This window comes from Pistacia vera, unplaced genomic scaffold (assembly GCF_008641045.1).
Source record: "Pistacia vera cultivar Batoury unplaced genomic scaffold, PisVer_v2 Contig142, whole genome shotgun sequence".
NCBI lineage: Eukaryota > Viridiplantae > Streptophyta > Magnoliopsida > Sapindales > Anacardiaceae > Pistacia > Pistacia vera.
Genome location: NW_022195489.1, coordinates 494,929 through 782,098, shown reverse-complemented (window position 1 = coordinate 782,098; position 287,170 = coordinate 494,929). Strand labels below are relative to the sequence as shown.

At 37.1% G+C, this 287,170-nt stretch overlaps 29 protein-coding genes, 2 long non-coding RNA genes, 1 other non-coding gene and 3 pseudogenes across 42 annotated transcripts; 14 read left to right on the top strand and 21 right to left on the bottom strand.

Annotated features, from left to right (window-relative positions):
• Positions 1-5,063: 5,063 nt before the first annotated feature.
• Positions 5,064-5,853, top strand: LOC116123373. The gene is made up of 2 exons (XM_031409151.1): positions 5,064-5,392; positions 5,475-5,853. The coding sequence occupies exons 1-2, from the start codon at positions 5,064-5,066 to the stop codon at positions 5,851-5,853; spliced, it is 708 nt and encodes a 235-aa protein (XP_031265011.1).
• Positions 5,854-63,016: 57,163 nt separating this feature from the next.
• On the top strand, positions 63,017-66,577 carry LOC116123372 (O-acyltransferase WSD1-like). Its single transcript, XM_031409150.1, has 7 exons — positions 63,017-63,250; positions 63,516-64,100; positions 64,219-64,285; positions 64,654-64,766; positions 64,870-65,078; positions 65,517-65,637; positions 66,386-66,577. The coding sequence occupies exons 1-7, from the start codon at positions 63,017-63,019 to the stop codon at positions 66,575-66,577; spliced, it is 1,521 nt and encodes a 506-aa protein (XP_031265010.1).
• Positions 66,578-104,250: 37,673 nt separating this feature from the next.
• On the top strand, positions 104,251-109,281 carry LOC116123426 (peptidyl serine alpha-galactosyltransferase). The gene is made up of 8 exons (XM_031409200.1): positions 104,251-104,700; positions 105,061-105,231; positions 105,692-105,935; positions 106,051-106,251; positions 106,415-106,878; positions 107,223-107,387; positions 107,512-107,755; positions 108,044-109,281. The coding sequence occupies exons 1-8, from the start codon at positions 104,399-104,401 to the stop codon at positions 108,677-108,679; spliced, it is 2,427 nt and encodes an 808-aa protein (XP_031265060.1). The 5' UTR covers positions 104,251-104,398; the 3' UTR covers positions 108,680-109,281.
• Positions 109,282-109,669: 388 nt separating this feature from the next.
• On the bottom strand, positions 109,670-109,742 carry TRNAE-CUC. The gene has a single exon. It is a non-coding gene; the product is annotated as a tRNA-Glu (tRNA).
• Positions 109,743-110,852: 1,110 nt separating this feature from the next.
• LOC116123425 (protein WVD2-like 7) lies at positions 110,853-114,036 on the top strand. Of its 2 annotated transcripts, none has more exons than XM_031409199.1 (9): positions 110,853-111,013; positions 111,222-111,740; positions 111,821-112,153; positions 112,270-112,328; positions 112,433-112,507; positions 112,989-113,064; positions 113,160-113,222; positions 113,342-113,452; positions 113,614-114,036. In XM_031409199.1, the coding sequence occupies exons 1-9, from the start codon at positions 110,945-110,947 to the stop codon at positions 113,827-113,829; spliced, it is 1,521 nt and encodes a 506-aa protein (XP_031265059.1). In that variant the 5' UTR covers positions 110,853-110,944; the 3' UTR covers positions 113,830-114,036. The 2 variants fall into 2 exon arrangements, with proteins under 2 accessions (XP_031265059.1, XP_031265057.1); XM_031409197.1 differs by having other exon boundaries at positions 112,962-113,064.
• Positions 113,475-117,678, bottom strand: LOC116123424 (protein FAR1-RELATED SEQUENCE 7-like). 3 transcript variants are annotated; one of them, XM_031409195.1, is made up of 3 exons: positions 117,508-117,678; positions 114,373-117,000; positions 113,475-113,779 (listed from the first exon to the last, which is right to left on the bottom strand). In XM_031409195.1, exon 2 carries the CDS (start codon positions 116,994-116,996, stop codon positions 114,546-114,548), a length of 2,451 nt encoding a protein of 816 aa, XP_031265055.1. In that variant the 5' UTR covers positions 116,997-117,000; positions 117,508-117,678; the 3' UTR covers positions 113,475-113,779; positions 114,373-114,545. The 3 variants fall into 3 exon arrangements, with proteins under 3 accessions (XP_031265055.1, XP_031265054.1, XP_031265056.1); XM_031409194.1 differs by having other exon boundaries at positions 113,475-113,736; XM_031409196.1 differs by lacking the exon at positions 113,475-113,779 and adding an exon at positions 113,875-113,957.
• Positions 117,679-119,156: 1,478 nt separating this feature from the next.
• LOC116123459 lies at positions 119,157-120,038 on the top strand. Its single transcript, XR_004127027.1, has 3 exons — positions 119,157-119,224; positions 119,344-119,454; positions 119,616-120,038. It is a non-coding gene; the product is annotated as an uncharacterized LOC116123459 (long non-coding RNA).
• On the bottom strand, positions 119,270-122,495 carry LOC116123458 (protein FAR1-RELATED SEQUENCE 5-like). Of its 3 annotated transcripts, none has more exons than XM_031409235.1 (2): positions 120,375-122,495; positions 119,270-119,738 (listed from the first exon to the last, which is right to left on the bottom strand). In XM_031409235.1, the coding sequence occupies exon 1, from the start codon at positions 122,396-122,398 to the stop codon at positions 120,548-120,550; it is 1,851 nt and encodes a 616-aa protein (XP_031265095.1). In that variant the 5' UTR covers positions 122,399-122,495; the 3' UTR covers positions 119,270-119,738; positions 120,375-120,547. The 3 variants fall into 3 exon arrangements, with proteins under 3 accessions (XP_031265095.1, XP_031265096.1, XP_031265094.1); XM_031409236.1 differs by having other exon boundaries at positions 119,658-119,781; XM_031409234.1 differs by lacking the exon at positions 119,270-119,738 and adding an exon at positions 119,877-119,959.
• Positions 122,496-124,428: 1,933 nt separating this feature from the next.
• LOC116123448 lies at positions 124,429-125,294 on the bottom strand. Its single transcript, XM_031409226.1, has one exon. The coding sequence runs from the start codon at positions 125,173-125,175 to the stop codon at positions 124,531-124,533; it is 645 nt and encodes a 214-aa protein (XP_031265086.1). The 5' UTR covers positions 125,176-125,294; the 3' UTR covers positions 124,429-124,530.
• A 273-nt stretch (positions 125,295-125,567) lies between these two features.
• LOC116123335 (cystinosin homolog) lies at positions 125,568-129,525 on the bottom strand. The gene is made up of 8 exons (XM_031409126.1): positions 129,298-129,525; positions 129,076-129,208; positions 128,857-128,946; positions 128,625-128,749; positions 127,650-127,692; positions 126,440-126,557; positions 126,288-126,337; positions 125,568-125,917 (listed from the first exon to the last, which is right to left on the bottom strand). Exons 1-8 carry the CDS (start codon positions 129,414-129,416, stop codon positions 125,765-125,767), a joined length of 831 nt encoding a protein of 276 aa, XP_031264986.1. The 5' UTR covers positions 129,417-129,525; the 3' UTR covers positions 125,568-125,764.
• Positions 129,526-130,857: 1,332 nt separating this feature from the next.
• On the bottom strand, positions 130,858-133,752 carry LOC116123371 (receptor kinase-like protein Xa21). The gene is made up of 4 exons (XM_031409149.1): positions 133,650-133,752; positions 133,360-133,590; positions 131,275-133,275; positions 130,858-131,198 (listed from the first exon to the last, which is right to left on the bottom strand). Exons 1-4 carry the CDS (start codon positions 133,750-133,752, stop codon positions 130,858-130,860), a joined length of 2,676 nt encoding a protein of 891 aa, XP_031265009.1.
• Positions 133,753-136,796: 3,044 nt separating this feature from the next.
• LOC116123341 lies at positions 136,797-137,497 on the top strand. Its single transcript, XR_004127023.1, has 3 exons — positions 136,797-136,893; positions 137,320-137,387; positions 137,473-137,497. It is a non-coding gene; the product is annotated as an uncharacterized LOC116123341 (long non-coding RNA).
• A 10,730-nt stretch (positions 137,498-148,227) lies between these two features.
• LOC116123370 (receptor kinase-like protein Xa21) lies at positions 148,228-150,798 on the bottom strand. Its single transcript, XM_031409148.1, is given in 4 exon segments — positions 148,228-148,602; positions 148,679-149,034; positions 149,036-150,668; positions 150,753-150,798. Coding segments are annotated over 4 exon segments (2,376 nt in total). The 3' UTR covers positions 148,228-148,261.
• Positions 150,761-151,659, bottom strand: LOC116123340 (LRR receptor-like serine/threonine-protein kinase EFR). The gene has a single exon (XM_031409130.1). The coding sequence runs from the start codon at positions 151,617-151,619 to the stop codon at positions 150,909-150,911; it is 711 nt and encodes a 236-aa protein (XP_031264990.1). The 5' UTR covers positions 151,620-151,659; the 3' UTR covers positions 150,761-150,908.
• Positions 151,660-155,855: 4,196 nt separating this feature from the next.
• Positions 155,856-158,393, top strand: LOC116123418 (ATP synthase mitochondrial F1 complex assembly factor 2). The gene is made up of 4 exons (XM_031409189.1): positions 155,856-156,349; positions 156,476-156,650; positions 157,201-157,478; positions 157,675-158,393. The coding sequence occupies exons 1-4, from the start codon at positions 155,939-155,941 to the stop codon at positions 157,780-157,782; spliced, it is 972 nt and encodes a 323-aa protein (XP_031265049.1). The 5' UTR covers positions 155,856-155,938; the 3' UTR covers positions 157,783-158,393.
• Positions 158,394-159,528: 1,135 nt separating this feature from the next.
• Positions 159,529-162,809, bottom strand: LOC116123419 (cystinosin homolog). The gene is made up of 8 exons (XM_031409190.1): positions 162,492-162,809; positions 162,271-162,403; positions 162,058-162,147; positions 161,827-161,951; positions 160,865-160,907; positions 160,127-160,244; positions 159,990-160,039; positions 159,529-159,861 (listed from the first exon to the last, which is right to left on the bottom strand). Exons 1-8 carry the CDS (start codon positions 162,608-162,610, stop codon positions 159,712-159,714), a joined length of 828 nt encoding a protein of 275 aa, XP_031265050.1. The 5' UTR covers positions 162,611-162,809; the 3' UTR covers positions 159,529-159,711.
• Positions 162,810-164,565: 1,756 nt separating this feature from the next.
• On the bottom strand, positions 164,566-166,543 carry LOC116123444 (succinate dehydrogenase [ubiquinone] iron-sulfur subunit 2, mitochondrial). The gene is made up of 2 exons (XM_031409221.1): positions 165,804-166,543; positions 164,566-164,959 (listed from the first exon to the last, which is right to left on the bottom strand). Exons 1-2 carry the CDS (start codon positions 166,463-166,465, stop codon positions 164,794-164,796), a joined length of 828 nt encoding a protein of 275 aa, XP_031265081.1. The 5' UTR covers positions 166,466-166,543; the 3' UTR covers positions 164,566-164,793.
• A 725-nt stretch (positions 166,544-167,268) lies between these two features.
• LOC116123336 (protein NOI4-like) lies at positions 167,269-168,184 on the top strand. The gene is made up of 3 exons (XM_031409127.1): positions 167,269-167,407; positions 167,526-167,717; positions 167,833-168,184. The coding sequence occupies exons 1-3, from the start codon at positions 167,399-167,401 to the stop codon at positions 167,854-167,856; spliced, it is 225 nt and encodes a 74-aa protein (XP_031264987.1). The 5' UTR covers positions 167,269-167,398; the 3' UTR covers positions 167,857-168,184.
• Positions 168,185-173,209: 5,025 nt separating this feature from the next.
• On the bottom strand, positions 173,210-179,925 carry LOC116123442 (zinc finger CCCH domain-containing protein 67-like). 6 transcript variants are annotated; one of them, XM_031409215.1, is made up of 8 exons: positions 179,516-179,925; positions 179,365-179,415; positions 175,740-175,856; positions 175,415-175,471; positions 174,764-174,901; positions 174,350-174,658; positions 173,655-173,919; positions 173,210-173,453 (listed from the first exon to the last, which is right to left on the bottom strand). In XM_031409215.1, exons 1-7 carry the CDS (start codon positions 179,840-179,842, stop codon positions 173,677-173,679), a joined length of 1,242 nt encoding a protein of 413 aa, XP_031265075.1. In that variant the 5' UTR covers positions 179,843-179,925; the 3' UTR covers positions 173,210-173,453; positions 173,655-173,676. The 6 variants fall into 6 exon arrangements, with proteins under 6 accessions (XP_031265075.1, XP_031265079.1, XP_031265076.1 ...); XM_031409219.1 differs by having other exon boundaries at positions 175,797-175,856; XM_031409216.1 differs by having other exon boundaries at positions 179,365-179,412.
• Positions 179,926-180,602: 677 nt separating this feature from the next.
• On the bottom strand, positions 180,603-181,786 carry LOC116123469 (stellacyanin-like). The gene is made up of 2 exons (XM_031409248.1): positions 181,100-181,786; positions 180,603-181,002 (listed from the first exon to the last, which is right to left on the bottom strand). The coding sequence occupies exons 1-2, from the start codon at positions 181,293-181,295 to the stop codon at positions 180,677-180,679; spliced, it is 522 nt and encodes a 173-aa protein (XP_031265108.1). The 5' UTR covers positions 181,296-181,786; the 3' UTR covers positions 180,603-180,676.
• Positions 181,787-181,923: 137 nt separating this feature from the next.
• LOC116123452 (uncharacterized membrane protein At3g27390-like) lies at positions 181,924-186,704 on the bottom strand. The gene is given in 11 exon segments (XM_031409229.1): positions 181,924-182,473; positions 182,598-182,841; positions 183,016-183,211; positions 183,352-183,496; positions 183,576-183,682; positions 184,335-184,623; positions 184,845-184,978; positions 185,077-185,190; positions 185,192-185,276; positions 185,369-185,477; positions 186,004-186,704. Coding segments are annotated over 11 exon segments (1,767 nt in total). The 5' UTR covers positions 186,098-186,704; the 3' UTR covers positions 181,924-182,223.
• Positions 186,705-188,395: 1,691 nt separating this feature from the next.
• LOC116123369 lies at positions 188,396-190,949 on the bottom strand (annotated as a pseudogene).
• A 395-nt stretch (positions 190,950-191,344) lies between these two features.
• Positions 191,345-192,454, bottom strand: LOC116123467 (stellacyanin-like). The gene is made up of 2 exons (XM_031409247.1): positions 191,768-192,454; positions 191,345-191,670 (listed from the first exon to the last, which is right to left on the bottom strand). The coding sequence occupies exons 1-2, from the start codon at positions 191,961-191,963 to the stop codon at positions 191,345-191,347; spliced, it is 522 nt and encodes a 173-aa protein (XP_031265107.1). The 5' UTR covers positions 191,964-192,454.
• A 137-nt stretch (positions 192,455-192,591) lies between these two features.
• LOC116123455 (uncharacterized membrane protein At3g27390-like) lies at positions 192,592-197,146 on the bottom strand. The gene is made up of 10 exons (XM_031409231.1): positions 196,663-197,146; positions 196,028-196,136; positions 195,745-195,937; positions 195,513-195,646; positions 195,003-195,291; positions 194,244-194,350; positions 194,020-194,164; positions 193,684-193,879; positions 193,266-193,509; positions 192,592-193,141 (listed from the first exon to the last, which is right to left on the bottom strand). Exons 1-10 carry the CDS (start codon positions 196,754-196,756, stop codon positions 192,892-192,894), a joined length of 1,761 nt encoding a protein of 586 aa, XP_031265091.1. The 5' UTR covers positions 196,757-197,146; the 3' UTR covers positions 192,592-192,891.
• Positions 197,147-200,619: 3,473 nt separating this feature from the next.
• Positions 200,620-203,373, bottom strand: LOC116123457 (protein LOW PHOTOSYNTHETIC EFFICIENCY 1, chloroplastic-like). The gene has a single exon (XM_031409233.1). It carries the CDS (start codon positions 203,064-203,066, stop codon positions 200,886-200,888), a length of 2,181 nt encoding a protein of 726 aa, XP_031265093.1. The 5' UTR covers positions 203,067-203,373; the 3' UTR covers positions 200,620-200,885.
• A 980-nt stretch (positions 203,374-204,353) lies between these two features.
• LOC116123456 (protein LOW PHOTOSYNTHETIC EFFICIENCY 1, chloroplastic-like) lies at positions 204,354-207,124 on the bottom strand. Its single transcript, XM_031409232.1, has one exon. The coding sequence runs from the start codon at positions 206,798-206,800 to the stop codon at positions 204,620-204,622; it is 2,181 nt and encodes a 726-aa protein (XP_031265092.1). The 5' UTR covers positions 206,801-207,124; the 3' UTR covers positions 204,354-204,619.
• A 2,672-nt stretch (positions 207,125-209,796) lies between these two features.
• LOC116123463 (BAG family molecular chaperone regulator 2-like) lies at positions 209,797-210,746 on the top strand. The gene is made up of 2 exons (XM_031409240.1): positions 209,797-210,118; positions 210,234-210,746. The coding sequence occupies exons 1-2, from the start codon at positions 209,845-209,847 to the stop codon at positions 210,461-210,463; spliced, it is 504 nt and encodes a 167-aa protein (XP_031265100.1). The 5' UTR covers positions 209,797-209,844; the 3' UTR covers positions 210,464-210,746.
• Positions 210,747-223,696: 12,950 nt separating this feature from the next.
• LOC116123462 (class I heat shock protein-like) lies at positions 223,697-225,139 on the bottom strand. Its single transcript, XM_031409239.1, has one exon. It carries the CDS (start codon positions 224,226-224,228, stop codon positions 223,812-223,814), a length of 417 nt encoding a protein of 138 aa, XP_031265099.1. The 5' UTR covers positions 224,229-225,139; the 3' UTR covers positions 223,697-223,811.
• A 304-nt stretch (positions 225,140-225,443) lies between these two features.
• On the bottom strand, positions 225,444-228,482 carry LOC116123446 (zinc finger protein CONSTANS-LIKE 6-like). Its single transcript, XM_031409223.1, has 3 exons — positions 227,587-228,482; positions 226,209-226,430; positions 225,444-225,666 (listed from the first exon to the last, which is right to left on the bottom strand). Exons 1-3 carry the CDS (start codon positions 228,427-228,429, stop codon positions 225,637-225,639), a joined length of 1,095 nt encoding a protein of 364 aa, XP_031265083.1. The 5' UTR covers positions 228,430-228,482; the 3' UTR covers positions 225,444-225,636.
• A 9,535-nt stretch (positions 228,483-238,017) lies between these two features.
• Positions 238,018-239,865, top strand: LOC116123433 (pectate lyase-like). Its single transcript, XM_031409206.1, has 4 exons — positions 238,018-238,161; positions 238,245-238,985; positions 239,077-239,215; positions 239,308-239,865. Exons 1-4 carry the CDS (start codon positions 238,046-238,048, stop codon positions 239,527-239,529), a joined length of 1,218 nt encoding a protein of 405 aa, XP_031265066.1. The 5' UTR covers positions 238,018-238,045; the 3' UTR covers positions 239,530-239,865.
• A 2,695-nt stretch (positions 239,866-242,560) lies between these two features.
• Positions 242,561-243,367, top strand: LOC116123368 (annotated as a pseudogene).
• Positions 243,368-245,574: 2,207 nt separating this feature from the next.
• LOC116123348 (pectate lyase-like) lies at positions 245,575-247,265 on the top strand. Its single transcript, XM_031409135.1, has 4 exons — positions 245,575-245,718; positions 245,802-246,542; positions 246,634-246,772; positions 246,865-247,265. Exons 1-4 carry the CDS (start codon positions 245,603-245,605, stop codon positions 247,084-247,086), a joined length of 1,218 nt encoding a protein of 405 aa, XP_031264995.1. The 5' UTR covers positions 245,575-245,602; the 3' UTR covers positions 247,087-247,265.
• A 10,326-nt stretch (positions 247,266-257,591) lies between these two features.
• Positions 257,592-258,484, top strand: LOC116123367 (annotated as a pseudogene).
• A 23,454-nt stretch (positions 258,485-281,938) lies between these two features.
• On the bottom strand, positions 281,939-282,457 carry LOC116123366 (proline-rich receptor-like protein kinase PERK9). The gene has a single exon (XM_031409147.1). It carries the CDS (start codon positions 282,455-282,457, stop codon positions 281,939-281,941), a length of 519 nt encoding a protein of 172 aa, XP_031265007.1.
• Positions 282,458-284,007: 1,550 nt separating this feature from the next.
• Positions 284,008-286,612, top strand: LOC116123453 (mitochondrial inner membrane protease ATP23-like). The gene is made up of 5 exons (XM_031409230.1): positions 284,008-284,182; positions 284,323-284,444; positions 284,908-285,045; positions 285,160-285,243; positions 286,254-286,612. Exons 1-5 carry the CDS (start codon positions 284,086-284,088, stop codon positions 286,386-286,388), a joined length of 576 nt encoding a protein of 191 aa, XP_031265090.1. The 5' UTR covers positions 284,008-284,085; the 3' UTR covers positions 286,389-286,612.
• The last annotated feature ends 558 nt before the right edge of the window (positions 286,613-287,170 follow it).

Genomic DNA, 287,170 nt, shown 5'->3' with positions numbered 1-287,170 from the left:
TATTGAATGTAGATGGTTGTTTAAGCTTAAAGAAGACATGAAACCCACTGACCCCCCTAGATATAAGGCCAGGTTGGTAGCCAAAGGCTACAACAACAGGAGGGAATGACTTTAAAGAGTATTTCCCCGTTGTGAAATATTAAAACCATTAGGATCATTTTAGCCATTGTTGCCCATAGGACCTAGAATTAGAATAGTTGGATGTCAGACTGCCTTTTTGCAGGGAATTTGGATGAAAAAATTTAATGAGACAATCCATAGGATTCGTAGATAGACACCTGCCCAACATGTATGCTTACTTACAAATTTTATATGGACTGACACAGTCCCCTAGGCCGTGGTAATACGTTTTGATGCCTTTATTCTTAGTATTGGCTTCAATAGAAGCAAATACGACTGCTGTTTATATAGCTTATATGATGATATGCCTTTGTATTTTGCTACTATATGTTGATGACATGCTTTTAATTTGCAAGTCTAAACCTAGGATAGAAGAGTTAAAGAAAAAATTGAACTCTGAATTTGATATGAAGGATTGGGAAGTGCTAAACGGATCTAGGCATGGTAATAGATAGAAACGGGAAGGACTTTGAATTAAAAATCCATCAGAAGGCTTACCTAGAAAAATTAGTGTCTAGGTTGGCATGGCAGGTTCTAAAACTGGGAATGTACCCCTAGCGTCACTTTATGTTGAGTAGATCACAATGCCCCAAAACTGATGCAGATTAATAAAAATGGAAAAAACCTTATGCAAAAGTAGTTGGGTCAGTAATGTGCCATGATTAGTACCAGACCAGACCTTTCCTTTGCCATTCCCTCTTAAGCAGATTTATGTCAAACCCGGTTTTGAACATTGGCTTGCTCTAAATGGCTTTTAGATATATCAATAGTTTTGTTCATGTGGGCTTGAAATATGGAAAAAGATATGACTCACTTGATCTGGTAGGATTTGTAGATTCTGACTTTGCAGGTGACAAGGATTCAAGGAAATCAACCACTGCATACATGTTCACCTTGGGAGGAAATTGTGTGAGCTGGAAGTCCCAACTCCAACCAATTGTGCCCTATCCACAACTGAGGCAGAGTATGTGGCTGTAACGAATGTTTTCAAGGAAGCTTTATGGCTCCAAGGGTTACTGTCAGAGGTTAATTGCGGAGGGTGTGTTACTGTCTATTCAGACAGCCAAAGTGCCATACACCTGAGCAAAAAACCCCGGTATCAGAGAGAACCAAACATGTTGATGTCAAATACCATTTTGTGAGGAGTTGGTGGACAAAGGGGCAATCATTCTGAAAAAAGTGCCAACTGAGAACAATCCTTCAGAATGGGAACAAAAGTGGTGTCTCCAAACCAGTTCAAGCATTGCTTGAACCTGCGCATGTTGAGTAAGCTGCAGCAATAGAGCATGATGAGTAATTTGTGATGAACTGCACTGATAAGGTATTTGATCAGGTAATGTGTTGAAGCTTCAAGGTGGAGTTTGTTAAGTAAAGCTTCAATACGCTGACCTTTTAATAAGGTAGTAAGTGACAGATCTTAGCCATTAATCTTAGCCTAATCTAACGGTGGAAATCAGCCAAATGGTGCAACATATTTGAAGCTGAAATTTACTGCAGAAACAGATTGAAAAACTCACTCTTCTCTCGCGTTTTCGTCAAGTGCTAGGTGCTTAGTTGTTTCCTTCAAGTTGTATCAGGTCACATTTTCTTTAGAATTGGGGTAGGAAGGAAGCTGTTATCTTCTTATGGTTGTAGACGCTGGTTAAGTTGTCTTGGTTGTGTTGATTACGGGTAGATAGAGGGGAAGTGTGAGAGGAGAGATTTGGGGGTTATTGAGATTTCTTGTTGTAATCTGTAACGAATTCAATCCTTATAGTGCAGAGGGTCTCAAATTACTTTGAGCTCAACGTGGATGTAGTTTATTCCATTGGAATAAACGAACCACGGTAAAATTGGCTGTGTTCTTGATTCTTGATTCTTTATTGTTTGTGTTGTTTCTTGAGTGTTTGCTGGTTGTGTTTGATAGAGGAACAGGTTAGGTTGAGTTTGATTGATTCTTAACAGTTCTATAATGGTAATTTCCCAATGTAAAATCTTCGACAGCTGAGGCCTCTCTTTTATAATTATATCACCCAAAGGTACAACCATTGCTCACAACGACAAGCCATACAACACCATGAAACCTGTGCGAACTCGATCCTGTGTTTCCTTTTATCAATTAAATTCCTCTCTCGGTAGAATTCAAACACATAACACGAAGAGTCAAAATTATTGATCATTAGATCAATTCTGGACAAAATTTTGTGAAAAATTATGGTAAACTGAAAATTCAGCCCAGAATCTTAAGTCAAATTCTGCTAAAGTTCGATCCCATCAACAGTGTAGTTCAGGCATCTGATAAATCAAATATATTAAGTCATTATTAATAAAAAAAATAGGGTGCCTTATTATTCACATTAATGTTCTCTAACCATTCTTCACTCAGCAAATTATATTTGTTAACAAAAGCACTTATATTTATTTGCTGAAACAAATTGTTGATGTACACACAACAATGTATCCTTGAGCAAACATCTTAATATGGAGTGACCCAGAAAAAAAGTTATCAGATATGACAGACTTTACAATGAACTCTGTTATAGAAACCTTGGGTTCTTTGCTTGTCCAAGAAACCAAGGTGTTGGGATGTGCAAAGAAAGAAGTTGAAAGCATCAAAAGTGAATTGGAGAGCATCAGATCTTTCCTCAAGGATGCAGACGCGAGTGCAGCAGTCGAAGAAGAAGGAGAAAGCAATGAAGGAGTCTTAACTTAAAACAAAGATAATTATGAATGAAGTGAGAGATGGGTTGTGTGTTGCGTTCAGAAAATGTTCGTCCTCATGCAGTTCGTGTTCCATTCACAGGTCAAGGCCACATACATCCAATGCTTAAACTAGCAAAACTTTTGCACTGCAGAGGCTTCCGCATCACTTTTGTAAACACACAGTTTATCCATAGTGTTCTACTAAGAACCCCAGGCCCTGACTCTCTCAATGGCCCTGATTCTCTTGTCTTCCCAAACCATAGAATCAACATTAGTTCACAAATTGGATCCCCCCCATGTCACAATGCACACACAGTGGTTAACACAATGGTTTTCATGCGTCCAAATTCAGGTACATGAAGATACAAGTTTACAGCAATTTCATAAAAATGAAGATGCGTAGTTTCGAAACTACCAAAAGGGCTTGGTTGTTGGTAGTGACATTCAATGTTGAGAAAGTGATTGAAAAAGAAACAGAAACAGACATTTAGGAGCAACGTATAAGTTGTTCTGGTGATGCTTTTGAGGACTCTTTAGACCTCTGTGTGTAAAGTGACCTTTTACCCAATTAGTTAAGCAAATAATATCTTACTTCAGAAGCCACCATCTCTAAAGGGCCCCCAACCCACAAGAATTAAGAAATACATTAAGGGCTAAAGGCTAAAAACACCTTCATTGCTGCACGTTTCAATGCATTTTTGCTTTTGCTTTGTCTTATTTTATGGCATTTGATTAGGTATTATCAATCCCTAATACTAAACTAGATTTGGTGTTGAGTATTAGATTAGTTAACAAAGCAGAAATGGTAAATCAAATAAGACTCATCCCTGGGTGCTTAGATGGTTAAAGCGAATTGGGGATAATGTGGATAAACACATGATCTCAAGTTCGATTTCTTATCTGAGCATCCTAATTCAAGTGGGGGATCATGGCGGTGGGTTTTGCACTAATCTTCTTCGAAGATTAGTCGAAATACGCGTAAACTGACACATACATCTTGGTTAAAAAAAAAAAAAAAACTAATTTACTAGTTTATTAAGCAATCAAATCAAATTAGGTCTACCTAAGTAGATACCTAATGGGACTTATATTGGGGACTCATTGAATAATTGAATAGAACTCATATAATGAATTGAAATTAAACTTCACAATACAGAGCAATTGAAATCAACTCTTGGATGGTTGAGTGATAAAATAAGAACTTTTAAGTATATTACTCAAAAGATCTTGAATTCGATTTCCCTCGGCCTCTATTACGGTCATTAGAGGATTACTTGGTCGTCCAAGCTGGCTCGGACACCCTGGCCACCAAAAAAAAAAAAAAAAAATTATATATTTTCAATAACATAATAAGAAGAATGTGCTTTCTTTCTTTTGGTACACCACCTAATCATGTACGCGAGCACAGGAGATAGTACCTCTCATCTACAATTCACAAAAGTAGTTAAGGGTAACAGTATCACATGAGGTGTTGCTGTTGCAGATAAACTCAACATGATGTTTCCTAGAAGGATATTCCAATTGGAATTGAGCTTCTAAGAAACCTTAAATTCTTGTGAATGGTGTTGCATTGCATTGGTTAGCTTGTCATATTGTCTATCTCTGGAAAATGTGGGTAGAGATGCAGTGTTGCTGTTGAAGGTGATACTTGGCTGGAAAGCAGCAGTCCAACTGATGTTTCAAATATGTTTTTTGGCGGTAAAACTGAAAGGCAATCTGCCAGGGGTCCATTTGTAAACTGCAAAGTTAACTATTTTGCAATGTTGATATGTATCCCGGATTATATGGGATGTGTTACATAGTTGTTGTTAGTTGGTATTAAGTCAGTAGCTTCAGTAAAATCAAGTTATATGTCTGCATGTTTGGTGTAAAGTGTAATATCAACTTTATTAGTTGAAGTGTAAACTCATTTTGAACTCAAGAAAATTCAGACAATTTTCTCAATCGTATCATCTTAGTTATCTCCAGCGCAAATAAACACTAACATGGTATCAGAGCTTCGTTGTTCGAACAAAAACTGAACATTTTCTTTCCAAAAAAACCACCAGCTCTCCTGGAAATTGCCTTGCGTCAGACCTGTTTTCTTTCAAACAAATGACTACTCAAACAGCTTCCCTTCTACCTCCTGTGTTCAATGGGGAACACTACCATATTTGGTCATCAAAATGAAGGAGTCCTGAGGGGTCAAGGACTCTGGCAGTAGTAGAGGAAGGAGAGACAACTCCCTCGCTGGGACCAAAATCCCACTCAAACCAAATTCGATGCATGAAGAGGAAGCATCAAAGGCTCCAAGAGCCCTGTCCCATATCCACTCAGCTGTCACAGACCTTGTTTTTACAAGGATCATGGCATGCGAAATAGCCAGGAATCCTGGACAAGTGAGAGAAGAGTTCATGGGAAGTAGCACTACAAGAAACATGCAGGTTCTGAATTTAAGAAGGGAGTTTGAATCTTTAAGAATGCAGGAGGCTGAGAAAGTGAAAGAATATGTTGACAGGTTGATGAGCATTGTCAACAAAATCAGATTACTTGGAGTGGAGATGTTAGACAGCAGAATAGTAGAGAAGGTAATGGTGAGCTTGCCGGAAAAGTTTGAAGCCAAGATTTCATCCTTGGAGGACTCAAAGGACCTAAATTAGATCACATTGATGAGCTGCGGCCATGCTATGCAGGCACAAGAGCAAAAGAAGGGTCCTAAGGCTTGAAGATGCGAATATGAAGGGGCAATGCTGGCAACCTACAAAGGCAAACCTATGCAAGGGAATTATAGGAAGTCTGCTGGGAAAAAAGAGGAAAAGAAAAGTCCAACAACCAATGGAACAAAAGCTAGTGGGATGCGAAATTTTCCAGCCTGTTCTCATTGCAAAAGAAAGGACACTGCAGAGACAAATGCTTGTTCAGACCTGGTATCAGTGTAGGGCCTACAAACAGTTTGGGCATATTGAAAGAGTATGCAGAAACAAAGGAGAGCTCCCAACAGCAAGCTCAACTGCTGATGAAACAACAGAGTGCAGGGAGACAGAGCAGCTGTTTATGGCCTATCCAACTTGATCCAAACCTGTGATGATACATGGCTGATTGACAGTGGTGCACACAATCACATGACACCTGATCTGAGTAGCTTTGTGAACATAGATTACTCTCATCGGTCAAAGATCAAGGTTGGGAATGAAGAGTGTGTGGAAGCAAGAGGCAAAGAGAGATGTTGCAATCCAAACTCCAAAGGTACAAAACTAATCTCAAATGTACTATGCACCCAATATAAGTCAAAGTCTTTGAGTGTGGGGCAAATGTTGGAAAGGAATTATGCACTGCATTTTCAAAAACAAGCCTGCCTATTCAAGACAGTGAGGGTAATGAGGTTTTGAGAGTGAAAAGTGGGGAAAAAATTTCCAATAATGTGGAAAGCTACACCACACACAAGCAATGCAATGTTAGAGAGGATGAAACTGAAATGTGGCATAAAGATTAGGCCATGTACACTATAGAAATTTGACTAAAATGCAGTCCAAAAATTTGTCCAGAATCTGCCTATTGTTGAGCAGCCGAGAGGTGTGTGCAAAGTGTGTCAACTAGGCAAAATGAGTAGGAAACCCTTCCCAGTGAACCAAGCTGGAGAGCCTCTGAAAAACTCCAGCTTGTTCACTCGGATGTATGTGGGCCTATGCAAACCTATCACTTAATGGGAGCAAATATTTGTATGTTATAGATGATTGGTCTAGGATGGGGTGGATTTACTTCCTAAAACAGAAAATGAGGTGGCTGGAACATTCAGGAAATTCAAACTTGAAGTAGAGAATTTGACAGAAAAAATAATCAAAACCTTGAGAAGGTAATGGCACTGAATACACTTCTCAAGAGTTTGAAAAAAATCTGCACTGAAGCGGAATAAGACATGAATACAGCAGCCCATACACTCAACCAGAATGGAGTTTGTGAGAGGAAAAAACAGGACAGTCATGGAAATGGTAAGGTGCTTAATGGCTGAGAAAAATCTTCCCAAACCATTTTGGGCGAACAAGCAGCAAACACAAGTGTCTACCTACTTAATAGGATTCCCACCAAAGCCTTAAAAAACCAAACACCTTTTGAAGCTTGGACGGAGATCAAACCAACAGTGGATGAACTGAAAATTTGGAAGCCTTGCTATGTCCTAGTGCCACCTGAAGAGGGCTAAGCTGGGGGATAAGGCTGTGATAGGAATTTTCATTGGCTACAGGCCAATCCAAGGCCTACAGACTCTATATTCCGACCTAGAAAAGTTGTGGTGTCCAAGGATGTTAAGGTTGATGAAAAAGAGTCTGGAATTGGGAAAAGGGTAGAGCTGATGTAGATGCTCAACCTCAAATGAGTGAGGTTCAACCTGAACAAACTGAAGAAGACTCAAGGGAGGAATCAGAAGAAGAAGTTGCTGTCAGGGTAACCAGAACACTTGCTAATGTGTATGACAGGTGCAACTTAGCTCAAATGGAACCTACAAGCATTTAGAGGCTGCACAATCAGAATCCTGAGGGAGTGCATCGAAGGAGGAGTTGGCCATGATTGAAAAAAACCAAACCTGGAAGCTGGTGGATAGACCAAAAAATAGAAAAGTTATCCAAGTGAAGTGGATTTAAAAAAAAAACTAAATCCAGATGGTTCAATTCTGAAGCATAAGGCCAGGCTTGTAGTTAAGGGATTTGCTCAGCAATATGGAGTGGGATTTCCTAGAGACATTTGCTCTGTGCACGGCATGACACCATTAGGCTGCTGTGTGTGGGATGCCCAATTCTCCTGGAGAAGGTTACCCATTGGATGTAAAATCTGCCTTCTTGAATGGCTGGTTGAATGAGGAGATCTACATCGAACAACCTGAAGGATATGTGATCCAAGGCAAGAGGAAGAGGGAAAGGTGTATATGTTAAGGAAGGCCTTGTATATGCAAAACAGGCTCCAAGGGCCTAGTACAACAGGATTAATGACCACCTGCTGAATCTGGATTGTTAGGAGTCCAAATGAATACACCTTGTACATTAGAGAAGTTGATGATGAATGATGATCATCTCACTATATGTGGATGATCTTCTAGTAATTGGAAGCAATCAAGCTCAAGTGGGTGAATTCAAGAAATCCATGCAAAGTGAGTTTGAAATGACAACTTGGGTGGAATGTCTTATTCCTGGATGGAGATTGATCAACATGTGGATGGGATCTTTGTGAATCAAAAAAGATATGCAAGTGAAGTTTTGAAAAACATTTGCATGGAAAACTGCAAACCAGTAATTGCCTTCTGGTACCAAACTCAAAGCTGTCAAAGGATGGAATGGGGAAAAGGTTGATGAAGGTCTGTATAGGAGCTGTATAGGGTGTCTGCTGTATTTGACAGCAACTAACCAAATTTAATGTATGCAACCAGTTTGTGTCCAGATTTATGAGTAATCCAACCGAAAACACACTTCAAAATTGCAAAAAGGGTACTGAGGTATGTAAGAGGAAGCATTGAATATGGGGTGTGGTTCAAAAGATCAGAGGACTTCAGTTTAGTTGGTTATTCGGATAGTGATTGGGTGGTTCAACAGATGATATGAGAAGCACTTCAGGATTTGCTTCTTCCTGAATCATGGTGCTATCTGTGCTTTCCAAGAAACAAGAAACTGTGGCTCAATCCATAGCTGAAGCAGAGTACATATCAGCTGCTGCAGCTGTGAATCAAGCCATTTGGTTAAGGAAAAATCTTGATGACTTGAAGCTGAAAAAGAAAAAGGCTACTGCTATCATGTGTGACAACCAATCTGCAGTAGCTGGCCAAGAATCATGTGCAGCATGGACGAACAAAGCACATAAAATTAAATTCCATGTCGTGAGAGAGCTGAGTTAAATGGTGAAGTAAATCTAGTGCATTGTAAGAGTGAACATCAAGTGCGTGACAATGACCAAGGCTTCCCAAAGCCAGTTTGAGAATTCAGATTCAAACTTGTGTGTTCCAGCCAACCATCAAGGAGGAGTGTTGAAGGGTGAACTTGGCTGGAAATGCAGCAGTTCAACTGATGTTTCAAATATGTTTTTGGCGGTAAAACTAAAAGGCAATTGCCAGGGGTCCATTTGAATACTGCAAAGTTATACTTATTTTGCAATGTTTGATATGTATCCCGGATATATGGGATGTGTTACATAGTTGTTGTTAGTTGGTATTAAGTCAGTAGCTTCAGATTAAAAAATCAAGTTTATAATGTCTGCATGTTTGGTGTAATAGTGTAATATCAACTTTATTAGTTGAAGTGTAAACTCATTTTGAACTCAAGAAAATTCAGACACTTTTCTTCAATCGTATCATGCTCTATTCTTTTCTTAGTTATCTCCAACGCATAAACACTAACAAGTTGCTGCAGGCACTTTGTTCACAACTTTCTAGTGAAATTCTTCGTAATTTCTACTGAGTTTGTTACGTTGCTGATGTTATTGTATAGTCTTCGTGTTTGTTAACTTCATCAGTTGTGCTGCTCAAAACATATTAAACTCTTTTCTTTTCTGGATTGTTTAGTACTTTCAATACATGCTTATTGATGGCTACTTCCATTGGAAGTTGAAGAGAGTATAAGCCTTTTTGAGAATACACCTCTCCCGATCAAAACAGCTCCACTTTACTGTTCATGGATTTGGTTGGTTTTTTTCTATGAACCTGCATATACAATAAAAATAATTAAAACTTCAAATGAATTTGTTCTGTTAGTAAAGCTTCAATACGCTGACGTTTTAATAAGGTAGTAAGTGACAAATCTTAGCATTAATCTCAGCCTAATCTAAAAGTGGAAATCAGCCCAATGGTCAACATATTTAAAGCTGAAATTTACTAAAGAAAAAAATTGAAAACTATTGAAAAAATCCACTCTCTCTCTCGCGTTTTCGTCAAGTGCTGGGTGCTTAGTTTGTTTCCTTCAAGTTGTAATCAGGTCACATTTTTCCTAGAATTGTGGTATAAGAAGCTGGATATTCTTCTGGTTTAGACGCTGTTTAAGTTGTCTTGGTTGTGTTGATTACAGGTAGATTGAGGGGAAGTGTGAGAGGAGAGATTGGGGGTTATTGAGATTTCTTGTTGTAATCTGTAACGAATTCATCCTTATAGTGCAGAGAGTCTCAAATTACTTGAGCTCAACGTGGATGTAGTTTATTCCATTGGAATAAACGAACCACGGTAAATTGGCTGTGTTCTTGATTCTTGATTCTTTATGTTTGTGTTGTTTCTTGAGTGTTTGCTGGTTGTGTTTGATAGAGGAATAGGTTAGGTTGAGTTTGATTGATCTTAACAGTGGTATCAGAGGAGATTAGGGTTTTGGTCTGATTTGAGTGATTCTGAAACCTAGGGTTTATTACAAATTGGGGGTTTCGGTATAATCAGTCAAATTAGTGTCTTAGGGCTTGGAAAACCTTTGATATCCGGTCAATTTCGTGAAATCAATTCTAATTCGATCCTAACTAAATTAGGGTTTTTCTATGTCAACCCTAAATTCAAACACCAACCCCAAATCTAAACCATAGACTACACACGAGTTGAAATCACCCAATTCGATGGAAAAATTGATTTCAACAGTTGGAAGAAGAAAATGAAAGCCCTATTATCACACAATGAGGTAGCCATTGCACTAGAAAAGGACGTGACACAAATGGTCAGAGGAGAAAATGAAAAAAGAAGCAGAGCTGGAGGAGAGGCGTACAACCTGTAATCATGAACCTCTCGACGCGGTCCTGCGAAAGGTAGACTGTTTGAAACTCTGACAACGATATGGGGTAAACTCGAATCTCTTTATGCGTTACAATCTGTCCTAATCTAGCTTACTTAAAAGGTGTTTTATTGCATATAAAATGGATAGCTCTAGGACTATTGATGAGATATTGACGAGTTCTTGAAACTGACCCAAGTGTTAAAGGGGACAATCAAGAACTCGGAGACTCGAGTTTAGCTATGATTCTTTGAATTCTTTAACTGAAGATTACCAGGTTGTAAAAAATGCCCTCAATATACTGGGACTTTCCAAGCGTAGATTTAATAGTTTCAGGATTAAAAGCTAGGAATTAGAGATTAAAGTACAGAGAAGAACTGGTAGTAATCTTCTTGTAAAGGAAATGGTGATTTTAATCAGATAGTAATTCAGTCCACTTGATAATGGGCCTAGGAATAAGAAAAAGGGAAAACAAAACTGTAAGGCCAAAGGAGAAACCAGGAAGTGTTTCTTTGACAAGGCTGGCCATTTGAAAAAGAAAATGTTATGCCTGGCTTAAGAAACAGAAACAAGGGAATATAGAAAGTAACCTAGCAACCTCTAAGTCCAGTTTAGAAGAATCTGAAGTTTTAACTGTTTCTAAAACAGGAAAGATGGATGATTGGGCAATGGACTCTGGGTGCTCTTTTCATATGTGTCCTAATATAGACTGGTTTCAGGACTATGAGGAGAATAGGTTAGAAACGTCTCTCATAGGGAATAATAATGCCTGTAGGGTTGAAGGGATAGGCAACATCACTTAAAACTAAACAGTGGTAAAACTGAAGTTGACTAAAGTGAGATACATTCCAGAATTAAAAAGAAACTTAATTTCATTAGGGGTCTTAGATGAATCTGGTTGTAGCTATAAAGCTGAAAATGGTTGCCTTTAGTCTATAAAAATAACTGTGTTTTGCTTGAAGGGATAAAAGGAAATGGTTTGTAATTCTGTCTGGATCCTATTATGCTGATTGTTTAAATTTTGCTTTGGTTTCTACTAACTTGAATGTTACTGAAAAATGGCACTTAAGACTAGGCCATATGAGCCAAAAGGGCTTGGACATCCTCCATAAGCAGGGCCTGTTTGGTAAGGACCCAATTAAACCTCTTGAATTTTGTGAGACTTGCATTATGGGCAAGCAACACAGGTTGAGTTTCCAAAAGGGAACTCACCTGGCTGCCAACTGCTTAGATATTTGCATGCTGACTTGTGGGGACCTGAAAGGGTCAAATCACATGGGGGTAGTAGTATTTTCTGTCCATAGTAGATGATTATAGTAGGAAGGTGTGTGTTTCTTACTTAGGACTAAGGATGAAGCTTTGGGTAGGTTTAGAGTTGGAAGGTCCTTGTAAAGAACCAAAACGACAAAAGGATTAAAACCCTAGAACAAGACAAGGCTTAGAGTTCTGTAACCTGGAATTTGACTCCTATTGCACAGAACATGGCATCCTAAGACATAGAACTATTAGGAGAACCCTCAGCAGAATGGGGTTGCTGAAAGAATGAATAGAACCCTTTTAGAGAAGGTGAGATGCTTCTCTCACATCCAACCTTCCTAAGTCATTTTGGGCGAAGCCCTAAACACAACTGCCTACCTATTAACAGAAGTCCCTCAAGTGCCATTAGTTTCATGTGTCCTGAGGAAAAATGGAGTAATAGGAAACCTAGTCTAGGACACTTGGGGCCTTTGGATGTGCTGCATACGTCCATAATAGTGAAGGGAAATTAGACCCTAGGTCACTTAGGTGGTCTTCCTAGGTTATCAGAGGGAACCAAAGGGTATCGACTTTGGGAGAGAAATACCCGGGAGTTAGAATAATAATTAGTAGAGATGTAATTTTTAATGAAAATATATTTCCTGCAAAATTGCTAACCGATGCAAGATCAACAAGCAGCAATCTTATGACCTAGGACCAACCTAAGAGAGTCCAAATGAGGGTGGAGCCTGCTGAAATTCCACCTGAATTGGAACATCAGGAAGTTGAAGTATAATGAACCAGATCTGAACCCTGACTTGGAAGGGAAAATGCAACAGAACATGCTGAACCCCATCCTGACCCCTTAGCTCAGTATCAGCTAGTAGGGATAGAGTATGAGAGAAATCAGGCCACAGCAAGATACTCCTATGCGGATTTGATTTACACAGCCCTGGTGGCAGGGGCTCAAGTTCAGAGGACAGAACCAGACTGTAAGAAGAAGCAGTCAGATCCAAAGACAAAGAAAAATGGCAAGCAGCAATGGGGAAGAGATGCTGTCCTAAAGGTAAATGCAACCTGGTTTTTGGTTCCAAATCCCAAAGACCAGAAACTATTGAATGTAGATGGTTGTTTAAGCTAAAGAAGACATGAAACCCACTGACCCCCCTAGATATAAGGCCAGGTTGGTAGCCAAAGGCTACAACAACAGGAGGGAATGACTTTAAAGAGTATTTCCCCGTTGTGAAATATAAAACCATTAGGATCATTTTAGCCATTGTTGCCCATAGGACCTAGAATTAGAATAGTTGGATGTCAGACTGCCTTTTTGCATGGGAATTTGGATGAAAAAATTTAATGAGACAATCCATAGGATTCGTAGATAGACACCTGCCCAACCATGTATGCTTACTTCACAAATCTTTATATGGACTGACACAGTCCCCTAGGCCGTGGTAAACGTTTTGATGCCTTTATTCTTAGTATTGGCTTCAATAGAAGCAAATACGACTGCTGTTTCTATTATGCTATATGATGATATGCCTTTGTATTTGCTACTATATGTGATGACATGCTTTTAATTTGCAAGTCTAAACCTAGGATAGAAGAGTTAAAGAAAAAATTGAACTCTGAATTTGATATGAAGGATTGGGAAGTGCTAAACGGATCTAGGCATGGTAATAGATAGAAACGGGAAGGACTTTGAATTAAAAATCCATCAGAAGGCTTACCTAGAAAAATTAGTGTCTTTGGCATGGCAGGTTCTAAAACTGTGGAATGTACCCTAGCGGTCACTTTATGTTGAGTAGATCACAATGCCCCAAAACTGATGCAGATTAATAAAAATGGAAAAAACCTTATGCAAAAGTAGTTGGGTCAGTAATGTGCCATGATTAGTACCAGACCAGACCTTTCCTTTGCCATTTCCTCTTAAGCAGATTTATGTCAAACCCTGGTTTTGAACATTGGCTGCTCTAAATGGCTTTTAGATATATCAATAGTTTTGTTCAGTGGGCTTGAAATATGGAAAAAGATATGACTCACTTGATCTGGTAGGATTTGTAGATTCTGATTGCAGGTGACAAGGATTCAAGGAAATCAACCACTGCATACATGTTCACCTTGGGAGGAAATTGTGTGAGCTGGAAGTCCCAACTCCAACCAATTGTTGCCCTATCCACAACTGAGGCAGAGTATGTGGCTGTAACGAATGTTTTCAAGGAAGCTTTATGGCTCCAGGGTTACTGTCAGAGGTTAATCTGCTGGAGGGTGGTGTTACTGTCTATTCAGACAGCCAAAGTGCCATACACCTGAGAAAAACCCCGGGTATCATGAGAGAACCAAACATGTTGATGTCAAATACCATTTTGTGAGGGAGTTGGTGGACAAAGGGGCAATCATCTGAAAAAAGTGCCAACTGAGAACAATCCTTCAGATATGGGAACAAAAGTGGTGTCTCCAAACCAAGTTCAAGCATTGCTTGAACCTGCGCATGTTGAGTAAGCTGCAGCAATAAGACATGATGAGTAATTTGTGATGAACTGCCATGATAAGGTATTTGATCAGGTAATGTGTTGAAGCTTCAAGGTGGGAGTTTGTTAAGTAAAGCTTCAATACGCTGACCTTTTAATAAGGTAGTAAGTGACAGATCTTAGCCATTAATCTTAGCCTAATCAACGGTGGAAATCAGCCCAAATGGTCAACATATTTGAAGCTGAAATTTACTGCAGAAACAGATTGAAAAACTCACTCTTCTCTCGCGTTTTCGTCAGTGCTAGGTGCTTAGTTGTTTCCTTCAAGTTGTATCAGGTCACATTTTCTTTAGAATTGTGGGTAGGAAAAGCTGTATATTCTTTGGTTTAGACGCTTGGTTAAGTTGTCTTGGTTGTGTTGATTACGGGTAGAAGAGGGGACGTGAATCTTACTTGAGTCAATGAGTATGGACTGCATTGCTGTTCTTAACCAGATAAGAAACGATCTTAAAGCCAATTTAGAAATGTTATTTTATCTTATAAAGATTGAAAACTGGTTGATGAAGTTACTGATCACAACACTGTCGATACCATTAAGATCGACGACAATGTTTGATGGTGACTTTAAATATGTGCATAAATATATAATTATAAATTAAACATGAATTATGGATTATTTTTACGGATTACCTTTTCATTACTTAAATTTGATTCTATTTCATCTATTGCTATGAACAGAGATCAAACAGCTGCGGACACGTTGAAGAATCTTTCCCATTTGTTGACCTGATGAAGTGAAGAAATGAGAGCTGTTGACTTTTGAGTTTAGAGTTCAAAAATCAGTTAAGTTTGGTAATGTTATGAGGGACCCGTGGTGTCTCAACAATGCAAAAGAGGAAGGGGCTGAAAAGGGAATTATCAAGAGCAACAGTTGGCAGAGTTAGTTAAAAGAATCTGAGTGTGTCAGTAATAAAATGAGAGACGTAGAGGGTATTCTGATTTTGGGTGTGTAGTGTCCGGAGGTACTGGCCCTCGAAGTCCACCTGTTATTTTGCATTTGGGGTCTGTTGTTATTTGCTTATTTTGCTTGTTGAACTACTGTTCTATTGAATATTAATACCATCTGTTATTTTCTTCTGAGATTGTTCCATTTTTATTCTTGTTGTTGCTTGGTTGTTGAGTTAATGGATTATTGTTCATGCTGAGTTGCTGAGTGTGAGTGAAAGAATGTGAGTTTGGGTTAATTACAGACGGCAGTATCCATCACGCTATAATCCAACAGAAGTCCAGGGTTCCCTTATGCACTCTATTAGTTTGGTATTTGAAGTGCTACGTTTTGATACTTACTGTTAATTGAAGCAGTGCGTTTTGATTATTGAACTGAACTTTGCACCCTAAGTGTTGGAGAATGTCAGGCATTAGGATGACGAATGGAAATGAGAAGGATCTGTGAGCTTGCCTTGCTACTATGGGAAAACCTGAGTCCTTGGCTGTACAATCGACAAATAGAGATGAAATTCTCGACATAGAAGCTACCAGACTGGACTTTCAATTGAAAGAGATTCCAGTTGGAATTGAGCTTCTAAGAAACCTTTAAGATTCTTGTGAATGGTGTTGCATTGCATTGGTTCAGCTTCGTCATATTGTTCTATTCTCTGGAAAATGCTGGTAGAGATGCAGTGTTGCCGCAGGCACTTTGTTCATCAACTTTCTAGTAAAATTCCTTCGTAATTTCTACTGAGTTTACTATTGTTGCTGATGTTATTGTGATAGTCTTCGTGTTTCTTAACTTCTATCAACTGTGTTGTTCAAAACATATTAAACTCTTTTCTTTTTCTTGGATTGTTTATCACTTTCAATACATGCTTATTGATGGCTACTTCCATTGGAAGTTGAGGAAAGTATAAGCCTTTTTGAGAATACACCTCTCCCGATCAAAAACAGCTCCACTGTTTTACCCTGTTTCCATGGATTTGGTTGGTTTTTTCTATGAACCTGCATATACATAAAAATAATTTTATACCTAATTAAACTTCAAAATGTATTTGTTCACAACGACAAGCCATACACCACCATGAAACCTGTGCGAACTCGATCCTCTGTTCCCTTTTATCAATTAAATTCCTCTCTCGGTAGAATTCAAACACATAACACGAAGAGTCAAAATTATTGATCATTAGATCAATTTTGGACAATCCTGTTGATGATGAAATAGAGTTGAACCCCAAAATTTTGTAAAAAATTATAGTAAACTGAAAACCCAGCCCAGAATCTTACTTTAGTCAATGAGTATGGACTGTATAGCTGTTGTTTTCTGAGTGCTTGAATCTGCAGGCAAATTCTGCTAAGTTCAACCGCATCAACAGTGTAGTTCAGGAATTTTTGATAAATATACAGAAAATTAGTGAATTAATTACTTAATTAACTAATATTCATTCTAACTCAAGTTTAAAGAGGAAAAAGATAAGAGTTGGTCTAGCTGGAATGAATTATTTATTAATCATTTGTCAAGTCGCTGAATCAACCAAAGTTATATTGATAAGAGTTTAAAGAAAAAATCTGATAAATCAAATATATTAAGTCCTTATTAATTAAAAAAAATAGGGTGCCTTATTATTCACATTAATGTTCTCTAACCATTCTTCACTCAGCAAATTATTTTTGTGGGTATTGAATCAACTAGAGATGAATTGATTGACTGGTTAGTGAATGGAAGATCCGAACACTTAGTGATTGCAGTGGTGGGCCAAGGAGGACTAGGCAAGACCACTCTGCTGGTAAAGTTTTCCAAAGCGAGCTGTGAAAATGAACTTTGACTGCAAGGCTTGAATCACTGTTGGAAAAGAATACACAAGATCTATGAGAGACAATTATACTAGATTTTTACCATCCAACAGGGTCCACTCCAGGATTAAATGATCAGTATGTAATATCTACTATTTCCTTATTAACTGCTAGAGTTTCAGAAGACACAATTCCAGGATTCGGATTTCTCGATGATATTTTCTCCTACTTGAACTTGATATTAATCATTCATGCCATATGATCGTTGGGTTAAACATTAAGCAAGCACTGCACATTTGAATTTATTTGATGAAAAATTTGATAATTTCAAACATCCACTCTCTATGGTGTTCCACATCACTTTTGTAAACACAGACTTTATCCATAGTGTTCTACTAAGAAACCCAGGCCCTGACTCTCTCAATGGCATCTCCACTTTCCGTTTCGAGACCATCCCCGGTGGCATCCCTCCATCTGATATTCAGTCTAAACTTGACGTTACCTCTCTCTGTGCTTCAATAAAGAAATCTTGATTGGCTTCCTTTAAAGATCTTCTATCTAAACTCAACAACACATCTGAGCCAAATGTTCCTTCAGTCACTTGCATAGTATCTGATTACATTATGAGCTTCACTCTTCAAGCTGCTCAAGAGCTAAATATTCCCAACGTTCTTTTATGGACAGCAAGTGCTTGTGGCTTCATGGGTTACACGCAGTTTCCAAATTAAACATGGCAACCACAATCTTATTCTTAGCTTTTCTTTCTCTTATCATGAACCTGCCATTACTTTCTAATGCCATCTCCCACTGCAATGGCCCATGCAAAACCCTTAACGACTGCGACGGTCAGCTCATTTGCATCAACGGCAAGTGCAACGACGATCCGGACGTTGGCACCCATATATGTGCAAAACCTGGCCCCACGCCGAGCGGTCAATGCCAGTCCTCAGGTACACTAAGATGCAACGGCAAAAATTTTCCTCAATTCAAATGCTCCCCTACCGTCACCTCCTCAACGAAAGCTAAACGAAAGCTAAATCTTTCCATACCAGTACATTTGGTATGGAAAGATTTGATAAAGTGAATGGATCTAGAGTTTTCCAGTTACATAGAGAAATTGTCACCTTAGTGCAAGGAACTTCATCTATTTCCACTTATTTCTCCAAACTGAAAATGTTATGGGATGAATATTCGTCTATTGTCCAACTTCCTTCATGTGAGTGTTCTATGTCAAAAGTGTATGTAGATCACATGCAGAATCAAAAGTTGCTCCAATTCTTGATGGGATTAAATGAATCTTACTTGCATGCTAGAAGCCAAATTCTCATGATGCAACCTTTACCATCAATTAACCAAGCCTATTCTATGCTCGTTACTGAAGAAAGGCAGAGAAATTTAACCACTGCTGCTATTGTTGAATCCTCATCTGAGCCAACAGTACTTTACTCATCATCAAACCAACAATCAGCTAAACCTAAAAAGAATTGGAATATAACTTGTGAACATTGTCATGTGAAGGGACACAAAAAGGATAATTGTTATAGACTCATTGGCTACCCTGCTGACTTTAAATTCACCAGAAGAAAGAATCTTACTCAGTCCTCAGCAAATAATGTTACCACTACTGAATCATCTTATCACAGTAGTTCTGCAGCCACTCCAAATATACTCAAACTCAAGCAGCTCCAATCTTTTCTAAAGAGTAGTATGCAGAGATATTGAAATTGCTTCAAAAATGAACCCTCATTATCTCCAAATGATGCACATGTCAATATGACAAGTATTCACTCTTATTTTTCATCCTTCGATCATGGAGTCTGCTGGATATTAGACACAGGTGCTAGTCACCATATGACAGCTTCTTTAAACACCTTAAACAAATTGATGGGGACCGTTTCTCCTTCAACAGTTAGGCTACCTAATGGACATCAATCAACCGTAACACATATTGGATCTTGTAACATTGGTCCAAATCAAAAACTGACTAATGTATTATTTGTGCCAGATTTCAAGTTTAATTTGATTTCTATATCAAAGCTCACCAAAGACTTATCTTGCTTTGTCAATTTCTGTCCTAATTTCTGCATATTTCAGGGCCTCTCCAATGGCAAAATACTGGGGATTGGTAAAGAATCAGAGGGTCTCTACTTCTTCATGCCTTCTCATGCGTCAATGGCTAGTACTTTTGCTTTGAATAAAACATTACCTGTTTCTTGTTCAGTTTCTGTAAGCCAGCTTTGGCATAAACGTCTTGGCCATGTGCCATATGCAAAACTGAAATATTTTTCTGGGATAAGAACTTTTAATTCTGATGGTGTTGAGTCTCATTGTGATATTTGTCCTCTTGCCAAACATATAAGAAAGCCTTTTCCTATTAGTACTACAAGAGCTCCTGCATGTTTTCATTTGCTACATATGGATGTATGGGGACCCTATCATACTCCTACACATAATCATCACAAATTCTTTCTTACAATAGTTGATGATCATTCCCTGATTACTTGGGTTTTTCTCATGACACATAAGCATGAAGTTATAGTTCATCTTAAGAGCTTTCGAACAGATAATGGCTTAGAGTTTCTCAACTCTCAATGCACTACACTTTTCACTTCACTTGGGATTATTCACCAAAAAACTTGTGTCTATACTCCCCAGCAGAATGGGGTAGTAGAAAGGAAGCATAGGCACTTGCTTAGTGTTGCTAGAGCCTTGAGATTACAGGCCTCCATTCCAATTAGATATTGGGGAGAATGCATACTCACAGCCTGCTATATCATTAATAGACTTCCTATTGATGTGCTCCTGGGTAGTTCACCTTATGAAGTTCTCTTTGGTTCTCCTCCTTCTATTGATCACTTCAAGGTGTTTGGGTGCTTGGCATATGCCTCTAATCTGAGCTCCAGAGACAAATTTGGATTCAAGGCTGTACCATCAGTTTTTAGGGGTATTCTTCGACACAAAAGGGATACAAGTTGCTAAACCTACAAGATTTCAGCTTCTTTGTCAATCGAGATGTCAGATTTCTTGAGCACATATTTCCCTTTCAGTTCCAGCAACATTCTCATGTTCCATTATTTCCAAATGATCCTTTCACTACCACATTTTCTGATGACTTATATTCTGCTCCTATCAATTCTGACACTTCTTCTCCACCATCACCAGATTCACATTTCAGTCCTGGTCCTGCTGTTGGTCTTGATCCTGATGTTCCTTTAATTGACTCCACCTCAACATCATCCCCAGCTCCAGTGCCTGCTCCTTCAAATATCAGAAGGTCTACTAGATCGCACAGACCTCCAATTTGGTTGTAGGATTATATCACACCTTCAGCTCATTACTCTATTTCAGATGTTGTTTCCTATGGTCATCTCTCTCCATATTACAGGTGTTTCCTATCTTCCATCTCTCGGATCAAAGAACCTGTTTCCTTTGCTGAAGCTTCTCAGGATCCTAATCGGATTGATGCGATGCAAACTGAGATCAATGCCTTAGAAGCTAACAAGACTTGGCAGCTTGTTCCTCTCCCAGCAGGCAAACAGCCTATTGGCTACAAATGGGTCTACAAAGTCAAATACAATTCTGATGGTACTTTAGAAAGGTACAAAGTTAAGCTTGTGGCCAAGGGCTACAACCAACAAGCTGGCATTGATTACAGAGAGACCTTTTCCCCAATGGCAAAAATGGTCATAGTCAGATCAGTTCTTGCATTAGCTTCAATTCATGCTTGGCCACTCTTCCAACTTGATGTGTTTAATGCTTTCTTGCAAGGGGTTCTTCATGAAGAGGTTTATATGTCTTTACCTCAAGGATTTGGCACTCAGGGGGAGAATCACATGGTCTGCAGATTGCTCAAATCCTTGTATGGATTGAAGCAGGCGAGTAGACAATGGAATCACAAACTTACTGAAGCCTTGATAAAAAATGGCTACTTGCAGAGTAAATATGATTACTCATTATTCACCAAACGAGAAGGAAGTAACATAGTCATTATGCTTGTCTATGTTGATGATATTTTGATAACAGGGAGTTGCATTAAAATGATAAATCAGTTGAAGGTTATTCTGCAAGATAATTTCAAAATCAAAGAACTTGGTCACCTTAAATATTTTCTGGGAATTGAAGTTACTAGGTCCTCTGAAGAGATTGTTTTGAACCAGAGAAAATATGCATTGGAATTAATTTCGGAGGCTGGATTATCTGCTGCGAAGCCTGCTGACACTCCTCTTGAACAGAATTTAAAACTGACTTCATATGAGTTTGATCAGAAGTTTCCACCATATGAGAAGGATGAGTTGCTGACAGATCCTAGCATGTTTAGGAGAATGGTGGGAAGGTTATTATATCTAACCATGACTAGGCCTGATATTTTGTTTGCTGTCTGACAGGCTATTCGCAAGTGTACGAAATCGTACAAGTAATAAAGCTCGAGTAAATGAGTGTCGAATCCCGAGGGAACTACCTACCAATTACCAAACTAGTCTATTCTATTGCTATTTGATAAAACAGAATTTTAAGAAAAGTTTTAATGATAAAGTAACAAACTAAAAACTAAATAAATGCAGAATTTGTAAACGCTTTGATGTAAAGATCAATATGACTAAACCTAAGGCATAGATTTCACACCAATTTAATCCTATGCATTGACATCTATTGTTGACCTAATTAAGCATATTCTAAAAGCCAAATTTCCCATTATTTCATTAACTCTCTCTCGAGCAATTAACAAATTAACCCTTAAGCAACAACCCAATATATCTCTAAATTGGGTTTAGAAGCTAAGAGATCATTAAGTTCTATGGAATTTACCGGAGCCTCACAGATCGCGGTAACCTATCTCTAGCATTCGCTCAATCTATGGTTTTATTACCTAAGACAGATCAGGTTTCATCTCTTGATCTCGACCTAACCCATGATATCATTCAACTCTCGGGCCCTTGAGAATTGAAAGCATTATGCACAATAATAAAACTTAGAATTAAAAGCTCAATAAGAATTAACAACAATTCAAGTCAACACATATTTATAAATTAGGCTACATCTTAGCCCTAGAAAAGAGATTCAGTTCATAATGAAAATAACAAAATCCATCATTCTATTCAATGACATCAGTTCAAGAAAAAAGATAAAAACTTCTCTAATCGGTGAACGAGAGCTTTCAGGATCCCGATCTCTAATTTGGTAGTCGTCCTTTCCTTTCTCCAAAAGTCCCCTCCTCTTTTTACTTCTTAAAGACTCCCCTTTATATCTCTAGGGTCCTGGTCGTGCTTAGGAAAAATATTAGAAAACTTAGCCCATTCAGATTCGGATTAGGATAATGAATTAACACACACCCGTGACCCATCGCCACCGCGGTAAGAATAGTCGCTGCGATGATCCTTCTTTCTGTCCAACGCGTTCATAATCTTCAGAATTTGAACAAGTCATCAACACAAACATTGTAGCTCTATGAATAAGCTTTCCAACGCCATCAGAATTGTCGAATTCTGATTTCTACAGCTCAAGTTATGACAGAAACATCGAGGCACACTCATGATGAAGGATTTCCAGATTTTTCGTAACATCTTCGACGTGCCACAACTTCCTCATTTTGACCCTAATTCCTGTGCCGTTTGTTCATACGCATTGTGAATCCTATCAACATCATTCTTTTCCTTTCAAAAACCTGTTTGAGCCTAAAAACACTTAAAATGCACCGTGATCCCCTAAATGGTATTTATGAAAGAAATAATCTAAATTCCACACTTTAAACACATTTTTCCATAAATAGACAAATTAAATCACTAACAAAATATAAACATTCAAGCTCTTATCACTGTCTAGACTTTAAGTCAACATATGCAAACTCCTAAACAATCACATCTAGAAGCAACATTGAGAGTTATAAGATATGTGAAGAAGGAACTAGCTCTTGGGTTGCTTATGTCTGCAAAAAGTACAAAAGAATTGGTAGCATTCTGTGATTTAGATTGGGCCTCTTGTGCTGTTAGTAGGAAATCAGTGTCAGGTTATTTATTAAGATGGGAGGTTCCCTTCTGTCTTGGAAATCAAAGAAGCAAAATACCATAGCAAGATCATCTGCAGAGACAGAGTATAGAAGTATGGTTGGAACTGTTGCAAAACTGATTTGGTTAACTGGTTTACTTAAAGAACTGGATGTTGAAGCCAAAATTCCGGCGTTACTTTACTATGATAACAAATCAGTTTTGCAAATTGCAGCAAATCCCATGTTTCATGAAAAAACAAAACATATAGAGATAGATTGCCACTTCATAAGGGAGAAAATTCAAAATGGCTTGATTATTACAAAGTACATACCAACTAGAGAACAATTAGCATATGTAATTACAAAAGGCTTGGGAAGGTTACAACATGAAAAGCTTTTGTCCAAGTTATGCTTGAAAAATATTCATAAGATGCCAACTTGAGGGGGAGTGTTAAGATTCAAGTTGGTATACGAGAGGTAAATTAGTTAGTTAGGAATTTGTTATGCTGAGCTGTAATTAGTTAAATTAGTTAGTTGACAGTTATAAGATTATTTTTGTATATACAGCAATGTAACATACTCTTCTATCAATGAGAACTATCAATGAGAATTCATCTTTTCCACACTTCTTAGAATTCTCTCCAGATTCTTTCTTTTCACTTTACTTGCCCCCAAATTAACAATAATAACTCGAAACTGATTGTGGCACTATCTACTGGGTAGTATAATGGAGGGTCCTTTTGTTAATGTCCATAGGTTACAGCCCTTGCCTTTAGGTAAGACGTTTGAACTTTTTTGTACAAAGGCTTTTCGTCCTCAGGTGTGTTATCCCCCTGAGGTGGAGAAACTATCTCATGACATCCTTCAGAAATGTGGAGGTTTACCACTAGTAATTGTTGCCATTGGTAGTCTTCTCTCAAACAAGAACAAGGTTGCTTTTGAATGGAAAAAGTTACTTGATGACTTGGGATCACATTTGGGAAGCGATTACAACAAAGTTTTACTAGAAAGTTATTATGGTTTACCTCACCATCTCAAATCTTGTCTCTTTTATTTTGGTTTTTTTCCAGAAAGCTACTCAATCAGTTGTGCAAGACTAATTCGCCTATGGATTGTTGAGGGCTTTGCCCCTTATTCTAAAGGTCGCACATCTGAACAAGTTGCTGAAGAATTCTTGATTGATCTCATTAACAGAAGCTTGGTTCAAGTGATAGAGATGGATTTCATTGGAAGACATAGATATTGTCGAGTCCATGATCTGATGCATGAGATTATCCTTAGAAAGGCTGAATATTTGGACTTCTCTCTTTTTGTGAATAGAGAACACTCAAATCTCCCTAGCAAAATTCGGCGTATTTTAATACAAGGAAGTACGGATAGCGTTCTTCAGAGCATCAAGGACTCAAGATACGTTCTATTTCTCTTTTCATAGGTTGCCTAACTCTTTCATGACTACACTTGTTGTGGATTTCAAACTTATAAAAGTACTTGATTATGAAGATAGTCCTATAGAGTATCTTCCTGAAAGAGTGGGAAACCTCTTCATTTGCCCTACTTAAGTGTGAAAAATACAAAAGCAAAAGTATTTCCCAAGTCTATTGGTAAGCTTCTCAACTTGGAGACCTTGAATTGAAGCGTTCTCTTATCACTAAGCTTCCTGTTGAGATCAAGAATCTTAAGAAACTGCGTTATCTATTGATATACCATTTGGACAGTAGTGGTCGTTATGAAAGTGTAAAAATACCTATGGGGTTTGGCTCGTTATTGGATCTGTAAAGCCTAGGTTTTGTGGAAGCTAATTTCGAAGTACTCGAAGAGCTTAGGAAGCTAAGGCATCTAAGAAAGTTAGATATTAGGGTGAAAAATGGAAATGAGAATGATTTGTGTGCTAGTATTGCCAATATGGAAAAACTTGAATCTCTGAGTCTTAAATCGACATGTAGAGAGGAAATTCTTGATATAGAATCGATGACTTCTCCTCCTCATGGTCTTCAATGCCTCTGCTCAAGAGGAAATATGAAGAAGTTGCCAAATTGGATTTTTAAACTTGAACATATAATTAGACTTAGTTTGGATTGTCAGGATTAACTGATGATCCCATAAGAGTCCTTCATGCCCTTCTGAATTTGTTGGACCTTATGCTATAGGACACATGCCATGATGAGCAATTACATTTCAAAGAAGGTTGGTTTCCAAAACTAAAAATGTTGGAACTCGGTGACCTTAAAGGAATGGAATTAATGATAATAGACAAAGGTGCAATGCCTAACCTTGAAGAGTTATGTATTAGATCATGCCCTCGATTGAAAGAGATTCCAATTGGAATTGAACATCTGAGAAACCTAAGGATTCTTGAGTTTTGTCTTATGTTGAAAGAAATTTATTATATGATAAAAGATGAGAAGTGGAAGAAAGTTACTCGACATATACCGGAGGTCCATGTCTCTTACGAAGAGGAAGGAGAAGTATTTTATGTCACTACTAAGTATCTCTTGTCTCTCTTGCCTATGAATTTTAAGCAATTTATTGAAAAACGTGTGTGAAGTAACAAGTCATTTCATCTGTGAATAACAGGTATTCTATTTAAATTATATAAAACTTACTGCAATCTTGATTTTATATCTTTTGTCAAATTGCAAAAGGAAAAATCTTACAATTTATTTTATTTAAAACATTTTTTTTTAAATTACCTTAATTAATTGATTAAGCTTCGATTGTCAGAATCCGGTAACAGCAACCAAGGATCCCCGTCACCGAAATTTGTTTTGGCAATATTAGGTAACAATATTGGTATCAAAATAATTCAATTTTAACTATCTATCAATATCTACACTTAATTTTAATAATATATGCAACGTTTGGCTAGGATATGACAGAGACAATTCGCGTGGCCGCAGTTTCTTGGTCAGATCTCGACCAAACACAATCATTTTTCCAAGTTAAAATTATATAAATAGATAGATCGTTTAGAGACGATCATTTTAATATCAATTTTGTTACCATAACATGCCAAAAAAATCTCCGGTTATCGAAACCACCTGTTGCTACAGGATACCGGTGACTAGTTGATGAATTTCTTACATGTTTTTAACGCTTTAGAACATAATATCAAGTGAAGTATGAGTTTTTTGTTATCCTATAAATAACTAAGGCTTGTGTTTTTTCCATTATGATGAACAGAAGATGTATCTTGGATTGTGAGAAGATCATGATTAAATCGTCCTCCACATGAATAAACCAGGTAATTCCAAGATTTTATGTACTTCTTGGAATGGTGTAGTATTGGTGGCAGTATCCAGCAATGTGTGATTGTTGTATTGTTCGGGTAACACTAGTAGAGATGAAGTATTAGTTGCAATTGTTCATCAATTTCCTTGTGTAATATGTAAAATACATTTTATTTGCTCATGTTAATGTAATGGTTGTTTTGTTTGTTAATTTATATCTACCATGTTGTTTAATTTTCTGTGTTGGGACTTTTCTCTTTTAATGGAAGTTTATTGGTGGCTACTTCCAATTGAAGTTCAAGAAAGTATTGACACATTTGCCAATAGTAAACAGCTCTCCTGATTTATTTACCATGTTTCCATTTATTTGGTGAGTTTTATTCTATGAACCTGCATCAGCATGTACTTGATTTAATTGTTTTATGTTATGAGTTTTTCCTACTCCATATCAAAAGCAGAGTCCCCTGTTTTCCTCTATTCGCTTTTCACAAAGTCCTCACAAATTTCTCCCATCCACATAGTTCATTTTCAACATCTTCTCGTTTGAGATGGCTTACCAGATGTGAGAGACATGTACCTGGTGTTGTTTTTCTCAAGCAGTATATGTACTGATTTGAAGCATCATGGAAATTGTCTTGGATTCATGGGGAGATTAGCAATTTGCATGCACAGAAACCAAAACTTCAATCCAAACAACTTTTAGTCTGAATTTCAGATTGCAAATTTCTCCCCATTTATTAGGGAATAAATGAATTAGCTAAGATATTTCCCATATCTATGCTCTAGTCATCTAGAGGTCTGAATCAAGTCTACCATATCAATTGAGGGAAGAAGCTTTCCGGATTGCAGATGCCATCCATGAGTACACAATGAAGACGGCGAGACTTCCTTATGGCAGAGGTCTCGCTGGTTACTTTCATAAAGCATGCTACTTCATAAAGATTTTAAAACTGCGATATGGTATCATCACCTAGATTAAAGATATCAAGCTATCACTTGCAGAAATACAACGAAGAGGAAACAGATATGGGTCCATTGAGTCTTTAAGATTACGGGTTTATAGGCGCCCTAATATTTAACCTAATAACAAATATTCTCCAAAGTATTGAAAATAACAAAAGATACCCTAACATTCGTTATTCATTTTCATTAGAAATCCATATCCTAATGCTTTATTTTGATCTTGTATAGAAAGGGGGAAACAAAGGAATGCTTTATGAAAAGGAAAACTTGTATCAAATTAAAGTAAAAGTAAAAATAAAAATAAAAATCTTATTAATAGCCCAACTCCTAAAACCTTAAATAATCAAAATCACAAAATATCAAAACCGACTAACTAACAATACAATGAACACAGAAACGCACTTTAATTTTGTTATCTAATTAACTTAGAAAACCCTAAAAACTGGGAAAACAGTTCCTCCTTAGGTAAAATAGGCCATGTAAAAATGCACAAATGTGTCTTTTTTCATCGGTGAAATGTATGTATAAATGTATATCGTATACATCTCACATATGATAACGTGTTGACCCAGTGACGCATGATAATGTGTTTGACATGTATGTTATGGATGATAACATCTTGAACCAGAGACATATATTCTTTTGTTTTTTTCCAAACCATAGAATCAACATTAGTTCACAAAATGGATCGCCCCCTTCCCTAAAATGTCACAATGCACACCCAGTGGTAAACACAATGGTTTTCATGTGTCCAAATTCAGGTACATGATGATACAAGTTTAAAACACTTTCATATAATAAAGATGCGTAGTTTCGAAACTACCAAAAGGGCTTGGTTGTTGGTAGTCACATTCAATGTTGAGAAAGCGATTGAAATAGAAACAGACATTTAGGAGCAACGCATAAGTTGTTCTGGTGATGCTTTTGAGGACTCTTTAGACCTCTCTGTGTAAATTGACCTTTTACCCAATTAGTTAAGCAAATAATATCTTTCTTCAGAAGCCACCATCTCTAAATGGCCCCCAACCCACAAGAATGAAGAAATACATTAATGGCTAAAGGCTAAAAACACCTTGGTTGATGCACGTTTCAATGCATTTTTGCTTTTGCTTTGTCTTATTTTATGGCACTTGGTTAGGTATTATCAATCCCTAATATTAAACTAGATTTGGTGTTGAGTATTAGATTAGTTAACAAAGTAGAAATGGTAAATCAAATAAGACTCATCTGTGGATGCTTAGATGGTTAAGGCGAATTGGGGATAATGTGGATAGGCGTATGGTCTCAAGTTCGATTCCCTATCTGAGCATCCTGATTCAAGTGGGGGATCGTGGCAGTGGGTTGCTGCACTTATCTTCTTCGAGGATTAATCGAGATACGCATAAGCTAACCCAGACAACTTGGTTACAAAAAAAAAAAAAAAAAAAAAAAAAAAAAAAAAAAAAAGGTTCTTCAAATAAGTTTCAATGATTGATTGAAGAAACAAAAAATAAATAACTAATTTACTAGTTTATTAAGCAATCAAATCAAATTAGGTATACCTAGGTAGACACCTAATGGGACTTATATTGGTGACTGCTTTGAAGTTTCTCAGTAGAGGTCGTCCTAGGATGCCATTGAAAGCGGATGGGCAGTCCACTACCAAGAATTTAGTGATTTTGGTCACCTCGTCAAAGTTACCCAGCGTGATTGGAAGCGAGATCGTTCCCTTGGAGATCAGGTGATCCTCGGTAAAACCATATAGAGTGGATAGTGGATCGTTGGACTCATATCTTCGGTATATAGAGTGCAGCAAGGCTATTCTCTCGAGGCCGGTGTGCTCATTTATTCTATATAGATTCAGCATCAGGCGATTCTCCGTTTACACTCTTTCGAGTGTCTCAAAAAGTCCATAACTCGCTACGTCTAAGAATTTCCGCATGGCTTAAGATTTTTTTCTTTCTTGGCCTTTACCTGACTAAGACCACGCAGGCTCATCAAAAGCTGTAGTGCATGAAAGCGAAGTGCTAAAAAGAAAAGGTAGCGCTCGTGGTAGTGCGTCCGAAAAGAAGGATCGTATAATAGGAAGATTCTAAGTCCGGGGATGGAGGCAGGCTTCAGGTCAGCCTCATCCAATTTCATTCTCTCAAAAGCTTGCTAGAAAAGGATGTTCACAGTGCTTCCATTGTCCACCAACATTCTGTGGACGTCACAGCGTCCTATTTAGGGCGTGACGACGAAAACATCATCATGGGGATGATGCAATCGTGTTGCGTCTTTCTCGGAGAAGGCAATTGCCTCTTTTCTGTGAACCTTGGGTAGTCGCTGCGTCGTGCTCATTACACCGATGGGGTCATGATGGGCTGCGCAAGCATATCATTCCTGGGCACCTCGCGAATTCCCTGCGAGATGATGTCCCCCAAATATAACTCCTACGCTGTATATACCCTTATGGCCACGACGCTTCTTGCTCGGTTCCTCTTAATTTTTCTCTCGTACGGGAGCAGAGTCATCAATATATTCTTTAAAGTGCCCCTGCTTGATGAGGTCTTCGGTTGCTTGCTTGAGGGCTCGACACTCATCGGTGTGATGCTCGTTATCTCGATAATAACGATAATACTTTTTACTGTTTCTGGCTGAAAGGGGATTTTTCATGGGCTCAGGCTCCCCAAGCAGACTGGCTTCTTCTGACTTGTCAAGAATAGTCGAGATTGATGCATTCAGAGGGGTGTACTGACTCTTGTCACAATCGCGATGAGTAACTAGAGCATAAGATTTCTTAGGCTCATACCACTGCTTCTTTCCTTTTTGCTGATCGTCATTGGCCCACCTGTGATCAACTCTCCTATTTTTTCCCCGACCAGGTGCACTTCCTGAAGGGCCGGGGTCATGGCGGTTGAGCGCCGCCACGAAGTTCTCAATACAGAGGTATTTCTCCGTAAGGCTATAAAAGCGAGTAAGGGAAACATCGTCCTCAGATTGCAACTCTTTCCACAGATCCGTCTATGGGAGAACTCTCACAATGATGAGAGTCCGAACGGACTCTTCAGGAGTGTGAGCTATTTTATGAAGCTCCTTGTGGAATCTGACGATGTAAGATTGGAGGGATTCATCCCTCTCTTGCCTTATGTAGAACTTCTTGTTTGATTGGAAATGTCTCAAGAATGTCGAGCTCATATGAGGTCATGAGCTGATGGATCCTGTCGGGAGCGACCTGAACCATCGCTTGGCATGTGAAGTTAGAGTTACTACCAAGCAACGACATTTTACCAAGTTAGAAACTTGGTGAAGCCATCAGGTCGTTGAATTCGTACAGACGATCCTGCGGATTAGAATTTCCATCGAACGCCCGCATATCGAGCATTTTGAATCTCAATGGGAGAGGGGAAGCTAATGCTGCCGGAGAAAAGGGAGACGCCTTTGCAACCTACCCTTGCTCATTTTGTTGAGCCTTTAACTGATCTAGAGCTCGCTGCAGCTCCTCAATCTGAGGTAGCGGAGCTACCTAGGGATCACTTTATGCAACGTGGGTTCGACCCTCACGGTTGCGGTTGAGAAAATACCATAGGTTGAATTCCTCCTCGCCTCGGCCGGCAGTTCTGACCAATCTTGACACATGTTGGCTATAATCGTGTGATGGTGCTGCATGGTTCTGGGAACCTTCCCGACCTCCGCGGTGGTACGAACCGAACCGCGGACTGTGGAAATTTCCCGCAGACGATCGGAGTCATTGTTTTGGCGATAATGAGAATCTCCCCGCCCTGCACTTTTGTGAGAGTGCTCGCATGACGTGGCACAGGTTGGCTCAGGTCGCGACATGTCACCGAGCTTCAACGCCACGGGTATTCTACCTGGGGTGCAGTAGATGTTCGTTGGCCCCTCGGAGCCTCAAGGCCTGTTGTTCGCCATTTGCTTTCCTTTTCTTTGACGTGTTGCAATGCATGCGGCATGGGCTATTGCCCTTTTCCGCGCTTTCATGTGACCTGCAGGCGTTTTTAGTGGTGACACTACCTCATTCGATTCGGGCAGCACAACCCGATCCAATAGGTCCAGTCTTCAGCTAACCATTTGGAGAGTATTGTTGAACCTTTCCAAGTAACTCAGGACGGCTGGGTCAAGCCGTGAGCTTGAAGGGATATCCTCTGCAGTATCTTGCGGGACTGAGGGCACCTCGGGAGAAGTGTCCTCTTGTACCTGGGGGATTTCTTCATCACCATGATTGGTTCACTCATATTCAAATCGGCGAGCCATTTGATGTAGTGGGACTGACTAGTCAAAGATTCTCCTGATGAAGAATGAACACTAAATCAAGCCCTCCTTCTAGCGCCAAACTATTGATGCTTGATTTTGACACCAACTAATCACACGTGGGAAATGCTGAGCTTACTTAGAAGACACACGTGAATATGGGGATAATGGATTGAATAAGGGATGAGGGACAATGTTTAAAGTGGTTCGGATGCTTAAATAAGCGAATCCTATGTCCACTGATATAGTATTAATATATAAGAACAGGTCGTGTCTAGCGAGCTGATTTGTAGTTTTAAGAGTACAAGTGAATACAAGAGAGAATACATGCAATTCCAGAGTGAAATTAGCTAATCCCACAAACAGGACAGGAGCCCTCTATTTATAGTGGGATGGATTAAGACAATGATTACTGAATCCGTAAAAATGGGGCAGATACTATGCAAATACTTCTTTGCATCCCGTTGCTCACCTGCACGAGTGATTTCCTTAGTTTGTGCAGGGATTGGACACGTGGACCGTCTCCAGCCTTTCGTCAATCTGGCGCGCACCCACTCTACTGCCAGAAGCATGCCACTAATGTCAACATGCGACGTGGCTGCGTCTGAATGGCTGCAGGACCTATCTAAGCTCTGGCTACTTACGCTGATAGGGTTCTACGTCAGTCCTACCTTTTCAGGGATAACAGTTAGCTTCTAGTTACTAGAGTTCCTCCTGAGGTGTATTTTATTTTTTCTCAACAGCTAGATGATCAGTTGGATTTAAAAGCCAAAGTGTAGAATGAATAGAATATATGGTACTGAATATCTAAGTGTAATGAATGTTAGAAAAATGAAGTTGATATATGAAAATACAGTAATATTACACTCATAAACTTTTCTTATTAATTTTCTCTCACAAATGTGATATGTCAGTTTGTGATTAGTTAGCTTACAATAAGTTTTTTCTGTCCAAATACGACCAACTTTGTGAGTGAAATATATGAGAAGTGTTTATCAGTACATGATTATTCAAGGGAAAAAATGATAATATTCATGTGATTGAAGCTTTTAAGATTGCCAGGAGCATGACCGTACAAAAAAATAAAAGTTACATAAATTATTGTACGATGCAGATGCTAACATCACTTGTTAAAGGGTGCTGGGTCTGGACTAGACAGTTGTGGGTTTCTTTTGAATTGGGAAACGGGAAATCTTCTTTACATCTGCATTGGATTCCTTCTTTGTCAGTTGCTATCCATAGACAGATGGTTACCGTTAGTTATTAATAGGAGAATCCCTTTGATGATCTTAATATATGTTTAAAACCATACATAACCTGTTGATGTTTGATTTTGACACCAACCAAACGCACGTGTGAAATGCTGAGCTGGCTCAGAAGACACACGTGAATGATGAAAAGAGGATAAAAGAGTGACAAGACAGTGTTTAAAGTGGTTCGGATGCTTTAAAGATGCAAATCCTACGTCCACTGATGTATGTTAATGATAGCCACCTGGTCGCGGTAAGCGAGCTGACTTTACAAGTGATTTTACAAGAGAGAGAGGGATACAGTATATGCTGTTTCTTTGAGAGATTAGCTAATCCCGAAATTGAGAGAGGAACTCTCAATTTATAGTGGGATGGATTAGGGTGATGATTGTTGAATTTGTGAGTTGGTGGGATTATCCGTACAAATCTTCCTTTATGTCCCATTGCCCGTTTCCCAAAGTGATTTGTGCAATTTGGTGCATGCAATTGGACACGTGGAAGCTCTTCAGCTCTTGGCTGGTCTGGCATGCGCCCACTACACTGATAGAAGCAGGCTGCTCCTTTGTCACATGACTCAGCTGTAGTTTTCCCAGGTTCTGACTTTTGCATGCTGACTTGGTCTACGTCAACCCTTCTTTCTCAATGTATAACAGAAGTCCCATAGTTTTTAAGGTTAGGATCGAAGATTGAAAACTGTGATTCATGTCGTGGCTGGACGCCTTCGAAGTTCTGATGATCCCGACCTGATTGAAGAGAGGTCGAGGTTGCGCTGTTGTAATCGCGACCTCGAATGGTTAAAAGAGGTCGAGGTCGCGCTCTAATAATCGTGACCTCGAATGGTCACCGCCTTTTAAGGGTGAGCAACCTGGTCTCTCCAGACATTTCCTATTGTACTTTCAATATGGGTGCATTTAATGGAACACTTCTGCCCTGTCAGACGTGCTCTGCACGCAGTAAGTGCTAGCCAGGTGCATTAAATACGTGGCAGGCTGAAACGACACTACTTACCAGAGCATTGAATGCAGATTGAGGCGCATTAAATGCGTGACGTGCTGAAACGACATCCCCTATCTGAATATTGAATGCAGATTGAGGCGCATTAAATGCGGAGTGAGAGAGTATCATCGTTTGAGTTTTTCAGTGGGGACACGTGGTCGTGATCAACGGTGAGGCGCCTTTCTAGGCTAACGTCGTTTTGATTTAGGGAAAACCAAGCGTCATTCCCTTATAAAAACTCAAATTTTTCTCAGGCAGTGTCATTGCACGTCTGTTTCAGAGAGAATAAGAGACATTCGCAAACTTAGATTCTTAGCCTTCCAAACCAGCGTGTTTCTGACATTTGAAGCAGAAGAAGCCATTTTCGCACTCTAAGAGGTGAGAATAGTTTCTGTTTTATTTTTTTTATTTTTTTTTTTTAAGTGTTCTGTAGTTGAACAGCATTGGTCTTCCAATAGTCATCGAAGATAAGACGTTCTTGCTGGGTTCGAGCCATGAATGGCAGCTCGAAACACTTTGTTATGGTTTGTATGGGATTTAGGGAGTTTCTTCCATGTCATCGCATGAAATAGCGTACGATGGCTAAATGACCCCCTGCTTGTCACTTTTGCAGACTGCAGTAGAATGGACCTAGCGACCAGATTCGAGGAAGGGACCGGTTCATCTACGCAGGACGTTCCTGCGACCCCCACTCACAAGATCTACTCGGTGCTTACCGGGGATGAGCTCGAAAGGGTGGTAAAATAGTATGGTATCAACGTGGAGGTTCTCCGCGATGGGACACACACAGCTCGGCATCCGCCAAGCGGGATGGCTGCGATCTCTGAGGAAATATTCAAGGGTGGGGGGTTGATCACTTTCCACCCTTTTGTTAGTCGATTCTGGATCATTTCGGGATCATGACGATGCAACTCATGCCGAACGCGTACACAATCGCTGTCGGCATGTACATCATGTGCCGTGAGAACCGGTTGGGCGAGCTAACTGCGTTAGAGCTCGCTTGCTCGTATATCCTAAAGAAGAGCAATGACAAGGATTCATATTACTTGTCCAGGCGACCCTCAATAGTAGCGGGGATACACAGTTATCCCAGCAATGCAATGGCCTACGAAACGAAGTTTTTCTTCTTTCGCTATAATGGCCACTACCGTTTTTTGGATTCGAGTAGGTTCTTCTTCCTTGACTTCATGGATTTTGCTTACTTGTATTTTGTTACTAACGACCTGTTTATTTCTGGTAGTTAATAAGACGACCGATTTGGGGTGGCTCTTTGACCCGAATAGAATCGTTTCCTTCAGTTTTCTACCCGAAGAGAGTCACAACGCGAAGAAGCTCATGACAACCGCAAATCTTAGGAAGTATGATTTCTTCAACGTCAACACGACCTTAGAGTCCCCATCTCGTAAGCAGTGCTAACTTGATTTATTTCGTGTGAATGAACTGTTTACTAACGATGTTCATGTGCAGCGACCATGCCTTCAAAGGCGCCCGGGTCATCAAGACCAAAGCAGTTCATCTTTCCTCGGATAAGGACGACCAAGACTAAAGCCGCTCCCCATGATCCCCGGCTGAGGGTGGTACGTCGTAGCTCTAGCAAAACCTGCTGAGGCTTCCCAACCTTCAACAACCCCCCCCCCCCCCCCCCCCCCCCCCCCCCCCCCCCCCCCCCCCCCCCCCCCCCCCCCCCCCCCCCCCCCCCCCCCGGTCTGACCTGCAGATGCTCTTTGGCCTTTGGCTGCTCGCACGAGGCTAAAGACAACGGTTCAACGATCTAAGAAAAAAAGAAAGCAAATTCAGGTCCAAAGAGTCCGAATCTGAATCTGAGGGCGATCAGCCTGGGAGGTCACAAAAAGATGTTGGGCAGAGGTAGGGTAAGGAACCGGCGGGTGACGCGACCTCTGCTGGTGGCACCGACAAGGATACTCCGGTGCTGGATTCAATGGGAAACCTACTGGAGCACCTACTGCCGATCGTCTTCACCTTGCTGGAGTGTGGACTGGCCAAAGTGTTAGAGGAGTTCGTGGGCTCCAGCGATGTCCACATCAATCCAACATTTAAGCAAGGTAAACGAGCTGTCCTTAGCGAGCTTCCTTGTTCTATAACCAATTTTGATACTAACTTTATTCTTTGTGTTCGCAAGCCCTGCTATCCATGCAATTATCTATGCAGAAGATTTGGATGGGAGCTACTGCGAGGGAGGTCGCGCTAAAGGAAGAGAACGCGAAGCTTAAACGGGACCTCAAAGCTGCTGTAGTAGAAAGAGAATGATCCCTAACGAAGGCGAATCGGCTCCTAGGCCAAAGGAATGCGACTCTTCACACCGTGGATTTCCAGAAAACTGAGCTTGAGAGGTAGGGGGAGGAAGTAAGGGAACTCCAGAGGACCATAGCTAGACTCTCCAAGGAGGTCGGACGGAGAGAAAGATCAAGAGCTCAATGTGACCTTCCAGCGGGCCTTGCGAGCAGAACAGGATAGGGAGGCCTCCGAGAAGCAGAGGCAGGCTCTCGAGGATGAACTCCAAGTCAGTCAGGGAAAAGTTACTTCCCTAACCGAAGAGATGCGGACCCAGGGAGTGGAGGTCAAGGAAAAGGCTGCTGAATGGGCGATTCAGTCTATCTACGCCTTGCAGCCGAAGAATCCGCGTCTTTATATATCTGACCTATTGGAGGAATGGTGAGAGATGCTCTTATCCATGGCGGAGCTCGATGACAAGGATGTGGAGGAGGCTGCCCGAGGGGTTAACTTGGGAGAGAGTTTGGGACAGGCCCCGAGGCCTACACTTGACTAGCCCTGATGCGAGGTCGGGCTCCCTGATACTTGTAACAATTTTTCTTTTTTGTTCGTTGCTCGCTGTACTCCATTTGCTAATGAATACATTGCCTTTACAATTGGTATCTTTTGTTGAGTTCGCATTATTACAACTTTCCTAACTGATATCATTAGAACAAGTCTGCGAACACAATCATAACATGCCTTTGCGGACATAATTGTATATGAAGATTATTACAAAAGAATGATACATTTGTTATTTACATATAGAAAGATTACAAAAAATATTTACAAGTAAGATGAGTTCGGAATTACTGATAATATGGTCGGAGATGCTCAGCATTCCAAGCTCGGGGCACTTTGGAACCATTCAGCCGTTTGAGATGATAAGTCCCTAGTCTTATCACTTTGGTAATGCGGTATGGACCTTCCCAGTTCGGACCTAGAACTCCCGCACTTGCTTCTCTAGTGCCTAGAAGAACTTCCTTTAAAACGAGGTCGCCGACCTAAAAGTCTCTTCTCCTGACCTTAGAGTCAAAAAACCTTTTCACGCTTGCTGATAGGCCGCTATTCTTAGCTGGGCCTTGCTACAATGCTCTTCAAGTAGGTCCAGACCTGCGCGCATAAGCGCTTCATTGTCTGCTTCATTGTAGAGGTCCCTCCGAAGTGAACCGGTTTCTACTTCCACTAGGATCATCGCTTCGCAGCCATATGCTAGCGAAAAGGGAGTTTCTGAGGTAGAGGTTCTCGGAGATGTCTTCTACGCCCATAGAATTTCAGGGAGGTCGTCGGCCCAATTTCCCTTGGCAGCGCCAAGTTTGGCCTTTAAAGTGTGCTTAATGGTTTTGCTGACGGCTTCAACTTGACCATTTACTTGCGGCCTTGCGACGGAGGCAAACTTTTTGTGAATACCCAGCTCGTCGCAGAACTGCTTGAACTCCTCATTATCGAACTGTTTTCCGTTGTCAGATATAAGGGTATGAGGAATTCCGTAGTGGCACACAATGTTCTTGAAGATGAAGTCCTTGAGCTTTCTGGTCGTGATTGCGGCTAATAGTTCGGCTTTGAACCATTTGGTGAAGTAATCCACCGTGACCATAACATATTTTACTCCTCCTTTACCAACCGGCATGGGACCGATGAGATCGATCCCCCATATGGAGAACGGCCAGGGGCTAGTCATAGTTATCAGCTGGTGAGAGGGGGCCCGCAGTATGTTCTAGAACCGCTGGCATTTGTCACACTTCTTGACAAAGTTATAGGCGTCTTCTTGGATCAGGGGCCAGTAGTACCCTTGACGAACAACTTTGTTGGTGAGAGATCGTGCGGCAGTGTGATTACCGCAGATCCCTTCATGTATCTCTCTCAGGATGTAATCTGCCTCTTCGCTGTTTACACATCAGAGGAGAGGGGCGTTAAACCCTCGCCTGTACAGCTGGTCTCCGATGAGGGTAAAACGAGCAGATCTTGTTCGGATTGTCCTTGCCTCAACCTTGTTGTTGGGTAATGTCCCATCTTTAAGATACCAAATAATAGAGGTCATCCATGAATCTGACTCTGTTACATTCACGGCCTGTTCGATCGGGCTGATACTGGGGATCTCAATTAATTGAACAAGAATGCTCTCTAGTGCATCCGAGCCCAATGATGAGGCTATCCTTGCTAAGGCATCTGCCATGAAGTTGCTATCTCTAGGAATCTGTGTGATCGTGAAGTGCTTGAACGGCTCGAGTGCAGCCTTAGTTTTCTCCAGATAGCTAATCATATTTTCCTCCTTGGCTTGGTACTCCCCCAAAATCTGGTTAACGACTAGCATGGAGTCGCTGTGGATACTGACCGTGGTTGTGCCCATTTCCCTGGCCAACCGTAGTCTGGCGAGCAGAAGCTCGTACTCGGCCTCATTGTTAGTTGCTTTGAAACCGAACCAGAGAATGCCATGAATGCGAGCCCCTTCGGGACTCAATAGGAGAAGACCTACCCCAGCCCTCTTTCTGTTCGATGATCCATCGACGTAGAGGCTCTAGGTCGAGAGATTTTGAACAGTTTCTTGGAAGACTTTGCTGGACTGTTCCAACCCATTCGTCGGACAATATGAGAACTCTAATATGAAGTCGGCAACAGCCTGCCCTTTGATAGTTGTTGTCGGTCTGTATTTCAGATTAAAATGGCTTAATTCCATGGCCTATTTTAGTAATTTACCTGATGCCTCTGGTTTCTGGAGGACCTGTCTGAGTGGGTAATTGGTTATTACATGGATTGTATGGGTGTGGAAGTAAGGTCACAGCTTCCTAGAAGCGATCAGCAGGGCATAAGCTAATCGTTCCATTTTTGGATACCGCATCTCGGCATCTAACAGTCGCTTGCTTGCGTAGTATACTGGCCATTAGACTCTATCCTCTTCCCGAATCAAGGTTGCACTAACCGCGAACTGAGAGTCGGACAGATACAGGAGGAGGATCTCTTGTGGGAGAGGCTTGGATAGGAGGAGTGGCTTCCCGAGGTGTTCTTTAATACTCTGGAACGCCTGTTTGCACTCGGGAGTCCACTCGAATTTTTCTTTGGCCCCTAGAACATTGAAAAATGGCAAGCAGCGATCTGTTGCCCTTGATATGAAGCGACTTAGCGCCCCTATTCGCCCATTGAGGCTTATGACCTACTTTTTATTAGTCGGGCTCTTCATATCGAGGAGGGCTTAGATTTTTTCGGGGTTGATCTCAATTCCCTACTGGTTAACCATGTACCCTAGGAATTTTCCCGAGAATACTCTGAATGAACACTTGAGCTGGTTCAGCTTCATTTGGTACTGTCGAAGGATGTCGAACATCGCAACGAGATGCGCTATGTGATCTGAAGTGACATGCGACTTGACTAGCATGTCATCTACATAGACCTCCATTGTTCTCTTGATCTGCTCGGAGAACATTTGGTTAACCAACCGTTGGTAAGTTGCGCCAATGTTCTTGAGGCCAAAGGGCATAAGTCTATAGCAGTACAGTCCCCGGTCTGTAACAAAGGATGTATGCTCTTTGTCTGACGCGTACATTGAAATTTGATTGTATCCCGAGTATGCGTCCATAAAACTCAGCAGCTCGTGCCCTGAGGTGGCATCCACGAGCTGGTCGATCCTTGGTAGGGGAAAGCTATCTTTAGGGCAAGCCTTGTTGAGGTCGGTGAAGTCAACGCAGGTTCGCTATTTACCGTTAGGCTTCTTTACTAGGACCGGGTTGGCAACCCAGGTCGGGGTAAAGCACTTCTTGGATGGATCCACTCCGAAGGAGGTTATCTACCTCAAGTTTCAAGGCAGCATATCGCTCTGGATCCATCGCTCTTCTCTTTTGACAAACTAGCTTGGCTTCACTGTTGATGTTCAACGCATGGCAAACAATATATGGGCTGATCCCGACCATATCTGCATGCGACCATGCAAACACATCGATGTTCTCCCTGAGNTATGCCAGTGGCAGCAAGAAAAGCTTGATTTTTTCTTGTCATCTGTTGACAAGGAACACTAAGAGAGGATGGTGGGATATTTTCAGATTGAGGTTAAGGAATGGCTGGGTTTCTCAAACTGATATTGTGAAATTGTTGAGGTCTTGGATGAGTAGTGTTTGCATTAGTAGTAGTATAGGTATTAGAGTAATGCTGCTGAGGATTGGACATTGGTACTGAGGATCCATATGTAGTGGATGAACCATAAACAGGGTTGGCAACCTAGGTCAGATAGAGCGTTTCTTGGATGGATCTACTTCGAAGAAGGTTATTTGCCTCAAGTTTCAAGGCGGCATATCGCTCCAGATCCATCGTTCTCCTCTTTTAATGAACCGGCTTAGCTTCACTGTCAATGTTCAACGCATGTCAAATAATATCCGGGTTGATCCTGACCATATCCACATGTGACCATGCGAACACATCGATATTCTCCCTGAGGCAACTGTTCAGTTCGCTGGCAAGCTGGGGGTTGAGATTGTTCCTAATCCTTAACACTTTGCTCGACTTGCTCTGGTTGACCAGTACTTCAGAAAGGTCCTCAACTGGCCCACTGGAAAGGCATTCCTGAATGCAAGGATCCATATTATCCTCGGCTGGCCTAGGCTATGGCTCGATCCGACTGATCGCCATTACCTGTTGTGGAATGCCACTCGGGATACCTTTCCCTTTGCACACCATCTGCACTGCCTTCACATAATAGTCGCGAGATGTGCGTTGAGATCCATTGACTTCCCTTATCCTCGTCGGGGTGGGGAACTTCATCTTTAGATGATATATTGAAGTGACTGCCTTGAAGTTTCTCAGCAGAGGTCGCCCCAGGATTCCATTAAAAGTCGATGGACAATCCACTACCAAGAACTCCGTTACCTTGGTCACTTCATCAAATTCACCCAGTGTGACTAGGAGCGAGATCGTTCCTTTGGGGATCAGGTGGTCCCGTGTAAAATCGTATAAAAGGAACGAGTCAAGCTTCAGGTTAGCCTCGTCCAAGTTCATTCTTTTGAAAGTTGAAGCGAACAGGATGTTCACAGTACTTCCGTTATCTACCAATATTCCATGGATGTTATGGTGCCCCATGAGGGGCGTGATCACAAGGGCGTCGTCGTGGGGATGATGCAATCGAGTTGCATCTTTTTCAGAGAAGGAAATTTCCTCCTCCCTGCGAACCTTTTGTGGTCGCTGTGTCATACTCATCACTCTGATAGGGTCGTGATAGGCTTCGCGAGCATACCTTTCCTGGGCACCTCATGAGTTTCTTGCAAAGTGCGGTCCCCCAAAGATCAAATTGAGGGTGCACACCCCTTTGCGATCATGACGCTTTTTAGTCGATTCCCCCTGATTTTTCTCTTGTGAGGGAGCGGAGTCATCAATAAATTCCTTGAAGTGTCCCTGCTTAATGAGGTCTTTGATCGCCTGCTTGAGAACTCGACACTCATCGGTATGGTGCCCATTATCTCAATGATAGTGACAGTACTTTTTACTGTTCCTGGCCGATAGGGGATTTTTCATGGGCTCAGGTTCTCCGAGCAGGCTGGCCTCTTCTGATTTGTCAAGAATAGCCGATACGGATGCATGCAAAGGCGTATATTGGTTCTTGTCGCGATTGCAACGAGGAGCTGGGGCATAAGACTTTTTGGGCTCATAGCGCAACTTCTTTCCTTTTCGTTGATCATCAGGAATCCATCTGCGATCAACTCTCCTTCTTTCCTCCCGACCAGGAGCACTACCTGAGGCGCCGCGGTCGCGGTGGTGGAGTGCCGCTACAAAATTTTCAATATAGAGGTACTTATCTGCAACGTTGTAAAAACGGGTGAGGGAAACATCATTCTCAGCCTATAGCTCTTTCCACAGATTGGTCTGTGGACAAACTCCTACAATGATGAGAGTCCGAACAGACTCTTTGGGAGTATGAGCTACTTTGTTGAGTTCTCTATGGAATCGGTCTATGTACAATTGGAGGGATTTGTCCCTCTCTTGCCTTATATTGCTGAGGTAGCTCAAAGGCATTGAAAACTTTCAGTTCGCTTGGAAGTGTCTCAGGAACTGTGCTCATCTGAGGCCACGAATTGATCGATCCTGCCGGAAGTGACCTGAACCATCGTTTGGCATGAGAGGTCAAGGTCACTGCCAGACAACGGCACTTTTAATGCACGTGTGAAATACTGAGCTGGCCTAGAAGACACACGTGAATGATAAAACCAGAGTAAATAAGAGTGACAAGACAATGTTTTAAAGTGGTTCGGATGCTTAAGGAAGCAAGTACTCCATCCACTGATGTGTATTAATGATAGCGACTTGGTCACGGTCAGCGAGCTAACTTACAAGTGATTTTACGAGAGAGAGAGAGAGAGAGAGAGAGAGAGAGAGAGAGAGAGAGAGTATATGCTATTTCTTTGAGAGATTAGCTAATCCCGAAATTGAGAGAGTAACTCTCAATTTATAGTGGGATGGATTAAGGTTATGATTACTGAATCTGTGAGTTGGTGGGATTATCCATACAAATCTTCCTTTATGTCCCATTGCACACCTTCTAGAGCGATTTGCGCGATTTGGTGCAGGCATTGGACAGTGGAAGCTCTCCAACTCTTGGCTGGCCTAGCACATGCCCACTACACTGATAGAAGCAGGCTGCTCCTTCGTCACGTGACTCGGCTATGGGTGTCCTAGGTTCTGACTTTTGCATGCTGACTTGGCCTTATGTCAGCCCTGTTTTCTTAAGGCATAACAAATGTCCCCTAGTTTTTAAGGTTTAAGGATCGAACCTTGAAAACTATAATTCATGTTGTGGCTAGATGCCTTCGAAGTTCTGGTGATCTCGATCTGGTTAAAGAGAGGTCGAGGCAGCACTATTGTGATCGCGACCTCAAATAGTCAAAAGAGGTCGAGGTTGCGCTTTGGTGATCGCGACCTCGCATGGTCATCGCTTTTTAAGGGTGAGCGACCTGACCTCTTCAGATGTTACCTGTTGTACTTTCAATATGGATGCATTTAATGAAACAACTTCTGCTCTGTCAGACGTGCTTTGTGAGTAGTAAGTGCCAGCCAAGCGCATTAAATGCTTGACAGGCTGAAACAACACCTCTTACCAGAGCATTGAATGCAAACTAATGCGCATTAAATGCGTGACATGCTGAAACGACATCCCCTATCTAAACATTGAATGCAGATTGAGACGTATTAAATGTGGAGTGAGAGAGTATCGTCGTTTGAGTTTTTCAACGGGAAATGATGACGGTTGGGTTTTCTCAAATTACGACGGTCAGCCTCCCTCACCTGATTCGCGACACATGGTCATGATGAATGGTGAGGCACCTTTCTGGCCTAAACGTCATTTCGATTTAGGGAAAACCAAGCATCATTCCTTTATAAAAACTCAAATCTTTCTCAGGCAGCGTCACTGCACGTCTGTTTCAGAGAGAGCAAGAGATTTTTGCAAACTTAGACTCCTAGTCTTCCAAACCAGCGTGTTCCTGACATTTGAAGCAGAAGAAGCCATTTTCGCACTCCAAGAGGTGAGAATAGTTCTGTTTTATTTCTTGTTCTGTAGTTGAATTGCGTTAGTCTTCCAGTAGTTATTCGGAGTCGAGACGTTCTTGCTGGGTTCGAGTCGTGAATGGCGGCTTGAAACACTTTGTTAGGGTTTTTCTGGGATTTAGGGAGTTTCTTCCACGTCATCACGTGAAATAGCGTACGATAGCTAAATGACCCCCTGCTTGTCACTTTTGCAGACTGTAGTAAAGTGGACCCTACGGCCAGATCTGAGGAAGGGGTCAGTTCGTCTACGTAGGATGTTCCTGCGAGCCCCACTCAAGAGATCTACTTGGTGCTTACTGGGGATGAGCTCGAGCGGGTGGTAAAACAATACGGTGTCAACGTGGAGGTTCTTCATGATGGGACACGTGCAGCTCAGGATTTGCCAAGTGGGCTGGCTGCGATCTCTAAGGAGATATTCAAGGGTGGGGGGTTGATCTCTTTCCACCCTTTTGTCATGTCAATCCTGGATCATTTGGGGATCGCACCGATGCAACTCACACCGAACGCGTTGTAACAACTACTGTAAGCTAATACAATGCATGCATAATAACAATAGAAAATTGGGCCCAAAAACTTTCTTTTCATTATAAGTCATATGTCTTTTATACACAAAGCATATTATTTACAAAAAGTCATTTTTAAAAGACAAAACAGGGAAAACAGTGTAGCTATTGCTCTTCGCTTGCCGACACCCCTTCGACTGCATCATCACCTAGATCCTGCATCCACAAAGGAAAATAACGGGATGAGCACAAAATAATGCTCAGTAAGTAAAACCCTCTATTTGCCTGTCCCCATATGTATTTCTCTTAATTCTTTCCTTATACTATTTCTGTTTCTATTTCTGTTTCTACTAAACGTCATGGCCTCATCTTACCGGAGGTACGGCCGGATGGCATTCACACAGCACCATCTCACTCTCCATGACTATCGGGTGGAATTCACACAGTACCAACCCGTTCTTAGTGACTACCGAGTGGGGATCACAAAGCACCTACTCGGTTTTCCTAACTATCGGGTGGAGACCACCTAGCACCTACCCGTTTCTCATGACTTTTGGGTAACGATCACCAAGCATTAACCCGTCTCTAGTCACTGTCGGGTGATGATCACAAAGCATCAACCCACTTCTACTAAATGTTGGATGATGATCACAAAGCATCAATCCACTTATCTAACAACTAACCGGGTAGTGGTCACAAAGCATCTACCCATTTCTACTACTCATCGGGTGACGATCACAAAGCATCGACCCATCTCTAAGGGCTATTCGGGTGGTGATCACAAAGCATCAACCCGATTCCCATAACTGTCGGGTGATGATCACAAAGCATCAACCCATCTATACTACTCTTCTAATTCACTCTATTCTAGCATTTTTCATTCTCTCTACCCTTAGAGTAGTTGCATCCACCAAGCTCTCTACTCATAGAGTAATTGCATACACAAGTTTCCTACACTTTCTTAGGTCACTTTTCAATGCACAATTAGTGCCTATGGATGGTTCATCTCCACTAATGCACTTATGAAATGCCAACATGCAATGTTGCAAGAATTAAGGTTCACTACTCATACTCAAACCTCTATTAGGCATTTCATCAAACAACTCAAGTGCATTATAAAACTCTACTATAGCAATGATTCTAAATCTTTCTCTAACCATCCAAAATGGGGAGAAACCCCCTCACATAGCCACATAACCTGCCAAAGAAAGACACTTCCAAAAAGGGTTCCACAATACCCCTTCAATTCCATCTCAAACTACCTTTCCAACCCACAACTCACTTCTTATATTTGAAAGGTATAAACAATCACAAAGCACTAGAAATCTCTATTTAAGCCTCAATAACATGGCATATAACATGTATATCACATACATACATCATTGCTATCAAAACCCTAATCAAGAAAATTCTCAAATCTCAACTTGGGTTGGGATTTACTTACCTTGTTATGGAGAGATTTCACTAGCTCTTCCTTTCACTTGGTTTGCTTGACTTTTTCTCTACTCTTAAACAAAAGAACAAAAACCCTCAATATTCAATATATACTAAAACTCACAAAGCTTCACAACCAAAGCAAGAATCCTTACCTTAGGATGCCTTAGGTTGATTTTCTACCCCAAATCACTCCAAAAGCCCTTTAAAACTCCTTGATCAAAAGAAAGAGAAGTTGAGAGGAAGCAAGAGAGGAGAGTGGCGTTGGAGAAGAAGAATGAAGGGTTTGCAATGTCTTAATTCCTTTTAATGAAATTTATACACAAGCATTCCCATTTTGCCCTTACTCTTCTTTGGGAATTCTATCTATATCCTTTGATTCATTACAAACACACCCCCATATCAACATATTCTTCATGAAAAATCCTTACATTTTACTCCCCACTTTTCCTGCCAATTAGGGGTAGAATGGTCAAATTGCCCTTAGGGAAGAAAATATCTAAAACTTAACAAACATTTTGGTCAGCCTGTCGCCGCGGCGAGGAAGCTTCTATCGCCGCGGCGAAACTGTCCAGAGAGTTTCCCGTGGTTTCAACACCTCTTCGCTGCGGCGAAGATTCTTCTTCGCCCCGGCGAAGCTTGGCACATTGAACTTCTTCTATTTTTTAACAAATTTCAGGGCAAGCATTCAACATAACTCTCAATCAAACAATTTTACCAAGAAACCAACTCAAGTAAGAGCAAAAGAAGAAACAACTACTACGTACCTCAAGTGGGGCGTTACACGCGTACATGATCGTTGTTGGCATGTACATCACGTGTCGTGAGAACGGGTTGGGCGAGCTAACTACGTTAGAGCTCGCCTGCTCATATATCCTAAAGAAGAACAAGGACAAGGATTCATATTACTTGTCCAGGCGACCCGTAATAGCAGCGGGGATACATAGTTACCCCAACAACGCAGGGGCCTACGAAACGAAGTTTTTCTTCTTTCGTTACGATGGCCACTGTCGTTTTCTGGATCTGTGTAGCTTCTTTTCCCTTGAATTCATGGACTTTGCTTTGTATTTTTGTTTGTTACTAACGACCTGTTTATTTCTAGGAATTAATAAGACGACCAATTTGGGGTTGCTCTTCGACCTAGACATAATCGTTTCCTTCGGTTTCCTGCCCGAAGAGAGTCGTGACGTGAAGAAGCTCATGACGACTGCAAATCTTCAGAAATACGGTTTCTTCAACGTCGACGCGACCTTAGAGTCCCTATCACATAAGTTGTGCTAACTTGACCTATTACGTGCAAATGAACTGTTTACTATTGATGTTCATGTGTAGTGACCATGCCTCCGAAGGTGCTAGGGTCGTCAAGACCAAGGTAGCTTGTCTTTCATCGGATGAGGAGGACCATGACAGCCAGAGTTTCTCCCCGTGATCCCCCGACTGTAGGAGGAACATCAAGTGCTCCGACAGGACCTGCTGAGGCTTCCCAGCCTTTGGCGGGCACCCCGGTCTGACCTGAGGGCGCATCTTGGCCTTCGGCTGCTCGCTTGAGGCTGAAGACAACGACTCAACGACCTAAGAAGAAGAGAAAGCAAATCCAGGTCAAAGAGTCAGAATCCGAATCTAAGGGCGATCAGCGCCTTAGAGGTCGCAACCAGATGTTGGGCAGAGGTCGGGAAAGGAACGACGGGTGATGCGACCTCTACTGGAGGCACAGACAAGGATACTTCGGTGCTGGACTCAATAGGGAACTTGCTGGAGCACCTTCCACCGATAGTCTTCACCTTGCTGGAGTGCGGACTCGTCAAAGTATTCGAGGAGTTCGTGGGCTCCAGCGATGTGGACCTGATGTCCACATCGATCTAACATTTAAGCAAGGTCAACGAACTGCCTTTAGTGAGCTTAATTGCTGTTCTCTTACCAATTCTGATACTAACTTGATATTCTTTTTGTTCACAGGCCCTGCTCTACATGTAACTATCCATGCAGAAGGTTCGGCTAGGAGCTGCAGTGGGGGAGGTCATGCTAAAGGAAGAGAGCGCGAAGCTCAAGCGGGACCTCGAAGCCACTGCAGCAGAAAGAGAATGATCCTTGACAGAGGCAAACCGATTCTTAGGCGAAAGGAACGTGTCTCTTTGCACCTTGGATTTCCAAAAAACTGAGCTCGAGAAGCATGGGGAGGAAGTAAAAGAGCTCCAAAGGACCATAGCTAGACTCTCTAGGGAGGTCGGAGAGAAAGATCAGGAGCACAACATGACCTTCCAGCGGGCCTTGCGATCTGAACAAGATAGGGAGGCCTCCGAGAAGCAAGGGCAGGCTCTAGAGGATGAACTCCAAGTCAGTCAGGGAAAAGTTACTTCCCTGACCGAAGAGATGCAGGTCCAGGGAGCAGAGGTCGAGGCAAAGGCTACTGAATGGGCGATTGAGTCCATTTACGCCTTGTGGCCGAAGAACCCGCAACTTGACATGTCCGACCTGCCACAGGAATGGTAGGAGATACTACTATCCATGGCATAGCTCGATGACAAGGATGCGGAAGAGGCCGCTCGAGGAGTTGACTCGAGAAAGAGTTCGGGACACCCCTCGGAGCCTGCAGCCGACTAGCCCTGATTTGAGGTCGGGCTTCCTAGAGTAGACTGATACTTATAATAATTTTTTCTTTTTGGACATTGCTCTGTACTCCATTTTGCTAATGAATTACTGCCTTTACAATCTGTATCTTTTGTTATGAGTTCGCATTATTATAACTTTCCTAACTGTTTATATCATTAGAACAAGTCTACGAACATAATCATAACAAGCCTATGCGAACAGAATTACATGCGAAGATTATTACAAAAGAATGATACATTTGTTATTTACATATAAAAAGATTACAAACAATATTTACAAGGAAAATGAGTTCGGAATTACTGATAATATGGTCGGAGATGCTCAGCATTCCAAGCTCGGGGCACTTTGGAACCATTCAGCCATTTGAGATGATAAGTCCCCGATCTTATCACTTCGACGATGTGGTATGGACCTTCTCAGTTTGGTCCTAGAACTCTCCTACTCGATTCTCTAGTGTCGAGAAGAACTTCCTTTAAAATGAGGTCGTCGACTTGGAAGTCTCTTCTCCTAACCTTAGAGTCAAACAACCTCTTCGCGCGTTGCTGATAGGCTACTATTCTTAGCTGAGCCTTGCTGCAATGTTCCTCAACTAGGTCTAGACTTGCGCGTATAAGCACTTCATTGTCTGTTTCACTGTAGAGGTCCCTCTAAAGTGAACTAGTTCCTACCTCCACAGGAATCATCGCTTTGCAGCCATATGCTAGCGAAAAGGGAGTTTCTGAGATAGAGGTTCTCGGAGTTGTCCTATAGGCCCACAGAACTTCAGGGAGGTCGTTGGCCCAATTTCCCTTGGCTGCGCCAAGTTTGGCCTTCAAAGTGTGCTTAATGGTTTTGTTTACGGCTTTAACTTGACTATTTGCTTGTGGTCTTGTGACGGAGGTAAACTTTTTATGAATACCCAGCTTGTCGCAGAACTGCTTGAACTCCTCGTTATCGAAATATTTTCTGTTGTTGGATATACGGGTATGAGGAATTCTGTAGCGGCACACAATGTTCTTAAAGACGAAGTCCTTGAGCTTTCTGGTCGTGATCGTGGCTAACGATTCGGCTTCGACCCCTTTAGTGAAGTAATCCACCGCGACCACGACATATTTTACTCCCCTTTTACCAACCGACATAGGGCCGATGAGATCGATCCCCCACATGGAGAACGGCCAGGGGCTGGTCATAGTTATTAGCTGGTAAGAGGGGGCCCGCAGTATGTTCGAGAACCGTTGGCATTTGTCACACTTCTTGTATGTGTCTTCTTGGATTAGAGGCCAGTAGTACCCTTGACGAACAACTTTGTTGGCGAGAGATCGTGTGACAGTGTGATTACCGCATATCCCTTCATGTATCTCTCTTAGGATGCAATCTGCCTCTTCGCTGTTTATAAATCGGAGGAGAGGGGCACTAAACCCTCGCTTGTACAGCAGGTCTCCGATGAGAGTAAAACGAGTAGATCTTGTTCGGATGGTCCTTGCCTCGACCTTGTCCCATCTTTGAGATATCGAATAATAGGGGTCATCCATGAATCTGACTCTGTTACGTTCATGGCCTGTTTGATCGATCTGATACTTGGGATCTCGATGAATCAAACAGGAATGCTCTCCGGTGCATCCGAGTCCAATGATGAGGTTATCCTTGCCAAGGCATCTGCCACAGAGTTGCTATCTCTAGGAATCTGTGTGATCGTGAAGTTCTTGAATGGCTCGAGTACGGCCTTAGCTTTCTCTAGATAGTTGATCATATTTTCCTCCTTGGCTTGATACTCCCCCAAAATCTGGTTAACGACCAACATGGAGTCGCCATGGATACTGACCGTGGTTGCGCCCATTTCCTTGGCCAACCGTAGTCCAGCGAGTAGAGCTTTGTACTCGGCCTCATTATTGGTTACCTTAAAACCGAACCGGAGAATGTCATGAATGTGAGCCCCTTTGGGACTCAATAGGAGAAGACCTGCCCCGACCCTTTTTCTGTTCGATGATCCATCAACGTAGAGACTCCAAGTCGATAGATTTTGAACAGTTTCTTGGATGACTTTGCTTGGCTGTTGTTCCAGCTCGTTCATTAGATGATGCGAGAACTCTAATATGAAGTCGGCAACAACCTGCCCTTTGATAGTTGCTCTTGGTCTGTACTTCAGATCAAACTGGCTTAATTCTATGGCCCATTTTAGTAATTTACCCGATGCCTCCAGTTTTTGGAGGACTTGCCTGAGTGGGTAATTGGTCATTACATGTATTATATGGGCATGGAAGTAAGGTCGCAACTCTGTGGAAACGATCAGCAGGGCATAAGCTAATTGTTCCATTTCTGGATATTGCATCTCAGCATCTAACAAACGTTTGCTGGCGTAGTATACTGGCCATTAGACCCTGTCCTCTTCTAGAATCAAGGCTGCACTGACCGCGAACTGAGAGACAGATAGATACAGGAGGAGGATCTCTTGCAGGAAAGGTTTGGATAGAAGGGGTGGCTTTCTGAGGTGTTCTTTAATACTCTAGAATGCTTGTTCACACTCGGGAGTCCACTCGAATTTTTTATTGGCCTTTAGAACATTGAAGAATGGCAAGCAGCGATCTGTTGCCCTCGATATGAAGCGACTTAGCGCCGTTATTCGCCCATTAAGGCTCATGACCTACTTTTTGTTCGTCAGGCTTTTCATGTTGAGGAGGGCTTGGATTTTTTCGGGGTTGATCTCAATTCCCTGTTGGTTAACCATGTACCCTAGGAATTTTCCTGAGGATACCCCGAATGAACACTTGAGGGGGTTCAGTTTCATTCGGTACTGTTGGAGGATGTCGAACAATTTAGGAAGATGCGTTATGTGATTTGACGCGACATGCAACTTGACCAACATATCATCTACATAGACCTCCATCGTTCTCCCGATTTATTCGGAGAACATTCGGTTAACCAACCGCTGGTAAGTTGCGCCAGCGTTCTTGAGGCCGAAGGGCATAACTCTGTAGCAGTACAGTCCCCGATATGTAACAAAGGATATATGCTCTTCGTCCGGCGCGTATATTGGAATTTGATTATATCCCGAGTATGCATCCATAAAACTCAGCAACTCGTGCCCTAAGGTGGCATCCACGAGCTGGTCGATCCTTGGCAGGGGAAAGCTATCTTTTGGACATGCCTTGTTGAGGTCGGTGAAGTCGACACAGGTTCTTCATTTGCCATTGGGCTTCTTCACTAGGACAGGATTGGCAACCCAGGTCAGATAGAGCGTTTCTTGGATGGATCTACTTCGAAGAAGGTTATTTGCCTCAAGTTTCAAGGCGGCATATCGCTCCAGATTCGTCGTTCTCCTCTTTTAATGAACCGGCTTAGCTTCACTGTCAATGTTCAACGCATGTCAAATAATATCTGGGTTGATCCTGACCATATCCACATGTGACCATGCGAACACATCGATATTCTCCCTGAGGCAACTGTTCAGTTCGTTGGCAAGCTGGGGGTTGAGATTGTTCCTAATCCTTAACACTTTGCTCGGCTTGCTCTGGTTGACCAGTACTTCAGAAAGGTCCTCAACTGGCCCACTGGAAAGACATTCCTGAATGCAAGGATCCATATTATCCTCGGCTGGCCTAGGCTATGGCTCGATCCGACTGATCGCCATTACCTGTTGTGGAATGCCGCTCGGGATACCTTTCCCTTTGCACGCCATCGGCACTGCCTTCACATAATAGTCGCGAGATACGCGTTGAGATCCATTGACTTCCCTTATCCCCGTCGGGGTGGGGAACTTCATCTTTAGATGATATATTGAAGTGATTGCCTTGAAGTTTCTCAACAGAGGTCGCCCCAGGATTCCATTAAAAGTCGATGGGCAATCCACTACCAAGAACTCCGTTACCTTGGTCACTTCATCAAATTCACCCAGTGTGACTAGGAGCGAGATCGTTCCTTTGGGGATCAGGTGGTCCCGTGTAAAATCGTATAAAAGGAACGAGTCAGGCTTTAGGTTAGCCTCGTCCAAGTTCATTCTTTTGAAAGTTGAAGCGAACAGGATGTTCACAGTACTTCCGTTATCTACCAATATTCCATGGATGTTATGGTGCCCCGTGAGGGGCGTGATCACAAGGGCGTCGTCGTGGGGATGATGCAATCGAGTTGCATCTTTTTCAGAGAAGGAAATTTCCTCCTCCCTACGAACCTTTTGTGGTCGCTGTGTCATACTCATCACTCTGATAGGGTCGTGATAGGCTTCGCGAGCATACCTTTCCTGGGCACCTCATGAGTTTCTTGCAAAGTGCGGTCCCCCAAAGATCAAATTGAGGGTGCACACCCCTTTGCGATCATGATGCTTCTTAGTCGATTCCCCCTGATTTTTCTCTTGTGAGGGAGTGAAGTCATCAATAAATTCCTTGAAATGTCCCTGCTTAATGAGGTCTTTGATCGCCTGCTTGAGAACTCGACACTCATCGGTATGGTGCCCATTATCTCGATGATAGTGACAGTACTTTTTACTGTTCCTAGCCGATGGGGGATTTTTTATGGGCTCAGGTTCTCCGAGCAGGCTGGCCTCTTCTGATTTGTCAAGAATAGCCGATACGGACGCATGCAAAGGCGTATATTGGTTCTTGTCGCGATTGCAACGAGGAGCTGGGGCATAAGACTTTTTGGGCTCATTGCGCGACTTCTTTCCTTTTCGTTGATCATCAGGAATCCATCTGCGATCAACTCTCCTTCTTTCCTCCCAACCAGGAGCACTACCTGAGGCGCCGCGGTCGCGGTGGTGGAGTGCCGCTACAAAATTTTCAATATAGAGGTACTTCTCTGCAACGTTGTAAAAGCGGGTGAGGGAAACATCATTCTCAGCCTGTAGCTCTTTCCACAGATTGGTCTGTGGACAAACTCCTACAATGATGAGAGTCCGAACAGACTCTTTGGGAGTATGAGCTACTTTGTTGAGTTCTCTATGGAATCGGTCTATGTACTATTGGAGGGATTTGTCCCTCTCTTGCCTTATATTGCTGAGGTAGCTCAAAGGCATTGAAAACTTTCAGTTCGCTTGGAAATGTCTCAGGAACTATGCTCATCTGAGGCCACGAATTGATCGATCCTGCCGGAAGTGACCTGAACCATCGTTTGGCATGAGAGGTCAAGGTCACTGCCAGACAGCGGCACTTTGCCAAGTCTGAGACCTGGTGAAGCTTCATCAGGTCGTTGAATTCATATAAATGGTCCTGCGGATCAGAATTTCCATGAACGCCCGCATGTCGGGCATTCTAAATTTCGATGGGAGTGGGGCAGCTAACACCACTGGAGAAAAAGTAGACGTCGATGCGACTTGCCCTTGCTTGTACTGCTGAGCTTTCAGCTGGTCTAGGGCTCGCTGCAACTCTTCAATTTGGGGCATCGGAGCCATCTGGGAATTGCTTTTGCCTACGCACGGTGGCGATTAAGGAAAGTTCGGAGGTTGGACTCCACTTCGCCTCAGTCGACAGTTTCGGCTGCTCTCGACACATGCTGGCTAGAGCCGTGTGATGGCAATGACTGGTGCGGGAAATTTTCATGACCTCCATGGCGGTACGAACCGCCCCGTGGAGTGTGGGAACCTCCCGCATGACTACGATCAGGATTGCTCTGGCGGTGATAAGAATCACCCCGCCCAGCACTTTTATGGAGGTTTTCATGCGACTTGGCATGGGATGGCTCAGGTTGTACCCTTTCACCGAGTCTCAACGCCATGGGTATCCTACTCGAGAAGTGGTCGATGTTCGCCGACCCTTTCGAGCTCCTAGGCTCATTTTTTGCCACTTGCTTACCCTTTCTTCGACGCGCTGCAGTGGTCGCGGCACAGGCTATCGCCCTTTGCCGCGCTGTCGCGCTATCTATAGGCATTTTTGGTGGTTGCACCGCCTCATTTGATTTGGGTGGTACACCCTGGTCCAAATGGTCCAATCTTTGCGTGACCATTTGGAGAGTATTGTTGAACCTCTCCAAGTAGCTTAGGACAAAGGGTCAAGTTGTGAACTTGACAGGATATCCCCCGTGGTGGTCTGCAGGACCGAGGTATCTCGGAGAGGTGTCCTCCTGCATTTGGGGGATCCCCTCAGTACTCTGGTTGGTTCACTTATGTTCAAATTGGTGAGCCATTTGCTGTTGTAGGACTGGTAAGTTAGAGATTCTCCTGATGAAGGATAAATACTAAATCACGGCCCTTCTTCTAGCGTCAAACTGTTGATGCATGATTTTGACACCAATCAAACGCACGTGTGAAATACTGAGCTAACCCATAAGACACACATGAATGATAAAACGAGAGTAAATGAGAGTGACCAGACAATGTTTTAAAGTGGTTCGGATGCTTAAGGAAGCAAGTCCTACGTCTACTGATGTGTATTAATGATAGTGACCTAGTCGCGGTCAGCGAGTTGACTTTACAAGTGATTTTACAAGAGAGAGAGAGAGAGAGAGAGAGAGAGAGAGAGAGAGAGAATATGCTATTTCTATGAGAGATTAGCTAATCCCGAAATTGAGAGAGGAGCTCTCAATTTATAGTGGGATGGATTAAGGTTATGATTACTGAATCTGTGAGTTGGTGGGATTACAAATCTTCCTTTATGTCTCATTGCACACCTTCCAGAGCGATTTACGCGATTTGGTGCAAGCATTGGACACGTGGAAGCTCTCCAAATCTTGGCTGACCTAGCACGCGCCCACTACACTGACAGAAGCAGGCTGCTCCTTCATCACATGACTTGACTGCGGGTTTTCCAGGTTCTGACTTTTGCATGTTGACTTGGCCTTACGTCAGCCCTGCTTTCTTAAGGCATAACACTATTGTAACACAAATTTTTGACACAAATTCTAAGTCTTTGATTCAATATCATCTAACAAACTTGATAAGCCCGTTATTTATTTTTTGCCACTTTGGTAACGTCTCAACCATTGGATTACAATAAATCAATGGCTGAAAATTTGTATTAAAAATGGAAGTCAAACTTGTAAATTGATATAGCTTGACCCTTCATAATTAAGTCCAATTAGACTTGATTAATTTTGTATTAATAAAGAAAGTAAGAGAAAATTGTTAGTAAAAATATTTTGTGAAATTCAAGAATTGTATGTTTTCAATTTATTACTTTACACTTATGATTATAGGTTTTTATAGATAGAATATACTTTACGTAATCTCCTAATTATATCAATACAATATACCGACATAATTAGGAGATTATAGGATATCAAATACATTATGAATATCCCAAGACTAACATAATTAGGAGATTACAATATATTCCTGAAATATTCAGTAAATCTTAATACTCTCCCTCAAGTTGGTGTGTAGATGTCACACATACCCAACTTGTCTAACACTTGTGAAAAAATACGCTTGGAGACAGCCTTGGTAAGAATATCGGCCAACTGATCCTTTGATCGAACCTTGGGTAATTCAATAATCTTTTCATCCAGTTTTTCTTTGATGAAAAATCTACCTACCTTAACATGCTTCATACGATCATGTTGAACTGGATTGTGAGCAATATCACATGCTGCTTTATTATCACAATATAACTGAATTGGTTGATTAGGTTGATAGCCCAAATCTTGTAGGAGAAATCTTAGCCACAAAGCTTCACAAATCCCAAGTGCCATTCGTCTAAATTCTGCTTTGGCGCTTGAGCGTGCCACAACATTATATTTTTTGCTTCTCCACGTGACTAGATTACCACTTACAAAAGTAAAATAACCAGAAGTAGATCGCCTGTCATCCACTGCTTTAGCCTAATCAGCATCAGTATATGTATTCACATTTTAGTAGTCATTATTTTTAGTAAATAGGATTCCCTTTCCAGAAGCATGTTTTAAATACCTCAAGATATGCGTGACTACATTCATATGTTGCTCTCCAGGATTATGCATGAACTGACTAACTCAAGGCATAAGCAAGATCTGGCATAGTGTGAGATAAGTACATCAATCTTCCCACAAGTCACTGGTATCTCCCTTTGTCAACTGGTACTTGATCAACTGCGACTCCAAATTTCAAACCTTCTTCAATTGGTGTATCAACTGGTTGACATGCTGACATACTTGTTTCCTGTAGTACATTTGATGCGTTGTTGCTACAACATGCAATGATAGCAAGTGCACTAGTCACACAAAGTAATAAAGTGATGAGTGAGTATCGTTCTCATGAAGATTAATTATTAAGAACTAATTTCCCTAAGTGTTTTTCAAGTTGGAGAAACCAAATTTGTTTGGATTAATGGGAGATTAAAAATTAACTAAAAACAAAACTCACTAAGTATTAAAAACAAATGAATGAAAGCAAGAATTTAAATGCAAGAATAATCTCAATTTAACAAACGGTTAGGGTTTTGACTTCATTTGGACGCTATGGACGAATTCTTCGGATTATGCTAATTTCACACTCACATGCACGAATTGTAAATTGAATTCTCTAAGTTGTCAAACATACCTTCTCAGGGTATGAATTTCTATTTTTCCCTATTAAACTTCCGCATCCAACAAATTGAAGAATAATAGATCCAAGTTCATTAAGCTAATGGAATCCTAGATTGATTTCATTGATTCTCAAATCTATCTTTAGCATTCAACACTACAATGGTGATTACCCAAGAAGCTCAACATGATTCATTTCTCAATCTCATCATATTCATCAAATAAAATCAATAAAAACAGAATAACCACACAATCTGTGCAATAGAATATGGAAATAACAATAATCAATTCATTAACCCATAGAAATCCGAATTACATCAAAACCCTAACCCAAAATGGGTTAGTTCATAACTAAATCAACATAAACAGCAGGAAAAACAGTAAACATAGCAGTAAACATATTGAAAATAAGAGAAAAGAAAAGAAATCTCCCCTAGTTGAAGAATCCACAAGGTTGAATCTCAAATCTTCTCACTTTCTCTCCAAAAATGTCAATCTAATCCAAAGAAAACTAAAAACAAGGCGAACTTCCAGACTGCTTCTCAAAATGGCAAAGTTTTCCATTTATAGTTCGTTCAAAAACCTAAAACTTTCTTAAAATAAAACTGTGCGTTTTGAAGAAACCAAAAATTCGCAGACTTCGCTGCGGCGACAAGGTAAGTTGGAATCTCATGTTTCACTTCCTTTACCATGGCGAAGAACAGAACTTCGCTGTGGCGAACCTTCATGAAGAATTCTAAAATTACAGAATTGCCTTCCCTTGTTTCTTTGCTTGAATCTTTGATCTCCGATGCTTTCCCATGGGAACAAGTTTCATAGTGCTTCAATCTGCTTCAGAACTCTTCCAAATTCCGAGATCCGCTCACTTCTGGGTCTAGAAACTCCAATTCGCTCATTATTTGCTGAAAATGTCCATTTTGGCCTGAAACACAAAATGTAAAGAATTAAGTAGCAATTCAGGCAAAAATGAACTAAGAAGTATCTAAAATTCGGCCAAAAAGCCTAATAAAAATAGTATAATTCTCGGATTATCAACAACCAAGGCATACTTTCTTTGTGATTGAAAGATACCTTTATAAGATTGAGACACTTCGATTCTGAGAAAATATTTCAAAGAACCTAGGTCTTTCATCTCGAATTCTTCTGACATGTACTTTTGCAGAACCTCCCTTTCTTCTGGATCATTTCCTGTCACCACCATATCATCCACATATACAATAAGTGCAGTGATCATTCCTTACTTTTTTTTAAGGAATAATGTGTGATCTGAATTGCTCTGATGGTAGCCAAAAAACTTCATAGCTTTGGTGAACCTCCAAACAATGTCCTTAGAGATTGTTTTAACCCATACAGTGACTTTTTTTAACTTACATACCTTTTGGCTATGTTTCCTTGGTAAAATACACCCTGGTGGAGGATCCATATAGATCTCTTCTGAAAATTCTCCATGTAAGAAAGCATTCTTCACATCAAACTGCTGTAACGAGCAATCTATGTTTGCAGCCAAAGATAATAAGACATGTACTGTGTTGATTTTGGCTACGAGTGCAAATGTCTCTGTATAGTCTATCCCATGAGTTTGAGTGTACCCTTTTGCTACTAGTCTTGTTTTAAATCGTTTGATCGTACCATCAGCTTTATACTTGACAGTGTAAACCCATTGACATCCAACAGTCAACAAGTTCCCAAGTCTCATTCTTCTATAATGATTTCATCTCTTCATTCATTGTAGCTTTCCATTTTGGATCAGATAAGGCTTCCTGCACATTGTTAAGAATAGATACAATAGATAATTGATTCACAAATGACAGATTTGATTCTGACAGACGATGGTTAAACACATAATGGCTCATGGGGTATTTGACCTTACTAGATATCTCAGGTTCGTATGTTGGTTTAGGAATCCCTCTAGTACTTTGTGGTGGTAACTGTTTCCTAATTGGTTTGGACTCAATTGGTTCAAACTCTAAAACATGAACATTCTCAACAAATGATGGTTGTGACATACCAGGAGTGAGAGGCTCGTACTTAGAAGTTTCTACGAACGGATTTGATACCACCTCCCCATCTTCATCATCCACTTCATTTTCTTGTCGAATAACAGGTCTAGTTTGAGACTCATAGTCTCCCACATCTTGAACAACATAGTCAAGAGTTTGAATTTCTTCTTGACAATACTCCCCCTGAAGTTCATACTCAGAAGCAAAATACATTAATTCTTCATGGAAGACAACATCTATCGTCACAAACGTTTGTTGAGTTGGAGGATGATAACATCTATACCCATTTTGATGAACACCATACCCAACGAAAACACATTTCAATGCACGAGGGGACAACTTATTGCACTGATGTTTATGGAGGTAAACAAAGACGATACAACCAAAAACATGAGGCAGTAAGTTCGAGAACGTTGGAGCATTCACTACGTTACTAAGAGCCTGAAAAGGCGTTTGGAACCCAATGGAACTAGAGGGTACCCGATTGATAAGGTAGGCTGCAAAAGTAAGAGCTTTTCCCCAAAAAGATAACAACATGTGAGCTTCTGTTAATAAGGCACGAACGACCTCCAATAAATGCCTGTTTTTTCTCTCAGCAACACCATTTTGTTGGGGTGTGTTGGGAAAAGTAGTCTGATGAATGATATCATGTGTTGTCAGGTATTCTTGAAGATTCGAACTATGATATTCTCTTTCATTGTCACTTCGGAGGACCTGAATCTGTGCATTATACTGCGTATAAACCATTTTGTGAAATCTCTGAAACAGCAAATTAACCTCCCCTTTGGATTTCATTAGACGTACCTAAGTCATCCTTGTACAATTATCAATAAAAGTAACAAACCATCGGGATCGACCTAAAGTAGTAACCTGTGATGACCTCCACACATCTGAATGTATAAGCATAAAAGGACTTGGACTTTTGTTTAATGTTATTGGGAATGAGACTCGATGACTTTTGGATAATTCACAAACATGTCACAACGAAAGTTATTGATATCATTTTTTTCAAACAAACTTAGAAAAAGTTTCTTCAGATAGTTGAACGAAGCATGTCCGAGGCGCCGATGCCATGACCAAATGTCATATTTTTGTTTATCCCTTTTAGAGCAATCTACAATCAAAGACTATTGTAACACGACAGAACTTTGTGACTCTAAATCCTAGTAATACAATTGCCCCTGTCTAATATCACAACAAATCGTCTGCTTTGTTTGAATACTTTTAAACTCACAAAATTCAGGCAAAAAAAAACACCACACAATATAAGCTTTTGGTTATTTTGGAGACTGACAACAAGTTATAAATTAGGGATGAGACAATTAAGATAGAATCTAAGTGTAAAGAGTTTTTTAGGGTTAACGAACCTTCCCAAATGACTCGGTTAGATTCACCATTGGCAGTAGAAACAAAGTTTTGTAAGGATGACTTAAGGTTAGAAACATGCCTAGAATCAAATGTCATATGATAGGTAGCACCAGAATCAATTATCCATGCACTATTAGAAACAAATGTTTACATATTTAAAGACTTACCATCATTTCCAACAATAGCTACAAATGATGAAGATTGTTGGACATCTGCTTTCTTTTCCAAAACAACATCAGTAGAACTTTTCATTTTATTGTTATTGAGCATTCCGGGTTTAGTTGTTTCTGACTAACTTGCTTCCAAATTCGGAATCGAGTTTCGTAGAATTTCTTCACACATCCTCCCCTGTTTTTTGTTTGACTTTGTTGACCTTGACCCTTTTTTGGGAACTATTTGACCCTTTTTTTTTTTTTTTTACTTTGATTTTTTTGACATTTGACATTTGACATTTGACTTTGACTTTTTTGACTTTGACTTTTGATTTTTGACTTTTTTCAGACTTTGACTTTTGATTTTTTTGACTTGTTGTGACACTTTTTTTTACCTTTTTTTTTTTTTTTTTTTTTTTTTGGTTTTTTTCTTAAAAAACATGAAAGGAAGGAGAGAGTTTGTAAAAAATAAAAAACAAACTCACAGTAAAAAATAAATTGGTGGCTCTTCTCAACAGCAGCCATCAAATCGACGACATTAGTTTCGGTGGTAGTAGATCAACGGCAGACGACAATAATAGATGGGCAGTAGATGGCAACAACAACAAATTGACGACTTCAACTCTCAGTTTTCCTAGCGTCGTTGACATTTGGCTGACGCAGTGGCAAGAACCTCAATTGGGGCTATGGGGCGTTGGCGACAAACGATTTTTTTGGTTTGGGATTCAACAATATCAGACAATGGCAACGAGATCAACTAGCGAAAATTGTGCAGATCGACGATCAGGATCAACCAGCGGAAACTGGATCGTTTATCGGACAATTGGCTAAAGGTGGCAAGAATTTGGCGTCGGCTTGATGCTGACTTTGTTTGGAGTTCTGGTTTTTTTTTTTTTTTTTTTCTTTGTATTTTGGTTGGTGGCAGTGGTCAAAGTTGGTGGGGTGGTTGAGTTTGATTGGATTTTGGTGTTTTGGATTATAATTGGATAATCTGGTGGTATAGTAGTGATGGTTTGGTTGTGTTGGTTGATGTTTGGAGTGATTGTTGTGATCGAAGTTTGGACGATTGGTTGTTGGGTTGGATTGATTGCAATCGTTTTCTCCTTCTTGGATTGATGACGATGGGATGATTACTCGTCAATATTTTTTTTTTCGGCGGCTGCTCTATAATGTTTTTTTAGATCAGAGAGTGGCTCTGATACCATGTGAAATTCAAGAATTGTATGTTTTCAATTCATTACTTAACACTCATGATTACAGGTTTTTATAGATAGAATATACTCTACGTAATCTCCTAATTATGTCAATACAATATACCAACATAATTAGGAGATTATAAGATATCAAATACATTATGAATTTTCTATGACTAACATAATTAGAAGATTACAATATATTCTTGAAATATTCAGTAAATCTCAACATATTTGTGGGTTTATTTTATTTTCTTCTATTGCTTATGTTTGTTATTATTCATCTTACTGGATAGTCAATTACGTCTTTGAAATACAAGTGCTATATTTTCCCTCCAAGACAATGACAACCAAAGATCTAAGAAATCATACATAGCCAGTGGCGGACCTAGGATTTTTGCCTTGGGGGCCCGTCGCTCTGTCACTGTTTGCCAATCAACTAGTGAAAACATAAGAAAATAACATCCAATTCACAAGGATACACAAGAAAATTTTTATGTGGAAAATCCTCTTCAATGTGAAGAGATAAAAAAAACCACGGGAATCTAACGATCCACTTAAATCCAATATAATCAAAAGAGTTTACAATAACCACAAATCCACCAAAAATATTCTACAAAAATTTAGAGCTCAATCACAACTCTAACAAAAGTAAAATACACAAAGGTTTACAAAGAGATGGATTACAATCACTCCAAATCCAGATCCAGATGTTAACATTCTAACTCAACCATCTAGATTAAAGATCCACATATCCTCTGCATATTGACCCAAAAATCAAGTTAGAATGGTATACCTAAAGATCTAAATAATATGAATATTGATTATTTAAAAATGAAAGCAAGTTAGAATATTATACCTGAAGATGTTCAATTTAACACGATTTTCCGCTTCATTATGTTCTGAAAATATTCAATGATATCTTTATTTTGAATTGTAGCAAAAACTTCATTTTCAATGTAAACTACTAAGCAATTGTTCATCCACTTATTTCCCATTCGATTACGCAAAGTATTCTTTACAAGATTCGGGGTGTTCAATTTAGATGGGTCAGTTTCAAGCTCATCTAAATTGAACACCCTGATTGAAGGTTGAGCTTCTTTTATTTGGTGTTGTTGTCACTGTTGTGGGACTTCTTCTTCTAATGGGGTTTGATTAACCTCAATATCAGTAGAGTCTCCATCAACATTTTTTGCTGAAATTTTCTTTAGTCTCTTGAAATAATTGGATATCATAATCTTATTTGTTAATGATTTGGATTCCAAATCCAATAAACATATAATGAGTTAGTATCAAAATGGGATCCCAAAAAACAGAGTCAAAGAGATTCCTATTAAAAAAAAAAAAAAAAAAACTAATTAATTTGACAACTTAATTAACTTTCTCTTGAATAAGTTACATGAATAAATCATGATACATTTAAATACATGATACACGATAAATGAGGTATATTTTAATTTAACACGATAAATATTCTTGTTAAATTACAGATTTAACCATCTAAGAAGCTTATTTAAACTTAAAACTTCAATATTTTTGGAGGCTAACTTCCAGGAGACGTGAGTGCGAGAAGTTGAGAGTGAGATTTTTTTAATTTCTGTTGCAGACTTGCTGGTTGAACCTCAGCCATCCCATGTAAAACTTTTACAGTAAAAGAGAAGTTGGGAATTGGGGCATAAAAAGTGGAATATGAAAAAAGACAAAACCTACTTTTTCATTTTTTTAACCTTTAAAAAAAACTTCACAAATTTTTTTTAAAAGTTGAGGGTACCCTCAAAGGCCTGGATCCGCCCCTGTACATAGCCACCCTAGCCTTGTGTAGATATAAATATGAAGTGAGAGTCCGTGGATATATTCACTCAAACAACGAAGGTCTTGTGTCTCTATATTCTTTTGCTTAATTTCTATAACCATTTATACTGAAAATGGAAACTCTTCGTAAACGTATAAGAGTGAAGACAGATGTTAAAGAGCCGATCCCATTGAACGACAGTTTGGAAAATCAACCTTTGAGTCCGGTTGCTCGTATGTTTCATGAACCTGATTCCGACGTCTACATTATTGCCATAATTGGAGGGAAGACAAAAATCAACCCCGAAGTTGTTAAAGAAAGGTTACCGCATACTTTACTTAGGCACCCTCGTTTCTCTAGCTTGCAGGTAAAAATTATGAGAAGCTATAGCTAGATTTTTATAGTGTGTTCTAACAATTTTATGAAACAGGATCTATTCATGTTTCTGAATATAATCATCTGATATACCTGAGTTATATTTATGTCATACAGTTTAATTGGTTATTTTCCAATCAGGATGTCCTGATATTAATTTTATACATTTATAATGCTTATACACGGTTGAATTCATCTCCGAAGTGATATTTTATAACTATATTATTGCTAACTTTTATTATATTTATTAATGGAAGGTTGCGGATGAGAAGAATGGTGGGAGGCTAATATGGGTTCCAACAAAGGTGAATTTAGACGATCACGTTATAGTACCAGAACTAGATCCAAATAGCAATGACTCACCTGATAAGTTTGTGGAAGATTACGTCTCAAACCTGAGCAAGAATAGAATCAAAATGTCAATGCCAATGTGGGATCTCCATCTCCTTAATCTTAAAACCTCTGATGCTGAATCTGTCGGTGTGTTTCGAATACATCATTCTCTTGGCGATGGTGCTTCTCTCATGTCTTTGTTCCTTGCTTCTACTCAAAAGGTTTCTAACCCAGAGGAACTTCCCACCCTTCCATTGTTTAAGAAAGTCAATTTCAGCAACTCATCTGGAGGGTTCTGGGGAAAACTAATCAAATTATGGTTGGTTATGTCGCTGTTTTGGAACACTCTTGTTGATGTTGTGATGTTTCTTGCTACGGCATTTAAGCTCTTAGGGGATACGAAAACTCCCCTCAAAGGGACCTTGGAGACTGGCTCTAATCCTCGACGAATTGTTCATAGATCGGTCTGTTTTGATGATATCAAGCTTGTAAGGAATGCAATGGGGAGTGTAAGTTGTTTAATTAATTTGCATTTTTAGAAAAATATTTTGAAGCTCTCTCCTTAACATACATCAGCATATATAATAGCTAGTGTACTAATTATTTTGTGGCATTGGTTTATTGTAGACAATCAATGATGTTATGCTAGGAATCACCCAAGCTGCTTTGTCTCGTTATCTCAATCGAAAATATGGTGAGTATATATATTAAGTTGCCATTCTACCTAAAAGGGTAAATTAGTAGGTGAGTTCTCAACGTCTCTATACATGCAATTTGGATATTTTTTTCTTTTATCCGGCCAGACATTCCAACATTACACTTTTGACTTTGATACTATGTCGAGTTGTTATCTCACCCAAAAACCTAAGTTAGTAGGTGAAGATTCAACAATATAAATATATTACTCCAATAATATATATATATATATATATATATAGAAGCTTTAGATTATTTGGTACCATTAATTGAAGCCACATTCTTCCAATAAATTTTTATTAAGAGATATTATCTTTAATTTAACATTTGTACTTGCTTAGACTGATTCATAACAAAACATTACAGGGGCGTGTAACAAGATTGACGAGGGATCATCAGAAAGAAGTAACAATCTCCCAAATAATATTTGTCTTAGAGCAACTTTTTTCATAAACATTAGGCCAATTCCAGGGATTCCAGTGAGTGTAGATTACATGTTCAGATTCAGTGATTTATATTATACCATTGGAATTGTGTAAATTTTATCATTAGATTTAACGAACATTTAATATATTTTTGTAGGAGCTAGCTGATATGATGAAGAAGGGTACTAAAGCAAAGTGGGGTAACGAGATCGGTTATTTGATCTATCCTTTTACAATTGGATTACGAGATAATCCATTAGACTATCTTCGAGAAGCTAAGGCTACCATGGATAGGAAAAAAAAATCTCTAGAGGCTTTATTTTCCTATTTTTTTGCTAAATATTTTCTCAAGTTTTGTGGTATAAGGTAGATCTCTGATTCTATTTTTTTTTTTTTTTTTTTTTTTTTTTTTTTGAAGCATTGGGCTAATAAATTGACCCTCACTACTAGTTTAAGTTTTAAAGTGCATGGCAACTTAACATGAAGTATCCAGACTCCTCTATAACCAACATTGTAACTGGATAAAACAAAATGCAAAAAAAAAAAAAAAAAAAAAAAAAAAAAAAAAAAGTTAATAATAATAATAACTTAGGTTTGCAGTTAAGGGCCTCTATTGACTAAAATAATTTGAGCTCTCGTCTAAGCTTTTAGGGGTATGACACCTGTAATACTTAACATCAAGGGGATCGATACTCCTCTATAGTCATCTAGAGTTGCTTGAATATGTTGACATTGAATATTTTAGTCGAGGTTACTGATTTCACTATGCAAACTCCTTTGACTGTGATCATCATGTGCATGCAGTTGGCTAGCTTTCCATCTCAAACAACATTGTGGTTCTCAAATATGCCTGGACCCCAAGAAAAATCAGTTTCTATGGCCATCCAGTGGCTTATTTAGCCCCAAGTTGTTATGGCAACCCAATGTAAGTATATATATCCTTTTGAAAGCGTGAAGTACTCATGAACATATTAGCCGATCAAATAAAAGAAGTGTTATCACGAAAGAACTCACAAATAACATATATTACCAACACCACCACCATAGTATAGATATTTGAACATTTATAGCGGCCTATAGTCTACAAAATTGTGAATCTACATCGCAACGGGTTTGGCTAATATTATATATATACACACAAGGTTTCTATACAACATGACTTTTTATACGTCTAGCATTATCGTACGTATAGTCCTACTCTCTCTCCTCTCTCTCTCTCTCCTCTCTCTTTTCTCTCTCTCTCTAATATATATATATATAATATATATATTATAATATATTATAATGACTACCTGAACTTTGCACTTTCCAAATACAAATTTAATTCTCCGTGAGACTTGAAATCTCTTGCTAAAGAGTGTGGAGATTCAAGTTCTCTTCAAGCTATCTTTGTGTTCTTGGTATCTCAACATCCTAATGAATGCAGAGATCGTTTTAAAATTGTCTGTTCTACACCTGCTTCCAAATAACAATTAAATATTGATTTATGTTGAGTCTATCTCACAATATTAATCTTTAACAATAGACTAAGGTTCCCCCGATCATTGTCATTATCAACTTAATCTTAACTAATTAGTAAGTATTTAGTACTTGATGTTCAAAAAATGCTGATTAGATATGATATTTATGATGATCGTTTGTATATCTTTCATTATGTGAATTTGTGTTGCTAGTTTATTTCATTTTATCAACCTAACTCTGAAATCAATATTGAAGGGATTGATTCATGTTGTCGGTTATGCCAACAAATGACTTTCGTGTTATCAGTTGATGATGGCATAATTCCTGATCCTCATCAGCTATGTGATGACCTTGAAATCTCTCAGAATTATCAAACGTGCAGTCGTTACTGGAGGACTGGTTAAGAAAGATGTCAATTGATGGTGAACTATATAAAATAACCGTGGGAGAGAAGGCTTAATGTCAATCTGTCAAATCAATTTGATTTTAGGATTTATAATTGAGTGCTTGTAATAACTTTTCAGATTGTCCATGTCTAAATTAATGCAATTATATGCCGTGAATATTATTTAATTAGTACATAGTAGCAATGAATTTTAGGGGTAAGCAGTTCTGGATATCCTGCAGATTTGCTGGGAATCGGAATCGTTGTTCCCAGCAAAAGGAACCGGAACCTGCATTGAACCTGAAATGTAGTTCCGTTTTCTTTCACAGTACCCTATAAGTTTTTTACCCCTAGTAATTTAAAAATGACAAATACACCCTAAAAATATGCCATACAGCCCTGACAGTTCACATAATTCACACATACCCCCTAAATTAGTTTTAAAAAACACATCTGCTTCAACCAGCCAACTATTGTTCCAGGTGTATTGATATTGTATTTCAAATGTTTTTGGAAATATATTTTTATATATAAATTTTACATCAAGTATATATAGTTTGTGGAATTAATTTTAGGAATTGATTTAGTACAAGGATGCACCACTCCAACTAGAATCTAGATGCTCCAAATAAAATAATTACTAATAATTAAATTATTTCGAAAAAAGTTTCATACATGATTAGTAGTTGGTTCTGATTTTTGTATTTTAATAATTAACGCCTAATCACTTATCTTTGATACTCATTGAACTTTGATTCATAATATGAATACATACAAACATTCATAAATATTATAATTACTAGAGTGAAAATGAAGTTTTTGAATTTGTCCATAAGTTAAATTACGTTAATTGTGATGAAAGAATCAAATTAAATATTAATATTAATAGGATTTTATATCTTAATTAAATAATTAGTATGACTCTAAGTTTGTTTCATGTCACTAATTTAAGTTTTATTGCAAAACACTTACATTTCTTAATATACCATGATTGCATACTTAATATTATAATTATTAAATTTTATTCATTTAATTAAGCAATCTTTATCGATTTATTATATATAATTACTATAGATATCTTTAAAACTTGATAATTGAAGTAAAATTATTCAATCAAATAACTATTTTATTCAATAATCTTTTAATAATTAAAATATTTAATTGCATCATAATTCTAATTATACACCTAATTAATCAAATAATTATGAATCTAATCTATTTTGATTCTCTTATCATATGTCCTCAAAACTTTAATATACATATTATATATATATATTAATATTTAATATATATAATATATATATATATATATTATATAAATGTGCTGAGCAAGTGGGCCTCCACCCACTTCCCAACGTGTATCTTCATTCCATTTTGAATTTTTGTATGCAAATTACAATGTAACCCCCATTCTTTGATATTCTACTAATCCCGTTCCAAGACATGTTCCATCCCAAGTACCTTACCTCAATTCCTATTCTAGGTTTGTATTGGTTCCATGCCTGCACATGCAGAAACAAAAACCAGACCTGCACAATATAGGTTCCAATTAATTGGAATCGGACCACCCTGTGAAGGCCAGTTTTGGTGGTTTCAATTTCGATTTGATCTACCCGCCAGTTTCGGTTCTACCCACTACCTATGCTCACTCTTAATGAATATATTATATACATGAATGTTATTAATTAAATACATAAGTACAATGAATTTAGATGAATGCTTAATGTATATTTGTGGATTATTCATATTCAATTGATTAGATTAGTAAATTACAATGAATTTTTAGTTGATTAAATGATGTTCTCGAATCGTAAATACATTCTTTAATTTATCAATTGATTAACACCTATTTTATTAATAGAATTTATATGGTCCCAAAGTTATTAATTTATAGAGGTTGTACTGTACAAAGACTATCGTTTGACTTTGACTCTAACTGTTACATTAATTGAAAAACTAACCAAGACTAACTACTACTGTTAACTTGTATCTTGACAGTCCCCCCTAAGCAAGCTTTTCTGCAGCTGCAACTTGTTTTGACTTCACTATTCAGTAATTTTCAGCAACCAGCTCATCAAGTAATCTTCAATATACTGCTCACTTAATTATAATAATCATTGATCTTCTTCACAATCACAACTTCAGTGAACAACAAATTTAACTGACTCAAGTAAAATTCAAACTGAATTAACTCCAATAACTATATGTAGTAACTTCATTTCAACAACTTCAGTATACGGACTATTTGCAGCAACTTCAATTTCAGCAACTTCAGTACACAACTGTTTGGTACAAAATTAACCAAATTATAGCAACTAAACCAAACTATAGCATTAAGCATTCAACAAAGAATTAACCAATACTGTAGCTTTCAGTAGTCAACAGAAAATTAACCAATATTGCAGCCACTAAACCAAAACTGCAATATTCATTAGTCAATAGAAAATTAACCAAGTCTAAGCAACTAAACCAAAACTACATCATTCATCATTTAGTAGAAAATTAACCATACTACAACAACTAAACCAAAACTGCAGCATTCAACCAAAACCGCAACATTCAGCATTCACATTCAACCAAAGTGCAGCATACAACTTTAGCATAAATCTAACCCAAAATTTGCAACATTCAATCAAAACTGCAACATTCAACCAAAACTACAACTTTTAACCAAAAACTACAACATTCGGCATTCATCAGATATCAATATGTAGCCCCTCTTAAGCAAAGTAGTCCTGCAGCTGCAACTTGAAAAAGGAGAACAAACAATTAGTTGTCAAAGGAAACATGTTTGGGAAAACAACTGATGGTGAGCTTTTGAGTGAGCAAGGCAAATTAAGCAACATAAAGAGCTTTGGTGAGTATATAAACTATTTACAAGAAAGAAGCCACATACTGAACAGTAAGATGTTTTGCAAGTACTTGTTTTCGAAAATAATGTGCATCTAGTTCAATATGTTTGGTTCCAGCATGATAGACAATATTAGAAGCAAGAGACCCTACTTTGATATTATCACACCAAATAATAGGAAGAGAAGAAAGAGAGACACCCAATTCAGTAAACAAACTCTACAGCTAAGCAACTTTAGTTTTTGTATTGGCCAATGCTTTATACTTAGTTTCAGTAGAAGAAAGAGCAACCGCCTTTTGTTTCCTTGAACTCCATTGGATTAAATTGGGACCTAAGAACACACAATAACTAGCTACTAGTGGATTCTCTATCTTAAACAATGCTTGCCCAGTTAGCATCTGCATAGCACTATAAGCTTAAGTTTGCTACTGCTTTAAACTGTAATCCACGAGACAATGTGCCGTTAATGTATCAACATATTCTTGTACAGGTCTGCCAATGTAATTTAATGGGAGCTTTGAGAAACTGAGTAAGATTGTTAATTACAAATGAGATCTCTAGTCAAGTTAAAGTGAGCTACTGAAGAGCACCAATTGTACTTCTATAAAGGGAAGGTTGCTAAAATGTTGGACTATCTTCAAAATGTAACTTGGTACCCAAAGCCATGGGGGTGTTGCAACTGTGAGCTTCCAACATGTTTGTCTTAGTCAAGATATCAACAACATACTTTGTTTAACTAAGATGAATGCCACTAATATTTCGATTTGCCTGAAGCCCCAGAAAATAATTAAGGGATCCCAAGTCTTTTAAAGAAAATATAGCATTGAGATGTTGAACCAAGTTTTGAATAAGAGTACTATCAAGACCAATGAGTAGAATATTATCGAAATAAATCAGCACATAAAGTACCTGATCATCTTTCTTGTAAACAAATAAATTAGAGTCTGACTTGGAATTAATAAAATCCCAATCTCGATAAGAAATCGTTGGACACCCCCCCGCCTTGGTACGCCCGCAGTAGTCGTAATAATAAAATCCCAATCAAGTAAGACTATCTTCAGCTTATCATACCATGCTCGAGGAGCCTGTTTGAGACTATATAAGGCTTTTTTCAACTTGTAAACATGATTAGAATGTACAAATTCAACAAGCCCTTCAGGTTGAATCATATAAACTTCTTCTTACAAGTCACCATTAAGAAAAACATTATTCACATCTATTTAACCGACTTCCCTATTGTATGTGACAACCAAAGTAAGAATGACCATAGTAGTAGCAGTCTTTACTACAAGACTAAAAGTTTCGAAGCAATCAAGTCTTGCAGTTTGTTGAAACCCTTTTGCTACAAGCCCAACCTTGTACTTTTGCAGAGTGCCATCATAATTATATTTTAATCGAAAAATCCATTTGTTTCCTACTACATTTGTAATAACTGTTTTCTACTAGTATACTTTAGAACATATACAATAAAAACATACATAATTAGTATATGAAAATAGTTGGGCCCAAATTTTTCTTTACTTACAAAACATAATTCTTTACATATATCAAAATAACAAGTACAAAAAACTTAGCGACAGTGGATAGTAATACCAATCCTCCCTGTTTGTCGACGTCCTTCCGATCGCTGCTCACCTATTTCCTGCAAAAATATGGAAAAATAACAGGGTGAGCATAAAAATGCTCAGTAAGTAAATCCCTTAACTCTTCTCTTTCTTATTTTCTTTCCTTACTTAATTCCTTCCCTTTTCTTTCTCTGTTTCTAACTCTCATTGTTCTTTTCTTTCTTTCTACTTCTCTTTGTTCTTTCTTTCTTATTCTTTCTTATTCTTCCTAACCATGATGAAATTCATGGCAATATGCATAAAATGCTTTTTCTTTCTTATTTCTATTTTCTTGTTCTGTTTCTTTCTATTCTTTTCTTTTCTTTCTTGTTTTTCTTTTCTTTTCTTTTCTTGGCTTGTTCAAGCCTTCTCATTCTTTCTTTTCTTGGCTTGTTCAAGCCTTCTCATTCTTTCTTATTCTTATTCTTTCTCATTCATTCTTTTCTTACTCTTTCTCATTTTTTCTTATTCTTATTCTTTCTTTTCTTATTTTTTGCCAATTGGACTCGGTTGATATATGAATTTGGAACATTGGCCGTGTGAGTGAGTACAGTCCTCATCTACATGTACTCTTGCGGACTGTACAACTTCTTCTTTCTTCTTTGGCCACTCAATTAAGGTGGCGTACATGTAGGAATTCTTCTCGGTACAACCCTCATCCACATACACTCTTACGGGGCATACAATTCTTCTTCTTCTTATGCCACTCAATTAAGGTGGCGTGTATGTGAGAATTTCTTCTTAGCACTCACGGTTCCCCATCACAACAACCTATTCTTTTCTCTTCTTTATCACTCTTTAATTCTTTAATGCTTATTCTTCCTTTCTCTTTATTCTTAGAGTGTTTTATTCTTTATTCTTTATTCTTTCTTAAGTTTCTACACATACACAATTATATGCATATGGATGACGCATGCTTAAATTTTCTTACTTACATGCACTTATGAAATGCACATATGCAATGCTGCATAAAATTAAGGTTTCTACCCAACTCATACTTCACTTAGGCATTTCATCAAACAATAATTGTGCATGAACAAACCCTAATTTAATTATTATTCTATTGGTTTCTTAAACCACCCAAATTGAGGGAAAAACTCTCTTATATCATCACCATACCTACACGGCACAAACACTCCCAAAAGATTTCTCCAATTCTTCCAATTTCAACCCATCATCAAACCATCACATACACTTCTCATATTCAAATATATCCAATAACAAGCATAAATAATCATCAATCTCATCTCAATTTCTTAATAATCATAACATATACATATTTAAAGGAAATCTCTACTCACTTGATTTTCTTAAACTTTAACTTGAGTTGGATTTTGTGTGGAATTTACTTACCTTAGGCTTGAGTAGTCTCTCCTAAGCTCTCTACTCTTGTTGGATTCAAATCTTCTCTTAACCCTAAGCATAAACTTCATAAGACCTTATGCTTGAGTAGTCTCTCCTAAGCTCTCTACTCTTGTTGGATTCAAATCTTCTCTTAACCCTAAGCATAAACTTCATAAGAACTCAACTTTTACACAAATAAATCATAGATACAGAGCATGAATTCTTACCTTTTGATGCCTAGAATCAAAACCATATAAAAATCTACTCAAAAGCCCTCAAATTCCTTGGAGAAGTGAATGAAAATTTGAGAGAAAATGGAGGAGGAGAGTGGCGGTGGAATGAAGGAAATAAGGGTTACAAACCCTTATCATCTTATTTTATAAATATGCTTTCCCATTTTGCCCTTACACTTTTTTGGAAATTCCATCCTTGTCCCTTAGTCAATTACCACAATGCCCTCATTTTTATTGTATTCTTTATGAAATTCTATCTCTTTTCACTCTCCACAAATTTAACTAATTTTGAGTGAAAAGACTATTTTACCCTTAATACAAGTTTAAGGCCTTTTCTTCATATTCTCTTAAAATAATTCTAACAAAAATTAACTAAGGGCTATAAAACATAATTTAAACCATGTACCTTCATGTTGGGCGTTACAACATTCATGTCAGCAGTGTAAGGTACTAATGATCATGTACCATTCATAATTAAGGCATTATACTTTGCTTGCATTGCTTGCAACCAATTTGGATGAACTAAAGCTTCAAAAACACTAACAGGTTCTTTAGGATTTTGAAGGCTAGAAACATATGCTTGACTGTGAGGAGAAAGACAAGATGTTTTTTATCTAGTAAGCATGGGGTGACAATTTGTAGGTTGTTGTGAATTTGAAGATGGGGTGGGAATAGGTAGTAGTGTAGCTGGATGAAGTAGGGACGAAGTTTGGTAAACTAAAAGAAGGAGAGATATCAGGGGATGAGTCTGATGCAACTTGGTGTGCTAGGCTAGTAGAATAAGGAGAATTAGAGGATATGGGTGAAGGAACTGAGTGATCTTCTAAAGAAGAATTTCTTATGTTAGAACAAGAATGTCAAACTAATTGTAAATAAGAGCCTGGTGAGACAACAACATCAGAAGAGGAAGAATCATTAGAATGCTTGGTTCCAAAATGAGCATTTGTAGAAAAAGGGAAAGAAGACTCATCAAATTTAACACTGGCTGTAATGTAAAGTTTCCTGTCTACACTTAAACATCTATAACCTTTATGAAAGAAACTGTATCCCAGAAACACAGGCTTTTCAATATGAAAATTGAACTTATTCTTATGGTAAGGTCTCAAGTATAGGTAGCAAGCACATCCAAACACTTTCAAGGAGCTATAATCAAGAGTTGAGTTAAACAATACCTGATATAGACACTGAAAATTAAGAACTGAAGATGGTAACCTGTTCAATAGGAACACTGCTGTTTGAAAAGCTGAGCTCCAATATTTCAAGGGCATGGAAGCGCAAAGTCAATCCAATTTCTACAATTTGCCTGTGCTTTCTCTCAGCTCTTCCATTCTGCTGGTGAGTGTGAGGACAAGGATGTCTGAAATAGATGGCTTGAGTTGTTAAGTGAGGAAGAAAACTCTTACATTCACCTCCCAATCAGTTTATAAAGTCTTAATTCTGGTACTAAACTGTGTTTTTGTCAATTTACGAAATTGTTGAAAAATTGAGTTGGTTTCTAACCTTTTTTTTTTTTTTTTTTTTTTTTTTTTGAAATTCCATATATTTCCAAATATGTGGGAGTTGAAGTAGTGATTGAAGGGAGCAATAAAGGAGTTTGAAATAGTAGGATGGCTTGTAGATAGGGTAGGAATAACATTTTGGTATAGACCCTTGCTAAGTATTCCTTGTAGTAGAATCATCCTGGACATTTTGTCCTTGACAACACAACCATCAAAAGAAAAATTCAACAATGACATTATTATCTTTGATAATCTTAGAAATGTTAAGCAAATTTTGAGTCACTTGAAGTACACACAAGACATTCTTTAAGTGAATATATCTATTCCTTAAAGTACCAGAAAAAACTAGTATTTCCAATATGAGAAATAGAAAGATTCTCACCGTTGCGAACCTGTTGCTGAGCTGTTTCATGTCAGGAGTTACATGATCAATGGTGCCAATGTCCAGATACCAGACTGACTCTTAAGCTAGTGGTTGTGCATGACTAGTGTTGTGAGTTTCATACAAAGCTTATGGAGTGGAGCTAGGGCCTGGAGTTGGCTAAAAAGAAGATTGAGAATTTATAGCTTGTGGATGCTAAGGAAACTGTGATGATCTCTAATGCTTATATGAAAAATAGCCAGGCATATTGGAAGGTTGAAAATTGCAAGAAAATCCATGAGACAGGACTTTCCAGAGAATCCATTAGAGCTTTTTAGAAGAGAACCAGAATAATGTCCATAAATATTTGATCCTTGAGAATTCTTCGAGATCCTTTTATAGTTGACTAGAAAATTTGCTGAATAACTCGAAGTAGTTCTTTGTGAGTTGTTTCTTTATAATTAACATCAAAGCAATGATAACATTGTAGTACCACATGACCAGCTTTTTACAAAACTAAAATATATTGTCGATCAAGAACATTGAAAGACATACTTTATTGCTAGTGAAAATTTCTTCGAGCTTGTGAGTTGCCAGAGTAGGAAGTTTTTGTGAGTGTAAAACATTTATATTCCAACATTCATATAAAAGTTCATAATATAATCAATTATAAACATGTTAAATACTCATGGAATATTGTGGAAGTAATTTACAAACCTCCAACCATAGCAATTGTTGTTTTAGTCTTCTTGCTTTTGTCACTTCAGAATATAGAGTCTTCCACTGACTGCAATTTTTTAGAGCGACGGTTTTTTTGGGAAAAAAATGAATTAATTGCGTCAAATGGGGACCTGTAAAATCTCCTTTATAAATGTAGTTGTCTTTCCATAAAAAACAACTGCCCAGGAGAAATAACCGCATGTAACTGCTTAGCGGTTACCCATTCACTTTATATTAAAAGTGTAGGACCAATCCAATTAAAGAATTCTAATATAATTAAAATTCTAATATTCTCCCACTTGGTCCAAACTTTTATTATATAATCCACAACATAGGAGTTGTATATTCTGTATGTTTAATCAGAAAAATAAAAATTATATGAATCATAGCGTAAGTCCCTTTTAAACAAGTATTACCTTCCATGTATTACTATGCAAGTTTTCTCTTTCTAAATAAACGCTTAAATGTGGAATATTACTTTATGAACAAACCTCAAATGTTTGTTCCAGGTTCTCCAGAATGTTTATTTGTCTCCAACCAAAACGTATACAACTTAAAAGAGAAAACAAACTAAATTACAAAGTTTCGGAGAATGAAAGTATTACCTCTCATAGTGACAAAGCGGGACATAGTCCCATTTGAACTACATGATCCTTGAACGTCTTTGGTGGCATGCGTTTTGTTAGAGGATTAGCAATCATCTGCTCGGCATGTATGTGTTCAATGAGTACTTCGTTGGCTTTAATGTGCTCCCTTATTGTTAAGCACTTAATGTCGATGTGTTTACTTCGACTTCGACTCTTATTATTCTTAGCAAATAATACAGTAGCTGAATTGTCACAATACAACCTTATTGGCCTAGAGATAGACTTAACAACTCCAAGCCCATAAATGAAACTTCTCAAGCAAATACCTTATGTAGTGGCCTCAAAACAGGAAACAAACTCAACTTCCATAGTAGAAGTGGCAACCAAAGATTTTTTTAGCACTTCTCCAAGATATAGCACCTCCAGCGAGCATAAAAACATATCTGGATGTTGATTTTGAGAATTAACACATCCAGCGAAGTCTGAGTCTGAATATCCGATGACTTCTAAAATGTTAGACCGTCTATAAGTAAGCATGAAACCTTTAGTTCCTTGAAGACACCCCATGTCCTTCTTTGCAACCCTTTAATGATCCAAACTTGGATTACTTTGATAGCTTCCTAACATGCCAAATGCAAAAGCAATGTCAGGTCTAGTACAGACTTGAACATACATTAGGCTTCTAATAGATGAAGCATAAGGAATAGTTTTCACTTGTTCATTTTCAATCTCAAGTGTAGGACATTGGTTCAGATTGAACTTGTCACCTTTAACGATGGGTGCAACACTGGGGGAACAATCCTTCATTCTAAATCTCTCAAAAATTTTATTAATATAGGCTTCCTGAGACAGTCCTAAAACATGTTGAGACCTATCCCTATGAATCTTAATGCCAATGACATAAGACGCCTCACTCATATCCTTCATACTAAAATGTTGAGAGAGAAATTGTTTCACCTTATGCAGCAAACCCAAATCATTGGTTGCAAATAGAACATATATCACAAGAAAGATGATTTTACTCCCACTGACCTTGTGATATATATACTGATCCATGACATTCTATACAAAACCAAATGAAGAGATAACAGTGTGAAATCTTATATACCACTATCGGGAGGCTTGTTTAAATCCATAAATGGATTCTTAAGCTTGCAAAACAAATGCTCACCATCATTTGAAATGAACCCATCAAGTTGTTTCATATAAAGCTCTTCCTCCAAATCTCTATTGAGGAAAGCTATTTTCACATCCATTTGATGTAAATCTAAATCAAAATGGGCAACTAATGCCATTATGATGTGGAAGGAATCATTTTTAGAAATTGGAGAAAATGTTTCTTCTTAATCTATCCCTTCCTTTTGCATGAACCCCCTGGCAACAAGCCTAACCTTGTATCTCTCAATGTTGCCTAATGAATCCTTTTTGGTTTAAATACCCATTTACAACCAATAGGTTTCTTTCCAGTAGGCAACTTAACAAGGTCCCAAACTTTACTATCCGCCATAGAATTCATTTCGTCTATCATGACATTATACCATAACTCAGATTTACTACTGTCCATAGCTTGTAGAAACGTGTCTAGGTCATCCTCAACACCTATTTCATAGTCAGACTCTTGCATATACACTTCATAATCAGTAGGAATTGTTGATTTCTTTGTTATAGTAGATCTTCTTAATGTTGTATCAATAGTCTCTTGTTGAGACTGTTGCACAACTGGTTGTTCCTCTTGTAGCGGAGGTTGTTCAAAATGATATTCTAAAACAATCTCATCAGAATGTGAACTTTGATTGATTGGTTCCTCATTGTTCACCCTGTTTGGATGAACAACCAATCTTTTACTTGATGTAGGAGCTTTATCTGAAACATCAATTTTCTCAAGGACTAAGTCTCTGATTTGATCACTACCACTGACCACATCATTTTCAAGAAATTTGGCATTTCTTGATTCAACAATTCTACTGGAATGGTTTGGACAATAAAACTTATATCCCTTAGATTTTTCCGTATATCCAATAAAATATGCACTAATAGTCCTAGGATCTAACTCCGTTCTTGCGGATTATAAGCTCTAACTTCAACTGGGCAACCCCAGATGCGTAAATGACTTAAACTTGGTTTCCAACCTTTCCATAACTTGAATGATGTTTTGGGAACCGCCTTAGTTGGAACTCGGTTTAATATATATGCTGCAGTTTTGAGAGCTTCAATCCACAAAGAATGAGGAAGTTTGAAGTTACTCAGCATACTCCATACCATATCCATTGATGTTCTATTTTTCCATTCTGCTACACCATTTTGAGATGGTGTGTCAGGCAAGGTGTATTGAGCCACAATACCTTGCTTTTGAAGAAATTTAGCAAATGGACCAAGTGCTTGTCCTGTACCAGTGTATCTACCATAATATTCATCACCTCTGTCAGATCTCATGATCTTAATTTGTTTTCCACATTGTTTCTCTACTTCTGCTTTATATATTTTGAAAGCATCTAACACTTCATCCTTATGATAAAGCAAATAGAGATACATATATCATGAGTGATCATCAATAAAGGTGATGAAATATTTCTGACCAATAGAGCTCACGTCAGGGTAACAAATATCTGTGTGTATGATCTCTAAAAGTTTAGAACTCTTCCTGGCACCCTTTTTGGATTTGTTAGTCTGCTTTCCCTTAATACGGTCTACACAAGTATCAAAGTCAGTAAAGTCAAGAGTTTCAAGAACTCCAACATTTACCTACCTTTTAATCCTATCAATGGAGATGTGTCCTAATCTCCTATGCCACAAAAAAGTTTTCATTCATAACAGTACGTTTAATACTAGTATTAGCATGTGAAGTCATAAAACTATAAGGAATAGTATCACTTAAATGAATTTTAAACAAACCATCAACTATAGTATCATTTCCAACAATAAATGAGTTCTTAATTAAATTAAAAGAACTACCATAAAAGTTGAAAGAGTATCCACAAGGTACAAGTTTAGAAACTGAAATTAAATTCCTAGAAAAACTAGGAATATAAAAGATTCGTTCCAAATCCAAAATATAATTAGTGCTTAAAATAAGTCTAAATGTTCCAACAGCTTCAACATGTGAAGGCATTCTGTTTCCCGAATAGATGTTGCATTCACTTCTCAACGATTTTCTTTGTTCCAGAAAACCCTGTATGGTATTAGAAACATGGATTGTAGAACCAGAATCAATCCACCAATCATTATGTGAAGCACAAATCATATTAGATTCATAACACACAAGAAATGTGAGGTTACCTTTCTTGTCAAGCCAAACCTTTCTTTTAGGACAATCCTTCTTCATGTGTCCCTTTTTTTTTAGAAGCTTAGAAACACTTGATGTTGTCCTTATTTCCTTTGCTTGTAACCTCATGCAGCTTGCCTTTTCCCTTTCATTTCTTATTCTTGTTTGAAGTGGACTTGACATTTCCTGTCACCAAATGTGCAGTTTCATTCACTTCCTAAAGCAGTCTCTCCTCCTCTTGAACACACATGGTCAAAAGCCATTTATCCTTTTATGTGTTATAAGATATCTTGAAAGGAGTATAATGAGACAAGAGAGAGAGTTCAGGACATAATGCACCAGGAAATCATCATTAATCACCATCTGAAGGGATCTCAACTAAGCAGCGACGTCCTTCATTTTCATAATGTGCTCACGAACTCCTTTAATACTGGTGAGCTTAATGGATGTCAATCTACTTATTAGGGTGCTACCTAATGCCTTGTCTGATGTTTCAAATTGAGCATGAATTGCATCCATCAGATCCTTGACATTTTCGCACTTTCGGTATCGATCCACGAATACTACTCGTAATGTGAGATTTGATAAACATCATGCTTAAATGGTTGGATCGCTCTCACCGTTCATACAAAGCAATCTTAGCCTGAGAACTAGTATCCGTAAGTGTAGGTCAAGATCAATGCACCTTAAATGAAGAAGGACAACCTCCCTTCAGGATTTGTAGTTATCACCATTTAAATAAGGAATCTTATCCTCAACCATCATCAAGGTTTGATCAATTGTAGATATATCAACAGACATGCTTACTAAATAAATTATGAGGCTTTACCAATGTAAAACAAATAATAAATCATAAATGAATTGATATATCATAAAATCTCATTATGGGTAAAGACATTACATATTATAATTTATTATCCTTTAATGATGAAACTAGAAATTATTAATATTTCATAATACCTGTGGGCTAATTAAGAAACAAGAATAATTTCTATTTCATCCCTAATTAATCATGAAAATATAACATTCCCTGTAGGCAAAATGATTATATTAATATGATTAACTACAAAACGATGTTATTAACTTTAATATGATCATAATTAATATTACTTAATGTATATATTATCATAACTTAGATGCTGTGGTTACTCTAAATTAATCAAATATATACGATCATAAAACATCAAATAGTTATAACATGAATTATTGCATATAATACAACATAACATAAATCAATACATGAATAACACATTATTTATGCATAACAAAGTAATACATGACATAAAAACCATCATACGCATTGTCACCGACTCCCACGCACCACCGTGACTAAACCACGTGCAGCCACGTATCCCTACACACCTCCAGAAGGCAACATGCTTCTGCACGCGCCAAAACACATCGCTTACATGTGCCTGACGCAAGCACGACAACCTTCACGCGCTGACACGTGCCATAAGTCAACACGGGTCAGTTTGACTAGGTCGGGTTGACCTTTTACTTGATTCGTTGACCCGGTTTGACCCATTTGATCCGGTTTGACCTGTTGATTGGTTTGTTGACCTGACCGAATTGTTGATCCGGTTTGAGTCGTTGACCATGTTGACCGGGTCGGGTTGACCCATCCCGTTTCTAGGCTAGTTTGACTCGTTTTGACCTTTGAACGGATTAGTTTGATCTGTTTTATCCTTGATTCGGTTGATTTGACCCGTTTATTGAATTGCGCTGGTTCTTTTTGACCCGTTTTCCTGCAACTTTTGACCCATTTTATGCAAATTTTAACAGCTCGATTTCGGCCATTTTTCTGCTGTTTTGGAGGGGAAATTTGAATGTGGACATATGACCTATGTCGGTGATATCCCAAATGGCATTTTTGTCCCAAATTGGTGCCGTAAATGACTACCGAAAACACCCAAACAACAATTTTTAATCGAAACTTTAAACTAGCATAACTTTGCAATCATAACTCTGTTTTTGACAAATAATATATCGTTGGAAAGCTTTTTCAACAAGGATTCCAAATGAAACCAAAATTGAAAATAGATTCTATTTATAATAAAAGTTATGCTTGATTTACAGTATGAGTTTTAATTGGAAAAATCCCAATTTTATGCAATATTCTCCAAATTTGCAACAATCAATTCATGCTAGGCAAAGATTCAAATAAATCGCTTTCATACCAAATGTAAAACATTTATATTCCAACATTCATATAAAAGTTCATAATATAATCAATTATAAACATGTTAAATACTCATGGAATATTGCGGAAGTAATTTTCAAACCTCCAGCCATAGCAATTGTTGTTTTAGTCTTCTTGCTTCTGTCACTTCAGAATACAAAGTCTTCCATTGACTGCAATTTTTTAGAGCGATGGTTTTTTTGGGAAAAAAAATGAATTAATTGCGTCAAATGGGGACCCGTAAAATCTCCTTTATAAATACAATTGTCTTTCCATCAAAGACAACTGTCTAGGAGAAACAACCGTATGTAACTGCTTAGCAGTTACCCATTCACTTCATATTAAAATTGTAGGACCAATCCAATTAAAGAATTCTAATATAATTAAAATTCTAATATTTGAGAGCTAGCATCTATAGTTTTTCTCCCTCAATTTGACAAAAATTGAAGGAAAAGAAGGAGGAACCATCAAGCTTGCCATGTTTCCACCATCGACTTGCATTTTTTCTAGTCTTTTAGCATAAATTGAAGAATCAAAACTCAGGTTTTCCATTGACATTTGTCTAGTGCTTTGATACCATGAAGAACTTTCTAAAATCAAAGAAAATTAGGGAAAATTAGAGAATAGAGCAAATTGAAGAAGAGAGAAGAAGATATTTCATTAACTATACTTTGGAATAGTGTGCGGCTCTTTTTATATAGTCGTTGATACAAAAAACATCATATTACAAGAACTTTTCTTTTTGACATTTTAACCCATACCACGTTTTACATATTGCAACTTAACCCAGGATACCTTTCAATAATTGCAGTTTTAAGTTTTAACCTAGAGTGTTTCTGAATTGTGCTTAACTTTTCCCCTAAAACTGAACTTCTTACCATTTTAACATTCCCGTTCAAACTAGACTTTCTGGTGATGTCAAAAGCCAATTCTAACGTTTGTTCCAATATTAATGTTAAGTTACTATCCAATTTTGTTATGCCCAGGAAAATGAAGGGCTGACGTGGGAAAGTCACGTGAAGGGTGACCTGCTCCCGTCAGAGCAGGTCGCACACGTCAGACCTGCCAAGTGATATGGAGCCCACACGCGTCCTTTTTTCTGCAACAAGTCCTGCGATGTCAGCTTGGGAAAAGGGAAATGGGACGTAAAACCGGATTACATCCTGACAATCACACCAAACCATGGATTTAGTGATGATTATACGCTTTAGTCTGATATAAAATGAAGAAGACCCCTTCATTAAGGGGATTCGGCCATTTTTCATACAAAAAAGAGAAATCTCCCTCTCCTGTAATCATTTTTGACTTTTTCATCTTATGTAAGTCAGCTCGCAGCCGCGACCTGACACACACTAATATCAATACAAATCAGTGGACGTAGGACTTGCTACCTCAGCATCCAAACCGCTTAAAAAACTCCTTTTACATTTATTTCGCTTTATATATTTCATTTTCATGTGTATTGAACAGCCAATCAACGTTACACACGTGAGAATTCGTTGGTGCTTAAACTGAGCATCAACAGTTTGGCGCTAGAAGGAGGGCTGATTTAGTGTCTACCCTTCATCAGGAGAATCTTTGACCTACTGGTCTTACAGCTACAATGGCCCGCCAATCTGAACCTGAGCAGGGGAACCAGCATGCTGAAGGAGTCCCCCTGGCCTAGAGGGACACCCCTTCCAACATACCTCTAATTTCGCAAAATGCTGCTGGGAATACCCCAACAGCCCCGCAATTGGACCCTGCCATCAGAAGCTACCTGGAGAGGTTCGACAATACTCTCCAGACGGTCAACCAAAGGCTGGACCGTCTGGACCAAGGCATGTCATCTACGATAGCCGGAGCGGTACAGCCGCCAAAAACGCCTGCAGGTCGCGCAAAAGCGCGGCAAAGGGCAATAGCCCGTGCCGCGAGCACTGCAGCGCGTAAGCGCAAGGGTAAACAAGTGGCAAAAAATAAGCCTACGGGCTCCCAAGGGCCGGCGAATACCAAAGGTGCCCTAAGCAGGGTATCAGCAAAGCTAAGACTTGGTGAAAGAGTGGACCCCGAGCTGTCCCATGCCACGATGCAGGCAAACCCAAGCAAAAATGCTGGGCATGGTGGTCCCGATCACCAACAGCAGAACGATCCCGATCGTTATGCGGGAGGCCCTCACACCTCGCGGGGCGGTTCGTACCACCGCGAGGGTCGTGAAAGTGTCCCTCACAACCCATTGTCTTCACATGCCTCTAGTCAGCGTGTGTCAAGTGCGGCCGGAAATGCCGGCCGAGGCGAGGAAGAATCCGATCTCCGGACTTTCCTGAACCGCAACCGAGAAGGCAGGGCTCGCACAGGTGAAACAACCCCCAATTGGCTCCATTACCGCAAATTGAGGAGCTGCAGCGAGCTCTGGACAGGTTAATGGAACAGCAAAACGAATAGGCGCAGGTCGCCTCTACATCCCCATTTTCTTCGGAAGTGCTAGCTGCCCCACTTCCACCAGGGTTCAGAATGCCGGATATGCGTCCGTTTCATGGAAACTATGATCCGCAGGATCATTTATATGAGTTCAACGACCTGATGGAGCTCCACCAGGTTTCGGACCTTGCGAAATGCCGTTGTTTGGCTGTGACGCTGACTTCTCACGCCAAACGGTGGTTAAGGTCGCTCCCAGCGGGATCGATCAGTTCGTGGCCTCAGATGAGCACGACGTTCTTGCGGCATTTCCAAGCCAACCGGAAATTTTCAATGCCTTTGAGCTACCTCAGCAACATAAGGCAAGAAAGAGACGAATCCCTACAGTCTTACGTTGATCGCTTCCACAGGGAACTCAACAAGGTGGCTCATGCCCCAGAAGAGTCCATCCGAACTCTTATAATAGCCGGAGTTCGCCCGCAAACCGACCTGTGGAACGAGCTGCAGGCGGAGGACGATATTTCCCTCACCAGATTCTACAACCTGGCTGAAAAATATCTCCGAATAGAGAATTCATTGGCAGCACTTCACCGTCGCGATCACGGCACCTCCAGCAGTGTTTTAGGTCGAGGAGACAACAGGCGAGCTGATCGCAAAGGAGACAATGACGATCAGCGAAAAGGGAAAAAACCCCGCTACGAGCAGAAAAAGTCTTATGCTCCTGTTCCCCGCCACGACCGTGACAGGGTCCAATACACTCCGCTGAATGTGTCCATATCTGCGATCCTCGACAAATCCGAGGAAGCCAACCTGCTCGGTGAGCCAGAACCCATGAAAACTCCTGCAACGGCCAGGAACAGCAAGAAATACTGTCGTTATCATCGGGATAACGGGCATCACACTGATGAATGCCGAGCTCTAAGGCAGGCTATTGAAGAGCTTATCAAGAAGGGACACTTCAAGGAGTACGTTGACGACTCCCCTAAAGAAAACCAGGGTGAGCGAAAGAACAAGCGCCGTGATCGCAGCGGGTACAGCAATGTGAACCTAATTTTCGGAGGTCCGCACCTCGCTGGAAACACGCGAGGGGCGCAGGACAGGTATGCTCGGGAAGCACATCATGACCCGATTAGGGTCATGAGCACATCACAGCGACCTCAGAAAGCCAGGAAGGAAGAACCAATCACCTTCTGCGAGAAGGAGGCAGCTCGCTTGCACCACCCGCACGAGGACGCTCTGGTAATCACACCCCTAATAGGGTGTCACAATGTCTGCAGAATGCTTGTGGACAACGGAAGCGCTGTGAACATTCTGTTCAAGTCCGCTTTCGATAGAATGAACCTGGTCGAGGCCGACCTGAAGCCAGCCTCGATGCCTCTATACGGTTTTACAGGAGATCACCTGATCCCCAGCGGAACAATCCAGCTCCCAGTCACGCTTGGCGACTACGACGAGGTGACTAGGGTCACAGAGTTCCTGGTTGTGGACTGCCCATCGGCCTTCAATGGAATCCTAGGGCGACCTCTACTGAGAACCTTCAAGGCCGTTACTTCCATTTATCATCTCAAGATGAAGTTCCCCACTCCATCGGGGATCGGGGAGGTAAGCGGGTCGCAAAGCGCATCACGCGAATGCTATGTAAAGGCGGTCCAAATGGCCGACAAGGGGAAGGGCATTTCGCGGTGCGCACCCCGCCAGGCTATGGCGATCAGCCGGATCGAGCCACAGCCTGGTCCGACGGAGGATGATATAGATCCACGAATCCAGGAAATTCCCCCAGCGACCCGGTTGAGGATCTGTCCGAAGTTTCGGTTGATCCAAAAGAGCCGAGCCGAATGCTAAAGATCGGGAACCGTCTCAATCCCCAGCTCGCTTTCGAGCTGGTGAACTTTTTGAAGGAGAACATTGATGTGTTCGCCTGGTTGCATGCTGACATGGTCGGGATCAGCCCCGACGTTATTTGCCATTCCCTGAACGTCAGCAGTGAAGCTAAGCCGGTACGCCAAAAGAGAAGGGCGATGGATCCAGAGCGGTACGCCGCATTAAAATCAGAGGTGGAGAACCTTCTCCGAAATGGATCTGTTCGCGAGGCTCTCTACCCGACCTGGGTTGCCAACCCGGTCCTGGTAAAGAAGCCAAATGGCAAGTGGCGAACCTGCGTAGACTTCAGTGACCTGAACAAAGCTTGCCCGAAAGACAGTTTCCCCCTGCCAAGGATTGACCAGCTCGTTGATGCCACCTCAGGGCACGAGCTGTTAAGCTTCATGGATGCATACTCGGGATACAACCAAATCCCAATGTATAAGCCAGATGAGGAGCATACGACCTTAATTACGGATCGGGGGCTATACTGCTACAAAGTAATGCCCTTCGGCCTCAAAAATGCGGGTGCGACCTATCAGAGGTTGGTCAACCGAATGTTCTCCTACCAGATCGTTAGGACAATGGAGGTCTATGTAGACGACATGCTGGTTAAGTCCCAGGTCGCCTCAGAACATATTAAGCATCTCGCTGAGATGTTTGACATACTCCGACTCTACAGAATGAAGCTGAACCCTCTCAAATGTTCATTCGGGGTATCGTCAGGTATATTGAAAAATATTTTTTACAAATAAAGAGCATCATTGGAGATCTCTGGTGCTGGACGATGGCTAAGGACTTTGTACTTCAAAAATGGATTGGTTGATAATCCCCCTAACACATATATCGAATGTAATTCAACTTTGGGCAAAGTTTGATTGAACATGAAGCTGCTATCGAAAATAAAACTCGTCACAGTTGATCATGATGGAAATACTTTATAAATCACTTTCTATCATTTTTAATATAAAAATATATATTTTAATGTATCTTGTGTATTATTAAGTTGTGATCTTATTAGCTTTGAAGGGGTATACGTTAGTAAGTATTTTTAAGGCAAAGAAATAAGGATTATATCGAAGTGAATATAACCCCACTTAAAAAGCAAAAAAAAAGAAAAAAAAAGGGATGTCACTATAAGAAACCTATCTTAAGAAATAGCTGGTGGATGTGGATTTCAAATTATTGCAATATGAAATCTTTAGTCAAATAATCCATTCTGATTTATCTTTTTTACACGCGACAGACTTTAAACATTGATCATTAACACTGTTTTTTAACCTTCATTATTCATTATAAAAATAATTATTTTACAAGTAAATTAATCTTCATAAAACTTTCAAAAAAAAAAATAACCAAAAACTCTAAATAATTCCATCATTATTAATACGTTAAACTCAATCACACACACACACACACACACACACACACACACACACACACACCACATAATATATTATATATATATATTATATAATATATATATATGATATATATATATAAACGCTAAATGAAATTTGAAAACGAATCTTAAAAAGATTTGTTATGCCCAGAAATGAAGGGCTGACGTGGGAAAGTCACGTGAAGGGTGACTGTCTGTCAGGCAGCGCACACGTCAGGACCTGCAAGTGATATGGAGCCCACACGCGTCCTTTTTTCTGCAACAATCGTGCGATGTCAGCTTGGAAAAGGGAAATGGGACGTAAAGCGGATTACATCCTGACAATCACACCAAACCATGGATTTAGTGATGATTATACGCTTCAGTCTGATATAAATGAAGGAGAACCCTTCATTAGGGGATTCGCCATTTTCATACACAAAAGAAATCTCCTTCTCCTGTAATCATTTTTTGACTTTTTCTCTTATGTAAGTCAGCTCGCGACCGCGACTGACACCACTAATCAATAAATCAGTGGACGTAGGACTTGCTACCTTAGCATCCGAACCACTAAAAACTCCCTTTCATTTTTCGTTTTATATATTCTTTTTCATGTGATTTGAACGCCAATCAACGATACACGTGAGAATTCGTTGGTGCTTAAAATGAGATCAACAGTTTGGCGCTAGAAGGAGGGCTGATTTAGTGTCTACCCTTCATTCAGGAGAATCTTTGACCTACTGGTCTTACAGCTACAATGGCCCCCAATCTGAACCTGAGCAGGGGAACCAGCATGCTGAAGGAGTCCCCCTGGCCCAGAGGGACCCCCTTCCAACTACCTCTAATTTCGCAAAATGCTGGGAATACCCAACAGCCCCGCAATTGGACCCTGCCATAGAAGCCTGGAGAGGTTCGAAATACTCTCCAGACGTCAACCAAAGGTGGACCGTCTGGACCAAGGCATGTCATCACGACACCGAGCGGTACAACCGCCAAAAACCTGCAGGTCGCGCGAAAGCGCGGCAAAGGGCGATAGCCCGTGCCGCAGCACTGCAGCGCGTAAGCGCAAGGGTAAACAAGGGCAAAAAATAAGCCTACGGGCTCCCAAGGGCCGGGAATACCAAAGGTGCCCCTAGCGGGTATCAGCAAAGCTGAGACTTGGGAAAGAGTGGACCCCAGCTGTCCCATGCCCAGATGCAGAACCCAGCAAAAAATGTGGGCATGGTGGTCCGATCACCAACACAGCAACGATCCCGATCGTTATGCGGGAGGCCCTCACACCTCGCGGGGCGGTTCGTACCACCGCGAGGGTCGTGAAAGCGCCCCTCACAACCATCGTCTTCACACGCCTCTAGTCAGCGTGTGTCAAGTGCGCCGAAAATGCCGGCCGAGGCGAGGAAGAATCCATCTCCGGACTTCCTGAACCGCAACGAGAAGGGAGGGCTGCACGGTGAAACAACCCCAATTGGCTCCATTACCGCAAATTGAGGAGCTGCAGCGAGCTCTGGAAGGTTAAGGAGCAGCAAACGAACAGGCGCAGGCGCCTCTACATCCCCATTTTCTCGGAAGTGCTAGCTGCCCCACTTCCACCATCATAGGAAGATAAAATAAAACAAGGAAAGGTGGAATTTAAGAAGCCTGCAATTGAAAAGACCGGCGATTTTTTGAAGAATTCCACATAAATTAAACAAAAAATTTTAAGGCATGATGTAATCACAGAATTGAACAAAGGAAAAATTAATTCTTCTCAGCTTGTACAAGTCATATCACATAGAAAATAACAAAATGGAAAATTAATTTGAATTCAAATGACAAGACAAAGGAATGAAAAGCATTGATATTGACATATAATTAATATAGAAAATTGAGAATTAGTCAATTATATATTAAATATTTCCTTAGATTTACATAAAATTTTAAGGCATGATGAATAAAACAAAAGAAAATAGCAAACATTAGAAAGAAAAGAAAGTTAATTACCTTGCTGAGTGGAGTTCAAATTTATAAAGACTAAAAAGTTAGAAAAACCCTAAAGGGATTTTAAATGAAGAAGAATCAGATCTTGAGAAAACAAAAGAAGTATGAGAATGTTATATACATGTCGAATAACTGTTGTTACTAATAATCAACGTAAAGGATGTTGTTGACTATAATTTACCAAATTTAGATTTTTGGCGCGTTTACTCGTAGCATATAGCTTTGTTATCGCAGAGCGGCGGCTAATTATGGTAATTCCACTTAAAGTTAGATGAATTTTAACAAAAGTTGGCGACTTTTTTAACTTCCTAATATTGACCAAATGGGTCGAGTTTAAGATCTGTTTGATTTTCAACATTTGTTTTTTTTTCTTAAGATCTTCCGCCTTCACTTCAATAAATCAAAAGGAGCCAATGGAGTTGCATTGGACTTTCTGTTCTGTACCTTCGAAATTGACAAAGCAAAGCTTTAACAGGGGCTAGCAAGTGGGTTTGTTGGTGTTGAAAAAAACAACCTTTAACAGGGCTAGCAAGTGGGTTTGTTGGTGCATTACCTCCGATACTCAAGTCAATTCAGTATCTCTCATGTGTGTGTTTGGATTCTAGGGAGTAATGATAATTATTCCTATAATAAAGAAAAATGTTTCCCATGAATATTCTTATAACAAACTTGCTAAAATTATGTTACCTTAGGTGCCGTTTGGTTCAAAAAATATTGTATTACTAAAAAGATATGATTATCAATGAGATAGATTACTTTAAACATTAAGGGAAATGTTATATTATATATGTTTGGTTCGATTGATGGGTATAAATAATTAATATGTTTGATTTGGAGCAATAAAAGAATTCTTGAAAGCCTTTTTACTAAATTGCCCTTTTTGAAAATATTATTATTATTGTTATTATTTTATTATATAGATTATTACTTTTAACCCCCTAACATTTGATAATTTGGCTAAAACGCCCTAGCTACAAAAGTTCAAAATTTAACAAAATATCTTCAGCCACCCAAGACCACTACCGGTGGTTGGCCACCACCGCTGTCAACCAGATCTTTGGTAGAAAACGGTCAAATCCATTGATTTGTCCATTTTCGACTAGATTTAAGGCTGTTAACGACTACAAATCTGGCTATTAATAGTCATGGATATGGCCAAAAACAGCCAAATTGGTGCATGGCTGGCTAGTCGTGCATCGTTCTGATAACTTTCGGCTATGGCCAAGGGTGGTGGCTGGTGGCCGATAGTGGTCTTAGGTGGCTAGGGGTATTTGGTTAAATTTTAAACTTTTATTAGAGATGAGGTGTTTTAGCAAATTCTCAAATGTAAGGGGCTACAGGAGTCATTTTACACAATTGGACTAATTGTTATTTGACAGACATACGAGGACATTTGTGTCCGAAATGTTAATTAATTAAAGGTAAAATGGAACAAAAATTGGATTATCTAACAATCTTAAAATACCACCATTTTATTCGACCCTCAATATCACCTACAATAATCACTATTGATATGAAAAGATTACAAAAATATTTTATTACTTAAAAACCAAACATGATAATATCCGAATTTCAGGATAGATTATCGGAATAATCTTTTATTACCACTAACCAAATGACCCTTAGTGTTATACGTTCTTTTTGATTTGTTTATGCCAGAGAAATTCTATGGGAGATATAATCTATCTTCTGCATTGCCTCTTTCTTCTTGTTCCCTTATCCTTTTAGCATAAACCACCTTTCTTTTTTTTCCTTTTTTCAACACTACAAGGACCTTTCAATTGCCTATTCTAGTAAGGGTTTCTTGGAATTTAGAGTATTTTTAAATGACTCTTTCTATAACTAAAACTCTTTATTATAAAGAGCATATCCATAAAAATAAGAGTCCAACATACTCTTTATCCTTTAAATATAAATTAAAGAGTGAGTTTGACTCTCCACATCTAGAGAGTTAAATTTCACTCTCAATCCTAATTTTAATTCATAAATTATAAGTTTCTATGCATTTTATTTATTAATTCTCTCTCCTATTAAATCTCTTTCTTGAAAATAAAGAGTATCTTCATTAAATTTAAAGAGTCTATTAGATTTAAATAAAAAATTATTCTTTATATTTAGAAATTAATAAAAATATTCTTTATATATATGAAAAATATTTTTTAAAAATAAAGAGCATCATTGGAGATGCTCTTGGTGCTGGACGATTGGCTAAGGACTTATGTCTTCAAAAAATGGATTGGTTGATAATCCCCCTAACACATATATCGAATGTAATTCAATTTAGCAAAGTTTGATTGAACATGAAGCTGCTATCGAAAATAAAACTCGTCACTAGTTGACTCATGATGGAAATACTTTATAAATCACTTTCTTATCAATTTTTAATATAAAAAATATATATTTTAATGTATCTTGTGTATTATTAAGTTGTTGATCTATTAGCTTTGAATGGGTATACCGTTTAGTAAGTATTTTTAAGGCAAAGAAATAAGAATATTATTCGAAGTGAATATAACCCCACTTAAAAAAGAAAAAAAAAAAAGGGATGTCACTATAAGAACCTACTTCAAGAATATACGGTGGTTGATATGGATTTCAAATTATGCAATATGCAAATCTTTTAGTCAAATATCATTTCTATTTTTCTTTTTTTACACGCACAGACTTTATAACATTGATCATTAACACTGTTTTTTAACCTTCATTATTCATTATAAAAATAATTATGTTTCCAAATAAATTAATCTTCATTAAACTTTCAAAAAAAAAAAAACCAAATAAACTCTAAATAAATTCCTCAAATTTATAATCGTTAACCAATCACACACACACACAACACACACACACACACACACACACACCCCACATATATTATATATATAGTATAAATTATAATAATAATATATATATATATATTAAACGCTAAATGAAATTCCTGAAAACAAATCCTTAAAAAGATTTTTATGCCCAGGAATGAAGGGCTGACGTGGGAAGTCCCGTGAAGGGTGACACCGCTCCTGTCAGGCAGCGCACACGTCAGCCTGCCAAGTGATATGAGCCCACACGCTCCTTTTTTCTGCAACAATCGTGCTGTCAGCTTGGAAAAGGGAAATGGGACGTAAAGCGGATTACATCCTGCAATCACACCAAACCATGGATTTAGTGATGATTATACTTTTAGTCCTGATATAAATGAGGAGAACCCTTCATTAGGGGGATTCGCCATTTTTCATACACAGAAAGAATCTCTCCTCTCCTGTAATCATTTTTGACTTTTCTCTTATTGTCAGCTCGCGACCGCGACCTGACCCCACTAATATCATAAATCAGTGGACGTAGGATTTGCTCACCTTAGCATCCGAACCACTTAAAAACTCCCTTTACATTTATTTCGCTTTTATATATTCTCTTTTTCATGGTAGAACGCCAATCAACGTTATACACGTGAGAATTCGTTGGTGCTTAACTGAGCATCAACAGTTTGGCGCTAGAAGGAGGGCTGATTTAGTGTCTACCCTTCAGGAGAATCTTTGACCTACTGGTCTTACAGCTACAATGGCCCCCAATCTGAACCTGAGCGGGGAACCAGCATGCTGAAGGAGTCCCCCTGCCCAGAGGGACCCCTTCCAACTACCTCTAATTTCGCAAAATGCTGCTGGGAATACCCAACAGCCCCGCAATTGACCCTGCCATAGAAGTTACCTGGAGAGGTTCGATAATACTCTCCAGACGTCAACCAGGTGGACCGTCTGACCAAGGCATGTCTCTACGACAGCCGAAGCGGTACAACCCCAAAACGCCTGCAGGTCGCGCGAAAGCGCGGCAAAGGCGATAGCCCGTGCCGCAAGCACTGCAGCGCGTAAGCGCAAGGGAAACAAGGGAAAATACTCCTACGCTCCCAAGGCCGGGAATACCAAAGGTGCCCCTACAGGGTATCAGCAAAGCTAGACTTGGCGAAAGAGTGGACCCCGCTGTCCCATGCCCGATGCAGCAACCCAAGCAAAAATGCTGGGCATGGTGGTCCCGATCACCACAGCAGAACGTCCCGATCGTTATGCGGGAGGCCCTCACACCTCGCGGGCGGTTCGTACCACCGCGAGGGTCGTGAAAGCGCCCCTCACAACCATCGTCTTCACACGCCTCAGTCACGTGTGTCAATTGCGCCGAAATGCCGGCCGAGGCGAGGAAATCCATCTCCACTGTCCTAACCGCAACCGAGAAGAGGGCTCGCACGGTGAAAACACCCCCTTGGCTCCATTACCGCAAATTGAGGAGCTGCAGCGAGCTCTGGAAGGTTAAGGGAGCAGCAAACGAACAGGCGAGCGCCTCTACATCCCCATTTTCTCCGGAAGTGCATCTGCCCCACTTCCACCAGGGTTCAGAATGCCAGATATGCGCCGTTTGATGGAAACTATGATCCGCAATCATTTGTTGAGTCACACGACCTATGGAGCTCCACCATTTTCGGACCTTGCGAATCCGTTGTTTGCTGTGGACGCTGACTTCTCACGCCAAACGGTGGTTAGGTCGCTCCAGCGGGATGATCATTCGTGGCCTCAAGAGCACGACGTTCTTGCGGCTTTCCAACCAACCGAAATTTTCAGCCTTTGAGCTACCTCAGCAACATAAGGCAAGAAAGAGAGAATCCCTAGCTCTTACGTTGACGCTTCCACAGGAACTCAACAGGGCTCATGCCCCAGAAGATCCATCCGAACTCTTATAATAGCCGGAGTTCGCCCGCAAACCGACCTGTGGAAGCTGCAGGCGGAGGACGATATTCCTCACCAGATTCTACAACCTGGCGAAAAATATCTCCGAATAGAGAATTCATTGGCGCACTTCCCGTCGCATCACGGCACCTCCAGCAGTGTTTCGGTCGGGAGAAACAGGCGCGATCGAAGGAGACAATGACGATCAGCAAAAGGGAAAAAACCCCGCTACGACAGAAAAGTCCTATGCTCCTGTCCCCGCACCGACCGTGACAGGGCCAATACACTCGCTGAATGTGTCCATATCTGCGACCTCGACAAATCCGAGGAAGCCACTTGCGCTTGAGCAGAACCCTAAAAACTCCTGCAATGGCCAGGAACACAAGAAATACTGTCGTTACACGGGATAACGGGCATCACACTGATGATGCCGAGCTCTAAGCAGGCTAGGAAAGCTTATCAAGAAGGGCACTTCAGGAGTACTTGACGACTCCCCAAAGAAAACCAGAGCGAAAGAACAAGCGCCGTGATCGCAGCGGGTACAGCATGTGAACCTAATTTCGAGTCCGCACCTCGCTGGAAACACGCGGGGGCGCAGGACAGGTATGCTCGGAAGCCATCATGACCCGATCAGGGTCATAGCACATCAGCGCGACCTCAGAAAGCCAGGAAGGAAGAACAATCACCTTCTGCAGAAGAGGCAGCTCGCTTGCACCACCCCACGAGGACGCTCTGTAATCACACCCCTAGATGGATGTCAAATGTCTGCAGATGCTTGTGGACAATGGAAGCGCTGTGAACATTCTGTTCAAGTCGCTTCGTAGAATGAACCTGGTCGAGGCCGACCTGAAGCCAGCCTCGATGCCTCTATACGGTTTTACAGAGTCACCTGATCCCCAGCGAACAATCCAGCTCCCAGTCACGCTGCGACTACGACGAGGTGACTAGGGTACAGTTCCTGGTGTGGACTGCCCATCGGCCTTCAATGGAATCCTAGGGCGCCCTCTACTGAGAACCTTCAGGCAGTTACTTCCATTTATCATCTCAAGATGAAGTTCCCCACCCTCGGGGATCGGGGATAACGGGTCGCAAGACGCATCACGCGAATGCTATGTAAAAGCGGTCCAAATGGCCGACAGGGGAAGGGCATTTCGCGGTGCCACCCCGCCAGGCTATGGCGATCAGCCGGATCGACCCCACAGCCGGTCCGCGGAGGATATATAGACCACGAATCCAGGAAATCCCCCAGCAGCCCGGTTGAGGATCTGTCGAAGTTATCGGTTGATCCAAAGAGCCGAGCCGAATGCTAAAGATCGGGACCGTCTCAATCCCCAGCTCGCTTTCGAGCTGGTGAACTTTTTGAAGGAGAACATTGTGTTTTCGCCTGTGCAGGCTCATGGTCGGGTAGCCCGACGTTATTTGCCATTCCCTAAACGTCAGCAGTGAAGCTAAGCCGTACGCCAAAGAAAGGGCGATGGATCCAGAGCGTACGCCGCTTAAAATCAGAAGTGGAGAACCTTCTCCGAAATGGATCTGTTCGCGAGGCTCTCTACCCGACTGGTCGCCAACCCGGTCCTGGTAAAAAGCAAAATGGCAAGTGGCGAACCTGCGTAGACTTCAGTGACCTGAACAAAGCTTGCCCGAAAGACAGTTTCCCCCTGCCAAGATTGACCAGCTCGTTGATGCCACCTCAGGGCACGAGCTGTTAACTTCATGGATGCATACTCGGGATACACATCCAATGTATAGCCAGATGAGGAGCATACGACCTTATTACGGATCGGGGCTATCGCTACAAAGTAATGCCCTTCGGCCTCAAAAATGCGGTGCGACCTATCAGGGTTGGTCCCGAATGTTCTCCGACCAGATCGGAGGACAATGGAGGTCTATGTAACGACATGCTGGTTAAGTCCCAGGTCGCCTCAGAACATATTAAGCATCTCGCTGAGATGTTTGACATACTCCGACTCTACAGAATGAAGCTGAACCCTCTCAATGTTCATTCGGGTACGTCAGGAAAATTCCTGGGTATATGGTCAATCAGCGGGCATAGAAGTAACCCCGAAAAGATTCAGCTCTGCTCGATATGAGAGCCCGAACAGAAAAAAGAAGGTCATGAGTTTGAACGGCGAAAGCGGCACTCAGTCGCTTCATATCAAGGCTAACCGACCCTGTTACCATTCTTCAAGTTTCTGAAGGCCAATAGAAATTCAATGGACTTCCGAATGGAGCAGCATTCCAAGTAATAAAGCATCTGGGAAGCCACCTCTTCTCTCTAAACTCTTCCACAGGAAATCCTCTCATCTACCTGTCCGTGTCTCAGTTCGCAGTCAGTGCAGCTCTAATACGGGAAGAGGAAAACCAGTGGCCAGTTATTATGCAAGTAAACGCTATCGGATGCAGAGCGGTATCCGAAATGGAGCGATAGCTTTCCTACTGGCGTCCAGAAGCTACGACCTACTTCCATGCCCATACGATCAATGTAATGACAAATTACCCCCAGGCAGGTCCTCCAGAACCCGAGGCCTCAGAAATGCTCAAATGGGCCATGGAGCTGAGCCAGTTCGACCTAAATATACGCCCAGGTCGACCATCAAAGGGCAGGCTGTTGCAGACTTCTCCGGAATTCTCCTATCTCCCAAGCGAGCAACAGTCAGCGAAGTCGGGCAAGAAACTATTCGGGACCTATCGACCTGGACCTCTACGTCGACGGTCATCAAACAGAAAAGAGCCGTGCGGTCTTCTCCTGGTAAGCCGAGGGTCCGAATTCATGGAATTCCCCGTTCGGGTTTAAGGCGACCAAAATGAGTCGAATACGAAGCCTGCTCGCCGGGTTGACTCGCCAAAGAATGGTGCAACCGCGATCAGTATCTACAGCGACTCCATGCTGGTCGTCAACCAATTCTAGGAGAATACCAGCCAAGGAAGGAACTGGTCCGCTACGGAAAAACTAAGGCTCTCTGGGGTCGTTTAGCACTTTAATCCTCAGATCCCCAGGGAGAGCAACTCTATAGCGGACGCCTTGGCAAAATAGCCTCATCATTAGATTCTGAGGCCCTGATAGATTCCTGTTTCGTTTTGTCGACGCTCCGACTATCACTCACCGAAAGCCTGAACGGTTCAGCCGATCTCCTGATGACTCCATTTACAGTACCTCAAGGAGGGACCTTGCCTACGACAAGGTCAAGCAAGGTCCTGCGAGTAAGGTCTGCTCGTTTCACACTCATCGGATAGCTATACAGAGATTCAGTCCCCTCCTCCGATGTGTAACCAGTGAAGAAGCAGACTACATCATGAGGGAAATTCATGAAGGGATCTGGTAACCACACAGCAGCTCGATCTCTCGCGAACAAATTGTTCGTCAGGATATTATTGGCCCAATCCAAGAGATGCGCACACTTTGTCAAGAAGTGCGACAAATGCCAGCGTTCGCGAACATTCCCGAGCCCTCTCACGAGCTGGTTACTATGTCAAGCCCCTGGCCATTTCTATTGGGGGATCGACTTATCGGCCCCATGCCAGTTGGAAAGGAGGTTCAAGTACGCCTGGTCGCGGTAGACTATTTTACAAATGGGTCGACAGGAGCCACTAGCCGCATCACGACAGAAGTTAAAAGACTTCGTTTTCAAGAACATAGTTGCCGCTACGAATTCCTCACACCCTTATCTCAGATAATGAAAACATTCGATAATGAGAGTTCAAGCAGTTCTGCGACGAGCTGGGCACCATAAAAAATTTGCCTCAGTCGCCAGCCGCAAGCGAATGGCCAAGTTGAAGCAGTCAACAAGACCATAAGCACACCTGAAGGCCAAGCTCGGCAGCCAAGGGAAATTGGGCTGACGACCTCCACAAGTTTAGTGGCGTACAGCAACCCCAAGGACCTCCACCTCGGAAACCCCATTTTCATACCATGGCTGTGAAGCGATGATCCCTGTAGGGTCGGGACCAGTTCTCTTCGGAGGGACCTGTACAACGAGGACGAACGAAGCCTTCTGAGAGCAAGTTTGGATCTAATTGAAGAGGTCGCAGCAAGGCTTCGCTAAGGATCAGCCTACCAGCAGCGAGCAAAAAGGTTCTTCGACTCAAAGGTCGGCGAAGAGACTTCCGTCGGAGCCTGGTGCTAAAGGAAGTTCTCCTCGGACCAGAGGCCAAGTGCGGGGGTGCTAGGGCCTACCTGGGAGGGTCCGTACCGGACGACAAAGTGATCGACCGGGAGCACCATCTCAAGAGATTGAACGCTCCAAGGTACCCCGAGCTTGGAACGCCGACACCTTCGGCCATACTATCAGTTCCCAAACTAGTCAGTTTTTGTTAATTCTTTTTTCAAGTATTACGCTTGCTTAAAACAGTTCAATGTGTCTGTTCGCATGTAATCGCTCATGTAATCACAATTGTAAATGTGCTTTTATAAAAAAGCAACTTCAATTGAAGAAAATGTCATTACAAAGTCTAAAGACTCGGGTACAAGGGAACAACTCTCTAACACTAAGCTGGTCGGGAAGATCCTTCGAGCCGGAGCCACCTGCCTGGTTCGGTCCCGGGTCGGTCGCGGCGCCTGGTCCTCCTCGGCCATGACGCAGGTCGCTGCAGGTCTGGAGGTCGAGAAGTCCAACGGGTTCTTGCACAAGGGTGTATGGACCGATCGCCCAGTCCGCGCCTTCTCCTCCATCCCTCGGAATTGTCTGCATTTCGCAGAGAGTGACTCTCTCCCTACTCTCCTGAAGCTCGGCCTCAAGGGCTAGCCTTTCTTGTTCGAAGCCCCTTTTCTTCTTCAGCTCGCTGGCCCGTTCGAAGGTCGCCCGATCTCCTGGTCCTTCTCAGCGACCCTCCTGGTGAGCCGGGCGGTGTCCTTTGAAGCTCTTTATCTCCTCGCGCCGTCGAGCTCGCCTTTTAGAATCCACTGTCGAAGGCGGCGTCCTTTTGGTGCAATACCTGTTCGCCGCTTCGAACGCTTGTGTTCTTTCGGCTTCGACGGACTCCAAGCTCTGCTTAGCTTTCGCGACCTCCTCTTCCAGGTCGCTTGTCCCCTTTGCGTCCCCCAGCCTTCTTCTCCATGGACATCCTCATCGCAAGCAATCCCTGCGAGCAGATAACAAGTTAGAAATAAATCGGATTGAAATTTCAAGTACGGCTAGTTTACCTTGCTCAGATGCTGAAACGACGTAGCCAACAGGTCGTCGGCCGTGTCCGCAAATTCGTCATACGACTCTGATAGCTCACAATCTAGCAGGCCGTAAACAATTGGTTGCAGGTACTCGGGCAGACTCCCCAACGAGTCTAAAACAGGTGCATCCTTCGCCTTGTCGCTAGCACCTGCCTCGCTCACGGGCTCCTTGCCCGACCTCCGGGATCCCTGGCGCGACCTTAGAGGCTCTCCCTCAGATTCAGTCTCCGACCCTTCGGGCTGAATCTGCTTCCTTTTCTTCGACCTCTGGGCCGGAGCCTTCCGCTTGGGACGAGCAATCGGCGCTTGAGCGGCCTGTTCCGACCTGGTTGCCCCTTGCGCAGCGGGGCAGGGCTGAGGGGCTGGGACTGTTTGCACCGGCTGTGCCGGGACAGCACGAGCAGCATCAGCCTCCCTCTCGATCCTCGATCGAGGAAAGACAAACGGTGCTCGGCGGGACTGTCTGGACTCCTTTGGGGGCATCGTTCCTGCATTCAAGGTCGTTAGCAAACGAAACCAATTCGCGACCAGAAGGGGACCAAGTGTAACTTACCTTCCGGAGGTTCTAAGGACGCCTGGTCCAGTACTCCGAAGGATACAAGCCTGTCCGGGTCAGCAAGTAGCGACTGCTCGGTCGTTCTATTAACTGCAAAACAAAACAGGTCGTTACTACGGATCGGGCGAGCAGATAATGAACTCAGCGAGAAAACCTACTTGGATCTTGAAAACGGCAATAGCCGTTGTAAAAGAAAAAGAAGAACTTTGACTCGTAGGCTCCCGCATTGCTGGGGTAGCTGTGTATCCCCGCGGCAATGGTAGGTCGCCGAGACAGGTAGTACGAGTCCTTGTCCCTACTCTTCTTAAGGTAGTAGGCAACACCGAGCTCCACCGCCGTTGGCTCTCCCAAGCTGCTCTCGCAGCACGCGATGTACATCGCGACAGCGATGACATACGCGTTTGGCATCAGTTGCATCGGTGCGATCTCGAAATGATCCAGGACCGACCTGATGAAAGGATGGAAGGGAATCCTCCCTCCACCCTTGAAGATCTCCTCTGAGATCGCGGCGAGGCCATTGTCCGGGCGCCGTGACGATCTGGTGTGGTTGAGGAACACCTCTGCGCGAATATCGTACTGCGTCTTTATTCTATCAAATTCCTCGGAAGTAAGAACCGAGTAGACATCGAGGGCTGCGTCCTCGGGGACTTCCCGCGAGGACGAGCTGGCTCCTTCCTCGGGTCTGGATGTTGACGGTTCCATTCCAGTCTGCAACATCGACAGACACGGTCATTAGTGCCTTCGTGTTCGTCCCATGTAATGACAGAGGACACCTAAAAATCTACAAATGACTCGAGCCGCCATCCACGACTCGAATCCAAGGGCGGCGTCGCGTCTCCGGTGAAACGCCGAGAGACCCAACGCCACTGTTCAACCAAACCAGTGCAAAAATAATAATAATATATATATATATAATAAAGGAAAAGAAAAACCTTACTCTCTGAGATGCGAAGCTGATGCCGAAACACGTTTCGATTGCCTGAAAGACGCCGATCGGAAGAGAGCTGTTCCTGGTGTGTAAAGATTTTTCACTTGAAGCGAAAGAAATTTCGGTACCTCATCAGAAAAATGCAAGTTTTTATATGAGGGTTGCGAATCGACGGTTACCACCCCTTGGAACTGAAACGACAGCCCACTCTCTCTCCCCGCATTAAATGCTCCCCACGTCGCATTAAATGACGTGATAATGGTCGTCGTTTCGGTTACGCTGCACCACTAACGCTGTCAAATGGTGCCAGCATAGCACGCGAGGCATTTAATGTGTCTGACAAAAGCTTTAACGCGCGCAGATCGCCTGACAGCGTAAAACCAAGTTCATTGAATCTGCAGAGGAGCGTCCCTCAGATCCAGGTTGCAAAGGTGAAGATTGTTAGGTCGCTCTGGCAAGGAACAGCGCGAGATCGTGTTCGCCAGAGTTCTGTGACGAGCTCATCCCGTTCAGGTCGGAGCGAGCAAAAACTCCAGCGTAACTTAGTTTCCAAGGTCCGATCCTCGAACCTTAAAAACTAGGGGGCTTCTGTTATGCCCAAGAAAATAAAGGGCTGACGTGGGAAAGTCACGTGAAGGGTGACCTACTCCCGTCAGAGCAGCACGCACACGTCTGACCTGTCAAGTGATATGGAGCCCACACGCGTCCTTTTTTCTGCAACAAGTCGTGCGATGTCAGCTTGGGAAAAGGGAAATGGGACGTAAAGCCGAATTACATCCTGACAATCACACCAAACCATGGATTTAGTGATGATTATACGCTTCAGTCCAGTATAAAATGAGGAGGACCCCTTCATTAAGGGGATTCGGCCATTTATCATACAGAGAAAGAAATCTCTCTCTCTTGTAAACTTTTCTTTGACTTTTTCGTCTTATGTAAGTTAGCTCGCGACCGCGACCTGACACACACTAATATCAATACAAATCAGTGGACGTAGGACTTGCTACCTTAGCATCCGAACCACTTAAAAACTCCCTTTACATTTATTTCGCTTTTATATATTTCATTTTTGCGTGTATTGAACGGCCAATCAACGTTATACACGTGAGAATTCATTGGTGCTTAAACAGAGCATCAACAGAATGGAATATAAATTCTATTTGGTTATCCTTATATAGATATAAATATCATTGATTGAATTTCCATGACTAGAGAATATAAACAGACAAAATATGAACAAACAACTGTTCATTAAAGCACACATTTATTCATGATGTTTAAAACAACTTTTCGGATACAGTGGAATACTTATTTATTTAATATAAAAGTTAAAATAAACATCAAAATTATATACTATAATCGGTTGTTGATGTGTTTGTAGTTGTAATGGTTGTGGTTGTGGAGACTTCAATTGTTCGGCCATTGTGTTGTATTGGTGGGACGTGTTTTCCAATAACACCAGTTACAGTGGGATGAGTATTCATACTTATTGCAACTGTTTGGTAATTAATATCATAATAAATATAGTCATATTTAATTTTTAGTTTCTTATAGTTATCAATTTTATCATTGTTCGACATTAACTAATTACAATTATAGATTCAAATTTATGTTAGAAAGCTGTGATTTTTCAAACATAAATTATACAGCAACCTTTCAAAGCGATTGAACATGAGAATTACAGTAAAATGCTGAAGTACAATCTAAATAGATTTGCATCGTTCCTCTTACAATCAAACAAATGGTTCGGTTGCTTGCTACAATTCTACAAGACAATGAATAATGGTTCAACATCAGGACTCTTATAATGCTATAGTAAAATCTAAATAGAGTTACATCTTTCCTCGTACAATAAAACAATATGGTTCGGCTACTGCCAACAATTCTGTAGTACAATTGACAAAAACTTGGTTATCAAAATAGTTCGGCAAAGACATTAGAAAACAACACCAAAACCACTGATCCACATAATTTGCCACATGGATTTGTTAAGTACAGTAGTAGACAAATAAATGGTTTGGAATGGTCTGCCTATGTCTTTTTATAATTGAATAAAAAAAATTATTGGTTTGGCAGATGGATTTGGTAATTTTGTAGCAGAATTTATGGTTTATTATCTGGACTAAAACAATCAAATAGTGAAAACCATACAATAACTTACATAACCTTTTAACAGAAACTATATAACAAACATGATAAACGATTGAAAAGTAGTATAACAACACAGTAGTCAATAAATTGCAACAACACCTAAAATTTTTACATTTCTAACAAAATATATATAGCAATAATAAACCAAAATTACAGAGGCGTAGGCAACTAAATGCATTACCTTCGATAGCACGTAATTCACAACGACGACAAATGTTATGATTAGACTAAAAGTATATACTTGCATTAAAACAAAATAAAAAGTTTAACAATATTGGCCAAACCAAAAGAAAACAATTACAAATAACACCTAAAAGTTGACTACCTCTTTTTTTTCAGATAAATCATGTAATACACTGTTGATACATCCACATACCTATAGGATTCAAAGTAACGAATCATTTAAGTGATACAACACATCTCTTTAAATTCACGAAATTCAACAATACCCCTAATTAATACATTAATGTTCACATTTATTCATGCATATTAATTATAATAAATATTATATATATACCCTTTCACGTTGTACCCTCCACATTCAATATATTAATTATAATGAATATATATATATTATATATTATAATATATTATATATATATCTTACTCTTTTACGTTTGATACCTGCACATTCAATTAGACAAAAACAATGAAAGCTAAAGTGTAATATACAACATTATCATGAATGTGAAAAGTTTTCTTGATCTAATATATAATAAAAAAAACATTAACATTCATAAAAGATTAAATGTATTTGTTATTAATAATATAAAATAGTATAAACCAAAAACATGTAAACACTTGTAATAATTATAGTTTAAACCAATAACATGCTAACACTTCTTACAGTAATTATAAAGTCATATGTGGTGGTTAATAACAATGCTTTAAGATTATCATAAATGTGAAGAGTTTCTCTTGATCTAATATAATAATAATAAAATATTTAACATCTACAAAACATTGAATGTATCTCTTATTAGTAATACAATATAACCTAAACCAATAAGAACGTAGATACTTATAATAATTATAGTTTAAACCAATAACATTGTGATACTTGTAATAATTATAGAGTTATATGTAGTGTTCCAATTGTATATACTTCGTGATTATATATATATAGCAAAATTATTTTTACCTACGTATTAGATGACATCAAGTACGGTATTTTAATAAGGAATAATACTTTGCGTACTAACGGATTTTACTAACCAGTGTACTAACCTTTGTTAAAATCACATATAATACCTATATTATACGTATAATATCCATACTATATTTTAATTAATATATAAATTAATACCCATTCGTTAGTACCCATAGCATCACTCTTTAATAGGTCACTTCAACCGTTTTTCCCTTCTCTGGAAATAATAACGCCATAATAATTGAGGGTAAACTTTATCGTGTAATTATTATTAATGCCTACAGAGGTAAATTCTAATTCTAGACTTTAAAGGTCGGGCAATACACGTGTCAGGAGATTACTTACCTATCTTAATTTAATATGTAATTACTTTTAGGTAAGTGGTTTGACTGAACATGCAATAAATGAATAGCTTAAATAAAACCCCAGATCAATGTCTATTTTCATAAAAACCCAAACGAGAATCTCATTAAAGGACCAAGAAAATGATGTTGTTTTGGTACGACTTCGTGGTTTTTATGAATACCAATTTAATATCAAATCCAACTTCAGTTTCGCAAAATCTCCGTAAAATTCAGACCGCGTCAGCACCTGAAGTTCCTCGCGGACAACGTCTCTGTCCTTGTCTTTGAACCAGTTGTCCAACTACTCTGCTTCCATTTCTAATTTTCTATGTTTTCGTTGATTTTTTTATTCATTTATTAAATCATAATCAAACAAAATACAATTTGTCATCAATTTTTTTAATTGTTATTTGCTCATGCAACTCCCTTCCCACTGTCACTCCACTTGCTATAATCGCTTTTTAAAACAAGATAATAATTCAACATTTGACTTCTTAATTTTCGTCTATATTCACTGAAACAATGAAATTCAGATCTTTGAGCCAATACCCATTTGAGATCAGGCCCTGAATTTTGAGCAATAATGGCAAAAATCTTCGCTTTGGCTTTGACGGTGTGGGTGTTACTGCGTTTCGGGTTTGTTATCGGGTCGCATAAACGAGAGGCTCCATACAGGATCCACACGCTGTTCTCGGTGGAATGTCAGAATTACTTTGATTGGCAGACGGTAGGGCTAATGCACAGCTTCAAGAAGTCAGGTCAACCCGGACCCATAACCCGACTTCTCAGTTGTACGGACAAGGAGAAGAAGAATTACAAAGGGATGCATTTGGCTCCTACTCTTGAAGTGCCTTCTATGAGTACACACCCCAAAACTGGTGACTGGTACTTTCTCTGTTTCGTTAGCTCTTTTGGTTCTGGTTTTGATTGTGGTTTTGATCAGAATTTGAGCTTTTCCTTTTCGGTTTCGTTTGTTTGTTGTTGTATGTGTTGAATCTCTAATGTTTTTCAGATGTTCTTTCAATGGATTCATTTCTTTGAATTTGGTGTTAATCATATGCATTCTTTGCTAAAGGATGTGTTTCTGTTATTCATGTTAACTTGATTAGCTAATTTGCTGCACTAATCTTAGAGCTTTCTTTATCTTTTTCCTCTGAAGATAAAAAAATGAAGGGTTTAAGATCCGGGAGTTTCCTTTGCCAGGAGGAAAGAAAGCTGATAAAGCTTTTATGTTTTTTTCTGCAGGTACCCTGCTATTAACAAACCTGTTGGACTCGTCCACTGGCTCAAATATAGTAAGGATGCAGAGAATGTTGATTGGGTTGTAATTCTGGATGCAGACATGATAATACGGGGTCCAATTATACCCTGGGAACTTGGTGCAGAGAAAGGCAAACCAGTTGCAGCATATTACGGGTATCTACATTCTTATGAAATTTAACTTATTCAGTATCACGTTTGAGTATTTCCTCTTGAAAACCAAATTTAACGATGTTTACTTGTAAGATGCTTTGGTCTGGCTAAACTACTAATCGGATACAACAAGGGGTGACCAGACAGGAGTCTTTTGAATCCCTCTGTGAACTTTTTTACGGTAACTTTTGCACTTGATATGTAAGTAAAAACTATGTTAAGGGATACAGTGCATTTACCCTTTGGTGAAGCACTGTTTCAAACACTGTCTTATGAGACTTGAGAACTTAATATATTTTTCTTCTCACTTTTTGGATCATGTTCCCTTATGAAGCTTATTAGGACTTGCTGTTTGTGCCATATTAGCATTAAATAACTGTATCTAGTTTTCACATTTTTTTTCTTGTCCCTTGTGATGATTGTGCCTGTCAGTATGCATTAATACAATGAAGTGCTTTTTCAGGTACTTGATTGGATGTGATAATATTCTGGCTAAGTTGCACACACAGCACCCGGAGTTCTGTGACAAAGTTGGTGGACTTTTGGTGATGCACATTGATGATCTTCGAGCATTGGCACCCTTGTGGCTTTCAAAGACAGAAGAAGTGCGTGACGACAGAGCTCACTGGGCAACCAATATAACGGGTGACATCTATGGACAAGGGTGGATAAGTGAAATGTATGGTTACTCATTTGGTGCAGCAGAAGTAAGTTGGTTTGTCTGTTCTTTCTAGCAAGTAAAACACTTTTTTTTTTCTTTTTTTTTTTCCAATTCCTTTTTTGTTTCTCGGTTCATTTTAATTATGCTTTTTCCTTTTTCAGGTCGGACTTCGGCACAAGATAAATGATAACTTGATGATTTATCCTGGCTATACTCCACAAGAGGGTATTGAGCCTATTCTTCTTCACTATGGTTTGCCATTTACAGTGGGAAATTGGTCTTTTAGTAAATTAGAGCACCATGATGATGATATTGTCTATGACTGCGGTCGACTCTTTCCTGAACCTCCTTATCCTAGAGAGGTATATGAACCTAGAGAGAAATAATAGCATTTATTATCAACAAAAATTGATCCCAAAATTGCTTTGGTCTTTTTACTAATATATGGAGATTAATGTAAATGACAAATCTCATTCAAGATAATCAGCATCAGTAATTGAAGCTTAAGATTCTTTCTTTGTGCAGGTAAGGGCTATGGAATCTAATCCAAATAAAAGAAGAGCGTTGTTTTTAAATTTAGAGTGTATCAACACCCTAAATGAGGGTCTTCTGCTGCAACATGCAGCTGATGGATGCTCTAAGCCAATGTGGTCAAAATACTTGAGCTTTTTAAAAAGCAAAACTTTTGCTGAACTAACCCGACCTAAACTTCTGACTCCTAATAGTAGAAAAAATCAGGCAGCTGAACTGCTAGATGAACCTGGGAGACCTCATCCAAAAATTCACACCATATTTTCCACGGAATGTACCCCCTACTTTGATTGGCAGACTGTTGGGCTTGTTCACAGTTTTCACCAAAGTGGCCAGCCTGGAAATATCACACGACTTCTCAGCTGTACAGATGAAGACCTAAAGGAATACAAAGGCCATGATCTTGCTCCCACTCATTATGTCCCTTCCATGAGCCGCCATCCACTTACAGGGGATTGGTAATTCACTTTCCTTCTTTTTGCTTCTATTAGAGTGTTCTTAGTCTTCTTAGGTTTGTCTTAAACCCTGAAACTAGGCCACCTACTTCACATCAAGGATGTTGAGTCTGGAAAGCAGCCACTTATTATGCACATGTTCAAGATTAGTACTATATGCTGAGTAACATTTAGAATTCAGCAATACCAGCATTAAAATTGGCAGGATTTATGTGAATAGATAATAACATTTTTTCTCAATGGTCATGCTAGTTTGTACAAAGAAGACAATAAGGAAGGTTGAGAGAAGTGAATGTCATTACTTGTGAAACAGTATGCCAAAAACTAATCTTTTTTCTCCTTATCAGGTATCCAGCGATTAATAAACCTGCTGCGGTCCTTCACTGGCTTAATCATGCAAATGTTGATGCAGAGTTTATAGTTATTCTAGATGCTGACATGATTATGAGAGGTCCAATTACTCCATGGGAGTTCAAAGCAGCACATGGCCGACCAGTGTCGACACCCTATGAGTAAGAATATATATGCATTTGCACCCAGTACCCCTTCCCTGCTCTCATTCTGTTTATATATTTGTTGTGTACAAAATTAATTTACTCATATCTATACATTTTTTTATTTGTTTATGCATGTTAGCTACCTTATTGGTTGTGACAATGAGCTTGCGGAACTCCATACACGCCATCCTGATGCTTGTGACAAGGTTGGAGGTGTAATTATTATGCATATAGATGATCTCAGGAAATTTGCTATGTTATGGCTGCTTAAAACTGAGGAGGTTCGTGCAGACAAAGATCATTATGCCAAAAATATCACTGGAGATATATATGAATCTGGATGGATTAGTGAGATGTATGGTTATTCATTTGGAGCTGCAGAGGTATTTTATTCTAGCACTTCTAGATGGTTATCTTTAAGCTTTATGGAGAAGATGCCAAAATTTGTTTGAGAAATTCTGTTGATAGTATTATTCTATGAAGTGATTGTGATAAACTGAATCGCTTACATGTTCAGCATTCATATATTAATTCTTTTGTCCTCTATAATTTGGTCTTGAGATGATATGAACTCCTTCATCTAAAGTTAATATCCCTGTTGTTTTAGTTTTCATAATGTGTTTCGTTTCTATTTGAGATAATGTTTCTTTGTCATGTTTTTCCTTATGCAGTTGGAGCTGCGGCATCTCATAAGCAGGGAGATATTGATATACCCAGGATATATTCCTGAACCTGGTGTCAACTACAGAGTTTTCCACTATGGGTTGGAATTTGGAGTTGGTAATTGGAGCTTTGACAAGGCAAACTGGAGATCTGTTGATGTGGTCAACAATTGTTGGGCTCAGTTCCCAGACCCACCTGAACCATCAACACTTGATCAGACTGATGAGAAACTCCTGCAACGAGACCTGCTTAGTATAGAATGTGGAAAGAAACTTAATGAAGCACTGCGGTTGCATCATATAAGGAGGAACTGCCCTGATCCCAGTTCCTTTGTTAAATCGAATTCTGATACGACAAAGGAAGCTGTAAGTTACAGGAAACTCGGCGGGGTTAATGGAGTTGATACTCAGGAATCAGCTCTGCCTGCCGTAAAAGATGGGCTATTCAGTTCTTTGAGGTTCTGGGCTATTGCTTTATGGGCATTTTGTGGTGTTGGTTTCTTGGTAGTCATGTTTGTGGTATTTTCAGGTCGTAAAGGAAAGGGCACACGAGGTAAAAGTTACAGAAACAAGAGAAGAACTTATTTGGGAATGTCAGACATGAATGGACGTGATAGACTTCTTCGTGGTGACCTATCTTTATAACAAAAATCCTACAGGAAAATTGCCATATTTTATAGTGTCGAACGTTCCAGCACACAAGAGAGAGTCACATGGTCAAGTTTTAATGAAATAGTTTTGGAAAACTTTCCTCTTGCAGTGAAGGTAGCCGATATTTCCATGATGGTATAACAGATGATTTGAGTTCATTGCCTGGGAATGCAATTGTTGTTCCAGCAAAATTTGACTTCCAAGCTTCTGCTGCCAGACCGCTTCATATTTTCTCACACTTGGTCAAATACAGTTTTGTGAAGGTATAATGTATGTTTTATATCCAATTTTAGCTCTAAGTTACTAAATTGTGGGGGAGGGCCAATGTATTAACCCAGTATAGCTGTGTAGCTGAAGTTGAAGAAACAATAATAGCATTGCGAAAAGAAAGTTCCTTTTGTACTGTAACTATAAACAGTTACTACATGTTATTATTCTTCAAACAGCGTAATAGAAGAAGAAACAATAAAAGAAAGAAACCTTTCACTTGTTCTTTTGAATCATCAAAATGAAACTTTTATGTGCGAGGTTGAATGTATCGATATCCATCAGGTGTATGATGTGAGGATTGTTTATTATTTCATGCAATGCCTTAGGCAGGGTGGCAGCGGTTATTAACAATAATTTTAAGTATAACTTTTGCCTTTTATTTTCATTTACACCACCAACCAGAACCAGACTTTTTAAGTTCAGATTCTGATGGCTTTTGGTTATTTAAATTGGCCAATCTGGGTACAAGAGGTTGTGCTTCATTCTTATTTTTGAGCTGAATTTTAATTGTGTTTCTTCTTTTGCTCTCCTTTTTAAGCTAGTTTTACTTCCCTCACATGTTTGGCTTAAATTTATTAGAAACACGCCCAGTTTCATTAATCAACAATAAAATTGATTAATTTGCTGAACACTTTCATTAATGTTCTTCATAATTTGGAAAATTAACAAAATTAAGATGGAAAACATGTACAAAAATAAAATGAAAAATTTAAGTTCCGTTGCCGGGACTTGAACCCGGGTCTCTCGGGTGAGAGCCGAGTATCCTAACCACCTAGACTACAACGGAAGTTGTTGCAATGTTTTAGTTTTACAATTATTTATTTTATTAAAATAATTGGAGTTAGATGATCTCTCTTCTATATGAAAAATCTTTCAAATTACTGTGATCAAACAAAAACTAGAATTAAATGGAGGCGGGCTCTTACTTTAACTTTCCATTTTTTTTTTCTTTGTTCAGTTATTAAGCCAGGAAATCTTTTATGTACTTTTTCTCTTTGATCTGTGTTCCCCTAATTAATTTTACAGCCAATAAAAGAAAACTTCTATACAATAATATTAATGATATGAAAAACTTTTTCTTTTTAATGTTATGATTATCAAATTATGTGGTATTGAGTAGTTGATAATCTTATTTTCTTTTCTAAAAGAAGTTAGATTAATGGATCCCACAAAATTATAAGTTGGAAATAAACTTAAGTTTACCTCTATACTAAATTTTTTCTAGATATCAATTGCTGCAACTACATGGTTTAGTATACTGGGTGTCTTATTACAACAATCATTAGTACTTATACCACAAACATTAAACCTTAAATCTCACCAAAAATGTTGAATTCAGTCCTTGAAGAAATCCCTAATCTTAGAGTATCAACATGTCAAAGCCTACATTCTGTTACACACCATTAGTCTTTTGTTAATGATGTTGCAATTGCAACAACTGGTTGTTCAGCTTGCTAAAATCTCACCTCACCTGCTGCTTTCCTTCAAAACTACTAATGGTCAATCGCCATCTCTTTCAAATCCAAACTAATCACATCCTTAAACTACTTTTGTTCTTCTTTACCTTACTTTACAATTCCACCAATTACCAACTATTTCCATGGCAGTTGGTCGGAGATTGAGCATGTTTATGCCTTGAGAGCAAGCTTTTGGGCCTTGAAATTTCAAATTTCATGAATAATTGGAAGCATGTAGGCCCCCCAATTGGGCTGAAAAAGATTTCTAAAGTCTTCCCAAAAAAGAAAAAGAAAAAAAAATTAGGAGACCCCACTTGGAAATAATGAAAGAGAAAAAGAGTGCACCAAACTTTTTTCTCATCTGCACTGACTATGGCGTGCTTTTCCCCAAGAGGGACCATACACTTTTTCATTTAAATTTCAAATTTTTAAACCGTTTGGGAAGTGGGAATGAATAAAAATATGTTTTGTAATAACTAGAGAGTTCAAAGTTTGGATCTTTTGTGGTTTGAATACTAGCACCGCAGAGAATATGGGAGAATCAACTTGTCTCATGCAACCATTCTCCTATGTTTCTGGCATTCCTAGTGAAGCCAAAGAGGTAAGTTTTTTAACCAACATTATTGAGTTTTTAGCATTTTTTCTTTGTCTTGCTTTGAGTTTTTGATTATTGGGTTGTAATAATTCATTGTAATGCTTCATGGGTTGGTTCATTTTGGTCCTTCATTTTTGGCTTCTTATTTTTTTTCTTGTTCTTTGTCAGTTTGTAGTGGGTATGGTTTGTGAAAGTGAAGCATTTTGTGTTGCAGGGGAACCCCATCCATGCACTTGGGCAGTCCATTTCATTCGGGAGGTTCGTGTCAGAGTCGTTGTCTTGGGAGAAATGGTCAACGTTTCCTCATAAGAAATATGTTGAAGAGGCTGAGAGATACTCCCGCCCTGGATCAGTTGCAGAGAAGAAAGCTTTCTTTGAAGCTCATTATAAGAAAATTGCTGAAAGAAAAGCGGCAGCTTTGCTTGAGCAAGCTCAAAATGATGCATCAAAGAATGTTTCCGAATCAGAATCTGTAGATGGAGTTAACAATGTCACAACCCAAGATACACGTACGATGCCCTTCAACTCCCAACCAGATGTCAAGGCCAGTGAGTATAATGAAGGCAACAAGGTGGAAGCAGCAGATTTTGTAAATGAAAACAAGATTCTTGTGGAGAAGAATGTGAATGTGGAATCAACACAGCAGATTGGTAATGACAATAACAAGGTTGAAGCATTAAGTCAGCTTGGGGTGGATGATAAAGCAACTCAAATGGGGAAACCTCAGTTGAAGGTAACAATGTTGACTGATATTTTCTTTTTCCGGTTCCAATTTCTTTGCAGTCACCAATTTTTTTTATTTCCTTGTAGCAGAGTTTAGACTCTAAAAAAGATGAAAAGGTTTCAATTAGCAAGAAGAAACCAACACTGTCATCCTCAAAGTCATCAAGTTATGGTGAACCAGCAGCTCTATCTCTTTCCAAGAAGGAAAACAACTTCACTCCAATCAAGAAGAAACCTGCAATAGACTTAGCGGAGAAGAAGAGATCAACTCCAAAATCAACTCATAAGTCTATTTATTTTACTCCTGCCCGAGAAATTAATAGATTAACTTCAACCATTATCCGGAAGATTGATAGTTCAAAAGTTGGCTCCAATGCTAAAGCATCTAAAGATTGCTCAAATCCTCTAAAGACTCCAACTACGGTGCTCACTTCTTTCTTTTCATTGTTCTGCAGTTGCACTCTTTATTTGTATTAAATGATCTCAAATCTTGCCAATGTTTGTCATGCTTACTAAAATAGTTTCATTTTTGTTGTCAGGCATCTGTGAGTGGAGCAGCAAAGCATCCCTTAGCCACTCCTTGGTCAGAAAATAGAAGGTTTCTGGGCCGATTCAGATTATTTAAATAGAGAGAGAGAGAGAGAGAACTTTCTGACGCTATTGATATTCTTATATTGTTGATTCAATATGTATAAATTGCAGGACTGGAACGCCTCATGAGGCCTCTGTGTCTGGGAACAAAACAGTTCGTGCAAGATGGCACTTCCTCCCTACAGAGTAAGAAATTCTGATAAAAGGGAATGTTTCAAAGTAGTTTGTGGTGTTCATGGTGATTTCATAATTTAGTAAACCAAAATTACTTTGCATCTTTATGTGACAGGTGGAAATTGATAAATTCCATCTTCTCTAGGAAACCAACAAAGCTTTGAGTAGAATGTTCTGAACTTATTTGCCCACCATATGAGCCAAAATGTTGCTGATTTGAATATGAAATAATATCTAATAAGCTCAATATGAAGCTTAGGTGACCAAGGATTGTACCCAATTCTTAGCATAGTTTGTATACTTAAGCTCACAAGGCTGCAAGGGATCATTTTAGTTGTGTGACCATAATCTTTCTTAACATTTCATCAGTAAAATTCATAAACAATGGTCCCAGGAGCTGATACAGTGGCATTTGCCACGTAATTTGAAGGGACTTAAAGTCCTGATTATTGTTTTTTTATGCCAGTTGTTCAAAGTTTTTGAGTGCCTGCAGAAACAAATTGCAATCTCCAAATTCATCTACACCTTTTCGTTTTAGGACTGAAGAAAGAGCTGCAAAGAGAAAGGAGGCAAGGCTTTGAACAATTAATGATTTCCACTCTAATTCACTCTGCCATAATATTGTGGTTAATCTTTTGTGCACTTTGTATTTTTCTCTTTCCAGAAGCTAGAAGAGAAATTTAATGCCAGTCAAGCACAAAAAATCCAGCAGCAAGCAACACTTAAGGTTGTATCTTTTTGCCAAGCATATTTTAAATTTGAATAACTTACTTTCATATTTCATTATTGAATTGAGGCATAGTTCATATCAATACATGACAGCCACTGATCCTTCTGTTTGAGCAGGAGAAAGCAGAAACAGAACTCAGAAAACTGCGACAAAGCCTTTGCTTCAAGGCCAGGCCACTGCCAAATTTCTATAAAGAAAGATCAGCATCTAAGAATGAGATTAAAAAGGTACATTCTGTCAAGACATTTTGAGAGCATTCCGCTTCATATATTTCCACCGCATTGACATAAAACTTATCTGTAAAGTATGCCTTCCCTAGTTTTGTCATTCGGCTCAGAAGGTAAATTGATGCAATTTTTCTTCTTTTGATTCTCCTCCTCTCTTACAGGTTCCACTGACACAACCTCAGTCACCGAAGGCAGGAAGAAGTTCCACACCCGGCACAGTCCAGAGCAAACTCTCCCAACCTTCTCAAAAGCCTTCAACCAAGAACATCGACTCCAATGGATTACTGGCAAAGAAAAGTCACAAATCTCATTCTCTCAATTCAAGACCTGCAAGGCTTACTCATGAGAATACATCTCCAAATATTCAGCAAGAGTAAGCAAAACCATTCAAGTATCATGTTCCTAGGGAATCAAATTATTGTTGAGCAATGTCGTGCTGCTGAATGAATAAGTTGAGTTTTCACGACGCATGAGACCATTGGCTACAAATCGTCACAATCATGTTCTGTATGCAGAGTTTTTCCTGTAATTAGTCTTTACTAGCTTCAGCTATTGTAAAAATCCATGCAAAATTGTTGAGCTTATGTTTTTAAGTGCTGAAAGCCACAATTTTTTGTTTAAATTTGAACAGCCCATTTACTTCAATATACAGATGATGGTAAATATGGTAGATTAAACCATCATTATGCGGTTTATGCTACTACTAATAATCAACCTCTATGGCAAATCCAACAAAATATTGATGGGAAATTGTGCGTGTGAGTAAGAGCAAAGAATAAAGAGTAAAAACAAAGCAAAACAAAAAGGAGCAAGAAAACAGAGGGAAAGTAATGAGTTTCACATTCTTTTATGCCATGTAACAGTAAGTGCGAGATAAAAATCAAACAGGTAATTTACAATATATCTACAAAAATACTCACCTTACTGCTCTCTCTTTATATGAATCTGTTTAAGGAGCAAATCGAAAAATGCTTCCTCACGTGCAGAATCCATTGCTAACATCCCATCTTTTAAAATCAGAGATCTTAACATCAGCTCCCATAAGCCAACTCGCAGTCGATGTCATGTGATACACCCAACTATGTATAGAATTTCAAACCCTTGCATCTCTTGTCCACCTCTTTAAGATATAATGGTCGGGTAGAATTTTGATATTTCTATAGTCAAGCACTTTTAATGCATGACTGCACAAAACTCCCATATACTCAAATTTCATACAGCTGCACATAACTGTCTCATCAGACAAGTTATAAATCACTGTATACTCTCGTAGTTGACCATAGAAGCTCACTTTATACTCAAACAATGAGCCACTCCCAGTGCACTGGTTAATGACAATATTCAGACATGCTTCATATTCTTGTTGAAACAGTTCAAATATCTTTGGTGTGTAAACATCCCTTGCATGCTTCAAGAGAATCACATCCCCCATTAGTTTTGGCATTTGTTGGTTCATATCATAATTAGCTTCTAATTCTTTGTAGTGCCAATCATTCACCATTTTCCCAAGTTGCTTGAAAAATAATAGCACATCCGAGTCAGACTTTAGATACTTCCTCAAGTTAGCAGTAAAACATTCACATAGTTGTGCCCTTCTTATATCAGCGCAAAATATATGCCTTCTGTATGCTGTGGCCCACTTCTCTCTATCTTTAAATATCTCATTCAACCACTCATTTTCCCAGAGACCATAAACATCCAGCATAACCTTCCATGCATGGATGAAGTCCTCTTCCTCCTCGTGATCAAAGAAGCAACTACATAAATCATTTTTAAAGCAATCTGAGCTCACAAACATGTGGTGTAGCTGTTTAAGAGCCTTTTGGTACATGTGCCAAACACATATTCGATGAAGTGTTCCAGGCAATGCGAAAGCAATCGCTTCAGCCAGTACTGCATCTTGATCGGTGAGGATTGTTTTTGGCCTTTTCCTAGACATCACCTCTACGAAAGTTTGAAACAACCACTTGAAAGACTCGACAGTGTCATCATACAATATTGCACCACCAAAGATCACCATTTGCTTATGATGGTTCACCCCAATGAAAGGTGAAAATGGTCGACCATCTTTGACAACTTTGTAGGTTGTATCAAAGCAAACCACATCGCCGAAGTCACTATAATCCACTACCATCTTTGAATCAGCCCAAAATATATTAGTTATTTGATCTTCAGCATCAAGTTGCATAACATAGATGAAAGATGGATTTTTCAATTGCTTGCTTCGAAAATATTGCTGTATCCTTTCTACTTCACCCTCTTTCATTTCTCTTGTATGTTTAAAAGAAAGTTTACTTTTGTAATCTATGGGATTATATCCATGCTCGTCTCCAACTGCGTTGTGTGGTAACTCAAAGGTTGATTTTGGCTGTATTGTAAACACATTTTGTACGTTTCCTTCAGCAACTTGGGACACAGCTAACCTCTTTTGTGATCTTAACATGCGCACTCGACATGCAGCGACAAGGTCATGATTGTGCTTTTCTTCAAAATGCGTAACACGATATTTACCATCAGATTGACGAGAAATCACCAATTGTGCCAAACAACCAATTCTGGTTTCCTTTCGAGATCTCTTCACATTCAAATCCCGCTTGTCTTTTTGCCGATAACCTTCCCTAAAGCAAGTAAACCTCCTAGATGCCACAGCACCATCTATTTTGCTCCTATTTACATAATCTTTTCGAACACTAAAACCTACCTGTCCAGCATATGCATTATAAAACTCATATGCATGATCTTCTGAGTCAAACCCCATTCCAAGTTTTGGTTTTCCATCCATCCTAGAACTATTAATTAAGTCAGCTTCAACTGCTTGAGCAAAGGTTAATCTCTTCTGCGAAGGTAACATGTGAGTTGTACTTTGTGTCACAAACTCATGATTGTGTTTTGTTTCAAAATGGGTAACACGGAACCTTCCATTAGGCTGTCGTGCAATAGTCATATGTGCCAAGCAACCTGTCCTTGTTTCCTGCTGAGACTTCCTGACATTCACATTATGCTTCGCTGGCCGATAACCTTGTCTATAACAAGTGTATCTCCTGGACACAACGGCACCATTTATCCTACTTTTATTCACAAAATCTTTCCTGATGCTGAATCCCTCCAACACAGCATATCTACTGTAACATTTGTATGCATGATCTTCTGATTCAAACTCCATGCCAACTTTCGGTATCACAAATGTAACTTCCTCATCTTTTACAAGTATCCCTGCCCCAGATGCAGTCATAGAGGGAACTCTTGGACTTTGAGATTCCTGCTCACCATCAACATCCATCTCACACTTGTTGGAAGAGGAAACTCGTAGAGTCTGACACTCCTCATTATTAATATCCCCCATACTTTTATCAATGGAAAAAACACTTGGGGTCTGACAATCACGCTCACTATCAGTACTTTCACTGCTAGTTTCCACAGTGGAATCCTTTTGGCTTTCCCTCTCCTGCCCCACATCTATGTTCACCCTAAGCAATTTCTGAAGTTCAACTTTTACATCCTCTTCGGGTTGATGACTTGACACATCAGCTTCTCTACAATCCATCAACCTTCATTCCAAGAAGAAAACGGAAGCCATGAGTACCAAGTAAAAAAGTAACCACTGTTCACAATGAGTAACTCTATAGCAACATTTAAGTAAAACAAACAAAAGATAATCTATAACTACTTATTAAAGCAACTGAAAAACTGAAACACGAGTAAAATGCTCAAGTATGAGCTTGAAAATGCTTAATTAAAAAATTATTAAACAAAAAACTGCAATCACTTCTCTTTTCGAGCACAATTCTAAGAAACTAACAGTTCCTTCCAAATTTTACAGCAGATACAACACTAAAATGCCAAACCCCACAAGCTGATCACTACATATCTCGTGTTTCTTAACTTCATATTCAAAATTAAACACTTAATCTTCAACTCCTAAATAATTCTTGAAGTGAACATACCCTCTTCAGCATATGCAATTACAAAGAAATTAAGCAATTCACATAACACTTCTCAACACTGTAAGGACAGAAGAAGAATGGGAAAATTTAAGGTGTTAAGAGGGTGCAAACCTTGTGATGATCAAGCAGAAATCAATGGACAGGATCTTCTGATTTTCAGTTGGGTGAAATGGCGGGAGTGATTATAACACTGTGAAAAGAGGAACCGGATGAACTGTAGAGATTTAGGGCTTTTCTTTTTAGTTCAGTTGCAAAAACGAAGATAGAGTGGAAAGACAGGTGTCAGATTCTGACGTGGGTTGCGTTCGATTAATGCTTGACGTGGCTATTTATCATTGCTTAACTGGACTCTACCACATGTTGCCACTTGGATGGTAGTTTTGGATTTTTCAAAGGTTAAATAAAATAGGGTGATTATTAATTTATTATTCTAAACCCCCGAGGTTTCTCTGATATACTCTAAGCCCTGGGGGTATGGTTGTGGTATTAGGAAAAATCTGTAATAAAGGCTCAAAATGCCCCTTATCCTTTAATTTTGTTATTCAATGTTAAATACACCCATTATTCTTTATAAAAATTAAAAAAATAATAGCACATCCGAGTCAGACTTTAGATACTTCCTCAAGTTAGCAGTAAAACATTCACATAGTTGTGCCCTTCTTATATCAGCGCAAAATATATGCCTTCTGTATGCTGTGGCCCACTTCTCTCTACTTTAATATCTCATTCAACCACTCATTTTCCCAGAGACCATAAACATCCAGCATAACCTTCCATGCATGGATGAAGTCCTCTTCCTCCTCATGATCAAAGAAGCAACTACATAAATCATTTTTAAGCAATCTGAGCTCACAAACATGTGGTGTAGCTGTTTAAGAGCCTTTTGTACATGTGCCAAACACATTTCGATGAAGTGTTCCAGGCAATGCGAAAGCAATCGCTTCAGCCAGTACTGCATCTTGATCGTGAGGATGTTTTTGGCCTTTTCCTAGACTCACCTCTACGAAAGTTTGAAACAACCACTTGAAAGACTCGACAGTGTCATCATACAATATTGCACCACCAAAGATCACCATTTGCTTTTCGTGCAAGATGGCACTTCCTCCCTACAGAGTAAGAAATTCTGATAAAAGGGAATGTTTCAAAGTAGTTTGTGGTGTTCATGGTGATTTCATAATTTAGTAAACCAAAATTACTTAGCATCTTTATGTGACAGGTGGAAATTGATAAATTCCATCTTCTCTAGGAAACCAACAAAGCCTTGAGTAGAATGTTCTGAACTTATTTGCCCACCATATGAGCCAAAATGTTGCTGATTTGAATATGAGATAATATCTAATAAGCTCAATATGAAGCTTAGGTGACCAAGGATTGTACCCAATTCTTAGCATAGTTTGTATACTTAAGCTCATAAGGCTGCAAGGGATCACTTGAGTTGTGTGACCATAATCTTTCTTAACATTTCATCAGTAAAATTCATAAACAATGGTCCCAGGAGCTGATACAGTGGCATTTGCCACTTAATTTGAAGGGACTTAAAGTCCTGATTATTGTTTTTTTATGCCAGTTGTTCAAAGTTTTTGAGTGCCTGCAGAAACAAATTGCAATCTCCAAATTCATCTACACCTTTTCGTTTTAGGACTGAAGAAAGAGCTGCAAAGAGAAAGGAGGCAAGGCTTTGAACAATTAATGATTTCCACTCTAATTCACTCTGCCATAATATTGTGGTTAATCTTTTGTGCACTTTGTATTTTTCTCTTTCCAGAAGCTAGAAGAGAAATTTAATGCCAGTCAAGCACAAAAAATCCAGCAGCAAGCAACACTTAAGGTTGTATCTTTTTGCCAAGCATATTTTAAATTTGAATAACTTACTTTCATATTTCATTATTGAATTGAGGCATAGTTCATATCAATACATGACAGCCACTGATCCTTCTGTTTGAGCAGGAGAAAGCAGAAACAGAACTCAGAAAACTGCGACAAAGCCTTTGCTTCAAGGCCAGGCCACTGCCAAATTTCTATAAAGAAAGATCAGCATCTAAGAATGAGATTAAAAAGGTACATTCTGTCAAGACATTTTGAGAGCATTCCGCTTCATATATTTCCACCGCATTGACATAAAACTTATCTGTAAAGTATGCCTTCCCTAGTTTTGTCATTCGGCTCAGAAGGTAAATTGATGCAATTTTTCTTCTTTTGATTCTCCTCCTCTCTTACAGGTTCCACTGACACAACCTCAGTCACCGAAGGCAGGAAGAAGTTCCACACCCGGCACAGTCCAGAGCAAACTCTCCCAACCTTCTCAAAAGCCTTCAACCAAGAACATCGACTCCAATGGATTACTGGCAAAGAAAAGTCACAAATCTCATTCTCTCAATTCAAGACCTGCAAGGCTTACTCATGAGAATACATCTCCAAATATTCAGCAAGAGTAAGCAAAACCATTCAAGTATCATGTTCCTAGGGAATCAAATTATTGTTGAGCAATGTCGTGCTGCTGAATGAATAAGTTGAGTTTTCACGACGCATGAGACCATTGGCTACAAATCGTCACAATCATGTTCTGTATGCAGAGTTTTTCCTGTAATTAGTCTTTACTAGCTTCAGCTATTGTAAAAATCCATGCAAAATTGTTGAGCTTATGTTTTTAAGTGCTGAAAGCCACAATTTTTTGTTTAAATTTGAACAGCCCATTTACTTCAATATACAGATGATGGTAAATATGGTAGATTAAACCATCATTATGCGGTTTATGCTACTACTAATAATCAACCTCTATGGCAAATCCAACAAAATATTGATGGGAAATTGTGCGTGTGAGTAAGAGCAAAGAATAAAGAGTAAAAACAAAGCAAAACAAAAAGGAGCAAGAAAACAGAGGGAAAGTAATGAGTTTCACATTCTTTTATGCCATGTAACAGTAAGTGCGAGATAAAAATCAAACAGGTAATTTACAATATATCTACAAAAATACTCACCTTACTGCTCTCTCTTTATATGAATCTGTTTAAGGAGCAAATCGAAAAATGCTTCCTCACGTGCAGAATCCATTGCTAACATCCCATCTTTTAAAATCAGAGATCTTAACATCAGCTCCCATAAGCCAACTCGCAGTCGATGTCATGTGATACACCCAACTATGTATAGAATTTCAAACCCTTGCATCTCTTGTCCACCTCTTTAAGATATAATGGTCGGGTAGAATTTTGATATTTCTATAGTCAAGCACTTTTAATGCATGACTGCACAAAACTCCCATATACTCAAATTTCATACAGCTGCACATAACTGTCTCATCAGACAAGTTATAAATCACTGTATACTCTCGTAGTTGACCATAGAAGCTCACTTTATACTCAAACAATGAGCCACTCCCAGTGCACTGGTTAATGACAATATTCAGACATGCTTCATATTCTTGTTGAAACAGTTCAAATATCTTTGGTGTGTAAACATCCCTTGCATGCTTCAAGAGAATCACATCCCCCATTAGTTTTGGCATGTGTTGGTTCATATCATAATTAGCTTCTAATTCTTTGTAGTGCCAATCATTCACCATTTTCCCAAGTTGCTTGAAAAATAATAGCACATCCGAGTCAGACTTTAGATACTTCCTCAAGTTAGCAGTAAAACATTCACATAGTTGTGCCCTTCTTATATCAGCGCAAAATATATGCCTTCTGTATGCTGTGGCCCACTTCTCTCTATCTTTAAATATCTCATTCAACCACTCATTTTCCCAGAGACCATAAACATCCAGCATAACCTTCCATGCATGGATGAAGTCCTCTTCCTCCTCTTGATCAAAGAAGCAACTACATAAATCATTTTTAAAGCAATCTGAGCTCACAAACATGTGGTGTAGCTGTTTAAGAGCCTTTTGGTACATGTGCCAAACACATATTCGATGAAGTGTTCCAGGCAATGCGAAAGCAATCGCTTCAGCCAGTACTGCATCTTGATCGGTGAGGATTGTTTTTGGCCTTTTCCTAGACATCACCTCTACGAAAGTTTGAAACAACCACTTGAAAGACTCGACAGTGTCATCATACAATATTGCACCACCAAAGATCACCATTTGCTTATGATGGTTCACCCCAATGAAAGGTGAAAATGGTCGACCATCTTTGACAACTTTGTAGGTTGTATCAAAGCAAACCACATCGCCGAAGTCACTATAATCCACTACCATCTTTGAATCAGCCCAAAATATATTAGTTATTTGATCTTCAGCATCAAGTTGCATAACATAGATGAAAGATGGATTTTTCAATTGCTTGCTTCGAAAATATTGCTGTATCCTTTCTACTTCACCCTCTTTCATTTCTCTTGTATGTTTAAAAGAAAGTTTACTTTTGTAATCTATGGGATTATATCCATGCTCGTCTCCAACTGTGTTGTGTGGTAACTCAAAGGTTGATTTTGGCTGTATTGTAAACACATTTTGTACGTTTCCTTTAGCAACTTGGGACACAGCTAACCTCTTTTGTGATCTTAACATGCGCACTCGACATGCAGCGACAAGGTCATGATTGTGCTTTTCTTCAAAATGCGTAACACGATATTTACCATCAGATTGACGAGAAATCACCAATTGTGCCAAACAACCAATTCTGGTTTCCTTTCGAGATCTCTTCACATTCAAATCCCGCTTGTCTTTTTGCCGATAACCTTCCCTAAAGCAAGTAAACCTCCTAGATGCCACAGCACCATCTATTTTGCTCCTATTTACATAATCTTTTCGAACACTAAAACCTACCTGTCCAGCATATGCATTATAAAACTCATATGCATGATCTTCTGAGTCAAACCCCATTCCAAGTTTTGGTTTTCCATCCATCCTAGAACTATTAATTAAGTCAGCTTCAACTGCTTGAGCAAAGGTTAATCTCTTCTGCGAAGGTAACATATGAGTTGTACTTTGTGTCACAAACTCATGATTGTGTTTTGTTTCAAAATGGGTAACACGGAACCTTCCATTAGGCTGTCGTGCAATAGTCATATGTGCCAAGCAACCTGTCCTTGTTTCCTGCTGAGACTTCCTGACATTCACATTATGCTTCGCTGGCCGATAACCTTGTCTATAACAAGTGTATCTCCTGGACATAACGGCACCATTTATCCTACTTTTATTCACAAAATCTTTCCTGATGCTGAATCCCTCCAACACAGCATATCTACTGTAACATTTGTATGCATGATCTTCTGATTCAAACTCCATGCCAACTTTCGGTATCACAAATGTAACTTCCTCATCTTTTACAAGTATCCCTGCCCCAGATGCAGTCATAGAGGTAACTCTTGGACTTTGAGATTCCTGCTCACCATCAACATCCATCTCACACTTGTTGGAAGAGGAAACTCGTAGAGTCTGGCACTCCTCATTATTAATATCCCCCATACTTTTATCAATGGAAAAAACACTTGGGGTCTGACAATCACGCTCACTATCAGTACTTTCACTGCTAGTTTCCACAGTGGAATCCTTTTGGCTTTCCCTCTCCTGCCCCACATCTATGTTCACCCTAAGCAATTTCTGAAGTTCAACTTTTACATCCTCTTCGGGTTGATGACTTGACACATCAGCTTCTCTACAATCCATCAACCTTCATTCCAAGAAGAAAACGGAAGCCATGAGTACCAAGTAAAAAAGTAACCACTGTTCACAATGAGTAACTCTATAGCAACATTTAAGTAAGACAAACAAAAGATAATCTATAACTACTTATTAAAGCAACTGAAAAACTGAAACACGAGTAAAATGCTCAAGTATGAGCTTGAAAATGCTTAATTAAAAAATTATTAAACAAAAAACTGCAATCACTTCTCTTTTCGAGCACAATTCTAAGAAACTAACAGTTCCTTCCAAATTTTACAGCAGATACAACACTAAAATGCCAAACCCCACAAGCTGATCACTACATATCTCGTGTTTCTTAACTTCATATTCAAAATTAAACACTTAATCTTCAACTCCTAAATAATTCTTGAAGTGAACATACCCTCTTCAGCATATGCAATTACAAAGAAATTAAGCAATTTACATAACACTTCTCAACACTGTAAGGACAGAAGAAGAATGGGAAAAGTTAAGGTGTTAAGAGGGTGCAAACCTTGTGATGATCAAGCAGAAATCAACGGACAGGATCTTCTGATTTTCAGTTGGGTGAAATGGCGGGAGCGATTATAACACTGTGAAAAGAGGAACCGGATGAACTGTAGAGATTTAGGGCTTTTCTTTTTAGTTGAGTTGCAAAAACGAAGATAGAGAGGAAAGACAGGTGTCAGATTCTGACGTGGGTTGCGTTCGATGAAATGCTTGACGTGGCTATTTACTATTGGTTAACTGGACTCTACCACATGTTGCCACTTGGATGGTAGTTTTGGATTTTTCAAAGGTAAAATAAAATAGGGGGATTATTAATTTATTACTCTAAACCCCCGAGGTTTCTCTGATATACTCTAAACCCTGGGGGTATGGTTGTGGTATTAGGAAAAATCTGTAATAAAGGCTCAAAATGCCCCTTATCCTTTAATTTTGTTCTTCACTGTTAAATACACCCATTATTCTTTATAAAAATTAACAAACAAAATACAAAAAAAAAAAAAAAAATTTAAATTAAATTAAATTAAATTCCTAAATAAAAATTAAAAATTAAAAATTTGAATACCCATAACCCCCGTCATTGGGTCATTCTATATTCTTTTATTGGATTATCTTAGTTAATTAATATTATACATACTTATAGTAAATATGATAAACATCTCAACAGATGAGGAATAATACAAAATAAATGGTGTTATGTTAGTTTAACGATCAATTATTGTTGTTGTCGATAGCAACGTCAATCAATTACAATTTTATAAAATTGGATTTTAAATTAATTTCATTTTTTTTCTTATATTATTTTCTAATTTTAACAAGGCTTTTTATATGTGGAAGTTAAGAATCACAATAATAATGAACCAAACCAATTAGAAATGAGTTAGTTAAAGAAACTAGTGCCTTGTGCTTCAAGGGTCGTTGATCAATTGAAGGGCAAAGGATATATACAATGATCTTCAAGAGATTAGAACACATGTACAGTCATAATAATAACGTAGATTATTCACATTTAAATTATAATAAAAACATTACAAATCTAAATCTGCAATCACATCTCCCAACACACACCAACCTTCATCTCCCTCAATTCCCTCAAAAATCATACCCACATCAAAGAAACTCATAATACTACCCTCCTCTTCATAATCATCATTAACTTCTGCAACTTCTACGGTCTCATCCCTTCTCGTTTCAGGCCAAAATTGTTCCATTGAAACGTCATGACGTTGACCATCATATTTATCATCAACATCATCATCATCATCTTCTTCTTCATCCACATACTGATTATCCAGATCATTCAATATCCCCGTCGCAGAAAACCCAGAATAATTCACGCCGGCTTGCCCGTCCACCATCCGCCAAGTGAGCGACTTATGATTGGAGACCGAAACTGAATCTCGTGAGATAAGCTTCTGGGTTCCCTTGTTCTTGCTCCTGTATCTATTTCTATAACTATAATAAACCGGGTACGAGTCGTAATAGTAACATTCTGTACACGGCTTGCCACACTTAGAGTGGTTGGTGGGTTTCGTCGACACCTTGGTAAAAAATCCGGCAGTCGGGGGCGCATCGATCTTGTTTAAGATCCGGGCATGGGGTCTAGGGTTCCATGGGGATGGTAAGAGCCCGCAGGTCCTAACCATACCGTGTTGGCGACCTTCTCCCTTCATAACGAGTGAAAAAAGAGTTGTGTGGTGAATGGAAGTTGTTTAATGTTCATTTATACAAGTTGGTTTCTTTTCAATAGGGAGAAGTTTGGAGAGCAAGGTGTTTATTTTTTTAGTCGTTGTTCGTGTGGAACAAGATAAAATATATTGACATTTCGCCTTTCTTGATGAGTGGATCGCAAAATGGACGGTTATTAATTAATTTGAATTAATTGTACTTGGCAGACGTAACATCCATGTTGGTTCCGTAGAGTCCTTAAGCGAGAGGGACTTGGTAAAAAAGCTGTCGGCTACTCGTAAAGCCTTTTATTTTCCTTTATTTTTTAGATTCTGTCTGTGCAAAAGATCCAGCAACCAGTGTCCATTGAATATCTTTGGTAACAAAGCAAAGGAAATTAATAATATGGTGAAGCTGCTTTACTATGAATACCTTTTTAAAATTACATTTTATACTTTATAGCAATTTCCAGTATCTTCTGTACAAATATTGAGAAAATCAAACAGAAGACTGTTGTGGAAACAGTGTAATTTTGTACAGTATCGTACATAGGTCTCTTCCTTGTAAATTACAATCAGTAGTGATTTGTGAGCATTACACATTTTCTAGCTCAGGGTGATCAGAATCAGAGGACTTAAGAAGTGGGTCTGAAACGTCTTTCTTGAGTTTAGGAGCGATTACTGCTTTCTTGGCCGGATATAAAAGATAATGTTGACACATGAATATGATGTCAAAGAAAACCGACACCTGCAACATAAGAATGATTAGAGGGCAGAATTTACTCACGGTTGATCATGAGATAATTCCCAGCAATGAAAGAACATTGCAAAAACGTAAATGATATGTTTCATCTACTTTTTTTCTATACTTTACGCACAAAATTAAAACTATTGTTTTTAGAAAATAATAACGCATGCATTCTAAAAGTATAAAAGATGTTTTACCTAATTACATTTTTTATAACAAAAACACCAAAAAAAACCAATGGAAAACTCCACGCCTAAGTGCTCTCACCACAGGCAAAATATCAAAAAGCTACTTGATGAATTAATGAGTCTCAAATTAAAATGGCATATAATACAAAGCTCAGTTTTTAAAAGAAGTGCACATTTCATACCAAAGATAGCAATGTCTTCCCTATATTGCCATAGAAGTTAACCCAAGAATCTGCAAAAAAAAGAAAAAAAAAATTAATTATAAGATTGAAATTAGCATTAGCAATAACATGATGCAGGTTGAAAATTATTCAGTTATTAAGGGATTGCATACTTTGATCAATAGACTGCACTATCATCTGAGTATAATTTGTACACCCTCCAACAAAATCAAGTAATATATTCCCAATGCTGAATCCATCTGTACTCTTTCGCCTAAAGTTCATCACTGCCTGTATTTTATAACATAGTTCAAAAATATTTATAAGTGGCCAATGGCTAAACAAGCAATTAACTTCAGCATATTAATCAAAATACCATGACAAACACTATGCATCTACAACTACAAATTTCTTTGAATCATGCTGTTCGTAAGGGATTGTCATCACAACAAAACCCTGGCAACTTGCCCCTTATGAACAATTTAAATATACAGTGACATTAATTATGTGAAATTTAAATATCCTATAAAAACTAAATCTGCACATTGGCATTGAAATATAGAAGCCAGTTCAATATGGATACATCATCATAACATCTGACAAAAGAAAAAAAAATTCAATCTATCCACCAACTAAAACTTTTTAAGCACAAAGATGGTATATATATGATAATATTCAAATTATGGAAAGAAAAGAATCAGTATGAACCACATCAAGTCGAAAAATGAAATTAGAAGCATTAATTGGGGTACTAAATATACAGTTGATGACACAATATGATAGGGAAATCTAGTCAGATTATGTGTTATAAATTCAGTTTCCTTATAAATATAAGATCTAGATGCAACTGAAACCATTCCTTTGCGACATAACACAGCTTAACCAGATAGCCAAATAAATTCAACAACTTACACATATGTTCAATGGATGGTGAATTCTGTTTTACAGGGAGAAAAGAATCCATGTATTATGAAGTTCAATGAGTTGAAAGACTCTTATAATTAGATGCAGCAAATAAGGCTGCACAATAATTAATTGAGTCCTCCTGTATGCATTCAGGTTGTCCTCTTTGTAGCATTTGAATGAATTCACACAGCCAAATAAACTGATTTAAGGGATCACTTCATTTCTACAATTCCTTAGATTTTTGATGTCTCCAAACTAACAACAAGCTTGTGAGCTAAAATACATAATGATGTACAACGGACTGATTCAAATTACCTTAATTTTATGTGTATAATCAAACAAGTAAAATGATAGACCTAGCCCATATGGACTTCATAGGCACATGGAAATGATGATGCATCAATAAGAATAATCATTAACAAAAATAATGCTAGCTATTCTCTAATATAAAAAGTGCTGTATGAAAGGGACTTTGACCTGGGGAATGTACTTTACAAGTGTCATAAAAACTTGAATTGAGCTGAAACAAAATTGAAGACAAAATATTAGAATTTATATAATGAGTACCACAAGAACTTCAACTGAGCTAAAATAAATTATATTTGCTAGGAATTTAGAAAGTTTAATTTCTAACCATTCCATCTATGTATTACACCACTACATAAAAGACATCAAAGTTGCTATTGATATTACTTCAATTGAAAAATATTAACTAGGGATACAGAAGAGAAAAATAGTTACAGTTGTGCAATGAGTATATTTAGGGTGGGGCAGAGGCCATTGTGGCAGTTTATGAAGCTACCCACCCCCAAATTCCCAACCAACTCCTCTTCCAACTCCTATTCGATCCTAAGAAGGAAAAATAGAGGGCAAAAATATGGTGTGAATTCCTTACATAGAATGCCATTTATCTAAGGACACATTGCTGTAGAAAGCATATTAAGGCTCAGCAGAATTTATCAGCGCTTTTCAGGTCTAAAGTAGGTCCAGGAATAAAATTCAAACTAATATCAACCGATGCACCAGTTTTTATGTTACAGCAGCGTTGCCCTTGTAACAAGCTAAACGAAACTATTTCCATGGGTGCAAATGACTAAGTTCCTCCATAAAAGTGGCATGATATAAGGAGTTAACATTTTGCAAAAACAGTGGACAGGCTTTTTAATTTCTTGAAGCATCTCAAAGCGTTAGTATAAACTAAGAAGTCTACATAACCCTACCAACCAAATAGAAACATCTTTCTTATGCTTATTCATAATTCTAATGACATTATGAAATGTCACGGATAATCCAAATAGGATTTACTTTTAAAAATGATACAGAGAGTAATACTAATTATGTACCAATTATCGCATCCTGATATAAACAACAGTATGCACCATTGTGAATGCGTATGATCTTTACATGATAATGTCCAATCCAAAGGTAGCAAAAACTCAAAGAGCAACTCACTTAAAGATGTTTAAAAGCCAAAGCCAAGAATGACTAGGCAGAGCCACGAAGAAACAAACTGCAGCAGTTAACCACACAGCAGATACAATCGTGAGAGATGTCTTAGAGACTTTTTGAACTCCACGCTGCACAAAATTCATACTATAGATTACAATAACATCTTAAGCATATGATAAACACCTCCCCGAGCATCAATTGTGACACGACCACAAATGAAAACTGAAACACTTACTTCATAGATTGCAATTTGCAACAAGGTGATCTCTGTCAACAGAACAGCATGTATAGAAAACGCCACATCATTTGCAGCCACAGGAATCATCTAGAACAAGTAAAAATCAGCTGATTTTAATACGAAATACGACGCATAATTTAAGAATTCTGAACACTCGAGAAACGGAGTAAACAGAGAAATATAAAATTTAATCAAAAACGAAGAGAGAAAAAAGACCTGATCGTAGCCGTACTTCTGAAAGTACTGTTTCTGAATAGCGGGGCTAAAGTAGAGACAGACATTGTAGATCAAGTAGGAGGAGTGCTTCGTCAAATTAAGCACCACGAAATCAAAGTTCAAACCTATAACACTAAGAAATCAAAAACACTTATTAATCAGCGTTATTGTTTTTACAATGAAAAACACAATTAAAATTTAATTGAGCGGCAAAATGTTTACCTTTTGCGGCGGAAATTTAAGATGACTTGAGGGTAGAAACTGACGGACCATGAAATGAAAGAGATCCAACCAAGAGTTTCGTAAGTGATTTCCAGCGGAATCGAATTCCACGACGCCATTTGTTTCTCTCCCGTTATTCGCTATTCCTACAATCCTACTTAACCGGAGAGAAAAAAGAAACAGATGGCCATGGCCCTGATTCGTCCTGGGGCTTTTATAATAAATCGTATTCGTGGTCGTGGCGTTGTAGTGTTGTATTTGTTCTTTTTTGTTGTCTAGATTCATTCGCCGTACACCCACATCATAAATAAACTAAAAAATTTATTGAAATTCATATGACTTCTATTAATATAACTCTTTGACAATTTATACAATTATATTATATAATATAACATAAGTGAAAAATAAGAATAAAATTATGTAATAGATTGGATAGCTTTTGAATTTCCCTAGTAATTATTAGTAGAGTAATACTACACATACATTATTTTTATATAATATTTTTCATATAATATTATATGATAAAATCTAATTAGTTAATTTAAAGTTAAAATTAAACTTTTACCTAATCATATCTTGCTACATAATATTATATGAAAAATATTATATAAAAATAATATATATGTAGTATTATTCTTATTATTAATGTTTGATTTCCCTTTAATTGTCTGAATTTTGACAAGTCACATTTTCTCTTAGTCCAGAAATGAAAGTTTTATTTTGTGCTTATGAATTTGGAGAGTAAATGACTTTTTCCCACCCAAGGTTTGCCTTAATAACCCTTTCCACCCAACGTTTGTATTCCGTTAATATCCAAAATACATTTCACTTTCTCAACTGATGTTTGAAAATTATCAAGAAACAAGGTAAGAAGTTTTTTGCAAAGTGGAGGCCGGTAAATCGAATGGTGGTGACTGATTGAATATTCGTCACCAAAATCCACAAGAAATCAGCTAAGAATAATGAATCCTAGTTTTGTAGTGGTTAACAATTGGCCAGAAATCAGATATCCGAGTGAGAGAGGTTTTATCTTTGGAGGTTAAAATAGTGATGATAGAGAAAATTTTTGTGTTTGAACTCGACTTTGGGTAGTACCAAAATATTAACTTTAGGTGAGAAAGTATTTTTTTGGGGGAAAGTGTTATTAAGCCAAACCTGGTTGGGAAAAAGTGGTTTAGTGTTATTAATTTGGCGGGTAGCACATTACTGAAGTTGTACGCCTCCCTGGACGACGTGAGAGCTGATGCAAAAAGGGAAACTTAAGTATCTGTCAATGCGAATGAATGAATGTAGACGACAATGGGGATGGGTTCGTTTATTGAAATTTCATATGGAATGGGTATATTCAGTTTTAATTTTGCAACTGGGCTCCTCCTTTTCTTGATTCCAATTTCTCCATTATCCATAGCACTCCTCTTCTTCTTATCTCTTTATCTTATCATACCTTCATACTTGGAGAAGATGGTCCATCTTCTACAAATTTCAAAATTGACGCCTACGTGATTGTGACAAATTCATTTTTATAGCTTGAATGATTTGATACATCATAACCTTTTGGTATTAGCTCAAAGTTACTCTAATTTTCACCAGTCTACTAACTACATTTTTCATGTCGATCCTTTTCTCAGGTAAATCTGCTGTGCAATCCATGGCCAAATTTAAGATACATAACAAACATTCTTCCCTTGAAGAGAAGTCCATCTCCTCTCTGCTTACCAAATCTCTGTCCACAACTTCAATAATGGAGTTATCTAATAATGACTCACCAATCCAACTCCTCAAGCACGTTTCTCCATCGAATATTTCGTCAGTTGGCCTCTTTCTTGTGAATGTTTCCATTAGTAAAATACCATAGCTGTAAACATCACATTTTCTTGACACTTTTCCTTCTCTTCCGTACTCTGCGGATGATACTACAAATTAATAAACCAATAATGGCAGAGAAAATTAAGCAAGAACAGATTAAACTACACAAACCTGGTGCCATGTAGCCAATTGTGCCAAGGGTTTGAGTAATTTGCATCACAGACTTTTCTTCATCTAAGAGTTTCGCAATGCCAAAATCACTGAGATGTGCAACCATATTTTCGTCTAACAATATATTGCTGGGTTTTAAGTCACAATGAAGTATGGGAGTTGAATAATCAAAATGGAGATATTCCAATGCTGAAGCAACGTCTATCATGATGTTCAACCTTTGAGAAAAATCCAAGAAATAGTTGTTAGAATACAAGCATTTCTCCAGGCTTCCGTTAGGCATGTACTCTAGCACCAGTGCTTTAAAATCTTTGTTTGAACAAGTGCTGATGATTTTGACGAGGTTTCGATGACGAATGCTTCTCATTACTTCACATTCACTGTCAAAACTCTTAAACGCTTCTTCAAGCTGTTGGTGAAACACCTTTATTGCAATCTCCATACCATTGGAAAGTCTTCCTTTGTAAACTGAACCAAAACTCCCAATGCCAAGTAGGTTACTTTCGCAAAATCCATCCGTTGCTTGCAGAAGTTCTTGGAAAGAAAATCTTCTCCATAGTGGTTGGAGTGAAGTATCGGCATCATTGGGCAGCTTTCTGATCCTTGTTCGATACCTTAGCAGCCCAATTATGAGAGCCAAGACGATTATTGTTAGCACAATGCTCAATGGCAAAACAATTCGTAGAAGAACTATTCTTGTCCTTGATTTCCCAAGAGTGCTAGTTTTGCACGGTGGGACTTGAAATTGGGTTGAACCGCACAATGCCAAATTCCCTACGAATGATTCAGCTGAGAAGTTTGCAAATGCTCCTCCTTCAGGAATCTGTCCTCGTAGTTTGTTGAAGGAGAAATTCAGATATTTGAGATAGATGAGTGCCTCTAATGACACGGGAATAACCCCAATGAGATTATTGTTGGACAAATCCAAGAACTTCAAGTTGGTTAAGCTGCCAAATGATTCAGGAATCGGGCCTTCTAATGTATTATATCTTAAGGAGAGTGATTGCAGATCTTTCAGACCTCCAATAGTGGTTGGTATGCCACCTGATAAATGATTCCTGGATAAATCTATTGTTGCCGCAACTTTCAAACTTCCAATATCTAATGGAAGAGAACCATTCAGAGAATTTGATGACAAGTTAATGAACAAGATGTCTTTAAGATTCCACAACGTGGAGGGTATAATGGAAGTTAACATATTGGATGCTAAAGAGAGACGTCTTATCGAAGTGAGATTACCTAAACATGCAGGTATAGATCCGGAAAACTTATTATTGCCTAAGAACAAATCAGCCAGTCTAACCAATTGACAAAGGTCATCGGGGATGGTTCCTTCTAGATTGTTATTTTGAATTCTCAAACCTTGGAGTTTTTGCAATCGACCAAATGTAGTTGGCGTTATTCCATTGAATTCATTGTGGTCTAAATATAAAGCTATTAAGTTCTTTAAGTTGCCAATTTCTTCAGGAATGTTGCCTCTAATATTGCAGTTGCCCATCTCTAAATACTCCAAGGAAACAGAAAGATTTCCTATGGACCTGGGAAGGATACCATTGAGTGGATTGATGGATAATATTAGTTTTCTTAAATTCTGACAATTTGTCAAAGAAGAAATGAAACTCAAACCTGGATCAGAAGATGTCAAGGCATTATCAGGTAAGTATAGGCTTAGAAGACTCCTTAAGTCACCAATTTTGTCAGGAATAGAGCCTGAGAAAAAATTTCTACCCAGGTCTATCATAGACAGCCTAGACATATTAGAGATGGATGCAGGAATTGTGCCGGTAAAATCATTGCCCGCCAAATAAAATCTCTCAAGTTCTGGAATTCCAGAGCCTATGGTTGATGGAAGATTTCCTGAGAGTTTATTCCCATCAAGGGCAAGTTCTTTCACTGTTGACATATTGAAGATTGAAGCCGGAAAAAGGCCACTATGGTTGTTACTTGGAAGCCCCAAAACTTCAAGTGTACGTAGATTACCGATTTCATCAGGTATCTCACCTGCAATAATATGCGAGAAAAATATTTGTGCAAATCAAAATTTGTTTGTTTATGTTAATAAGCTTTAGGATCGAAGCACCTTACCTCCGAGTTTGTTGTAGCCAAGAAGTATCCATTTAAGGTCAGTCATGTTCCCAATTTCTTTCGGTATGGCTCCGGTAAAATAATTGTACGACAACGACAAATATTGGAGTTTTTTGCACTTAGACAAAGTGGCCGGTATTTCGCCATCAAACTTGTTTATTGACAAGAGAAACAATTCCAAACTCGGAAGGTGATCGAAATAGCCGCCGGGACTTCTCCTGATAATCCATTCTGAACGAAATCAAGACTTTGTAATGAAAGCATGTTGAAAAAGATGGAAGGGAAGGAACCAGACAGCTGATTATCACTGAGATCGATCTTTTGCAGTGAAGAAACGTTGAAGATGGAAGAGGGAATGCTGCCTGAAAGCTGGTTTTTACTAAGATCAAGCATTAGCANTCTTAGTTAAGATTTAATTCTTTGTTTAATTTCAGCTTTGTTTTCTTTTTCTTTTAAAAATTGCTCCCACCAATCCAAAGATTTCGATTTCTTCAACTTGATAACATTAGGAAACTTAGTGATTTGCTACAGTCCTCGTGGGAACGATATTCTACCCATCACTTTATTACTTGAGCGACTAGTATACTTGCTAATTTTGCATGTTGTAGTAAACGCGCATCACTCGACCCATGTGGAAGAGCCGAGCTGGGTGGGACTTGGAGATAGGGTGGATCACTCACGTTGATGGCATGTTTGATGGTGGTGATATTTTGTTGTTGTTGGTTGGGGATGGTTTGAGTAATTTGTTCACGGGTGATTGATTGGTCGGCTGATAAGGGTCGTGTTTGCATGGCTGGGTTAGTTGTGTTTGTAATGGTGGGGATCGGGCCATCCATTAAGGATGATTGGAGCTGGGAAGACTGAGGGTTTGAAGCCGAGGATATGGGGTCTAAGGTCATGAGAGGTTACATGGAATTTACTGGGACACGAAAACGGTTCTCTAGTATTTGGTTAAGTGGGAAGTCAAGAGTATAGAACTATGTTACCTTTTCCCATAGGTTTTGGTTCTCAGCTCGAATGTGGGTATTCTCAGCTCAAATGTTGACATTCTCAGCTTTCAATGTTGTGACCTTCTCGATGTGTTGTTGCACTGATGCCGAGAGAGCCTCAACCTTAGCCACGAGGTTTGCTGAGGTAGTGTCTATGGTTTCAGTCATGATGCGATTCTCTATAGAGTAGGTTGCTGAACGAGAGTGGATTGCCAGAGGCCCCACAGTGGGCGTTAAACTATAGACGGTAAAATCTACAGTTACCGAAAGAGGTCTGATCCTGTGAGTTTGAGGCCACTAACAATCTGTTGAACTTGCACACAAAGAAAACAAGTGCAAAGCTTATGTAAACACTGATGTGGTGTCTGTCGTAAGCACTCCGACGCTCAAGTCAATAAGGGGAATAAGACTTATTTAGTGAAGGCTAAGGGAAAGAAGGATTACCGAAAGTTTAGTCGGAAACTAGAACTACGACATAGGTGTATAACTCTTAGGAGCTAGTAGGTGGTATCGAGATTCATTACCTAATGAGAGGCATGACCTATCTTTATATAGTGGTCATCATAGTAGGACTTTGAATCTATAATGGCAAAGTTATAGTAAATAGGAAAAACCCTGGTTTATTTGCCTTTGTAGGGTTGAGAGTCCTAATTCACATAAGATACAGGATCTTGAGTGAATTAGGATAAACCCCAAATAGGAAATAGATGTATTAGTATTTTAGTGGGATTATGGGCCCTTAAAGGATATTATGTAGCAATGGGCCTGGCCTTAGGTAGGCTAATGGTGATGCCCAATACGGAGAGAGGCCGGGTTTAGGCCGTGGGTCTAGCCCAAGACATGAACTTTGACAGAGGCCCAACCAGAATTGGGCCACGACCTTGGGCCTACATAATAGAATTACTTGCTTGGGCCTGATAAAGCTTAAGACGATTTTTGGCCCATACAAAGTTTAAATTAATAATTATTATTAAAAATTAATTTTACTTAAGACTATAATTCCTCGTTTGAAAGTTGAAAACCATAATTTCATAGATTAATCATTGGATTATTTACCTATACAGAGAAATACATAAGTGGCTTTTAAATACACTTGCTTAAATATTTCTGATACATATATCCACTCTTCAACACATTAGATTTTTTAATTTAATACTCAAATAATCAAAAGATGTTACGAATGTTTTAATAACCAATTCGGGGTAAAATCCGGTAAAGTGGTCGGCTCCTAGGTTGAACCAGTTCAATCAATTCGTTCAATCAATGATGTCATCATGATGATATAAGTAAACAAAAAAATCTTTAAACTCCTATAAAAACATTCACTTTAGGCATCACAAACCATACAAAATAATCAATCGAGAATCTTTAAAGTCCATAAAAGTATAAAAAACCAAAATTTAACTATCCAATAAAACCAAGCCACCAAACCAATAACACCTCCAACATCATATTGTCGATACTGAACAGCTTTTGTTGAATATTTTTATAAAGAGTAAACGGCTATTTCCCACCCAAGGTTTGCCTTATTGATACTTGTTCATCCAAAAAGTTTTAAAAAACCAAATTATTACCCACAATGAATTTCCGTCAGTAAATTTAGTTATAGTAAATTTAGTTATAAAGAAGGGTAAGATAGTCAAAAGTCATTTGTAAGTAAGGGTAGAATAGTTTTTTTATTTTTAAATAAAAATTTAAAATTTAAAATTTAAAATTGAAGTGGTGTGCTAAGGCGTTGACACCTATCCTACGTTGTTGAACTTAGAAAGAAAGCAAAAGAAATGATAACTTTTGCTTTTTCTGGAAGCGGCGACTTTTGGGTTTTGGCTAACGGCTTCAACTGCATTCTGGTGATTGTTTACGGCGACCGGTGAGTGTTAATGACGAGTTAGACTGGTAGGGTGGACCTGTGGTTGGCGATTTTGGAGTTTTGGGTTCATTTACAGTGTTGACGATAAGGGTTTGGGGTTGTTATTAGAGAGTTTTTTCAGCTAAGGGCTTGTTTTTTTGGCGAACGGCAATTTCTTTGGTGGCTTCCAATGACAGTTGGTCTACTGACTCATGGCTTTTGAAGTCGTTCATCGTTGAGGCGGGTAACGATAAGGTTTGCGTTTGCAAGTGGTTGAACTTGTGGAGGACTGGAAGTAGTCATCTTTTTTGGAACCTTTGTTGTTTTCGTTTACTGTAGGTTGTACGGAAAAAAATGTGGTTTTTGTTTTGTTCTTTTCGTTTGCATGACAAGAAGATTTGTTTGTTGTTTTTGTGTACATAGGGTTAGTGCTTTATGATTCTCATGGTATATTTTCAGCTTCTTTCCGGTATGGGATCACAGTCACAAAATGTTGTTCATGTCCTCGCTGCATTAAGAAATTTCACAATGTCTCAGAAGGAAAAAACTACGGATGAGCTGGTGCAGGACAAGTGCCTTCGTTACATAGAAGATGGTAAAATAGGACTTGGTGTCAGGTATTGCCTTGATTTGCGGAGTTGGTTTTGCAATCTGGATGTTCCTTCCTGTGAAGTGTGCAATGAAGTTGTACTGAAGGTTGTATTAATTGTTTCTTTGCCACTCTACTTTCCAGATCTGATTGATTTTTGTTTAGTGCAAAGTTTTATTTTTATTTTTAATTTGATTATTCCATATGATTATTTTACCCAATTTGCTTATTCGATACCCTTAAAGGAAGTTCCTTCTAGGCTGTTCTTGATGCTTTATCAAAAAACATAATTAAGTTTGTAACGCTTCCAGCTAATATAGCTTTTAGAAGGGTTAGTTGGAGGTTAAGATATATTTAAAGATATGCTCATATGCATGGTATCATAAATAAAATGTAATGCCTAGTTCTTTAAATTTATCGGAGAACTTGAGGATTTAAACATCAAACTGATGGATTAGTCATAGTTTTAAGCTAAGTTGCTGAATCATTGTTTACTGACTCCATTGATACTTTGTTCTAATAATATTTGACAGGGAGAATTGTGCCAAACCAAAGGTTGCCTCTCTTGAATTCATCACTACTGCGTGAAGAACAAAATAGGGTATAAGTCTTGACACATTCCTTTGTCTTGTGTATTGTAGAAACAGATTTCTTGAAGATGAATCTGCTAACTGAATTTGTTTCAGGGCGAAGTAGTCTGTCCAAGTTGTGCCATGCATTTTACACTTTTTTTTGCTATATTGCTGATGTTGAGCTCTTTTATGAGCCTTCGAGATGCGTATTGATTCTTCCGTATGTGTGTGAATGAATTATGCCAATTGCTTCCATAGAGGATGAAGTCTGGGTAATCATTGTTTGCTGCATGATATTGCTGAAATTTGAAATAATGGTTTTAATTGATTTTCTTGAATTTGCAGCTGTATAGGTAGTATACATAGATAATATAATTTTTCTTTTGATGGTATATCAATTTCCTTGAAGCAACTCTTTTTATCTTAATATCAAGTTTCAGCCACTTGATTTATTTATATTGATGGCAATATTCTGGTTCTGAATGCAAACTCTTCTATTTTGATTACTCTATAGTAACCTTGCTGTAAGGGTTAGGCAGAAATAATAATAACCTTTGATTGGGTAGTCAATAAGACTATATAATTATTTTGGATGGGATTGTGATTGGGTTTGGGAGTGTAGGTTAGATATGATATGATCTGAGTTGTGTGGAGTACGTTCTTTATGTTATGATGTGTTATTGAATGGAGTTATAATGATATGGTCATGCATTTGATATAATATGAGGATCCTTTTGGCTGTATAATTTGCTTATCAAACAGTAAATTAGTAAATCACAATGCAAAATTTTTGTAGAGTGCAGACATGTATTGTTATTTAAGTTGTATCGTCTGTTCCAAGCTGCACTCGTTTTAGTAGAGGTGAATTTGAGGTGGTTCTGAGTGAAAAATGACTTGTTTTTGTTGGAATTTTTTGTGTAAAGATGGTTATTAATTTGTATACCATATGTATTATAAGTTTGTGAAAATTCTGAGAGGAAGTTATTGAGTTAATCTGTTTTAGGTCATAACCATTGAACATCATCAAGGGTTTGGAGTACAGGAAGCACCAGAATTAAAGCCTCATGTTTGTTACCTGCAAGGCCACAACAGATCGAATACTGGTTATATTTTTGCTCTATGTATATACTACTGATCATAGATTTATGATGGTGGCATGTAGAGAGATGGAGACTGAATTATCATAGATTTATGATGGTAGCATGTAGAGAGATGGAGACTGAATTGGCTTTGATGGTCGTGTTTGGTTCATTATTATTATCCATATTCTGGATCTGATTTTTCAAATAATGTTTGGCACATTATTCCAGAAATATTAGCCTATTTTTTTTAATTACTTTTAGACCCCATAAGGTTATTAATTTCATTAAATACTCCTTGAAAAAAAAGTTTAAAAATTAGCAAAAACACCCTCGCGACCCATACTTGCCAGATTCCGGCAACCACCGTCGGTGGTAGCCAGAATCTATACAACGGTCTACCTGTCGACCAGAAATGGTCGGAAGTTCACCGATTTGGCCGTCAACGATAGCCAAATCTTGGCCATCGTTGACCGAAAACGACGGCCATATCTTTGGCCGTCGTTGAAGGTCAAAGATGGCCGTCGTTTTGGCCTTTTCCGGTCGTCGTGGCCACAGTAGGCTGTAGATCTGGCTTTCTCCGGCCAGATCCGTGGTGGATCTGGCCGGAAAAGGCCATAACGACGCGTTACGACACAGGTCTGACCGGTATGTGTTGTAACATGATTTTTTGGCCAGATTCTGGCGGTAGTGGCCAGAATATAGCACTGTAGGTGGTGGGGGTGTTTTTATCATCTTATATATTAAGGTGTTTAATTAAATTAGCAAACTTAAGGGTTTTTTCATAAATTTTTAAATTTTACCTCGTAATACTTTCCTATTCAACTACCCAATATTATTTCCAAAATTCTATCCAAAATAATAAATCAAACGCACCCGATATTTTTGAGTGAAAATTGTGACAATGACAATTAATTGGCTTTAATATTTTTTTAATGAGATTTGTGACAATGACAATGAAACCATTTTAAATCCATTTTGTGATTAAAATCTGCTTGTTTATTTACCCAGATTGAAGATATTTGTATTGCATTCCCAAATTTTTTTTTTTTTTTTTTTTGGGTTTTAATTCAAGGAATTGCATTGTGATTTTCAAATCTGCACTATTGCTAGGTTTTAATTGATAAAATTCATTATATAAATGTGAGTTTATTTTGCATCAAACACAGGGACAAAATGGTAATATTATTTGCTTCAAAATTTTAAAATCTCCAGGGTTATTGATCGATTGTTAGCATTAGAGACAAATTGGTAATTGACCTTTCCACATAGTTAGGGGTATTTAGTAATTACACAATTAAAAAGGGTATAGCGATAATTGGTTTCCTTGACATGACATATACTAATAAAAAAAAAAATTCCAATCAAACTGTTAAAAGGGCATTTCTATCTTTACAGTTAAAATCACTTTATTTAATAGAATTTACTAATGGAGCATAACGTTTGGGTGGTAATTTGAAATTTTTTGGATGCGAAAGTGTCATTAAGGCAAACCTTGGGTGGAAAATAATCGTTTACTCTCTTTATAAAACCACCTGCTCAACGAAACACCTTGAAACAACTGCAAACCCACAAGCAAAACATCAAATTAAAAAACAAAATCAGAACTTCAATAAACATAAAAGCTAGCATATAACAAAGCATTACTTGGTGGGGTCAAACCCAGCTCGAAAGCAAGCCTTAGTTCATTCCCCACTCGAGTAATGCTACAATTCATAACCTTTTCTTATGAACTTCATCTCACAATCCCATGTGACAGTTTTGCAATTGGTCAGTTCTATTAGTTCTCACCTATGCCTCATCTGATAAATTACATGTTGACTAATTACGAGTTGTCATAAAAAATTATGAAAGAAAGATTTTGAAAGAGATTGTGAGTGTAGTATACTGTTCCCACTCACAAGAACAGCTCCACAGCCCAACTTTTCAAATGCTCTAAAATCTTGTAATTATTGTTAGCCTTAATGGCATTACCAATAATTGAGTTCAGCAAGAAAGAGCTTCTTTATAAGCCTCAACATTTCTAGTGATTTTGTGGCTTATTGTACAAATAAAAGGCTTTTTTCAACATTTCCTTAACATCTTGAATTTTAACATCTTCCCAGTAGAGAAAGCTGTGAAACTGCTCAAATGGGTTCGTTTAAGTGAGGGTTTGTGTGGGTTCTTAGACAGTACTCGCCTAAAGAGTGAAGGTTTAGGGTTGTTCAAAGGTTGAACGAGGATTTGAGGGGTAGAATGGGGAATTTAGTAAATGATTTTTGGTTAAGGTTTTGGAAAGTGAAGGTGAGTGGAGAAAAAGCTGATGACGGCCATTGCTGAACAAGAGGAGTGATTCAAGTGAAGAGTGAAATGAAGAAGTATTCAAATGAAGAGATGGAAGAGAGAAAAATGGGTTAGGCCCAACAAAGAAGAAAAAAATTGGGGAAAACGTGTAAGAAAGTCAATTTAAGGGCTTGAAAACCTGGTAAGAATTCACCCGGTTTTACCCCACTAACCGATTGACCAACGGGTTGCTACAATGATCCTAACCAACGGTGGATCATCCAGGTGAATGCATATCCCCGATTTAGGCCAACCCATCCCAACTCAAGATGGCCGGTTCCTGATCAAACCGGTTAAACTTGCCGGTTTTTTAAACATTGGATTACTATAACCTAACGCTAAACCTGTTTTAAATCCCAGACCGGAGGACAACCTTCTACTGCCCAGGTCACGGTTCAACCGATCCAATCGGTTGGACCGGTGATGTCATCACAAACATGATAGTCAACAACTTTAAAAAAAACCTGTTTAAATCGATAATTTTGTGTAAAAAAAAACCTTTTTTATATTAATTAAATTTTTTTAGAATGGAGAATTACGATACAATTCAATTGATGCGGTACTCTACGTCTCGGGGGCAAATGTTAAATCGGGAGTTCTCAGTACAGACTAAGAGGTTATATTAATTACCTCGTTTCTTCTATCCTCAACTTTAGTTTTTCTTCATTTGTGCTTTTTACTAAACATGGAAAAAAAACCAAGACCTTGATTCTTTTTCGGTAACTTAGAAATCAGAAGTACTTTTATTTTCAGTCCAATTGTTTCATACCTGTTTTGTTTCTTGAACCAGATAATCTTGTGACGTTTGTGAATGCCGGAGGTGGGGCTATAAAGAAAAGAGATTCTAGCGTTGACTTGGACTTGGATTGCTATTTTGAAGGAGGGGAGGTTTTGAGAACAAATGAAAATATAATTGATGGTGGTGATATGCCATCCATTTATCAGTGTGCAAGATTTGGAAATTTCAGTTACCGGTTCAGAAACTTGTGTCCTGGAAACTATTTGGTCGATCTTCATTTTGCAGAAATTGTCAACACAAATGGTCCTAAAGGAATGAGGGTCTTTGATGCCTTTATGCAATAAAAAAAACAAAAAAAAAAACATTGGATTCTAAAATACATCTCACCACCACTAAATCAAAATCCCCAATTCCCTTTCAAATAACAAACCATAGCCACCGCCATTGTCTATCCTCTTCCACCACCACTCACAAGTTCACAACCCCATTGCCAATCTCAACCATCTTCTATCCTCTTCCTCTTCCACCACCACTCTCAGCCGAAATCCCCATTTCCCGCACAGCGAAATGTGAAGGAAGAGGATAAAACCACTCTCAACCGCCGCCGTCTCCTCCCTTCCCAATCAGTTGCACCACCGTCCTCTTCCTTCACAGCAAATGATGCCACTGTCCACTCCCTTTCACTGTGAGTGACGCTATCATTCTCTTCCCTCGCTGTGAGCAATGTCGTTGTCCTCTCCCCTTGCAGTGAATGACGTTGTCATGCTCTACCCTCACTATGAGCGACGCCACAACACTGCCGCTCTCTACCCCTTCTCACCTCAATTTCTGGTGAGGGAGGAAGACGTCGTCGATTTCCGACGAGGGAGTTCAGTTGCGATTTGGTGAATACTGAATGGTTGCGATTTCAGACTTAAGGAATGAAGTTGATTGCGATTTGAGTGGGATTTCAGAGAGATTTTCAAAGAGAAGTTGAGAAATCTGAGAAATTTTAGTAGAGAAACTGAGAAAGAGAAGTTGAGAAACAGAGAAAGGAAATCAATGGAATGGGCTACGCGATAGTGCGTTTACGTAGGGTTAGGGGTTTTTGAAATCATACCGGTTTATCCGCTGATCCGGTTGGACCGACGGTTCATTGACTTTATCCAGGTTTTGATCGAGTTAAAGCAGTTTAATGCATAATAACGGGTTTAATGTTGACTCGAACCAAAGACGTGACCGATTCAAGGTCCAATTGGTTGGACCGGCCGGTCTGGTTTTTAAAATAGTGCGCCTAACAAGCTATTTACTCTTCCATGTGCACTCCCATTTAATCGATTTTTTAAATAAAATAATTTGTACAACTTCCAAAGATGAATACTTAAAAAAACCCAGACTCATTTCCCTTTCTGCTTGCAGCAAATATGTTTTCCTCTTTGATCATACAACACAACAATTCCAGCCCTTTCAGATTTTGCCACATCAAGAAAATGCATAGACTACTAATAAGCCACAAGCAGTAATCAATTGAATCTTTTATCCAAGCACCATTAATGTTTAAAAGTACCAATGTTTCAATAACAATATCGGGGTTCAAAGGGTTTCCCGTGTAAATCCTCAACTACATACGCACAGAATCATCGTCATTAAAACATCACAACTTCATAGCTGAATACCCATCAAATAGCAAAGCAAAGGGAACATTTATGCACCCAACACAGCGCCTGAGGTCTTCCTGCATTCAGCAAGCATATCCATGTAGAACTGACACTTGCTGAGGTCGTTTCCAAAGTTGTTGATGCACTACAAGTAACAAAAAGAGTATTACGTCAACCAATCTCTTATTAGAATACTTTTAATGACCCAAATCATATAAATATCAAAAGACTATTCAGGAAGCACTGCAAGTGAATCTAATATAAATTATTATAAACATAATTTAGCAAGTCAATTATAGAAATTTAAAAATTAGATTTTAGATGATANATCAGTAAATCACAATGCAAAGTTGTTGTAGAGTGTAGACATTAATTGTTATTTAAGTTGTATTATTTGTTCCAAGCTGCACTCGTTTTGGTGGAGGCAAATTTGAGGTGGTTCTAAGTGAAAAATTGCTTGTTTTTTTTCTTGTTTTGGTTAGAATTTTTTTTTTTTTTTTGTGTAAAGCTGGTTAATTATTCGTATACTGTATGTGTTATAAGTTTGTGAAAATTCTGAGACGAAGTTGTTGAGTTAATCTATTTCAGGTCATAACCCTTGGAGATCATCAAGGTTTTGGAGTACAGGATGCACCAAAATTAAAGCCTCATGTTCATTAACCATGTTTGCCACCCACCACAGATCGAATACTGGTTATATTTTTGCTCTATGAATATATCACTGATCATAGATTTATGGTGGCATGTAGGGAGATGGAAACTTAATTGACTTTAATATTTTTGAATGAAAATTGTGACAATGACAATTAATTGGCTTTGATATTTTTTTTAATGAGATTTTTTACAATGACAATGAAGTGGTTTTAACTCTATTTTGTGATTAAAACTTGATTGTTTATTTACCTATATTGAAGATATTTGTATTGCATTCCCAATTGCTTTTTTTTGGGTTTCAATTCAAGGAATTATATTGTGATTTTTAAATCTGCACTCTTGCTGGGTTTTAATTGATAAAATTCATTATATAAATGTCAGCTTATTTTTGCAACAAACATAGGGACAAAATAGTAATATTAACTGCTTCAAAATTTTAAAACCTCAACGGTTATTGATTGATTTTAGCATTAGGGACAAATTGGTAATTTAATCTTTACAAATAGTTAGGGGTATTTGGTAATTACACAATTAAAAAGGGTATTATGGTAATTGGTTGCATATACTAATAAAAATTTTTATAGTCAAACCATCAAGGGCATTTTGTCTTCACAATTAAAATCATTGTATTTAACGAAATTTACTAATTGAGCATGACTTTCGGGTGGTAATTTAGTACTATGAAACTTTTTGGATGGGAAAGTGTCATTAAGGCAAATCTTGGATGGGAAATAGTCGTTTACTCTCTATAAGAGTTATTCTTACCATCTCAAAGTCTAAATTTAGTTCTTAATTAATGGTTTGGTGTTAGAGTTGATGCGAAGAGAAGACCAATTAACTTGAAAATGTAATTGAAATGGATGCTAATAAAGACTTTCTATATTCAATTGGGAAAATATATAAAAAAGATTAAAATTGTTCTTGGTTACGATATCCCTTGCCAGCCTGCATTATAAATTTCTAATAAATGTGAAAATTAATCAAACTGATAAAAGGATTTGGACTTAATCACTAGACAACAAAGGATGTCCTTATAATTAAAACGGACCTGGAGATACCATTGAGTGTTGATGGATAATATTAGTTTCTTAAATTCGACAATTGTCAAAGAAGAAATGAACTCAAACCTGGATCAGAAGATGTCAAGGCATTCAGGTAAGTATAAGGCTTTAGAAACTCCTTAATCACCATTTTGTCAGGAATAGAGCCTGAGAAAAAATTTTACCCAGGTCTAATAGACAGCCTAGACTATTTAGAGATGGATGCAGGAATTGTGCCGGTAAAATCATTGCCGCCAAATAAAATCTCTCAAGTTCTGGAATTCCAGAGCCTATGGTTGATGGAAGATTTCCTGAGAGTTTATTCCATCAAGGGCAAGTCTTTCACTGTTGACATATTGAAGATTGAAGGCCGGAAAAAGGCCACTGTGGTTGTTACTTGGAAGCCCCAAAATTCAAGTGTACTAGATTACCGATTTCATCAGTACTCACCTGCAATATATGCGAGAAAAATATTTGGCATTCAAAATTTGTTTTGTTATGTTAATAAGCTTTAGGATCGAAGACCTTACCTCCGAGTTTGTTTAGCCAAGAAGTATCCATTTAAGGCTCAGTCATGTTCCCAATTTCTTTCGTGTGTATGGCTCCGGTAAAATAATTGTACGACAAGGACAAATTTGGAGTTTTTTGCACTTAGACAAAGTGGCCGGTATTTCGCCTCAAACTTGTTTATTGACAAGAGAAACCATTCCAATCGGAAGGTGATCGAAAATACCGCCGGGACTTCTCCTGATAATCCTTATGAACGAAATCAAGATTCTGTAATGAAGCTGTTGAAAAAGATGGAAGGGAAGGACCAGACAGCTGATTATCACTGAGATCGATCTTTTGCAGGAAGAAACGTTGAAGATGGAAAGGAATGCTGCCTGAAAGCTGGTTTTTACTAAGATCAAGTTAGCAGTGAAGTTACGTTGTCTAGAGATTTTGGAATTTTCCCCACAAAGTTGTTCCCTTTCAAACTCAAGCCTTGAAGTTTCGGAAAGGACCCAAACCATAATGGGATCTCGCTTTGATTTATTGAACGAGAAATCGATGACTTTCAGTTGACGTAATTGACCAACTCATCAGGCGAGATCCGTAAAAACTGTTGTTTGTATTTGAGTTGCGAGGAAAGACATGTTCCCAGTTGAGGCGGGATGGTGCCCGTCAGACTCAAGAAGGAGATATCCAGCTACCCTCTCCGGTGACGGCGCCGCAAGTGACGCCGATCCAAGAACAAACAGAGCTACTTGTGGACCAATTGTTGGCCAAAGCCTTGGCAGGATCATGAGTTATATGGCCTTTCGTGCAGAAGAGCTTGCTGATCTGTGTAATATTATTGCTGGTTACTCTTGAAATAAGCGAAACACCATAAAACTGAAGTAGGAAACTGTCATAGTAATGGAACGAAGTCTCCTCATGAAAGTTCAGCAAGTATGGATTTTCTTTTGTTGTACACAAATAGCTAGTCAATGATGGGCTAATAAATAAACAATGGAAAAAATCCAACTCTTTTTGTCCCAATCATCTGGCCGGCTTCTCAGTCTCACTCCTGGTCACCAGCTCTGGAATTAATAATTATAAAAAGAGTAAACACTATTTCCCCCCAAGGTTTGCCTAATGACACTTTCCACCCAAAAGTTTCATAATACCAAATTACCACCCACAACTATTTCCTTTAGTAAATTTAGTTAAAAAGAGGTAAGATGGTCAAAAGTTTATATTAATGGATGGTTCATTTTAAAAAAAATAAAATTAAAATTGAAGCGGTGGGCTAGGCGTTGACAAGCGTCTAGCAGGTAGTTAAACTTAGAAGAAAAACAAAGAAACGATGCTTTTGCGTTTTTGGAAGCAAAACTTTTGGGTTTTGGCTGACGGCTTCACTGCATTCTGGTGATTGTTTACGGCAACGATGAGTGTTAATGACGGAGTAGACAGGGGGGTGGACTTGTGGTTGGCGATTTGGAGTTTGGGTTCGTTTACAGTGTGACAATATGGGGTTGTTATTAGAGAGTTTTTTTCGGCGAAGGACTTGTTTTTTTCGGTGAACGGCAAGTTCTTTGGTAGTGACATTGGTCACTGACTCAGACTTTTGACGTCTTCATCGTTGAGGCTAGTAACGATAGGGTTTCGTTTGCGAGTGGTTAAACTTGTGGAGGACTGGAGATGGTCCTTTGCCTTTGTTGGTTTCGTTTATTGTAGGTTGTATGGAACAAAATGTGTTTTTGTTTTGTTGTTTTCGTTTGCAAATGGGTTAGTGACAGGAGATTTGTTGTTGTTTTCGTGTACATAGGGTTAGTGCTTTATGATTCTCATATACATTTTAGGTTCTTGCTAGTATGAGATCAAGTCACAAAATGTTGTTATGTCCTGCTGCATATAGAAATTTCACAATGTCTCAGAAGGAAAAAACTTTGGATGAGCTGGTGCAGGACAATGCCTTTTTACACAAAAGCTGTAAAAGGACTTGGTGTCAGGTCTTGCCTTGATTTGCGGAGTTGGTTCCCCATCTGGATGTTCCTTCCTGTGAATGTGCAATGAAATTGTACTGAAGGTTGTATTCAATTGTTTCTTTGCCGCTCTACTTTCCAGATCTTATTGATGTTTGTTTAGTGCAAAGTTTTATTTTTAATTTGATTAGTCCAATGATTATTTTATCCACTTAGCTTATCGATACCCTTAAAGGAGGTTCTTTAGGCTGTTCTTGTGCTTTATCGGAAAACATAATTGAGTTTGTAATGTTCCAACTATATAGCTTTTATACGGGTTAGTTAGTTGGAGTGTAATATATTTAAGATATGCTCATATGCATAGTATCAAAGATAAAATGTATATATATGAGGATCCTTTTGTGTATAATTTGCTTATCAAACGGTAAAGATATCCGAGTGAGAGAGGTTTTATCTTTGGAGGTTAAAATAGTGATGATAGAGAAAATTTTTGTGTTTGAACTCGACTTTGGGTAGTACCAAAATATTAACTTTAGGTGAGAAAGTATTTTTTTGGGGGAAAGTGTTATTAAGCCAAACCTGGTTGGGAAAAAGTGGTTTAGTGTTATTAATTTGGCGGGTAGCACATTACTGAAGTTGTACGCCTCCCTGGACGACGTGAGAGCTGATGCAAAAAGGGAAACTTAAGTATCTGTCAATGCGAATGAATGAATGTAGACGACAATGGGGATAGATTCGTTTATTGAAATTTGATATGAAATGGGAATATTCAGTTTTAATTTTGCAACTGGGGCTCCTCCTTTTCTTGATTCCAATTTCTCCGTTATCCATAGCACTCCTCTTCTTCTTATCTCTTTATCTTATCATACCTTCATACTTGGAGAAGATGGTCCATCTTCTACAAATTTCAAAATTGACGCCTACGTGATTGTGACAAATTCATTTTTATAGCTTGAATGATTTGATACATCATAACCTTTTGGTATTAGCTCAAAGTTACTCTAATTTTCACCAGTCTACTAACTACATTTTTCATGTCGATCCTGTTCTCAGGTAAATCTGCTGTGCAATCCATGGCCAAATTTAAGATACATAACAAACATTCTTCCCTTGAAGAGAAGTCCATCTCCTCTCTGCTTGCCAAATCTCTGTCCACAACTTCAATAATGGAGTTATCTGACAATGACTCACCAATCCAACTCCTCAAGCACGTTTCTCCATCGAATATTTCGTCAGTTGGCCTCTTTCTTGTGAATGTTTCCATTAGTAAAATACCATAGCTGTAAACATCACATTTTCTTGACACTTTTCCTTCTCTTCCGTACTCTGCGGATGACACAACAAATTAATAAACCAATAATGGCAGAGAAAATTAAGCAAGAACAGATTAAACTACACAAACCTGGTGCCATGTAGCCAATTGTGCCAAGGGTTTGAGTAATTTGCATCACAGACTTTTCTTCATCTAAGAGTTTCGCAATGCCAAAATCACTGAGATGTGCAACCATATTTTCGTCTAACAATATATTGCTGGGTTTTAAGTCACAATGAAGTATGGGAGTTGAATAATCAAAATGGAGATATTCCAATGCTGAAGCAACGTCTATCATGATGTTCAACCTTTGAGAAAAATCCAAGAAATAGTTGTTAGAATACAAGCATTTCTCCAGGCTTCCGTTAGGCATGTACTCTAGCACCAGTGCTTTAAAATCTTTGTTTGAACAAGTGCTGATGATTTTGACGGGTTTCGATGACGATTACTTCACATTCACTGTCAAAACTCTTAAACGCTTCTTCAAGTTGTTGGTGAAACACCTTTATTGCAATCTCCATACCATTGGAAAGTCTTCCTTTGTAAACTGAACCAAAACTCCCAATGCCAAGTAGGTTACTTTCGCAAAATCCATCCGTTGCTTGCAGAAGTTCTTGGTAAGAAAATCTTCTCCATAGCGGTTGGAGTGAAGTATCGGCATCATTGGGCAGCTTTCTGATCCTTGTTCGATACCATAGCAACCCAATTATGAGAGCCAAGACGATTATTGTTAGCACAATGCTCAATGGCAAAACAATTCGTAGAAGAACTATTCTTGTCCTTGATTTCCCAAGAGTGCTAGTTTTGCACGGTGGGACTTGAAATTGGGTTGAACCGCACAATGCCAAATTCCCTATGAATGATTCAGCTGAGAAGTTTGCAAATGATCCTCCTTCAGGAATCTGTCCTCGTAGTTTGTTGAAGGAGAAATTCAGATATTTGAGATAGATGAGTGCCTCTAATGACACGGGAATAACCCCAATGAGATTATTGTTGGACAAATCCAAGAACTTCAAGTTGGTTAAGCTGCCAAATGATTCAGGAATCGGGCCTTCTAATGTATTATATCTTAAGGAGAGTGATTGCAGATCTTTCAGACCTCCAATAGTGGTTGGTATGCCACCTGATAAATGATTCCTGGATAAATCTATTGTTGCCGCAACTTTCAAACTTCCAATATCTAATGGAAGAGAACCATTCAGAGAATTTGACGACAAGTTAATGAACAACATGTCTTTAAGATTCCACAACGTGGAGGGTATAATGGAAGTTAACATATTGGATGTTAAAGAGAGACGTCTTATCGAAGTGAGATTACCTACACATGCAGGTATAGATCCGGAAAACTTATTATTGCCTAAGAACAAATCAGCCAGTCTAACCAATTGACAAAGGTCATCGGGGATGGTTCCTTCTAGATTGTTATTTTGAATTCTCAAACCTTGGAGTTTTTGCAATCGACCAAATGTAGTTGGCGTTGATCCATTGAATTCATTGTGGTCTAAATATAAAGCTATTAAGTTTTTTAAGTTGCCAATTTCTTCAGGAATGTTGCCTCTAATATTGCAGTCGCCCATCTCTAAATACTCCAAGGAAACAGAAAGATTTCCTATGGACCTGGGAAGGATACCATTGAGTGGATTGATGGATAATATTAGTTTTCTTAAATTCTGACAATTTGTCAAAGAAGAAATGAAACTCAAACCTGGATCAGAAGATGTCAAGGCATTATCAGGTAAGTATAGGCTTAGAAGACTCCTTAAGTCACCAATTTTGTCAGGAATAGAGCCTGAGAAAAAATTTCTACCCAGGTCTATCATAGACAGCCTAGACATATTAGAGATGGATGCAGGAATTGTGCCGGTAAAATCATTGCCCGCCAAATAAAATCTCTCAAGTTCTGGAATTCCAGAGCCTATGGTTGATGGAAGATTTCCTGAGAGTTTATTCCCATCAAGGGCAAGTTCTTTCACTGTTGACATATTGAAGATTGAAGCCGGAAAAAGGCCACTGTGGTTGTTACTTGGAAGCCCCAAAACTTCAAGTGTACGTAGATTACCGATTTCATCAGGTATCTCACCTGCAATAATATGCGAGAAAAATATTTGAGCAATTCAAAATTTGTTTGTTTATGTTAATAAGCTTTAGGATCGAAGTACCTTACCTCCGAGTTTGTTATAGCCAAGAAGTATCCATTTAAGCTCAGTCATGTTCCCAATTTCTTTCGGTATGGCTCCGGTAAAATAATTGTACGACAAGGACAAATATTGGAGTTGTTTGCACTTAGACAAAGTGGCCGGTATTTCGCCGTCAAACTTGTTTATTGACAAGAGAAACAATTCCAAACTCGGAAGGTGATCGAAATAGCCGCCGGGACTTCTCCTGATAATCCATTCTGAACGAAATCAAGACTTTGTAATGAAAGCATGTTGAAAAAGATGGAAGGGAAGGAACCAGACAGCTGATTATCACTGAGATCGATCTTTTGCAGTGAAGAAACGTTGAAGATGGAAGAGGGAATGCTGCCTGAAAGCTGGTTTTTACTAAGATCAAGCATTAGCAGTGAAGTTACGTTGTCTAGAGATTTTGGAATTTTCCCCACAAAGTTGTTCCCTTTCAAACTCAAGCCTTGAAGTTTCGGAAAGGACCCAAACCATAATGGGATCTCGCTGTTGAAGTTATTGAACGAGAAATCGATGACTTTCAGTTGACGTAATTGAGCCAACTCATCAGGCAGAGATCCGTAAAAACTGTTGTTTGTAATTTTGACTTTTGCGAGGAAAGACATGGTTCCCAGTTGAGGCGGGATGGTGCCCGTCAGACTCAAGAAGGAGATATCCAGGGCTACCACTCTCCGGTGACGGGCGCCGCAAGTGACGCCGATCCAAGAACAAACAGAGCTACTTGTGGACCAATTGTTGGCCAAAGCCTTGGCAGGATCATGAGTTATATGGCCTTTCAGTGCAAGAAGAGCTTGCTGATCTGTGGTAATATTATTGCTGGTTACTCTTGAAATAAGCAGAAACACCATAAAACTGAAGTGAGGAAACTGTCATAGTAATGGAAGAACGAAGTCTCCTCATGAAAGTTCAGCAAGTATGGATTTTCTTTTGTTGTAACACAAATAAGCTAGTCAATGATGGGCTTAAATAAACAATGAAGAGACTGATATGGAAAAAAATCCAACTCTTTTTGTCCCAATCATCTGGCCGGCTTTCTCAGTCTCACTCACTGGTCACCAGCTCTGGAATTAATTAATTATAAAAAGAGTAAACACTTATTTCCCACCCAAGGTTTGCCCTAATGACACTTTCCCGCCCAAAAAGTTTCATAATACCAAATTACCACCCACAACTTATTTCCGTTAGTAAATTTAGTTATAAAGAAGGGTAAGATGGTCAAAAGTCATTTATAATTAATGGTAGGATGGTCATTTTATTTTTAAATAAAATTTAAAATTGAAGCGGTGGGCTAAGGCGTTGACAAGCGTCCAGGCCAGGGTAGTTGAACTTAGAAAGAAAAACAAAAGAAACGATGTCTTTTGCGTTTTTTGGAAGCAACGACATTTGGGTTTTGGCTGACGGCTTCCACTGCATTCTGGTGATTGTTTACGGCGACCGATGAGTGTTAATGACGAGGTAGACAAGGGGGGTGGACTTGTGGTTGGCGATTTTGGAGCTTTGGGTTCGTTTACAATGTTGACCATCATGGGGTTGTTATTAGAGAGTTTTTTCGGCGAAGGACTTGTTTTTTCGGTGAACGGCAAGTTCTTTGGTTAGTGACAGTTGGTCTACTGACTCACGACTTTTGACGTCGTTCATCGTTGAGGCTAGTAACGATAGGGTTTGCGTTTGCGAGTGGTTGAACTTGTGGAGGACTGGAGATAGTCCCTTTGTTGGTTTCGTTTATTGTAGGTTGTATGGGAACAAAATGTGTTTTTTGTTTTGTTGTTTTCGTTTGCAAATGGGTTAGTGACAGGAAGATTTGTTTGTTGTTTTCGTGTACATAGGGTTAGTGCTTTATGATTCTCATTGTACATTTTCAGGTTCTTGCTAGTATGGGATCACGGTCACAAAATGTTGTTTATGTCCCTGCTACATTAAGAAATTTCACAATGTCTCAAAAGGAAAAAACTTTGGATGAGCTGGTGCAGGACAAGTGCCTTTGTTACACAGAAGCTGGTAAAACAGGACTTGGTGTCAGGTCTTGCCTTGATTTGCCGAGTTGGTTCTGCAATCTGGATGTTCCTTCCTGTGAAGTGTCCAGTGAAGTTGTACTGAAGGTTGTATTCAATTGTTTCTTTGCCGCTCTACTTTCCAGATCTTATTGATGTTTGTTTAGTGCAAAGTTTTATTTTTATTTTTAATTTGATTAGTCCATATGATTATTTTATCCACTTAGCTTATCGATACCCTTAAAGGAAGTTCTTTCTAGGCTGTTCTTGGTGCTTTATCGGAAAACATAATTAAGTTTGTAACGCTTCCAACTAGTATAGCTTTTATACGGGTTAGTTAGTTGGAGGTTAAGATATATCTAAAGATATGCTCATATGCATAGTATCAAAGATAAAATGTAATATGAGGATCCTTTTGATTGTATAATTTGCTTATCAAACGGTAAATCAGTAAATCACAATGCAAAATTGTTGTAGAGTGTAGACATTAATTGTTATTAAAGTTGTATCATTTGTTCCAAGCTGCACTCGTTTTGGTAGAGGTGAATTTGAGGTGATTCTGAGTGAAAAATGGCTTGTTTTTTACTTGCTTTGGTTGGAATTTTTTTTTTTTTTTTTTTTTCTGTTGTGTAAAATTGGTTAATTATTTGTATACTATATGTATTATAAGTTTGTGAAAATTCTGAGACTAAGTTGTTGAGTTAATCTGTTTTAGGTCATAACCCTTGGAGATCATCAAGGTTTTAGAGTATAGGAAGCACCAGAATTAAAGCTTCATGTTCATTAACAACCATGTTTGTCACCCACCACAGATCGAATACTGGTCATATTTTTGCTCGATGAATATATCACTGATCATAAATTTATGGTGACATGTAAGGAGATGGAAACTTAATTGACTTTGATATTTTTTAATGAGATTTTTTACAATGACAATGAAGTGATTTTAACTCCATTTTGTGATTAAAACTTGCTTGTTTATTTACCTATATTGAAGATATTTGTATTGCATTCCCAATTGCTTTTTTTTTTTGGTTTCAATTCAAGGAATTATATTGTAATTTTCAAATCAGTACTCTTGCTAGGTTTTAATTGATAAAATTCATTATATAAATGTGAGCTTATTTTGCGACAAACACAGGGACAAAATAGTAATATTAACGACTCCGTTTGGTTCACTTTTTTGTATTTTTTAGAAAAGTTTTTTGAAAAAAGTTAAAGAAAGTTGAATTGGGCGGGTATTACGATGTAGGATTTAAAAATTAATAAAAATACCTCCTATGTTTGTTTATTTACTAAACACCCCTATAATAAAACTTTGAAAGTTAACAAAAACACCCCCAATCCACCCAGTGAATAATCACAGCTGGCCACCACCGCCGGAGGGTGGCTGGAGTCGCCGTATCGGCACATGGCCGGCTGGATCTTGCCGGTCGTGCACCGATATGTCCTTTGTCGGCTAGATCTATGGCTAGATCTGGCCATTGACGGCCAGATCTGGCCGCATTTGCTCGTCAACGATGGCCAAAGATACAGCCGTCGTTGATGGTCAACGACGACCACATGTTGGCCGTCATTGACGTCTGGTTACGGCCAAAGATGTGGCCGTCAACAGCCAGATCTTTTGCCTTAGATCTGGCCTTTTCCGGCTAGATCCACCGTGGATCTGGCCGAAAAAGGCTAGATCGGCGCACTACCGGCCAGATTCAGCCGGTAGTGCGCCATTATATCAGATTCCGGCCAACTTCCGGCAGTGGTGGCTGGAATCTGGTATAATGTAGGTTTAGGAGTGTTTTTGTAATTTTGAAAAAAAAATTTAAGGGTATTTAATTAAAATAACAAATTTAGGAGGTTTAAAAAAAGTTAAATAATATTGGATAATATTATGAGTTTTTGGGCATTTTACGGTTTACCTTTTTTGGGAATACTAATAATAGTATTCCCAAAAACCAACCAAACGGAGCCAACTACTTCAAAATTTTAAAATCTCAACTGTTATTGATTGATTTTAGCATTAGGGACAAATTAGTAATTTTTACAAATAGTTGGGGGTATTGAATTACACAATTAAAAAGGGTATTATGGTAATTGGCTGCATATACTAATAAAAAATTTTCCAGTCAAACTGTTAAGAGCATTTCCGTCTTCACAGTTAAAATCAATGTATTTAACGGAATTTACTAATGGAGCATGACCTTTGGGTGGTAATTTAGTATTATGAAACTTTTTGGGCGAGAAAGTGACATTAAGGCAATTCTTGGGTGGGAAATAGTCGTTTACTCTCTATAAGAAATATTTACTATCTCAAGTCTAAATTTAGTTCTTAATTAATGGTTTGGTGTTAGTGTGGATGCGAAGAGAAGACCAATTAACTTGAAAATGTAATTGAAATGGATGCTAATAAAGACTTTCTATATTCAATTGGGAAAATATATAAAAAAGATTAAAATTGTTCTTGGTTACGATATCCCTTGCCGACCTGCATTCTAAATTTCTAATAAATGTGAAAATTAATCAAACTGATAAAAGGATTTGGACTTAATCACTAGACTACAAAGGATGTCCTTATAATTAAAACTTTTGACTTGGTTGGTTATCATTCATGTATTGCCAAAGAAATAGCAATGTTATAGTTACCGAATAATGCGTATTGAATTTATGTATTGAATGACCTGATATTATCATATTTTCTTAAAAGAAATTTATAATTAATCAATGATCAAGATAACGTTACATCATTCGATGCATGAATTCGATGTACATTCTTCGATAACTGTATTATTTTCCTTAAGAAAAATCGACTCCAGATTAGTTGAGTTTTTGTATAAAATGGAAGAGGAGTGAGGACGCAATATCATAATAGTGACAAATATTATTTATATAATATATGTTATCAAAGATTTTATCTTATAAATTATAAATAATTAAATTACCTTTCAATTCACACTGTTACCAAAGACATTTGTTTCCTTATTAAGAAATTGCTGACTGTAATACGTTAATTAAAGGGTAGACTTGGAATTTTCTATTTTCTGTTTTATTAGTTATTAACAAATTTAGAACATCACATTTTTTACGGCTAAAATAGGCGGAGATCATGTTAGTTTACGAGAATCTGAAATTTGATTTCACAACCCTAACAAAATTCATCTGCCTTAAACCCTGGGAAATAAAAAATGGCAGCTTCACTGTTAATTAAAACCCTAAGATCCATAAACAACCCTAATCCCATTAAAGCTCTCGCCGGTTCTTCTATTCGCCACCTCTGCTCCGTCGCACAAGCTGAGCAATCCGATGATTCATCTTCTTCCTTTACCTTCTCCCCCTCCTCCAGTGGAAATAATGACGAAATCTACATTAAGGGGCCTAAGCAAGAGACGGCTTCTGTGACTATGCCCATGTCGTTTATGACGGGGTCGATTGCGGGCAAGAGGTTTTATGAGCAAGTGAGTACTAGAGAGGCTGATGATGGGAATGGATGGACGGTGATGCTCGATTATCGGACTCTGAAGACTCCATCAAAGAGGCCTCTTAAGCTCCCGACTTTGGCCTTAGCTAAGGCCGTTGGTGCTGAGTGGGAATATCAGGTGTGTTTCTATCTTCATTTCTTGTTTATATGTCACACTGAAGTAGGATTTTATTTATTTATTTATTTTTATTTTTTTATGTGCTTATGTTGTTGAAGTTGTGTAATCAAGTGTTAATTATTGTAGCAAATAGATGGGGTTAGACCCTTCACCATGCCACTCATGAAACTTGCGTGTACTGCCCTGGAGAGAGTTCCTCTAACTCGCCCAAAAATCATTGACCATTTGATGAAGAAATTTAATCAAGATTTAGTCTTTTGCCGCGCTCCTGATGATAATGATCTCACAAGTGTTGTTCATGGTAGGACGTTTATGTGCCTACTGATTAATTTCATATAAATCATTATTTTGCATCTTTGATTTTGTTAAGAACACTGAACTATTATCATATATTTATGCAAAATATAGCAGATTCTTTATTGCAATTACTTGTCATATTATAGTTTTTTTTTTTTTTTTTTTTTATAGTTTTTTTTTTTTTTTTTTTAAAATCTGAAATTCATTCTCAACGTATAATTTGCTTTATATCCATTGATTTGCCAAGCTAAGAATTTGAATTCTACAAGCAAAATCACTTTCGATTTGCAATATGACTCTGCCTTTACTTATATATGGAATGAGTTCTTATTAGTTTTCCATATGTGGTTTGGTCTCTGAACTATTTGTGAGGGTCAAGCATCTCTATTAATTGATGGAGTAGCGTCCACATTTTCCTGTTTTATAAGATGAAATTCATAATTTAGTCTCTTGCATGATATTTATATGAGATGGGCTGGTTTTAAGATATTAGTATATGGATTGATTACGTTAGGGTGGATATTTACCTTACCAGCTCCTTCAAATCTTTGCAGAACGTCAGGTGGAAAAAATTGATCCTTTGCTTAATTGGCTAGAATCAGAATTTGGCTTTAAGCCTGTTGTGTACTCAAGCTTTTTTGGTGGAAAGCAAGAGGATGGTCTTATAAAGGCTGTAGAAAACCTTCTGAAGAAAACAGATGACTGTGAATTGGCAGCAATTGATGCAATTACTGCAGCAGCACATTCTTTAACAATTGCTATTGGAATTTTTCGTGGAAAGTTGCAGATTGAGGAAGCAATTGAGTTAATCAGACTTGAGGAAGATTTACAGGTGCTTGTTAACTGAGTTACTTTTTCCTCTCTTTCTTCTCTCTCTCTCTCTCTCTCTCTCTCTCACACACACACATAGACACTCACATAGAGGCACAGACATTTTGAACCTTGTTTCAACAAATATGTTTAATGTGTTAACATTTCTCATCTAATTTCAACTTGTTCTTCTGAAGCCTTCTCTTTTTTCTTTGTAGGTTGACAGATGGGGTCTGGTTGAAGGTGGGCACGATGTCGATATTGCTGATCTCAGGGTGCAAATCTCATCAGCTGTTGTATTCCTTGGCCTTTCAAGGAGGATTTAATTTCTGTGCATCCATTTCTCTCTTTTAAATTATAATTCAAGAGCTAGTGTTTGGCTACTATTACTCTGTTGTACATCTAGAACTCGGCTTACGACACTATAAAATTTTGTGAGAGTTTGTTGTGCGGTTGATGGAATAATTGATTGTGGAGGTAGGCACTCAGAGAGAAGCCTTATGCTAAATAACAGAAAATTCATGGTACAAGGTTTTGCTTTTCGTCGAGGCCATAGGAAAATATACTATAATCTTTTTGGTTCAGTTCATGGATGCACCAGGTCAAGTACAAGTGATGCCTGGCAAAAACTCTGTAATACCATGAATGCAATTTGTGCTACTTTGGATGCTAATTTAATTTAGGCATTCATCAGAATATCAATGGTCAATGCTAGCAGTGATCAGTGCATGTTTGAAAAATTGAATTTAGTTTAAAAATTTATAATTCTTTTGGCCTTAGAATGTTGATGATTATGGTTGATGTACAGCATTCATGCTGCATACATTTTGAGAAATACAGTGCTTCATTTTTATCACTTCTGTGTTGTGCTAGGACAAAGGGTTTCTGTAAAGCGTTGAGGAATAGTCCACACCTTTTATAGAACATACAGAAGATTAATGGATGAATTATCATGAAACACCTTTGTTGTATTTGGATGAACTAATCACGATTCACTAAGTAAATTTGAGTAGTTTTGCAACTTTTGCTCATCCTATATAGTTATTTGATTTACATTTTGAAATCAATCCTCTATTTACTTTGGCTGGGAATTTTTGTCATGTATTTGTTATTTGCATAAAGCAGTGCATAAGGAGTTGTGTTGATCAATAGCAACGGCATATGAGCAGCAAACAGTACTCGGTTATGCAGGTTCACCAATCTCGCACTCATTCTGAATCTTGAAACTTTTTTGTTATATTTTCTCATCATTTTGGTGGTTGTGTTACTGTCCAACTGCCATTTCCTTTCTGTTTCCTAGATAAATACCGCTTTGCATCTTAATAAGCATAAAAAATTCGGTTGAAGCTTCCATGAAAACAACTTTCAACAGTAGTTCCATGATAACAGCACTAGTGAAAGTTCAATATCTCTAATGATCAGTTAATTTTCTTTCACGAGGAGGCCTTGATGTTGCCCAGTTAGTTATGCGATGTATCTTTAAAATCAAGTCTCGGTTCCTAAAACTAAAAGCTTGCATGGCAGCAACTCAAGGCTCCTCCTGGCAGCATAGCTCGCACAGTGGTGGCTGTTTCTCGATGTTGCAGGAGCAACAAGTGGTATCGCAGTCATTGTTGCACCCTGCACAACAAAATTGTTTGTTATTATCAGTTTGTCTTACATATCATGGTATCTTAGTTACATTTGTGTCTTCATATAAGCGTTTTAGTTGCATCACCTATTACAGTAACGTATTGAGAGTGCTCAAGGTTTTGAGGGTTCTTTTGAAAAGAAAGACGACTGCTCCCTTCAACAAAACTGGTGTCAACTTCTGTAGAAATCAAGAAGACAAAAAACCAAGCTAATGCCATCAATTTCTTCATCATTATAGCGGTACTGATCAATGTGATGATAACCAAACAATCGGCTGCCAGGTGAAGGAAGGTGAGGTTTCCCTGTTATTTAGAGGCCATTTATACAGGCTTGTATAGCAATGGTTCCTTGCTCAAGTGAAGGATATGAAAGACCTAACCAAATACGAAATGTTTCTAAACTATAGATATCCATTTGCTTATGAATTTATGAATGGTTCATTCCATAACTGCTTGAATGCAGGATTTTATTTCTGCTGTGTGTAAATTGTCTCCTTCCTTTTTAAAGATACAATATGAATCATCCCATTCATATGAGCTGAGAATGTTTTATTAAACAAGTGATTATCCTCAACAATATCATAGGTCACTTCATCACAAATTACACCTTGCACTTTGCTAGCGTTATACATTTTCTAGTTCAGGGTGATCAGACGACTTCAGAAGTGGCTCTGAAACCTCTTTCTTGAGTTCAGGAGCGACTACTGCTGCTTGCTTGGCCGGATATAACAAATAATGTTGACACATGAATACAAGGTCAAATGATACAGACACCTGCAAAACGTGTTATACCAAAATCAATGCAACATAAAGAACGATTAGAGGACAGAATTTACTCAGTAAAAATGAATAAATAATCTCGAATAGAAAGTTCAATCAGAAGGAAAGTGAACATTTCATACCAAAGATAACAATGTCTTCCCTAGATTTCCATAGAAGTTAACCCAAGAATCTGCGAAAAATGATGAGATTGACATTAACATTAGGCAAAAACATGATGCCGGGATGAAAGTTATTCAGTTGGGAAGAGATTGCATACTTTGATCAATAGACTGCACAATCATCTGAGTATAACTTGTACACCCTCCAGAAAAATCAAAAAATACATATCCAATGCTGAATCCATCTGTGTTCTTTCGCCTAAAGTTCATCACCACCTGTATTATGTAACATAAATTATAAATATTTATAGGTGGTCAGTGGCTACACCAGCAATTAATTTCAGCATAATAATCAAAATACCATTACAAACACTATGCATCTACACAAAACAAATTTTCTTTGAATCACAGTGCTGAAAAATTGTAAAGAACAGAATCATTAGCAATCACATCAAATGAAAAAAAAATAACTAGAAGATTTAATTGGGGAATAAAAAATGTACAGTTGCTGGCGGGATATGAAGGGGAAATCTGATCAGATTATGGTGACAAAGATTAAGACCTGAACATAACTGAGACCATTCATTTGAGACATACGACAGTTGAACCAGATGGCGAAATTTCAATTTACAATTCCTTCCATTGCTAATCTCTCCATGCTAACTTCAAAGTTGTGAACTAAAATGCAATATGATTTACAATGGACTGATTCAAATTTCCGTAGGTTGCCAAAACCTTAAGTTTATATGGATAATCAAACAATTGAAATGATAGACTTTGCCCTTTTGGACTTCATTAGCACATAAAATTATTATGCATCAATGAGGACAATCATTAAAAAAAGTAATTCTAGCAATTCTCTAATATTGAAAGTTCAGCGTAAAAGAGACTTTCACCTGGGGAGTATACTTGATGAGTGTCATAAACACTTGAATTGAGCTGAAACAATATTGGAAGTCACAAAATATTAGAATACATTCAATGAGTACCATAAGAACTTCAACTGAGCTAAGAAAAATTAAATTTGCAAGGAATTCAGAAAGTTTATCCATTCCAGCAATGTAATACAGAACTATAGAAAAGACCTTAACTATGCTATTGAAATAAATTTTATAAATTAAATGCATCAAGTTATTTTTAAGAAACTTTTCACTCACTGGGAATACAAAAGGAAACAAGAGTTCCAGTTGTGCAATGAGGATAATTAGGGTAGTGCAGAAGCCAGTTTTTTGCAGCTACCCACTCCCAAATTACCAGCCAACCCCTATTTCAACTCCTATTCCGACCTCCTGCACCTCAGAAGGAAAAATAGAGGGAAAAAAAATGGTGAGACTTCAGTATAGAGAATGGCATTTATCTAAGAAAGCATTGCTCTGGCAGGTATATTAAGGCTCAGCAGCATTTACCAGCACGCTTTTCAGGTCGTCCAAGAATAAAATTCAAACTACTATCAACCTAAGAACCAGCGTTCTATGTCACAGCAAGATTGTCCTCATACCAGTCTTAAAGAAAGAATTTCTATGGGCTATGGGTGTGAGTGCCTAAGTTCCTTCATAAAAGTGGTGGTATATAAAGAGTTATCAGCTACCAAAAGCAATAGACTGGCTTGTTAATGTCTTAAAGCATTAGCATAAACCAAGAAGTTTAATCACGTTTCTAGCCACATTGTGAGATCTCACGGATAGTATCCTTGTAAGAGGTGTTATATAAATGATAAATGGAGTATATCACATCCTGAAATAAAATTTCACTAATGGCTACAATGCACAATGTATACACCATTGCGCATGCATATTATCTTTGCATGATAATGTCCAATCCAAAGGTAGAAAACACTAAAACTAAAAGAGCAACTTACTTAAAGATGTTTATAAGCCAAAGCCAAGAATGGTTAGGCAGAGCTACAAAGAAACAAACTGCGGCAGATAACCATACAGCAGATACAATTGCTAGAGATATCCTAGAGACTTTTTGGACTCCACGCTGCACAAAATTTAAACCATCAATTACTCTAACATCTTAAGCATGTGGTGAACACCTCCCAAGCATCAATAATGATATGACCACAAATGAAGAATGAAATACTTACTTCATATATTGCAACTTGCAACAAGGTGGTCGCTGTCAATAGAACAGCATGTATAGAAAACGCCACATCGTTTGCAGCCACAGGAATCATCTGAAACAAGTAGAAACTAGCTTATTTTTTTATGAATACGCTATAATTTAGGAATTCTGAACACCTGAGAAACAGAGTAAACAAAGAAATGTTAAATTCTAAAAAGGGAAGAGAGAAACGAACCTGATTAAAGCCGTACTTCTGAAAGTACTGTTTCTGAATGGCGGGGCTAAAGTAGAGACAAACATTGTAGATCAAGTAGGAGGAGTGCTTCGTCAAATTAAGCACCACAAAATCAAAGTTCAAACCTACAACACTAAGAAATCAAATAACACTTGTTGATTACTGTTATTCTATTACAATGAAAAACACAATTTAATACAATTGAGCGGCAAAATGTTTACCTTTTGCGCCGGAAATTTAAGATGACTTGAGGGTAGAAACAGGCAGACCATGATAGGAACGAAACCCAACCAAAAATTTCGTAAGTGATTTCCAGCGGAATCGAATTCCACGAAGCCATTTCTATGTCCCTTGCTATCCTATTCTTCGCTCTTCATACTTAACCGGAGAGAAAGAGAAATAGACGGCCCCGATTCGCCGCAGACTCTTATAGTACATCCGGTCGTTAATTCGGTAGGTAGCGTTGTAGTCTTGCAGACGTCCTTTTCATATGATTCGATTTTTACTTTGTCTGTTGCGGTCCACGATGCTGATATATGATTATTTTAAGTTCAAGTTACGAAATTTTGACTGAAATACATTTAACTTTCTTTTTAACAAGAAAATTATTTTTATATTTACCGTTCTTTTGGCCTTCGAATGTCGATGATTACAGTTGATTTACAGCATCCATTTTGAGAAATGCAGTGCTTCAATTTTTATCACATTCTATTCTATCATCTATGATAATGGGTTTCTGTGAAGCATTGAGGAAGTGGAGAGTGCCCTCTCCTTTATAGCACATGCAGAAGATTAATGGATGAATTATGAAGAAATTTATGAAAACAGTTTGGTTAGATTTTGATGAAGTTGTTGCCATGAAAACGCCTTTTAACAGAAATTGTTCCATGATAAAGCTCCAGTGGAAGTGAAGTATCTCTAATGATCAGAGAGTCAGAGACCCCATTTTCTTGCACGAGAAGACGTTGATGTTCCCCAGTTAGTGATGCGAGTCACCTGTAAAATCAAGTTTGAGTTTCTAACAGCTTGCATGCCGGCAACTCAAGGCTCCTCCTGGCAGCAAAGCTCGCATTGTGGAGGTTGTTTCTGGATGTTACAGGAGCAACAAAAGCGGTATTGCAGTCATTGTTGCATCCTGCACAAGAAAATTGTTGGTTATTATCAGTTTGTCTTGCATATCATGGTTATCTTAATTACATTTGTGTCTTATGTAAGGGTTTTAGCTGCATCACCTATTACAGTAACGTATTGAGAGTGCTCAAGGTCTTGAGGGTTCCTTTGTTCGAACAAAATTGGTGTTAAATTGTGTAAAAATCAAGAAGACAAAAACGAAGCTAATCCCATTAATTTCTTCATTATTACAGCGGTATTAACCACTGATGATAAACAAAGAATCGGCTGCTGGGTGAAGCTAAGGTTTCCTCATTTGAAGCCATTTATATAGGCTTGTATAGTAGTTGTTCCTTGCTCGAGTGAAGGATATGAAATGCTTCTAAACTATAGATGTCCATTTTATAAATGCTAATTAATCATCCTAATCATATGACCTGAGATTGTTTCATTAAATAAATGATTACCCTCAAGAATCTCCTTTTTAAGGTTTGCGGAATACATAGGTGTCACTGGGTTTCTTTCCAATTCTGCAGAAGTTTGGTTTGAGGATTACAATTTATACAACCAGCCTATTTACATTTAGTCGTATTTTCCTTGCCTTTCCACATCTTACAGGCGTATAAATACATTAATATATTCTAGAAATCGGAAGAAAGGATCTGTAGCACTATAGGTACTATTCGCTCATTAACTGAAAAAATTGCTCAAAAAAATATAAAAAATTTCCCGCAATGTGGAATTGCAGAATTTGTTATAACATAAAACTATTTCTAATCACTCTGAACTACATTAAATCATTTGAGTGGTTTTAACTACAAAATGATTTCAACCTGATGATAAGATCAAGGTGGCTTATTTCTTCAGGATTGCTGAAAGTATTGGGTACTGTTTAACATAAGAATAAGATCTTAGTTCACTAAAAAGCAAAGGAATACTGAACAATTGAACAGCATATTGGTTCTTGTTTCATTCCAACCTGAAGGAATTAAAACATGAAAAAAGCATGGTAACTAATGGCATAGTGAACTGCTAGGTGTGAGGCAATTGGCTCATCCAAGAAAACAATCTGCAAAGCCCTAATTGCTTTGTGATAATTGACTATTCATTTGTATAGCTACCCCATCCCCACCTAGCAATACCTTCTAGTTAGCAAGAAAAAACAGTCAAATTGACGACATAAGCTGTAAAATGGGCAAAAAGTAAACACATCACATCCCGAGATAACATGCGCTCAGAAGTTCTATAAACATTTATTTAGAAAGAACGACAACCACCTTCAAATTTAATCCCAACAAAGTAAAAATGGGATACATGATACATCAATCTGCAAATTATTAACTGTAACAATTTAGTTGGCAGGTCATAGCAACCTTTCATAAAACCTGACACTTAAAGCAGAGACACCACCCTTTAGTGCTGAAGTGACTTGATATTTATAATCTGCTTCCCAGGATTCAAACCTTTGGGGCAGGCACGGGCACAATTCAAAATGGTATGGCAGCGGTACAGCTTAAACTCGTCATTGATTGCTTCCAATCGTTCTTTAGTGTATTCATCTCGGCTATCACTTATCCACCTGCACATTCAAACAGTAACACATGGCCACAAATTATATATATACTTCATCCTATATGCAGCATTATCAAAAGGCAAAGTAAAATACACAGACATCATAGTCCTATTTGGCTACTCCTATAAGTATTATGCATATAACCATAAAAAGAGAGTTCCAAAGGTCAAAATACTTATAAAAGTCGCGACAGATGTGATAGGCTCTTATGTTGAAGATAAATTTAGAAACGCACATTCAGTAAGCATCATTTCCACTATTATTTACAATCCACACAAGTTTAATCATTGTTTCACCATCCTATATGGAGACTGTATAAGGAAGCTGAAAAAAATAGAATAAAATGATACACACAACAAAACCACTGAATTTCATAGGTTCTAGGCCCCTCAATTATCAATTATGGACAAATAGAAGTAGAGATCTAAAATTGGAGATGGAGAGTCCCCAGATTCCCTTAAGAACACCACCTCCAACGCCAATCAAAATAGCCTGCATCCAAGCACAAACTTAATAACTTTGGAAGGGTCATATCAAAATGTGGACGGATGAACAAACTTTGAAAAGGCAAAAACAGAACAACTATGGCATAGTTCCATACTATAAGAAAGGCTTCATTCACAAGTAAAACGTTAATTAGTTGAGCTTTTTTACAAGAAATCAAGTCAATCATAATAGTTTTGCTAGAAAACTTTTAGGTTTCATTAAACTTGAGCTTCCTAGCAGTGCATCCAAACAATTAAATTGCTCAAACAAATCTCCCTTTTTTCCCATTCCAATGACATTAACAAACAGAAACTAACTCATCAACGGCTTCCAATCCAAAACTTTCATTAAATTAAAAGATTACCTATTAGCGTGGAGCAAAGCAGCCGGGCCGAGATAACTCTCAGGGTTCCACCAGTAGCTGGGACACGATGTGCTACAGCAAGCGCACAGTATACACTCATACATCCCATCCAACTTCGCCCTATCTTTCTTACTCTGCAGAATCTCTTTCCCCGGAACCTCCGGCGGATTCTTCCTCTTCAGCCATGGCTCAATGCTCTTATACTGGTTATAAAAGTTGGTCATATCAACCACCAAATCCTTAATCACAAACATGTGCGGTAACGGCGTGATCGTCGACTCGCCTACCGACGAGATCTTCGTCAAACACGCGAGGCCATTACAACCGTCGATGTTCATCGCGCAGGAGCCGCAGATACCTTCACGGCAAGAGCGGCGGAAAGTGAGCGTAGGATCGATCTCGTTCTTGATTTTGATGAGCGCGTCCAGGACCATGGGACCACAGTCCTTGAGATTGATATCGTACTCCTTAAGTTGAGGTTTCGAAGGCTGGTCGGGGTTCCAACGATAGATTTGAAACTTCTTCAGATTCGTCTCGCCACTGGCCTTCGGCTCAACCTTCTGCGCCTCCACTTCCGACGCGTGAAGCCGAGCGGCGACGTAGCGAGCAGACGGCGCCACTCTGGAAGCCGAAACCGCCCTCCGAATCAAACCGGTCGCCATTATTTTACGCAGCAGCTCCGACGAGAATGGGGAAATTTTGTAAAGTTGGGAGAAGAAACGAAGGGAGAAATGGTTTGACAGGTGAGTTTCTTGAAGGGAGTGAAATGACGAAAATGGATATTTATTAGTTATCGAGTGCCGTGGATTGGTGGGACAGTTCTTTGTTAGGATGATGACGTGGAGGATTGTGGGCCGATTCGTTGAGGATGGAAACGTGGTTTGACTGGGGATCAATGGTTTGATGTGGTATGGGGTGTTTTCAGTGTTTCCAATAGTTTCTAGGCGTGTGCTGACCATGGTTTGTGAGATATTTACGTGAGATTTATTTATTTAAGAATCAATTTAATGGAAAATGTTAAAATTATGTTACTAAAATTAAAACACTAATTGTGATTAATCTAAATATAGGCTTCCTAAATCCTAAGTGTAGAGTAGTAGCTAATTTAGGTGGTTTTAATCTTTACCATAGATATAAAAAAAATACTATAGGTTTTATTATAATGCGACATTAAATATGTTAATTCTGTTTTTAGACAGAAATATAATTTTATTAATTGGAATTATCCGGAGAGACATTGTGACATAGCTTAAATTTACTTGGAACTAGATTTGTTTGTTGACGTTCTGTTTGTATGTTTGAAAAACAGTTTGGATTACAGCTACGTGTCCTAATTATCTAATCCTAATCCTAATCCTAATCCTACATTTACCCCATAATACACACGGTATTAGCATTCATATTAATCTAAATAATAATATTCATTTAAGATTAAAATTAATAACCACCTATTCCCTCTCTCTGGTTGAGCCTTAATACTCGCTCTTTCTCTTCTTTCTGTTTTTTTTTACAAGCCTTATTTTATATTCTCTCTTTCGTTCTTTCTTCCCTTCTATTGTCTTTTCTCTCTCCGAAAGCTCCTCCTATTTCCATTAATGGCCGGGGTAAGCTTCTCCATCTGCAATCTCTTCTATGGTAATGGTATTAATGTTTATGTTATGAATTGTTTTTTCATTTGTTTCTTAATGTGAGTAAATTTTTTTTTTTCGTAAAAATGTACAGCAAGATAAGGGTCGGCCTTTGCCAAAATTCGGCGAGTGGGATGTGAATAATCCTGCATCAGCTGAAGGATTTACAGTCATATTTACTAAGGCTAGAGATGAGAAGAAATCAAGTGGTACAGCTGCATCGGCGACCAGGCCTCCATCACAAAGGAATATACCAAAACCTGAAGAATATCAGCATCCTCCATCGGTATGTATCACATTTCTTTCTGTAACAATCAAACCTGCATGCATTTCGTTTTCACTTTGTTTCTTCCATTGGGAATATGTTTGTGATTGATGATATATATAAGTTTTGGTTGCAGAAAAAATGGTTCTGCTGTTTCTGAAATTGGTAAAATGGCAATGGCTTTGGAGCTACAAATACACCCTAGTGGTATGAAGATTTTCATGTGTGCATGTGGGACTGCAATTGGGGAGATTTATGATGGATGAATTTTTTTTCTTTGTCCCTTCATTTTAGTATTTTATATTGTTTCCTTTTTTTCCAAATCCGTCCAGAAATCCCCATTCTCTGCATGTTTTATGTATAGGAAAGAAAGATGATTGCGAATAAGGGCGCTGCACTTTTCTTAGATGTACGTGTGTAGAATTCTTTGATGACTTAACTTTGTGTTTCAAACTCCAAGAATTCAAGAGTTTGTCGATTTTCTGTAATCGTGGCTTGAATGATTCTTGATCGTTTTTTTTTTTTTTTTTTGGTTTATTTTATAAAAGTGTTCATCAGTATAATTCATCTCAAGTAATTATTTAGTCTCTATGTCATTCTCAGTTTCACATTATGATACTCCTGCATTTCAAGTAAAATTATTATGACATGAACAGTTCCAACTTTTTTGGCTTATAATTAAGAGGAAATCAGTGGAGGAATTTCAGCCATATGCAACGTGTATGAACTGCATGTTCTGGATTCTATATGGTCCGCCTGTTGTTCATCCGGACAGCACTCTGGTCATCACCATCAGCCCTATTGGCCTTGTAATGGAGCTGATATATTTAGGAGACCTGGTAATCGGTAGCGTTGAGCCGTTTTCGCGCTGTGTCAAGAAAATTTATACCAAACCCGATTCGTTAGCTTACCGAGTTTAAATATAAAAACCCGAACCCAAACATTATTTTATCGTGTTACCCTAACCCAATCCATTAAAAGCTTTCCCCCCTTTTTTCTTTTTGTTATTTTTTTCTAATTAAACAATGAAATATAATATGATTGAATTCATATAATTAATTTTATGAGAGTGTTAAACTATATACCTAAACACATAAATAGAAAAATATATATAAAACTTCTTTACCATATAATTCCACATATTGTTATTAATATTTTTTTAAGGTACTAATAATATAAGAAAACTCAATACTAAAGTCTCATTCTAAAATTTCAATGTAGTATATAGAATATATGTTGTCCTTCCACTAAAGATTTATCATTGAAACCATATATAAATATTAAAATATTAAAAAAAATTACTTATTTTAAATTTATATATGATAACTAGGAAAGAAAAAATGGAACTTCTTTTTCTTACCTTTAGCAATAATAGAAATTAGGAAAAATAATAGAGCAATTAGGTTAAAAACTTAAAAAAAAAAAAAAAGAATAAATAATCAAAATATTACATCTTATTTATTGTAATTTTCAGCACTTTATTACTAAAATATATTTAATTAAAAAGTCAAACTAATCAAATTGTTCAAACAGATCAAACATTTTTTAATATTAAACCCGAACACAATCGTTATGAAACATGTTATTAACAGGTTGACCTATTGATGACCCAAACCAATAAAATCGAATCCAAACCTGCTTTTAACGAATGAGTTCGTGTCATGCTATCGAGCCGTGCCCAATTTTGCCAACCTTGTTCTATGATCATCAAAACAAAGGAAGGTTACTTGATGATCAGTATCAGTAATGATACATATTACACATGATTGTTGTAATACTTTCTCACAAATACTGTAGTATGATCCATTGTAGTTCAACACCATAAAAAGGCCAACTAGGGGTGGGATAATCCGGTTAACCGAACCAGATTATCAAAACCGAAAACCGAACCGGTTTTGGTTAAAAACCGAATGTAAACCGAACCAAATTTTCGGTTCGGTTACCGGTTAACTGGTTTTTTCAAATTATCTTTTAATCCTTAAAATTCTTCAATATTTCATTTAAGTCCCTAAATTCAAATATTTATTATTTTATATATAATTTCATACTATGTTTCTCTTTTATTTTATATTATTGTTGTATTATTTGTATGAAAAATACATTAAATTACTTATTTGCAGATACTAAATCCAGAATATGAAATAAAAACATAAAGAATTCAATTACACATTACTGAATAGTTAATATTCATTAATAAACTCAAATACATAACATAAAATTACAAAGTAAAAAAACTTAATATAACATAAATCATCTTCATCCCACAATGTTGGTGTTAGTGGAGTTTCTTGATTCCGCACTCCCCGGATTTGTTAATGGCACACGAAGAAGATCATCATCTGCAATTAACAACTATAAATATTAATAAATGAAAATAATAAAACATATGAAATATTATTTTCTCTATCCAATTTCTCTCTTTTCAACTTGATAAATATTAATAAATGTAAAATTAAAGGATTATTAATAATATTTGTTACATAAGCTCCTTAATTATGAGCTTTACATCTCTAATCCATATTTAACAGCCTTAATCTCTTCAAATGTAGAGTAGGGTTAACTTTACCAAAACCTAATCTAACAACAAAATTTCCAGAAAACCATCTCACAAAATCCCAAAATCAACAAACAAAAACCCCCAATTTCCTTCACGCCACACCACCATCACCACAATTCCTTCTAACAAGTGCAAAGTATCCCAAAACAGCACAAACAACAGCCACAACATTACCTTCCTTCACTAAAACAAACCCAGAAAGCAAAACAAGATTCACAAAATAACAAACAAAGAATACATAAAAATCAAGAGTCTGCTCACGGTGGAGTCTTCTCACGATGGGCCTGCTCACGATGGACTGTGAAGATCGCTGGAGAGTGGATGCAGTAGCTCACGGTGTGGATGGAGCAGCTCACAGTGTGGATGGAGTAGCTCTGTAGCTCACAGTGTGGAAGACTGGATTGTGAAGATAGCAGAGAAGATCGCTGGACTGTGAAGATCGCTGGAGAGTGGATGCAGCAGCAGTAGCTCACGGTGTGGATGGAGTCATGGTGTGGATGGACTATGGAGTAGCTCTGTAGCTCACGATGTGGAATAGGGAGATTTAACTAAGATTTGAAGGCTGAGTCGCGGAGAAGAGTCTGAACTGTATGTGAAGAGAAATAAAGAGGAGCCAAATTTTTATTTTGTTTTTATAGTTAGGGTAAAACCGGTTTGAAATAATTTTCAAACCAAACTGGTTTTCCGGTTTTTTGAATTCTACAAGCCGAAAACCGAACCGGTTTGTAAAAAAACCTAATTTTTGGTTCGGTTTCTGTTCAATTCAGTTTTCGGATTATTTATCCCACCCCTAAGGCCAAGGTATAGTAAAACCAACATAAGTTCAACACCCACAAAAGGCCAAAACCAACATAAGTTCAACAGGATAATTTTTAAAGCCCCTTTGATTAGTCATTTCTTCCCAACTTTTTCCCGCTCAGATTAAGAAATTACGATATAACCATTCTCTAAAGTATAGTGGTGAGCATGGATAAAGGGTAGAACTAGAATCGAGGTCTAAGTACCTGAGTAAGAACCGAGATTAAATTATAATTTTTGTAAATTATTAGGGGTGTATTTATAATTTTTTGAAGGTGTATTTACACTTTTCAAAAAAGAGGGGGTAATTAAAATTTACCTGGGTACCCAAAACCAGAATCGAAACCCATGTTTCAGGTTCTGGTTCTAGGAACTAGAACCGTCCAATTCTGATTTCGATTCTGGTTCCTAATCTTAGAAACTGGTTGGTTTCGATTTCAGTTTTGGTTTATTAAAAAAATGCAAGATACCCGGAACTTATCACCCCAACTAAAGTATACATCATGTCATGTTAGAAGTATGACTACCAACTTTTTCTTGACTATTTGACTATAGGTTGAAAACGTTTTAACCACCTGAATCAACCAATCATCTGATCATAAGTTGAAAAAAGTTTCTTGATCGGTTGAAAGGTAAAGATAGCATGATTGATAGGTTATGGGTCCTTTGGATCATGGGCCACAACTACTTGGGTAGAGACGGCTGAACATCATTTGGACAACCGGAGGTTATATGGGCTTAGGGCTTTTAATGGCTATTTGAAAGGGTTAACTTATTTTATATATAAGTAGTCAAACAAGATCGGATACAAGCAGGCAATGCTATAATTGATAGGAATACCCGATAACAGAGCCTTCCAATCGAAATTCTGATATCTGCATGCGTAAACATAGATATATAAGTTGATTTGTTAATTCACCCACAATTATTTAACAATTGGTTAAAGAAAAACAAGAAAATTTACCAAATGTTGCATATCACCACTCACCAAATCAATATTTTTGGTACGTAAAACACTGAGCGTTGGCAATAGATAACCCATATTATACGCTAAACTACTAACTAAATTAATGCAGGAATTCAAAATCATTACTAATTATTATCATATAACTTTATTCCACTTTGTCACACAATAAAGTTTATTCATCAACACTAAGATTTCTCAACTTTTTATTTTTTTATAAAACAATCATTAAATTATAAATAATTCTACCACTACGAAATTTCGCAATAATGTTTAAATTAAAAGTTGATTTGGTAAATGATATTTAAACGTTACATAAAATGACACATCAGTTGGAATATGGAAAATCACAAATTTCATTTGGGAAGTGTAAAATTATTCATAATCAAACTGAAACACAAGAAATAATATAATCAAACCAATACAACCACATCAAATAACATGGTCAAAGCAGATACGACCATCCCAATCATCTTGCCTACAAAATCGTCAGTGGTATATATATATGTATATCTACAAAATCGTCAGTGGTATATATATATATATATATCAAAACATTTTGAGAAGTAACAAGCAAACCCAAAATTTTGATAGACGTTAAAAAATACAAACCCAACATTTTGGTTTTTATCTCTATCCCCCCTGAGAGATTAGGAAGTACAAATACACCCAGGGTTTTTGCAAAAATATTATATATCTCCCAAGATTTCATTTACCCACATAAATTCGATTTACCACCTAATAAATTATCAAAAACCCCCCTGACAGATATAATACTTTTCGAAAACGATGGGGACATTTAATACTTCCTCATCGCCGGGGGGTGAGCATTATGATACCTCCAAACATTATTGATTTTCTCCTTAATTATCTCCATGATTTTCTTAATTGATTTGTTTATATAGTCTTGAGTTTAAAAACGAATTCACTCACAAACAAAGTAGAACTTAGATTAAGAACAAAAGCTTTCTACCAAGGGGCGGAACAAGAAAATAATTCCGGGAGGATGCGGGAAAATTCATCAATAAATAAATGCTTTTTAATATAATAAATTTTACCATTTTTTTTTGTTTTTTATATATATTTCGGAAAGGGTAGAAATGAAGACAGTACCCACATGATAAATTAAATTTATTATAACATTGTTAAAGAAGAGAAACAAAATTGTTCTTAAGAACTAGAAAAATGAAGATAGTGCTGTGTGTTTTCGATTTGTTTTGAACAAAGAACGATAGCAGATAAAGGTCTAATGATCGAACCAGGGAAAACAACTTAGAAACGAACATTCCATAGCATAAGTTACAGAACACAAAGTTTAAGATATTAATTAACTCAAGGGAGAAAGGGTCAGGGGAACAGTCAGGGTGCCGAATTACCTAGAAAGATTTCTTCTAAATCAGAGTCTCAGTTCCACCCAAAAAGCCATACGTTTTAGAGCCTGCAAAAGTAGAAGCATTGCAGCCAGAAATGTAAAACTTCATGCCTTAAAATGTAACAGGGCTAGAAAAATTATTTGTGGGAGCTCATAATGATAATTCCAATTGATAGTATGATGGACATTTGATATCAAAATTTCAAATGCCATAAACTAAAAGAACCTGAAGACAGAACAAATGTTAAATAAAATGGGGGGACTTACAGGTCACAGGGGCAGGCCAGTGTTACAGTGTACAAACAGATGATCCGGAAGATCTGCTTTTAGGATGGTGAAACTTGCAAGAAGATCCATATTTACAGTTTCCAGTTTTCATGAAGTAACTACACTCAGGTTGACCAGGCCGTTCAGGAAACTCTTCGATTTGTTGTTGATGATATCTGGAGACATTGGATGAATACAGTAGATTGTTATTCTCAGCAGGAACTGAATGAGTCAACCCAGTCCTTGCACCCTGGTACATTGATCCCTGGAAAGAAAGTTAACCATAAGAAACCATTTATGAAACTGAAGATGCAAGAGGTCATCTATAAACAAATCTCATAACACAAATCTTATGTACCAGAAATCTAGCTTGAGAGCCAAAACGCAACAGAGTGTGAGAAAGAGCACCACTTAGCTTTGGTTAACAATCAATCAACTTTGCCATGAATCTAGAAGTACTATATGTAACATTAAAGAGTCAACATAACAATGTTTCCTTTGATAAGAAGCTATAAATTGTTTTTTTAAAGGAAGGTATGAGTTACAAGGGACTCAAACAAAGTGTCAACATGAAAAACAGGCGTATGCAAACATAAAAGATGCTGGAGATCTATAGCGTTCTTCAGTAAAGAGAAAATATGTGGAAACAATAATCACTATGTGAAAATGAATAACTGGACCAAGATCACAGCTACCTGAGGCCTAATCCACTTAGAATCTGGATGTGTCCCACGGGAATGAGATGAGAGATTATCAAAGAAGGGAGCAGAGTTATGTAAAGTCAAATTCGAAGAACATAATTCCACAGCTGGTTCGGATTCCTTAATTAATTGCAATGAATTGGATAATCCATCATAGTTTCCAGAAGAATGACCTCCCAAAGATACTCCAGTAGGGCTTGAGTCAAATCCTCCAGCAGCAACAGGATCAGGATGGTGAAACTTGCAATTAACTCCATATGCACAAGAACCGTTGCGCATGTAATAAGGACACTCTTTCTCTAGCTGAAACAAAAAGGCAATTTATAGTTTACAACCAAAACATGTATATAATTTCAAAAACTTTGTCAAAGACACTAATAATGAAGCACTCAAAGGTAAAGACATTACCACTCGGATTGGCAGACCTAGAAAGTTAAGCTCCACAATTGCTGTATTGGGCTTTTTTATGTATGTACAAGACTTTTCTTTGGGGTGATTAAATTTACAAGCTTTTCCATATTTGCAGCCGCCAGCAGACAGGTAATACTGGAACAATCACAACACAGGTTTAATTCTTGATTCAACATGCAGTATAAAATATTACACTAAACAGAAAGAAGTTATTGCAAAGTGAAACAAAGAAACCTTAAAGAATACTTTTTAGACAACACTAGCCAAAATCATGAAAACCATATTTTTGTGACAGTTGGTAACAAAATTGATTTTATGTTTGCTCTTGGTGAGGATAGTAAAGATATTATTATCCAGAAACCCTTCTCAAGTTACAACTTACTACAGGGACAACATGATAAATGGTATCTGGTGTATATGTCTAATGTTCAAAGAATTTCTTTGAATATGGACAAGGTACCTTTCCTTCTCCGAAACAATTTTTATATAACAAGGCTTTCTAAACTCATATATCATCACCAAAAACAAAACTTGTACCACTCACCCCTCAACAGAAATAAATAATACAAATTATTCCCTTAAAAAGGAAATAAAAACGATAGAGATAAATACAACAAAAAACAAATGGAGCGTATGCAATGCTCAAACCTTGCATTCAATCTTCGTTGTCTTTTCCACAGAGCCTTCACTTTTGTTCTCCTTTTCCTTTAGACCATAAAGAAGGGGAGAAACGGAGGATCCGTTACAGCAAATACCAAGCATTAGCATTGAAAGAAAGCTTGTGCCATGTGAGTTGTCAGTGTGTGTGTGTGAGAGAGAGACAGAGAGAGAGAGAGTTGATCTTTCTCTCTATTAAAAGAACAAACTGCAAATAATTTGCAGGCTTCTTATATAACTACCAAATTGCACAAATCATCAACAATTTGTAATACTCTAATAAATTAACCAAGAAAAAGAAAAGCATAATATGTACTGATTTTATTGGCAAATCAAAAGCATTAATCTCTGATGGCTGTATCTTAGACTTTACTATGTTGTGGCTAAATCTACAAGCTTCTCCATTTTTGCACCCTCCTGTACTTCGGTAAAACTGCAACAATACAGCACATGTTAGTGATGGACCCAAGTTGTCTCAATGGTATAAAAGAAAGGGGTTAAAAAGGGCATTTGCTCAAGGTAACAGGTGGCAAAGTTAGTTAGAGGAGAATCTGAAAATGTCAGGAATAAAAGAGGGACGTGAGTGTGTAGAGGGATATTCAGGAAATTCATGTGGGTGTGTCTGGGAGGTACTGGCCCTCGGAGACCAGGTGTTATTTTGCTTATTTGGGTTGCTTGAGTCTTGTTGAGTTCACTGTTTTATTGAATATCAATATATATATTTCTTCATTTCCATTAATGCTTGTTAATCTGTTCTTGTATGTTTACTTGGCTGGATTGTTGTTGGGAAATTGTGTATATTGAGTTGTTGTGGTCACTTAAGGTGGTGAGCGTGGGTCTGTTGCATAACCAGTTTTCATCATAATTCAGTCTTGTTTCCAAGATGGATTAAAGTTCGATCTAAAGAGTTCTCCGTTTCCTTCTTAGATTTGGAACTTTCCTTTCGCTCTTTCTAGTCAGATTTAAGGCTCCAAGTATGATTTATGAACTTTGACTATAAAAACATATTTCAGTCTAGGTTGTACTGAAATGTACTTTAGAAAATAGTTTGAGTTTGCACCCACGTGGGCGAATAGCTGCTTATCTTGAATAATGTTTTTCCTTTTCCTTTTTCCAAGTTGGATTCCATTGGGACACTATTGCCATGATATAAATGCAATTATGTGATTTATTATTTATTGTTAGTCAGGTCTCTGAATAAATCTTTATAATTTTTTGCATTCTATTCTTTCTCAAGGATTGAATCCTGGAGTTGGTGGTCTTCCATTGAAGGGGTGGCCGTTAACTGTAAGTCTGATTTGATTTCATCTTTTCTTGAGATTCATTAGTCTATCTGGATGGTTGTTTTAAACCAAGGCTTTGCTGAATGATACAGGGCATTGACCAAATTCGACCAAATCTAGGTGCACAAGTTCAGAAACCTTTCCTACCAGGTGGAAATCAGTTTCAGCTTTTACCACAGCAGCAACAGCAGCTTCTAGCACAGGCCCAGGCACAGGGCAATCTTGGTAATTCAATTTATGGAGATATGGGAAGGTTTGGGGGATTACCTAGAGGCAGTTTAAATGCAAAAGATGGCCAACCAATAGCAAACGATGGATCTATAGGTTCGCCAATGCAATCAACTTCATCAAAAGTAAGAATTTCTTCCCAAGTCTGAATGTTATTTNCCGAGCAGACACTATCCTGGTTGTGGTTGACAGGCTGACGAAATACAACCACTTCATCCCCTTGCAACACCCCTTCTCGGCCAATGAAGTAGCTACTTTATTCATCAATGAAATTGTGAAGCTACACGGGTTCCCTCGCACTATTGTATCAGATCTTGATAAGGTTTTCATGAGTGTTTTCTGGGGGGAAATGTTCAAGCAATCTAGAACTCAGTTACACATGAGTACGGCATATCATCCGCAATCAGACGGGCAAACCGAGGTTGTAAATAAGTGCCTCGAAACTTATTTGAGATGTTTTGTGGGATAACAGCCACGTCAGTGGCCTAAATGGCTAAGTTGGGTGGAGTTTTGGTTTAATACCGCCTACAATCGATCTTCGGGAATGACACCCTTTAGAGCCCTCTATGGTCGTGATCCCCCAATACTTCTTCGATATGCTGAACATAGTTCCGTGGTTAAGGCAATTGACGAACAACTAACGGAACGCAATCTAATTTTGGATGAGTTAAACACCAACTTAGCCAAGGCACAGAATGCCATGAAACTGTATGCTGATGGGAAGAGGAGAGAAATTCATTTTGATATAGGGGACTTTGTGTATCTAAAGCTACAGCCTTACCGCCTTAGATCCTTAGGCCGCCGGAGCAATGAAAAACTCAGCCATTGGTTTTATGGACCCTTTCAAATAACTGAAAAAATTGGCCCGGTAGCTTATCGATTGCAATTACCCACCACAACCCGTATCCACCACGTCTTTCATGTATCCCAACTCAAGAAAATGTCTGCCCATCCTGTAGAAACCCAACCCCTCCCGAACTTCCTTGATAGTAACTTGGTATTGAATGTCGAACCTGAACAGGCCCTTCGAAAGCGTCAATTGTTGGATGGAAGCTATGAAGTTCTAATCAAATGGAAGACCTTACCACCTTGGGACAACACTTGGGAAAGCTATGAGTCTATTTGTAACCAATTCCCTTCCTTCCACCTTGAGGACAAGGTGGCACTTCTTGGGGAGAGTAATGATGGACCCAAGGTGTCTCAATGGTATAAAAGAAAGGGGTAAAAAAGGGCATTTGCTCAAGGTAACAGATAGCCGAGTTAGTTAGAGGAGAATCTGAAAATGTCAGGAATAAAAGAGGGACGTGAGTGTGTAGAGGGATATTCAAGAAATTCATGTGGGTGTGTCTGGGAGGTACTGGCCCTCAGAGACCAGGTGTTATTTTGCTTATTAGGGTTGCTTGAGTCTTGTTGAGTTCACTGTTTTATTGAATATCAATATATATATATTTCTTCATTTCCATTAATGCTTGTTAATCTGTTCTTGTATGTTTACTTGGCTGGATTGTTGTTGGGATATTGCGTATATTGAGTTGTTGTGGTGACTTAAGGTGGTGAGCGTGGGTCTGTAGCATAACTAGTTTTCATCAGTTAGCACAGATATAACAGCAAAACTTGTTTCAAATATCAATAAACTTGCAATAACATTAACGTATAGCTTCAATAACCATCATGGCAATTTCATTTCAAAACACAATAGCATCTTAAAAAGCCCTCATTATTAAAATGCCAACAACTAATTAAAGGAGGGTAAGGCATGCAGCAAATAGTGAAGTGATAACTTGATATAAGACTGTCATAATACAGTTAGAACTACAGATTCTAAATCATTAACATCATAGCAAACTAAATAAACTAAACCATTCATTATAATCCTAGATACTTTATAACAATGATATAATCCACAAAATTTACAAGTCGAACCGCCTACTGGCATAGTTTTCTTTCTATGCTGTTTCAAGATAGATGCCACTATGGTTCAATAGAATTTTAAAAAATAAAAATAAAAATAAAGAAGTAAAGTTATATCAACCAAATCAGTAGAGGTTACCACATTTACGGTTTTGCAGATGGAATATCAGTGGTACATAAATTTCTGAAGACAATGTGAAATATAGATCTTAGTTTCTACATCCAGGGCTCATTTCCTGTACTTACATTATATACATGTATCACAACTAAACCAAGTCATGCTTCAAGGACTTCCAATTCCTTATTTCTAATGCCCTTTTCCCAAGCTTCCCTTTTTCCACATCAAAACTAAATCTATTCAAATATTCATTCATCAAAAGATTAAAAAGTCAAATAGGTCCATCGAACAAAGGCAAACCAACAAAAAAGCACGTTTATCAGAAAAAAAAAAAAATTATATATATATATATATATTGTAGGGAGAACCAATACAATAAAGGTTGTAAAAGAAGCCCAAACCTTGCATTGAATCTGGCTTGGCTGCTCCACAAACCCTCCTCTTTCCTTCTCCTTGACCCCAAAAAGACCCACCATAAAAAATAAAATAAAAATTACATAAAATATCAAACTCAAAGACTCGAAAGAAAAACCACAAAACACACATTGTTACCTGAACCACTCTTCTTACAGGGTGATTAAACTTGCAATTAAAACCAAACTTGCAGAACCCAGTTCGAAGATAAAAGGGGCAATCTTCAGCATATGACCTTATTGGGTACTCATGCTTCGTCACTCCATCAAGGTTATCGCTTTCTTCGTAAATGCTGTGGTTTTCATTCAAGTCTACATTTTTCTGAAACCCTTTAATGAGAGCTTGTTCTTGGTCTCGTTCAGTGACAGAAAAATGTTCCAACTCTAGCAGCTGCTTCTCTGTTTGTGTTTGGTCTTGGTGTTTTGGGGACCAGCAGGACTCTTCTTCCCAACTTCCCACTGTCATTGTACTTTTGTATTTTCTGCCACCACCACCCACCGCTTTATAAATCTCTAAACAAATGCATAAAGAGAAGGTGCATCCTTCAATTTATTCACAATTTTTATTTTCGGGAAATGATCCCTTATCCAAAATATAAAAAAATTGTTTAAAAATTGGTGTTAATGATATTTTTTTTTGAATAATATTTAAAAAATGTAAAACCGAATTTAACTAAGTCATTTTTACGATAAAGATAATTATTAATATTTTAAATCAAATAAAATTGAATTGAATTTTGATAATATTAAAATAAATATATTTTTTGACTTTTAAAATAGAACAATGATATAAGATAGGATAAAAATAATAAACCAAATACAAATAATTGTTCTCCTTAGTGAAAGGAAGGAAAAATATTGGAAATTGGAAAAAACTTGACCTTGTAATATCATAAAAGCAGTAATTTTTTTTAAGAAATCTTAATTGGACCCAAATCCCAAATTAGGAAACATAGCACTGAGGACAATTATTGACTTTTTTATTTAAATAAATTAAGAGGTTATTACTGATAATATGATTATAAATAGTGATTAAATTAAAATCACAAATGATATAATCTATTTTATCTTAGAATTAAATTAAATTTTCTTCTGTGTTGTGGCATTTTAAGTGAATAAAAAAAACATAGAAGTTGATCAATGAAATCATTTTACTTCAACCATTTTGAAATGCGTTCATCATATAAATAAAAAATAAAATATGCTTCTTATATTTCTTAATCCAAAACTACAAATACAAAACAAACATACTTGAAAGAACAAGAAAAAAGATATTCACGAATACAGCAACATTGATGAACTAGAAGAGATAAGAAGCAACATAAAGGTAAACAAGGTGAAGAACAATGGCTTGTTTAGAAACTCCAGGAACCGAGACTGCAGCAGGAGAAGCAGAAGATTTGTGGTCACTTGGAGTAGAGTCCTCATACGCTATGACTTTCACGATCATCTTCTGTCCCTTTTCACAGTGTCCGGATACTCCACTAATGAAGTAAAAAGACCTCGAATGATCAAACCTGAAGGCTGAGTTGCCAGTGTTGGAGAAGAACTTGGGGTGTGTTGAATTGCAGTTCTTGTACTCTTTCTCTGTCACTTCCATGACTGAATCCTTCTTGTACTTGAAACCTGCACATGGGAAAGCACACAAGAAGATTAAGAAAAAAGGTTACGTTTTGATTCTTGTAAGTGTAAATGAGTGTTTATGTTTGTTTGTTTTACTCACGGATAATGTCACCAACTTGGAACCTATTCTCTGAGGCCCAGTCATTGTAAAATTTGGTGTCATTGGCAGGAGGGACAACCCAGCCTTGGGTGCCGCCGACTTGGAACTCGAGGGAAACTGAGAGATAATAAAGAGAAGAGAAGATGCTGAGAAAGAGAAACATTACATTGACAGAGTTGATGGAGAAATGAGCCATGATTGGCAACTTGGTACGCTCTTGCAGTGAACAAAAACAAAAGGAGATAGAAAGTTGCAGTGAATAAGTTGTTTCAGGACCTGGGTTTTTGTTTTTATAAGGAGCTGCTGAGAGTTAGTTATTTTGAATGTGAAGGGTGGACATGGGAGTAGTGGGGGAAACGGTTGAGGTATAGGGCTCTTTTGACATGGTCAGTTGGGCTAATAGATAGTTAAAATAGGTATCAAAAGCGTTATTTGATAATGATGATGTAGAATCTGCTAAATGTTTGCTATAATCATGGGTCATGGGCTTGACCAACTAGCTTTCTCATCAAACAAAGTCACGGTGGTTTAATACTTTAATTATATGAAACTAAACTTCATTTTCCTTCCTGTTCTTCTCTAATTTGGTATGCTTATCCAAGATGGTGTTTCTGGGAGATTATAAGAATGTTTATTTTCTCAATTTGCAGATCAAAGAATTAATCCAACTGCAAATAAGAGTACCAATTCAACTGCCTAATGCTACAATAAGGATATTGAGAATCCACTGGCTATATTGTATCTGGCTGAAGAGGATGAAATGACAACATGCGGTTACAGTATAAAACACAGTTTGCAAACAAGACGGACCAATAAATAGCTAATTTATTTGTCAATTCATGTTGGTATATATGGCTCAAAAAAAAGGTTAAATTTACAGTTTTACACAGTTGCGGTGATATCTAATGCCAGAAGCTGTACATACAATAAGCATTTTTGACAGTGGGAGGAACTTGCTATATTTCATTCATCTCATGCATTTGTGTTCTTCTCCCCTAGTGCAAGCTACTATAAGAAGACGACAAACAAACATAATCATTCTAGAAATGCATTATTCTCCTTATGTGCCCAGCAACGAGAATATAAGGATGAGAAACGCCATTGACCTTACACTAGCATCCTCATCATACAATGTCAATATCCCTAACAATTGTTGCTGACTCTTGATCAGATCCGGTGTTGCTTGTTATCCTTTTAAATGATTTCTGGATTCGGGCAAATGCACTCTTGGATCTTTGTATTTTCTGAGGTTCATCAGTTAATTTACTGTCACCATTCTTCTTCGCAAGATCTTCTGATAGGGTCTCTATGAGATTCTCAAAATGACGCCGGTAAGTTGGATATCTTGAGATAGATTTGGTGAGTCCTAGCAGCCTTCATTGTAAAATTAAAGGGGTAAATAAAGAAACAGATGTAAATGAAAAGATAATTTACATGGAGCAGATTAACAGATCTCTGGATTCTAGAATGGTATTTGTCAAATGTTTTTCATCATTACCTTCTAGCGAAAGCATCAAGTTCAGCTCGTTTACGCTCAGATTCAGGTGGTGAGCAACTATTTGTGTTTTTCAACCTCACAAGATCACCACACAATAGAATTGATTTGCCTAGGTAGTCCTCTTCTTCCTCCGTAAGGTTTTCTGCTCTAATCTGATCCTTCATTATCAAAAAGGGGTTAAGAAACCAATCAAAGAAGGCATCTTTTGGTTTGTTTGTGCTATTTATCTCACCAATATTGTCGGCTGCATTGGAGATGTAAGAACAAAGCATTATTAGAATTTTGTCAAGATGAACAACATAACTTCATCACAAAAATCCAAAATTTCCCTTTTAAGGATCTTAAAGTGTCTTCTTTATAGACACTCACTCAGCATACACAAGAGAATACCTAGGCGCAAGACAATAAATTCACTTACCTAACAATATTCCAGATGAATTGGCTTTTGCAGAGCGCACAAGTGCCTTAAAAAGGCAATAGGCTGGCAGGCCAATGCTAACCACTCTACTACCACTACTAGATTTGGCTTCTTCAATGTCTTTATCAGTTATTAGTCCTTCAAGAACCATGATTTCCCCATGGCGTTTACACTCCTTCAGTAAGCCCTCAAGAAGCTACAAAATTGACAAAACAAATTTTCAGTGCAGCCCAGACCCATGAGCTAACATTGAAGTTTACAAATTATACAGAATAAAATTATAATGCTGAAAATGTTCAAATTATAAGCATTTTCTTAAGGCCAGACGCAAGATACCTCAAATGGCTTAAATTCAGTCAGAGGCTTGAATGAACCAGAGCGAGACGGAGGATTTTTCAAAGAGTCAGACTTTGAGAAAGAAGTTGTGCGAGAAGTGGTCTGTGACAGCTCTGTCTTCTCTGTCTTCTTTCGATACAGGGGCCTGTCAACAGTAGAAACAAATCAAACTCTGTCAAGTAGCATGAACTAAAACCATAACTTATTAGAGTGCTGAAGTGAACCTAGGAAAGCAGGATCCCTCAGACATGCCAAGTACGTCATTGCTGTACTCGTCATAAATGGAAAAGGAAGCAACAACATAGCAGAGACCGAACCAAAAAGAGGACTCCTGAAATGTAAAGGCTACAAAATCAAATTACATTTTACCAGCAATCTATGTAATAAATCGAAATTTTCATCTCTTAGATAATTTCAAGGTCTCTGGCACAGTGACCAAATATCATAACAATTTAAAGAATGGGATAGGAGGCTTGCATCAATGAATACCGATGTGCATAATTTGAACATGTGCATGAAGAAAACAAGGCTCAAATAAGAGAATCAGCCTGCAATTAATTCCACACTTAGCTTAATTGAAATGATAACATAATAATAATCAATGAAATGAAATGAAATGAAATGATAGTCTACTATGATTGCTGTTGGGAGACAAAATGGTCTGCAAATGTAATTGGCTTCAACAGAAGTCTACAATGCAATTTCAACCATTATACCGTATCACAATAGAAAAAGGGAGGTATTAGAAAATTAAATAAATATAATATAAATATGTAATTTAAAAAAAAAAAAGAATCTAATTGAGTAAAAAAGTGTTATAATGGTATATCATTCACACTATCTTATGAACAGTATTGGTTCATTCAAGTGCTACATTGCGCAAGGGATTCCATATGTCTACAGAAACAGCAATTATAACAACTGCTTTTCTATTTGTAAGACCTATAAGAAGTAATAAAACTAACCAGGCATAAAATTCTAACCTGATAAACAACCACCCCAGCATAAGCACCAAGGAAGATGGTAGACAGAATGGAGCCCAAAACTGCCCCAACAACAGCCAATGGCCAGAGTAGAATGGCAAGACCGGCAAATGGTACACATATAGTCTCTAAAAAGGGACCTTCTCGACCTACAAGGTCATGAAATAATCGATGCCACCCCTTAAAGAGCATATAGGGGCTTTTGCATATGGCAATGGCTGAGATCACTGGAAAATCAACCAGTACACCAAGCACCCCAGCTACGATTGCACCTGGAATATCAAGCAATCTGGAACAGAGTTGATGAAAAAAGTCAGCTAAAACCTTAAAACCCAAAAATGAAAAAAAGAAAGTCATCACAAATGAATAAAAATGACTAAATGAACTGATTTTATGGCTAATGCTCATCATACAAGTTGTTGAGAATTATAAACAGTAATGCCCATTTCATTTTCGCCAATATGGATATAAAGAAGGAAAAATTTTAAGCAGGAAGACTAAACAGCAAACCTTATCTCATAATATTTTCCATCTGCTCTTTTCTGCTGCAGGTCATCCATAACTGAAAAGTATGAATGGAAGCAAACATCAAGAAAATCTCTGACCACAGTGAAGCTGCCTTTTACAGTGCTCCAAGTTCCATCCTGCAAAGGAAGTGATATAAAGTCTCCATCATTCAAACCTACAAGAAGGAAATAATATATACCAAAAATAGTCAAGAGTTTTGATATTCAAGACATACACAAAAACAGTGGAACAAATCATTTTCTTTCCCTTCACCAACAGCATCAAAAGTGGCAAATATTGGCGTAAGAAAGCCATACAGTGCTCCCACTAAGATACTTCCAAGTTCCAACAATGCCAACCACTGGCCATAAAATCAAGAAAACTGGCATGCATATGCAGATTACAAGCTTCAGAACTGGCCCTATTTGTTTAGCTCTCTGCTTGTCAGAAAAATCAACATAATGAGAGAGCAGATAACTAGATATAGTCAACATTGCAAATGAAAAAGTAAAGGATTAAGAAAGAACCTCAAAATGGAATAGTAAGTCCAGAAAACATGTACTGACAAAAGTCCCAATATAATTGCTGAGTTTCCGATTGTCATGATAAGGCATATAAATGGGAAGAAAATAATTCCTGAAAGAGCATTGTGTTAGATAAGAATTACTGTGTTCTACCAAAGTCGGAAAACATCATTTATGCAGCTCAGTGCTTCATCACTGATTGATTTATAAAGAGTTCACAAAGATGCACATTTAACAACTAAATACTCCATAATTATTCTACTTTCTCTAGTACATAGCTTAGAAACCATCTAGAAGACATATTTTTTTGCATCTAAGGTTGGAAACTATCAAAAAACACCTCAGGTGGTTAAAATCTCACATGATATTTATCCATGTAATGGCCAATGCTATTTCAAAGAACAAAATTCATAAAAAAGTATAATCTACAAAAATACAAAAACATATACCAAAATTAAATCTTTTTCAAAATAGAAAACACTGGCTACATTAAAAGCATACTATGTTGATTCAAAATATCCAATTTACCTGATAAATAACTTAGCCAGTTGAGTATAGAAATGGAAGAAAAATAAATAATTAACATAACAAATCATATAGCAGTCAAAAAAAAGGAATAAAATTTGAGAAACACAAACCTTTAATGACACCCAGAAGAAGCAACCCGAAGAAGTAAGGAAGAAAGCAAATAAAGTTCCATAAAGAAGCCAAAAAACCTCTGGGTGGCTCCATTGATTTCTTAACTCGTTAGATCTCTACAAAACTTCACACAGTAAACCTATCTCAGACTCCACGCAAATCAATAAAAGACTCCACTCTGGACCCTTCCAAGCCAGATACACAATCCAAAAACAAAAACCCAATCAGTAAAAATAATTCACTGTTACTGGGCTAAAGAAATGACGACGAAAAAACTGAAAAAAAACAAAAGCAAAGGTTGTTGCTTGTATGGTTTGGAGTACTTTCTGAACGTTGAAGTTTAAATATTTTAAATGAAAATATTAGAAAAAGGTAAAAATAAAAGAAAAAATAATGATATTGGGTTTGTGGACGGAAGGAAAGACGGTTGAAAGAACAGTTGAAGAGGCAATGAAACTGATAAGGAATCTGTCCGATGCAGCAGTTACTTAATGACGATTGGATTGAAAGGAACTATGGAAGTAAGTGGATGAAATACTTTGCTTCCTTGCTTTAAAATTAAAATGCACCAAGTAAAGCAACAAGCTTTCTTTTGAAAAATAAAAATATTCCAAATAAAATCCTCCTACTGTTTTTCTTAAATTTACAACGAATTCATTTCCTATTTTCCCACCAAATCACTCAGGTAGACAATTGGAATCATATACGCACACCAAAAACGAAATTAAAAGATTATATTAAAAAAATATATTTTTATTTAATTAATGTGGATTTGTCTTTTTATAAACTCATAAAGCGGCGAGTGTCTTGATTTTTTCCACAGAAGCGCGTATGACTCAGACCGAGGTCACCCAAAGGACAATCGTTTTGAATTTTGACAATTTTACCACCCGTCGAACGAAACCGAAGACTGTTTAACCATCTTTAATCTTTATACTTTCGGCAACTCTTTACATAGAATTTTCAAGTTTTCTCCACCGTCAAATTCAAGACTAAACGACATATTCTAAGGTTTGGCGAAATCTCCAGTTGATATTCCTGATTATATTTATTTCAGATTCTCACTTTTAAAGTGACAGATAAGTGTTTGATGTAATGATAAAAGGGTAAATTAGTTATTTTGCACAGATGACATACGTTAGTAGATTGTTGCCTCTAACAATTCTCTAGCGCACGTTAGTAGACAACGTCTTCGACGTTTAACACCTTTTTTTCGGTGATTCTTCCACCCAAAATTACTCTTGTCACCACCATTTGAACCTCATCATTCCCTCTACAAAACCTTACCCTTCACAACTCCTCATCACTCGCTGATCGTCGGCCATGGCACCCGCAACATGCGACTGGTTTTTGCCAGTTTCTGGCCGTTTTGAACTGCGATAACCCCAACCACCATCATCATTTGACCCCTCGCATCGTCTCCTACAAAACCCCTAACCTTCCCAACCACGGTAGCTCACCGTTTGCCGCCTACCACTCCACCCAAAAATGGTCGATGAACACGAACTCTCAACCCATGAACGGCTACTAAACAATTGCGGGGAACATAAATGTTTTATAGAGTTGAAGACGCTGGTTATAGTGGTGGTGTCCAATTGGATTTTCGCCACTAGAATCTGGCGAAGAATAGAGAAACCCTAAGCTTAATGGCGTCGGCGATTGGAGGGGCCAATAAGTCAGGAACTAAAGGGGTTTTGAACGAAAAACTACGTGAAAGGTGATGGAGGTGACCAGGGGTTCAACACTGTAGGAAACAACCTAGACAGGCAAAAATCGAGAGGGTATGCAATGATCGAGGGTGTTATTAAGATAATTTGAAAATAAAATGGTAAGTTATAATTCTACTAATTTAGGGGTTAAAACATAATTTATTAATTTAAGGTTAAGGCATTATGGTAATTACACCCTTTATACCCTAAAAATTGCTAATAGTGTTATTTTAAGGGTGAGAATCTGGAATAAATATAACTTGGGATACCAACTTAGGATTTTGCCAAACCTTGGGTGGGAATATGTCGTTTACTCTCAAATTCAAATATAAATATAAATGATAAATCAATTACATATATAAGGCATAAACATGATTGATACGAAAATTGTAGATTTTCTCTTGACTTTGACCTTAATTTCAATATAAACTCTTTAAAATTACACGTGAATTAGTTTTCATAAATATTCTAGTAACGTAAATCTTAGCCGTCATATGGTCAAATATAATCCAACTTTGTAGTATTATTATTATAAACAATATTGTTTTGTCAAAATAAGCCTGAACAACATAACTTCATCACAAAAATCCAAAATTTCCCTTTTAAGGATCTTAAAGTGTCTTCTTATAGACACTCACTCAGCATACACAAGAGAATACCTAGGGCAAGACAATAAATTCACTTACCTAACAATATTCCAGATAATTGCGTTTGCAGAGCGCACAAGTGCCTTAAAAAGGCAATAGGCTGGCAGGCCAATGCTAACCACTCTACTACCACTACTAGATTTGGCTTCTTCAATGTCTTTATCAGTTATTAGTCCTTCAAGAACATGATTTCCCCATGGCTTTACACTCCTTCAGTAAGCCCTCAAGAAGCTACAAAATTGACAAAAAATTTTCAGTGCAGCCCCGACCCATGAGCTAACATTGAAGTTTACAAATATACAGAATAAAATTATAATGCTGAAAATGTTCAAATATAAGCATTTTCTAGGCCAGACGCAAGATACCTCAAAGGCTTAAATTCAGTCAGAGGCTGAATGAACCAGAGCGAGAGGAGGATTTTTCAAAGAGTCAGACTTTGAGAAAGAAGTTGTGCGAGAAGTGGTCTGTGACAGCTCTCTCTCTGTCTTCTTCGATAAGGGGCCTGTCAACAGTAGAAACAAATCAAACTCTGTCAAGTAGCATGAAATAAAAACATAACTTATAGAGTGCTGAAGTGAACCTAGGAAAGCAGGATCCCTCAGACATGCCAAGTCGTCATTGCTGTACTCTCATAAAAGGAAAAGGAAGCAACAACATAGCAGAGACCGAACCAAAAAGAGGACTCCTGAAATGTAAAGGCTACAAAATCAATACATTTACCAGCAATCTATGTAATAAATAAAATTTTCTCTCTTAGATAATTTCAAGGTCTCTGGCACAGTGACCCAATATCATACAATTTAAAGAATGGGATGGAGGCTTGCATCAATGATACCGATGTGCATAATTTGAACATGTGCATGAAGAAAACAAGGCTCAAATAAGAGAATCAGCCTGCAATTAATTCCACACTTAGCTTAATTGAAATGATAACATAATAATATCAATGAAAGAAATGAATGAAGATAGTCTACTATGATGCTGTTGGGAGACAAAATGGCTGCAAATGTAATTGGCTTCAACAGAAGTCTACAATGCAATTCACTATTATCGTATCACAATAGAAAAAGGGAGGTATTAGAAAATTAAATAATAAATATAAATATGTAATTTAAAAAAAAAAAGAATCTAATTGAGTAAAAAAGTGTATAATGGTTATCATTCACACTATCTTATGAACAGTATTGGTTATTCAAGTGCTACATTGCAGGGATTCATATGTCTACAGAAACAGCAATTATAACAACTGCTTTTCTATTTGTAAGACCTATAAGAAGTAATAAAACTAACCAGGCATAAAATTCTAACCTGATAAACAACCACCCAGCATAAGCACCAAGGAAGATGGTAGACAGAATGGAGCCCAAAACTGCCCCAACAACAGCCAATGGCCAGAGTAGAATGGCAAGACCGGCAAATGGTACATATAGTCTCTAAAGGGACCTTCTCGACCTACAAGGTCATGAAATAATCGATGCCACCCCTTAAAGAGCATATAGGGGCTTTTGCATATGGCATGGCTGAGACACTGGAAAATCAACCAGTACAACAAGCACCCCAGCTACGATGCACCTGGAATATCAAGCAATGGAACAGAGTTGATGAAAAAAGTCAGCTAAAACCCAAACCCAAAAATGAAAAAAGAAAGTCATCACAAATGAATAAAAATGACTAAATGAACTGATTATGGCTAATGCTCATCATACAAGTTGTTGAGAATTATAAACAGTAATGCCCATTCATTTTCGCCCATTCAAAGCAATATGGTATAAAGAAGAAAAATTTTAAGCAGGAAGACTAACAGCAAACCTTACTTCATAATATTTTCCATCTGCTCTTTTCTGCTGCAGGTCATCCAACTGAAAAGTAGAATGGAAGCAAAATCAAGAAAATCTCTGACACAGTGAAGCTGCCTTTACGTGTCCAAGTTCCATCCTGCAAAGGAAGTGATATAAAGTCTCCATCATTCAAACCTACAAGAAGGAAATAATATATACCAAAAAAGTCAAGGTTTTGATATTCAAGACATACACAAAAACAGTGGAACAAATCATTTTCTTTCCCTTCACCAACAGCATCAAAAGTGGCAAATATTGGCGAAAGAAAGCATACAGTGCTCCCACTATGAACTTCCAACAATGCCAACCACGGCCATAAAATCAAGAAAACTGGCCTGCATATGCAGATAAGAAGCTTCAGAACTGGCCCTAATCGTTTAGCTCTGCTTGTCAGAGAAATCAACACATGAGAGAGCAGATAAATAGATATAGTCAACATTGCAAATGAAAAAGTAAAGGATTAAGAAAGAACCTCAAAATGGAATAGTAAGTCCAGAAAACATGTACTGGCAAAAGTCCAATATGATTGTGAGTTTCCGATTGTCATGATAAGGCATATAAATGGGAAGAAAATAATTCCTGAAGAGCATTGGGTTAGATAAGAATTACTGTGTTCTACCAAAGTCGGAAAACATATTTATGCAGCTCAGTGCTCATCACTGATGATTTATAAAGAGTTCACAAAGATGCACATAACAACTAAATACTCCATAATTATTCTACTTTCTCTAGTACATAGCTTAGAAACCATCAAGAAGACATATTTTTTTGCATTAAGGTTGGAACTATCAAAAAACACCTCAGGTGGTTAAAACTCACATGATATTTATCCATGTAATGGCCAATGCTATTTCAAAGAACATGATTATAAATAGTGATTAAATTAAAATCACAAATGATATAATCTATTTTATCTTAGAATTAAATTAAATTTTCTTCTGTGTTGTGGCATTTTAAGTGAATAAAAAAAACATAGAAGTTGATCAATGAAATCATTTTACATCAACCATTTTGAAATGCATTCATCATATAAATAAAAAATAAAATATGCTTCTTATATTTCGTAATCCAAAACTACAAATACAAAACAAACATACTTGAAAGAACAAGAAAAAAGATATTCACGAATACAGCAACATTGATGAACTAGAAAAGATAAGAAGCAACATAAAGGTAAACAAGGTGAAGAACAATGGCTTGTTTAGAAACTCCAGGAACCGAGACTGCAGCAGGAGAAGCAGAAGATTTGTGGTCACTTGGAGTAGAGTCCTCATACGCTATGACTTTCACGATCATCTTCTGTCCCTTTTCACAGTGTCCGGATACTCCACTAATGAAGTAAAAAGACCTCGAATGATCAAACCTGAAGGCTGAGTTGCCAGTGTTGGAGAAGAACTTGGGGTGTGTTGAATTGCAGTTCTTGTACTCTTTCTCTGTCACTTCCATGACTGAATCCTTCTTGTACTTGAAACCTGCACATGGGAAAGCACACAAGAAGATTAAGAAAAAAGGTTACGTTTTGATTCTTGTAAGTGTAAATGAGTGTTTATGTTTGTTTGTTTTACTCACGGATAATGTCACCAACTTGGAACCTATTCTCTGAGGCCCAGTCATTGTAAAATTTGGTGTCATTGGCAGGAGGGACAACCCAGCCTTGGGTGCCGCCGACTTGGAACTCGAGGGAAACTGAGAGATAATAAAGAGAAGAGAAGATGCTGAGAAAGAGAAACATTACATTGACAGAGTTGATGGAGAAATGAGCCATGATTGGCAACTTGGTACGCTCTTGCAGTGAACAAAAACAAAAGGAGATAGAAAGTTGCAGTGAATAAGTTGTTTCAGGACCTGGGTTTTTGTTTTTATAAGGAGCTGCTGAGAGTTAGTTATTTTGAATGTGAAGGGTGGACATGGGAGTAGTGGGGGAAACGGTTGAGGTATAGGGCTCTTTTGACATGGTCAGTTGGGCTAATAGATAGTTAAAATAGGTATCAAAAGCGTTATTTGATAATGATGATGTAGAATCTGCTAAATGTTTGCTATAATCATGGGTCATGGGCTTGACCAACTAGCTTTCTCATCAAACAAAGTCACGGTGGTTTAATACTTTAATTATATGAAACTAAACTTCATTTTCCTTCCTGTTCTTCTCTAATTTGGTATGCTTATCCAAGATGGTGTTTCTGGGAGATTATAAGAATGTTTATTTTCTCAATTTGCAGATCAAAGAATTAATCCAACTGCAAATAAGAGTACCAATTCAACTGCCTAATGCTACAATAAGGATATTGAGAATCCACTGGCTATATTGTATCTGGCTGAAGAGGATGAAATGACAACATGCGGTTACAGTATAAAACACAGTTTGCAAACAAGACGGACCAATAAATAGCTAATTTATTTGTCAATTCATGTTGGTATATATGGCTCAAAAAAAAGGTTAAATTTACAGTTTTACACAGTTGCGGTGATATCTAATGCCAGAAGCTGTACATACAATAAGCATTTTTGACAGTGGGAGGAACTTGCTATATTTCATTCATCTCATGCATTTGTGTTCTTCTCCCCTAGTGCAAGCTACTATAAGAAGACGACAAACAAACATAATCATTCTAGAAATGCATTATTCTCCTTATGTGCCCAGCAACGAGAATATAAGGATGAGAAACGCCATTGACCTTACACTAGCATCCTCATCATACAATGTCAATATCCCTAACAATTGTTGCTGACTCTTGATCAGATCCGGTGTTGCTTGTTATCCTTTTAAATGATTTCTGGATTCGGGCAAATGCACTCTTGGATCTTTGTATTTTCTGAGGTTCATCAGTTAATTTACTGTCACCATTCTTCTTCGCAAGATCTTCTGATAGGGTCTCTATGAGATTCTCAAAATGACGCCGGTAAGTTGGATATCTTGAGATAGATTTGGTGAGTCCTAGCAGCCTTCATTGTAAAATTAAAGGGGTAAATAAAGAAACAGATGTAAATGAAAAGATAATTTACATGGAGCAGATTAACAGATCTCTGGATTCTAGAATGGTATTTGTCAAATGTTTTTCATCATTACCTTCTAGCGAAAGCATCAAGTTCAGCTCGTTTACGCTCAGATTCAGGTGGTGAGCAACTATTTGTGTTTTTCAACCTCACAAGATCACCACACAATAGAATTGATTTGCCTAGGTAGTCCTCTTCTTCCTCCGTAAGGTTTTCTGCTCTAATCTGATCCTTCATTATCAAAAAGGGGTTAAGAAACCAATCAAAGAAGGCATCTTTTGGTTTGTTTGTGCTATTTATCTCACCAATATTGTCGGCTGCATTGGAGATGTAAGAACAAAGCATTATTAGAATTTTGTCAAGATGAACAACATAACTTCATCACAAAAATCCAAAATTTCCCTTTTAAGGATCTTAAAGTGTCTTCTTTATAGACACTCACTCAGCATACACAAGAGAATACCTAGGCGCAAGACAATAAATTCACTTACCTAACAATATTCCAGATGAATTGGCTTTTGCAGAGCGCACAAGTGCCTTAAAAAGGCAATAGGCTGGCAGGCCAATGCTAACCACTCTACTACCACTACTAGATTTGGCTTCTTCAATGTCTTTATCAGTTATTAGTCCTTCAAGAACCATGATTTCCCCATGGCGTTTACACTCCTTCAGTAAGCCCTCAAGAAGCTACAAAATTGACAAAACAAATTTTCAGTGCAGCCCAGACCCATGAGCTAACATTGAAGTTTACAAATTATACAGAATAAAATTATAATGCTGAAAATGTTCAAATTATAAGCATTTTCTTAAGGCCAGACGCAAGATACCTCAAATGGCTTAAATTCAGTCAGAGGCTTGAATGAACCAGAGCGAGACGGAGGATTTTTCAAAGAGTCAGACTTTGAGAAAGAAGTTGTGCGAGAAGTGGTCTGTGACAGCTCTGTCTTCTCTGTCTTCTTTCGATACAGGGGCCTGTCAACAGTAGAAACAAATCAAACTCTGTCAAGTAGCATGAACTAAAACCATAACTTATTAGAGTGCTGAAGTGAACCTAGGAAAGCAGGATCCCTCAGACATGCCAAGTACGTCATTGCTGTACTCGTCATAAATGGAAAAGGAAGCAACAACATAGCAGAGACCGAACCAAAAAGAGGACTCCTGAAATGTAAAGGCTACAAAATCAAATTACATTTTACCAGCAATCTATGTAATAAATCGAAATTTTCATCTCTTAGATAATTTCAAGGTCTCTGGCACAGTGACCAAATATCATAACAATTTAAAGAATGGGATAGGAGGCTTGCATCAATGAATACCGATGTGCATAATTTGAACATGTGCATGAAGAAAACAAGGCTCAAATAAGAGAATCAGCCTGCAATTAATTCCACACTTAGCTTAATTGAAATGATAACATAATAATAATCAATGAAATGAAATGAAATGAAATGATAGTCTACTATGATTGCTGTTGGGAGACAAAATGGTCTGCAAATGTAATTGGCTTCAACAGAAGTCTACAATGCAATTTCAACCATTATACCGTATCACAATAGAAAAAGGGAGGTATTAGAAAATTAAATAAATATAATATAAATATGTAATTTAAAAAAAAAAAAGAATCTAATTGAGTAAAAAAGTGTTATAATGGTATATCATTCACACTATCTTATGAACAGTATTGGTTCATTCAAGTGCTACATTGCGCAAGGGATTCCATATGTCTACAGAAACAGCAATTATAACAACTGCTTTTCTATTTGTAAGACCTATAAGAAGTAATAAAACTAACCAGGCATAAAATTCTAACCTGATAAACAACCACCCCAGCATAAGCACCAAGGAAGATGGTAGACAGAATGGAGCCCAAAACTGCCCCAACAACAGCCAATGGCCAGAGTAGAATGGCAAGACCGGCAAATGGTACACATATAGTCTCTAAAAAGGGACCTTCTCGACCTACAAGGTCATGAAATAATCGATGCCACCCCTTAAAGAGCATATAGGGGCTTTTGCATATGGCAATGGCTGAGATCACTGGAAAATCAACCAGTACACCAAGCACCCCAGCTACGATTGCACCTGGAATATCAAGCAATCTGGAACAGAGTTGATGAAAAAAGTCAGCTAAAACCTTAAAACCCAAAAATGAAAAAAAGAAAGTCATCACAAATGAATAAAAATGACTAAATGAACTGATTTTATGGCTAATGCTCATCATACAAGTTGTTGAGAATTATAAACAGTAATGCCCATTTCATTTTCGCCAATATGGATATAAAGAAGGAAAAATTTTAAGCAGGAAGACTAAACAGCAAACCTTATCTCATAATATTTTCCATCTGCTCTTTTCTGCTGCAGGTCATCCATAACTGAAAAGTATGAATGGAAGCAAACATCAAGAAAATCTCTGACTACAGTGAAGCTGCCTTTTACAGTGCTCCAAGTTCCATCCTGCAAAGGAAGTGATATAAAGTCTCTATCATTCAAACCTACAAGAAGGAAATAATATATACCAAAAACAGTCAAGGGTTTTGATATTCAAGACATACACAAAAACAGTGGAACAAATCATTTTCTTTCCCTTCACCAACAGCATCAAAAGTGGCAAATATTGGCGAAAGAAAGCCATACAGTGCTCCCACTATGAAACTTCCAACAATGCCAACCACTGGCCATAAAATCAAGAAAACTGGCATGCATATGCAGATAAGAAGCTTCAGAACTGGCCCTAATCGTTTAGCTCTGCTTGTCAGAGAAATCAACACGATGAGAGAGCAGATAACTAGATATAGTCAACATTGCAAATGAAAAAGTAAAGGATTAAGAAAGAACCTCAAAATGGAATAGTAAGTCCAGAAAACATGTACTGGCAAAAGTCCCAATATGATTGCTGAGTTTCCGATTGTCATGATAAGGCATATAAATGGGAAGAAAATAATTCCTGAAAGAGCATTGTGTTAGATAAGAATTACTGTGTTCTACCAAAGTCGGAAAACATCATTTATGCAGCTCAGTGCTTCATCACTGATTGATTTATAAAGAGTTCACAAAGATGCACATTTAACAACTAAATACTCCATAATTATTCTACTTTCTCTAGTACATAGCTTAGAAACCATCTAGAAGACATATTTTTTTGCATCTAAGGTTGGAAACTATCAAAAAACACCTCAGGTGGTTAAAATCTCACATGATATTTATCCATGTAATGGCCAATGCTATTTCAAAGAACAAAATTCATAAAAAAGTATAATCTACAAAAATACAAAAACATATACCAAAATTAAATCTTTTTCAAAATAGAAAACACTGGCTACATTAAAAGCATACTATGTTGATTCAAAATATCCAATTTACCTGATAAATAACTTAGCCAGTTGAGTATAGAAATGGAAGAAAAATAAATAATTAACATAACAAATCATATAGCAGTCAAAAAAAAGGAATAAAATTTGAGAAACACAAACCTTTAATGACACCCAGAAGAAGCAACCCGAAGAAGTAAGGAAGAAAGCAAATAAAGTTCCATAAAGAAGCCAAAAAACCTCTGGGTGGCTCCATTGATTTCTTAACTCGTTAGATCTCTACAAAACTTCACACAGTAAACCTATCTCAGACTCCACGCAAATCAATAAAAGACTCCACTCTGGACCCTTCCAAGCCAGATACACAATCCAAAAACAAAAACCCAATCAGTAAAAATAATTCACTGTTACTGGGCTAAAGAAATGACGACGAAAAAACTGAAAAAAAACAAAAGCAAAGGTTGTTGCTTGTATGGTTTGGAGTACTTTCTGAACGTTGAAGTTTAAATATTTTAAATGAAAATATTAGAAAAAGGTAAAAATAAAAGAAAAAATAATGATATTGGGTTTGTGGACGGAAGGAAAGACGGTTGAAAGAACAGTTGAAGAGGCAATGAAACTGATAAGGAATCTATCCGATGCAGCAGTTACTTAATGACGATTGGATTGAAAGGAACTAAGGAAGTAAGTGGATGAAATACTTTGCTTCCTTGCTTTAAAATTAAAATGCACCAAGTAAAGCAACAAGCTTTCTTTTGAAAAATAAAAATATTCCAAATAAAATCCTCCTACTGTTTTTCTTAAATTTACAACGAATTCATTCCCTATTTTCCCACCAAATCACTCAGGTCGACAATTGGAATCATACACGCACACCAAAAACGAAATTAAAAGATTATATTAAAAAATATATTTTTATTTAATTAATGTGGATTTGTCTTTTTATAAACTCATAAAGCGGCGAGTGTATTGATTTTTTCCACAGAAGCGCGTATGACTCTGACCCACGTCACCCAAAGGACAATGGTTTTGAATTTTTACAATTTTACCCCCCGTCAAATGAAACCGAAGACTGTTTAACCATCTTTATTCTTTGTACTTTCGGCAACTCTTTACAAAGAATTTTCAAGTTTTCTCCACCGTCAAATTCAAGACTAAACGACATATTCCAAGGTTTGACGAAATCCCAAGTTGATACTTCTGATTATATTTATTTCAGATTCTCACTCTTAAAGTAACGAAAAAGTGTTTGATACAGTGGTAAAGGGGTAAATTTGTCATTTTACATGGACGACGCACATTAGCGGATTGTTGCCTCTAACAGTTCTCTGGCGCACGTTAGTAGATAGCGTCTTCGATGTTTAACATCCTTTTTCCGATGATTCTTCCACCCAAAATCACCCTTGTCACCACCATTTGAACCTCATCATTCCCTCTACAAAATCTTACCCTTCACAACCTCTCATCACTCACTGATCGTCGGCCATGGTACCCGCAACATGTGATTGGTTTTTGCCAGTTTCTGGCCATTTTGAACTACGACAACCCCAACCACCACCATCATTTGACTCCTCGCATCCTCGCCTACAAAATCCCTAACCTTCCTAGCCACGGTAGCTCACCGTTGGTCGTCTACCACTTCACCAAAAAATTGGTGATGAACACGAACTCTTGGCCCGCGAACGGCGACTAAACGATTGCGGGGAACATAAGGGTTTTATAGAGTTGGAGACGCTAGTTGTAGTGGTGGTGTCCAATTGGATTTTCGCCACCGAAATCTGGCGAAGAATAGAGAAACCCTAAGCCTAACATCGTCGGCGATTGGAGGGGCCAATGAGTCGGGAACCAAAGGGGTTTTGGACGAAAAACTACAGGAAAGGTGATAGAGGTGACCAGGGGTTCGACGCTGTAGGAAACAGCCCAAACAGGCAAAAATCGAGAGGGTGTGTAGTGACTGAGGGTGTTATTGAGATAATTTGAAAATAAAATGGTAAGTTATAATTCTACTAATTTAGGGGTTAAAACATAATTTATTAATTTAGGATTAACGACATTATGGTAATTGCACCCTTTATACCCTAAAAATTGCTAACAGTGTTATTTTGAGGGTGTGAATTTGGAATAAATATAACTTGGGGTACCAACTAGGATTTCATCAAACCTTGGGTGGGAATATGTCGTTTACTCTCGAATTCAAATATAAATATAAATGATAAATCAATTATATCTATAATGCATAAACATGATTGATACGAAAATTGCAGATTTTCTCTTGACTTTGACCTTAATTTCAATATAAACTCTTTAAAATTTACACGTGATTTAGTTTTCATAAATATTCTAGTAATGTAAATCTTAGCCGTCATATGGTCAAATATAATCCAGCTTTGTAGTATTATTATTATAAACAATATTGTTTTGTCAAAATAGTTGTACTATAAAAGTTGTCTTCTTTGTCTAGAAATTTATGAAAGTTTGACATNTCGAATTCAAATATAAATATAAATGATAAATCAATTATATCTATAATGCATAAACATGATTGATACGAAAATTGCAGATTTTCTCTTGACTTTGACCTTAATTTCAATATAAACTCTTTAAAATTTACACGTGATTTAGTTTTCATAAATATTCTAGTAATGTAAATCTTAGCCGTCATATGGTCAAATATAATCCAGCTTTGTAGTATTATTATTATAAACAATATTGTTTTGTCAAAATAGTTGTACTATAAAAGTTGTCTTCTTTGTCTAGAAATTTATGAAAGTTTGACATCTTCTAAATTCATGCTCATGCATGACATGATATTAGTATCCAATAAGAAAATCTACATTAAAGTAAGTAAAATTGGATTGGCTTACGGTTTGATAGAGTTTTTTACGTGTATTACTTAAAAAGTCTTAAGTTCAAATTCCTTTTCGTATGCTAATTGGTACAGTCAATGAAGCTCTTACTCGATCGATAGTTTCAAGTCCCAGAAAATTAATTGAAGTACGTATAAATTAACATAAATTAAGCCAGATATCTCTCAATCATCCAAAAAAAAAAAAAAAAAAAAAGGGTTGAGTTATGATTTACTTACATTACATCTCCACTTTTAGGGAGTAATCAATTTGCTGCATGTTCGAATGTTTCAAGTCCAACGAAGCCACAACTTAAAGTTGCAATTTACAAATAAAAGAATAATTTCATTTTCATGCAAATGTGTTTACGTATTCCGCGTTAGAACTTAGAAGCATGAAGACGAAAGGTCTTGTTATTTGTTGATGAGGAGGTCTACAAATTAGACACGTATAATCTTAATGGTGACTGCTTCCTCATGTTAGGCTGTCTCATTCTTGGTGCAATATTCTTTATCTTTTGGGAAAATTGAACGAAAGTTTCAGGTAAAATGTCCTTCATTCATTTCCCTCATTATTACTGGTGGCATGTGACAGCTTCATTTGGTTGACAATGAACGCAAGTTATATCCTATTGTTTTTGGGTGTCATTGTCACTTTTTAAACCTTTTTAATGGGTATTCTGGAAAAATGTTATATTCAGGTATTAGAAAAGAATAAAAACCTGTATTTGATGCTCAACTATGATATTACTAATTTAAGACTTAAGTATCATATCTTATCTAATCACTTAGTGATCCTCTGATGATTTGCACTTAGCGGCTCAAAAAGTTTACAGAATAGTAATAGCAATTGAGATTAAGACATCTTTGTTATGGTAACTTGTGGACTATGGCCACTAGTCATATCTACAGCCTGTTGGTTGTGGAGATTATAAAGAAAAAGCATCCTTTGACAACATAAAAGTGGCTTATTTATGGTTAAATGGCCAGCAGCTTAACTGGATTCCATTGTTTAATGTATACTTTCAGTTGGGTGCTCTCTGAGTTGTGGTTAGACTCAGAAATCCCCAACATGGTGAGTTGTCTCAGCTTTCAAATTACAGAAACCGGAGTGATTGAAAGATTTGAAGTATGGCCTTCTGATTTTTCATATCATTGATTCCTAGCTAGAATCAAAAGATTGTAATGTCAAAAGCTTACTTTCACAAGGAAGCTTAAAAGAGAAGAAAAAGTCAACCTTAAAGCGCCATTTCGTACCTGAAATTAGTAATCAAACCTGAACGATCTGCAGAAACTCTTAAACTTCAGTATCATTCGGTGAAATGCTAGTCCTCAGGTATCCGCTCCTTTGACAGTATCAAGAGTATTCCTGTTCTTACAAACTGAATATAAAATGACATGCAAAAAAGAATTTGTACAAAATTCATGATAAATATCTATTGGTTTCCTTCTGTTTGTGGGGGTGTAAATTTCATTTCAATCAAATGGTTTACTTCTCCTAGGAACATCAGCAAAGTGACAGAAATCCGTTAAATTCTTCCTAATTACCACTTTCTTCCTTGTCTGGTGGCTGAGCTCCTAAAACAGTTAAATCAATTGTTGATCCGTACGCTTGAGAGGATTGTACAACTGCATCATAAGCCTTTGTAGAGAGGTTAAGACCCTCATTGTGAGCCCTCAAATATAAGTCGAACGCAACCCTTGGTTTACCATCCTTTGCGAGACCCTCGATCAGCATTTCGTAAGTGATCTCATTAGGTGAGATGTTCTGAACATTCATTCTGTGAAACCATTCATATGCTGCACTGCTCATACAATTGCGTGCACATGCACTGACAATTGCATTGTATGTGACAACTGTTGGCTCGATACCAGTTGAAGCCATCTCCTGCAATATTAACTCAACCTTATTAAACTTCCCCTGTGCACTGAAAACTGACGCCATAATTGTGTAGGTGTAAAGGTTTGGTTCCACGCCAACATTGAGCATATGTTCCCACACCCGGAGGGCTTCATCATAGAGTTTGCCCTTTTCGAAGGCACTAAGCAACGCTGCATAGGAGATGATTGTGGGTTTTTCACCTTTTTCAACCATTCTCTTAAATATCTGCACAGCAGCGGAATATTCTGAGGCCTTGGAACAGGCAACAAGAACTGCATTCCACTCCCTACTTCCAGGTTTAAGACCTTTTTCTTCCATTTTATTGAGCAACCTAACACCCCATCTCCAAATTCCTCTTTTCCTAGCTGCACTAAGCAATATGTTAAAGTGAGAGACAATTAATTCATCTGACATGTTATTAGGCTTTGGTCCCTTGTCCAATAAATCCTCATAGATCTCCAAAGCTGCCCACCACTTCTTGGCCTTTCCCATCAACCAAATCAAATGATTGCAGACAGTTATGCTTATTTCAGAATATCTTTCTCTAATCCTAGCGTACAATTCTTTTGCAACAACATAATGTTCATCACGGGTACAAGCCCACACAAGGCGCTCATATTCAGCCCGACCAGGCGGAAGCCCAGCCTTGTCCATTTCTGTCAGGAGTTTCAACACATTGGTGCTGAGGTTTTCATCCTTTACAAGCCAATGCCGCATCACTTGGTAGCAAATACGAATGGTGAAATTCTCAAGCTTAGCAAACTCGTTTTCCCAATCTTCGTCATCATTTTTTCCTACGTCACCTTTCAGATATTTCTGTCTAAATTCAACAAAGAACTTCAATGCTCCAATTCCATCTTCCATCCTTCGATAAGCCAACAAAGCCTGAGAATAGGATATGGCAGATGGAGTAAAGCCCTTCTGCTGAATCTCCTCAAGAACATTAAGGGCCTTGGTTGCTTTTCCTTGCTCTATATAAATAGCCATCAAAGAATTATAAGTCACAATATCAGGAGCAATCCCTTCCTCAGCCATATCCTTCAGAATTCTCTCCATTTCCCTAAATTGTTGAGATTGTTTCGTTGCACCCAATAGACTATTATATAAAAAAAGGTTAGGCCCAATAGCACCACCTGTATTTTTCTTCTTTCTCTTGAGCCACTCAAAAAGAGCTATTGCACACTCCATTTTCTTATCCCTGCCAAAACCTCTAATCATGGTACAGTATACTTGAGGAGGCAAATCACCCACGTCCTTTAGAACCTCTTCTACATCATCCGCTGTTTGAGCAACCCACAGACTCTGTCCCAAGGCCCTAACATCAAGCCTAGAACTCTCCTGCTCTCTAACTTTGCCCTCACTCTTAATATCAACTTCTTCACTTTCTTCGTCATCATTTCCATCACTATTTTCCACCATATCTACACCAGGATAATCGACATTGTCACTCTCGGTTTTCTCGGACAACCCATCTACCATAAGGAGTTCATTTCCAATTTCTTGTTCCTCCATTGCCCAAGCCAACATGACTGGCATCCCAAAAGAACATTTCTTTGGCTCACAAAAGATAGCCAGGTTGAGACTAGAGAATCCAGATAAAAACACACATTTAGACTTAAGTTTTATGCTCCTAAAACACAGTCCACTACAACGAAACCTTGAGTTGCTTGAAACTAACAAAATATCAGCGTTTGTGCTATCACAAACAGATTCAACAACACAAAATTTCTTTCTTCTTCTATTTCTTCTACCGAAAAAACTAGAAGAACCAACTTCTAAGTACAGCGGAGGCACTACACCACAGCCACCTTTCGACGGCCACACACTTAAAGCTTGCATCTTGTACACCTCAATATACAAATAAGCAGAAAAACCCAGATATGAAATACAAAACTGAGGAGCAACAAAACATGTTATTTGTAAAGTCCTGGTAAATTTCCAATTCTTATCTAATTTCTATATTATGCACAAGTAAAACAGTGACAGTACCCACTGTTTTTTGGTATACAATTCAGAGATTATTTTTGGTTCAGTTGAGAGAAATGAAATTCATACCTTGAAGATTGAGGTTTTTGAGTGAAGTTGTAAGGTGAGTATTTGGTGTTGTGTCTTTTGTAGTCTTCTCACAGCCATTCAATTGATATTTTGATGCCAGCGGTTAAGCTAAGCTTGTGAATGAAATGTTGGAATTAGCAAATGAAACTACGTCGTTTGATTTTTGTAAGGATAAACATTAAACACAGAGTCTCATGGCCCATGGGTTCTACCTTTTTCCCAACCCAGAGATTAAATGGGTCTAGTATAAAGCCCATAACTAAATAGGGTAAGGCCCAGGCCCAAATTAAAAGGCTTGAGCTAATATCATATTTGGATTGTTAAAAACGACAATCAGAAGGCAACAAACAAGAATAACACAAAAAGAAGGCAATAAATTAATCAAACAAAACAAAACAAAGAGACAAGACTATTGATAAATGAAAACAAATGGCGTGCTATAATACAAGAACAGAAGGGACTGATCACTGATGGGTAGATGTCGTTTCTAAATAATATTAGAAAAGAATAAAAACCTGTATTTGATGCTCAACTATGATATTACTAATTTAAGACTTAAGTAACATCATATCTTATCTAATCACTTGGTGATCCTCGTATGATTTGCACTTAGCGGCTCAAAAAGTTTACAGAATAGTAATAGCAATTGAGATTTAAGACGTCTTTGTCACGGCAACTTGTGGACTATGGCCACTAGTCATATCTACAGCCCGTTGGTTGTGGAGATTATAAAGAAAAAGCATCCTTTGACAACATAAAAGTGGCTTATTTATGGTTAAATGGCCAGCAGCTTAACTGGATTCCATTGTTTAATGTATACTTTCAGTTGGGTGCTCTCTGAGTTGTGGTTAGACTCAGAAATCACCAACATGGTGAGTTGTATCAGCTTTCAAATTACAGAAACCGGAGTGATTGAAAGATTTGAAGTATGGCCTTCTGATTTTTCATATCATTGATTCCTAGCTAGAATCAAAAGATTGTAATGTCAAAAGCTTACTTTCACAAGGAAGCTTAAAAGAGAAGAAAAAGTCAACCTTAAAGCGCCATTTCGTACCTGAAATTAGTAATCAAACCTGAACGATCTGCAGAAACTCTTAAACTTCAGTATCATTCGGTGAAATGCTAGTCCTCAGGTATCCGCTCCTTTGACAGTATCAAGAGTATTCCTGTTCTTACAAACTGAATATAAAATGACATGCAAAAAAGAATTTGTACAAAATTCATGATAAATATCTATTGGTTTCCTTCTGTTTGTGGGGGTGTAAATTTCATTTCAATCAAATGGTTTACTTCTCCTAGGAACATCAGCAAAGTGACAGAAATCCGTTAAATTCTTCCTAATTACCACTTTCTTCCTTGTCTGGTGGCTGAGCTCCTAAAACAGTTAAATCAATTGTTGATCCGTACGCTTGAGAGGATTGTACAACTGCATCATAAGCCTTTGTAGAGAGGTTAAGACCCTCATTGTGAGCCCTCAAATATAAGTCGAACGCAACCCTTGGTTTACCATCCTTTGCGAGACCCTCGATCAGCATTTCGTAAGTGATCTCATTAGGTGAGATGTTCTGAACATTCATTCTGTGAAACCATTCATATGCTGCACTGCTCATACAATTGCGTGCACATGCACTGACAATTGCATTGTATGTGACAACTGTTGGCTCGATACCAGTTGAAGCCATCTCCTGCAATATTAACTCAACCTTATTAAACTTCCCCTGTGCACTGAAAACTGACGCCATAATTGTGTAGGTGTAAAGGTTTGGTTCCACGCCAACATTGAGCATATGTTCCCACACCCGGAGGGCTTCATCATAGAGTTTGCCCTTTTCGAAGGCACTAAGCAACGCTGCATAGGAGATGATTGTGGGTTTTTCACCTTTTTCAACCATTCTCTTAAATATCTGCACAGCAGCGGAATATTCTGAGGCCTTGGAACAGGCAACAAGAACTGCATTCCACTCCCTACTTCCAGGTTTAAGACCTTTTTCTTCCATTTTATTGAGCAACCTAACACCCCATCTCCAAATTCCTCTTTTCCTAGCTGCACTAAGCAATATGTTAAAGTGAGAGACAATTAATTCATCTGACATGTTATTAGGCTTTGGTCCCTTGTCCAATAAATCCTCATAGATCTCCAAAGCTGCCCACCACTTCTTGGCCTTTCCCATCAACCAAATCAAATGATTGCAGACAGTTATGCTTATTTCAGAATATCTTTCTCTAATCCTAGCGTACAATTCTTTTGCAACAACATAATGTTCATCACGGGTACAAGCCCACACAAGGCGCTCATATTCAGCCCGACCAGGCGGAAGCCCAGCCTTGTCCATTTCTGTCAGGAGTTTCAACACATTGGTGCTGAGGTTTTCATCCTTTACAAGCCAATGCCGCATCACTTGGTAGCAAATACGAATGGTGAAATTCTCAAGCTTAGCAAACTCGTTTTCCCAATCTTCGTCATCATTTTTTCCTACGTCACCTTTCAGATATTTCTGTCTAAATTCAACAAAGAACTTCAATGCTCCAATTCCATCTTCCATCCTTCGATAAGCCAACAAAGCCTGAGAATAGGATATGGCAGATGGAGTAAAGCCCTTCTGCTGAATCTCCTCAAGAACATTAAGGGCCTTGGTTGCTTTTCCTTGCTCTATATAAATAGCCATCAAAGAATTATAAGTCACAATATCAGGAGCAATCCCTTCCTCAGCCATATCCTTCAGAATTCTCTCCATTTCCCTAAATTGTTGAGATTGTTTCGTTGCACCCAATAGACTATTATATAAAAAAAGGTTAGGCCCAATAGCACCACCTGTATTTTTCTTCTTTCTCTTGAGCCACTCAAAAAGAGCTATTGCACACTCCATTTTCTTATCCCTGCCAAAACCTCTAATCATGGTACAGTATACTTGAGGAGGCAAATCACCCACGTCCTTTAGAACCTCTTCTACATCATCCGCTGTTTGAGCAACCCACAGACTCTGTCCCAAGGCCCTAACATCAAGCCTAGAACTCTCCTGCTCTCTAACTTTGCCCTCACTCTTAATATCAACTTCTTCACTTTCTTCGTCATCATTTCCATCACTATTTTCCACCATATCTACACCAGGATAATCGACATTGTCACTCTCGGTTTTCTCGGACAACCCATCTACCATAAGGAGTTCATTTCCAATTTCTTGTTCCTCCATTGCCCAAGCCAACATGACTGGCATCCCAAAAGAACATTTCTTTGGCTCACAAAAGATAGCCAGGTTGAGACTAGAGAATCCAGATAAAAACACACATTTAGACTTAAGTTTTATGCTCCTAAAACACAGTCCACTACAACGAAACCTTGAGTTGCTTGAAACTAACAAAATATCAGCGTTTGTGCTATCACAAACAGATTCAACAACACAAAATTTCTTTCTTCTTCTATTTCTTCTACCGAAAAAACTAGAAGAACCAACTTCTAAGTACAGCGGAGGCACTACACCACAGCCACCTTTCGACGGCCACACACTTAAAGCTTGCATCTTGTACACCTCAATATACAAATAAGCAGAAAAACCCAGATATGAAATACAAAACTGAGGAGCAACAAAACATGTTATTTGTAAAGTCCTGGTAAATTTCCAATTCTTATCTAATTTCTATATTATGCACAAGTAAAACAGTGACAGTACCCACTGTTTTTTGGTATACAATTCAGAGATTATTTTTGGTTCAGTTGAGAGAAATGAAATTCATACCTTGAAGATTGAGGTTTTTGAGTGAAGTTGTAAGGTGAGTATTTGGTGTTGTGTCTTTTGTAGTCTTCTCACAGCCATTCAATTGATATTTTGATGCCAGCGGTTAAGCTAAGCTTGTGAATGAAATGTTGGAATTAGCAAATGAAACTACGTCGTTTGATTTTTGTAAGGATAAACATTAAACACAGAGTCTCATGGCCCATGGGTTCTACCTTTTTCCCAACCCAGAGATTAAATGGGTCTAGTATAAAGCCCATAACTAAATAGGGTAAGGCCCAGGCCCAAATTAAAAGGCTTGAGCTAATATCATATTTGGATTGTTAAAAACGACAATCAGAAGGCAACAAACAAGAATAACACAAAAAGAAGGCAATAAATTAATCAAACAAAACAAAACAAAGAGACAAGACTATTGATAAATGAAAACAAATGGCGTGCTATAATACAAGAACAGAAGGGACTGATCACTGATGGGTAGATGTCGTTTCTAAATAATTAAAAAAAAAAAAAAAAAAATAGTATGGAATAATGCACCCCATAAGAAATGTAAAATAAGTCCAGGTCCAGCCAATGCATGCAATGCAAAGACTGTATAATTGAGGCTAAAATGGCATCGATGCGCATAAAATCTCTGGCTATATCTTCTGAATGGGCATCCAAACAAGCAGCAAATCCTGTGGGGGGCGTGAAAGTATCTATCTTGTGCTGCATTATTTCTCTTTGCATGCGTTTCTAGATATCATATCTTCACGTGTTACCTCCAAAGTTTAACCGTTTTAACTAATTTTTAATCATCTTTCGATTCAAAATTTGACAAGTAGACTCAAAACTTATTAAGAATCCAAGCTTGTCTGCATATGCCATTGATAATTGATTACCACACCACACATGAAGATATCATGGGTTTAAATCACCAAGGTAAATAAATTTATATATTTCACAGCACTATCAAATTAATTTCAAAGAATTTTCTTTCTGGGTTTGGATTTTTTGAATCAATCAAAACAGCTCCATAATTGTAACTCATACCTAGATGACATATACATGCATGGAATCAACTCAGGGTCAGGGCCCTCCCACATGCGCTTTGGTAAGCCTATTTGCTTCATATGGTGACATTACTTATGTTATATCATGTCTCTCTCGCTTAAAACATGTGGGGTGCTATGTATCTTTCTAACATATCTAAGGAATCGGTGAACAAGAAAAATCTGTATTACCTATCTCAATCTCAGAATTTTGGGCATATCCCAGATGTTCAAAACCTGCAATATGTGAAGTCACATCAATGGTTTTGATTAATATTACAATACTACTTAAAAGGTCTCCAAGCATGGTGGCTAGCCTAACCTTGCTTAGTTGATGAAGCACTAAAAGAACAAGTCATCAAGTTTCATGAAACATGTATCTAAAATTGGGAAACTTATCCCATGATTTACGTAAAGATTAAAATTTTCTATGATTGCAAGAAATAGAATAATCGAATAGGTATAGACTAGTTCATCGATATGGAAGGTTTTAGTTTAATAAGTAGTAGTAATATTCTAAACTCTCCCCACATGGGTTGATGCCTTGAGGATTGGCCAACTACCCATACAAAAAGTAAACACCAAGAGCTATCTTTAGCCACCCACCGAACGAGACCTAAAATATATTATAGAATCAAATAACAAGAAGCAAGTAAAGACAAACAACTTTCTCTCTTTTTAATATCTAACATATATTCCATCAAACATTTGAGATCCAGGGCCCAGGACCTTATGTTACGGCGGAGGAAAATATTTTCTGGGGTCTATTTTATGTCATATAATGGGGAAATGTTTAGATATATCATTCATTGTTCATTGTTTCTGGATCCTGATCATACATTAAGAGGTGAGGTGATGCATTAATTATATGTATAAAATTAAATATTATTCGAGGATAATACCTTCATTCAAGAAGTCTTATTTGGATATCTACGGTCAGACTAATGCAAATTATTAGGGTAAATGAGTACCTAATTCAAGGAAGATTCAAAAGACTGGCTCTCGTTAATCATTATTCAATCCAATATTTCTGAAGCTGGAAAGATAAATGTCAGACATGTTTTTGATAATAAGAAATTGTTATTTGTAAGCTTCCATGAAAGAATGGAAGGAGAAAGAAGAAAAGCTCTAAAGGAAATAAATTAAAAGAAGGAAAAGATGACAAGAAAAAGTGAGGCAAAAAGGAACTGCCAGGCATGTTGGTTTGCTCTTTCTTTGATTTTGGTTTATCCAAACAAGTCCTTAATTTGACAGATTCCGAACAAAGTCCTAATCATTTGTAAAACAAAAACAATAATACTAGATATACAAAGTGATGTGGTAAGAAATGAATGGAAGAGTAAATATGATGAGTTTGACTTTTTGTGTTCACTCTTCCATTCATTTCTTGTCACAGCACTTTATACATAAATTTTTGTAAGATTTCTTTGTACACGTAGTATTACTCAAACAAAAATATATCCTCTATATTTGATGAGGAGAACCAACCGCCCATTTGATGTAATTGTGTTTGGGCGTCAATCAAGCAAGCGTGTTCCAAAATAACCATTCCCATGTGCCTGAGCCCCCCATAAAATCAGCATAAGAAACTTTGCCCATATCACACTCCATATGTCATTATCTCATTTGTCCTTCAGTTTGCTAAGTCTCCATTTTTTTCTATTTTATTCAAACCTCCCACTATTATATAACTACGTAGTCCCCACCCCTTCTTCTTCCCTTTACTAGAGAGTTTTGAAAAATAGAGAGCTTGTTAAGAAGAGAATAGAAAGTTTTCAACTAGAACTAAGGGAGACAAAGATGATCAAGTTGAGGTCAAAAAGGTTCTGCAGAGGAAGTTTTAAGCTCGGGGGCGGTAGCAGCAATAGTAGCAACAATATTAAAGCAGCTTCAACTGCAACTAGTCCAAAAGAGTATGGAGGTATTAGTGAAATCAAATGGGAACTTAGGCCTGGTGGAATGCTAGTTCAAAAGAGAGAAAGTGGAGACAGTGTAGGAGAAGGCACCATCACTCTAAGAGTCTCAACTGTTTCTAAGTGGCATGATATCTCCATTGAAGCAACGTCAACTTTCGGTAAGCTCTCATGTTCGTTTCATCCCTTGAAAGTTTAATTAATTTTATGCAGAAGTTTCTTAAAACTGTTTGATATGGACCGACTGAATTTTTGCTCTGAATCTTATTTTTTCAGGGGAACTAAAGATGATACTGTCATTGGTAACAAGTTTGGAACCAAGAGAGCAAAGGCTGTTGTTCAAAGGGAAAGAGAGAGAAGATAATGAATATTTACACATGGTTGGTGTTAAAGACAAGGACAAGATGCTACTGCTACAAGATCCAGCTATCAAGGAGATGAAGCTTCATGGATTGAGAGGAAGAAGCCAACCCATGGGTACTGCTTATCGTACCATTAGTGTATGATTAACACTAATTAAAAAAAAAAAGAAAAAAAAGAAAAAAAACCCTCATTGGTACATCTTCACTAACCACCAAATGAAGTTGCTAAAACATTATGGTGAATGGATTCTTCTTGTTCAATTGGTAATTAGATAGGGCTTAATTAATTTAAGTTGTATTATTAATGTATCAGACAGACGGGGGCAAGTTATTGTGTGTTAGCTGATGCAAGTCCTAGTCATTTTGCCTAGTTTACTATGTTTATAAAAATGTTGATTCCTGATCATGTAATGTAAATTAATTAATGTCTAATCAATGGTTTGTTTTCTCTCATATATATGTTAACACATGCACGACTGCACGCGAACAAGAAAAAAAAACAAAAAAAATCAGAAAGCAGTACACCTAAAGTGAGGACATTTTAATGAGTGAGACCTGACTTTTAGTGTCGGTTCTCAAATTTAGAATACTTCAGACAAAAGCGAGTTGCATATATAAAGTGATAATGTATAATGATATTACTCCCAATCATAAATGAAAGGAAGCTTCAAATGCTTGAACTCATTTGTATCGATACACATAAAGCAGATAAATATTTACCTGGGTTTTGCAAATAGACTGGTAGTAATTTGACCCAACCTTTTGTGTTGTAAAAGGATCCGGTTTGCGCAAAGGTAACTTCAGAATAATCTGTGAAATTCCAGCTCGTGGCAATTTCTTTTGGCAACCCAATTGAGCATAATAAAAACTAATAACTTAGCTAATAATCAATCAATCGCTGGCCGACATATTCAAGATGCAAAATCACCTGATAAATTGTAAGGTTCAAGAATTACCCAGCTAAATCAGTCGTGGCCCGCATTGGGGATGCAAGAGTGCCGGATTGATTGTAATGTTTTAGGAATATTTCTTTCGATACAGAGGAAGTTCCTCGATAAATGCTGAACAAATTAATTCAACTAGTAATAAAACCATATTTTCCAAGGTTGATTTGTCCTGGATTCTTTCCCTCAAATTAAGCCGGCTGCCATGGGCTTCGAAAGGATAGCACTACAAATGTGAAGCTCATTTTCATTATGGAATTTCACCCTTTTTAATTGGCAAGATCTTCACATAATTAAAAAATGTTAGGATCCCACATTGAAAGGGAAAAGGATGGGCATGTGAGTTATAAAGACTTGGACACCCTCTCTTGACAAGCCAGTTTTCCAAGGAGAGTTCTACCTAAGCTCATGAAAGACTCATGACCTAACCCAAATTATTGAGTTATTAAAGTGGGTTCCTATCAATTGATATCAGAGCATGATCCTACGCACGCGTGGCATGCTAACCTTGAGCTCGGGCTACTACCCAAGAAAAGGAGATCCGCGAAGTCACCCAAAGGGTAAAGAGATCGACGTGGAGCCCACGTAGTAGGGCCCAATGGGTCCTTCGAGGGGTCGAGAAGGAGAGTTGTTGACAAACTTCTAGGCGAAATAAGACCCAGAAGGAGAGCAGTAAAGGCCGATGAGGGCAGGGTAGCCAATGAGGGCGGACGCTCTCTGGAAAGAAGACTAACGAGGGCGTTAGGTCTCGAAGCGTAAGGGAATGTTAGGATCCAACATTGAAAGGAAAAAAGGTGGGCATGTGGGTTATAAAGGCTTGCGCGCCCTCCCTTAGTAAGTCGGTTTTCCAAAGAGAGTTTTACCCTTAGCCCAACCCATGACCCAACCCAAATTGTTGAGTTGTTGGGGTGGGCTCCTATCACAAGATCTTCACATAATTCAATGAAATGGAGCCATAAAATCTTAACAAAAGAATCATGAGATCATGAGAACTTAATCGATGAATTCAACAGAACATGTGAAAACACCCACAAGGCAATTTAAATAGTCAAATACCCAAATTAGTGTGACTATGCTCTTACTTAAAGGCGAGTTAATAAATTGTCTGCTTCTACCTCAAGCCAACCCTCTAACTGTGAAGCTCCTCAAAACAAACCGATGAAATCATTCATGATGAAAGGATAGAAGTCTTAATTCAAAAAATTGAACAATTCTTCATATAGAAAGACAAAAATATATAATATATTTTTGCACAATATAGAGATTTGAGATAGAAGTTATATACAATTGTATTTCAGTAGCATAATCATTGTAAGATCTCTTGCAAGTTGTATATATAACAAGGGTAATACCAGGTACACATGAAGCTTCAATATAATATCGGTATATTAATCACTGATTTGTGAAGATATAGTAATACTTTAACATAACATGAAATGAGAATATAGTAATGCTTCCAACATAATATGATAATACATGATTACCATCCAAAGATTATAACAAGTAACATAACAATGCAACCATTTGCTTAAAGAAAAACAAAATATAATTTCATATGAATGGTTGTTGGTTGATAAGCATTCTATTAATACATTTATTGGGACAATATAAGAAAGAGATTATAGCACCATACTAAGTGAGGCAAAATAACAGTTCTGTATATATATCAAGAGTGCTACAATGTCAACATGGAACTTTTATATAACTGTCAAACCATGTACAAGGCAACAACTTAATAATAGAATACAGTAATGCTTGCACACAATATGGCAAATTTTGATTACCGTAAAAGTCATCCAAAGGATCAAAGGCAACAAGCAACTTAAATAACCGATCAGTTGCTTAAACAACTAAAACACGACGGTGGCTAGTCGCTAAGCATTCTTATGTTTTTAGAGGCAATCATCAATTATAGCAAAGCAGCAAAGAAATCTTGGATCTTACTCCAAGATATTTCAAGGCAAATCAAGTCGAAAGAGGTTAGACACCAAAACACATGACTGAGGCTAGTGAAGCAGAAAAAATATTATTCCAGAGTAAAAAGAACCTGATAGTTGAAATTCTTCCATAAATGCAACTAGGCAATAATATGTACTGAATCAATTCAACTTCCACATAACCTGCAACCAAGATACATCACAAGATAGAGATTGTATGAAGGATCGCGGAAGTTATTTGAGGTAGGCTTCTGAGTCTCTATCACTAAATGCAACCAAATCTCTGGCGTCAAATAGGACAGCTTACCACTTTGTGGGTAAGCTGTATTACACTGATGATTCTGGAAACTCTACGGTCGATGGGTTCGTTAGCGGGGTATGCTCCACTGTTTAGGACAGATGCGTGAACAGTCCCAAAGTAAAGCGTTTAGAGACCCAAAAGCTCATGTACTAAATATGTTCTCATATATCAGGCAAAATTTCAACATATTTTAAAGAAACTAACAGATTTCAAAATAAAATATTAGAATTTGAAAACAATAGGATATTCAAACGAACTTTGAAATATAAAAAAAATCTTTATACAATACAAGAAAATTTTGATGTGTAATATAATATCATTTCTACTTGCACTAACTCAGTCAAAGCTCAAAAAACGCATTTCATTCATAATCAGAAAAATCACATGAAAGCTTAAAAGAAGAATATATAATGACAAAATATACATGGCAAATTTTTAGCTTAAATAGGCACGAAAAAAAAAATGAGTGTAAAAAAAAAAAAAAAACAAAATATCTGCAGAAGGGTTATATACAGACTTGCTCAATATGTCGATGAATGATGAATCGTATATGAAAGAGTAGAAATAGAAACAATTATTAAGCAATAGCATAAGATGTGAAGTTCTGCTAAAAAAGAAAAAAAAAGAAATCATAACTTTATGATCGAAAAGGAGAGATTAACTGTGACACATATAAACTACGATATAAAACGTCCTGAACATGACATTGCTTTTTTATTGTCATATCATATCAGTCGCATTAATTAATTGACCTTTTTACTTTCCACCTTTTAATCACATGTGTCACACAATTGTACCAAAGCAATAAGTGGTGGAATTATTCAAAATTAAAAGAAAGAGTAATAAGTATGAAACATCAAGTTCAAAATAACACTAATGACCCATTATCCAAAGCAACTGCATGCTCATTCATGAATGAGTTTTGTTTCCGTAATAGACCCTTCTTAACACAGTTTAAGGCGGCTTGCAGAGAAAAACTATGTAAATCAACTGTAATAAAGCAAAACGTCTTAGTTTTAACTAGCATAAAAATTTATGCAACCTTTTTAATGATTCTCGCAAACCCACCCCCGTAACAGAGTATAGTCAAACCAAAAATATTTCACTTTGAATATGGTAAACACAATAATGAAATTCAAAATTCAAATTGAAAAATCAAACATAGTATAAGCAATTCCGACCCTGAAAAGTCAAATTGAAAATCAAAATCATAGGATCAGCGTCAGGCCTGATTTAAGCAATTAGGGTTTTTTTTCCTTTAGGGAAAAAAAACTCTGAAATTTGAAAATTACAATCCTTTTTTATTTACATCAATTTGCATCATAAAACTTAGGACACTTACTAAAGATTCTCGCAAACCCACCGATAAACACAGCGATAGATCAAATCAAAAAATATATGATTTCAAATTCAAATTGAAAACTAAACACTAGATAAGCAACTCTGGCCTTGAAATGAGAAAAATTGAAAATCAAGATCGATAGGGTCACGTTAGGGTCAATTCCAGGAATTATGGTTTTCCCCATTCAGGAAAAACACTCCGAATTCGAAATACTCATATTAAAAAATTCTCGTTAATTTGCGTTGAATTTGCTATACAAAATTGGCAATTTTACTAATGGTTCCCGCAAACCCACCCCATAAACGGAGTGAGACCAAACCAAAAATATATCAATTGATGGTATACAAGAATATATAATTCAGAATTAAAATTGAAAACCAAACACTATAAAAGAATTCAGTCCTTCCAAAGAAAAAACCTGAAAATCAAGTTTATTAGGGTTGGGTCCAATTTCAGAATTAGGTTTTTTTAACTTTCTGGAAAGAAAACACCAAAGTCAATAGATAACTGAATAAACAATCCTTAATCTCAAACGAAAAAATCAAAAACGCATAAAAATCCAACCAGGAACAATCGACAGATTTCTCCAAATAAAAATCATTGGAATCGAAAACCACCCCGATGTTACTCCTTAAGAAAACATTGAACTTCAATGTCGGAGAAATCACCTAGTGTTCCGGCGTCTTGAGAGGCTTTGAAAGGAAGTTGGCGCCATTTCCGTTGCTCCTCGAGGGACTTTGAAAAAAGAATTGGCGGGTTGGGACTAGAGATGCAATGCCCGGCCGATCTTTCGGGTACCCGCCCGGCCCGGCCCGAAAGGGGCGGGCTTTACCCGAGGTTGGCGGGCTTGGGCTTGGGCCTGGCTTGATTTTAAGGCCCGACCTCGGTACGGGCCGACATGGGTATATCTTTAGGCCCGGCCGGCCCGGCCCGTCTTGAAAATTTTAGTATTAATTTTACTAATTTACCCTTATACTATATATTTATTACAATATTATCCTCTATATATATTAATATATATATATATATATCCATTTCTCAAACCTAACCTCCATTTTCATCCCATATTAAGGTTTAACATGTTAAAATTGTCTTTAATGATTTACATGGGTTTGTTCAACTGTTAAATGGGAAATTTCAACCATGAATACGACCAGGTATTATGCCCGGGAAACGGAAGGCATGGGGCTGAAAATTTTTATAGCAACTCAAGAATAATATAAGTGTTTTGTGGTGAGCTGCATCGGGAACGGGGCGGTATGTGATGAGCGTGGTAGGAATGTGGACTTGTGATGGCGGACATAGACTCATCAGAATACTATGTTACAAAGAGCCATGAGGTTCGTAGAACAATTAAAGAAGAGAGGATGATAAGCAAAAAGGGTTGAAAATCTTATTGAATATTGGTAAGCTGAATAACGCAGTTAATTACCAAGGCGTGGAGTATGAGTGGCCGCGCTGAAAGGGGGTTCGATTAACAAAACCCGCGTGCCTGGGGCTTGGGCTTTGCCGTAAGGTGCGGATACCCGTGTAGGGCTGGTCGTCGGGCCGGAAGCTTGGTGCCTGTGTCATTAGAGTCTAGAGGGAGAGCTTGGAGCCTGTGCAAGGGGTACCCAGCCCAGGCCCGCCGCCGTGGGCCCTCACTCTATGTGGTACCTAATTTATATGGAAAAAAACGTTTACTGAAACCCTGATCTACTTCTAGTACGTATCAAATCAATGATAATAGCAAAAAGCAATGCAGTTTCATAAATTGTGTATCAAGACTTGCAAACAATTAGATCAACAAATAAGATCCTGTAGAGAAAGAGAGCGTTTGGGGCCGTGTTGGGAGCTATAGTATGTTTGTCTAAGCCCATTTGACGTTTTATTTCAACACGAGTGAGAGTAGGGTTGGAAGTATCAAGTGAATTTTCGGTCAATATTAGAACTTATATTAGACCCAAGCGCTGAGTTGAGTGGAACATAACACAGTAGTAATAACAGAAACAAACACAAAGACAAAATGCAAGGTTATTGAGTCAAACCTCATATAGTACATTGATGTCAGAAGATAATTACAAAGAAATGGTGAGTAGATATGATATGATGGATGTGGATGTCGAATCGTGGAAATAAGTGCTAAGAAGGGTAGGTTATCGTATAGGCGTTTGATCCAGGGTAACATATGGCGCCTCAAATAACAGTAGGGGGGCCAATAAGTTACGAATTGTTATGTACAGCGAAGAAAGAAACAATAGGAATCCAAATACCCGTATGCTGATTCCATGAGACTAGGGCATTAAATCAGGCAAAGAGCGCAAGCCTAAGAGTCGTTATGCATGTTAGATGCTTCAAGACCGCAATATATAAGAGATGGGGGGGTGGGTATAGGGGTGGTGACGTAGGGGATGGGGGGGTGGTATAGGAGATGATAGGCTTACATACGGGTATCGGGTATATAGAGGGTATGTATACGAATAGTATAGATAGAAATAATAAGAACAAATGTAACTGTATATGAAAAATTTGTGGGCCTTGTGGTGCATGACATGCTACTTGATGGTAGAATATTATTGACAAGAGCAAACGCGGACCCAAAAAAAGGAAGCACGACTTAAAACAACGAGGTACAATAAAGGGAATGGCAAACAGAGCACAATCAATTTCCTTAAGTAAAAAATAATTAAAATAAACTCAACCCGTCTTCTTCACATCTCAAATGCGCGGTCTATCCGCTGTGTTAATAAGTGCGTAAGGTCACAAGTATCATAAATGGATGTATAGGAAGGGGTCACACACCAGGCAACAAAGCCAGGTGCCCGGACGAAAGCCATTCACTTCATGTCCTTCCTGGCATATTCCAGGCAGCCTGACCGCTCTGAAGGAGAACTTGCCAACACGATGAACGGGGACGACTCAACCTGTGCCACTTATCGGTTTCTAATCAATCTTGTTCAGACTGTCCGGGGTGCTCCGCCGCTAATAGGGGTCGCACCTCGGCCTGAGGGCATCGTGTGTGGAGCTTCAACTACTTCGGACGGGGGCCCTTTCTGGTGAGCCCTGGTAGATCGGCTGGTGAACACGCAACGTGGGAGCTTGACGTGGGTTCCTTCACCATACACGTATATGGTAGTTTTGGAGAGGTGACTGGACATTGGTTTAACCAGTGAGAGGAAGATCAATGGCTTCATCACCACGCATTTAGTATAAGCGACATATGAAGTTACGATCGATTAAACTTGTGTTTGTACGCAAATGGAATTTATTGATAACTATGTTATTGGGTTTAATGGTAGGGTAATAATAGGAATCAAGGTGGTGATGAGCTGGGAAATTTCTCGGTCTGAGGGGTCTTTTCATTGTAAGATTTCTGGGGGTTATGTTGGAAAGAGAATTGGTGTTCTAAGACCTTCGGTGGTTAGTTGGAATGTTCACAACGGTTAAGTATTCCTTGAGTTGATGAAGGTCGGGAAGTTACATGGTATTTTATATTATTTATATGTACTAGGTTTATGAGGATCAGTTGAATCCAGAAGTTAGATTAAATGCTGATTTGAGGTCTCATCGTGATTAGTTTTTTTGTTGTTTTTTTCTATTTACGACCTGGGTGTGGACATCATTGCATCGTATGTGGAGCATTACGTACGCGAACAATGACACTACAACTGGATGGCAAGGGTAGGGATAGAACCGTATTCAGAAGGTCGACCCCGGAAACCGATACTATGGCGGGTAGCATTTCGGTTGCAATTTTTGTGAACCCAGGCTCTCTAGTGGGCGGCTCGCGGGTTGGACGCAGTGATGGGCCTTGCGATGTCATGGAACCCGGGAAGGGAGAGGAGGCGGGGGGGGAGAGAGGAGGGGAGAGAAGGAAGGGGAGAAGAAACCAACCGCAACAAGTGTGAAAAAGTACGGTACCCTGGTTGGTGGAACCTGTAGGGTACCACAGTTTGGCTCCACCGTGTGGGGAACCATTGGTTGTTAAGAAACACTATTTAGGGAGGAGGAGGGGAAGAACCTTATTTTGAAACTCTGGTTTTTGGGAAACCTTGTTTAAACCTATGTGTGGTTGAACCTAGACTATATGAATATTTGTGAAATGTAATAATTAGTGGGGGGAGTTTCTTTATAGGTTACATAGGGAAAAAGGAATGAAAAATATAAAAAAGCCGTTCAATTTTAAACTAACCTAAATTAATAATATCCGAACCAATTAACTTATGACATATAAGAAAGTAACACAGTATTAAGGGAATTAATGGGTAATATGAAGGTAATATCCCTTGATATTAAAAAGGTATTAATATACAATTAGGGTGAATAGAATTGGAAGGTTCACTGGATCACAATTACACGGGTTACAGTTTAATGTGACTGTAAAGAATTATTTGATGTGAATAAAAGTAGTCAGGTGTTTGACATTGGGAAAATAGGTGAATTTAAAAGTATTGACTGGGAGCGGTCAATGTGGACAAGGCAAGTTCGTGAAGTATAGGTCATATAAGACATTAGTAGAAGTTCAAATAATGGTATATAGTTCTAACAATAGATAGAATAAACTAATACTAGTTATTAGGTGTAGAATATGGGGTACGTTATCAGAGTCAGACGATGTGTTAACAGGAATGTCTAACATTACATTAGTAGTGTTAAATACTGTAATTTAGAAAGAAGGGTTCAATTACAGAGGAAGGGATTGTTGTAAACAGGGTGATAGTGGTGTATGAGGAGGGAGGGGTTACTAGTATGAGATTAAAATTAGAGACGCACAGATAATTGTATCCTACTGTCAAATGGTGCAAGGTAATTGAACAGACAGGTATGCTGGAAGGGAGTTTAAATTTCGTAGAAGAGGCATATTATACATTCATAATAATACTATATCCGGTGGAAAATATGTAGAATATAACATTCATAGGGCAGCATAGACGTGGGGTATGATGACAAGGGTGAAAATTAGAACGTATAAGAAGAACTTCCCAGTCCTTAATAAACAATTGTTGAATTATAAGAAACAATTCGGGAATAAAACTAAGTTGACACGTGGTTAAAAAGTTGTACCTACAATTCGCGATAAGTATAGCAATACCACTTTGTAGTAATGTTATACTTAACTAAGTAATTCAGACTATACGCATGTACATTAGAAGTATGAGGATGATACATTAATGGTGAAACATTACATCAGTAATAATTACACTTAAGGTGTGACAATCTAAGTGACGATTATATATAAATGATATAGATATGAATTCAGTAATTGTTACTACATAACAATTAGCATAATCCGTTAATATACATGATTAATTTAATGGGAATTAGAAACATATGACATTAATAGAGTTAATAGCACGATGGATGTAAAAAAGGGCATTGGTAAAAATTAACATTATAAAGGGTTATGTGTTGTACTCTGTGTGATAAGAGTTATAAATATTCTATTATGATACACATGAATTATAGTAATATGAATAAGAACGACTTAAGCAATATAATGTACTCGTAATTCATTGTAAGATAGGTTTCATTAAACATGTGTACCGGCGGTCATTATATTGATAAAATATCTACTTGTATTAAATTAGGATAACATTATGTCACAATTCACATTATATGATGATCACGATTAAAGTTACTTACTTATGTAGTAATACTGTGTGGTAGATCAGATGAGTTCACAGTTAATTAGTTATAAATTTATAACATCACATTATAAACATTAGTAATTTACTACATTATTATTTATTACATTACTTAATTAAATGATTAAAAATTTAATTAATTATAATATAACATTAAAAATTTATAATCTGATTACTTAATTCACTATAACATTACACTATAGTATGATCATATAATTAATTAATAACATTACATAATTAAATTATTACTTGATTGATTATGAGTTATGATATTATGTTTTAAACATTAGTAATTACTTGATGAAGGAACATCCATGCTTAATTTGGAGCATTAGACATGGGTCATGTACTCATGTTATGCTTTTTGGGTTGTTTTGTAGTTTTATAATTGTAGTGATTGAAATGGGAGAATAAAAAAACTTGGTGATAGTTTCTAACTTTCTATATTGTTGTTTGTTTAAATGATTTTGGTGAAGTTATTTTATGTGAATTGTGATGAATAATTGTTTGTGTTTTGGTTTTGATTGACGAATTGTATGTGAATTGTGATGAATTGATTGAATTCAAGTGTTGATTAGAGATTACAGGTTATGAGTTACATTGGACATAAATGAATGAATAATCAAAATTTGTTAGGGGTGTATTTGTAAACTTATAAGGTGTTTTTGTTATTTTTTAAACTAATAGGAGGGTAATTGACTTTTTATAGGGTACCCCAGAAAGGAACCGGAACCTGCATTTTAGGTTCCGGTTCCTTGAATCGAAGAACCTGCACTGTATGGTTCTGGTTTCGGTTCCTTTTTTTGGGAACCTGCAATGCGCAGTTCCGGTTTTGGTTCCTCAAAAAAATGTAAGGTACCCGAAACCGCTCACTCCTAACTAACACGAATGAAAAGACAAGTCATATTTGAAGGCAGAAGGATACAGAGAGCCCATAGACCCGGGACCGATACTATGCGGGTAGATTTCGGTTCCAATTTTTTGGAACCGCTCACTGTGCGGCTCCGGTTCCGATTCTTGCATGTAAAGGAACCGAAACCAGACATGTAAAAAGGGTACCCTGTTTGGAACCTGTAGGGGACCCGTTTGGAACCTGTTTGGAACCTGTTTTGGAACCTATTTGGAACCTATTTTGAAACCGTTTTTGGAACCTGTTTAGAACCTATTTTGGAACCTAGACTATAATGAAATATTTGTGAAATGTAAATATTGGGGGTTTCTATTATTTTACATATAAAAAAATTTAAAATAGAAAAAGTTAAATTTTTAAAATAACCTAATTAAATAAATATCGAATACAATATACTTATACATATAAAATTACACCATATTAAAAATTTTAATATATTATAATACATTAATATAAAGTTTTAATTAATTAAGTGAATAATTGGAATTATGATCCAATAAAAGTGTTTTACATTTTTAATGTTATTAAAAGAATTATTTTTGAATAAAATAGTATGTTTGATTGGGTAATAATATATTTAGTTATTTACTTCAATTATCAAGTTCTAAGTATATCTATAATAAATTAGTAATTAATTAATTATATATGATAAATTGATAAACATATAAATTTAATTATTAGTTAAATATCATACTTAATTAATTATAACATTACATTATAGTTAAATGATTATTTAATTAATTATAATTTATAACATTAGTTATTGATTTATAGTATAATTAATTATAGCATTACATTAATTGTTACTACTTAATAATTGACTTATAAGTTTAATATAATTAATAGTTAATTATTTGACTTATATTAGAAATTTAATTAATTATAGCATTACTTTATATATTTATATTATAATTACCTAGTCATTAAACATTTAAAATTATAAATAGATAAACTTAATTAAATGATTAAAAATTTAATTAATTATAATATTACTTAAAATTTTATAGTATGGTTACTTACTATTAATTCACTATAACATTACATTATATTAATTATATAATTAATTATAACATTACATAATTAAATAATTACTTATGATTATGACATTATATTATAAATATTAGTAATTACTAATTTACTACATAACATTAGCATAATACTTAATAAATGATTAGAAATTTAATTAATTATAACATTACTTATAATTTATAGTACGATTATGTAATTAATTGTAACATTACATATATTAAATGATTACTTAATTAATTATAATATTCTATTTATACAAATTAATTATAATTATATTAAAGACTTATATATAATTACTTAATTCATTGTAATATTTCAATTATAACATTATTACATTATAGTTAAATAATTACTTAATTAAATTATAACATTATTACATTACATTCTTAAATTATTTGTGGAAATAACTTCAATTAATATTTAAAAACCATTTCTAAAATTAAAAATATAAAAAAATTTGAAATTTATTAATATTTAAAAATAAACATTATTAAAAAAGGCGGGCTTGGGCCGGGCCTGCGGTTATAAAAAACCCGTCGGGCCGGGCTTGGGCTTTGCCTATCATACCCGTAGCGGGCTCGGGCCGAGCTTGGGCCTGTGTCATGAGGTCGGGCTTGGGCCTGGGCCAAGGGGTACCCGGCCCAGGCCCGGCCCATTGCCATCACTAGTTGGGACCTAATTTATAGGGAGAAAAAACGTTTAACGGAAGAACTATCTAATATCTATAACGTCAAAAAAACGTAGGCAAAAACGCGTTTTCATTAAAATTTAAAATTCAAAATTAATAACAAATAAATACTGTAAGATTGGGGCATTGGGCTAGTATGTTTGGGCTAAGCCCATTTGACGTTTTATTTCAACAACTATTTTAAGTAAAATAATTTTCTCAAATATAAACATTATATTACCAAAGAACTGTTTTATGAACTAAACAGTATTACAAAAAAAAAAAAAAAAATTATTATCAAACCATTATTATGTTACTGAGATTTAAAATAAATTTTAGATATTTATATTTGCTCAATCTAAACATTAAATTTGTTTTAAATATTATTTCCATAATAATTGGCTTCTAAAAATGACATTTGGACAATAAGTACGAAGTTTTTATCATAAGAAAAAAAATAAAAAACTATATCAAATACCCTTATTTCATTTATGGCATTAATCACAAAGACCAAGCATAAAATTAATTCATTTATTGGCTTCAATACCCAAAAAAAGATATATATATATATATATAGAATAAATAAAAATTATTATACTTTATTAATTTGTACCTTGCATGGACATGGTACTGATGGTAGAATATTATTACAGAGAAAAACCCAAAAAAAGGAAATCACACTTAGAACAAACATATTTATAATTTCAAACAAGCACACAATATTTCATTATAATTTTCTCAACCCTTGATTTCTTCAATCTCAATCACTTTCTTCTCTGGTTTCTTCACTTCTTGTTTAGGAATGGTCACCACAAGCACTCCATTTTCCATTGACGCCTTCACTTCATCCGTCTTGGCATTTTCAGGCAGCCTGAACCTTCTAAGAAACTTGCCACGACAACGCTCAACTCTATGCCACTTATCGTTTTTATCATCTTTTTCGACGTTCCTCTCCCCGCTTATTTGCAGCACTCTGCCTTCATCGACTTCAACTTTCACCTCCTCTTTCTTGAGCCCTGGGAGATCGGCTGTGAACACGTGGGCTTCTGGGGTCTCCTTCCAATCCGTTGGAGTGTTGAGGACTGGACATTGGTTAACCATTGAGAGGAAGGGATCAAATGGTTCATCACCAAGCAGTTTAGGGATAAGCGACATGATGAATGTTAATGATCGATGAAACTTGTGTTGTACGAAAATGGAATTTATTGATAATATGTTTTGGTGTTTAATGGTATGTATATATAAGAAACAAGGGGTGATTCTTGAAATTTCTCGGGGCTTCTTTTCATTGTAACTGTGATTTGGAAAGAGGAATGTGGTGTGTTCTAAGACCTTCGGTTAGGTGGAATTGTTCAACGTTTGATAATATCATTGATTGATTGAATATGAAGTTACATGGTATTTTATATTTTTATATTACTAGTTTATGAGAGTTCCAGAAGAGTATAGATTAAATGCTTTTGAGTCATCATCTTTATTTTTGTTTTTTTTTCCTGGGTTGTGAATCATTATCATATTGACATTACTACAGAACAGTAGAACACTAACACGAATGAAAAGACAAGTAATATTTGAAGGCAGAAGGATACAGAGAGCCCATTGTTCACCCTGCAGACTTTAATTGTAGAGGCCCATGCATGATATATGAATATTTCTCTCTCTCTCTCTCTCTCTCTCTCTCTCTCTTAGGACTTCGGTTTTTATTAATTGCAGGCAGCATTATCATTAATTGGGTAAATATATACCAACATTAATTCATGATGCATGGTTTTGATGATCAATCTTATCATCTGATAAATTAATTACCATGAAGAAGTAAATGCTCAAGAAGACCTGAAATTTCTTGATTCATTAATTATGATTGATGAACATTAAAACAAGTGATTCTCATCAAATCAGCCATTTGTTTTAAAATTACTTTTATTCAAATTCCAGCACCTCCACTATATCAACATCTTAGTTTCTCTCCAAAATTTTCTCAACTTCTCTACTTGGTTTCTATTTTCTAATACTAGAACTTCTCCTTTTTTTTTTTTTCCTCAATCTGATGTTAGTTCTGATGGTGATTATGTTTTTGCATAGAGAGCACAAGCTGCAAAACTGAACATAACCAAATCGATTCTGTATGAAGATTCCTTGTGCTCTTTTTTTCTTCAGCCACTGAAAATTTCTGATAGAAAATATCTAAAGATTAACTTCGTTCTCTCTTCGCCATAACCACAGAACAATGTAGTAAGAGAACTATCTATCTTAACACTTAAACAGCATTCTGCAACTCGTAACTTGTAGTATATTATCTAATCTGTCTATTATTACAAAGTTGGCACTTCTTCTCATTAATTTACACCAGTACCTCCACAGTAGTTTATATCATTTGTTTTTTTTTTTTATTTCTTTCTTTCATATTGGGTGGGAACAAAACTATGCTTATGCTATTTGACATGCATGCATAATCGAACAAATGAGAAAGAAAGAAAGAAAGAAAGGGATAAAAGAGAAGAAAAAGTTTGTAAATAAGCCCGAGTACCACTCTCTTCTAAGCAACAACACTATATCCATATAACTACACTTCCGATCTTTTCACGAATCGACCCTGCAAAGTTTCAATTAAATTTATTTTAATTACACTTGAATATGAAATTAAAGGGTAGATATTACGGTAAAAAAACAAATAAGATCAATGACAAGATTGTACTTCAATATTTACACATGGATGACGGATTCCTTTTAGAGTATTCACATCCAGATTTCATTTGCCTTTTGCTAGAAAGTTTAAGGATGAAGAGGGATAGACAAAACCTATAAAATTCTATACACATAACTACAAAATAAAAACTAAATTGAAGGAGAATTTGTTAGCTTCTCGGAAACCTTAAAATGACTCTAAAGGAGATACTATCGAGTTAGTGGCTTTGTTGATGCAATGCAAGGGAGTCCTTAAAACTAAGGTTACAACTTACATGATCAACAATGAACTCATGATATTTCTAGCTCAACCTATATATATATATTTGACCTAACTCTACATTAGAGAAAATGCGAACATGGAAATTTGAAAATATGCAATCATACCACTGAATTCGTAATTACACAGGGATCTTGATTACTAATAAGCAAGAATGGAGCAAAGGGTACCTTCATACGAGGGCGCTTCTCAGCATTTAGCTTTCGAACTTCATATCGGATGCGCTTGATGAAAAGCCTATTTTGCCTTTTCTCCTTGTATCTCAAAACACTTGCTTCTCTATGCTCTCTGTTCCAACCTTCTTTGCCTTCTACTGAATCGCTACCGTCAATACTAGCCCTTTCAGGCACACTCCACAAATTGCCAACATTGCTCCAAGCATCCGTTGGCAGCTGGCCCAGCACAAATACACACTCAATCAATTGCCATCCAATACAATTACTCAAACATAAATCATCATCAAGCCCTTCATTGTTTTTTATCAGAAAAAAAATAAATAAAAAAATAAATTGTCATGGCATGTGTATTATATCATCTTTTCGTCATCCACCAAAATCCTCATTCCATCGTATATATGCTGTTGTCTTATGTGAAATAAGCATAATAAATTTCATCACACATACATTCACTTTTAAACAATAAGAACATAGTAATGAGGCAGATAAAAAGAGAACTAGCCGAGGGTCCGAAGACTTCCAACTATAAAATGATTTTATTGAAGAGTATATGACTTTTTCCCACCCAAATAATGGCTTAATGACACTTTCCCATCCACATACTTTTAAAATATCACTTTATCACCCAATTTTATATTCCGTTTCCAATTCCGACATCGTTGCGACCCTACACCACCACCATTCTCTTCCCCGATTATCGCTTACCAAAACCCCTTAAACCATACTCCCGTCGACTCCGCCAATCACCAACAATAGAACAATTAGGGTTTGTGCAGCCGTCCCTCCTAAGTCAAATTCTGATCAATCCTAATCACCAAAATCCAACCTTCCACAACTAAAAGACTCATCGACCTCCCCTCTCCAAAAGCTCTAACAGTCTGAAACAATTTTGTTCTTTGTTCATTGTCAGAATATAAATTTAGGTAATAAAATAATATTTTTAAAAGTAATAGGAAAGTCGTTATGCTATCATTTGGGAAGGAAAAAGTCCTTAACTCTTTATTGAATGTCTTTTATTGTATGGGGCGTTTGGATGGGATATACTACGAGCCACACTGAGTTGGGCCACAAACAGCTGGCTAAAAGTGCACTGGACCCCCAAAAGAAAGGCAAAAAGTCTCTGCCAAAAAAATTCCCACGATTTACCCCATACACTACTCAACAAAACCACTCACTAAAGTACTGATACTTACAGCAATCCAAGCATACAACCAATTTAATTATATGTTCATCATCATAATTCCAAAAAAAAAAAAAAATCAAATGCATGCATAACAGCATACCTACATACATACATCCATACACATGCATGCGTATATATTCTATAGCATTGATTGATTGATTGACGATGATGGAGTGAGATGGATCTTACAGTGGCATCGTGCAATTCAGGAACAGTTTGTGGGGACTCTCCGTCAACATAGAGGGGACCTTTATCAGACCACGCATTCAGTATCTCCTGGTAATCAAGTTTCAAATCCAATAACAATTTCTTCTTCTGCCCCTGCACCTGTTTCATACACCATGCACCTTCATCCACATCATCATGATCACGATCACGATCACGACCATGATCATCAATACAACTACTACTCATCACCTCCTCTTCCTTAACGACAATCTTATTATTCTCCACAACCTCACTGTAACTCACCCACTTCTCCTCACTGGCGTCCCTCTCTTTACACCTCATGGCCGTCCGTACGAGCCCGTAATTACTATCCCCACAACGATCTTCGCCGTACGCAAACGTCAGCGATAGCGGCGACACTGCCGGGCTCTCCTGCTCGGAGGTGGTCGAAGTGAGCAGACCGTTAAGAGTGGTGGAGCTATCTGTGGCGGTGTCGAACAGGAAGCTCGCGACAACGTTGTTATCTTCATTATCATGTTCATGCATGTGATCTTTAGTGTCTTCAACTAAGTTTTCGGGGTGAAGAGGGAAGAGAGTGAGCTGCTGATGCAGCTTGTTCGTCATCTTCGTCTTCTTCTTAGAGGTTTGCGGCTTCTTCTGAGGGCTAAGCTTCAAGTTAAGACTGAGGTATTTTGGTTTTCTCCGTTTGGTTCTGGTTTTACGAGATGGTTTTAAAGAAACGGAAGTTGAAGTAGTCGTAGTTTTAGTTGATATCCTTCTCTTCTTGTTGCCGGTGGCAGAGCGGGTGTTGGGTTTTGTAGCATGGGGAACAGGAGTGTTCTTGCGGTGGTGGTGGTGGCACATCCTCCTGTAATCAAGAGTGTGTGAGAGAGAGAAGAGAGTGAAATGTGAATTGGGAAGAGGAAAGAGGAAAGAGAAGATGGAAAGGGGTTGGGTGTTTCAGGTCTCGTACAGAGGGAGGGTGATGGAGATGGGTTACTTTTATCAGACACGTGGGATAATGATATTGGATAAAGGATTAGATTGTGTTGTTATCTGGATTTCGTTTGGGTATGGATGGGAAAGCGATGGGATTGGAAGCGGTAATTGCAATTGCTCTTGCCCCTCTCTCCCTTCAATGATATGCTATTTGCCTGCGCCCTCTGCCCTCTCGTTCTTTTATATCACTCACGTGATGCTTACACTTACACGCTCTGCCTTCCTTTTTCCAAACTCGAAAAACAAAAAACAAAAAAATCATTAAAGAATTAAAGAAAAAAAAAACCCTAATTTTAATAATGACAATTTTGTAGTTTGACTAAACCATAGTTTACAGTCTAAATCGCCGTAGACTAATGGGTTTGACTTGTACCAATTGTCACATATTGTTATTAGTAGTGGCTTGAAGAAATAATAAACAATTAAGCTGTGTGTACTTTACTACTTGTGATGATTGTGAAGCCTAATATTCAATAATACAGTGATTCTTTTTTATTATTCAATTTATATTAAGTAAAAAATGTATAATTGTATAATATTTGGGGTTTCGGTCTTTTCGCCGTGAACACTTTCTAGTTTTAGAAATCAATAATGCTACGGACTTTTTGGATTAACTTAGCACAACTCCATCAACTTTTCTTCAATATTTCTAGTACCTAATTCAGCTTAGATTTACAGCAAATTCAATATTTCTACATAAAAAATGATTATTTCAACAGATTCAAACTGATTATATTGATTAAGGATCACATACTTGATGGAAAACTTAAATGAGACTTGAAAGCCTAGATGCCAATTAATGGGATCCTTACATGTAATAGACAGAGAGAAGAAATTGGCTTTGGTGATCACTGTGAAGGTAATATTTACCTTGGAGAAGGTTGATAGAGGTTTATTTGAATACTTGATTAAAAAGGGAATCTCTTATGCTGGAATTATAAATTGCCCGTAGGAAGGAAACCTAAAGTTCAATTTTATTACCATGTCTGACGGAAGTAGCAACTTTTAAGGAAAGCTTCTAGGCTAGAGAATGGACTGTGCTCGACTTGCCAGTTAAAATCTAAAACATAGCAAAAAGAAATTAACACAAGTTTCACAATTGCAAAAACTGTGAACATTCCACACAAACCATTTCACACCTCAAGTTAACCAAAACATTTCTATTTATCAATCACACAAACTAGTCCCACCAAATTGACCAGGATTTCTCATTATCAACTCAATTCAAGAAATCCCAACACAAATAATTTTCCACCCCAACTCTATTCAACACAAATTTCAAATCCAGCACACTTCAGTAATAAACGTATTGTTAGAATTTGAGGTGGGTTTGAATTTGAGGTGGGTCTGACTCCTCACCCAATAAGGTCTTGTTTAATGGAAGGATTACCCCCTCTTATAACCCAATAGGCTTGAGCATGCCTAGTCGATGTGGGACTCCAACACTCCCTTTCACGGTCAAGCCCATATTTTGGGTTATGCCTGTTATTGGAGGTAGTTGTTGGCTCTAACTCCTCACCCGCTGGTCAAGCGCTCAGCTCAACTGAACCTGGGCTCTGATACCATGTTAGAATTTGAGGTGGGTCTGACTTCTCACCTAATAAGGCATTGTTAAATGAAAGGATTACCCCATTTTATAACCCAATAGGCTTGAGCGTGCCTAGTCGATGTGGGACTCCAACACTCCCCCTCACGGTCAAGCCCATATGTTGGGTCATGCCTGTTATTGGAGGTAGTTACTGGCTCTAACTCCTCACCCGCTGGTCAAGCGCTTAGCTCAACTAAACTTGGGCTCTAATACCATGTTAGAATTTGAGGTAGGCTTGACTCCTCACCCAATAAAGCCTTGTTGAATGGGAGGATTACCCCCTCTTATAACCCAATAGGCTTGAGCGTGTCTAGTCGATGTGGGACTCCAACACGTACTACAAAAAGACACTCTTACCACCAACCAACAAAATCTTTTCATTCATCCAACATAAAAAAAAAAAAAAAAAAAAAAAAAAAAAAAAAAAGGAGAAACCAAAGTGACTAATTACCTTACAATAATAATGGCAGATGACGAACTTGAAGAAGAATCACGGTAGATGAGGAACTTCGACGAAGAAGAAGAGCGCGGTAGATGAGAACTTCGAAGAAGAAGAAGAGCGCAAATGAGGAATGAAGACAAAGAACAGCAAAGATAGGGAATGAAAACAAAGAAGAAGAGCGAAGAAGAAGCGGGTTCTATGTCTGTGTTTTAATTTTAAAATTCCCCCAAATCTGTGTTTTGACCTAAAAGTTTTTTTTTATTTTTTTTTAATTTACAGTATGGACGGGCGTCCATTATATGTGTACGCCTGTCCAAAAATAATGGACGGCCATTCGTAGGTTATGGTAAGTGAACGGCCGTCCATAGTTAATGAACGGCCGTTCACTCGCAAAATATTTGATAATGGAATACGTGGCTGGTCTGAGTCACGGGAAACGTAATTCGGTGAAAGAATTCGGTGTATAATCCCGGTGTCCGTAGCATTATTGTTTAGAAATGCACCCCAAACTCCCATGCATTTCCAATTTTTTATAGTTAGTACTAAATAGTTTTAAAAATATGACCTTAATCTCCATTTTTTACTAGATCGTTAAATTATTATATTTAAAATTTAAGGAAATAATGTTTTTACTATTTATTCAAATTCAATCAATCTAATATTCAAAATCTGTAAACAATATTAAAAGATTAATATCTTTTTTGGAGTATAAATGATGAAATTATTGATAACCTTGAAGGTTTAATTGATGATTTTTTTAAAACCAACCGATACTCACTTAAAAAAACAAAAAACATAACTCGGGGATTATGTCGTATTTCTGAAACTAACATATACTTACTAAAAATAAATCAAACATACATGATTTACTATAGGAGTCGTCAAAAGAACCAATTGGAACCGAAATAGGCGGGTACCTAGGGTTTGGTTCGAACCGACTATCAACGGGTAGGTTCCGGTTCCAAATTTTTGGAACCGTCACTGTGCGTTTCGGTTCTGATTCCTACAGTTAGGAACCGGAATCGAGAACTGAGACTAATATAAAATAAAATTAAAGAGTATGAGGGGTTAATAAAAACTTTTGTAGAAAAAGTAATGTGAATATATTTATACAGTAGAACCTCCATATAATCATAATGTTGGGACCAACTAAATTTATTACAATGAGGAGGTTATAACTTAATAGAGGTGTAATTATAATAATTATTTTTTTATTAAAAAAAATTTCTTACTTTATAATGTTAGTGATTGATCTCAAGGAGGCAACAGAAAAATCACAAATTAAAACAGAAATCAATCACTTTCTACGCCAAGATCTGGGTATAGATCAAATTGCTTACAAGTTAATAAACATAAAATCTATTCAATATAAATCATAGTAAATAATCCATACAAGGATCAAGAACACATTACCAACGTTTGGAGGCTCCTTCAATACTTTGATTTCGCTTGTCGATTCAAGAAAAGAATCGCACAAACGTCGTCACAAAGATAATCTGTAGAACCTACTATAGTTTTGCTAGAACTAATAGAAGGCTTCAAGAATCAAGTGAATCAAAGAAAAAAAAATTTTTTGATTCACACACTATGAAAAAAGTGAGAGAGAGAAGAAAAGGTGGCTAGGGTTTTTCTTTTCAATCAATGAATGAAAAATTATATGTTATGTTTTAATTAAGTTTCACTTATATAATGTCACTTAATTAAAAACCCTAATCCCAATAAGAAAAGCCATAGACTCTTAAGTTAATCCATCCTCGCAACCAAACACACCCTTTATGGTATTTTAATTTTAATTGATTATTAATATAATTAAAATCAATTAATATATTATATCTAATATAGATATTATTATATATCATATATATATATATATATATATATATATATATATATATATAATATATATATATATATATATATATATATATATATATATATATATAACATTTATTATTACTAATAATCCATTTAATATATGCGCACATATATTTAATATAATCCCACTAATTTTAATTTTAATACTAAATTAAATACAGGCAATAACCTCAGTAAATTTAATTGCACTATGAGTACCAAAATACCCTTTCGTCCTAAAAGATGAAAATACCCCTTTCACAAAACGATTCTTAATATCTTCTATGTGTGTGACCCGTAAACTCCTTATCATATCGGCAGTGAGTAGTATCGCGATTAACACCAATTAATCATCTCACTACTCATATACCAAGATTGGCCCCTAGCAAAGCGTCATGGCCACCCGATAGATTCGGATTCAACGAAACAGCTACCTATCAACGATATGGTTACTATACAATCTAATCATTTCATCATCTGTTATCTCATCGAGACTGAAGTACATAAATAGTGTCAACCTCAGTTATCCTCGATATCTATGTGTTCAGTTACTAGACCAATGACCGGAATAATAAATTAGATTGGGCAACAACTCAATCCCACTGTGGCCATAGTTTTAGTGTCATTGTCATTCATTGAATTGCACCATGAGATAACTTCTCCCATACCCGGGAGTGATGAATCCTCTGTCGATCCACCATAGTCTTGATACACTCCTTGATGCAGTCAATCACTACCTTATTGACAACTCTGAATAGAACTGTGTTGGGCTAATGTCAAACTACACCAATCGATGTACAAAGCGCTCCAGTGACCTTAAGTCTAAGGATCACATGCACTACCATTCGTTAGAGGATTTATTCTATAGACACTAGGGTTACCATCCATATGGAATCCTTTGGTGGGTCTGTCTAGTGAACTTGCCTCTAGTAAGCACCCATGCATTGCACCAAGTTGTCGGCAAACAACCTTGACAAGTGAGATCAGTCATTGTCTTTTGACAGGGTCGTTCAACACTATGATAGCCTTACCGTATTATCTGTGTCCTTGGTCAAAATAATACTAGGGTTACGGAAGTTTCTAGAATGGCCACCATATGTGATAATTGGGTTCTCACTATCAAGATTTGAAACACTTGATACCCTCATCACGATTCTACCATCATAAGGACATATATCATTATATACACAATATAAGAGAATATGCCATTTTTATTGATAAATAAACATTTATTACAGAGTCAATTTTATAATAATTGATTGGCTCTAGGGCACCTACTCTAACATATAATTCATGTTTTAGTAGTATTAGGATTTACATTCATGTTTTAGTAGTATTAGGATTTCAATTCATTGTTTTTGTGGCATGAGGATAGTACAAAAATATATATCAAAGAGTTATTGCATAATTGAGTGATTAGATTTGACAACTTCACTACACTAATCAAATGAATATTAATGTGTTCCTCAATCATCCAAATGAATAACAAGTCATGTATGATTTAACTGAAGAAAAAAACATTACTAGAATTAGACAAGAAGAGAAAGGAGATAATCTTGAGGATGATAGTATGAAAATACCAAAAGTTTCGTATCAATAAGCTCTAAACATACTTGAGAAGTTAGATATATTTTAGCTTCAATAAGAATGTGTCTATGTTGACGACTTATTATAAACCCGTAAGATAAAAGAGGTGGTAACAACTTTATAGTATAAATCATTGTCAAACAACTTTAGATAAATATTTTATTTCATCTTAAACTTTTAATGTTACATATCATATATTTTTTGCAATATACATATAATTATTACTATGTGGAGGTAAGTTCCTTAAGACGAGACCTAGAAAAATTATAATTTATTACAATGTGAAATTTATTCTTATCTATAACTGACCCAAGTTGGGGTTAGAGTTTTTTATGACTATATGGAGGTTATTCCTATATAGAGTATCACTATAGAGAAATTCTACTGTATTTATATTTCATAACATTTAAAGTAAATTGGTTTGACTTTTGAGTATCTACCTTTACAAAGTAATGGAGTTTGTAATTTGTAATTTTATTTTTGTTAACAAGTGCCAGGTGGGGGGGTATTTATAAGTTTTTAAGGGTTTTTTTTCCATTTTAAAAACTTTTGGGGGATCATCGAATTTTACAGGGTACTTGGATCCGGAACCGTCAGTTTTAGTTCCAAATTTTAAGGAACCGTCGGTTTTAGTTCTGATTTCGGTTCTTTTAAAAAATGCAGGGTATCAGGAACTGAACACCCCTAATTTACTATATACAACACTTTGTTACATTATGACAAAATTATTGTATCAAATTATTTAATTTAATATCATACCATAAATAACACGTTAATTATTGTTAATTGATAAGACAGAATTTGAACATTAATTTGATTTCACAAGTCTTCCACATGCTTGAATAAAAATGGAAGGTGGATAAAAGAAAGTTACTGCAAACCTACAGGAGAAAGTGGATGACACTGGATGTAACAAGGCTCACCAGTCACCAACACAACACTTTTTTCTGCACTTTTTGAGCGTCTTAGCTGGAAGTACACGTGTTCAAAACTCCGACATAGCCAACCAGAAAAATCTAATCTATACCTATTAACATTTTAACACTTTCACATTTTTCTCATGCTCCCCTGCTTTTACTGTACACCTTGCTATACCTTACCAAACTCTTTTATGTCATTACGTCATGCTCAAGCTCCAATCTCCTCTTTCGAAATTTTAATCAGAGGCCCCATCTGATTCTGATCATGCCATACGTCACCGTTTGATGAAATACAAATATATGATGTTTTATAATAATATGGTCACACATGCATTATGCTAATCATTTGAACTTACACTTTTCAAATAATTAAATGAATAAACAAAAGTATATAGTAGTTGTAGATTATTCACGGTTGGATGTGTGATCCCAATAATGTTATATAGAAGTTAATTAAATATGACCACTGGGTATCAAGATTCCCTTAGTAACGGCAAGCAAATTGAGAAGAGTCAGCTTAAAAATCTGACACCCTCAATGTTTGAATTGTAGTGTGGAGAAATGTTTTCAACGACAGATTGGGCCCAAGTCCTTTGGAAAGGGCCATACCCAAGCTCTCCGGAGCCTCCCACGGAATTTTCTTCTTCATTAGGGACTTTGGTAATTTTTCGGCGGTGGTCCATGGTGGTTGGCCTGCTGTTGGCGGTGGTGGCTGGGTGACAGTGGTGGTGGTGGCTGGGTGGCAGTGGTGATCCGTAAATAATTTTAAATATAAGGACATTATTGTCCAAAATTTTAATCAAACAAGGGTAAAATTGAAATAGGATATTAATGTAAATTTATTTTAAAGTAGGGGTATTATTGTCTAAAACTTTTATTAATAAGGGATAAAATTATAACAAAAAAAGATAACTTTAGTAATCTCATAATACCTAAGAAAATAGAGGTAATCAAATTACCTCTGATATTACTAATAGTAACTACTATTGGTATTTGAAGATTATCGGTATCTGATATTACTTGACAACCAAACATGGTAATCAAGTAATATAAGATGACATTACCCTAATAATCCTACTTAACCCCCAACCAAACGCCCCCTAAGGATTAATTGAGGTTCTTATAAAATGACCAAAACATTCACGGTGATAAAAAAAAATAGCTGATTTTGTTTAATCAAAATTAAGTGGATTATAATTTTGTGAAGGGACAAAGGGTGTCGGTGGAACTAGTACAGCTGTACAAGTCCCTTAAATAAGGGTAGGGTGGGTTGGACCTCATACTGTTCATGGGGTAGAGGAACGCGACCATATTTGGTGCATTTACTTCGGCTTTTATACAAACACTTAACCAACTACATCACCATGTTTGGGTTTGATTTGGTTTTCCAACTAAAAACGTTTCCTTTTAAAATATGGACCAGGCTTTCCATCGGCCCATCTTAACAAATTTTCAGTAAAATATGATTGAAATAATAATAATAAAAAAAATGATGTGAGCATCACTCGCTATTCATGGTGGTGATCAAACATTTATTCAGAAGCAAACCATCACACATATACATATGTATTAGTTGGCTTTGTAATATAACAATAATACGCACTAATCTTATCATAATAATACAAAAGAATATTTAAGCTTTTATTTTTGTGTTTTAAGGATTTAACATGAATTCATATTATGAGACATCACACATGTATATTAACAAAAGGATATTACAAATATTGAATTACCCGTTGCTCAACTACTGACACTTGTAAATATTAATGGATATAATTTTGTGATTCTTCAATTTAGCAAAGAGTATAGTACTCTTACAAAGTTTGAAGTAGCATTATCCATTAATTGTCATATTAGTTGTCTTCATTTAATTAATTTGTGATTTTACATACTCACTCTCTCTATCACAATGTGACATGTCACTTTGTATATACATTTTATAAGTATAGTATTATTCTTTAATAAATCATGTGTTGCTAAAGTCAAAAGCCTAATATACTTAAAACGGGAAATCAGGATTATGAATACAAATGTTATAACAATATAAAATTTTAAAACCAAAAATCATTATCTTATAAAATGAACGTGTATAGTGTTCTATAATAGCCAATACTTTATGTTTCTAAGTATGTGAAGAAACAAAGACTTGATAGAGTGGTAGGGAATAGAGGTGTCAAATGGGCAAGTATTTCGGGCTTGATCCATAAATATAAGGCTCACTCAACCTTAGGCCCAATCAGTCTCAGCATGTGTTGACCATGAAAATTGATCACAAATTTAAAATTTTAAGTAAATATTTATTTATTTATATACTAAAAGGGGAAAATAACTAAAGCAAGGCCGAAAATAAAAAAAAAGTCAAAATTTCTCTACGTCACCTGCGGTAAGCATTTCCATGGGAAAGTCAACAAAGGGCCTCTTAATTTCTGCCTCATTGCAAATCTAAAGTCAACAAAGGTCATCATAGTCAAGAGCAAGTGTAGACAAATATTTCCACTTCCGAGAATTTTGCAAATTCACCATTCATTTCTGCATTTATCCAATTTTGTTCATACGGTAAATTAATTAAAATTAAAATTAATGACTTAATTCATGTTTCCGCTAATGTATAGATGAGTTAATTAATTAAATAAATTGTCCAAAGTAATATATATTTATGGTCCTAACCATATTTGTTCTGACTTATTAAACAAAATTCGCGAGTTAAAGTGAGCATGAACACATAATATATTTAAATAATTAATGAAATTAAAGTGAAAACAAGAAGTAATTAGCTGACTTATTAAACTGACATTCTAATCACACGATCAGATAGGGTTAGCTATAATGAAGAGATAAAATCAATTGGTGTCTTCAAAAATTGACGTGGAGGTTTGAATTTATTGGGGGCTTGATTAACTGTTTAAAACTACCACATGAATGCCCGCGCGCTATAAAAACCTGAAATTACGATGAAGTGGACCCAGAATGTTAATTAACAGAAGATTAATCACGCCAGCTCTCTCGGCGTTATTCCTTTATATAGCCCCACGCACAACTCTAACTTACTACCACCAAGCTCTCCCAAGAGAGAAGAAACACAAAGGAAAAATGTCAAACCTTTCAATCTTTCTTGTACTTTCCTTCTGCTCTCTTCTAATAATCCCAAATTTGGTTTCTTCTTCACCAGTTCAAGACCCTGAGCTAGTTGTACATGAAGTACACAGGTAATTAGTGCACATTACTCTGGTTAAAACCATGCTTAATTTATATTTGGTTAGAGTTAATTTGTAGTTGTTTCTTTTGACAGGAGTATCAATGCGTCTAGGAGGAACTTGGCCTATTTGTCATGTGGAACTGGGAATCCGATTGATGACTGCTGGAGGTGTGACCCGAACTGGGAGAGAAACCGTCAAAGGTTAGCTGATTGCGCCATTGGATTTGGGAAGAATGCTATTGGGGGAAGAAACGGTCGGATTTATGTGGTCACAGATTCCGGCAACGATGATCCTGTGAATCCGAAGCCGGGAACTCTCAGGCATGCTGTGATACAAGATGAGCCATTGTGGATTATATTCAAAAGAGACATGGTGATTCAGTTGGAGAAAGAGCTAGTCATGAACTCGTTCAAGACTATTGATGGTAGAGGTGCAAGTGTTCACATTGCTAATGGACCATGCATAACCATTCACTATGCCACCAACATCATCATTCATGGCATTCACATACATGATTGTAAGCAAGGAGGCAGTGGCAATATTAGAAACTCTCCGGAACATTCCGGGTGGTGGAAAGTATCGGACGGCGATGGGGTGTCCATCTTTGCAAGTCAACACATTTGGGTTGACCATTGCTCGCTATCGAACTGCCATGATGGACTCATCGATGCCATCCATGGATCCACTGCCATCACCATCTCTAACAACTACATGACCCATCATGATAAGGTCATGCTCTTGGGCCACAGTGATTCGTATACTCAAGACAAGAACATGCAAGTCACTGTTGCCTTTAATCATTTTGGAGAAGGGCTAGTTCAGAGAATGCCAAGGTAATTTATATATTATGTATTATTATTATTTATCAATGTTGCCAACTATATAGTATAAATATTTATAATGTTTTCACAATGAGTTTTGCAGGTGCAGGCATGGGTATTTTCATGTGGTGAACAATGACTACACTCAGTGGGAAATGTATGCCATTGGTGGAAGTGCGGCTCCTACTATTTATAGTCAAGGCAATCGATTTTATGCACCCAGTGAGAGATTTAAGAAAGAGGTAGTTATAAATTTATAATTACTCTCTCCATGCACGAACACTTTTACGTTGCAATCTTCTATGTCAAATTTGATTTTATATGTATAATGCAGGTGACCAAACATGAGGATGCACCGGAGAGTGAATGGAGGAATTGGAATTGGAGGTCAGAGGGGGACTTGATGTTAAACGGAGCGTATTTCCGGCAAACCGGAGCCGGTGCATCTTCAAGCTATGCCAGGGCTTCTAGCCTCAACGCAAGACCATCTTCTCTTGTGGGTTCAATAACCATGAAAGCTGGTGCACTCAACTGCAGGAGGAACTCTCATTGCTAATATTTAACAGCATAATATTAAGCAAGATAAATGGATGAGAAGAATCATTAGTCAGGCTGTTAAATTAATTTAAAGTACTTGCAGTTTCTTTAATCAACTATCTATAATATATAGCAACCTCTACTTATTGCTTTAAAGGGCGCTATCCAAGGATTTTACTGCAATCCTTGTTATATATATGTCAAAGAAAGCGAGCGCAGAAGTGTTGCTTTAAATTAAAGTTTTCAATTAATTTTCCTGTGTGTCGGTATTCATGCATGCTGCAATCACTCACTTTTGCTCAGCAAGAAAACAGCTTAATTATGTGTGGCTGCTTTATTTACTTTTGCTCTCTAATCGTACTATCAAATTATGATGGCGGGTTTTCCTGTTTCTTCAGTTAATAACAGTAAAAAAATATGAACATTTAAGCACTTCTTGATGGCTTGATGTCAACCGTTCTAGTGATGGTGCAACTTCTTCAATCCTCATTATACATATGCATTCACAATGGGCAACCAAGTCAACAAGATGTACACGAATACGGAGTGTAAAAGAGAATTTATACATGCATTGCATGGCTCAGAAGTCAGACCTCCACCCAAGTCTTTAATGGAAGAATCGAGGAAAAAGAGGGCTCAACCTCAATCTCACCTAACTTCTTTTTCCGTCAATCATGCAAAATCATCAGCAGGACACTCTGTGGGTCTAAGGGGAAGGGAACAGTAATTCTCCATGAACTACTATTAATATATATTTCTCGTATGCAAAAACATATACTCAGTTCCTAAGGTCTCCACTTGGAAATATTGTCAAGGCAATTAATCCCTCCAGTACTTGTGATTCCACTCTGAAACCTTAAGATAGATAAATCAATTCTATTTATAAAAGGGTTCCATGTCAGGATGCTGATATATATGATGACTTTCTCTCCTGCTTATTCAGCGCCTGGAATCTGTCCTGGAATTAATGTACACGTCTTTTGATTTATTATATATGCATATCCCAAAGAAATTAAAGCTGCACACCGAAAGTTATAAGTTGATCATCAATATATGTTACACAAAGAGCAACAGTATCCGTGTAAAAACTACTCGAGCTTTTGGGAAAGGAAAAAAAAAAGTCAAGATTCTTATAAATTGTGCGGTATTATATATCTTTGTTGTAGGTGATTTAGCAAGAAAATTACTTTATAAAAGAAAAAAGATATTCTAAAATTAATTAACTAAAGAGGTGAAGACTTTCAAGAATTTTTTTTTTTCTCTTGCGTTTTCACTCATCTTAACAACAGTCTTATTACATTATTAAAGGCAGGTATTCCATCTCTTACATTAAGTCCAATGAACATTCTTACGTTATACACTCAATGGGGAGCGGGAACCTTGAGTGCATCGAGATATGCTGATAATCATGCAAGACATGAACACTAGATATGTATATCGTACTCAAAAGGTTTCCTCTCCACAAGCATTAATCCCCAATTCAAACTCCACAGCTACTCTAAAATTAAGCAAAACATGCAATACAACAATATTGTCTTTCCTACACTTCCACACATAAAACATTGTATGGGCAAAAAATCGTCTTGGGCCTTATGAGGTCCAAACATGAAACATCTACTACATGACCCAAGACCATAACTAAATTCCAGGTGGGCCTACGTCAAGGTTTATGTCATGGGTCAGACCCATGACACTAACCTAGCCTATCCAGTTTGGACCATCCAGATTAGGCCTCATCATTAGCCCACCTAAGGCCAGGCCTTTTGGTCCGTTATATCCTCTAAGGGTTCAGAATCCCACTAAAACCTTAATACATCTACTTCTTATTTGGGTTTTATCCTAATTCACCCAAGATCTTGCATCTTATGTGAATTAAGACTCTCAATCCTACAAAGGTAAGTAAATCAAGTTCTTTCTTATTTATTAGAACTCTGTCATTATGGACTCAGAGTCTAACTAGGATTCAAAGATCTTATGACCACTATATAAGGAGAGGTCCTACCTCTCATTAAGGATCCATGATTCAATACCACATGCTTGCAATCAAAGTTATTGCTCTTGAGAACTAGCACCTTAGCCGTAGCTCTATTCTCCGATTAGACTTTGGTAAACCCTTCATTCCCTTAGCCCTCACGAAATAACCTCATTCAACCTTACTAACTTGAGCATCGAAGTACCTATAGTAGACACCATATCGGTGTTTTACGAAAGCTTCGTGCTTATCTTCTTTGTGCGTAGGTTCAGTAGATTGTTAGTGGCCTCAACTTTACAAGATCAGACCTTATTCCGTAACCGTAGATTTTAACGTCTACAAAGTGCATTCACCACAACCAACCATTTCAAACCTCAATTCATCCAACACATAAGAGTTATGCAAAACACAAGCAACTATACACATATATACATATCGCATTCAAGATACCTTTCCTATCACAACCAATTTAATATACAATTACATTAGATTACAGGGGTTACATAAACAATACTATATCCATTCAAGATACTAACAAATACACGGGGTTACAATACATTACAATATATATACACACGATCTTCTTGCAGTTGGGCATTTGATACCTTTGTTTAGTAGTGCTACATTAATTCTTATGTGGGAGTTCATTTGGTTTAGAATTTAGTAAATTCATTTTTTTTAATTATAATTTAATATTACTTATTAGAGGTGGGCATTTGGGACTGGAACCCAAAAAGCCCACCCAGAAACCTAGGCTTAGGACTGGTCTTCGTGAGAACCGATCATAGGGGGTCTAGTCCTAAAACTCGGCCCAAACTGTGGAGGAGGGCCTGAGCCTTGGTTTGGGCCCTCCTCCAAGGCCCAGGCCCAAAACTTTATTTCATTTTTTCAAAATGATCTTTGGAAAATTTCCAAAAAACCCTTTTTTTTTTTTTTCAAATTTATAATAAATATGGGGGCTAAAAAAATGTTACAAAAAAAAATTGCATTGAGCATCCAATGGTCAATTTACCGTTAGTTGCTCAATCAACGGTCAACTGACCGTTGTAGCCAGTGGTCAGGTGACTGTTAAGAGGCAATGCAGTCACACATTTGGGTTGACCATTGCTCGCTATCGAACTGCCATGTGGACTCATCGATGCCATCCATGGATCCACTGCCATCACCATCTCTAACAACTACATGACCCATCATGATAAGTTCATGCTCTTGGGCCACAGTGATTCGTATACTCAGACAAGAACATGCAAGTCACTGTTGCCTTTAATCATTTTGGAGAAGGGCTAGTTCAGAGAATGCCAAGGTAATTTATATATATGTATTATATTATTTATCAATGTTGCCAACTATATAGTATAAATATTTATAATTTTTTCACAATGAGTTTTGCAGGTGCAGGCATGGGTATTTTCATGTGGTGAACAATGACTACACTCAGTGGGAAATGTATGCCATTGGTGGAAGTGCGGCTCCTACTATTATAGTCAAGGCAATCGATTTTATCACCCGTGAGAGATTTAAGAAAGAGGTAGTTATAAATTTATAGTTACTCTCTCCATGCACAACACTTTAACGTTGCAATCTTCTATGTCAAATTTGATTTATATGTATAAGCAGGTGACCAACATGAGGATGCACCGGAGAGTGAATGGAGGAATTGGAATTGGAGGTCAGAGGGGGACTTGATGTTAAACGGAGCGTATTTCCGGCAAACCGAGCCGGTGCATCTTCAAGCTATGCCAGGGCTTCTAGCCTCAACGCAAGACCATCTTCTCTTGTGGGTTCAATAACCATGAATCTGGTGCACTCAACTGCAGGAGAACTCTCATTGCTAATATTTAACAGCATAATATTAAGCAAGATAAATGGAAGAGAAGATCATTAGTCAGGCTGTTAAATTAATTTAAAGTACTTGCAGTTTCTTTAATTAACTATCTATAATATATAGCAACCTCTACTTATTGCTTTAAAGGGCGCTATCCAAGGATTTTACTGCAATCCTTGTTATATGTCAAAGAAAGCGACCGCAGAAGTGTTGCTTTAAATTAAAGTTTTCAATTAATTTTCCGTGTTGTCGGTATTTATGCATGCTGCAATCCACTCACTTTTGCTCAGCAAGAAAACAGCTTAATTATGTGTGGCTGCTTTATTTACTTTTCTCTCAATCGTACTGTCAAATTATGTGGCGGGTTTCTGTTTCTTCAGTTAATAACAGTAAAAAAATATGAACATTTAAGCACTTCTTGTGGCTTGAGTCAACCGTTATAGTGATGGTGCAACTTCTTCAATCCTCATTATACATATGCATTCACAATGGGCAACCAAGTCAACAAGATGTACACGAATACGGAGTGTAAAAGAGAATTTGGACCTCATACTGTTCATGGGGTAGAGGAACGCGACCATATTTGGTGCATTTACTTCGGCTTTTATACAAACACTTAACCAACTACATCACCATGTTTGGGTTTGATTTGGTTTTCCAACTAAAAACGTTTCCTTTTAAAATATGGACCAGGCTTTCCATCGGCCCATCTTAACAAATTTTAACTATAATATGATTGAAATAATAATAATAAAAAAAATGATGTGAGCATCACTCGCTATTCATGGTGGTGATCAAACATTTATTCAGAAGCAAACCATCACACATATACATATGTATTAGTTGGCTTTGTAATATAACAATAATACGCACTAATCTTATCATAATAATACAAAAGAATATTTAAGCTTTTATTTTTGTGTTTTAAGGATTTAACATGAATTCATATTATGAGACATCACACATGTATATTAACAAAAGGTTATTACAAATATTGAATTACCCGTTGCTCAACTACTGACACTTGTAAATATTAATGGATATAATTTTGTGATTCTTCAATTTAGCAAAGAGTATAGTACTCTTACAAAGTTTGAAGTAGCATTATCCCTTATCTGTCATATTATTTGTCTTTATTTAATTAGTTTGTGATTTTACATACTCACTCTCTCTATCACAATGTGACATGTCACTTTGTATATACATTTTATAAGTATAGTATTATTTTTTAATAAATCATGTGTTGCTAAAGTCAAAAGCCTAATATACTTAAAATGGGAAATTAAGATTATGAATACAAATGTTATAACAATATATCAATATAAAATTTTAAAACCAAAAATCATTATCTTATAAAATGAACGTGTATAGTGTTCTATAATAGCCAATACTTTATGTTTCAAAGTATGTGAAGAAACAAAGACTTGATAGAGGTGTCAAATGGGCAAGTATTTCGGGCTTGATCCATAAAAATAAGGCTCACTCAACCTTAGGCCTAATCAGTCTCAGCATGTGTTGACCATGAAAATTGATCACAAATTTAAGGCCGAAAATAAAAAAAAGTCAAAATTTCTCTACGTCACCTGCGGTAAGCATTAACATGGGAAAGTCAACAAAGGGCCTCGTAATTTCTGCCTCATTGCAAATCTAAAGTCAACAAAGGTCATCATAGTCAAGAGCAAGTGTAGACAAATATTTCCACTTCCGAGAATTTTGCAAATTCCCCGTTCATTTCTGCATTTATCCAATTTTGTTCATAAGGTAAATTAATTAAAATTAAAATTAATGACTTAATTCATGTTTCCGCTAATGTATAGATGAGTTAATTAATTAAATAAATTGTCCAAAGTAATATATATTTATGGTCCTAACCATACTTGTTCTGACTTATTAAACAAAATTCGCGAGTTAAAGTGAGCATGAACATATAATATATTTAAATAATTAATGAAATTAAAGTGAAAACCAGAAGTAATTAGCTGACTTATTAAACTGACATTCTAATCACACGATCAGATAGGGTTAGCTATAATGAAGAGATAAAATCAATTGGTGTCTTCAATAATTGACGTGGAGGTTTGAATTTATTGGGGGCTTGATTAACTGTTTAAAACTACCACATGAATGCCCGCGCGCTATTAAAACCTGAAATTACGATGAAGTGGACCCAGAATGTAAATTAACAGAAGATTAATCACGCCAGCTCTCTCGGCGTTATTCCTTTATATAGCCCCACGCACAACTCTAACTTACTACCACCAAGCTCTCCCAAGAGAGAAGAAACTCAAAGGAAAAATGTCAAACCTTTCAATCTTTCTTGTACTTTCCTTCTGCTCTCTTCTAATAATCCCAAGTTTGGTTTCTTCTTCACCAGTTCAAGACCCTGAGCTAGTTGTACATGAAGTACACAGGTAATTAATGCAAATTACTCTGGTTAAAACCATGCTTAATTTATATTTGGTTAGAGTTAATTTGTAGTTGTTTCTTTTGACAGGAGTATCAATGCGTCTAGGAGGAACTTGGCCTATTTGTCATGTGGAACTGGGAATCCGATTGATGATTGTTGGAGGTGTGACCCGAACTGGGAGAGAAACCGTCAAAGGTTAGCTGATTGCGCCATTGGATTTGGAAAGAATGCTATTGGGGGAAGAAACGGTCGGATTTATGTTGTCACAGATTCCGGCAACGATGATCCTGTGAATCCGAAGCCGGGAACTCTCAGGCATGCTGTGATACAAGATGAGCCATTGTGGATTATATTCAAAAGAGACATGGTGATTCAGTTGGAGAAAGAGCTAGTCATGAACTCGTTCAAGACTATTGATGGTAGAGGTGCAAGTGTTCACATTGCTAATGGACCATGCATAACCATTCACTATGCCACCAACATCATCATTCATGGCATTCACATACATGATTGTAAGCAAGGAGGCATTGGCAATATTAGAAACTCTCCGGATCATTCCGGGTGGTGGAAAGTATCGGACGGCGATGGGGTGTCCATCTTTGCAAGTCAACACATTTGGGTTGACCATTGCTCGCTATCGAACTGCCATGATGGACTCATCGATGCCATCCATGGATCCACTGCCATCACCATCTCTAACAACTACATGACCCATCATGATAAGGTCATGCTCTTGGGCCACAGTGATTCGTATACTCAAGACAAGAACATGCAAGTCACTGTTGCCTTTAATCATTTTGGAGAAGGGCTAGTTCAGAGAATGCCAAGGTAATTTATATATTATGTATTATTATTATTTATCAATGTTGCCAACTATATAGTATAAATATTTATAATGTTTTCACAATGAGTTTTGCAGGTGCAGGCATGGGTATTTTCATGTGGTGAACAATGACTACACTCAGTGGGAAATGTATGCCATTGGTGGAAGTGCGGCTCCTACTATTTATAGTCAAGGCAATCGATTTTATGCACCCAGTGAGAGATTTAAGAAAGAGGTAGTTATAAATTTATATTTACTCTCTCCATGCACGAACACTTTTACGTTGCAATCTTCTATGTCAAATTTGATTTTATATGTATAATGCAGGTGACCAAACATGAGGATGCACCGGAGAGTGAATGGAGGAATTGGAATTGGAGGTCAGAGGGGGACTTGATGTTAAACGGAGCGTATTTCCGGCAAACCGGAGCCGGTGCATCTTCAAGCTATGCCAGGGCTTCTAGCCTCAACGCAAGACCATCTTCTCTTGTGGGTTCAATAACCATGAAATCTGGTGCACTCAACTGCAGGAGGAACTCTCATTGCTAATATTTAACAGCATAATATTAAGCAAGATAAATGGAAGAGAAGAATCATTAGTCAGGCTGTTAAATTAATTTAAAGTACTTGCAGTTTCTTTAATTAACTATCTATAATATATAGCAACCTCTACTTATTGCTTTAAAGGGCGCTATCCAAGGATTTTACTGCAATCCTTGTTATATATATGTCAAAGAAAGCGACCGCAGAAGTGTTGCTTTAAATTAAAGTTTTCAATTAATTTTCCTGTGTGTCGGTATTTATGCATGCTGCAATCACTCACTTTTGCTCAGCAAGAAAACAGCTTAATTATGTGTGGCTGCTTTATTTACTTTTGCTCTCTAATCGTACTGTCAAATTATGATGGCGGGTTTTCCTGTTTCTTCAGTTAATAACAGTAAAAAAATATGAACATTTAAGCACTTCTTGATGGCTTGATGTCAACCGTTATAGTGATGGTGCAACTTCTTCAATCCTCATTATACATATGCATTCACAATGGGCAACCAAGTCAGCAAGATGTACACGAATACGGAGTGTAAAAGAGAATTTATACATGCATTGCATGGCTCAGAAGTCAGACCTCCACCCAAGTCTTTAATGGAAGAATCGAGGAAAAAGAGGGCTCAACCTCAATCTCACCTAACTTCTTTTTCCGTCAATCATGCAAAAACATCAGCAGGACACTGTGTGGGTCTAAGGGGAAGGGAACATTAATTCTCCATGAACTACTATTAATATATATTTCTCGTATGCAAAAACATATACTCAGTTCCTAAGGTCTCCACTTGGAAATATTGTCAAGGCAATTCATCCCTCCAGTACTTGTGATTCCACTCTGAAACCTTCAGATAGATAAATCAATTCTATTTATAAAAGGGTTCCATGTCAGGATGCTGATTTATATGATGACTTTCTCTCCTGCTTATTCAGCGCCTGGAATCTGTCCTGGAATTAATGTACATGTCTTTTGATTTATTATATATGCATATCCCAAAGAAATTAAAGCTGCACACCGAAAGTTATAAGTTGATCATCAATATATTTTACACAAAGAACAACAGTATCCGTGTAAAAAGGGAGAATGACATGTTCCCACCCAAAGTTTGGCAAAACGACACTTTCTTATCCATCAAGTTTCAAAATGACACTTTTCCACCCTTCGTCAAGTTTTGTTAGTATTTTCTGTTAATATTTGATTGAAAAGACGAAAATACCCTTAAATAGTTTATTTCTTATTAGTTTATTATAAATTAAAATTTAGTTAAGTCAAAGTCTTTATTCGATTATTTATTAGTTCAGGTGTAAATATTTTTTTTCTTTTGTTTATTTAATTAATTAGAAATATTAATTTTTTATGTTAATCGGTAAAAATGGAAAAACACTATATTATCAATTCTATTTATAAAAGGGTTCCATGTCAGGGTGCTGATATATATGATGACTTTCTCTCCTGCTTATTCAGCGCCTGGAATCTGTCCTGGAATTAATGTACATGTCTTTTGATTTATTATATACGCATATCCCAAAGAAATTAAAGCTGCAAACCGAAAGTTATAAGTTGATCATCAATATATGTAACACAAAGAGCAACAGTATCCGTGTAAAAAGGGAGACTGACACTTTCCCACCCAAATTTTGGGGAACTGACACTTTCTCAGCCGTCAAGTTTCAAAATGACACTTTCCCACCCTTCGTCAAGTTTTGTTAGTATTTTCTATTAATATTTGATTGAAAAGATGAAAATACCCTTAAATAGTTTATTTCTTATTAGTTTATTATAAATTAAAATTTAGTTAAGTCAAAGTCTTTACTCGATTATTTATTAGTTTAGGTGTAAAGATTTTTTTTTCTTTTGTTTATTTAATTAATTAGGAATCTTGATTTTTTATGTTAATTGGTAAAAATGAAAAAATATTATATTATGAAAAACATTATAAATTTAGTAGATTATTGAATAATAGTGATGAGATATATATGACATTATAAATAAATAAATATTAAGGTCATTTAACTTTAAATAATTTCATAGCATCATTCCTAACTTTTTAGGTGGGGTTAACTATTTTTTTTTTTTGGCTAATTAAAAATTTTATAAAGTCAAATATTTAAGGGTATTTTTGTCTTATCAGTAAAATATTAACGGAAAATATAATAGCACCTAACGAAGGGTGAGAAAGTGTCATTTTGAAACTTGAAGGGTGGGAAAGGGTTGTTTCACCAAACCTTGGGCGGGACAATGTCGTTCTCCCGTGTAAAAACTACTCGAGCTTTTGGGAAAGGAAAAAAAAAATGTCAAGATTCTTAAAAATTGTGCGGTATTATATATCTTTCTTGTAGGTGATTTAGCAATAAAATTACTTTATAAAAGAAAAAGGATATTCTAAAATTAATTAACTAAAGAGGTGAAGACTTTCAAGAATTTTTTTTTTTCTCTTGCGTTTTCACTCATCTTAACAACAGTCTTATTACATTATTAAAGGCAGGTATCCCATCTCTCACATTAAGTCCAATGAACATTCTTACCTTATACACTCAACGGGGAGCGGGAACCTTGAGTGCGTCGACATATGCTGATAATCATGCAAGACATGAACACTAGATATGTATATCGTACTCAAAGGTTTCCTCTCCACAAGCAGTGATCCCCAATTCAAACTCCACAACTACTCTAAAATTAAGCAAAACATGCAATACAACAATATTGTCTTTCCTACCCTTCCACACATAATACATACCACAAAAGTATGTATGGACTAAAAATCGTTTTGGGTCTTATGAGGTCCAAGCATGAAACATCTACTACATGATCCAAGGCCATAACTCAATTCCAGGTGGGTCTACGTCAAGGTTTATATCATGGGTCAGACCCATGACACTAACCTAGCCTATCCAGTTTGGACCATCTAGATTGGGCCTCATCATTAGCCCACCTAAGGCTAGGCCCTTTGGTCCGTTGTATCCTTTAAGGGTTCAGAATCCCACTAAAACCTTAATACACCTACTTCCTATTTGAGTTTTTATCCTAATTCACCCAAGATCTTGCATCTTATGTGAATCAAGACTCTCAATCCTACAGAGGTAAGTAAATCAAGGTCTTTCCTATTTATTAGAACTCTGTCATTATGGACTCAGAGTCCTACTAGGATTCGAATATCTTATGACCACTATATAAAGAGAGGTCTCGCCTCTCATTAAGGATCCATTATTCAATGCCACATGCTTGCAATCAAAGTTCTTGCTCTTGAGAACTAGCACCTTAGCCGTAGCTCTATTCTACGATTAGACTTCGGTAAACCCTTCCTCTCCTTAGCCCTCATTAAATAGCCTCATTCAGCCTTATTAACTTGAGTGTCGAAGTGCCTATGGTAGACACCACACCGGTGTTTTACGAAAGCTTCGTGCTTATCTTCTTTGTGCGTACGTTCAGAAGATTATTAGTGGCCTCAACTTACAAGATCAGACCTCATTCCGTAACCGTAGATTTTAATGTCTACAAAGTGCATTCACCACAACCAACCATTCCAAACCTCAATTCATCCAACACATAAGAGTTATGCAAAACACAAACAATTATACGCATATATACATATCACATTCAAGATACCTTTCCTATCACAACCAATTTAATATACAATTACATTAGATTACGGGGGTTACATAAACAATACTATATTCATTCAAGATACTAACATATACACGGGGTCACAATATATATACACATGATTTTCTTGTAGTTGGGCATTTGATACCTTTGTTTAATAGTGCTACATTAATTCTTATGTGGGAGTTCATTTGGTTTAGAATTTAGTAAATTCATTTTTTTTAATTATAATTTAATATTAATTATTAGAGGTGGGCATTAGGGACTGGACCCAAAAAGCCCACCCAAAAACCTAGGCTTAGGATGGGTCTTCGTGAGGATCGATCATAGGGGGTCTGGTCCTAAAACTTGGCCCAAACTGTGGAGGAGGGCTCGAGCCCTGGTTCAGGCCCTTCTCTAAGGCCCAGGCCCAAAATTTTATTTCATTTTTTCAAAATGATCTTTGGAAAATTACTAAAAAACCCTTTTTTTTTTTTTTCAAATTTATAATAAATATGGGGGCTAAAAAAATGTTACAAAAAAAAATTGCATTGAGCATCCAATGGTCAATTTACCGTTAGTTGCTCAATCAACGGTCAACTGACCGTTGTAGCCAGTGGTCAGGTGACTGTTAAGAGGCAATGGTCACGCGGGGGGGGGGGGGGGGGTGGCGCGGGTGCGTGGCGGGGTAGGGGTTTAACTTTTCCCCCAAATCTCAACTATAAAAAAACCCCCTAAACCTCCATTTTGTTCTCAATTCAACTCTCAATTTATTCTCTTCTCTCAATCTACTTACTCAAATTCTCTTCAATCCAATTTATATTTACATTTATTCATATATATTATTCAATTTTAACAATTTTTCAATTTCATCTATTATTCATATTATTATTCAATTTTTTCATTTTAATTATTTATTATTTTATTATAAATTCATAATGGATTCTCGAAATTATGCATTCGGAGGCTCATCCTCAAATGAGTTTTATGTTCCATCCATCAAAGAAATGGAAGGGTTCGATCCATTTTCACCCTTTCTAGAGGTAGCAACTCTAATTCCACAACCACAAATGATCGGGACTGGGTATAGCCTAACACAAGCGAGCTACGATTCCATAGCCCAACAGTCAAAGAGGGTCATGTCCGGGGTATGACAATTCTTTACCAAATCAAAACAGCCAAAGTTAAATGGGTTGCGGGGAATGCAATTTTTGTTCAATTTTCATCTGCGCAGAGAACGGGACTTTGACGATGTGGCGACACTTGCAGAAGAAGCACCCCCAACAAATATAGTAGTCCAGCCAGTCTGGTTCAGGTTCAACCTCACAGGTAGGCAAATTCAAATTCAACTTAATTTTAATCCATAATCATCAACTTTCTCAATATGACAATACAATGAACTCACAGCAAGAGAGGAAATAGAAAACTCATATGTGCTACGAAGTCTCCTATTTCTTTATCTGAAAATCTTTATTTTGTTCAAATGATTAAAACTGTTTTTTGTCCAGTATTTACCCCTTTTAGTAGAAGTACAACTAGAAGGGACATAAAAAACCTTTATGATAAAATAAAAAATCAACTTAAAAAAGAATTTCAAAATTTTAGGAATATATATATTGCACTTATTTCAGATATATGGGTTGCTAGATCAAAAACAGATTTTTTAAGTGTTATAATGCATTATTTTGATCATGGTTGGATTTACAACAAAAATTGATAGGTTTTAAAGCATTATATGAAAAACATAGTGTTGAAACTATTTATTTTACAATTATTGAAGTTTTTCAAGAATATTTTTTATCTGAGAGAGTTGTGGCACTAACGCTTGATAATGTAACTGCTAACACCCCGGCAATTTTTTTATTTGAAAAGAGATTGGATCCGCATGGTGAAGGAAATTTTTCTCACCAAACATGTGCTTGCCACATCATTAATTTAATTGTTAAAGCAGGTTTAAAAGCTATACATTCGAGGATTGAAAGGGTGCGTGCAGCTATTGGATTCATCGCTAGTAGCAATTCAAGATGGACTGAATTCCGCAAATATTGTCGCCAAGAGGATCTACCAATTGAACCAAAGAAGTTATGTATGGACATGCCTGTCTGTTAGAACTCCACGTACCTAATGTTGGACAATGTTATACCAACTGCAAGAGAAATTACAGAGTTCGTCAACCAAAAGAACTATCCGGGGGAAGTCATCAACGAATTCGATTAGACGGTTTGCGAACTAATTTTTTTGTTTCTTAAAGTTTTTTACGATTCCACTAATTTATTATCCTACTACTAATGTAGTGTTAGATATTTTATTTCGAATTTCTACAACTTTTGCTACATAAACATACAATGAAGATTTGTGTGACATTATTGTTTTAATGGGAAAAAAATACCGGAAATATTGGTTATATATTCCATTCTTATATGGATTAGGTCTTATTGTAAATCCTAGATTTAAATCAAGCATATTTAATTGTACGGTTGCTGAGATAGGTCATAATTTACAATATGACAATATTTCTTATTTGATAGACTTAAAAAAAAATAAAAAAAAATTGGAAAGCCTTTTTTCTTTGTATCAGACTAGACGCATAGTAGTGTCCAGCGCCAGTAGAGACAAGCAACAGGACCATGATGAAGACCAAGGATGGCAAGGAACGAGCATCTGGAGGTTTATGGAACGCGACAGTGTTGGTGGTGGAAGTAGTAGCTCATACAGACACCTTGGACCAAATGAGTTGCATCGGTACCTACAAATGGACATGTCCTACATGACCGTGAAGAAGAAGCGTGAAATAAATGTGCTTCAATGGTGGAACCACAATTTAAGTTAATTCCCTATAGTAGCCCAAATGGCACGTGACATTTTATCTGTGCCAGTTTTGACAATTGCATCTGAGTCAACATTCTTAATTAGTGGTCGCATTGTCGAAGAAAGAAGATGTTCTTTAACCAATGAGATGGTTGAAGTCATAGCATGTTTACGAGATTAGACTTAGGCGAACAAAAGAGATCAGCAGCACCTTGAAGATCTCGAACTACTCAACCTCTTTAGAAACACAGATTTGAATGATGTAAATTAATAATTTAATATAATAAAATTTATTTAATTGTTTGTTTGTGAAGTGTGATTGTGTGAATATTATATTTATGTTAAAACTTAAAATTAAATTATTATTATCTCCTTAAAGTTTAAATTAAAAACACCCTAAATTTATAACTAATTAAGAATTAAGTCATTATTCATTAACATTTAATCATTCATTTATATTTCATTATTTATTAATTAAAAATTTTACAAATTACCCTTAAAAAATTACATTAAACCCTCATATAATTTTGATTAAGTCCCTAAATTAATAAAAAATAAAAGGGGTAAATAAAATTATTTAGGCCCATGGGACCGATCCCAAGACTGGTCCTATGGGCCTAGGAACAATCCTAGGGACCGATCCAGACCCTAATATACTAATCCCAATGGCACTGGGCCCAGACTCGGGTTCGGTTGGGTCTGGTTCCTGCCCACCTTTATTACTTATTTGGATTAAATGGGTAGACATTGACATGTAATATTTATATGAAATTACTATTCTTAATTTCTTTGTTATTTATTACTTTAATTATTATTGAACATTAAATTAAACACTATCACAAATATTTTATAATATATTATTTTAGTCAATCTTAGGATACTATTTATATTGTATAATTTCCAAATTATATCAGTATATTTTGTAATTTGTAACTAACATAATTAAGAGATTCAGTGGATCATTTTTTACTTATACAATGTATGTACTTCTATAGTAGATATCAACCAATTGAAATATCTAATTATTCAAACAAAAGTGGTGTAAAACCAATTTCATAAGCAATCTGCTGTAATACCCAAGATGTCAAAGGTATGTTCCTAACTCAAAATAGTCATTTAAATGTTTATTTTATATTAAAAAGCATAAAATCTAACTAAGGGCAAAATAGTCAATTCATTTGGAATGGTATGAATCAATTATCCATAAAGAGGCTTAGGGGAAAAATGGTTATTTTGCCTATGGATAAGCATTGAAAAAGTCAAGGATGAGTAGGCTTCATTGCATTTAATGGCATTAATTAAGTAATAATTATGTCTAGTGTGAAATGACCAAAATGCCCTTATATGAAGAATTAAGGACTTATGAGTTATACAATTAAAATAATTGGGCCAATTGCATAATTTTGGAAAATAAATGAAATATTTTCCTATAAATGAGATGAAATTCGTTCAAGCCAAAGGAGAGAGCCTTTCTTCAACATTTCTTCCATTTTCTCTCAAATCTTCCATGAAACAAGCTTTCTTTCTCTAGGTTTTCAAGGAGTTTTGCATAATTTTTCAAGGAGAACAAGATAGGAGCCTTGGATCTTCAATTTGAAGGGTTTAAGGTAAGGATTAAAAACTTTAGTTTTGATGTAATTTGAAGATTTGAGGTAGATGTTGAGGTATAATGTTATATATGTAGGATTAAGGTGTAAAAGAAGTCAAAGGCAAAGGATTTGTTGGAGGAAGTCTTTAAAAAGGTAAGGAAGAACCTCCCATGACTTTAGGGTTTATGCTAGGGTTTGTAGATTTTTATGAAACCTTAAATTAAGGCTTTAAGGCATAGAATTAGTTGATGGCAAGTGTAGTTGAACTCATTTATTCTACTTATTGCCTTGAATTCATTATACATGAAGTTATTGCTCTTTATGTTTTATGAGTTGTTATGTTTGATTGAAGAAAATGAAGTGTGGATACTGATTGTGGCAAAAATTGTAGTATTGGAGGCCACATGGTGTTGAATGGTTGCTATTAGAAGTGTTGATGTGTTGTTTGCATTAGCTTACAATGTTATAGCAATAATGGATGATTATGGAAATGAGATTTTACACTTCCTTTAAGATGTTAAAGACTATTAAGGGGAGGTTTATTTGATCCACAAGTTAACCTATTGGTTAATGTCAATAGGAATTGATGTGGCATAGTTAATATGAAAATTCGGATTTAATGGGCTTAGGGGTTTTGTTAACCCTGCTTCAGTATTTCGACCATAACTTGAGTTATAAAAATCAAAATGAGATGATTCTTAAAGCATTAGAAAGCTAAGACACAGACCTATAACTTTTATGTTTATGCCAAGAGCCAATTCGTTTGAGAAAAGGATGGAAAATGGCCTGAAGCATAAACTGGTTATTAAAGTTTAAGATTTAACATAATCAATTCTTATGATTATGAATTGATTATTAATGTATTATTGTAAGTATGCCATGTACTAATGTTTACCCATTAGTTAGATGATATTTGAAAGATATACATGGTCATGATGTTAATACATGATTAATGTTATGAAATGGCATGAAGATGCAATATAATACATGTTTTAAGATGATGTATGTGAGCAAGAGGTAATGTAAATGGATTGATAATCCATAGATGAATTAAAAGTATTAAGCTCACCAAAATATGTATTTACATGCCATAAGATGTTAGAGATGCAAATAGACATGATAGAGATGCATATAGACATGATGGAAAACGCGTAAGCATATCCTCGTATACCGGTTGAGGAAAGATGAATATATGCTTTAGATGCTAAATAACGCGTAAGCACGCCTCCCGATGATATGAGCTCTAGATGAAATTTGAGGCTAGATGATATGAAGTGCTTAAGATGCTAAGAAAGGTCCGATCGGCTAGACGTTAAATGTTTCATATGCATTTAGTTGCATTACATGAGTTATGATGTTATTTACATCATGAGATGATTTATACTCATGTTAGATGATTTTAGATGTTATGTCATGATATGTGATGTGTGTGTACACATTGATGTTTATATAGCCATGGGATAAAATGATGAAAAGCATATGAATTAGTAATAAAAGGGGAAGTATCCCTAGATGTAAAAGATAAGTGATGTGTTAACAGATAAACGGATCATTCCTTACTGAGCGATTAGCGCTCACCCTTTCATTGTTGATTGCTTTGCAGGTAGACTAGAAGCGAGGGATGCTAGAGACAGCGGGACTACACGTGAGGGGAGATGATTTATTATCATCTCGATATTTTTATCTTGATGTAAATATGTAAATGATAAATATCTGTGAAATACATTTGGAAGCTTCCACCCTATAAATATGTTTTGATCTTGTAATTTCTTAAAGTTTGTAAATTATAAGTTTAGATCCTGCGTGATATTTTATATGCATGTTTTGGATATTATTATTATTATCCTTATACAGATTTTTTCTAAATACAACTCGTTCTCCAGACATGTATCCTCGGGATTCTCATTGAGGGATATTCAGAGGATACCTGACTGGAGGGGGGTTTTACACCTGCGCAATGCGCGGGGCTTTCAACTAGTTACCTATTAATTGTCATGTCACTTATCTTCATTTATTATATATACAAACGTTATAACAATACATCCATATAAAATTTTTAAACCAAAAATCATAATCTTATAAAATGAATGTGTATAGTATTATATAAAAAATAAAAAATTAGGAATGTGGTTGCTTAACTGGTTAAACTACCCTAAAATGTATCATGCACTAATGGGGAGAACACATAAAGTTAACAAATTGAAGTAAAGGACCACTGTTAAAAGGGTGGAATATTTGTAGAGTCTCGGACAAATTGTAATGAACGAATAAATACATAAAGTTAACAAATTGAAGTAAAAGGTAACCAGGACATTTGCCCCCGAGTCCCTGACCATGACCATGCACAAATGATGAAATGAATGAATACAAACATAAAGTTAACAAATTAAAGTAAAAGCTAACAATGATATTAGCTTTAATCATGGCTTGACATTTAATTTAAATAACCCACTCACAACTCAGATAACAATAAGCACTATGGAAGAGTGACAGATCCCTCTATCTTTCTTGTAATTTCTTTCTTCTCTCTTCTAATGATCCCAGATTTTGTTTCTTCTTCACCAAGCTAAGACCTTGAGCTAGTTGTACATGAAGTACACAAGTAATGCACATTACTCCTATCAAAACCATGCTTAATTTATATTTGAGTAGTGTTAATTTATAGTTGTCTCTTTGACAGGATTATCAATGTGTTTAGGAGGAACTTGGCCTATTTGTCATGTGGAACTGGAAATCCGATTGACGACTATTGGAGCTGCGACCCGAACTGGGAGAGAAACCGTCAAAGTTTGGCTAATTGCGCCACTGGATTTGGGAAGAGTGCTATTGGGGGAAGAAACAGTCGGATTTATGTTGTCATGGATTCCAGCAACGATAACCCTGTGAATCCGAAGCCGGGAACTCTTAGGCATGCTGTGATACAATATGATCCATTGTGGATTATATTCAAAAGAGATATGGTGATTCAGCTGAAGCAAGGGCTAGTCATGAACTCGTTCAAGACTATTGATGGTAGAGGTGCAAATGTTCACATTACATTGCCAATAAACCATGCATGGTTATTCATTATGCCACCAACGTCATCATTCATGGCATTCACATACATGACTGTAACCAAGGAGGCAATGGAAATATCAGAAACTGTCCGGAGCATTCCGGGTGGTGGACTGTATCGAACGACGATTGGGTGTCCATCTTTGGAAGTCAACACATTTGGGTTTTCCATTGCTCGCTGTCGAACTGCCATGATGGACTCATCGATGCCATCCATGGATCCACAGCCATCACCTTCTCTAACAACTACATGACCCATCATTACAAGGTCATGCTCTTTGGCTTTGCATTGATATCAATTGATGTCTCTATTTGGTGGCCTGCAAGACGGTTGATGAGGACTACTGCTTCTACTATGGATATTGAGATGTAAGAAGTTATTACCAACCTGCCTCACTTTACATTTGATTTTGTTTCATCTCTACGATATGAGCAGCAAATCTGCATAATTCGCCCAATTCAATTTGAGTGTGGAGTATCGTTGTCGTCTATGCCTTGCGGCCACTGCTATCACACTGATTGTCTTCATGAGTATTTTTTAGATGTCAGGCGTTGTCCTTGTCCTTTATGTAGGGAGGATATATATTAGATATTGGTTGCCCCAATTATTTGTTTGTTAATTATCTATTTTTGTAACTTTGTAATGAGCAAATGACATGTTCCCACCCAAGGTTTGATGAATCTACCAGTTACTACTATTGGTTTCATAAATTCCAGATTCACTCCCTTAAATTAACATTGTTATTCAGGAGCGGATCTAGAGTATATTGAGGGCCCACCCTCAATTTTTTTTTTTAAATATTTATACACAATTTTTTTTTCTTTTTATGACAATTTCAACTAAAAACATATAATATGAATATTATATGCTATTACATTTTATTTTGGCCCACCTTAACAAGAATTTCTGGATCCATTACCGTTGTTATTGATTTTGGTTTCTAAAGAGTGCTATTACCAAATTACCCTTGACAAAAAAATAATAAATTACTTTTCACCCTCAAATTAGTAGAATTAACCTAAACCATCTTACTTTCAAATTTATTTCAATAACACCCTCTTCTTCAACCTTCCTCTTCTCTTTTCTCTCTCTCCTTCTCCTTATCTCTTCTCCACCTCTTTCTCTCTTCTCTTTTCTCTATCTTTCTCTTTCCAAATGTCGGTAGCTAGATCTGGCCACCACCGCCACTTTCTCTCTTCTCTTTTCACTCTCTCTCTCCTTATCTCTTCTCCACCTTCTCTTTCTCTTTCTCCTTTCCTCTTCTCCACGAAAAATTTGGGTTGGGTTGTAGGGATTGCTGCTGCAACAGTTTTGGCTGCTGTCGCAAATCTGGGTTTTTCCGTCGCAAGGGTGCAATCGACAAATTTCAAACTTGTAGGGATTGTTGGGACATTTTTTAGCGGTGCTTGTGAGAGAAATTTGAAATATAGAGGGTTATTTTGAAAATTTTATTTTCCTATCAGATTTAATCTAGATCAAATGACCATTTTACCCTTTGACCATTATATTAAACATCTTTTTATTGTTAATTTAAGGGTGTGAATCTTGAATTTATAAAACTAGGGATGGGAACTTGTAGATTCACCAAACCTTGCGTGTGTACATGTTGTTTACTCTTTTGTTATTAATGCCCCCAAAGATTGGGACGATGAAAATAAAATATAATGTTTCAAATCGAATGACAAGTAGAGTTCTTAAGTAATTTTTATGATAAACATGTTTTATTAGAATTTCATTTAACTCTTTTTTTTTTTTTTAACCAATTAGTCTCAGCATGTGTTGACCATGACAAATGATCACGAATTTATGTTATCGTTTATAGGATTTTGAATAAAAAAAATTTTAAGTAACAACAATTCATTCCAATAAATATTTATTTATTTATTATGATTATTATGACTATATATCAAGGAGTGATTATTTTTTATTCTTACTTATGGTTTGAACTTACAAATTTTTAATTAATTAAATGAATAACACAAAAGTAAATAGTAGTAGATTATTCACTGTTGTTTGTGTGATCCCAATAATGTTAATATAAAAGTTAATTAAATATGAAAATGGTTGATTTTGTTTGCCCAAAATTAAGTTGAATATAGTCTTGTGAAGGGTGTCGGTGGAACTATTACAAGTCCCTTTAGTAAGGGTAGGGTGGGTGGGATTGGAGCTCTTACTGTTCACGGGGTAGAGGAACATGACTCTATTCGGTGCATTTCCTTCGTCTTCTATACAAACACTTTAACCAATTTTAAAAACTATGGACCAGGCTTTCTCTCGGCCCATCTTAACAAATTTTAAAAACGCTTTAATATGCTTGAAATAATAAAAATAAATTATGAGCATTGTAAGAATTATTCACAAATATTGAATCTAGTTTTCTGGCTTGGTTTGTTTATCATGATATTTGGAGCTTGTTTGCCAGTAACTTTGAGTTGAAAGTTTATTAGAATATAAAAGATTTAGAAAGCTCTTCTTAATGATGCTTGGAGTTTATTATTAATTTCTCTTTAATATTTTGGTATTTAGCTGTCATTGTTGGGATTTTTTCTTCCTTCACTGTAATTCGATATCTTAAATATGTATTGACATATTTATATGTTTATATATTAAGATGATATATCTCTAAAAAAAATAAAGCTTCTTCTGCACCACCACGGCACCACTGTATACTCAGTATGTATGCTGAGAATTGGATATAGTCAGACAAGACTTTTTAATGGTAATTAGAGTCTATCATTTAGATGGAAAGTTAGAAATATTTATCTTGTTAGTATAGTTCAATAGGGAAGAGCATAACATGCAAAAGATATAATTTATGCAGCTCCAACCATTATAATCACACTGCACGAGTTTTTATCTATGACCCACTACACTAACAGGTAAAACTTTAAAGATTCAACTAAGCGAGGCCAGCATTCTCTAGATTCAACTCCAGCTGCCTGTTCTTGATTAACTCCTTCACTCCATCAAGTTCCTTCCAGAACGCCTATCCTTGGACTCATTTAAAGGAGAATAACAGAAGTTTTGCTTCAAACCAGAATGCCATCAAAAATATTCCCAATGTTCCAGGTCCTAACTCAACTGACACAGGTTGTAACATCAAAATATATATGTTAGCTAATGCAGTCAACTCAAGAGTCCAGAAAAAGACTCAAACAAGGAATATTTCTACAAACAAATAAAGTTTCTAAAAGAATGACATCAAAATAACATACAGCAGCCTAAAAAAGAATTTCCACAAATTCTTCCAGATGCCAAAATGGAGTTGATAATATTAAGAATCAACCAATTTCAGTAAAAACTTCAATGAGGTCCAAAAGTAGCTCCCGATGAACTGAACAATTATTCATTTAGCAATTAAAGATTGTATTAATATTCAGTAGGATTTATGAACTGAAACAAACAAACTTACAACAATTCAGAGAGCTACTAATCAATCATTTTTCACCACAAATAGTCAAACAACTTGCAATCACTCATACTATCAATAATGTTAGTGTATGCCCTAGAAACCATCCATGTTGTCGGTTTCAAAGCATTTTGTCTTGTATCAATATATCATAAATAATAGAAGAAAGAGTTCTTTAATTCATATATATAAATTGCTTCCTTTATTTAGTCATGCATTTAAAATAAAGTATGTATATGAATTGTCCAGATGATTTATTTAATCGGTAAATGAATTTATCAAAAGGTTCCCTACGGAAGCAATATAATTTGGGCAACTATATTGCATAGTAGGCATACTGGATGCTTCTGAAAGATATCATGAGTTGATATAAGTACGGATGACGATGATAGTCATGTCACTGGGGCATTAGTATGGATTAGCGGTTGGTGAACTATTTTTCGAACGTGACCGAATAACGACAAATCACTTGAAAAAGCATGTAGTCAATGATTTATCGTTTGATCATATCAGTGCACGATGTAGTCCTTTGACCTGAGACATTGTGGTCGGATCTGATACGAATGTGTATGGTTCATACCGTGTATAAGTACGAGACTAGTCATATTTCGTTTGATAAAGCCTATTTGGTCATGCGTTTTTCATATGCGGAAACGAACGATGGTCAAGAAGGTATCCATTGACTCAGAAATATAGGATCAGGAGTACCGCTGACTCCATTTGGATTCGAGTTCCTAGACAAACGTCGATAAATATCGAAAATCAAAATCTCTGGCCAGAGTATATTATTAGTCATACAAAAGCAAGTTCGTGATGACAAGTTCTGGTCATATTGATCGACGATTCGATAGAAGATCGAGTTTATGATTTTGACGTTCCATGAATCTGTACTCGATTAGGATACATCAATGGAGGGACTTTGCCTGCATGGTACATAAGATCTGAAAAGGGTTCGATGAAGCATTTCTTCATTGTGGTTTAGAGACTATGACACATTGCTAGATGTTTACCATAGTCGTTGGGCCTCCGGACAGGTTTCTGGATTCATCCAGAACCGGCTCATCCACGGTTGACCTATATGGTCACACCAATAGCCTTGAGAAGTTAGAGAATGATAAGAGAGAGAAATGATTATCCGAAGAAGGCTAGCACCTTTCGAGGGTAATGACAGGATTTCTATGGTAATAGTTACATATAAAATTATTTGTGACATTTTAAAGGTTAAAATGGTCAAGCAATAATTAATTGTATTTAATTATTATATCTTAAAGCGTTAAGATAAATGAGATAAACTAAAATAACCTTTTAATAGTTAAAGGACAAAAGGGTAAACTTATGGGTTGTTAATGTAAACTAGTTTAGTTTACATGGGCCCTTGAATAATATTGATTATTCAAAGGGCAAATTAATAAATGCTTGGGCTCCTTTTAGAATAAGATTTATTAGGGCATGCAAGTGAAAAACAACTAATTACAAAATGACCCATGTATATATAAATGCAAATGGTTGCATTTTAGGTTGAGCGTTCATTTTGTTCACTCAAAAGAAAAACAAGCTCTCTCTCTCTCTTAGGTTCGGCCACTCTCTCATTCTCTCAAAGTGGTGTTAAAGTGTGGAGGATTCATACTTTTGAATATTGGCTTAATCAAACCTGAGCACTAGGAGAAGGTATAATGTTTTTATGCTTTATTTGCGTTTTTGAATCCTATTAATCCATATCTTTACATGCATGTCTTGTTTACATGCTTCCAATCAACATTTTTAGCCACCTCTTCATGGTTCTTTCAAATGGTATCAGAGCTTAAAAGCTCCTTGCATGTTGGTTTTGAGCAAAAGTCATGTTATTCCATGTGTTCACATGTTCATCATATACGGTTGAGTTTGCATGTTAGTGCTTTGGTTCAAAAAATGAGTTTTCCATCCCAACTCTTTACATGCATGTCTCGGCCACACCTAGATCAAAGGTAAATGTTTGTTTTTCATGTCATTCTCAGGTGTTTTGAATGATAGTAATGTTGATAATAAGCATGCCTTTGTATTAAATGAGTTGTTAGTTGGAATAAGCATGTTTGATGCATGTATATGATTCGACCATCTCCTTACTTTGTGAAAATGTGTTTTTCATCTTGCTCTAATATGATTAGATGTGTTAAAATGTGATATAATGTATGCATGGATGATGGTTATTGCATGATATGTATTGAGAACTACATGCATGTGTTTGTTATGGCTTACTTCTTTGTCATGCTCGGCCATGACTATTTTTGCCATAAAATTTGTCATCTTATTCATGCTTTGATGAATAATGTTTTGGGAAATATAGGATGATAATTTATTTAAAGAAATAATCACGCATGTTCATTTTCATGACTTTGATTAAATTGTCTATGCTAAAAGTGTTATCCTTTAATTTGATTTTAAAGTGTATTTTGTATGAAGAGCATGCAAATGTTGCAAGTGTTTAGTGGTGGAAAATAATGTTGGCATGAAGTTATGGATTATTAATTCATGTGATGAATTATGATATTATGTATACATGATGATGGTAATTTTAATGTATGATATTTAATTTGATTAAATTATCATATAATGCATAATTGCATTGCATAAATTATTATATTTTTGAAATGTAATAATTTGTTTTTGAATAGTTTAAAAAAAATGATGATGCAAGATGACATGATTGTCTTTGAGAAGATAAATGTGTCATAAAAATTATTACTTTATTTAAAGTAACTTGTGTCATAGAATGATTACTCTTGAAGTAATAAAACCCATTTATCTATGTCATGCATAACTTTTTTTTTTTTAAAGTCTTGAAATGATTAAGACCATCTCTAACCCATTGCACCAAAATTGGTCATAGTTTTGATGCAAAACACCATTACATCTCCAACCCACTACTCCAAATATTACAAAAAAAATATATATATATATATTTTTTAGAATATTCTCTTTCTTTTTCTTTTATTGTAATAATCAACAATTAATCTATTTCACTCATTATTTTTGTATATATTAATTAAATATTGGGCATGATATTTTTATTAAATAATAATTACTTTGCAAATTATAGTAATTTAATAAAATTAACCATTTATTTAATCAAATAAACATTACACTTAATATAGAAAAACATTACATCTAATATAAAATGATACCAAATAAAAAAAAAAAAAAGATGTATTGTCCATTAAAACTTTTGAGATTTGTGGCTTATTCAAAAAGATGTATTGTCCATTCAAGCTTTTGAGATTTGTGGCTTATTCAAAAAGTTGTATTGTCCATTTAAGCTTTTCAGATTTGTGACTAATTCAAAAAGATGTATTGTCCATTCAAGCTTCTGAGATTTGTGGCTTATTTAAAAAGATGTACTGTCCATTCAAGCTCAAAAAGATGTGTTGTTCATTCAAGCTTTCAATTCAAACTTATGTTATAAAACAGCATACAACACATTAGTTTTGAACACATCTCTTCTATTTCCTCTTAAAAAAAAAATCATATATATTCTTCATTTGTGTTACAAAATGACTACATAACGAAGTTCCTCGTACACAAATGAAGAAGACATGAATCTATGTCTTATTTATCTTGATGTTTCTCAAAACCCAATTTTAGGTATAAACCAATCTAGTGATCAATTCTGGTCTCGAGTTGAGCTTGCCTACAATAGTTCCAAACCCGTGTTTCTTACTCAGGTTCAAAACAAAAGATCTTTACATTGTCAAATGCATCTGATCTTTAGATCTATTGGCAAAGTGAGGGGATGTGTACATCAAATTGAAAACATGATCCAAGTGGTGCTTCTGGCAAGATATTGTGATTATTTGTTACATTTAATTAATATTTTTTATCTAATTGATTTTAACGTTATATGTAGTTGTTTTGTAGATGATTCAAGCGAAAATGTTTAGCACAGATAAAAGTTATAAGAAAGGTTTCAAATTTGATCATATGTGGCCTATACTTAAGGATATTGAAAACAGAACTATTATTCACATCCACGCTCAGCAAATTTCTGCTAGCAATACATTTTTCAAAATCAAAACAGAAGTCACAGTGCAACGACAAATGATTAATTAAGCTTTCATTATAAATTCATGATAAGTTAGCCTTAGTTTCGATAATTCAAAATCGACCTCATTCTGATTAATGACATGTAATAGTGTCATATGAAATAACAAGTGCTCAGAAAAATACTTAACCGAGTTAGCTCCTCCGAACTCGTTATATCCTGTTGAAATCGTTATATCACACAAAATTTCTGAAAGAAATAAAATATGAATTAATAACTTAAAGTATGAAAAACTATTGGATCACAAAATTTTATAGAATAATATTTCTCGTCACTAAGCACTAATTATTAAATATATGCAAATGCTCACATCCATACCTCCTTTGAATCATACACTTCTCCACACTTTTGTGAGGCTTGAAGAACGAAGATGTTTTCATCCTTTGTGAAAGTGAAAAACAGCACAATAATAGCAAAGACTATAGAAAAACAGGTGCTGTATAATTGTTAATGATCTTGATACACAAAACTGCAGAAATGTAGCAATCAACTGAACCACTGGAAGCCAATCTCCACACCCCAACTTGCTTCTCAGCATGTACTCTGTTTCTTTCCAGCACACAAGTTAAAATTGTCATCCCAAAACCAAATAGTGATAAGAGAAATGCGCAAGATCGATACTCCCAGCTTTGCCCAAACAAACCAATGATATTGTTTCCAACTAACGAAAAACACGCAAGTGCAGAGTGCTTATGTTAACAAAGTAACTTATATCCCTACCCAATAATTTTGAGAACTCAAATTATATATATTCAACACCAAGAACACAAAGACCCTTTTAGACCATCTCTAACCCATTGCACCAAATTGGTGCAATTTTTGGTGTAAACACTTTTGCCTCCTAACCCCTACACCAAATATTACACCAAAAAGAATATTCATAGAATATTCTCTTTCTTTTCTTTTATGTAATAATCAACCATTATCTATTTCACTCATTGTTTTTGTATATATTAATTATATTGAGAATGATATTTTTATAAATAATAATACTTTGAAATTATACTAATTTAATAAATTAAGAATTTATTTAATCAAATAAACATTACATTTAATATAAAAACATTACACAATCTAAAATGATACCAAAAAAAAAAAAAAAAAGATGCATTGTTCACTAGAACTTTCTAGATTTGTGGCTTATTCAAAAAGATGTATTGTCCATTCAAGCTTTTGAGATTTGTGGCTTCTTCAAAATGATGTATTATCCATTCAAGCTTTTGAGATTTTTGAATTATTCAAAAGATATATTGTCCATTCAAGCTTTTGAGATTTGTGGCTTATTCAAAAAGATGTATTGTCCATTCAAGCTTTTGAGATTTGTAGCTTTTCAAAAAGATGTACTGTCCATTTAAGCTAAAAAAGATGTGTTGTCCATTCAAGCTTTCAATTCAAACTTATGTCATAAAACAGCATACAACACATTAGTTTTGAACACATCTCTTATATTTCCTCTTAGAAAAAAAAAGCATATATCTTCTTCACTTGTGTTACAAAATGACTACACAACCAAGTTCTTCGTACACAAATGAAGAAGACATGCATCTATTTCATATTTATCTTGATGTTTCTCAAAACCTGATTTTAGGTATAAACCAATATAGTTCTCAATTCTAGTCTCGAGTTGAGCTTAACTGCAATAGTTCGAAACCCGTGTTTTCACCCAAGTTTGAAACAAAAGATCTTTGCATTGTCGAATGCAACTGATCTTTAAAGCTATTGGCAAATTAAGGAGATGCGCACGTCAAATTGAAAATATGAATCCAAGTGGTTCTTCTGAGCAAGATATTGTGAGTATTTGTTGCATTTAATTAATTTTTTTTATCTAATTGATTTTAACGTTATATATACGTTGTTTTGTAGATGATTCAAGCGAAAATGTTACTAGCACAAGATAAAAGTTATAAGAAAGGTTTCAAATTTGATCATGTGTGGCCTATACTTAAGGATATTGAAAACAGAACTATTATTCACATCCACGCTCAGCATATTTCTGCCAGCAAATACATTTTTCAAAATCAAAACAGAAGTCACAGTGCAACGACAAATGATTAATTAAGCTTTCATTATAAATTCATGATAAGTTAGCCTTAGTTTCGATAATTTCAAAATCGAACTCGTTCTGATTAAGGACATGTAATAGTGTCAAATATGAAATAAACAAGTGCATCAAGTAAAAACACTTACTCTGAGTTCTGTTCCTCCGAACTCGTTATATCCTGTACTGAAATCGTTATATCAACACAAAATTTCTGAAAGAAATAAAATACGAATTAATAACTTAAAGTAATGAAAAACTATTGGATCACAAAATTTTATAGAATAATATTTCTCGTCACTAAGCAAACTAATTATTAAATATATGCAAATGCTCACATCCATACCTCCTTTGAATCATACACATTCTCCATCACTTTTGTGAGGCTTGAAGAACGAAGAATGTTTTCATCCTTTGTGAAAGTGAAAACAGCAGCAATAATAGCAAAGACTAGTAGAAAAACAGGTGCTGTATAATTGTTAATGATCTTGATACACAAAACTAGCAGAAATGTAGCAATCAACTGAACCACTGAGAAGCCAATCTCCACCACCCCAACTTGCTTCTCAGCATGTACTCTGGTTCTTTCCAGCACACAAGTTAAAATTGTCATCCCAAAACCAAATAGTGATAAGAGAAATGCAGCAAGATCGATACTCCAACAGCTTTGCCCAAACAAAACCAATGATATTGTTTCCAACATAACGAAAAACAACGCAAGTGCAGAGTGCTTATGTTAACAAAGTAACTTATATCCCTACACCAATAATTTTGAGAACTCAAAATTATATATATTCAACACCAAAGAACACAAAGACCCTTTTAGACCATCTCTAACCCATTGCACCAAATTGGTGCAAGTTTTGGTGTAAAACATTATTGCATCTCTAACCCACTACACCAAATATTACACCAAAAAGAATATTCATTAGAATATTCTCTTTCTTTTTCTTTTATTGTAATAATCAACCATTAATCTATTTCACTCATTGTTTTTGTATATATTAATTAAATATTGAGAATGATATTTTTATTAAATAATAATTACTTTGAAAATTATACTAATTTAATAAAATTAAGAATTTATTTAATCAAATAAACATTACATTTAATATAAAAAAACATTACATCTAATATAAAATGATACCAAACAAAAAAAAAAAATGTATTGTCCATTCATGCTTTTGAGAGTTGTGGCTTATTCAAAAAGATGTATCGTCCATTCAAGCTTTTGAGATTTGTGGCTTATTCAAAAAGATGTATTGTCCATTCAAGCTTTTGAGATTTGTAGCTTATTCAAAAAGATGTATTGTCCATTCAAGTTTTTTAGATTTGTAGCTTATTTTAAAAGATGTATTATTCATTCAAGCTCAAAAAGATGTGTTGTCCATTCAAGCTTTCAATTCAAACTTTTGTTATAAAAGAGCACACAACATAGTAGTTTTGAACACATCTCTTCTATTTCCTCTTAGAAAAAAAAAAAAGCATATATCTTCTTCATTTGTGTTACAAAATGACTACACAACGAAGTTCTTCGTACACAAATGAAGAAGACATGCATCTATGTCATATTTATCTTGATGTTTCTCAAACCCGATTTTCGGTATAAACCAATCTAGTGATCAATTCTGGTCTCGAGTTGAGCTTGACTACAATAGTTCCAAACCCATGTTTCTCACCCAAGTTCGAAACAAAAGATCTTTGCATTGTCGAATGCAACTGATCTTTAAAGCTATTGGCAAATTAAGGGGATGCGTACGTCAAATTGAAAATATGAATCCCAGTGGTGCTTTTGAGCAAGATATTGTGAGTATTTGTTACATTTAATTAATTTTTTTTATCTAATTGATTTTAACGTTATATGTACATTTTTTTTTAGATGATTCAACTGAAAATTTTACTAGCACAAGATAAAAGTTGGAAGAAAGGTTTCAAATTTGATCATGTGGGGCCTATACTTAAGGACATTGAAAAATTTACAGATAATGTTAACGCTGCAGGAGTATTTCAAAGGCAAACCGGTAGGTTTGTATCACAAGAATCAGAGAGTCCCACTTCAAAGTCTCCCCAATCGATGCCTTGTGACATATCGTCAAATTCTCTAAACTTAAATGATGAAAATATTGGGGGTAGTTCAGCTCAACGACCCATTGGGGTGAAGAAGGCAAAATTTAAAAGGAAAAATGATAAAGAAGTTTTAAACAATTTTGAAACTATTCAAGAAGAAAATCGACAGCTCGCTGCTATTTTCAATCGGGGAAACTCAGCTAGGACGCAAAATTATGAAATCCAAATGAAAAAATTGGCTTTGGCAGAATATCGAGAAGATAACAAAATTTTATTCAAGGATTTGAATTATATAACCGATCCAAGCCTACGTGAGTTTTTTCAAAATGAGCAATCAAAAATTCTGCAAAAAGGAGCTCAACAACAAGGTCAAGGATCTCAAAATAATTCTAGTTCTTTTCAATATTTTGATGATCTTACAGAATCCGGAACTAATCTACTGGAATACTAAATTGTTATTTTAGTTTATATTGTATTTTCTTTTAATTTTAGTGTTTTTGAATTAGTGTTAATTTTTATTTTGAGTTATTGTAGTTTAATATTTGCATTGAATAAAGTTTTGTTTTTAATTTTTCATCATTTTTTGAATTATATCATTATTATGAATTTATTATTATAAATATTAACATAAATAATAATCAAATTAAATTAAATAATAATAATAAAATTTGGTATGATTTTTGGTGTAAAATTTAATAATCAGATTAACTTAACAAATTTTAAAAAAAAATAATAATAATTGTGCTACAGTGCCACACCAATTTGGTGTCCAAATTGGCATGGCACTTAGCTCTGGGTTGAAGCAGAAACCCACGCCATTTTGGTGTTTGTGCAATGATTCTCTTGAAATGTATAATTGTTGCATGCCCCAAAGTTATGATAAAGTTACCACATGCATATATATAATATCTATTAATATATGAGATATATTTATATATATTAGTATATATATGTGTATATTTTAAATTGTTTATATTCATGCCTTTAAATAATTGTTTATTATATTTGGTATGAATGTTTAATATTTATTTATGTGATGGATGACTATTAGATTAGAGGGTTGATCATAGGTGCCATTTAGTTTTCAAAATATTCAAAAGTGTTTGTAATATTCTTTTATTAAATGGCTTGTAATATTAAATTTTATTTATTTATTTTAATCGGGTCTGCGTGCCTAAGATCCAATTTCTAATTGAATCGGCTGGATGGGAACCTGAAGAGCATCCGGATGATGATCCGATCGAAGATATAGGATTAGGGTAAATAGTTTACCTTTAGGATGTATTTTCGAAAAGCCCCATGGTCAACCCACATGCTTTAATTTATGCATATATGTGATATGTATGGAAAGTTGGTTAAACATGGCATGTTAAAAAATTAATTAACTAAGGTTAAACCTAAATCTCCCCGATTAAAATTATTAAATCCAAGTCTCCCATTGTGGGATAACTAAATTCTTTAATATGAATTTTAATATCCCAAGATTTATATTATGTGAGGGATATGATCTTTATATCATAGAATTAAGTTGATCTTGTTTTTGGATGTATATTTTCACATTGACCAAGATTTCTATTATGTAAGGACATGATGAAAATGTCATCCTAAGAAAGCACAATGGTTTGGATTTAACTAGCCTATGGTACCAAGAATTCTATTATGTGAGGTATCCGAAGATAGGACAAGGAATATGAATCAAATCTTATATAGTGATATAAAAGGAAAATAGTTTCCTACTTATTATACTTAATTAACCAAGAATTCTATTATGTGAGGTTAATTGAATTTAATAAGAAATTGATTCCCCACTAAGAAATTTAATCCAACGAAAATTTTTGGATCCTATCTAAGGGAGTGTAGGACTCGAATAAAATATTTGGAGCTAATTTGATTTTTCAATAAAAGGTTTAAAAGGATTACAAGACACTAATAAAATTATTTTTCTTTGCAGTTTCATCTTTGTGATATATAATAAAAAAATGGCCAGCAATGTTCTCCTAAAGATACTAGATAATAACATGTTAACTGGACCCAACCTTAAGGATTAGCTAAGAAATCTCATAATCGTTCCAGATTTCGAAAGGATTGCTTATGTCTTGGAAGCATCTCTTCCACTTGATATTGGACCTGATGCTCCACAAGCTGAGCTTGATGCTTGTGAAAAATTGAGAGAGGATAGTAGGAGGGCTAGAAATTACATGCTAGCCTCAATGAATAGAGAACTTCAGACTAAGCACGAAAAGGTTTCGAATGCTTATGATATCCTCATAGCTCTACAAGAGTTGTACAGTGAAAATCCAAGAGTGGTTGAGTATGAGTTATGTGCATCCTTCTTTAGCATGAAGTTGAGGGAAGAGGTACCTTTAGATGATCATACTATTAAGAAGATCAATGGATTAGGTCGACTGGATGGATATGGGGTGGTCATGCCATAACGCCTCAAAGTGAATTTGATTATACAATCCCTTCCTTCAAGTTATAAACCGTTTATAACTAACTACAATCTCAATAGAATTGAGCGAAACCTTTCTGAATTGCTAAATGAGCTTCAAGAATTTCACAGGCATAATGTGAAAGGGAAAGGACATGAGGATGTCTTTGCCGCCTCTACCAGTAGGGCCAATAAAAGGCCCAAAAAGCAACAAAAAAAAGGTCCAAAAGTTGGACCCAAGAATAAGAGCTTGAAGAAGCCAGTGGCAAAGGCAGAAAAGGCCAATGCAAAGGGAAATGTTTCCACTATGGATAAGATGGACATTGGAAGAGGAACTGTCCTCAATACTTGAACATTCCGAGGAAAGGCAAAGGATAAGCAGGTATAAACCAATGTCTTATGATTGAATATGAATTAAGTGTTAATTTAGATAGTCATTCCTGGATATTAGATTCAGCAGCAACATCTCATGTTTGTACGTCTTTTCAGGTACTTTAGAATAATTCTGAGGTGACAAAAGGCGAGATCATTTTGAGGATGACAAATGGGGCACGAGTTGCAGACCTTCAGGGCATGTTTTGTATTTATTTAAAGTATTGTACTTTGAAAAAGCCATTAGAAACATCATTTCTATTTATGCTTTGTGTAAAGCAGGTTACCATATACTGTTTAATGGAAATGAATGTTCAATACATTTTGGAAATGTTTTAGTTAGTAAAGCTGTGAATACAAATGGTTTGTATGTCTTAGAACTAAATGACTATGCTTCAATCAATACCATTTCCAATAAAAGAACTCGATTTGAATCAAATCCTAAAATTCTATGGCATCATAGATTAGGTCATATAGGAGAGAGAAGATTAGTACAACTTGGAGAAAGTGGGATCATAAACTCATTGGGTTTTGAACCCTATTCAACCTGTGAATCGTGTCTCTAAGGAAAGATGACCAAGTCTCCCTTTAAGAGTAAAGGAGAGCGAGCTAAAGAACTATTGGGACTCATACACACAGATGTGTGTGGACCATTCAGTACTTTAGCCAGGGGAGGATTTGAATACTTCATTACCTTTACAGATGATATGTCACAATATGGGCATTTGTATTTAATGAAATACAAATATGAATCCTTTGAAAAATTCAGAGAATTCAAGAATGAAGTAGAAAATCAAACTGGAAAGAGTATTAAAATACTACGATCAGATCGTGGGGGTGAATACTTGAGTACAAAGTTTCAGGAGTTCTTAAAAGAAAATGGGATCATCTCACAATTGACTCCTCCCTATACACCCCAGCTTAATGAAGTGTCTGAAAGGAGAAATCGTACCCTATTGGATATGATATGATTGATGGTAAGTTTTGCAGACTTGCCAATGTTTCTGTGGGGGTACGCTTTTCAAACCGCTGTGTACATCCTTAATAGGGTCTCGTCTAAAACTGTCCAAAAAAATCATATGAGATATGGTATGAAAAACGTCCAAGTCTGAATTATATGAAGATTTGGGGTTGTCCAGCTTATATTAAATTAGTTAAATCTGATAAGCTGGATGTTAAATCTGAGAAGGGTCGGTTCATTGGATATCCTAAAGATAGTTTAGGATATTACTTTTACTTCCCAAGTGATCAAAGAGTTTGGATCAATAGAAATACGTGCTTCCTCGAGAACGAGTTCTTGGAGGAAGGTGGTGTTGAAAGAAATATTGAACTCAAGGAAGAGTTCGAAGAGCCAAGAACCGAGATTGCTGAAGTTAGAACGTCCACTTAGCGAACCTCAGTATCAGATACTATGGTTCCAATGCGAAAGTCTTCTAGAATATCAAAACCTCCAGGAAGATATGGGTTCCTACATGAGCAAGATTTTGAATCTTACTTAGTGGGAGTAAATGATCATGGTGATGATCTTAGAAGCTACGAAGAAGCAATACTAGATAGAGATTCAGGAAAATGGCTAGAAGCGATGGATTCTGAGATATAATCAATACATGCCAATCAAGTATGGTCACTTGTGGATCCACCAAAGGGAATAGTTCCCATAGGTTGCAAATGGGTCTACAAGAGAAAAGTTGGCAAGGATGGGGAGATAGAGACCTTCAAAGCTTGACTAGTGACGAAAGGTTATACTCAGAAACAAAGATTGGATTATGAGGAAACCTTCTCGCCTGTAGCTATGATTAAATCCATCCATAATGCTAGCCATCACAGCATACCATGATTATGAAATTTGGCAGATGGATGTCAAAACAGTTTTCCTTAATAGGTTTATTAAGGAAAACATCTATATGGAACAACTAATAGGTTTTGTATCCTCTACTGAAAAACATAAGGTATGCAAATTACATCGATCCATTTATGAATTGAAGCAAGCTTCAAGAAGCTGGAACATTCGATTTGATGACATAATCAAATCATTTGGTTTTGTCAAGAATCCGGATGATCCCTGTGTATACAAATGGGTTAAAGATCATGCCATCACGTTTATGATATTATATGTAGATGACATACTTTTGATGGAAAATGACAAAGGCATGATGATAGAGGTTAAAGTCTGGTTATCCAAAACCTTCTCGATGAAAGACTTAGGAGAAGCGACATATGTCCTTGGCATTCGTGTCTATGGAGATAGAACGAAAAAGGTAATTAGATTATCCCAGAAATTGTATATAGAGAAAATGCTGAAAAGATTTAGCATGGAGAACTTTAAGAGAGGTCTCTTGTCTTTCACTCATGATCTTCATCTTTCCAAAGACCGATGAAGAGCGACAACGGATGCATAATGTGCCTTATGCGTCTGTCGTAGGCAGTTTAATGTACGCAATGCTATGTATAAGACTTGATATAGCTTATGATGTAAGTGTTACGAGCAAATATCAGTCAAATCCAGGGGAGAAACATTGGTCTGTTGTAAAGTCGATCCTTAAGCACTTAAGAAGAACTAAGGATCTAGTTCTGAGTTATGGATGTTCAGAATTAAACATTCAAGGATACTCAGATTCTGATTTCCAATCAGATATTGATGATAAAAAGTCTACATCAGGGTACATTTTTATATGTAATAGAGGTGTTGTTAGTTAGAAAAGTTCCAAACAGACAACTACAATAGACTCCATTACAGAAGTTGAAAACATTGCTACTTCAGAAGCAGCAAAAGAGGTTGTTTGGATGCGAAAGTTTGTAATTGAACTTGGTGTGGTTTCGAACATGGCTTACCCAATAAGCATGTTCTGTGACAATACTGGAGCTATTCCACAGGCAAATGAACCAAGGGCACACCAAAAATCCAAACACATTCAGCACAAGTATCACATTTTGAGAGAATTCGTTGGAGTTGGAGAGATTATAATTCTGAAGACACTTTCAGTAGAAAATGTAGCTGAGCCACTAACTAAGGTGATGACACTAAAGCAATTGGACCATCATCTTGAGAAGATGGGTATGAGATACAACATCGAATGGCTTTAGTGCAAGTGAGAGTTTGTTAGTGTATGTTAGTGTTTCGTGTTGTTGGTTTCAGAGCATTTTGTCTTATATCAATATATCGTAAATAATAGAAGAAAGAGTTCTTCAATTCATATATATAAATTGCTTCCTTTATTCCGTCATGCATTTAAAATAAAGTATGTATATGAATTGTCCAGATGATTCATTTAATTGGTAAATGAATTTATCAAAAAGGTTCCCTACGGAAGCAATATAATTTGGGCAACTATATTGCATAGTAGGCATACTGAATGCTTCCGAAAAATATCATGAGTTGATATAAGTACGGATGACGATGATAGCCATGTCACTGGGGCATTAGTATGAATTAGCGGTTGGTGAACTATTTTTTGAACGTGACCGAATAACGACAAATCACTTGGAAAAGCATGTAGTCAATGATTTATCGTTTGGTCATATCAATGCACAATGTAGTCTTTTGACCTGAGACATTGTGGTCAGATCCAATACGGACACGTATGATTCATATGGTGTATAAGTACGAGACTAGTCTTGTTTCGTATGATAAAGCCTATTTGGTCATGCGTTGTTCATATGCGAAAACGAACGATGGTCAAGAAGGGATCATTGACTCGGAAATATAGGATCAGGAGTATCGCTGACTCCATCCGGATTCGAGTTCCTGGACAAACGTCGATAAATGTTAGAAATCAGAATCTCTGGCCAGCGTCTATTATTAGTCATACGAAAGCAAGTTCGTGATGACAAGTTCCGGACATATCGATCGATAATTCGGTAGAAGATCGAGTTTAAGATTTTGATGTTCCAAGAATCCGTACTCAATCAAGATATATCGATGGAGAGACTTTACCTGCATGGTACATATGATCTGAAAAGGGTTCGATGAAGTATTTCTTCATCATGGTTTAGGGACTATGGGACATTGCTAGATATTTACCATAGTCGTTGGGCCTCCGGACAGGTTTTTAGATTCATCCAGAACCGGTTCACGGCTAATCCACGGTGGACCTACATGGTCACACCAATAGCCTTGAAAAGTTAGAGAAGGATAAGAGAGAGAAATAATTATCTGAAGAGGGCTAGCACCTTTCGAGGGTAATGACAGGATTTGTATAGTAATAGTTACATATAAAATTATTTGTGACATTTTAAAGATTAAAATGGTCAAGCAATAATTAATTGTATTTAATTATTATATCTTAAAGCATTAAGATAAATGAGATAAACTAAAATAACCTTTTAATAGTTAAAGGGCAAAAGGGTAAACTTATAGGTTGTTAATACAAAATAGTTTAGTTTACATGGGCCCTTGAATAATATTGATTATTCAAAGGGCAAATTAATAAATGCTTGGGCTTCTTTTAGAATAAGATTTTATTGGGGCATGCAAGTGAAAAACAACTAATTACAAAATGACCAATGTATATATAAATGCAAATGGTTGCATTTTAGGTTGAGTGTTCATTTTGTTCACTCAAAAGAAAAACAAGCTCTCTCTCTCTCTCTTAGGTTCAGCCACTCTCTCATTCTCTTAAGGTGGTGTTAAAGTGTGGAGGATTCATACTTTTGAATCTTGGCTTCATCAAACCTAAGAACTAGGAGAAGGTAAAATGTTTTTATGCTTTATTTATGTTTTTGAATCCTATTAATCCATATCTTCACATGCATGTCTTGTTTACATGATTCCAATCAACATTTTCTGCCACCTCTTCATGGTCTTTCAAATAATATTTCAAAAGAAAATTTAACTAGTTGTCATTGACTCAAATTCAATAAGCTATAAATGAAACCGTTAAAAAACTCTAATGAATCAACCCACGGCAGAAATCATATCAAAGTAACCAAGGAAACAAAATTGCACCAAACTAATTACTCAAATTTAACTCTGAACACATCAGTCAAAGAGTATCCAGATCAATAACTATTAACTAACAGATCAAAAACACGATCGCAATAAAGTTGAGTTTAACCAACAGATCAACCAACAGGAGCCAACAATGTGATTTTCTTCCAATTATTTTTTTCTCTAAATACTTGGTGAGCAGCTCACATTCTTTGCAAATATCTTATATTTTTGTCAACCAAATATTCAAACAATATTACACATATAAAGTAAATAATTTTCCTACAAGAAAAAAAAATTAGAAATTGATACTAGGTACATTTACAACAATCTCACCTTCGCAGTGGCTGTAACCATCTCATTTGACCTGCACACCATCAACCAAGGGGCATTCACATACCCTCCCACGGAATGTATCCTGATAGAAGCATAAACAACTCAATAACTTAGCTAAATAAATAAACAAAAAAAAAAAAAAATCAATTTGAACAAATATGAAACAAAACAATAACCTGCCTAACCAAACGGTCACGTCCATACCTTGCAGGCTTGCCAGTAGCCCAGTAGCCTTGTTATGGTGGCGTTGGTAAAGGATAGCACGGCTGCAAAATGTGGTGGTGCGGGCGTCAGAGTGCGGCTGAAATTGGATTGTGGTGGTTGTGGTTGTGGTGGTGTTGGTAAACGATTGGACGGCGGTGAAATGTGGTGGTGCAGGCATCGAGTGCGACTGAAATTGTAGAATGTGGTGGCTAGGGTTTTTGAAATTTGAAATGATTTGGGGTATATATTATAGACTGTAACGAAAATTTGGGGGAAATGAATTTTGGAAGGCAGATTTAAATTTGGGATTCTTTCAATTTTGCTAATCACGGGTACTGGCTCCCAACAACCTTAGACTTACAACATTCTGCTCAATTGTTCTTGCCTAAATACATATTTTACTGCTGAGGTGGCTGAAGCTAATTTCTATTTAAGCTGTAACACAAACAAATGAAATAAATCTCATCAAATACGGAAGACAGCCCCAGAAATACCAACAAGTAAAAATACTTCTACAGTAGCACAAATGTTCAGTTCCATAAAATTCCACCATTGTTATAAGGATGAAATGAATATGTGTAATCCATGAAGGATGCTATGGTACACTTATCTTTAAAATTGGATTGAAGTGCTAATATAACGGTCTAATTAGCCTTCATTCCTTCAATATCTTGTCGATGGAGGTATCCAAGAAGTTGGCAAAGAACAGAAGTCACAAGTATGGCCCTACGAAACACAGTCAGCTCAGTAGCATATTTACTCAACTAAATGATAAAAAGTAAAAAATTAAAATTAATTGAGCAAAAGAATATGGAATGGAAGTAAATGTGTAACAGAGACTTACCACTTGGAAGTAAATGTGACGGTTGAACTAGCTATATCTTCACCAGGAACTCACCCGCGCCAGTCGCCGACACAAATGACGGTAGAGAGGCGACAACAAGAAAGGTCGCCTTGGCTATGTCTGATGTGATGTGGCAGATGAGGTCACATCAGCCACATCAATTGTATGTCAGAGTCATAGTTGGATGGATAAATCTAATGTTACTGTAATCCTTTATATAGCCCGCACAAGTCACAACTCAAAATTACCACACAAGATCTCCAAGAGAGAAGAAACACAAAGGAAAAATGTCAAATCTTTCAATCTCTCTTGACTTTCCTTCTTCTCTTTCTAATAATCCCAAATCTGGTTTCTTCTTCACCAGTTCAAGACCATGAGCTAGTTGTACATGAAGTAGACAGGTATTGTACATTACGTACTATGATTAAAACCAACTTAATTTATATTTGATTAGAGTTAATTATAGTTGTTTCTTTTGATAGGAGAATCAATGCGTCTAGGGGGAACTGGCCTATTTGTCATGTGGAACTGGGAATCCAATTGACAACTGCCGGAGGTGTGATCGAACTGGGAGAGAAACCGTCAGAGGTTAGCTGATTGGCCATTGGATTTGGGAAGAATGCGATTGGTGGAAGAAACGGTCAGATTTAATAAACTAAAGAGGTGAAGAGACTTTCAAGAATTTTTTTTTCCTTTCGTTTTCATCATCTTAAAACAACAGTCTCATTACATTATTAAATGAAGAAATCCATTCTTACACTATACACCACCTTTATATATACACACACACACACAGATTTTTTTTTTTTTTTTTTTTTCAGTCGAGCATTTGATTTATCAGCCTTTGTATAATAATGTGACATTAATTTTATGTGGGAGTTCATTTGGTTTACAATTTAAGTAAATTCATTTTTTTTTCAACAAAAATTTGAAACAAGAAATTTAAGAAAATGTGTCTAAACCCGTTTCAAGTACTTTAAATTAAGGCTAGTTAAAAATTAGAGTATTGAAAAAAAAAAAAAAAAAAAAAAAAAAAAAGGTGAATCTGTGAATTTTTAAGGCCAAACGACATCTTCCCACCCAAACTAAGCCTTAAAGACACTTTCATATCCAAAAAGTTTAAAACAATAGTTACCCAATTTCTATACAAATCTGTTACCAAAATCCGTTTGAATAAGGACAATATAGTAACTTTATAATATAATTATTTAATTTTTATAAAAATCTCTTTTCAAATTTTAATTATTTTATTTTTATAATTAATTTTAATTAAAATTCCACAATCCACTACTACAGCATCAAAGCCTCCACTGTGACCATATCCACAGTGGCCTGGAATTGCATCCGGCCAGGTAAAATCGCACCCCGATCTAATGCGATTTTGACCGAGAACATCAGAAAGAAGAACACAAGCAATCCTTCTTCCGCTTTATTCCATTAAAATATAACCTCAGAAACTTGCCCTCATGAACCAAACTTTCTATGATGCTTGAACTCATCTTCTCTATCGTAACCTCAGAAACCCAAATCCCCACCACAACACAAAATTCAAGCCCAAACACAAAAATATAGTTAAAATTCAAGCCCTTTACAAGTTAATCCTCACCAAAATAACTGTCATACCTAAAAATCAAGGTTGACATAAACTGATGTCAGCGAGCACCAATCAGAGTTCAGGAAGGTTTTGTACTGTCTAGAGTCTGCCACGTTGCACAAGATAGAGAGAATATAGCTATCAACAACCCATTGACTCAAGTTTTGTTCGTGAATGAATTTGGTTCGCAAACGTGTCCAAGCTCCATTTAATTTAAGTATATTAAATTAAAACCCTAAAATGACCCTCTTTTTTTTTTTTTTTTTTTTGGCCATTTTATGAGAGAGGTGAAGAAGATGAAGACAAGAGGAGAGAGGCTTTCGACTTGGCCAGCCTGTAATCCATATTCCCTTGCTAGGATCTTGCCTAGTGACCAAAGGGAAAAGAGGGAGAAGAAAGGAAAGAAAGATATGGGAGAGAAGAAGAAGAAAGATATGAAAGAGAAGAGGAGGAGACGAGACGAGACGAGATGAGATGAGATTAGTTTTTTTTTTTTTTTCTTTTTTTTTTTTAAAGAAATACTAAAACATAAAAAGTCAAAGTTACCCCTTAAGAATGAAGGAAAGAACATCAATAATATTATATCAATTAACGGATTTTATTAATAGATTTGGATAAAAAGTCAAAAAGTGGAAAATTATCGTTTTCAAACATTTCGAGTAGGAAAGTGTCTTTTAAAGCATAGTTTGGGTGGGAGCATGTTTTTCGCTCAATTTTTAACCGCGGAAATGGTTGTGAATATCAAGTTCTTGTAACACAAATATGTAAATTACAATTAAGATTTTCGAATTAATCATAATCCAAACAATTGTTTATTTTGGATTAAATAATTAAGCATGTAGGATTTTGGAAATTTGCCTTCTTTTAATCATTTGATCAAAAGTTTGAAGAAGTAATTAATGCAATATTCGTCTAAAATTAATATTTAGGTTTAATTAACTGATCTTCATGTATAACATTAATTCAATTTTTAATCAGTTTAATAGATCTCCTGAAACCAAACTCATATAAGAGAAATAAAACATGACACGGATGTATGAATTAATACGATGCATGCATGCACGATGGGAATGTACAGTGAAACCTGAGAATGAATGATATAAAAGAAAAAATTAAACCATTAATGCCTGAAGAATTAGAACACTAATAACTTTTTTGTTTAAATTCTGAAAAATATTAAAGATAAAGAAAAAAAAACAGATTAATCACGCTGACGAACCTGAGAATTTCAGGAAATTTTCATAGAGTAAATAAGAGCTCAAATGGAGGAAAACACATAAACATACACGTAAATCATCATGAAACGAATAAAGAATGTATGATTAAAATTGAAATGGACGAGGCCTTAGAAGTAGTAGTAGTATAAGTACATATTTTTTGAACGGCTTCCTCTCTTATTTCATTTTAACTAACACAATACATTTGAAACCTGAGAATTATAATCAAAAAAACACACACACAGAAAAAAAGAATTAATTTAAGAGACTTCGATCAACTCTTCCTCTCTTCTTCACACTTTGATAAGCAGCTTAGAAGAAGAGGAAGCCGGCAGCAGCGGCGACACCAGCAACAGCTGAGACCTCAAGAGCACCAGCACCGGATGCTGCGTCGGTGGGAGCAGTGGCAGTGGGTGCAGTAGCGGCTTCATCAGTAGTGGAAGGAGACGGTGGGGTGGAGGGCTCATCGACTTTGGTGGAGGGTGGGCTGGCGGATTCTTCTGAGGTGGAGGAGGATGGGGCCTTGGAAGATGGGGTCTTGGAGGGAGCCTTGGAGGAAGATGTGGGTGGGGTTGAGGTGGGGGCCTTAGCGGTGGGGGAGGCCTTGGGGGCTTCGGAGGAAGTAGTGGGAGGTGGTGTTTGTTGGGGTTGGCTAGCTGGGGGATTTTGCTGTGACTGTTGTGGAGGTGAGGGCTTGTTATTATTATTAGGCGGGGGTGCGGTGGTCGGCTGTCCGGTTGGAGCAGCTTTGGGAGACTGCTGATCAGCGGAAACAAAAGCGGCAACAGCCACCAAAGCGAGGGCAAAAACAACAAGGAATTGACGTGCCATTTTATTTTTTATTTTTTTGGATTTTGGGAAGGTTTTAAGATTTGTTTGGGTTTTTTGTTTTTGAGAAAAAAGAAAAAAAATGAAGATATGGAGTATCCTCAAGAATGCAGTAGTTCTCTAAATATAGAGAAGTACTGCGGAGACAAAGAATGGGATGAAAGGGAAATGGGAAGAAGGGAATTTATAGGATTCAAAGCGGGATGGAGGTTAAGGATTGTGAGGTATTTGCTAAATCTGTTTGTTAATTAGAGGTTATTAACATTCACTTGACCGATTCATTTGGCTGGGACCAAACTTATTTAAATATTACGTGACAATGTTTAGCATCTAATGACACGTGATTACATGGGTTGTTAATAATTAACAAACCCCAACTTCTTGTTGTGAGTGTTGGTTTTCTGTAAAATATAAAATACTCGATTATTATATTGATAACCACAAATAATAAATTTAATAAATGTAAAAATAATAGAATTAAATATCAGTAAAATAAAATTTAAGAATACTAACAATGAGATCATGAATAAAAGATCTTTTAAAATGACAGAAAGAGATCTGATAAAGAATATAACATTATAATGAATGTCAAGGCCTGTGTAACACATAGTTTCCTTAAAACATATTTGTCTCCTTCACTCGGGTGCACAAAGATTTGAGTAATATCTGTTTTCCAAGTTACAACGACTGATGAATAGCAAAAGAATCATCATTATTATATTCTAACGAACTGAATTATAAACTCCAACAAAAGAAAACCTTAAAAACTAAAGAGAAAATAAGAGATTAAAATTTTTAGTGTATTTGAAACGAGAGGAAGATACCTTTTGATACTATTCAAGTATTCAAGGTGGGTCAAAACATTGAATTTCATCATTATTTTCTAACTTTTCACTTTCCAATTTTTAAAACCTCTTCCATCAGTCCACTAACCTTTCATCTTTCAAATTCTCAATTTATACCATCACTTTCATTCCATTTATTTCATTCAATTTATTAAAATATTCTATCATATATATATATATATAACTTTGTCTTTAATATAGATAAATAAGTTATCATCCAAATAATAATTTTATAAATTTACAAGTGTTTTTTTTGGTAATCGGGTGTTAGGGCAGCTTGCGTGCTTGTGATCCATTAAACACCCAACAAGTTTAGAGAACTGGAATAGCTTTAAGGTTGAATCTAAAAATTCAAAAAAACAAAAAAAGCAAATTTTCTTAACCGTTGGCCAACCCCTTGAGGTTAATAAATATGATTATTGGATTTATTGTTATGTTACTGTATAATTTGTGATGTTAACATGAATTTTGTTCATGTTTAATAATTTTTTGACTATTTAAATTATTGGTGTCATTCATTTATGTTTTGCTCTTATGATTGTATATAAGTTTACTTTAAAGATTGAATATCATAATATTTGTATATATTTTTTCTACTTTTTTTAAATGATTTAATATCATAATATGTATATATTCATATAATTTATTTATTTGTTTTATATAAATTAATAATAATAATAAAAGCAAATAAACAATTTTAATACAAAAACCCGAACCGGTTATTTACTGTGCCGTCCGCGCTACAACCACTGCCACGGCCCACAAGCAAAATCCCAGCTCAGAGAGATGGCTGAAGAGCACGACGAGAAGTCACCCCCCTTCGTCGTTCCTGGCGGTAAAGCCGTCGAGGAATGCGAAGACATGATTCGGAGAAGTTTAAGACGTAATTTTTTCACTCCTTTTGACTTATCGTAGACTTTACTAGGGTCTAGGGTTTTATGATCTTGAGTTTTGGATTTTGAAGAATTTCTCAGTGAGTTTAAAATTAACTTCATTTTTCTAAAATTTGTTTGTTTTGGGTAGACCCAACGGTGAAATTCTTGAAGGAGCATTTAGAGAAAGCTGGGTGTGCAGTTGGGGACAATTTCATCAAGGCTGTTCATTGTCATGAACAAATTAGCGGGGGCTTTGTTCGTGGTACAGGGGTATTTTTATTTTACTTTATTTTGGTTCATTTAGATGTTAACTGATTTATCTTCTGGTTGGTTCAATTTGACATGAATTGGCTTTGATTCTCTTAGTTGAAATTTACGACATGTTATCTCCCATTGCTTGTGTCCTCGCAAATTTTTTTTTTTTTCAATTCAAATATGGCAGGTTACTATATAAAATGATTTTATTTGTGAGAGTTGAATAAATATAGTAGCTTACATAGATTGAAGCTTCTAGTTGATAAATTGAGTAAAATCTTTTTACTTTTGATTATGTTATCTTTCAGTCAATCGAAAATCTCTTTGTAAAGTTCATTTCAGCTCTGTTGGTACTTCTTCTTGCGCTTGCTATTTTTGTTTGCAAATCCACATTTATAGCTTATTAATAATATTATTTTTGATGGAATAGTTCATTTTCTAAGTTTGTTTTCTCTTCGTTTTGTGAGCATCTGTGTAGATAAAGGTGTGTAGTAATCACATGACAATCCAAGATGAGGTCAACCAAGTAGTTATACATGAGCTAATTCATGCATACGATGAATGTCGTGCTGCAAACTTGAACTGGGCTAATTGTGCTCATCATGCCTGTAGTGAGGTATCAAATTGGCTTTCTGGTGAAAGTTTTATTCAATTTCCCCCTCACCTCTCTCTCTCTCTCTCTTGTTTTTGATACTTAGGTTTATCCATTTTTTATGAGTTATGTTAATAGATTCGTGCAGGCCATTTAAGTGGTGATTGCCACTACAAACGGGAATTGTTGCGAGGTTTCATGAAGATGAGAGGCCACGAACAAGTGAGTTTCAATTCTTAAGAAAGACTTGAGATAAAATCTCTGGACATAGCTCTCTATTTTCCTTTCTTTGTAATTTTATTATCTGCTGTCCATGGAATTTTAACAATACTTATACAAAGAACTTAACAATAATTGAAGAAGTTTCATTTTGTAAATAGTCTGTGAATGTGGGGAACAGGTTTTCTGCCTATGAGTAGTGCCGTGGTGGTTTAATAGTTAATAGGAAAAAAATGAAAAGACTAGATCTCTTGATTTTGATTTAACCAAAAGGACTGAAGGACTTATATTGGGATGTATCATAGTTTGTGCAACTTCATCGTTGCAAGGAATTTGAGGACGCAGAGTTTATAACTAAAGAGTGGGTTACCGTTCAAAAGCAGTATGAGTTTTATGACAAATGGGAAGGTATCACCGAGATTTAGGCATTGAAGCAATTTTGATATTGCTTCCTCATTGAAATACTGTAGGGACCTGTAACCTGTTGTAGTCTTAATCCCATGAGATTCAGTCGCTATTATGCTCCTCTGGATGCAGAGCGAATCGATGGACCATCTTGCAAATTCTGTGAGAACTACTTAGTTAAATCATCACATTGTTAGTTTGGCATGTACATTTAAAACATAGTTAGTGCAGGGGGAAAGTGTAGATAATGATCTTAGTAAATTGTTTCACTGTTATAGTGTTGCTTTTCCAATTGAACATGAATTAGGTGCTGTCATGACTAGTGATTACTATTTTAATGGCAAAAACACGACGTGCTTCCCTGGATTCAAATTGTCATTGTATTTAGCTATTAAAGGAAGCTAACTTTTCATACATGATCTGGTTATTAGGACTTCCATTTTACATCTGAAGTTGTGTCCTCCCAAATACTGCACATAAAGTTTATTTTTACTAATTTTTATATATTTTCTTCACTTGCATAATATACTCTTTATAATCTATTTTATTTAGGACTTTCTATCAAATTTATGTAATTCAATATCTTGTTTTTGCTCTGGTATTCGCAGGACTGTGTGAGAAGACGAGTTATGAAATCAGTGATTGCTAATCCTTACTGCTCAGAGGCAGCTGCAAAGGATGCCATGGAAGCAGTCTGGGATGTATGTTATAATGATACACAGCCCTTTGACAGAGCTCCTTAAGACACTGTTAAAACAAAATGCCATGAAGAACCAGTATTACAGCAGATGATTGTTTTCAGAGTTTAAGATTATGCTCTGAGTTTTGAGTAGCATTTGGTATACACAAATATTCATTTACTTCATAGATTCTCACCATTTATTTCATCTATATTTTGACTGATTAATCGGGAGATTACCTTTTTTTAATTTAATGCTTATTTACAGCCATGCTTTTATGTGATTCTGGAGGTGTTATTAAAGAAATATAATAAATAAATTTTCTCCTTTTTCAAGGGACAGCTTATGCGTTCTGTTGATAACTGTTGAGTTGCTTGTCGTTTTCATGTTTGGATGGTTGATGTGATGTCGCTTTTATTTGAGTTATTTTGTTGACGTTCGATTTTGACATCAACTATTCGTACGTGTAAAGTGTTAAACGGACTTAGAAATTACACGTGAACTGAAAAATGAAATAAATAAAAGGGAGATGATTTTTAAAGTGGTTCGGACGCTTAAAACGAATCCTACGTCTATTGTCTTTTTATTTATGAAAGATTACAATTAGGTCGCATACAGCGATTAGAGAAAACAGAAATACAGAGAGAGAGAGAGAGAGTTTGTTTATATTATTAGAATTAGAATCCCAAAAAATAAGAGGGGAGCTCTCTATTTATAGTAAGAGGTTTCTAGGTAATGATTACGGATTTGTCAGCAGGTAGGTGTCGTACAGTTCTTACCCTGCTTCCCATTGGTCGATTGCATGGAAGATATCCTTAAATTGCGTAAGGCTTGGGTTGGTGGGT

Coding starts and splice junctions, on each gene's coding strand:
- LOC116123373 (XM_031409151.1), top strand. CDS start 5,064: ATGCATGAAGAGGAAGCATCAAAGGCTCCAAGAGCCCTGTCCCATATC. Junction 5,393..5,474: donor ATGGTGAGCTTGCCGGAAAA/GTTTGAAGCCAA, acceptor CATGCTATGCAG/GCACAAGAGCAAAAGAAGGG.
- LOC116123372 (XM_031409150.1), top strand. CDS start 63,017: ATGGAAACTCTTCGTAAACGTATAAGAGTGAAGACAGATGTTAAAGAG. Junction 63,251..63,515: donor CTCGTTTCTCTAGCTTGCAG/GTAAAAATTATG, acceptor TATTAATGGAAG/GTTGCGGATGAGAAGAATGG. Junction 64,101..64,218: donor TAAGGAATGCAATGGGGAGT/GTAAGTTGTTTA, acceptor GGTTTATTGTAG/ACAATCAATGATGTTATGCT.
- LOC116123426 (XM_031409200.1), top strand. CDS start 104,399: ATGGCAAAAATCTTCGCTTTGGCTTTGACGGTGTGGGTGTTACTGCGT. Junction 105,232..105,691: donor CCAGTTGCAGCATATTACGG/GTATCTACATTC, acceptor GTGCTTTTTCAG/GTACTTGATTGGATGTGATA. Junction 105,936..106,050: donor ACTCATTTGGTGCAGCAGAA/GTAAGTTGGTTT, acceptor TTCCTTTTTCAG/GTCGGACTTCGGCACAAGAT.
- LOC116123425 (XM_031409197.1), top strand. CDS start 110,945: ATGGGAGAATCAACTTGTCTCATGCAACCATTCTCCTATGTTTCTGGC. Junction 112,329..112,432: donor CCTTGGTCAGAAAATAGAAG/GTTTCTGGGCCG, acceptor TATAAATTGCAG/GACTGGAACGCCTCATGAGG. Junction 113,453..113,613: donor CTAAGAATGAGATTAAAAAG/GTACATTCTGTC, acceptor CCTCTCTTACAG/GTTCCACTGACACAACCTCA.
- LOC116123424 (XM_031409195.1), bottom strand. CDS start 116,996: ATGGATTGTAGAGAAGCTGATGTGTCAAGTCATCAACCCGAAGAGGAT.
- LOC116123458 (XM_031409235.1), bottom strand. CDS start 122,398: ATGACTATTGCACGACAGCCTAATGGAAGGTTCCGTGTTACCCATTTT.
- LOC116123448 (XM_031409226.1), bottom strand. CDS start 125,175: ATGAAGGGAGAAGGTCGCCAACACGGTATGGTTAGGACCTGCGGGCTC.
- LOC116123335 (XM_031409126.1), bottom strand. CDS start 129,416: ATGGCGTCGTGGAATTCGATTCCGCTGGAAATCACTTACGAAACTCTT. Junction 127,693..128,624: donor TGGCTTTTAAACATCTTTAA/GTGAGTTGCTCT, acceptor ATTTTGTTTCAG/CTCAATTCAAGTTTTTATGA. Junction 125,918..126,287: donor GGAAGACATTGCTATCTTTG/GTATGAAATGTG, acceptor CTTATGTTGCAG/GTGTCGGTTTTCTTTGACAT.
- LOC116123371 (XM_031409149.1), bottom strand. CDS start 133,752: ATGCTTGATCTTAGTAAAAACCAGCTTTCAGGCAGCATTCCCTCTTCC. Junction 133,276..133,359: donor TGGCTACAACAAACTCGGAG/GTAAGGTGCTTC, acceptor ATATTATTGCAG/GTGAGATACCTGATGAAATC. Junction 131,199..131,274: donor AATTGGCTACATGGCACCAG/GTTTGTGTAGTT, acceptor TATCATCCGCAG/AGTACGGAAGAGAAGGAAAA.
- LOC116123340 (XM_031409130.1), bottom strand. CDS start 151,619: ATGGTGTTTCTGCTTATTTCAAGAGTAACCAGCAATAATATTACCACA.
- LOC116123418 (XM_031409189.1), top strand. CDS start 155,939: ATGGCAGCTTCACTGTTAATTAAAACCCTAAGATCCATAAACAACCCT. Junction 156,651..157,200: donor TCTCACAAGTGTTGTTCATG/GTAGGACGTTTA, acceptor AAATCTTTGCAG/AACGTCAGGTGGAAAAAATT. Junction 157,479..157,674: donor GACTTGAGGAAGATTTACAG/GTGCTTGTTAAC, acceptor TTTTCTTTGTAG/GTTGACAGATGGGGTCTGGT.
- LOC116123419 (XM_031409190.1), bottom strand. CDS start 162,610: ATGGCTTCGTGGAATTCGATTCCGCTGGAAATCACTTACGAAATTTTT. Junction 160,245..160,864: donor TCATCAAGTATACTCCCCAG/GTGAAAGTCTCT, acceptor TACATAATACAG/GTGGTGATGAACTTTAGGCG. Junction 159,862..159,989: donor GGAAGACATTGTTATCTTTG/GTATGAAATGTT, acceptor CACGTTTTGCAG/GTGTCTGTATCATTTGACCT.
- LOC116123444 (XM_031409221.1), bottom strand. CDS start 166,465: ATGGCGACCGGTTTGATTCGGAGGGCGGTTTCGGCTTCCAGAGTGGCG. Junction 164,960..165,803: donor GCTTTGCTCCACGCTAATAG/GTAATCTTTTAA, acceptor TTGAATGTGCAG/GTGGATAAGTGATAGCCGAG.
- LOC116123336 (XM_031409127.1), top strand. Junction 167,718..167,832: donor AATATCAGCATCCTCCATCG/GTATGTATCACA, acceptor TTTTGGTTGCAG/AAAAAATGGTTCTGCTGTTT.
- LOC116123442 (XM_031409215.1), bottom strand. CDS start 179,842: ATGACAGTGGGAAGTTGGGAAGAAGAGTCCTGCTGGTCCCCAAAACAC. Junction 174,902..175,414: donor CAACGAAGATTGAATGCAAG/GTTTGAGCATTG, acceptor TGATTGTTCCAG/TATTACCTGTCTGCTGGCGG. Junction 174,659..174,763: donor TAGGTCTGCCAATCCGAGTG/GTAATGTCTTTA, acceptor TTTTTGTTTCAG/CTAGAGAAAGAGTGTCCTTA.
- LOC116123469 (XM_031409248.1), bottom strand. CDS start 181,295: ATGGCTCATTTCTCCATCAACTCTGTCAATGTAATGTTTCTCTTTCTC. Junction 181,003..181,099: donor CCAAGTTGGTGACATTATCC/GTGAGTAAAACA, acceptor TCCCATGTGCAG/GTTTCAAGTACAAGAAGGAT.
- LOC116123467 (XM_031409247.1), bottom strand. CDS start 191,963: ATGGCTCATTTCTCCATCAACTCTGTCAATGTAATGTTTCTCTTTCTC. Junction 191,671..191,767: donor CCAAGTTGGTGACATTATCC/GTGAGTAAAACA, acceptor TCCCATGTGCAG/GTTTCAAGTACAAGAAGGAT.
- LOC116123455 (XM_031409231.1), bottom strand. CDS start 196,756: ATGGAGCCACCCAGAGGTTTTTTGGCTTCTTTATGGAACTTTATTTGC. Junction 195,647..195,744: donor ATTTGTTCCACTGTTTTTGT/GTATGTCTTGAA, acceptor CTTCCTTTGCAG/GATGGAACTTGGAGCACTGT. Junction 193,880..194,019: donor CTGAATTTAAGCCATTTGAG/GTATCTTGCGTC, acceptor TCAATTTTGTAG/CTTCTTGAGGGCTTACTGAA.
- LOC116123457 (XM_031409233.1), bottom strand. CDS start 203,066: ATGCAAGCTTTAAGTGTGTGGCCGTCGAAAGGTGGCTGTGGTGTAGTG.
- LOC116123456 (XM_031409232.1), bottom strand. CDS start 206,800: ATGCAAGCTTTAAGTGTGTGGCCGTCGAAAGGTGGCTGTGGTGTAGTG.
- LOC116123463 (XM_031409240.1), top strand. CDS start 209,845: ATGATCAAGTTGAGGTCAAAAAGGTTCTGCAGAGGAAGTTTTAAGCTC. Junction 210,119..210,233: donor TGAAGCAACGTCAACTTTCG/GTAAGCTCTCAT, acceptor TTATTTTTTCAG/GGGAACTAAAGATGATACTG.
- LOC116123462 (XM_031409239.1), bottom strand. CDS start 224,228: ATGTCGCTTATCCCTAAACTGCTTGGTGATGAACCATTTGATCCCTTC.
- LOC116123446 (XM_031409223.1), bottom strand. CDS start 228,429: ATGTGCCACCACCACCACCGCAAGAACACTCCTGTTCCCCATGCTACA. Junction 226,431..227,586: donor CTGAATTGCACGATGCCACT/GTAAGATCCATC, acceptor GTGCTGGGCCAG/CTGCCAACGGATGCTTGGAG. Junction 225,667..226,208: donor AGAAGCGCCCTCGTATGAAG/GTACCCTTTGCT, acceptor GAAACTTTGCAG/GGTCGATTCGTGAAAAGATC.
- LOC116123433 (XM_031409206.1), top strand. CDS start 238,046: ATGTCAAACCTTTCAATCTTTCTTGTACTTTCCTTCTGCTCTCTTCTA. Junction 238,162..238,244: donor GTTGTACATGAAGTACACAG/GTAATTAGTGCA, acceptor TTCTTTTGACAG/GAGTATCAATGCGTCTAGGA. Junction 239,216..239,307: donor GTGAGAGATTTAAGAAAGAG/GTAGTTATAAAT, acceptor TGTATAATGCAG/GTGACCAAACATGAGGATGC.
- LOC116123348 (XM_031409135.1), top strand. CDS start 245,603: ATGTCAAACCTTTCAATCTTTCTTGTACTTTCCTTCTGCTCTCTTCTA. Junction 245,719..245,801: donor GTTGTACATGAAGTACACAG/GTAATTAATGCA, acceptor TTCTTTTGACAG/GAGTATCAATGCGTCTAGGA. Junction 246,543..246,633: donor CTAGTTCAGAGAATGCCAAG/GTAATTTATATA, acceptor TGAGTTTTGCAG/GTGCAGGCATGGGTATTTTC.
- LOC116123366 (XM_031409147.1), bottom strand. CDS start 282,457: ATGGCACGTCAATTCCTTGTTGTTTTTGCCCTCGCTTTGGTGGCTGTT.
- LOC116123453 (XM_031409230.1), top strand. CDS start 284,086: ATGGCTGAAGAGCACGACGAGAAGTCACCCCCCTTCGTCGTTCCTGGC. Junction 284,445..284,907: donor GCTTTGTTCGTGGTACAGGG/GTATTTTTATTT, acceptor GCATCTGTGTAG/ATAAAGGTGTGTAGTAATCA. Junction 285,244..286,253: donor AGATGAGAGGCCACGAACAA/GTGAGTTTCAAT, acceptor TGGTATTCGCAG/GACTGTGTGAGAAGACGAGT.